This window comes from Camelus ferus, chromosome 2, assembly GCF_009834535.1.
Source record: "Camelus ferus isolate YT-003-E chromosome 2, BCGSAC_Cfer_1.0, whole genome shotgun sequence".
NCBI lineage: Eukaryota > Metazoa > Chordata > Mammalia > Artiodactyla > Camelidae > Camelus > Camelus ferus.
The window spans coordinates 108,826,118-109,114,475 of record NC_045697.1 but is presented as its reverse complement, the minus strand read 5'-3'; the positions used below and the strand labels follow the sequence as shown (position 1 = coordinate 109,114,475).

The 288,358-nt window shown below is 41.1% G+C and overlaps 4 protein-coding genes, 2 long non-coding RNA genes and 1 other non-coding gene across 23 annotated transcripts; 3 read left to right on the top strand and 4 right to left on the bottom strand.

The window, feature by feature from the left end:
- Window positions 1–49,353: 49,353 nt before the first annotated feature.
- Window positions 49,354–61,792, top strand: LOC116658981. The gene is made up of 3 exons (XR_004314231.1): window positions 49,354–50,049; window positions 54,031–54,077; window positions 61,463–61,792. It is a non-coding gene; the product is annotated as an uncharacterized LOC116658981 (long non-coding RNA).
- Window positions 61,793–62,579: 787 nt separating this feature from the next.
- Window positions 62,580–102,429, bottom strand: FHDC1 (FH2 domain containing 1). 7 transcript variants are annotated; one of them, XM_032465079.1, is made up of 13 exons: window positions 102,075–102,429; window positions 95,235–95,859; window positions 85,742–85,803; window positions 84,975–85,077; window positions 81,875–81,940; window positions 79,398–79,483; window positions 79,210–79,310; window positions 76,767–76,837; window positions 76,558–76,665; window positions 74,694–74,764; window positions 72,550–72,667; window positions 68,902–69,066; window positions 62,580–66,846 (listed from the first exon to the last, which is right to left on the bottom strand). In XM_032465079.1, exons 2-13 carry the CDS (start codon window positions 95,721–95,723, stop codon window positions 64,840–64,842), a joined length of 3,447 nt encoding a protein of 1,148 aa, XP_032320970.1. In that variant the 5' UTR covers window positions 95,724–95,859; window positions 102,075–102,429; the 3' UTR covers window positions 62,580–64,839. The 7 variants fall into 7 exon arrangements, with proteins under 7 accessions (XP_032320970.1, XP_032320966.1, XP_032320959.1 ...); XM_032465075.1 differs by lacking the exon at window positions 102,075–102,429 and adding an exon at window positions 101,805–101,958; XM_032465068.1 differs by lacking the exon at window positions 102,075–102,429 and adding an exon at window positions 100,418–100,726.
- On the top strand, window positions 98,839–101,798 carry LOC116659280 (E3 ubiquitin-protein ligase Hakai-like). Its single transcript, XM_032466646.1, has 3 exons — window positions 98,839–98,980; window positions 100,319–101,039; window positions 101,559–101,798. The coding sequence occupies exons 1-3, from the start codon at window positions 98,839–98,841 to the stop codon at window positions 101,683–101,685; spliced, it is 990 nt and encodes a 329-aa protein (XP_032322537.1). The 3' UTR covers window positions 101,686–101,798.
- A 12,633-nt stretch (window positions 102,430–115,062) lies between the features above and the next one.
- Window positions 115,063–225,815, bottom strand: ARFIP1 (ADP ribosylation factor interacting protein 1). Of its 6 annotated transcripts, XM_032465027.1 has the most exons (10): window positions 225,569–225,815; window positions 198,529–198,719; window positions 185,618–185,719; window positions 168,290–168,398; window positions 162,626–162,721; window positions 160,941–161,053; window positions 156,384–156,605; window positions 149,305–149,462; window positions 142,061–142,235; window positions 115,067–116,928 (listed from the first exon to the last, which is right to left on the bottom strand). In XM_032465027.1, exons 3-10 carry the CDS (start codon window positions 185,708–185,710, stop codon window positions 116,773–116,775), a joined length of 1,122 nt encoding a protein of 373 aa, XP_032320918.1. In that variant the 5' UTR covers window positions 185,711–185,719; window positions 198,529–198,719; window positions 225,569–225,815; the 3' UTR covers window positions 115,067–116,772. The 6 variants fall into 6 exon arrangements, with proteins under 6 accessions (XP_032320902.1, XP_032320928.1, XP_032320943.1 ...); XM_032465011.1 differs by lacking the exons at window positions 198,529–198,719; window positions 225,569–225,815 and adding an exon at window positions 225,419–225,461 and having other exon boundaries at window positions 115,063–116,928; XM_032465018.1 differs by lacking the exon at window positions 198,529–198,719 and having other exon boundaries at window positions 225,569–225,814.
- LOC116658968 lies at window positions 189,905–210,778 on the bottom strand. The gene is made up of 3 exons (XR_004314199.1): window positions 210,740–210,778; window positions 208,023–208,027; window positions 189,905–190,047 (listed from the first exon to the last, which is right to left on the bottom strand). It is a non-coding gene; the product is annotated as an uncharacterized LOC116658968 (long non-coding RNA).
- A 55-nt stretch (window positions 225,816–225,870) lies between the features above and the next one.
- Window positions 225,871–238,226, top strand: TIGD4 (tigger transposable element derived 4). 6 transcript variants are annotated; one of them, XM_032464983.1, is made up of 4 exons: window positions 225,871–226,031; window positions 228,149–228,231; window positions 233,708–233,798; window positions 233,970–238,226. In XM_032464983.1, the coding sequence occupies exon 4, from the start codon at window positions 234,514–234,516 to the stop codon at window positions 236,050–236,052; it is 1,539 nt and encodes a 512-aa protein (XP_032320874.1). In that variant the 5' UTR covers window positions 225,871–226,031; window positions 228,149–228,231; window positions 233,708–233,798; window positions 233,970–234,513; the 3' UTR covers window positions 236,053–238,226. The 6 variants fall into 6 exon arrangements, 3 of the variants coding, with proteins under 3 accessions (XP_032320874.1, XP_032320884.1, XP_032320864.1); XM_032464993.1 differs by lacking the exon at window positions 225,871–226,031 and adding an exon at window positions 226,038–226,225; XM_032464973.1 differs by lacking the exon at window positions 225,871–226,031 and adding an exon at window positions 226,038–226,326.
- A 45,510-nt stretch (window positions 238,227–283,736) lies between these two features.
- TRNAG-CCC lies at window positions 283,737–283,808 on the bottom strand. Its single transcript has one exon. It is a non-coding gene; the product is annotated as a tRNA-Gly (tRNA).
- Between the last annotated feature and the right edge of the window lie 4,550 nt (window positions 283,809–288,358).

The following is a 288,358-nucleotide window of genomic DNA, read 5'->3' as shown; positions in this document are numbered from 1 at the left end:
CTGAGGTACTAGGAGGTTGGATTTCAACATACCTTTTTCTGCGGGAACACAATTCAGCCCATGACACTGGAGGATAGGATTTTGTCGATTGTTATTGTCATTAACACTGTCTTCATCGTTTTTTCTACTGCCCACTAACCTGGCGCTATGCAAGGGGCACACCATCACCAGATGCTGGCTGAATGGCAGTTTCTCCAAGCAGTCCTGGCACAGTCCTCATCCTCGGGCTCCCCTCCATCTGAGCAAAGCACCCCTTGGCCAGAGCAAGTTACTCCTGCTCTCCTGACCCCGCCGCCACCCACAGCAAGCACCGCGCACTTTGCACCCTGCACCTTGCCACTCTCTGCCTCATCTTCACCCTTTCCCATCTTCTGCCACCTACAGCAGGGGGCACCACACAAATGGAAGCAGACAGCTGCCTGACCTCACACACTGGCAGGGTGCCTATGAAATGATGACACTGGCTCTGTGAACCTCCCAGGAAAGCGGCTTGCTGCTGCGCACACACTCTTCACACGGCGCTAAACCTGCCTGGTGCTCACCAGGCGTCCAGCTGCCGGAGGACATCCACCAGGGCCAGTCCCTCCTGCAGGAATAACTTGTTTTTTTTTTTTGCCATCCCTGGCCTTCCTCAGGGTGGAGTGCCAATTAATTTTCCTCTGTTTTGATTAATTTTTTTCTTTCCCAAATGGTTTTAAATGAGGGGAGTTTTACTAATTAAAGAAAGCCTGTGGTCTGTCCTGTAGACAAGTATAAAATAATCACTCACTACAGTATCTTTGGCAAATCCAGATTTTAATATGTGGGATTGAGTCTGCTTAAAGTGGGAGGGCACCTGGGCATGGTTCTGCAGCTTACAGGCTTGGGTGTGCCCGTCAGAGCCTGGCGAAGTGACGACAGGCACATTTGGGCCATTGATTTCTGACTTCTGTCAGGGCCTGTCTTGCAGGATGGTTTGCTACCTGGGACTTGGTCTCCTCCCTCCCTAGAGGGCAGCCACAGTGGGCCTGTGACACCTGGGGTCACTCTGCAGCATCCGACGGGCCCTTCCCCGGAGACTGCGGACTCCCAGGAAGCAGTGTGGCTGTGGATCCCGAACCTGGTCCTCTATCCCTGACGTCTGTGCCTCATCCTGCATCGGGGTGGCTGACCTCAGGAGCTGAATGGCTGAGTTTGGAAGAATTTTCCTGACTACATGTATGACCCTGGCTTGGAGTGGAGTGGGAATGTGAAGGGAAGTTCTTTGCCTCTTTTTAGAATTGCCAGATTTAGCAAATAAAAAAGACACAAGACACCCAGTTAAACTAGATAACATCAAATAATATCTTAATTTTTTACCGTCCTAACCATGTTTAAATGTTTAGTCTAGTAGTGTTTAGCATATTCACATCACAACAAATAATTTTTAAGTATAAATATGTCCCAGTCAACATTAAAATAATACAAATAATTTTTTGTTTATCTGAAATTCAAACTTCACTGGGCATCCTGTATTTTATTTGGCAACCCGACCGTATTTGCCCTGGCTTGTTTTGTTTGTTTGTGTGTTTATTTGTTTGTATAATCAGTTCCTTGTCTCTGCAAAGAGAAAGGATCCTCAGGGAATTGAAGCCGACCTGCCTTATAAGCTCTAAAGGTAAGAGGCTGGCAGCCTGGGACACATATACTGAAAGCTTAGAAGGTTGAGACCCTGAACAAAATCATAAAGCAGGCACAGTGTATCTTTGGCACTTCTGGTTTCTCTGTAGTGTCCACCTGTCACCCTGTCCCTCCCTGGGCAGCCATCTTCCAGGTTATTAACTCATCCTAGCCAAGCACCAACTGATAAAGATAACGTGTTAGCTGCTGGTATGTTTACAGAGTGACCTCCTCTGAGTCATACTTTATTTTTTCCCCCAGTGGACTCAAATGATCAAAAAAGAAGGGTGGTGACCAAACAGAGTGGCAGCTGTTGCTTGTGTGGGGTGGGCCTGCCCAGCCTGGGGCCACGGAGCCCAAGATGCCCATAACCCCTCACCTCTGCCGAGACCCCTCGCCTAGTAGGTTTTCTAAAAGAAAGCAATTATTTGCAAGAAGCTCTTCAAGGATTCCTTGCTTAATAGCAATTCAAATCCCCCATGGTGTTCTATTTTTATAGCCCCTAGATTCTCAGAGTGGAGATATTCAGGAAAAGGAAACCCCAAATGAGAAATCCTTAGGGAGTAGATAGTTCCAGTCTAACTTAGTGCAAACCACTTGTGGCCCAGAGGCACGGAGACCGAGACAAGAAGAGCTTTCTCCTCATTTCTGTGCTTGGCGTCCTGGTTAGGAAACACCTGCCCAGCTGAGCGGTCCCAGTGTACTCAGATACGTGTCGAGCTGGTGATGGACAGTGTGTTAGGCACCATTAAAATACACACAGTCACCCACCTGCACAACCCATTTGTACCTTTCAGGACTTTTCTTGTAACCAGTTACAGTTTTAACAAAATGAACCATGTAAACATCTCAATAGGTTTCTAATGAAAATTCAGTTCAAAATACATTGAGCACAGCCACATGCCCGACCATGTGATAGAAGCTTGTGGTCCAATGGCAAAGATTGACAACAGCACCACCAATCACAGCCCAGAGTGGGTTGTTCTGTGGGAGAGGTGGGCACAGGATGGGTAGGAATACAGAGGACGGCTGTCACCCAAGCTGGGTATGGGTGCGCTGGGAGAGGTGGGCAAAGAAGGCTTCCTGATGGAAGTGATTCCTGGCAAGGAAAGAACCAGTGGCAAGTTAAACCAAGGCATCTCTTCTTTGGCAGAGAGCGGACTACAACAGAGAGCAACCTGAATGAGGGCTAACATCGGTCAGAAGAGATTTGGCTTACCACGACCACAGGCTCAGCTCTACTGACTCAACTCTTCTGGCCCCAGATTTTCCTTTGAATCACCCTCGAGTGAACCCTACCAGCCATAAGTAGACAGGGAAGTGGAATCCCCTTTCTTAAGCTTTCTATTTTTTTCGTTTCAGCCAAGCAGTTAATTAATTTTGGGAAATTTCCAGAGGGATTCTGGCCCTTTCATCCAAACTTCAATTAGTGAAAAGTTTCTCTGAGGTTGTTCTCCAGAGCATTCAGATTGATTCTTTCTTATTTTAACACTGAATGGACTGTCTTTGAGACATACGGCGTAGGGGTTCTGCTTGTTTGCTGGTTTCCACATTCTGCAGCTCAGCTGTAACTAAGGCTTTTGACCACAAACCGGGCTTTCAATGCCACTTCTGCTCAAGGGCCTGGTCATAAAGACTGTTCTTGGCTCAAAGAGGCCATGCTCCACCCCAGCTTCGATGGCCATTGCCTCTGGCAGCCATGTCAACATTCATTCTGTTTGCCCGCTTAATTCACACGTGGAGGACATTGCAACCCAACTAAAATATCCGAAACTGAGTCAGTGATAAGATTCTTGGGGAAGTTTACATGATAAAACTTCCAAGCAAACCTACTAAGGAGCAATGTCAAGGAGGAGGCATAAATCCAGGAGCAGCTCAGTCCAAGGAAGAACAGATGGGGACCCTTCTGGATGAGGGGCCCCTGCAGGCATTATTCGGCTCCGAATGTCACCAGATATATTTAGTTTCAGAAGATTTGCTTGAGGGATACAATGACTAGATACATCAAAACTTAAGGAGAATGACTAAGAATAGCTTGGAGCAGACAGAGACTATCTTTAGACTGAGCATATCTGCTGAAGCATGTGGCATTACAGTATCTGTAGCTTCTCTGAGGTTCAAGTGTCATGGGTTCTGCAATTGCCTTCCTCAGTTACTCAGTCAGGATACTCATACCCTGTCCCCTTCTCCCCTGCCCTCCCTCCGCTCCATCTCTTCCCTCTTCCTCTTTGCTTCCCTCTGTCACTCACACGGTTCCCACCCCTCCTCCTACTCGTTGTGGAAATGGGTCACACTGTAGCCCCTGCGTGGCTTAGATATGATTGAGTTTGCCTTTACTGTATCAATCATGTACCTTATCTACCTCACCAAGAAGACAAGACCCAGAACCATAACTCTCAGGTCAATGAGGCCAAATTCAAACCAAGAGGCTCAAGGAGATTGAAAGAGAGTTTTGTGAAGTCCAGCTTGGGCTGGAAAATGTATCAAATAAAAAAGAAATGTTATTTTTGGGGGGTTTAAGTTTGTTTGTTTGTTTATTTAATGGAGGTACTGGGGACTGAGCCCAGGACCTCAGGCATGCAAAGCACATATTCTGCCACTGAGTTAGGCTGTCCTCTACCCAAGAAATATTTTTATATCTCGGAAACAAACAAATTTTAGATAATTAAAGGGATAGGAGTCCTGCCAGACAGACAGGTGTATTGCTGGTGCTAGTTTGAGGCTTCCTATTCTGAAAAACAAATCTTCATACAATGTTCCTTTACATAATCATTGTAATTCTTTTCTCCCTACCACTCTCAAACCCTTCCAGCCAGGAGGTGTAGATTCCACTGCTTCCCTTTCCCTACCACCATTCTCTCCTGAAACCTGATAAAATAGCACCCTCAGGCGTCTCTCACTTCTAGATCCTATGTGCAGATCTGGTCATTTCTCTTTCTTTTTTGCTTTCCTTGATGGAAACCAATGGTCATCAACATCTCTTTGATGCTGTTTCCGCTCTTGGTTTCTATGTCAAAACCATTCTCAGTTCTGCTGCTACCTCTCTGGGGTTTCATCTCCACACACACACAGACACACACAGACACACACACACACTTTTAGTCAATATGGTGTACTGGTTTGGCAGAGAAGTATCTGCTTACTTCAAATACAGACAAATTCTGGACTATTACCAGATTAAATACATATCTAATATATCGAGGCTTCCAGAAATGAAATGAGATTTTGTTCAAAGCCAGAACAGTAAGCAGGAGCTGAAACAAAAATAGCTCATAGGGATATCAGAATGGGATTTGAGCCTTAACCACAAGAAGCCGAGGTTTAACTCTTGCAAATCCAAGCCTTATACCCAGTGTGCAAAGGGAATTGGAACTGAGGTATCTGAATAAAATCAAGATTCAACAATGGCCACTTATCATGAAAGAGATGAGAAAAACTCCACCGACTACGGTAATGTCAAGAAAACTCGCTTTCCACCTGGGCCTGTGGGTAGAAAGGTCATCATTCACAAAAATTAGATCCCAGATCAGTGCTAGCCAGCTGTGATGTAGGGGGCACAAACCAAGAGATTAACATTAAAAATTGCTCCAGAATCCATTATTCAGGAGAGGCAAAGGAGAGACCGGCTTCTAAAAATGCTTCTGTAACCCAGTGCCTGTGGAATTTCTACAAAATAAAAACTCCTAAAGGTTCCTAAGATCATCAAGAGCTAGAAATCACACAAGGAAACAAACCACCATGGGAAGAGTCAGGAATTATAATAAAAAGAAAAAATCTGAAAAAGTCTTTAAAATAATTATGTTTAAAATATTGAAAGAATATTGAATGTAATAAGGTGAGCGTCTAAAAAGGAGTGACATATTTCTTTAAAAATTAATCATTTAAAAATCATCATTATTGATAATTCAAACATCAATGTACAGATGGGACTGGAGGCTGGGTACAGTCAAAGAGAGAATCATTTTGAAGATAAATCTCTATCACCCAGAATACAGCACAGAGACGGAGAGATTAAAAAAGAAAAGAAAATTTAAGAGACCAAGCATCTATAATAAAAAGCTTGAACATGTTCCAAGGGAAAGAATGGAAGAGAGATAATATTCAAATAGTTGACAATATTCCAGAAATGAAGAATGATAATATTCTTAAATTCAAACAAAAGCTATATTATAATTTGGATAAATAAGAACAAATCCCTCTTGCAGACACAGTATTTAAACCTCAGAACAAACACAAAGAAAAATTATAAAAGCTCCTAAAGAGTTAAGACAGATGTTAAAAAATAAGACAATTAGAATGATAGTTGGCTTTTCATAAGTGATAATAGATTCAACAGAACAAAAAATTTTTATCTTCAAAAAACAGGAAAAAAATTCCAACTAGAATTTTGTAGCAGCTAATGTATTGTTCAGGGCTGAGAAAAAATTCAGACATTCAGAGATTTAGAGACTTTACTAGCTGTGATTAGCAAAGAACTACTAAATGACACACATCATCAAGAAAGAAATTAAAAGCAGAAGAAGGTACAGGATGCAAAGACTAAAAAGGAAGAAATAAATTTTAATACACTTGTTGGAAAATTTAAATAAGACTTTAAAATTTAAAAAGGAGAGGGTGGGACGAGGGGAAATTGGACAAAGGCAGTCAATAGGTACAAAATTTTAGTTATAGGGTAAGTGCTAGGGATGTAATGTACAATATGATAAACATAATTAACACTTCTGTATATATTATGAAAGTTGTTAAGAGAATAAATTGTAAGACTTCCCATCACTAGGAAAAAAAATTTCTATTTCTTTGATTTTATATCTATAGGAGATGATGGATGTTCACTAAACTTATTGTGGCAATCATTTCATGATGTAAGTCAAATCTTTATGCTGTACACCTTAAACCCATACAGTATTGTATGTCAATTATATCTCAATAAAACTGAGATATAATTATTTATTTAAAAATAAAATTAAAAATATAAATTTGAAAGAAAATTTCCTTTAGGAAGAAAGAAAAGGAATAAATTAAATACCATCAATCCAAAAGGAGACAGATAAGAAAAATAAATAAATAAAAACCACTAAGCAATATGGAAGGCATAAGGCATTAGATATCACTAATCATAATCTCAGTAACACCAAACTAACCAGTTAAAACATAAAGACAAGTGATGGAAACACACACACACACACACACACAAAACAAGCAACAAAAAAAGAAATTCATGCTCATAAGAGTCACACTCAAAACAAACTGACAGAAAAAGCTTAAATATAATGGCAGGGGAAAATCTATAGCACAAAACTACTAATCAAAAGAAAGATGATGTAGTAATTTTAAGATTAGATAATATATAATTTGGGAAAACAAATATCAGTAGGATTAAGGAAGAGCACTACATATTAGTTAAGAGAAAAGAAAGTAAGAAACAAATCTCAACATCACTAATCATTAAGGAAATGTAAATCAAAACCACAGTGATACCACTTCACATCTGTCAGACAGCTCTCATCAAAAGATAACAAATAACAAGTGTTGTCAAGAATGTGGAGAAAAGGGAATTCTCACGTACTGTTGGTGGCATTGTAAATTGGTACAGACACTATGGAATACAGTTTGGACGTTCATCAAAAAATTAAAAATAAATCTAACATATGATCCAGTAATTTCACTTCTGGGTATTTACAAAAAGAAAACAAAAACACTAATTTGAGAAAATATATGCACTTCAGTGTTCATTGCATCCAACATACAGAAGTAATCTAAGTGTCCATCAATAGATGAATGGATAAAGAAGATGTGACATATGTATATATATATAACGGAATACTACTCAGCCATAAAAAAGAATGAAATTTTGCCATTTGCAAGAATATAGATGGACCTAGAGAGTATTATGCTAAATGAATAAGTCAGACAATGACAAATATTGTATGATTTCACTTATATGTGGAATCTGAAAAACAAAGAAACAAACAAAACAAAATGAAGATAGATTCATAGATAGAACAAATGGTGGTAGTCAGGGGGGCAGGGGAAGGGAGAGGGAAAAATAGGTGAAAAGCATTAAAAGACATGAACCTCCAGTTATAAAATAAATAAGCCACAGGGATATCATATATAGCATAAGGAGTATGGTCAATAATGTTGTAATAACTTTGTATGGAGATAGATAGTCACTAGGCTTATCACGGTGAGCATTCCATAATGTATGCAAATGTCAAATCACTAGGTAGTACACCTGAAACTGACATGTTATACATCAACTACATTTCAATTAAAAAGAAATAATTCACTTAAAGATATAACAATCGTAAGCCTATGTGAACCTAACAATATAACTTTGAAAATGTATGAAGCAGAAATCAAGCAAATTACAAGGAAAAAAAGGATCTCTTAAAAACTGCTGGACTGAGATAAAAGGGCATGGTATCTGCAACTTACTCACAAATGATTCAGAAAATAAATTAGATCTTACTCTAAACCTAGGCATATGTATGACACATTGTCTCAATATTGTCAATATTTCAACAGTATCCCCAAATGATCTATGGGTTTAATAAAGTATCAATCAAGTGCCAATAGATGTGTGTGTGTGTCTGTGACAGAGACAGAGAGAGGGAGAATTGGCAAGTTGATTATAAAATTCATGTGATCTGGGGAGGATATAGCTCAGTGGTAGAGTATGTGCTTAGCATGTCATTTTGTTTCAAAGGAAAATGAGCCTCTACAGAAAGAAATCTGTTGAGGTAAACAAACAAACAAACAAATAAATAAAGGAAATGGCCAGACTTCAAGAGAGTTTTTGAATTTGGATGGGGAGGTAGGTGGTGTGGGACAAGGAGGAAGTCTTGCAGGATCCTCTATCCTTTTTAAAATCCAAGCTCCCCTACTCTCTACTGCTAAAGCCAAGGCTGAGGCTGGAGGCATTGACAATGGACATCCTGAGGGACTCTTCAGAGGGTCCCTCAGAAGAGTGGCAGGTGCATCTGAGCCACCGAAAGAAGGGGAACAAATGGCAAGAAAATAAAAGTCAAAGTGTTGAATTCTGTGAATCAGTGGGAGAAATGATTTATTGCTCTCGGCAATGAGCATGTCAACCAGGGTGTCGGGGTAGATCACAGAGTACATACCAGTGTGGACGAAACTCCCCAAGAGAGGGAAGAGCAAGAGGATTCAGTCTAGAGCCAAGACAGGGCTCCTCCCCTGGCCACCATTGGCTGAAGTCTCAAAATATCCTGGTGGAGTGGGATTGGGAGTTCTCATCACCACCGGAGTCATCATCAACAGCTAACTGTGCTAAATGTTCTACATACAGTTCTCATTTAATCTGCAGTAGTCCTACACATGGGAACTAGTACTATTATTATCCCTGTTTTACATATGAGGAAACTGAGGCTTAGAGAGGTGAAATAATTTACTCCAGGTCAAAACAACTAGTTAACACCAGGACAACTTCCTGGTTATACCTGTCTGATCTGTCACCACACCCCACCTGCAGAAGTTCGTCCAGCCCCGTGGAGGTGTGGACACCTCTGAGACTGTTGCCAGTCCAGGATCCTGGCACTGAAGTAGGAAGGTAACTGGGTCTGAAGGTGAGGGCCGGATCATGTCTGGTACTTGAGGTGTCTACAGTCCTGGCGATGGAGGTTCACCTGGCCAGTTAGTGGCAGAGCTGCACTAGAACTTCTCTGTTGTTGTGTCCTGAGCTTTGATTTAAAAAAAAGGAAAAGGGAAAGAAAAGAAAATAGGCAGAGGCTTGGTCCTGGAAGGTTGGATTTCAAATTGATTGTCTCTACAGTTGGTACATAAAGGGAAGCTGGGGCAAAGGGCACTCGCGGGCACATGGGGAGAAGGTATCAAGGACGGGAAGTGACCCTGCTCATAGAGGAAACTTGCCAACAGATGCTGCCTCAAGTTAGCCAATTACACTTAAAACGTCAAACAGGACTGATGAGAAGTTTTTGTGCTTAAGATAAAAGGAAGAGATCGTGCAGAATCAAATACTACAATTCCAGAAAACACACACACATGCACCTTGTTATCACAGAGAAAGGCTGGGAAAGGAGAGGGAGGACGAGACCATTTTCTTGAAATAAATGGACCAATTGTACATTCTCAGCCTCCCAACTCTCTGCTTTTAGCCTAAGAAACCACGGAGCCCCTGCCTGTGGCTCTCCGGAGTAGTCCCCGAACCCTCTCTCCAAACTCTGGATGTGCTGGTGTGGAACTTAGCTTATGGGAGTGACATGGAGAAAACCAAAATATGGATTTATGGTGGTCACCAAGTCAACCTAAATGGTATTTCTAAATATTTGCCAGTTGCTTGCTATCAATCACTCAGCTCCTAAGTGAATCCAAAGCAGATCTATTTTGTCTTCCATGGCATGAATGGAAAACCAGATTCCAATACAAAAGTCGTTTAACAGTTGAACAGGTGTATCTGTAGGAAAATTTATCCCTCACTTTGCGTTAAGGTTAAGGTAAGTCTAAGTCATGACTGTTATTGATATAATTTTTGAAGTTACATACAAGTCATAAACTGCCAAACTACTCCCATGAGAAGGCTCCACTCCTGGGATTAGAGACCGCCTGGATTGGAAGTGAGCAGGCATTGAAAGGCGTCACATTCCTGCCTTCACCCGCCCCCTATGCCCTCCCCATCTAAATCCCACCCTTTCCTCCCCGCCCAGCTTCACTCCCACCCCCTCTGTGGAGCTTCCCCAGGACGGAAATTTAGTCATTGCCTCTGAGGTGAGGCCACCGACCTAGAAATGAAAGATGGGAGAGAAGGTTGAACAGAAAGGGCACCTGATGGAATCAGAAAAGGATGTACTTTTTTGTACGAATGTTATTTTGATTTAAAAAAAAAGTTAACCATGGTCACGTTAAGTGATGGCTCGGTGATGTTTTGATTGTAAACAGAAAAGCAGACACAGGGTCTACAATCTCATAATATTTCTGTTCTAAGTGGCTATTCGATGATCCAAACCTTTCAAAGTCCTCCTAGAATGTCAGGATTCCTAAATGTCCTTGCAGACTTCTAGGTGTATACGGCCTACAGTTTGACAAACACTGCCGTGGATCACAGTTTTTAAACCCCACTGGGATCAGGGATTACAGTGGAGCGCAGTGGTGTTACAGACACCAGTAGGTTGACACAGACCGTGTGGCTGGTGCGTCAGAGCAGTGCGGGGCAGGGGCTCAGCCTCTCCCATGGAGCCCTGCCCCTCTGAGAGTCAGATGTCTTCCTGCAGTGACACAACCGCACAGGCTCTTTCTTATGCCTTCCTCTTTCTGCAGGATGGGACAAAGACTCCCATCTAATTCCACACAAGGAAGTGAAAACAGGCCAAGGCCACATTGTTACGTGGGCCAGGTTAGAGCTAAGTCTGTCTCACCTTCAAGCTTGAGAGTCTTAACTTGCCGTAATAAAAGCAATTTCATCCTCTCCGGGTATTGCCTTGCTCAATGTCATGCCTCTCAGGGAAAAACCAACCAAAGGAAAAAGCTCTTCTTCCTGTTTCCAACTCCAGGGGTTTTGTTTGTTTGTTTGTTTTAAAATAAGGTAGAGGTTTAATGTCTGTCTGTTAACAGTCTGAGTGTGAGGAGCCCCGTATGGACGTGGAAGTCCCACGGTGGCAGGGACCCGGGCATTTCTATTCGTGTTTTTGACCTCCAAGTTTAACATACTGAGCGTCCAGCTTTACCCGCCCTCCTAGCCGAGGAGCGTGGAACTGGAGGTCTGAGAGAGATGAGATCATCCGCCTTCACCCACCGGCGCTGAATGCTTCCAGGAATGCCCAGCCAGTCTGTGCACTCCATTGTTGGAGAGGAGAGGAGTGCTGTCCCGAGAAACGTGTTTGCTGGTCAGCACAATGGTGACTCCATAAAAGCCCCGGTCAGACTCCGTAACCATGGCTGCCGATTCCTTCAGTGTCAATAAAATATCCTCCCTCTTCTGTGTGCCTGAGCATGCGCGCGCGCTCACACGCGGGCTGTCTAGTCGGACCCCGTAAGGTAAGACGCCCTCTTTTCAAGATCTTTTTTCAATGACCTGGGTGATTGAGGTACTTGCGAGAATCATTACAGTGAACTAAGTAGTGTTTGGGATGATATTACGTAAGTCTTTGATCTTCTGTGATGTCGTTAGACTTTGGGAGGTTTTCCATAAAAGGTGTGCTAGGTGCGCAGCAGACTTGGTGAGAAACAGCAAGTCAGCTCCTTGAGACGTCCTGGTTCCCAGTGCAAACCTACCAACGCATCGCGGCGGTGCGCGTGGGCAGGTGTGTCTGGGGTAACCATGTCAGAGCAGGGAGATGTCAACAGGACAAGAACCAGCTTCTCGGCAGGAAGGGAGCAGCTCCCGCAGGGGCCCTCAGGTAGTGTTCCAGGCCTAACTGTGGGAAAGCAAGAACCAGGCGAATCCCTGCCTCAGAAATTCGGAAAGTGGGAATCTCTGGTTCAAGCCAAAAAGGGGGCAGGACAGAAGCCACGGAAGGAGCCGGTTGTGGGATAGCAGCTTGGCCACCCTGCGGCCGCTGCAGAGAAAGCCTGCAGGCATCTGATGCCATCGCTGATACAGCCTTAGGCCCTATAGTTTTGATCTTTAAAATAGATTTTCAGTCTACAGTAAGCACCTTCGGAGAGAGTGTAAATTCAAGAACAGATTGTGGAATAAGTGCTCATATAACAGTCAATATTTTCAGTGATTACTCACCATAAAAAAAAAAGTACACAAGGAACTGGATAATAAGAAAATTAAAAACACATCGCCATTCCTTAGCTGTGTCCTGCTCCTTGGCTGACCTGGCTGTGCCCTGCAGGGATGCCCCGGTCTCCAGAGATGTGTGTGCTGATCTCCGAGGCCCCAAACCAAGGGGTCTGGCAGACGGATGCTGCGGGCGAGAGAGCGCCTCTGTCTGTCATCAAAACTGAGTCAGAGCCTTGCCCAGGCCTGCCTCTCCCCACCGCAAGCTGGGCCCCCAGATTGTAGCGGATGACTATGGCTCCTCTGAGCTGCTGAAAGAAAGACTTCATTGTAGAAGGATTTTGATCCCAAATTCAAATTAGGCAACTCCCTCCTCTTTCCTCACTCCCTTGCATTCTTCTGTCTCTCCCTCATTCATGTTTTAAATCATGCTAACTTGCTACCTTGAATGAAAGGGCTCTCTCATTCTCCAAACCATCCTTGATATTTCTCCAAAGGAGAGGTCACCTGGGGCAGCATGGGAAAGTGGTCAGAGCACAGACAGTCAGAAAGATCAGGATTTAAATCCAAACTTGCTGTGTAAACTCTGGAAAATCCCTTAACCTCTCTGAGCCTTTGTTTCCTTACCATTGACCCAGGGCTAATTATTATGAGCTGATGTGTGTTCAGAGCTCAGCACCTCGCTGGCACTTAATGGGCTTCAATGAATGGTGGTTATTAAAGCAAAATTGAAAGCAACGGTTGGTTCCTTGGTATCCCTGGACCATTCAGCTTTGAGCTTATGTGGTGTTTCTCAGCTTTGGCTGCATGTTAGAATTATCTGGAGGGCTTTGAAAACTCCTGACATCCAGACCTTACCCCGGCCTCATTCCATCAGAATCTCTGGGGGTGGGACTCAGGTATTGGTCTTTTTAAAAGCTGCCCAGTAATTCCAGTTTGGGGCAAGGGGAGGAAGCACCGGAAGTGAAGCTGAGTGAGACCCCGCCCTCCGACCCCCGGGGCCAGCTTCTTAGCTCCCTGCAGCGCAGATACTCAAAGAGCAGCCCCCTCACCTCCGAGAATCTCCCTGGGACTAATTACAGGGGCGCATCACACAGCCCTGAGCCCCAATGCCCACATGCCAGGCAGCTGGAAGCCAACGAGAGCATTCCCTCTGGAAAGGGGCCCCAGTTCCTCCCTGACTTTCCAGACGAATGGAAGTGGCTGAGGGTCCCTCTGCCCTGGCGGGGACCCGGGCTCTGATCTGCCCTATCTGCTGAGGCCGTAAGTGGCTGTTTCTGGCGAGGAGCAAGCAGGCCCAGCCCCGCTCACCTCGGGACACCCCACTGAGCCGATGTTTCTATTTTCAGAGCGTCACGCTGCATTCATAACCCGTGGGAAATACTGAGTAGGTCCCAGTGCTGTTTACCTTTCCGCTCAGGAAACAGACAGGGAGTTCAACAGACCCGATATCCGCTAGTCCCCAAAGGCTAACTGTACAGATGACACATATTAAAAAGAGAAAGCCAAAAAACAAAACAGGCTGCAGGCAGTCGGACGGGGAGCCCCGGGGGGATTTTCCAGAGGCCACCAGCACCTTGCCCTCTTCTGCTTTTCCAAAGGCGGGGATTTTGCTCCAGCCTGTGAATCCACAGGGAATTTCGGGGCATGGACTCTGGGTGGGGAAGTGAGTAAAAAGAACAGAAAAAGAAAACAGGGCTACCAAGGGTAACGCCTCCAGAATGAATCTGTGAAGGAAAAGTGGAAAACAAAGGGAGAAAGAAGGTGGAACAGAAAAGTTAAAATGCAAGTGAAGAAAGAATGCTAGAAAAAAAGTGGTTTTTTTGGTCATTGAGTATTAGAACAATGGGCAATTTTTTTCTATTTGAAAAGTTATTTCATGAACATATGTTTCTTTACAACAAAATAAACATTCTTAATTTTAAAAAAGCATGATGACTTCAGATCGGATTATGAATTGGTATAACCACTTGAGAAAAGAGTTGAGTTCCCCACAGGGTTCAATACAGCAATTCCAAATTTAGGTGCAACTGTTGGTGTAGATGTTCACCAAACACATTGTTGAGAATGTTCCTAAAGACACCATTCGTTACAGCCACAACCCAGAAAATGCCCCAAATGACTATTTGGGAGAGAATTGATAAACTGCTGCATGCAAAGGACCAAAGAGCAGTGAAAGAACGAACTACAGCCACACGTGTGGGCAAAGATGGACCTCCCAAGCATAATACTGAGAAACAACACCAATAACAGGCCATCACGGAAAAAGACAGTTTTATTTTATTTATATAAACACTCCCCTCAAAAGAAAAATACTGTTTAGTGATAACCCTATATGACAAAACTATGTGAAAACCACAGAATTCAGGATAATGGTTATTACTTCTGGGAGGAGGGAGAAGGGGAGAAGCAATCAGTGAGGGTTACATCTGGAATGTACTATTTCTTAAGGTGGTACTGTGTTTATTTCATTACCCGTCTTGAAACCATACCTATGTGTTACATGCCCTCTTTTTATATGTGATATATTCTATAATAAAAAATTGAAGGGAGGAAGAAGATGAGATAGCAAAGAAGACAAGGAAGGAACAGAAGAGGAGGAATGAATGTGAGGACAGATGGAGAGAAAAAAGCCATTCTGGTGAAAAGGCAGGAATCAAACTTTGAGCTGCAAAAACACACCCTGTAGTTGTTAGAGTCTGCACACTGTTGCATTAGAAGATGGTGTTCCCGGGGTTCATCCTCTACTACTGCCCTTCCCAGCTGTACACTCTCCCTGACTTGATTGAAGCACCCTCCTGGTTTGACAACCACTGATTTGCTAATGGTGACCAAAATTTGACCTCTAAGTAAGTCATTTTCATCAAGCCTTAGACTCTTGCTACAGAATGAATGTTTATATGCCCCCCAAATTCTATGTTGAAACCACTCCTCAATGCGATGGTATTAGGAGGTAGGGCCTTGGGGAGGTAATTAGGGCATGAGGGTGGAGCCCTCATGAATGGGGTTAGTGCCCTTTATAAAAGAGACCCCAGAGAGCTCCCTCACCCCTTCTGCCATGTGAGGACACAGTAAGAAGACAGCCTTCTATGAACCAGGAAGTGGGTCCTCACCAGACAGAATCTGCCAGCACCTTGATCTTGGACTTCCTTGCTCTAGCTGTCCAAATGGACTAAGACAGCTCCTATAGCTAAGTGCCTCTCGGACATCTCTGCTTGGCCATCCACACGCCGAAACTCACAGGCCTGGGAACGAGCATTCTCTTCCCCTCTGCACTGCTCCTTCTTCTGTGGTCTCTTCTCATCCTAAATGGCACCACCACCCACCCAGTGGTTAGAATCCTAGCAGGTATTCTCATCTCCTTCCTCATCCTTTTGCTCCATACAGTATAAAACCATGAACTTTTTCTATGCTCCTTTATATCTCACAGGTATTTTGTGTATTTTTCCCCATCCCCACTTTCACTACCAGAGTTCAAGCCTTTCCTTATCTTTCTGAATTACTGTAATAGCTTCTTAACTAGTCTCCCAGGCTTCAGGCTGGGTGCCCTCAACTTCTCCCTCCACTTGCCATTAGAATGATCTGGTTAGAGTGGAAATCTGAGAATGTAACCCACCTACTTAAAACCCAAATATCTGCTTACTGTCTACGGGATCAAGTTCAAGCTCTTAGCATCACATGCAGAGCCTGCCAAAATCTAGCCCACTGCAACCTCTCAAACCTCATCTTTACTTCTTTTGACTTAAATTTTACACTCCTGCCTCAGGGAACCACTTGTAGTTCACCACACACACACACACACACACACACACACACACACACAAACCCTCTTTTCTGATACCATTTTCTCTGTCTTTCATGCCAGCCTCCCAACCTCAGTTACTCATCCTTTTAAGATCATCTCATTATAGCCTGAGGAAACAGCTGCTTCTCAGGGCCAGCAGATTGTTGTCCAAGCCAAAATATCGGCCCAGGTTACCAGCTATTTCAATTTTTCCAAAGGGAAATCAGAAATCTCAGTCTTAATGAGGAATCCACCCTGTTTTACATGAAATTTCCCGAATGTTTCAACAGTGACTCAAATTTTTGCAAACATGTAGAGAGTCAATTTGGACCATGAGTGCCATTTTGTAAAATTTGGTCAAGGTGTTCCACACTAAGTTATCCAGATTTGCTTTTTAATAATTCACCTAATCATCATATAGTCTTACTTCTCAAGGAGTAAAGCTCATGGCTCTCCATACAGATTTACCACCAGATTGCTCAAAATAGCAGATGTCAAATCTAAAAACATTTTTAGAAGAAAATTGATATATTTTACAGCCTAGTGCTTGAATATTTAGAAATACACTGAACACAGAGGGTTCAGTGTGTGTGTGTGTGTGTGTGTATATGGTTATCTCTTATAAAATATTAAAGAATGTTTTCAAACCATAAAAGTTTAAGTAATTGTACATGAAAGAAGAAATAATGACTTAGCTTAAGTATTGTTTACTGTCACTCATCTCTGGTGTTTTGGGGAAATCAAGTCATGTCTCTCTCTTGTGTCCCCATAATTCCTCTGGAATGGCTCCACCACCACATCTACCATGTTCTAGACTTATCTGTTTTAAGTGTTTATTTCCCTCAGAAGACTATAAACTCTCAGCAGGGACAAATAAAATATCTACAGTGTAAGGTTGTTAGAAATTAAATGATGTAACATAGTAAAGGATCTAGAATAGTGTCTAGCATACAATAAGGCATAAGGCAAGTGGTAGAGTGCATGCTTAGCATGCGGGAAGTCCTGGGTTCAATCCCCAGTACCTCCATTTAAAAAAATAATTTAATAAATAGACTTAATTACTTCCCCTCAAAAAAAATTTAATTATAAAAAAAGAAATAATAGTCACAATCTATAGCTTTGTGGGGAGGCTATAGCTCAGTGGTAGATTGTATGCTTAGCATGCATGAGATCCTGGGTTCAATCCCCGGTACCTCCATTAAAATAATAATAAATAAATAAATAAATAAATAAATAAATAAATAAATAAATAACCTAATTACCTCCCTCCCACCCCACCCCCCGGCAAAAAAAAAAAAAAAAAAAAGGATAAAACACTGCACTTTAAAAAAAAGAAAAAAATTATTTTGGTAACCTATTTTATAATAGCTAACTATCGAATTAGTGAAATGAATGAATGAAGTCAACTTGAGCTAAAAATTAGTTGCTATTATCTATCTATCTATCTATCTATCTATCTATCTATCTATCTCCCAGTAAGAGCCACAAATCATAGTGATATCCTCTATTCATATATTCAGGGATTCCCAGACATAAATCAAATCTCATTATAACAAACCTGAGGACTGTGTCATTGCCATTGTAAGTAGGCCACTGGCTGGGGCTTGGAATGCTTTATTGTAGAGAGTTTTTATTGTTGTTGTTACATGTGTTGTAATTAAATTTAACTTAGAGCTCTTCAAAAGCATGCATATACTCACAAAACCCATGAGAATTTAAAGAAAATGTAGACGACAATAATCTCTTGTCATTGTTTTTCTATCAAAGAACATGCGGCAATTTCCAAGATGCCTCGAGGGACTGGAAACTTTGGCTTCTAGCATGGCATGACACCAAGAAGACAATTTCTGCTTTTAGAAACTGTACTTCCAAATTATTTCTGACTCTGCAGCACATCAGGCTTGTGCCTGAAGCCAGGACCTCAGGGAAGAGAGAGGAGAGGCATTTATAAACATGATTGGGATCCCAGAAGTCCTGTTGCTTGATAAATGAAAGTAAATTAGCTAAAATAATTTAGAAAATTCAGAAAAAGCAACATCATATGCAACTAAATTTTTCTCTGTATGGAATCCCAGGACATTTTCCATAGAATTCTAGAACAGCCTGGAATGACTGACTTGTATGTAATTGCTTCACAAGGGCTCGACGTCATGCTGGCTAAACGTGATTTGTTAATTCAACAACTTACTGAGCACTAACTCTGTCCGACTTCCGGGGCTGGCAGTGCGGATGCCACAGTGAGTAAGGCACAGCCCCTCCCTCCCAGGAGTTCCCTGAGGGAAACAGTCCCCTGCAACACACTGCCGCGTCCCTCAGGGACAAACTGTAGCGTACAAAGAGGTCCCTATTGTCTGTCGTTGTAACTATAAATCCATCAGGGCCTTCATAAGAGTTTCATAGCTAATCTCTTCTCAGACTTTCCCAGAGTGTTTCAAAATAAGATGCAAACCTTTCCCTTGAAAAACAGAACCACACAAAAAACCCACACCTAATCATCTCTCACTGAGATGTCTTCCCAGATTTGAGTTGGTGACCACAGGCTGCTTCAAAGCAGACTTAAAAGCCTGCCATGGTTTTCCCTATTTGGATGAGCGTCTGATCTTGTTTGTATCCTTGTTTAGTTATTTGCTATAATAATAACTTGTGGCAGTGAGTTCTCCTGGGTTACTATTCACTGTGAAAGGGAAAGGACTGCTTGTTTCATTGGTTTAGATTCATGGGGGAACTATTATGCTACTTGAAAAGTATAAGCTGGTTAACAGCTGCTGAAAGGGGCCATTCATGGCTCTGCTGGGGCTATGGACAGGGAAGAGGGTCAGGAGTTCTGGCACCTGGTCCCCAGTCCGCTTCTCTGTACAAGCCATTTCAATCACTCAGCATCTTCATCTATAAAAAGAGAATAAAACGTCTTTTAAAAAGTGCTTGAAACATCACCCATCCAACTGGTGTACCGTAGAGGACCCCTTCCTCTCTGAGGACACACTACCGGGTCAAGGCACACAGATGGACACGGGGCCACCTTGGGGAAGCGCCAGAGACAAGGACCATGTGATCTGTAATATGTGTATTTGCTATCTGATTTCTCCCAGACAAGACTTCCATCTCTAATCATTTCAGCTGCCCAGTCTGCAGGCAGGCTTTGAACTAAGGGTTTCAATATTCCATCATCAAATTAATGCATTTATTGGGCACTTATAGCAGGTCTCAGGCTAAGAACTCTAGAGCAATGTTTCTCAAAGTGTGGTCTAGGAGCCCCTGGTGGTCCTAGACACCTTTCAGGGCTGCAGGAGGCCAAGAATTCAAGCATGGATCCCTTCAAAGTGTAAGATAGATAAATGGATTTTGAAGTAACAGAGAATAAAAAAGTTCATTGATATAGTTTCAGATTCCACATTACAACTAATTTTTATTTTAAAATGGACGTACCGGGGTTGAACCCCAGACCTCGTGCATGCTAAGCCTGCGCTCTACCACTGAGCTGTACCCTCCCACCGCCACAACTAACTTTTTAAAAGTTATCACTCATCAAGTTTTTGTGTAGTATCAAAAAAGGATATCTACCATTATTTGAAAAGGCCATTAAAATATTCTTCTCTTTTGTAATTACATATCAAAGTGGGGCTGGCTTGTCTTCATTTACTTCAACTAAAACAACATTGCAAGTGATGGAATGCAGAAGCATATATAAGAATCTAGCTGTTTTGTAATAAAACTGAAAAAGGAGAAAAAATCTAAAAAAAATTATTTATTAGTAATAAAAAAAAGACTCTTTGTTTTGAATAAGCTAAACATTACAGAGATCTGAAGAATGCAAAACAATACCACCTTCTCACTAACTTTCCTTTGTTTTGAAGAATATAATTATGTTTCCTAAAATATGCTATTTCTATTAACATGTTTGGTTATATTGTTGTTTTCAATGAATTAATTATTTTTAAATATCTCTGTTTTCATTTTTAATATGGTAAACATCGATAGATATAACCAATATAAGCAAGTTCTTTGTTATCTTTAATACTTTTTAAATTAAACTTTTTAGACTGAGACTCATATAAAGTTGTAAGAGGTAATACAGAGCGATATCAGGTACCTTTTACTCAATATCCTGCAAAACTCTAGGACGATATCACAGCCAGGATGTTGACGTTGGTACAGTTAAGATGCAGAACGTTTCCGTCACCACTATCCCTCATGTTGTCCTAGGACAACCTCGCTTTTCCATGCTCTGCCCTTTCCTTAACCGTTGGCCACCACTAGTCTCTTCTCCATTTCTATAATTTTATCATTGCAAGGATGTTATAATAAATAGAATCATAGCATACGTAACCTTTTGAATTGGTTTTTTTTCACTCAGCATAATTCTCTGGAGATTAATCCAGGTTTTTGCATGTATTAATAGTTCATTCTTTGTTTATTCCTATACCATAGTTTGTTTAGCCATTCACTCACTGAAAGGCATCTGGGTTGCTTTCAGTTTGGGGCTATGACAAATAAATCTGCCATACACATTGTGGTACAGGTTTTTCTGTGAACTTAAGTCTTTGTTTCTCTGGGATAGATGCCCAGGAGTATAACTGCTGGGTTATATAGTAGTTGTATGTTTGGTTTTTAAAGAAACTGCCGGATTGTCTTCTAGAGTGGCAGCACCATGATACATTCCCACCAGCCATGTATGAGTGATCCAGCTTCTCTGACTGTGCCCCACCAGCATTTGTTGTAGTTACATTTTTTTATTCAGGCATTGTTGTGTTTGTAGTGATGCCTCATGGTGGTTTAGGTTTGCATTTCCCTGGTGGTTAATGATGTGGAACAATCGTGGGTGTGCTTGTTTGCTATCTTTATATATTTCTTGGTGAAAGGTCTCTTCGTAGCTTTGGCTCATGTGCTAATTGGATTGTTTGCTCTTTTAGTGTTGAGTTTTGAGAGTTCTTTATATGTTCTAGATAATTGTGCTTTGTTGGATATGTGGTTTGCAAATATTTTCTCCCATTCGGTAGCTGTTCTGTTGTATCCTTTCAATGCAGTCTTTCTCAGAGCATTCCGTATGCCAGGTATTTCCTATTCTTTCCTTGTCACACTAGCTGGAACTTCCAGCAGTATGCTTAATGAGCGTGGTGAGAGTACACGTTCTTGCCTTGTTCCTGATGTCAGAAGGAAAACATTCAGTCTTTCACCATTAAGTATAACATTGGCTGTAGGTTTTTTGTACGTACTCTTTATCAAGTTGAGGAAGTTCCCTTCTATGCCTATTTTTTCAAGAGTTTTTTTTATCATGAATGAGTGTTGAATTTTGTCAAATGCTTTTGCTGCATTAATTGATATGATCATGTACTTCTTTAGCCTGTTAATATGATGGATTACATTAATTGATTTTCAAATGTTGAATCTTAATAATAATAATAAATAATAATGCATAAATAATAAACCTTACTTGGTCATGGTGTACAATTTTTTTAGATATTATTTAGTTCTATTTGAAAATATTTTGTAAAGAATTTTTGCACCTACACTCAGGAGGGACATTGGTCTGAATTTTTTTTATCCTCTCTTTGGTTAGTTGTGGTTACCAAGGTAGCACTAGTTTCATGAAATAAATTGCAAAGTGTTCTCTCTCTTCTATTTTCTGGACGAGATTGTTTAGAATTCGTATTAATTCTTTTTTAAATGAGTGGTGGAATTCTCCAGTGAAATTAAGCCTAGAGATTTTTTTTTTGTGAGTTATTAAATTACGAATTCAATTTCCTTAATAGTTACAGTACTTTTCAAATGATTCATTTCATTTTGGGCGAGTTTTGGCAGTTGTGGTCCATTTCATCAAAGCTGTCACAGTTATGAATGCACAGTTGCTTGTAATATTCCCTTATCCTTTTGATGTCTGCAGGGTCTTTAGTGATATCCTTTCGTTCATTCCTGATGTTGGTAATTTGTGTCTTCTCTCTTTTTGTCTTACTAGAAGTTTATCAATTTTATGATCTTTTCAAAGAACCAGCTCTTTTTTTAAAAATTAATTTTCTTTATTTGGAAACAGGCATTTCTCTGTTTCAATTTTATTAATCTTTGCTCTTACATTGTTACTTTCTTTCTTTTGCTTGCTTCGGGTTTATTTAAGTTCTTGAAGTGAGACTTTAAATTATTGTTTTGAGATGTTCCCTCTTTTCTAATATATTTAGTGCTACAGATTTCCTTCTCAACACTGCTTTATGTGTATCCCACAAATTGTGATATGCTGTATTTTTATTTTCATTCATTTCACTGTATTTTATACAATTTCTTCTATGACCACCTCTTTGACCCATGGATTATTTTTTAAAATTTTGTTGTTCAGTTTCCAAGTGTTTGGCGATTTTCATATTATCTTTCTGTTATTGATTTCTAGTTTGTTTCCATTGTGGTCAGAGAATACACTTTATAGGATTTAAATTTCTTACACTCTTTTTTTATGGCCCAGGGTATGGTCTATCTTGGCCTATGTTCCGTGGGTGTGTGAAAAACATGTGTATTCTGTGTTGTTGGGTGGAGGGTTCTATAAATATTGATTCAGTTCTCTGGGTTGATAGCATTGTTGAGTTCTTCTATATCCTTGTTGAATTTATGTCTAGTTGGTACCAGTTGTTGAGAAAGGGATGTTGAAGTCTACAGCTGTAATTGGGGATTTGTCTCTTTCTCTTTTCAAGTATATCTGTTTTTTCTTCACATATTTTGCAGCTCTGGTGGTTGGTGCACCCACGTTTAGGACTACTACGTCTACTTGATGAATTGATCCTTTTATTGTTATACAATATTCCTCTGTATTTTTGCTGATTTTGTTTGCTCTGAAGTTTACTCTGTCTGATAGTAATATCTCATTGTGGGTTTTTTTGTTGCTAATGTTTGCATGACATATATTTTCCCATCCTGCCTATATTGTTATATTTGAAATGAGTTTCTTGCAGACATCATATGGTTGAGTCATGTTTTTTTAAACCACTCTAACAATTTTTGTCTTTTAATTGTTGTTTAGACTGTTTACATTAATGTACTAATTGATATGTTAGTGCTTATTAAGTCTACCATTATTTCCTGTTTATTCTCTGTATTTTCCATTTATTTTCCCTGCCTCCCTGTGTGTACTTGAACACTTAGAATTTCATTTTTATTTACCTCTGGTGTTTTTTTATTGTATCTCTTTCTATAGCTTTTTAACTGGTTGCCCTAGGCATTACATTATATATACAAAACTTATCACAGAATCCTGTGTCTTCATCTTACCAGTTTGAGTGATTTACCAGTCTCTTTAGAGGGTAGGTATAGCTCAGTGGTAGAGCACATGCTTAGCATATGCAAGGTCCTGGATTTAATCCCCAGTATCTCCATTAAAAAAAACTTTCATAAAATTAATAAAATTAAAAAATCCTATGTCTTTTAATGTCCCTTCACTCTCCCCTGTTTATAAAATATAATTATCTTAAATATTTCCTCTGAATACATAGAACCACATTATAATTGTTGTGATTTTTGCTTCAATCATTACACATTATTTAGAAAGCTTAATGGGAGAAGGAAAGCTTATTGTATTTACCCATATTTTTGTTAACTGTGTTCTTTCTTCTTGATGTTCCAAGGTTTTGTCATTTATTTTTTAGAGAACTTCCTTTAGCCATTCTTTGAGTGTAGGTCGGTTGATGACAATGTCACTATTTCCCTTTCATTCCTGAAAGATACTTTTGCTGGATATAGAACTCTGGATTGACAGTTTCTTTCAGTGCTGAAAAATATTATGCACTTCCTTCTGGCCTCCATGGTTAATGAGGAGAAATCTGCTATTATTCAAATTGTTTTTCCCCTGTCGGTAAGATGTTGTTTTCCTCTGGCTGACTTTGAGATTATTTTTCTTTAGTCTTCAGGAGTTTAATTATGAGTGTCTTGGCATGGACTTATTTGGGTTTATCATATTTGGAGTTTGTTCAACTTCTTAAATTTATAGGTTTGTGTATGTTACCAGATTTGGGACCTTTTCAGCTATTATTTTTCAGCTTCTTTTTCAGCCACCCTCTCTTATCTCCTTTCAGAACTCCATGATATGAATGTTGAATCTTTTGTTATAGCCTCATTGGTCCCTGAGGATCTGTCCTTTTTTTTTTTTTCCAGTTTATTTTCTCTCTTTTGTTCACATTGGGTAATTTCTATTTTTCTGTACTCCAGTTCATTGATGCTTTCCTCTGTCCCCTCCATTCTTCCATTGAGATCATTTACTGAGCTTTTTATTTCTGTTACTATATTTTTCAATTCTAAAATTTCTATTTGGTTCTTCCTTATATCTTGTATTTCCATGCTGAGGCATTTTTTCCCTGTGTTTTAAGCATAATCATAAGGCTTACCAAAGCATTTTCATCATGGCTGCTATAAAATCTTTGTCAGATAATTCTACCATCTTTGTTCTCTTGATGTTGGCATCTATTGACTGTTGTTATTGTTGTTTTTCATTCAGTTTGAGATCTTCTTGGTTCTTAGTATGACAAGTGATTTTTTAAATTGAACTTGGACTTTTTAATTGTCTAATTTTAAAAATCCTTTTATTTTTAGTTTTAACATTAAACATTTTGCCCCTACCTCCCCACAAATCTGCACATAATGCTTGAAGCTCTTTCTCCTCAGCATTTAGTCCAGGGCTTGGCCCAAAATATTTATCAAGTAAACAAAAGAACAGATAAACCAGTGGATAGATGTAGGAATGAATGCAAATTTAGATTTGTGGGGCCTTACCCTAGCTATAAGCTCTCCTCCCCTACTCAAAAGGACAGGAACTAAGGTTTTAGAAAAAAAAAATTAGGAAAACCAAACTTGGACATTTTTATTGTGGTATGAAACTCTAGACTTTATTTAAACTGGCTTTCCCTGATACAACTCTGGCACGAAAGAAGAGGGAGCACTGTCTCATTACTGCCAAGAGGAAGTAGAAGCCTGGGTTCCCTACTCAGCCCCTAGTGGCAGCCAAGGTCAGGAATCCTCATTAATCCTGGAAAGGAGTGCGAGTTCCAGCTCCCCATGTGGTCTCCTCTGAGGTGGCCTCCCTCCATCTGGGAAATGGTGAAAGTCCTGAGTTCCCATGAGGCTTCCTCTGACATCACCCCATGAGGCAGGAGGGGATGCTCCTGCCAGGTGGGGCTAGGTACCCAGGTGCCCAGCCTAGTCCCCATTAACATGGTGTGTGTGTGTTCATTATCAGCTGGCAGGGATAAAAATTCCAGCTTCCTTCTTGGCCTTCTCTGATGCCATCCTGGCAGGGGTGTTGGGGTGCCTCATTATAGCCTTGTGAGGGTAGAAGTCAAGGCTCCCCACTTGGTCTTTGTCAGCATGGGCTTGAGTGAGGCCATGGTTTTTGGATGAAGAAGAGTGGTTATTGTCTAAAAGTGTTTTGTCTTGTTAAGGTGGCCCTTTCCTGGTCCTTTATCTAAAGAGAGGAGATTTGTTGGAGTTTTTCTTGTCTGTGCCCACAGCTGTTTTCTAGGTTGCTGTCTTCTTCAGCTTCAAATCTGGGATATTTGAGGCAAAAGCTAAGTCCAGAACTTTCTTATGTTTGGTTTATATGTAATGTCTAGGGGTTTTAGTTATACTTAGTGGGAAGAACAGGGAAAACTTTATCTAACCCATCTTCCGGAACAGAAATCTCAATAATTTAAGAGCATGAAGGATCCTGAGTTTGTGAACCACTGTTTTAAGAGGATATGAAATGTGTAAACCATAGATCCTTGCTCTCGAGTTTATAATCTTGCTGTGAGTGTGACCCATTTGAGGTTTTTAACATATAGCTGTTTGCATTCAGCTGTATACTTTTTTAATAAAATAAGCTATCACCAGTTATAAATGGTAAAATACAATCTTCTTCTGGTTATCTTAGTGCTGCAGGGGCTCACTTTCCTGTTCCCCACGCCCTGCGCCACCCCATGCCGTAACGACTGAGAGCATCAGTTTGCACTGGCACAGCCAGTTTACAGAGCGCTCTCATGTACGTGATGACATGTGATCCTCCCAGCAGCCATATAAGGTCAGCCAAACTAGTATTAGCATGACCAGAGCTGGCATTTAGCAGGCACACACCCATACAGTTGTACCAGCTGCTAAAATAATAAAATACTTCTGTGAAAGCTGCTGCCTTGACCCCCCCCCAAGTATCCTCTGCCACCTGTCCCCCACCTCCTTATGTTCATGCACCTGAAAGGTGAATGCTGGGCCAAGATGGGATCCTGCTGGTGTCAGATCTCACCGGACGGTGCCCAAGCCACTCCATTGCCAAATGCTTTGACCGCAGGCTCCGAGAACAAGTGACCTGCTCATGATCTCCAATCAGGGACTTCGGGACCCTCTCTGGGTCTTTCCCAGACCTTTTCTGAACCAATAGGTAGACAGTGACAGGGCCTCACTGAGGCCGCCCTACACACCTTGCTTGTTCCTCCCGCCTCTCTGTGCCCCAGCACCTGCTAGTCCCCAAATGATGGAGAGCACCCAGCACAGAGCCTTCCCCAGGGACCTCAGCCCCCGCCGGTCTTCCCTGCAGCACACCTGCCCGAGCCCCTCACACATCAGCTTTTTCCTTCAGGGAGAAGTGGGCTCTGTAATGAATCATGCCTGTACATTTTCTGTTTTTCCCCAAAGACCATATGCTTCTTGAGGAGAAGGACCATGACTTATCATCTCAAACCATCTGGAACACATGTTATGCACATAATGGGTCCTCTAAAGCACATAAAAAATATTGACCAATTGGCAGGTTCCCAGAGGCAGTCTTGTAGACAGGAAGGCATGGTCACACAGCTGTCCCTGCTCCTTCCTTTCTCTTGCTGCTTTTCCACTGAAATTTCATACACAGGTACACACCCATGAAACAAGACGTGTATGACTCCAAATCTGTTACTCTCACGCCCTTGAACATTGAAGGAAAGGTTTTCATGTGTCAGTCATATGACTGTTGTGTGCTCACACCCTGTGCAGTTTCCTAGGGTAGATACATTTAACCACAACCAAATGACAAACTTTGATGACTTAATGGGAAAGTGGAACTAAGTGGAACTCTTGGACTATGACCGCTAAGAGTACCTGGGTTGGTAGGTTGTTGGAGGATCCCTGGGTCAGCTGCATGGCGTCCAGGGCTCTGGCTGGGCTGTCCCTCAAGGGGTGTTCCTGGGACTACAGGATCGTTTTCCAAAAACACTGCATGAAGTCCTCTTGGTCTACGGCAGCCAACTTGGTGGGATACTCCCGGTATTGACAGGTTCCTGATTGCTGAGGCCTGATTGGCTAAGGTGACACTGACCGGTGGCAGTGGCTGGGCAGACCTTGAGGGGACAGTGTGGCGTGAAGGGCTCCTCTTGGCCTGCAGTGGCTGAGGGCCAGGCTGGGGTGCTCAGACAGTGCCCCCTAGCTCTCTACCCTCCCCGGCCTCCTGTTCTGTCCCAGGGGCTGCTCCTTTAAGGGGCTTTGAGGTAAAATCTGTTCCCACCATACGTAGAATTCAGAAACTTCCTGTGAGTGGCCAGCTCTGCCCTTTGACCTGCAGTTGGCTTCTCTCTTGAGGAAGACAGGGTGAGAAGGTGGAGAGGAAAGTGAGATGATTAAAAATGACAAGGAAGGAGAAAGAGGGGAGGGGAGACTGTGAGGAAAGGAAGGGAAGGAGGAGCCAGGTCACCTGCCAGCACTGCCGGGGCCACACCGGTCAGACAGTCAGTCAGTGTGGGAGCAGCCCTGGGCCCTGAGGAGGTTTCCACCACGCAGGCAGGATGCTTCATGGGCCCAGCACCCGAGTGTTTGCTTTTCTAGAACTTCCACAAGTAAACAACCTCGAGCATAAAGCTTGCCGTCCCTTCACTGCCGCCAGAGTGGAAACATTGAGGTGACTGAGAACACACATGTCTGGCGGGGCTGAGGCAGCCAGGGTGGGCCTGAGGCCGAGATGGGGGGCCGGTGCCCCCAGGGCCCACCGCCACGAACCAGCCCGTAGCTCGTGCTTTCCCCCCAATAAACGCACACACACATGCACACACACAGACATACCTAGACACACACACACTGCCCTCACTTCAAAACTAATACTCCTGCACCCCCTTCCTGTGCGAAGATCTCAGCTAAATAATTCGCATCTTAATAGGCCTTTTTAAGACGAGGCCACTCCCCTGGCAGCATCAGCCCTGGTGGAAGCAGGCTGGGTTTCCAGCCCTTCAGTCCCTCCCCGCGGGTCTGGGCCTGCCCCTGCCACACTCAGGACGCCCTACCTCTGCTCCTTCCACGGGGCCTGTAGTTAGAGAACTTTTTATTTTACGTAACTGCGATGGTGGGCGGCTTCAAGTGTCTAAAGCAAAACAAAACCAAACAAAGCAAAATCTCTTTACGGGTTTTCCTCTTGTAAACATTCTACCCTCCAGGGTTGGTGAGCTCTCAGGAGAGCCGTTTTCCCAACCATAATTACATCCTGAGGAAAGCGGGCAGCACTGTGTCTGAGTCTGCAGTGCCCAGAAGCTGTTTATTTTATGGGAACTGCTCCCACTGTTTGGTTCTCTGGCGTCCAGGAGCCCCCACCCCTGGCGGACGCCTCCCTGCTCCAGCAAGAGGCAGGATGCCCGACGGGGCAGGCTCCCCGAGTGGGTACCGGCTCTTCTCCCCACCCAGCTGGGGGCGGCCCAGGTGGAAACAATACCCTCTTTCACGGGAAGCAGGTGGTTCGGTTGCAACATCGAGTGAGAAGAGGCAGGCCCAGCCGCGAGAGGCTGTTCTAGAAATGGAAAGAAATATGTTTCCAGAGGGAAGGGGCTGATCAGGTGCCTGGATAGACCCAGCCCAGGGCTGACAGCAGCTGGCGCACTCAGGCACGGCCCAGCCTGTTGTTGAAGCCTCGGAATGCCACGGCTGTGAGTGGTACCCGGGCTGTCCCAGCCCTGCCCAGGCCCCAGCTGCTAGGATTCCCACCTGGCCCTCCAGGAATTCTCCCACTGGTCAGTGCCGTCAGTTCAGACTGTTGCATATTTTTTTTTCCTTTTTCAGTTTTATTAGGTAGAATGATTACAGTTTGACTGCACATACAGCATTATATTGCATGTAAATACATACATACAATGTACTGCACATATTTTTAGTTTATATATATGTATTGATCATTGTTTCTAAGAACAGAGTAGAGCTTCAGCTTTTTAAACTTACATAGTTATCAAAGGTATAAAGCCAACCACAAAATAAGAATCAACTGTTGCATAGTTTTAATCACAACCTCACAGCATCTCCTTCATAAAACCTACCCCCATGCACCCTCCACCCAAATTGAAATTAATTACCCTCTTGAGAAGTCAGATAGCATGTGGCTTACACTGTTGGGCATTCACCACATTCCTTAGTGTTATTTCTGTGTTGCGTGGTCATTTACAGGCATACCTTGTTTTATTGCCCTTTGTAGATATTGTTATTTTTTATACATTGAAGGTATGGCAATCCTGTGTTATCAGGTGGTGGTTAGCACCTATTAGCAGTATTTTAAAATTAAGGTATGTTCATCCTTTTGTAGACATAATGCTATTACACATTTAATAGGCTGCAGTATCGGGTAAACAAGACTTTTATATGCACTGGGAAACCCGGAAGAGCCACTCCAGTCACCTTATTGCCTGCATCTGGAACTGAATCTGCAATATCTCTCCGTATTTTGGGTTCTGTCTCCCCCATCTCAGGGCCCACGTGCCATTCACCCAGGGTTCCCCCCACGCCTGGCACAGACTCAGGGCCATGGACAATTTGTGATATTGGTTTGAATTGGGGTTGGCTTGGAAGTGGGGCTACAGGATGAGGAAGAAGTCATATGAGATCAGGAACGTTGCCCATGGGCATGTGTCTGTAGGGCTGGAGGGGGCATCTCCAGCCACCTCTACCAATGGATGTGGAGAATGAAGACAGGTTTGGGTGGAGGTGGGGAAGCCACGCCGCAAGGCTCTCCATCTCCCAGGGCTCGACTGTCCATCAGGCTACTGGGCTCTGCTCACACCCAGGCTGTCTGTTGGAAACGTTAGCTTCTACTCCCCAGGGTCCTGATGGAAAGCGATTCTCTGCTGTTATCCAGGAGATGCTAGGCCTGAAGAAGCTCTGAGAAGTCCCCTAATTCAGCCTTCTGCCCCGACAAATGGATAAAGCAACATGGCATTGGCCTCTCTTTCCAAAGCCTCCTGGGCTGGTGATGCTGCCCTCGGAGCCAGAGGGAGGGTGAGAGACACGGGGGTGGGGTGGGGTGACAGCAGCCGGCGCAGAGCCAGGGCTCCGGGAGTCTGACTCTTATACAACTTGGGGGACACTCTTTTAAGAGAAACAATCTAAATTTACAAACACACCACGAGGCACAAGGCTTTGGAAGGAACCCACACCAGGAAGGGGCCTGAACCTTATGCTTTGTCAGTTTCACAACAAATTCACCTCTGGCACAACCTCATAAGGAGGAGGGGCTGGGAATTTGTGCCCTAGAGCTGCCCTAAGAAACTGGATGGGTTAGAACCACAGAAACGTATAGTCTCACAGTCCTGGAAGCTGGAAGTCTAGAATCTAGGTGTCGCGGGCCCCGCTGTCTCTGAAACCGGTCAGAGAATCCTTGCTGCTCCTCCCTAGTTTCTGACCATCTGGATGGTCCTCGGTTTGCCGTTGGCCTTCGTTGTCAAGTGGCACTTTTCTTGTACGTCTCTGTCTTCACCCGGCCTTCTAAGGACAGCAGTTCTGTTAGATTCGGGACCCACTCTACTCTAGGATGACTCATGACCAATTACATCTGCTGTGACCCTATTTCCAAATAAGGTCACATGCCGAGGTACTGAGGATTGGGACTTCAACATATCTTTTGGGGGGACACAGTTCAACCAGTAGCAGACGGTGGGGAAGGGGAGCAGTAGTGACAGTGAAGAAGCAGCTGGAGCCATTCTGGAACCTTTGGGTCGGGGCATCCCGGGGGCTGCTCCATCCCGGTGGCTGCTCCACTGGGCTCTCTGGGCGGGAACTCCTTCCTACTCCTTCCCCGGGCCGCCTGCAGAAGACAGGGCCTCCCCAGACACCTTCGGGTCTGAGCCCTGCTGCTGCAGCTCTACTCCGGGTCTCTTTAGAACCACCCTGCGGTCCCGGTGAGAGTGCGTGAAGCCTGCGCCCGCAGCGAGCACACCGCCGCCGGGCGCTGAGGGCTCACAGCCCGGGGAAGGGCCGCGGAGGAAGATCTACCCACAAACCACCGCGCCGGCGCCCCCGCAGCCGCAGCGCCCCCTCGGCGACTTCCCGGCGCTCACTGGGCTCGGCGAGAGGGGCGGAGCCACAGGCGAGTGAAGCGACCGGTAATTCGGGATGGGGGGCGCCCCTGTTTATAGTTTTCGTTCCTCTATAAAGTTTGCCCTCTTAATTACGTTTTGTTTAATCTTCGAAATATATTTGTTTGCCGAGCACACCGCCAGGGGCAGGAGCAGCCCGCAGAGTTCTAAGTGGCAGGAAGAAGCCAGGCTGGGATGAAAAACAGGCGGATCATCACAGGATGGGCGGCCCACGTACATTCAGTAACTGCCCGGCAAGGTCAGTCACGGGCTGGCCTAGTTGCTTAACACCTTCTAATTAACCAAACGCCAAAGAGGCTGTGCCATTTTCAAAAAGTCACGTTCCAGTTCGAAAATGCTATCCTACATGCTTCATCCGTGCTGATTCAGTCACCCCCTCGGAAACCGCAGTGCCCCAGGGACGTCATTTTGACTGTGAACGATCCAAGGATATAGTGCTGTGCTTTGAAGGATGCGGGGGCCTGGCTACATCTTGCTGGCCCTGTGATATGGTGGACAAGCTGCCTCCTGGTCACTCGAGTCCAGGATAGAAAAGAATCTGGTTATGTGAGCTTGCAGTTGTTTAGCTTCCAGAGTAAGACGCAGAGTCCTAATGGGCATCTGATTGTATTTGTGTTCGAGGACCTGGCACCAGTTCACTGATTGACCAGTTGTGATTAGAGCATATTTGATCTTGCTGAACAAGGAAAGGCAGGATCGGTGCTGACTCAGACCCCACTGCTCACCCACAGGGTGAGGGCATCCCCTCTGCCCCTCTGACGGCGCCATTAAGGTTCTTCTGTGACTTTTTGACTGGCCTTTGGACCACCCTGCTGCAGACTCTTGGGCTTTCCCTGAAAGAATCAAACTTCCACCCCTTCTGCCTCTTTAGTTGCCCAGACCTTAAGTCTCGCCTGTCTGGGGGGTGGTTGGGATCAGGGAGGGGGTAGTAACAGAGTTTCTCTTTTTCCTGCATTTGCGCTCCCCCTCCGAGGGTACCGCGGCAACCTCCTGGCAGGTCGGCTCTTAGCTCCAGCCCCCAAGGAGGCCCTACAAAGCGGCAGGCCACAGATGTGTATGTACAGATCTGCTGACTTCAGAGGGTTAAGCAGGTGTTCCTTACAGGAAAGGTTTTTGTTTTTGCAGCCATCACGATGCTGGTCACGAGCTGAGTACTTGCAGTGGTGGCTGGAAACTGCTTTGCATCTGCTTTGTGTCTGTCCCTTCACTCTGGGGGCTCTTATTTATCCTCTTTGATTATCATCAAAGCCTTGAAAACTAGAAACATTGGTTCAATAATTAATATGTGCTCAATAGGGACATGTCTATTTTTACTCTCATTGTAAGCCAGGGGCTGACATAGTACCCCGCTCGGGGGAGACCCTAAAGAGGAGTTCCTAGGTGGATGAACAAGTGAGTAAAGAAATGAATGACACATCAAAATGACACTCACGGCAAGTAAGAACAGGAAGGACCCAGGTGAACCAGAGCAATCAGGGAAGGCTCCATGGAGGAGTGAGACCTGGGCCAGGCAGCTAAGGCTGAGTGGGGCTTAACCAAGTAACACAGGGAGAAACCAGAGCTATTTCTGTCGAAAATCTTCTGGGGAGAAAAAGGCCTGTACCAGTAAGGATGTCGGGGGTTCAGTCAATTAACCACCGTCATCCTGATGGTTCAAGGTGATTATTGTCCTGTGGGACCAAGCTGGATCCTGACATGCCGTTTAGGAGTTTGAGTCTCTGCAGCACAGACCAGCAGGTAGAGGCTGTGTGGTAGAGGGTACAACAATGAATGCCAACTCATCTTCTGCTCAGGCAGTGGGGCCCTGAGTGGGTGGGTGGGTGTGTTTTACGCTCCGAAGGAGAAGGATTAGGGCAAGTCAGCATCTCCCTCCCACTCAGTACCCTGGCATCCTATCCACTTGCACCGACAGGCTTTCTACTTGAGCTTCTTGGATTTCCCCTAAGAAGACTTGTCAATAGCACCGCCTACTTACTCCCAGTGTCTCATCTTGATGCCCACGCAGACTCACCCGTTCCACACATCCTTACTGAGTATCCACCACGTGCTCCTGGCAACGGCAGAGAGCAAGACAGGCATGATCCCTGCGATCATGGAGTGTACTTTCTCCATCAAGGAAAACAGACAACAAGCAAGTAATGAAATCAGTAAATAAGATCATTGCTGGTCTGCCAGGCACAATAAGGAACATCCAGCGAAGTGACGTGGTAGATAGTGACAAGGTGAGGGGTGAGGGGCAACTTAGGTAAGGTGATCAGTCAGAGAAAGCAGCACCGAAGAAGTGACATTTGAGCTGAAAGCTACAAGTGAAATAAACTCATGCCAAACGTCAATAAAGAAAGAATAAGAAGTGAAGTTTTGAAATGTATCTATTAAAAACTGAGATAAACTGTTACTAATGAGAACTAACTAAAGTGGCTTAACAAGTGAGAGGTTTATTTCTTTCTCATAAAATAAGTCCAGAGATAGGCATCCCTGGGCCAGTAAGGTAGCTCTTCAGGGGCCTAGCTATTTCTGTCCTGTTTTACCATTTCTAAGGCCTGACTTCTAGCTTTATGGTGACATCATGGCTCCAGATGGCTGCTAGAGCCCCAGCCATTACACCTGTATTCCAGGCAGGAAGAAGAGAAAGGGAAAGGGGCAGTGGGAGTCTCACTTTGAAGGAAATTTTCTAGAAATCCCACTTGCAGATCTCTGACCAGAACTTAGTCTCATGGCCACAGCAAGATGCCAGGGAGGGAGAGTCTTTTAGCTGGAGACATTATCTCTAAGGTAGCTAACTAGTCATCTCTTCCATCAAGGGCAAAGCATACTTCCATTCCAGACCCTGAGAGCATGAACTTCTGTTCAACACTAATGGAACAGAATTTTAAATGGGGCCACTTCCCCACAGGTGGCATTGATGGTCTAAATCAGCACTCAGAGGCTGGCTGTCCCCCACCCCACCCACACAACAGAGCCCACCCTCAACTGTCCTCTGCCTATACCCCCTTGTAGTGAAGTCACTTAGATACATATGGTCCTTTTTCCTGAAGAATACGGAATGAGGTTTGTTTTATTTGTTTGTTTTTTAAGGACTTGTAGTAGATTTAACCGTGGCTACCCAAAGATATCAAGTCTTTATCCCTGGAACTTAGAAATGTTACCTTATTTGGAAAAAGGGTCTTTGCAGATGCAATTAAATTAGGAGTCTGCAATGAAATTACCCTGGATTACCTACATAGGCCCCAAAAGCCATCACAAATGTAGTTCTGAGAGACACAGAAAAAGAAGAGGAGGCAGTGTGGCCACAGGCAGAGAACGGAGTGATACGGCCACAGCCAAGGGACCCCTGGAGGCCCAGAAGCTGGGAGAGCAAAGGAACAGATGCTCCCCTGGAGCCTTCAGAGGGAGATGGCCCTGCCAGCACTTTGATTGGGGACTTCTGGCTTCCAGAACTGGGACAGAATGAATGTATGTTGTTTTAAGCCACCTAGTTTGTGGTGCTTGGTTACAGCAGCAAACTGATAGTATTACGTTAGAGGCACATCTTACACTATATACACTGAGGGATTAAAGAATTACATTTGAAAGAAAATGAAAGTGGAAAAGCCAGTAGACAGATGAAAAATATGTCAGATTTGTAGGAAGATAATAATACTCTTAACTGAAAAAACATACAAAAAGTCTCCAAAAATTTTTTAGGTATATTCAGTTGTAAAACCTCTATGATAAAAATGGTAAAACTGAAATGTTTTAAACAGATGTGACAAGACTATAAAACTGAAATATATGAAGACTTTATTCAAATTTATTAGAAAAATAGCTAGACCTTAACATGTAAGTGGAGGGAATACATAAATGGTCCTCACAATGGGAAATTCAGTGAACGAGCTCGTCCCGTCAAAATAAAAACAGTTGCCTGTTGTGACTGTCTCAAATGCCTACACAAACCTGAAAGGTAGATGTTATTATCTCCATTTTAGAGATGAGTAAACTGAGGCCAAGGGAGGATGGACAGTGCTTAGGGAGTTAGAATTTGAACCTAAGTCTGAGAAAATAATTATCATTGCAGGTAATCGTTCATTCACGTATTAAGTTAGTATTTATCTTACTTCTACTCTGTAGGACTAGGCATGGCACTAAGATTGGAGATTTAAAGATGAACAAGACTCCTTTCTTTTCTTGAGTTATCCGAAGTTAGGGGAGCAGGTAGACAAATGCACCATCAATCAAAGACTGTGATAAGTGTTATGATCAGAGCACACAGAGGAGAACCACAGAGACACCTGTTGGAGATGTCTATTTGTATTCAGGCTGAATTTAAATGTTAACATCCAATGGTAACACCAGGATGTAGTGCCAACTTTGGACAGCAATTTTGCATTTCCTAGCAGCAGCCAAAAAGGTATTCAAGCATTTTGACCTAGTAATTCACTCCTGGGAAGTTATCTTAATAAAATCATTCAAAAGAAGAAAAAAGAACCAAGATACTCTAGGTTTATTGTAACATTGAAAAAGTAACAATAAAGGGGAAGGGGGATAGGAATAAATTAGGGGTTCGGGATTAGCAGACACACATTACTATATATAAAATATATAAACAACAAGGACCTACTGTATAGCACAGGGAACTATATTCAGTTTCTTTTAATAGCATAAAATAGAAAAGAATCTGAAAAGAAAAAATATGTAGGTATGTATATGTATAGCTGAATCACTTTGCTGCACACCTGAAACTAACATTGTAAATCAACTACACTTCAATAAAAAAAATTTTTTTAAAGTAACAATAATAGGAAGCTGAGAGGAGGCAAGAGGCATTTTGAGACATCCTAGGACAAAAGTTGGGCAGGCGTGAGTGATGGATAAACAGGAGTAGAGGTGACTGCTGTGACAGAACCTCTCGAAGCCCTGGTTCCCCCAGACTCACCCATTGCCTCTCCCTCTGAGTGATGGCTTCAGCCTGTCCTGGTCCCAGCATGTGGCTCTGTGACCAGCTTTGCTCTGACCCAGTCTGTACACCCGGCCACAATGGCCATCATGAAGGGAACATGTATTCCTAGACTACGATAGATAAACACAATGAAATATCATTCAGCTATTTAAAAAAGTCAGGAAGGCTGTGTCAAAATATGAAAAAGTGTTTCACAGCAGAAACAGCCTAGATAGCCATAAGGGGAAAGATTTAATGGGCTGTGACAGATTAACACAATGGAACATTATAGTGGCTATTAAAAGAGATTAATTACGAAGACCATGTAGGGGACATGGAAAAAATGTTAAATATGGTGATAAATAAAAATAGCTGAATATGGAATTATACATGTGAACAGACTATATAAAGGTTTCTCTCTCATTTCTATGATGTGATATAACTTTTATCATTATAAAAATGGAATGTATACAAGTAGAAAGTGACATACAAAATGTTTTGAATTGCAATGCAATGAGTGATTAAAATTTTTTTTCTATTTCTTTTTTTTTAACATTTTTTATTGATTTATAATAATTTTACAATGTTGTGTCAAATTCCAGTGTTCAGCACAATTTTTCAGTCATTCATGGACATATACACACTCATTGTCACATTTTTTTCTCTGTGAGTTATCATAACATTTTGTGTATATTTCCCTGTGCTATACAGTGTAATCTTGTTTATCTATTCTACAATTTTGAAATCCCAGTCTATCCCTTCCCACCCTCCACCCCCCTAAAAATTTTTATTTTTTGATAGCAGTATTTTAGGGTTCTTTTTAGTAAGATGAACAAAGCTTTTAAAAGACAATAAATTTCCAAATTAAGAGGACTCTTCCAAACCAGCAAAGAAAGAAATATTTCTTGAGGGTCTTCGGCAACATTGTTCTCGGTTCTGGTGTATAAAAGGTGACCGCCTGGAGATGTCTACTCTGGAGTTGTTCACACTGTCTGTCTCCATCCTTGGGCTAGATTGCCTACAAAGATGACAGCCCACAGTTCTTTCACTCCTGTGCATGCTGCGCCCATCAAGACATGGAGACCGGTTCATCGCCCCTTAAATCAGGGCTGGCCCTGGGACTTGCTTTGCCATAGGATATGGTGAAGATCACCCAGTGTGATTTCTGATCTGGGGACTTAAGAGTCTTCCCGCTTGGGTTTTTGTCCTCATGGAAGCCTGCTGCCTTGTAAACAAATCCAACTATCTGACTAGAGAGAGGCCACATAGAGAGAGAGGTGCTGGAGGAAAAAGGGTTCAGCTCAGCCAGCCCCTGGCTCTTCCAGCCACCACAGCTGAGGTGCCAGACATGTGAGTGATGCTATCCTGTCACCTCCAGCCCCAGCAGAGCCACTCAGCCAAGACTATGTGGAGCAGAGATGAGCTGTCAACACTGAACCCCACTCAAATTGCAGACTTGTAAGCAAATAAATGCTTCTTGTTGTTCTCAGTTGCTAAGTTTTGGGGTGTTTTGTTACCTAGCAATAGCTAGCTGAAACAACTCTCATCTTGAATAGACTGAAGTGTCCCCTGGCTCTGCATCCCCCTCCCCGCACACAGTCAGGCACTTCATACACATTAGATGGACAGATTCAGGTGAGAGACAGGAGAGAAGCAAAACAGGAATATTAATAGCTGTTAGTTTATAAATCCTTTCTGCATATTGACTCAATCACTCTGTGTCACAGTACAGCTGGGGGCGGGGGGGCAAGGGTGTAGCTCAGTGGCAGAGCCCGTGCTTAGCATGCACGAGGTCCTGGGTTCAATCCCCAGTACCTCTGTTAAAAAATAAGTAAATTAATTAATTATCCAAATTACCCCCCCCCCCCAGAAAAAAAAATGCAGTTGAGGGAGTCGGCACAGAGAGTATCACTAACTAACCAAGGGCACTTACAGTACCAGAGCTGGGTTTCAAACCCAGGCAGACCAGAGCACATGCACTCACTTATTTTGTTATATAACCTCTCAGAATAACATGATGGTGAAGATTAGGAAGGAGTCTAAATGCTCTCTCTTGACAAGCCCCTTCCCAACTAAGTACAGAGAGAGCCGAGACAGGATAATTACCAGGTGAGGGGCTGCGGCTGAGGGGGTGTTCCTGGGCGTGGGGGGTGTTCCTGGGCGTGGGGAGCCCGTGGTGTGGTTTCAGCAAGCCCCGATTCCCTGGCAGTCCTGCACACACGGCCCCCAGAGTGGGCCAGCTCCCTTGTACACCTGCAGCCTCCCGGGCACCCCTATGTGGATTTCTGGAATTCAAGGGTTCTTACGGGCTTACTCACGTAGGTGGGATGTAGAGGAGGTGAGACAGAGAGACCACCTCTACACTGGTTTCAGTTGTAGAAAGACACTGTGCTGGGGAGATGGTGACTCTTGAGAGGCCGGAACCATCTAGCCCAGGGGTTGGCAAGGAGCCCAGGAGCCAGATCCAGCCTACCATGTTTTTTGTATGATTTGCAAATGTAAGGATGTTTTTCAGTCAATGAATATTTTTTCAACCAATGTTCTTCACTTTTTAGTAGTTGACAAAAACGAGTCTGTTTTTCGTTTTTAATGGTTAAAAAAATCAAAAGAATAATTCTGTTTTGTGACATAGGAAAATCATATGAAATTCACATGTCTGTGCCCATAAATAAAATTTTACTGGAAGGCAGCCACACTTACTCACTTACTTACCTGTATGGCCGTCTTCATGCTACAGTGACAGAGCTGCAGAGACTTGTGACCCACAAACCAAAAAAATATTTACCAGGTGTCCTTTTATAGAAAGTATTTGCCCACCCCTTGTCTAGATAATACTTCATATATTGGCATGATCTTAGCCTGTTTGCTATGTAATGATAAATAACTTAAAATGTTATGGCATTGACAAGGTCTATGAGTAGATAGACTAAACAGGGAAGACCAGAATGTTAGAGAGGCGCTTTTCCTGGTATGAGGTTGAGGATCTAAAGACAAGGTCGTAGGCTGAGCTGGGACACATCGCTGGATGCCCTTGGTCAGATCTTTCCCTTGGGCTTAGTCTTTCTGTCCCCAAATAGTTCCAACTGTGTTTTTCAGTATATATTGTTGGTTTTTCTTAATAGCTGAGCATAATGCGCTGGGTAAAAGGAACAGCTGTAAATAGGTCATTAGTGATGTGGTGATGAGGAGCGGGGCTGGAGGTGTCTGTTGTCTTGCAGTTAAGTCTCAGTCCCTTAGATAGCCTATGCCTCTGGACTGTGCTTTTCAATGTCCCCCTCTTTGGGTGAGACAGGGAGGCTAGAGATGACTAGAGTTGTGTGTGTTTCCCTTCCTCCAGGATGGTTAAGCTCTGATAAAACCCCAGCAGGTTAGGCTCTGGTTAACTAGCTTCTCCTGAGAGGAGGCCTTGTTAAGAACGGAGTGCTTTGGCATATTTCAAATGGTTCCTGTTCCCCTTCCCTTGACGGATGCACAAGGGGAGATTTTTCCCCCAGTAGTCTCTGTCAGAACCCAGTAGAGCTCCAGGAGGTAAGTCTCACAAAAGTGTGGGGGCCTCCACCCTCAGGACTGGGTCCCCCTGGAGTGTTGAACCCTCAGAGTTGTCCACACGGAGCCTCCAGCTCTTCATCAATTACAGTTCAGATTTGCCCACCCCAGGCTCTGGTTCCCAAGGAGGTTTCAGCTGGTGGGTTTCTGCTCTAGCAAGTTGTGATCCTCTGTATCCACCTGCTGGTCTCCAATTTTGGGGCAACATTTTGCTCTGTGACCTCACTTCTCTTCTGGATCTAAGAAGAGTTGATTTTTTAACTATATTTTATAATAAAGTGAGTTAAAATGCATTAATACTGGGTGACCTATATCTATATCTGTATATACTGAAAAATATACCATCCACATTTTGCCTAATTTCAAAGTCTAGGATTTTGTTCTTAACATTCAAGAAGTTGCACACAAAGTTTGTCAAGTGGGCAAATAAACAAATGAGTCAAAATTAAGCACACATTGAATATGTGTGAATGTCAATTTTCTTATCTGAAATGAAAAATTATACATTTTACCTTATAGGGAAAATAAAAGAATTATAAATGAATATCATATACTTAGTGCCTGCTCTCAGTAAATACAACTTTTTAAATATGATTTCCACTACCCTGTCTTCTAGCTCACTGATCAGTTCCTCTGTATCATTTAGTCTTTCAGTTTGTTCAGCATTTTACTTGTTGTTAGGATGAAATGGCAACTTCCAAGTTTCTTACATGCTGGACCAGAAACTGGAAGTTGAATCTTGCTTACATTTTGAATTAACTTCTCTTTATAGAGAAAAGTTACTGTTTGCTAGACCCTATTCTGGCAGTAAAGATGTGGGAACTGAGGCAGGGAGAAGCTAAATGACTTGGGTTCCAGCATCCATAACATAAGGCTTGGGCTGTGGTTTAGAAACAGCATCCTCTTCTCTTTCTGGTACATAAGTTTGATGAACCGAGACCAGACATAGGAGAAGGGGTCTGAATAAAGTTTCCCAGAGGATGCTCTGACAGATGCCATTCTTGCCAGTTGCTGAATTAAAAACAAAAAGTGCTCTATGGCCCTCTGGTATGACCATCCCAAATAAAATATGGAAGAATTCCGTTGTGCCAGTGAGTTCCCTCCTGCCCTTTTCCAATGAACCCCCTACTCCCAGAGACAATCGCTGCTCTGATTTCTATCACACTAGATTAATTTTGCCTGTTCTTGAACTTCATATAAATAGGCTCATACAGTAAGTCCTCACTTACATCCGGCCTTGTGCACATCTGTGACATTCCTCCATGTACTGTATGTCAGTAGCTGGTTCCTTTTTATTTCTAAGTAGTTTTTGTTGTATGACTGTACTCAATTAATTACCCAGTTTATTCCTTCTCTTGTGGATGGAGACCTTGACTATTGTGAATAAAGCTACTGTGAACATTTTGGCTACTGAGAATACACACACACACACACACACACACACACACACACATATATTTTATATTTTATTTTTCCTGTACATACCTAGAAGCAGGAATGCTGAATGATAGGGTAAGTATATTAAAGTTTATCAGAAATTATCAGATAGCTTTCCAAAGCAGTTTTACAGCCACAGGGTCTGGCAATTTCTTAGAAAGACCTTGATCAGAGTTTTGAATTTGCATCTTATAGAAGCAGACAGGAGAGGGCTTCCCCCTTCCCTCACCAGCCGAAATGGAACGTTCTGGTGGCTCCATGTTCTCACCAGCGCTTGGTATCGTCAGCCCTTTGAAGTCTAGCTATTCCGGCAGGTGCCAGGAGGGCCAAGGATCATTGGCTTCCACCTGCCAGCCTCTCATGCTCTGGGCTTTATAATATTTCTGTGGTGCCCACCCACTGCTCAGGGAGGCACCTCGGGGTTTGATCACTCTCAGGGTCCAGTCTCAGACCCTTGGAGCATCAGAAGCCTTGCTCTGATATGTCACTCATTTGTGCAAAGAACCTCCCTTCCCATAGCCCTAGGAATATCCTGAAATCCTTTACAAATAAACAAATCGGGACTTTGAAGACCCTTCCAGTCTGGCCTCTGCCTGCCTTTCCAGCTTGATTTTCCTCAGCCTCCTCACGCACACCCTGCCCCAGCCAGAAACTGCTGTTTCTTCCTTTGCTGTCCCTGGTGCCTGTCAGGGGCTTTAGGGTGGGAGGAGATGATTAACCTGAGGTCACTGCACTTATCTCATGGGTATATTTGCTGCCAAACCCTGCCATCCACCCTCTCTCCTCCTGCACTGGGTGTGAACTGCTCTAAGTCAGTTTCACAACTCTTGCGAGGTGAACTCAGGGGCCCCGCCAGCAGCTGGGTGCTTTTGGAGGCGGGGTATTTGCAGCATAACAATTGGTGGCCCTCACCCTTGTGCCCTCACATCTCCTGCTCCTCCCACTTATCTGCCACATCCATCCTGAGGTAGGAATTAGGAAGTGACCCTCCCTGGCTGTGTATGTGTGTTATTTTCAGCTCCCAGCCACCGTTTTCCATGCTGCCTGCCCCGGCCCCTTCCTAGAGCTCCCTGGCCCAGGATTCTGTCTGGAAGCCGTGGACAGCACAGATAGTGGACAGCCCCGGGTGAAGAGTGAGCAGTTCCGGCTGCTGGAAAGCTGAGGGGCGGTGATGGAGGCTGACCTCCGATGGCCAGCCCTCAGGACCATGGGAATCCACTTTGTGGAGACTCCTGTCTCAGGCTGACCCCGGGGCCTCTCAGAAAGAGGCATGGCCCTCGCTGCTGTTATTGGAGTCAAGCCAGATTGCAAGGGCTGCTTCTTCCCACACCACGGCCCCCGGTGTCTGGGTTCCGGGCTCCACAGCAGAACTGATGGGAGGTCTCAGACCTCTCACTAGGCAGCGGTTACGGTGCCCTTTCTGAAAACAGCACTAGAGATGTTCCCCTGATACCTGCAGAGCACCTGCCGAGGCCAGGCTCTAAGCAGCCCGCCTAGCCTTGCTGCCCGGTGTGTGAAATAGAGCCACAGAGAAGTTAAGTGATTCGGGTGCCACGACCCAAGAGATAAGGTGGTTTTGAAACAGCATCTTCTCATTCTAGTGGGTAAGTTTGACGAACCTAGACCACACTCATAAGAAGCGGTCTGAAGAGAGTTTCCCAGAGCGTGTGCCTGTTAGCACTGTCCTTCCCAGATGCCCAGCAGAAAAAAGTGTCCTAAGGTCAAACTGGGGAATCACTGCACACAAATTTAATCTATATTAAAGAATGAGATATTCAGAAGTCAAGAAAAAATGGTCTAGCCCAGGTACACTGGTTTGCTAGGGCAGTGGTCACAAAGCACCACAAACTGGGGGGGACGGGGCTTAAAGAATAGAAATCTACTTTCTCCCAGTTCTGGAGATGAGAATTGGAGATCAAAGCATCAGCAGGGCTGGTTCCTTCTCAGGACTAAGGGGAGAGTCCATACCAGGCCTCTGTCCCGGCTCCTGGTGGCTTGCTGGCCATCTTTGGCCGTCCTGGCCTGCAGAAGCATCACCCCGATCTCTGCCTCATTTTCACATGGTGGTCTCCCTGTGTGTGTCTGTGTCCAGATTCCTCCTTTTTATAAGGGCATCAGTTATATCTGACTAGGGGCCCACCCTACTCCAGCATGATCTCCTGTGAACGACCTCTGCACCAACCCTGTTTCCCTGAGGTCTCATTCTGAGGTCCTGTGGGTTAGAACTTCAACAGATACATTGGAGGTGGGGACAGCTCAACCCACAACCCTAGAATTTCCCACATCTAGTTGAGACTCCTTGGTTCTGGAAAGAGGTTGACAACATAGCTTCAGGGAACCAGAACACACACTCCCAGGTGGGAAAGACCAGCCCCTACCTTGGAACCTTCCCCAAACTTGGGTGTCACTGGAGAATCCGCCACTCCCTTGGGATCCCCACTCTACACATCAGGCTGCAACTCCTGCCAAGGGCGACTGGGTCAGCTCGGATGAGAGGAGTCTCTGAGGGCTCCATGATGGGGCAGTCCACACCCCAGCCCAGGGGAGACACAGAACCATCCAGACTTGCTTGTTCCTCATCCCAGCGCTGGCTGTTGGCAGGAGGTGCTAAGCCACAGTACCTGTCCTCCAGACTGAAGGAAGAAAAATCCATTCTCTTTGGTTATTCAGCAGCCCCTGGGTGTTCACGGTTTCCAGTCTTCAAGGAGATCTGAAGTTCTGGGACAGGTAGGAATTTGTCATTTGTCTGGGGCATGAATGTGGCACCGCCTGGTGGGGCTGACATCCCTGAGCAGGGGACAGGCCTCACTGAGAGCCTTCCCTCTTCCTCACACACTCTGGAGAAGGATCAAGGCTTTTTAAGGAAGAACAGCCCTGTTAGAGCTCTCTCTTCTGATTATCCTGTGATTAACAGAGGAGGAATAGAAGGCTTTTCATTAAAACTATGCCCAGCTGGCCTTCAACAAATCATCAAAGCTGACATGAGCATTTTATTAACCAGAGGCTCACTCAGAATGCCAGGGAGACTGTCTTGAGATATTATTGGCACAAAAAGTCACATTGAAGGGGACTTGATGGGTGACATTTAGATGAGTCCAGAGAATCAGCTCGGCCAGACAAGAAGGAAGGAACCTCTGGTTCAGAAGATGACAGTGTAAGAGAGAATGTGCTCAAAATTGAAGAGTTCATGGACATCTCAGAGAAGGAGGACATTTTGAAATACTTGAATGAACAAATACTTCCTTGAAACTTAGGAAAAGCAGCTGGAGGAAAAATAAAAGCAAAAACAAACAGAAAAATTCATTAGCCAAAGATATAATAGAGGCTGATGATATTACAAGTAGGTCTGAAGTGTGTACATCAATCAATTCCATCATGAAATATAAATTACGCTGTGAGGGATAGCTGAAATTCAAAATGTTCAGTGGAAACTGCTCTAAAATCTCACAAGCCAGCTTTGAGCCCAAAGCCCAGTGCAAAGCCATATTTACAAACCTCCTTCTAATTTTAAGAGCTCATTCCCCTCTTCTACTTTGACTTCTTTTATCTTCTCTATACCTGCAACCACACAGCATAGTGTAATGGAAAGAGAGTCGCAGGCTTAAGGACCAGAGGGTGGGTTCACTCCTGGTTTTACTTCTCAAGGGGGTGAATTTAGGTGAATTATTGAATTTCATTCTGTGCAAAAAAGGTAATATCATCAAACTAGATTCTTGTGAATCAGTGAGATAATTTATGTAAAGTGCTTGGCACGTGGTAGGGGCTCAATTAAATTAGCAATCCTCCCTCCTCCCCTCTCAGGATTCTAGAGGAGAAAATAGTTTTTCCTGAGGCAGGACAGACAAAGCACAGAGGCTGGCTAGATGGAGGAGGTTCCTTCAAATTTAGCTTCATCCCACTGTTGAGTTGCTCTGTTCCCAGACCCACTCCCTGTGGTAATGGGACGGTGACCCTCCTGTAGCCGCTGTCCCAGCAAGATGAAAGCTGCTAGGTGACCAGCTTGTACCGACTGCCTGGGACTGTCTTGTTTTGAGCACTGAAAGTCCCAGGAAACTCCTCAGTCCCTGGTCACCCTAAAGCTTCCTTAGGGGTTAGAGCAGCTTCGTGGTTTTTCTGTGGGTGCCCCTAGGCATCTATGGGGTCCGAGGCTGTCACACTGGATTCCCCTCTGGGGGCTTGCTCAGTGCTCCCTCACCACTGCAGAGAGCTCCTGGGAAACCCAGGCCACGACTCCTTCTCAGGCAGACAGTCTCGCTGATCCCGGCAGCGTGTTTCACTGGGGGCTGTTACATACCAGACACATATGTTATCTCACAGGGTCCTCCCACCCAGACTGCAAACGGGAAAAAATGAGAAAAATGAGCCACAAGCAAGTGGTGGATCTGGGTGAAAACCCAGGTCTGGCAGACTCCCAGAAAGCCCATTTCCTGAAAAATAAGAAATCAAAAAGGGATGTGTGGGGTCTGGGAGGGGATGGAGAATGAGGCCTGAGAATCCCAGTTCAGCCAGGCCCTGCCATTTCAGAATGTTCCCTGCCCCCCCCAGCCCTCCCCCTCCGCCTAGAGAATTAGAATGAGTGGGAGAGGTGGCTCAGCCAGGGTTAAAACACTCTCCACGCGGTTCTGACACATCCCTGCTTCCCCACAGGCCCTGCTGAGGACCTCTGGGGAAGGCCTGGCTCTTCAATGGGAAAAAGACACTCTGGAGCTTTTGCAAATTCATTTGAATTTGGAGACCTAGAAGTCTCAGAACATTCCTCCAGCGACACTTCACTTCATGTACCTCCTCCCTAGGGAGGGGTCAGGCCGGGAAGGTGGCATGTTTCAGAGGCAGCTGTTTGTAACCTTTTCAGAAGCCCCATGCTGTGCAGCCAGGCTTTTCTCTGGACGCAGCTGGAACGGGTCCCCCTTGAAAGTAAAGCAAGCCTGAGGACCGTAAGAAATCCCTGTGAGCCTTTGAAAGTCACAGTAAAGGCCTTAGTGCCCCCAGCCAAGCACTGTTTTTCTCTCTTTGTGAATCCATCTGTGCTTGGCTGAGGTAGGAATTTTTAGGGGAGGTTGGAGCACATGTGTCACCAGCAGAGACTGAGGGCATTGCTAGATGGTTCAGGACCTCTGGCCCAAATTTCCCAACAATATCTTTTAATCTCTTCTAGCTGCAAAGTGAATACACCTCCAATCTTTTCTACAAGTCCAGGGAAGTATTTCTTTAATACTGTTTTATTTCTTTTGGTCATTAAATGGAGAAGTCTCTAGTTTTTTCTATCATTCCAAGGAAGTACTTCCTTGTACTGTTGGGAGGAGAAAAAGGAGAGAGCCTCTTGCTGGCTTGCTATTGTCTTAAAACTTTCCACCTGGAACCCTCACCAGCCATATATCCCCACTGGTGCCCTGTGTCAGCATTGGCCTCCAGGCCCCAGGCTGTTAACTTGCATTTGCTGAACACGGTACTGTGTACCAAGCACCTGCCTGGGGCCTTCCCATGCAAATGTGTTCCTGGAGGCCCGTCCATGCCAGTCTTTTATTTAATCTGCTGTTTGATTCCTCAGGCTGGGCACATTGCAGGTCATGTGGTGGGCACACAGTAAGGGTGTCCTGAACATTATGTCACTTACCTTTCCCCATAACCCTGAGATGGGCATCTCTCAACTTGACAGGTGAGGCTCTGGGGGTTCACTGACTGGCCCAGGGTCGCACAACCAGAAGGTGACCCTGCATGCCGGCGCCCCACCCCCTCTCTAAGCCCAGGCTCCTTCCCCCACGACTTGTTTTCACAGGTGAGCCCTGTCCTCACACAGCAGGTACACATTGGATGCCCGTTGAGCTGAGTGCAGGGACACAAAGGCGTACAAGATACCAACAGGGTACAAGAGGTCTAGTCTCTGAGTGACAGCAAACGTGGAGCTGTTTTCACCTGCAGGAAGGGGAGCACAAAAGAGGGCGGGGTCACTTCTCCTTCGGTCTGAGGTCAGGTTTCCCAGAGCAAATGACTCTTGAGCTGGGTCCCAAAAGGTGACAGATCTGCAGGCAGCTGGGGAAGGGGGGAGGTGCGGGGAGGGCGACTTGGTTTGCCTGGAGCCTGGGTTGGGGGACGGGGGAGCAGTTATTGACGGAAATGGAAGGGGCCTTCCTGCTCCTCCCCCCTCCCCAGCACTTTGCCCCGGCACAGGTCCCTCCCTCCCCAGTTTCAGGAAGGGGTTTAGCCAGAGTCGCAAAGTGGCATGACTGCAAGGATGAGGCATGGGGCAGAGGTTTAGGGTGAAATCCGGAAGGATCAAACCTGCAGCTCTGCATCACAGGTAAACCTCTTCCCTCTCTGCCAGGGCCTCTGCACTCAGCGGAGGCAGAGCGGAAGTGCTGGGCGTCCAGAGCCCACCACCCACCGCTCTGAGATCACCTCCAATCCTTGTAAGTCTGCAGGCAGCTGAGATGTGTCACTGAACATCACCCACCACACATCTTACCACCGTAAGTGGGAGGGTTTGAATGGATGGCAGGCAGAGGGGGGCGTCAAGAGGGCCACCTCTCTCCTGTCCCTGGAAACTACAATCAAGCTCCCAGAGTACAAGAGCATCTCTTGGTACCGCCACCACCACTGAACTGGCCATTGGAAGGAGACAGGATCTGGCAGAACCCAAGGGGCAAAAACTGTGGTCCAGCCTCTGTGGGGGCAAGTTTGGCTGGGCAGTCAAACCTGCCATTTATAGGTCAGGCAAGTTCCCAAGATTCCTGGTCTGGCAGGAGAACCTCAGAAGTCTGGACATCACCACTGCCCCTTCTGCCCCCCAGCCCCCACCTCCCTTCCCACTTTTCCCACCTGCTACTCCTTAGAAAAGTACAAAACCAGGACGTTTCACCCATGGCTGCTGAGCAGGTGCCCCACTCTTTGTATGCAGACCCACCTGGTCTGGAATATTTCTCCAAGGGCACGTCCAAGTTTCAGAGACCGAACGTGGTGCAGCATGGAGCTTTCAACCTCTTCCTTCATTTCAACCCACCCCCAAGCTGCCTCTGTTGCTGGCTGTCCTGGCTCCCTGGGAAGTGACAAGCCCAGCGGCGTGAATAATCGCGTGTCACAGGAGCAGTGATATACGAGTCTGCTTGGCCGCCTTGCTTTCTTGCACTCATATGTCATTCACGGTTCCGCAGCCCGCTGCGTTCTCAGTGAGCGTGAATCAGAGGGGAGAGGACGTTCCCACGCCCGGAAGGAAAAGCTCTGCGCTGCCGTCCTTTCAGATGTGTGTCATTCCCGCGGGCTGAGATGGGAAAGCCCGGCACTGACTGAAGTGCGCAGTCCTACGCCCGTTGGAGTCCAGAGAGCCCAGGGTCCCTAACCCCAGGACGCTGTGCCCCCTTCCTAAGTGACACAGGAACTTGTACATTAAAAAAGAGGGAAATCGTGAGTCACTGCACTTAGAGGGAGGAGAAGGGAGAGGTCCTCTCCACTGCTTCTTACCACCTCTGGTTCTCAAGGGCCAAACTGGTCCTCTCTGCAAAGCAGGATTTTCTTGGTGGTGCCTGAACCCCGGTCCCCTTTGGGGCTGGGCCTGGGGGCACTCAGCACAGCGATCTGCTGGCCCTGTTTGCAGCAGAGCCAGGCCAAGGAGGCCTCGTCGGTAGAGCTGGGATATGACAAGTGGATTGGGAGGCTCCTCAGCCAGCAGGTGTGGGGCAGCTGAGGGCTCTGGGCCCTTGAAGCTTCTGCCACCGTCCATTTCAGAGCCACCCGCCTCCCTTCCCAGGTGTCTGGCCCCTGCCCTGCCCTGCCCTGGAGGATTCCGGCTGCTGGAGCCCAGCTGCCCAGTGCTCTCACTTCCTCCCACCAGGGCTCTCCCCTGAGGGCACACAGCCACTTTGAACTCATAAAGGATGTATTAGTTTCAAGGCTGGGTCCCTCTTGCTGTGTTCTGTGTTCTCTAGAGCTTTGGCCATTGTTGGATAAAGGATGTTAACAAAGATCTCCCTTCCTAGAGGCTGCGACCACAGAAAACAGACTCCAGGAAGAACCAGTCACAGAACAGGAGGTGCTGGCACCTCCTGTGTGCTCTCTCTCTGTGGACAGAAGGAGACCTGAGGTGACCTGGGCCATCATGGTCACTGTGCAGTGGAGGAAAGTTATGCCTTATCTTGGGTCACACAGTGGCTTCTTGGCTGGACCAGAGCCGCCAAAGTTGGCTGATTCTCAGTCCCCACTTCAGGGTCCATCAGCTCGTCGTATAGATGATGGTGACCAGCGTCTAAATGCCTTCCCATAAGTATTTCCTGCCCCCTCCACCTGCACATCTGCCAGCACTGCATGATCCTTGAGACTTGGTTTCTCATCCCTACTACACCCTGGTGTCTAAACAGTGTTATGTAACAAGATCTCAGTCAATAGCTGTTGACTGACTGATGGGTTCGGAGCCCTTTCCACAGCTCTGATCTGCCTTCAGTAGCCCTGTGAACCAGGTATTTAAGAAGAGACCTCAGAGCAGAGACTCAGGTGAATAGAACGCCTTGTCCTCACTAGACCCTTTACTGAGCGGACAGGACTGGTGGTGAACTGGACAAATCAGGAGAACAGCTGTGAGTCACTCTCTTCGCTCCTGCTTTGGCACCAGAGAGGTGACCTCACCCACCGCCAGGCAGGACGGACTGCTGGATTACTCACCTGCGGGCGAGCTCGGAGCTGGCTGCAAGCTCTCCCTGAACGTGCACAAGGCGGCGTTGAGCAGGTCGGTGGAGCGGGACCCCGTGTGCACAGTGTGCGCATGCGTATGGAGGGGAGGAAGCCTGAGAGACGCACGGATTCCGAGGAGCATCCACAGGGGGCGCCTGAGGAGAGGATGGGCGGGGGCGCTGGTGTTCCAGGAGGGCGACCCTCATCTCGTGCATGTATATTTGTAGAGCATAAGTGTTTGAAATAAACAACTAGGAATAATTCAAATGAAATAAATTCTGTCTAAGAATTTAGCTGTGTTCCTACTTTCTCACCTCCTCCTCTCTTCCTATCCAACCCGGGCCGTAGGCAGACCTGGGGACTCAGAAACCTGGCCAAAACCATTGCAAAATAGTCAAATTCAGACATACAGGAGAAGGTCTAGGCTTCAAATGTGGAGACCCCTGATGACTGAGGTCAAAGGTTTCATTGACCAAGGGGCCAAATACCTCACTGAGTTCCCTGGACACAAATTGCCCCTCTGACCCCCAGCAACCACCTCCTTTTCTCTACCCACTTTCCCAGACCTTCACTCCTGGAGACACGGAGACACGGATCTGGATTTAGCATCTAAATGACCCCTCCTCTCCTAGTGCAAACAGTCTCCTAATAATATGCGAACAGCACTTTCCAAACTTAGGGTTGCATGGAATCCCCCGGGGGAATTTTGCAAGGATTTGTATTCTGCTGACACTCCTGAGGTCCACCTACAGCCCAGGGAGGGTAGGAAGTGAGAGAAGGGAAGAAGGAGGTGAGGAGAGGAGTGGGGACAGCATAGCTGTCACAGGTTATACATCTTTAAAAAAAAAATAGCAACTAAATTTATTTTTTTTAATTAAAAAAAAAAAGCTCCCAGGGGACTTGGAATCTCCCTAAAGGGAGGCCCGCAGCTCTGTGCCACTCTAACCGGGCTGGGCTGCAACATACCCCCAAATCCTGCTTCCACGAGGAGACTGAAAGCTTGGCGCCTCCTTGGACAGAGGGCTGCAGCCAGGAAGCGAGTGTCACCAACGATGAAAAGACATTAGAGCCCAATTTTTGGCACCGTTTCTAAGCGTGGGGAGCTCACTTCTGCCAGGACGCTGGCTGTAGCCCTGGGGTTTTCCTGGTTGGACAGGGCTGTGCCGACAGCAGATTGCACAGGACTTTGAGGGGCCTGGCAGGGCACTACCTGCCGCTACTTCCGGAAGCTGGGACGGCTGAGGGAAAGGAGGACAGCAGAGGCTGCTTGGCCACCTGGCAAGAGATCTGAGGTCAGGGGACAATGGAGAGATTCAAAGGAAGCAAACCAACTGAGCGAGGCCCGGGGCAGGTGGCAGTGGCAGGGAAGGGGCAAATGGGAGGAGCAGAAGAAAGGCCTGAAGGCTCGGGAACCCCCAAACGCTTTCCCGGAGAGCAGCCCAGCCTGAAAGTCCAGTTTGGTAAAGGGGTGGAGAGGGTTTCTCTTCAGCAAAGCGCCCTGTGAAGTCGGCAGATAGATCATGACTTCTCCCTCCAGTCAGGGAGGCTGCCTCAGAATGGCCTCGGCCAGAGGGTCCTCCTCATTTAAACTTTTTAGGGTTCAGTCTCAGCAGAGAAAAGGGACAGTCCCAGCCTTGGGGCCTGTGAGCTCAAGTGGAAACTGAAGTCCCCTCCAGGTGGGGGAGACGCCCCCCTGGGGACCCAGCCCGGCCCCCTCGCTTCTGAGAGTGGTGACAGCCAGCCAGGCCTACACGACCTAGACTGAGGGGCGGGCAGGGCCTTCATCTTCCGGGCAAGGCTGACCGTTTGCCCAGTGGCCTTGCTTCTGGAAAACCATTTTGCCAATGGTTGTTTGCTTTATGAGGTTCCCTTTCTATTTAACCTGGTGAGACCCTACCCACTGGCTCCCCAGCTGCCTTGTTTCCCTTCTGGACACCCAGGGCCATGAATTTACACTCTTTTACACAAATGTGTCATCTTCTAAAGGGCACATTTGTTCCTGCCGCTGCCCTGCTTACAATCTTTCCATAAATTGTTGTCCCCAGATACAGTCCCTGCGGGCCCTCTGAGCTGCACCCCACTTTTACCCCTCCAGTCTCCCTCATAGCCCCCTCCTCCTGCAGTGTCGCCTCCCTGCTCCCCAGACCTGGCACCCGCCTCCCCGCCTTGGACCTCAGGCTCCAGGAACAAAGCCCCACCAGCCCTGACCACAAGTGTAGTTCGGACCCAGCCTCTGACCCAGCGCTCATGCTCAGACCCCCTCTACCCACCGCCTTCTCGACAAAATTCAAGCCCAGCCGTCGCCTCCTCCACCCTGTGGGAGTTAACCCGCCACTCTTCCCTGCCTCTGACGTCCTGGGTGCTGACTTGTTCTTGCTTTCTTAAACTTACCTCCATGCATCATAATGGTTATTTTCCTGTCCCCTCCCCGGTGGACAGTGACCTTGCTAGCTTCTCCCAGCCAGGTCCTAACACAGGGTCGGGCACCCAGTGAAAGGAAAGGAGGGGTGGGGAGAAGAGCCAGGAAGAGACCAGGTTAGTTGCTAAACTTGAAGTCAAAAGCTTTTCTAAGGCAAAAGTAACTATGGTCAGGGCAGGGTCTAGGATAAGGTAAGGAAGACCCGGTCTCAGGTCAGACACGTGCAGGCCAGCACCAGAGGGTGAGGCCTCCTTAACTTTTGTGCCCTAGACGCCTCTCTCCCCTCACCCCAGACCGACGGGTGCCTTCCCTTGGAGAACTGCAGTGTAGGAAGAGAGGAGACAATCAAACTGTAAATCAAATCATATTGAGTTACAAACCATGGTGCGGGCTGTGAAGGGAAGGGACACCTTGGCTCTGAAAATCGGAGTCAATCAATGAAAGATGCGCCTTCCCCAGAGACGGGAATCCAGAGTCAGCACCAGACAACTCAGCAGAACGACGCCCTTGTTCACAGGCCCTTCTCCAGGCCACCCCCACCCTCCCCCGCCAGCCCTGTGCAGCTGCCTCCTGTCCCACCCCAGAGCAATCTGGCAGGACCTACGGCAGTGACTATACACCGACTCTGTGCAGGGCAGTCCCGAGAAATGCTCTCCTAGGGCTTTAAGGGGCTGTTTGTGGAAATGTTCACTGTGGTGCTGCTTGCGGTGACATGGGTGTCCATCAGTAGGGGGCCGGACCAGAACAATGAGGCAGCCACATCCTAGGGACTTCCGTGCATCAGTAAGAATTAGCAACCTAGATGTACACATGGCAACGTGGAAGGAAAATAAAAACAGAGAGCAGAGTAAAAACAGGATGAGATTCAAAGTCACTTATGTCAATTAAAAATACATGTCCAAAGCCATGGAATCTATGTGTAGACAGACATATAGATACACACACACACATAAACACACACATCTAAGAACAGACGTCAAATACATCATGGGGTGGGCTACTGAGAAGACAGAGTGGGAGTGGAGATTACAGTTGAGGGGCCAAAATAGTATCCAGCATGAAAGGGCTTTGCACAGACTGATGATAATTGTGCTCCAAGACTGAGTATGGTCAGCTTTATCCTCCGCTCCTGAGGTCCAACACAGAGCAAGACAGTATAAAACCAACCAACCAACCAGTAAAAACCCTGACTAAGGATGCTTCACATGGGCGGGGTGATTTCATTTCATTTTTTCCAGGGGCCATAGGAATTAATCCCAATTCAATTTCCCACTTCAGGGTTGAGGGATCCAAGGCCCAGAGAGGGCATTGGAGCTGCCCCAGCTGCACAGCACTTAGATGGCAAGAGAAAGATTTGAAGCAGGTTCTAGCCCCTGGCTGGCACCCCGTGTCCCACTCTGTCCAGTTCCATGTTCTGACCGCTCAACCCAGCCTCCCAGAGTGTTTGTTTAAAGGGCTTGGCTGTGTTTGTCTTAGCACAGGGGCGCCCAGTCTGAAGTAATGCCCTGGCGTGAATGGGCCTCCCTGTGTGGAGTTCAAGGTGAAAACCTCCTAGGGAGATGGGAGGCTCATGTACTGCTTTATCTTTGTTGTTTAGTGTTGTTTTCCTCTTTCCAGGACAACTGTCTCAAAGCGCAGATGAGCTCATCGACTCACCTGGGCAGGTAAGTGCAGAACCTGGACAGGGTTTTAATAGGAGTGAATCCTGTTTGGAGGAAATGATATCATCGTAGTGCTGAAGGCGGGAGGAGCGAGCCTTTAAAGGACCTGCCTCTCCCACAGCCCGTTCAGCCTTCACCTTGCCCATGGCACGGCTAGAAGCCCCACACAGTATGGGTACACTGTGTTGATATTAACAAATTTGCTGGAACCCACAGACCCATAAACCTGCTGACAGGAAAACTGAACAGGGTATTAACGTGGGTGGTTGGTGGAGGTTTCTGATGATAACTGTCCTGAGAGAGGGGGATGAACGCTGAGTGTCGGGGAGCTTCTCCAAGGAGCCGCCTTCGAGGTGGGCGTATACCATTAATGCCCCCAAATCCTGTGTAGCCCGGCTTTTTATGATCAAAGCACCATATACATACACAAGGAAAACTGCATATATCGTAAGGATGAATATTCACGAACTCCACGTACCCATATGGTCAACACCCTGATCAAATTTCAGAACATTCTCAGACTGCAGAAGCTAGGCGTGTCCCTTTCGGGTCCCCGCCCACCTCCTAGGGGGTCAGCACTCAGCTGACTTCTAACAGCATAGATGAGTGTGCAGCCCGTGTCCTCCTCGTCAGTGTCAGGGTCAAGTGTCAGCAGGCAAGAAACCATGTGCTAGTTGATTAAACCCCTTTATTTTATTTTTTAAGTTATTTTTTTCACTTTACATTGTCTTTTGGGGGGGAGTAATTAGGTTTATTTTTATTTATTTACTTTTAAAAAATTCTATGTATTTATATTTACTTTTTTAACGGAGGTACTGGATATTGAACCCAGGAGGTACTGGGTATTGAACCCACTCTACCACTGAGCTATACCCGCTTCCCCCGCCTTTTTTTTTTTAAAGATAGCCCCTTTAAAATATTAGTGTGTTTACCCTCACTGTTCTCTAGAGAGAGAGGCGGGTGACAGGCAATATTCCCAGCCTGGGGGCTACTGAGGCACCAAGAGAACTAAGCAATTGCTTTGTCTTGGAGTCTCACAGAGTGTCAGCAGAAACCCGGCTGCTCGTCCAGGGCCCCGGCTGGCTCCCGGCTTGTCCCGCACCATCTGACATCCACAGGCCTCATGCAACGGGCTGCGGCTCTTTGCTGAGTCACCTGTGCCCTGTTGGGATGACCCAGGTTTGAGGCACCTGGGATGAGATGCCGGCATTTTCCTCTAAGAGGTCCCAGTGGTGACAAACCTCTGAGCCTTAAAGATGAATGGGATTGTGGGAAACAATCGAATTCTGGAGCCACACCTGAGAAACAGTGGTCTGGTATGCTCCATTCACTCTTAGAATTCCTCTTTTAGAAATTCCTTTGGAGCCAGATGATAAGGTGCAGTTCTTTTACCTTGTGGTTGTATGTTTGTGATGAAAGATGGTTAAAAGCCTATGGGACCACCCATTGTTTTTGTCACACGAGTGCCCATCAGAAAATAGGGCCCAGGCCAACTGTCATTAAGCAAACAGGAAAACATTCACAGAACAGACTTCCCCAGTAATCCTGATTACTATTTTTTAAGCCCCTTTTATGCACCAGAATATATCACCCATTTTAATAACAACCTCAAGAAGTGGGCATGATTTCTCCCTTTTACAGATGAGAAACTGAGACCCAGATGGTAACTTGATTTCCCCATGGTAATCAGTTAGCAGAGTTGGGATTTGAACCAGGTCTGTTCATCTTCATAACCCACACTGTCACAGGTCCCCAGAAAGGCCAGCAATGGGTGTGCTCTTTGAGCCCCTTCTGGGAGGATGGGTGAGGCCCCTAGTGCAAGATGTGAGTGGAGCAGAAGGGCTGGGCTACAGTGTGGCCTCAGCATCCCTCACACACTTGCCAAGAACCCTACCATTATAAACATAGAACGAACATCAACCCTGATGGGAAGTGGGAGGGCATGACCCCCCAGCTTCCCTGGAGGAATGAGGAAACAGACATATAGAGAGGATGTGTAAGCTGGGTCACCTAGGGCAGGATGAGGAGGACTCAGGAAGTCCAGGCCTCTGCTCTTTCCCCAGAACTGGGTGACCTCCTTTGTCTGACTGTTCTCCTTGCAGCCAGGGTGGCAGGTGTCAGTGGGCAAAGGACACACCCTCTTAGGCAGACGGGGTCTCAGGTGGTCCCACAGCAGAGTCAGGAAGGAAGGGGTGTGCTGGGCCTTGGAGACAGAGCCTGCCATTCCTCATGTTCCTGCTGAGTTTCATTGGCCTTGAGGGAGACTCCAGGCACAGTGTGTTCCCCTGGCTTCTCCCTGAAGCAACAAGGAGCCTCCTGCTGTCAAGAGCATCTTCCCTCCATATACATGTTGGGTGAACATTTTCCCGGAAGAAGGACACCAGGAGTCCTGGGTTGGAGGGAATCCCCTGAAGACTTTGGCCTGGAGGATGAGATCATGGGTCTTGGAAGCAGATGCATTTTATAGATCCAATAAATTAGACGGAACCTGCCTAGTTATGTGCAAGCATGTGTCATGGAGCCCTGCCCTGCCTACTCTGCTGCAGGAGGAAGCAGGAGTAGATGCAAAGCTGGGTTCATAGACCTGCCGAAGGTCACACAGCCAGATAGGGACAGAGTCCAGGGGAGGACCCAGTGCACCAAGACAGCAGGTAGCCGTGGAACCTGCTGGACCCCCTGCCTGAGGCCCGTAGGTCTCTAGGCCTTCAAGTGAGCTATCTCCCATCACTGGGCCCCCGAGAAGCTGCCAGGTGTGGGCTCTGACCCAGAACAGTGATGATGGTAAACACTTATACGGTCCAACATATTCAGTCATTTAACTCTCTTAACTGCTCTCAAGTTACATAGGGCTGTGATTTCCAAGCAGAGGTGTTAAGCCATTTGCCCAAAGTCACACAGCTAATAAAATGACCCAGTGGCAATAGCCTAGTTGCTGGTGGAGGGCAGGCTCCTAGCTGTGTCTATCTCCCCAGCATCCCTGGAAATGTGCCAGCACCTGAGCAAATCAAGGATGTGAGGGTCGTATGTGAAATGCCCGGTGGCTGAGGGGTGTCCAGCTTCTTCCAACAGGCCTGAGGGTTTGTGAGGTGGCCACGAGGTTCCCTTGCTCTTAATGTGAAGCGTAGACCCAGTGCCTGGGGCACCCAGCACTGTCTTTATCTTTGTTCTTGTCCCTTCTCTGGCCTCTCATGGCCCTCCTCTCCCAGAAGCCCTTTGCTCCCTCCATGGGTCCTTCAGCTGGGGGTCCTGGGTGCCTTACCAGGCAAAAGCAAAGACCTTCCCAGTGAGGGAGCGATCCCGGCAGTGGTCCTTAATCGCGGGACCATGAGTCTTCCCATCACCCATTCGAGTTCATCTACCCACGCATGCGCACTGAGCACATACTTAGTGCCGGCCCAAGCCAGGTCCCGGAGGGCTCCACGGGTGAAGACTCACCCTAATCTCCACTTGACATGCACTCACCCCTAGTTCAGGAGTCAAACACAACCAACTGTTCTACATGGCAGGTGGGGATCAGTGTTCTAGCTCCAAGTGCTCTGAGAGTTCAGGGGAGGGAACGATCGATTTCCTAAGAAAAGGATCAGAGGAGGAGAGAAGTATGTGATCTGGACTTGGAGGTGGCTGGGCTTCTGAGGAGCCACTGGACGACAAAGGCTTGAGTGCTCTGTTTTAGAATCCCTGCAAGACTCAGAACTTTCCAGAATCACAAGCTTTCCTTGAACTCTCACTGAGCATCTGTCATAAGGTGACTGTCCTTGCATTTCTGAGAGCTGCCCTACGGACAAATCCAAGAGGAAAGAGCAGAGGCTGCCCATGGCAACAGAGGGCCCCATCCCCAGGAGACCCCACCCCCAGAAGACCCTCCACAAATGGTTTTTGGTTCAAGGACAAGGATGACTGTCATGAAGCTTCTTCTTGTAACCTATTAAGGTACAGCTGGTCCTCCCAGGAGGTGACACCTTTGAGGGAAAAGTGGCTTTCAGGGGTTACTGGGTCAACTCAGCAACTGAATCTGGGGAAGCCATTTCACATGCTTGGAGTCTTCCAGGTGGAAGGGACTTGAGGGGCCTCCAGCCCAGGAAGGGGGACAAGCAGCTTCAGTGTGAGCTCCTCCTGTACTTGAATGAAGACTCATCTTCATTTTGCTTTGAAATGACACAGAATAAGATTGATTCCACCACCAGGTTCTTAGTGTTGCTTTTTTTCAGTTTAAAGTCTGGATGTCCTCATCCTCAAGCCTGGCACCCAAAACCTCAGCTGTCTCTGTCATTCTCCTCCATCATACTCCAGCTCATCAAGTTTCCTCCTGAAAGGTGTCCCAGGGCTGGCGGCAGCGTTCAAATGTGGACCAACCAGCTGGATATCACATCGCGTATTGTTACCCCATGAATGTGGCCAAAGATGGTGCCTTGGGTAGCCGTGTGGCACTACTGCTCATGGGCTCTCCTTCTACCTCTCTCCCAGAAGGAATTCTTCCACCAAAGAGTGGAAATGACAAATTTCTTCTCCCACTGGGTCGCTGGGACAGTGGGTGTGTAGTGAGTAACTGTCTGCAAAGCTGCAAGGTTCTTGGGAGAAAAGCACCAGTCAGAGTTCAGCCCATTATGATCTGGTTATGAAAAGCTCGGGAAAGGGCTGAGAGCTGCAGACACCTTATCCAGGTGCCTATCTGGTGACTCCTATTTCTGTTGTATTCAAACCTTAACTGGGAGTAGGAGGCCCTGTGGGGGTGGAGAGGCTGTTCTGCTGTCTCTCAGCAGTGGCAAGAAGCCTGCCCTGCAGGCAGCCCACCTCTTCCCTCTCCTCCCTGGAGATGAATCAGCTGGTGGGAACCGCTGGTGCCTTGGGAAAGAAGAAAATACAGCTGACCAGTGAGGCTGACGTCTCCACTCAGCCACAGCTGAATAGAGGCACTGTTCTTTCCAAAGCTGAACCATCATTTTAATCCAAATATAGTTCAGTCCCCTCTCCTGCACTCCTCCACCTGGCAGAATGGTGCCCCTGGAAGTGGTCAGACTGTCCAGATCCTCAGCAGTTTCCCCGGTCCGATGGGAAGCTGTTTACATCACTGAGTGGTGAAAAGTAAATTATTCTGGGCTGACAGGTTTGGAAAGAACCCCAGGCGCAGTGCTCCTTCCAGGGAGGGCTTCTACATCCTAAAACAGGATGAAGGGGGCTGAGTGCCGGAGCTCTGCAGGCCTCGCGTGAGGGCGCCGGCTCCCGCCCGCACTGAGTCAGCACCCTGGAGAGCTGCCCCACCCCCTTTCTAACCGGTGAGGTCAGCGCAGATGCGCCCGCCCGGCCCCAGCGCTCAGCGGGAGAGGGAACCGCGGCGGCCACTAGGCAAAGCTCCCAAGAACAGAGTTGAAGTGACGCTCGTGAAGCCGGTGGAAAACTCCAGAACCCAAGAGGCCCAGGGAGCAGGGCTCCAAAGAGCAGTTTTGCTGACAAAAATCACCCCGGGCACTCAGATGGGTGTGGCATTGCTCAGCACTTCTCGCGAATTACTTCACTGACCTGAAAGGTAGCCATTGCGAGACTTGAGTGAAGTGTCACAGCCTCTGTTCCCCTGGAGCCACTGTTCCAGATGCTTGGGTGCTGCGTTACTGAGAGCTCCAGACTCAAAGGAGGAGCCAAGCATGCCAGTGGAGGTGCTTCTATAGCAAGATCCAAATTTGACCACTTCCTCGGGCCCAGAGGCAGCTCTCCCCCCAGCCAGGCACTGAGCTCAGAGTGAATGCTTCTGCATCATCTGCCTGGGGGAGAAATACCTGCATTGGCTGGTGGAGGCTCGGAGAGGAGGCCAGCCCAGAAGACAACTCATGAGCCCTGCATCAGAACCTAGCCTCTGCCCTCTCTCCAGCCCACTGGTTCTCAACAGCAGGGTGAAAAATGAATCACTGGGGAGTTGTTTCATGCAAATCTGGGGGTCCCAGCAGAAAGATTCCGACTTGTAGGTCTGGGGTGGGACCCAGCATCCCCCACCAGCCCTGGGTGTCCTGTTGCATACTGAAGCACTCAACCCCATGGAAAGTGGGTGCCACTGGTGCTCTGACACTGTCACTGTCATGGAGAGCTCACCACCCACAGCAAACACTGGGCTCTCACGGAAGTGGCCCACTGGCCCCACTGCTGGCTGCCCTTGCCTCAGAAGACCTGGCCCTGGCCATGCAGTTGGCCTTCCCAACTAGCCCCGCCCCCCTTTCACTGGCTATCAGGATGAAGGGGAGTGTGGCTGAATCCAGCCTTGAAAGCGCAGGGCTCTCACCTTTCTGGGCCAGTGTGCTGTCAGGAAGATAAGGTCGTCTCCCAAAGAGAAAGGGCCCATATCATATTTACTGGTGTTGGCCTAGGAGATGGAGCTCCTGTGTCTGACCCAAGAGTGGAGAGGATTTCTCCTCGCTGGCAGTGTAGAGTGAACACGACCCCTGACCTCAGTGGTGGTGCCTTAACTTCTACTCGATGCCACGAAGTAGGGGAGGCATGTTCTTGGCACCCTGGTGTTTTCCTTGCGGAGCACTGCTACAGGTGAGGTTCTCTTCTATAGAAATGTCAGTGCCACAGTCTGCACATAGAAGGGTTAAAGAGGTTTCTAACGGGCTGTCCTAGAAACCTAGCTACAATGCATGACATGGCTGCTCTGGGGATGTGCATTCTGAATTCCTTGAATATAGCTGTGAGCAAACATGGGGCGCATCACCTGCTTATGAGGTAGGGACTGCCTGTATGACTCAGCCTTTGAATGTTTCCAAAGAGGCTGTGGACAAAGCCCAAGCCCTGATTCCAGAGGCCTGGTATGAATGCACTTCAGAGTCCCTCAAGCAGCGTCCCATCGACAGGCTGAGCCACCGTCAGTCCATAGGCTGATGGTCAGGTCGTGCCAGACTCCTGGTGGGCTCTCGGTCAAGGAATCGTGAATAAGGAGATTGTGAGTGCTGCTTGGGGCAGTGACCCCCACTGCAGTGGGGTCCAATTCTCCCAGCTGCCGGCCAGGGAGCCAAAACCTGATTGCGGGCTCTGACCTAGAAGAAAAGCCACTTTCTTAAACCATAGTAATGTTACCTTTATCTTCATTGAGGCAAACCAGTGAGCCATAGGACATTTTACTGGAAGGTATCTGCAGATGAAAACACCCCCCGGAGAGCTTGCTCTGGGTTATGTTTTCAAGTCTGTCCCGGATTCAGTCTAAGCTATGCACAGTTGCTCCTTGGATGCTGAGTAGGATGACTGCAGACCCACAGTCACCCATTTTGTTTGTGCTCACAGCCCAGAGAATTTTAAGAAGTACTCAGCGAGTGACCAGATGCAATGTCTCATTCAAATTTGGTTTATATGTTTAATGCTTGTATGTGTTCAAGAACACACACTGAAAAAATTTTTTTTGGTAGGACTGAAGCATGAAGCAAAGGTACAATGAAGAATTAAGAATAAAGTTTAAGTTTCAATAGAAAATTCTGTGAAATTGCAAAATATCATCATTGCCAGATAAGAAGAGGTAGAGGCAGAAGTTGGTGAACCTGTGCACCTTGGAAGCCTGAATGAATAGTTTCACTGAACCATTCTGGAGCCTCTTTCTGGAATACATAAATTTGCAGACTCTTGAATGAACAATTAAGAAACTGTGGCCCCTTTAAATCCAACGTGTATTTTCAGGAGGAAGACTAGAACACAGGCTCCTTGTGAAAGCCATAAAATAAGAGGGTAAAAATAAAACTCCTTGAGACCCACTGTGAAAATAAAAAGCCTTGCTTTAGGTTTATGTCTGTAACCCCTAGTACTACAGAGTTGACGACATAGGGAGGGGGTCCAGCATCCCAAACTGCTTACAACCCAGGCAAAACCAGGCTACAAATGTCCCCAGGGCAGCAACTCACAACACCATCTACTCTCTCATCCGTGGGTGCCTGAGCCCAGGATCTTCCTCTAATCTACTGTCAGACAGATTGAGAGAGCAGCTAGGACTAAAACTTGATAAGAAACCCCAGGATATGAGGTCTTTCTTTTCAAAGAAGCACCAACAGTGGGTTTCAAATCAGAGCCTGCCTCCCTCCCTCTCTGCTCATTCCTGAGGCAACCACAGAGGTGAGCTGTGATTTCCCAACAGTGTCCTGAGCCAAAACACATGAGGACACCCAGGAGCAGATCCAGACTTGCCGGCCCCACGGAGATTACGCAAAGCTTGGCCCACAACATGGAATAACGTGAGCGAGTACGGGTGCTGAACATTCCATCCGCGGCCTGCGTGCCTGGTGCATGCCCGCATCCCCGCAGGTCTGGCGCGAGGCCCGCTCCCCAGGCCCTCAGTTAACTGCAGGTACTGCGCTACCAAGAAGACACACATCAACAGCCTAATTTTGGCTCAGTGAGCCTTTTGATGATAGGACTGCTCTGTCCCAACCCTCTGGCAACTCCTGCATCCCGCCTTCTCGCTGTGCAGGAGATGACATCCTCACCCGCCAGGATCACGCGCACACCCCAACAGAAGCAGCGAGGATAAGACACCAATCCCATAAACAGGAACTTTATTAAACTACACGTTACATAAAAGAACATATAAATGGACCTTTAAATACATTCAGTTCATCTTAAATTTATATAGAAACTTATTTACATTTCTGCATTATACACTTAAATTATTTTTCCAAGCTTACTACCAATAAAAGGTAATAGAATGATCACCTGCTCACACAGATGCATACAAGTTGTCCACAGGGCTAAGCAAAACACCACTTCTTAGGAACCTCAGCTTATTAGATTTCAAAGCAACAACTCATTCTGAAGGTGCTTTCTTCTAAGCAGGCCTTTGTGTGAGACCTCTACCGTGGAGATGCTGGAGGTTAGTTCTGGAAGCTGATCCCAGGCAGAGATGGGTCCTCGGGTGTTTATGATGACTTGGATTCCTGGAGTCAGCAGGACTCTTGAAGGCCATCATCAGGGCCATGCCCCCACCTCTGCAGACTAGGAAACAGGATTAAAGGAGAGGGAGTGACTTGCCAAAGCCACACAGCATCAGTGATGGAACAGGGACTAGGACCCTGGTTTCTAGGGTCCCATCAAGGGGTCTCAACCCTGGCACTACCCACAAATCCACACATTTTGACCTTTTTTTTTTTTTTTTTTTGCAGGCCCTATGTTTTTAATGTTGTTGTCTGTATGATTAAATACACGATATTTTAGGCTTTTTGAGATGATGAAAAATGGCTCAGGATTCTCATAACCAGCTTTGTGAAGCCCTGGAAATACCTCTCAGGGCTATTTTTACAAGAGGTTTTGTGGTTAGGTGCCTTACTTCTTCAACCATAAAGTTTATCTTTTCACTTGAGCAGATTTACTGGAAGCTCAGAGTTTCCAATTAATTGGGATGGAAGGCAACAAACACTCTACAGGAGGAAGACTGTAACATCAACCGTATGGATTCATCACAAATACATTATATTTGCTGAAATCCATCTATCACTATCAGATCTGAAACAAAGTTTCACTGATAAGTGACCAAAAGTGGAAAAAAAAAAAGTGGGGGAGGAGCAATTTTTTAATAACAAAAAAGTGCCAAGAATTCCCCCACTTCCCAATTAGTCAGAGGGAAATAGTGAAATCAGCACTGGGTAGAAATGGCACTGTTTTCCCCTTTCTTTTGAATGAAGCCTAACTGTTTTTCAAAATTTCCTGAGAATATAAAATCTTCTGAAAGCAACTTCTTTTCTTTTCTTTTCTGTTTTTGAAAACTTGATCTGGTTTTCTCAGGATTTAAAACCACTGTACCAAAGAACAGGCATCAACATTAAACAGTATTATTGAGAAAGAGAGAGAGACTGTCTCCAGGCTCCAGGTCACATTAGTAAAGGAGAAAGACTGGGAGATTGAAGGGCTTGTTATTCCCTTAACTAGAGTGAACACAAGTCATAGCAGCCTTCACTCAGTTTCACAACAGACACTCAAGTGAGAAAACACAGAACCGGAAAGATGTGCTCAGCTGAACAGTCTGATGATCTTCCATCAAAACATGGCATCCTCTAAATTCTGGAAGCTCCAGCATTCTCCCAGGGGCTGCCACTCATCTGCAGAGGAGGCCTGTCCCACTGCCCAGGGAGCCTCTCTAAAACACGGGAGCACCCCATTTCTGTCCACCAGTCTCATTCTCCCTCCTGTTCACACGCAAACCTTCACCAAAGTCAGCAGGGAGAGGCGAGCAAGGCAGAGAGACTTCAATAAGATGGAGCCAACCTCAGAACACCCAAGGGCTTGCAGAAGTCCAGCTGCCAGCAATGGACGGTGTGTGGGCAGGTGGAACCCTGAGGCCAGGGAACACAAGAAGATAAAAACACCTTCATCATTTTTCCCCTGGGAGGCATTTCACTGCTGCAAAAAGAACCAACTAAAACAAAACATTTGATTTTATAATATAAAAAATGTCTTTGATGTATAAAAACTGGCCCAAAATCTTCACTCGTTACATAGGCATGTCATCTTCCTTGTCTGAGTCGTTCATGGGTCTCTGTGGTCTGTTTAGGGGACGGGGCTCTCTGGGTCCACCTGTGGGCCGGGTGCAGACATGCCAGTCCATCATCTTGGGGAACGTCGGTGCAGCAGGAGTCAGTGCCACGGGCGTTGGGCCCTGGCCTCTAGGGCTGCACCTTTGGTGACACAGCATTTGCAGGTGGTCCCAGTGGATGACATGTGGAACAGACATTCGGTGTTGGCCTTTCACAGAACTCAGTCTTCGTCATCTGAACCCCAGGAAGCAAGAGGGGAGGACAGATGCCCATCACTTCCTTGCAGGATGGAGCACTTTCCCCAGGGCTGCCCGGTTGGCGTCCTTGAGCCGGAGGGAGGCCCGTTCTCCGGCCCCCCGGCCCTTCAGCCGGGCCTCGGTGCTGGCCGCGGGGCCCTCGTCTGACTCTGGACCCTTCCGGGGGCCGCGGGCGCTGCCGGCCCGCCGCAAGGTGCCACTGTCCTTGGGCGTGGCATCCTCAGGGCCACTCTTCACCCTCAGCTGCCGCTGCGACATCGTCCGGGTGAGGCCAGGGGCTCTGGCCACAGTGGGGGAACCAGTCCTCAGGCACCTAGACGAGGAGGCGACCGTGTTCCGGGCGAAGCTGGGGACCCTGGCCGGGCTGCGGGGCACCCTGGGGGCAGGCGGGGACCGGGGCCCTTCTTCGGGGCTCTCGGGGACCTGCGAGCTCGAGCGGCAGATCTTGTCCTCCTCGGGCTTCGGCCGGAGGACGCTGCGGAGAGGCTTGGCGCTGGGCTTCCTGAGGGAGCTCCTGTGCAGCAAGGAGGGCTCCCTCCCAGGCCGGGCCCCCGTAGAGGGCCTCCCAGGCGAAGCGTCCGAGGTGCCCCTGGAGGCGCTGCGCCGCGATAAGGGCGCAGGTGCGTCCAGGCCGCCGGGGGTCTCGCGAGGGGCTTGCTTCCCAGAGCTGGGGGCGCGGCTGGCCCGCGAGATGGGCACGACCTTGCGCATGCTCTCGTTCTCCGAGGCCGTCAGCACCCGCACCGGCTTGATCGCCCCGGCACCCCGCGGGGCAGCCCCGGCCTTGGAGGCTCCTGAGGACAGGGACGCCGACGCCCCTTTGAGCGAGTTCCTCTTCGGTGCCATCACATCCTTCCCTCTGGCGGGTCTGTCCCTGGCAAGGCCCCCCTTGCAGCCGGGCTCGCTCTTCCCAGAGAGGGAGCAGGGAGCCGGGGCCACCCCGGGCGGGCTGCAAGTGGGGTTAGAGGAGACCTGGCTGCCGCCCGCCTCCCCAGCCCCAGAGGACACAGAACCCTCCCCGTCGGCCCCCTCCCCCGGGTCCCCCACTTCCGGCCTGGAGTCAGTGCCCTCGGAGCAGTCCAGGGTCAGTGAGCAGTCGGTGGTGTCCGAGATGTAGAGCAGAGGCACAGGATCTTTGTTCTCAGGATCGCTGCTGCCCACAGACACCTGAGCCGCACTGCTGGGCTCATCAGAGGCAGCCCCGCCAACCTCCAGGGCTGGACTGGGACCCTCCTGGACACCTCTGTCCACGGGCATCAGGCTGCCATTGCCGTCACCCAGAGACTGCGGGCTTCCAAACCTTAGAGGTGCCAGCTCCATTGGGCTCAAGTCATTCACTGTCAGCCGAGGCGTCTCCTCCGGGCCCTTGGGAGCCTGGAGGTCGAACTGGGCCAGCCCCGTCACCAGCTCATGCTCCTTAATCCCTAGAGCCAATGGCGAGAGTGGAGGGGACCGTTTCGGACCCAGGCCCACCGGCTCACTGTTCCTCTTTCGGAGGACGCTGTGTCGAACTCGTGGTAAGGCGAAGGCAGCTGCCTCAGGCCGGGAGGGCAGGATCTGGTTCTGCCAAGCCGAAGGTGGGTCGCGGGCTACCTCCTCACCCTCCGAGGCCAGAGGTCTGTGTGCTTGGCTGGAGTCCTGGTCCCTCAGTTCTCCAGGCTCCATCCAGGCGGCTGGGGACGGGGCCTGCCAGGGGCAGCTCCCGAGCAAGCTGTTGAACTTGAGCTCCTCGGGGCTGCCAGTGGAGTTCTCCAAGAAAGTCAGCAGCTCCCTGTCAGCAGAGATGCCCAGGGAGAGGCGGGAGCGGCGTGTGTTGGGGGGTCGGTAAGAGGGGCTGATGGGCCTCGGGTGCAGGAAAGGGGGCAGGTCCTCGGCGCCCCTCTTGGTCAGCAGCTCCACATCATTCTCACTGCTGCTCCGGCCAAACCCAAGATCCCCAGCTGCCCAGCTACGCCGCTTCTGCTCCAGCTCCTTCCGACGCTGCAGCTGCCTCAGCTCCTGCACCTGGCGTTCCTGGTTGTCCTGAAGGAGGGGTAGAGAGAGGCCGGAAAAGGCATGAGACACATGGGACCCAAGTGCAGGTCCAGAGCCAGCTTCCCTAAGACCCCACTGAGATACATGCCTGGAGGAGAGACCTGGGTCACAATCTTCACTGAGACCATATGTGTTTATCCATGCGGGTGGTGCAGAGCTCTGCAGGGTGCAATTCTCCCAAAAACTAGGTGGGGATGACCGGTGGTGCTCCCTAGGCCTGGCCCCAACTGTCTGTCTAAGGTTGTCATCAGATCCCTGAGCCCACCTTCCAGCTGTCCAGTAAGGCATTGTGCCCTCAGTGTGGGCTGTGATTCCACACATGCTTGGAACCTCAACTCCGAGGAACCCAACTTGGTTTTTAAGCAGGGCAAGACAGAAAGGACTTCCAGGAAAGTGCTATTGGGGCAGCAGCAGAGGGAAAAATACTATGGGTGTTAAAAGAGAGAGCCTGAATCTGTGTTGCATGGATACATCTACACACACACACACACACACACACACACTCATATGCGGCACATTCTACTTAGCAATGATTTGGATGCACCAGCAAAGACTCGGGATATTAAGAGATGCCTTTCAAATTTGTGTTCTTTGAATGCTCCCTGGTAAACACCAGAAATGCCACGGTGGCTCTGTCCCTTGTGCCCTATCCACTTCCCACAATTGGAGAAGAGGATTTGCTTTACAAATCCTCCTGACTTTCACCCAGCTCCAAGAACCCAGCCTCCCCCAACAAAATCCAGCTAGAAAAAATGCACACACCAAAGCACATTTTGCTGCCTGCACTATAAATATACATGTGACACATAAATGTGTGGATTGCACAACCCACATCTGTTATCATTAGCACTTTTTGCTTGAAAATCAATTTCCTCAAACAGTGGACTTTCCCTTCCAAGTTTCTGTGAGGCTCTGGATCTGGCAGAGAACTCTGGGCCCCTCCTGCAGCTCTGGCCTCAGCCTCCCCAAGGACCCTGGGTCGTCTCCTTTCATGGCTGCCTGCAGACGGCGTGGGGCCAGCTCCTGGCTCTCAGGACAGCTGGGCTGAGAGCATCACACAGGTGGCCTCACGGGCCTACAGAACTCTGACTGGGAGTGAAAGCCTCAGAAAGAGCCAATTTGGCCTCTACCACCCACTGCGCCTCCCCCTGCTGACCTCACTGCTTGGACAAGGGAGATGAAACGTGGCCACGGGCTAGGCCCCCTTCTCTTCACTGGACAGAGAAAGGAGGCTTGAGAATTCAACTGACTGTGGGCTCCTCACTCAGGGCTGGAGAGGCATTTGACCAGCCTCTCCAGGAAAGTCTGCTATGGACAAATGAGCACTTAAGATACAGGGAAAGGGATGACACACAGGTATTTGGTTCCCTGTGAGCACCTGAAATGAAGGGATGCTGTTCTGTTCTTAATTGACAGATGAAAGTTTTGTTTGCAAAGCCAAGCCACCCAGAGAGTTTTCCGGCTTCTGTGTGAACTCAGGAATAATTGGAATTGGAAGCTGAGGGGCAGGAAATGTAGCTGCTGTGCTCAGACGGCAGCAGCTCCCTCACTATTTGGGCATTTCGAGCCTGCTTGGGCTGAGGACAGCAAGGGACCCAGGCTGCCAACCCTTGGCAGTGGCCACGGTGCTCAAAACAGGTGAGAGTGGGCCTTCCGATCACCCCACTGCAAAAAAGGCCTCCCAAAAAAGGAGGAAACTGTCTGCTGGGAGCAGGGAAGGATCCTCAAAGAGATGTCTTAATGTCGTGATTGCCATCATAAATAAACTCGACAAACAGAATGCTTTCAGGACATCAGACCGAGTGGCAAAGTAGCAGAGGCAGCCAAGCGCTAGACCCCTGATGGGATGGGACTCTCGGGGCTGAGCTGGCAGAGCGCCTTCCCGCCATCCCGACCTCCAGCCAGCCGTGCCGCCGGGGCCAGACTCCCTGACCCCGCGCAGCTGCTGAACCACCTTTCCACCGCGGGCAGGGGGCTGGGTCAGGAAGAAGAAAAAGAAAAATCCCCAAAACACAGAAGACGCAGAGCTGCCATCAGCCGTACCTTAACTGCTTTGTTGAATTTGACACAGAAGTCTCTGAAAATCTGAAGGCACTCGTCCAGTTTCATGGTCTCCTTGTCTTCACAGAAAAAGTCGATGAGGGTGTGGGCCTCGTCCTGGAGCTCCTGCTTCCAGCGCTGCAGCTCTGTCAGCTTTTCCAGGGCGAACTGCGGGAGAGGACACAGACGGCAGGTGTGAACGGTCGGCCACCTGCTGCCCGGGGTCAATCTCAGGTCTCAGAAAAGGGAAGGCTCCCTGCACATCCGATCCCTCAGGGCTAAAAGGAGAATAATTCACCCCAAACAAAACCTCAAGGAAGTGAGGTGAACTCCTGGGTGAGGCCTGGGAGCCACAGGAGACCTGGAGAAGACCACCAACCTAACGTTCCCCTGTAATGTCACCGGAAGCGAGACACAGGCGTGCAGTTGGTCTCAGTAAGGAAACCTTGTCTGCCCCGTTCTTCCTTCTCTCACAACCAAGTCTTACACTGGCCAAGAGCCTACTTCAGGGTCCCGGAAGCCACTTGGATTGATAAGTTGTCTGATTCCGAGGTCTGCCTCGTTGAGAGGGAGTCTAAACTTAACCCCAAACGAGCTCTGTCCGGGTCGTCCTCTCTCCCTCACAGGCCTGAAGCCCTCATGCTGGGTAAATGCCCAGCCAGGGCTTCTTGTCCGAGTCAGTGCAGTCTCCAGCCCATGCCTGCCCCCCACCCAGGCCCTTCAGTAGTCTGGGGTGGACCCGCCACTTTTCTATTAAAACTCCCTGGGAGATTCTGGTGGGTACCCACGGTTTGGAACTCCTGCCTTATACAAATCCATCCTCTCAACATCCTGGTTTTCTCCTAATTCTTCTATGACACAGCTTCCCAGGCCACTGCAGACTCAATGACTGGGGCAACACAGTGGGGATGGAAGAGGCCTGCTCTTTCAAACCCTTTGGGGGTGGGGTACCCAGGCCCAGGGGCACAGGCACACGCCCCTGACGGCAGCTCAGTGACAGGAGTGTCGAGCTGAAGTGAGGAAGCCACGGGCTGGAGGAGTCTCAGCCCTGTAGAGACAGTCTTTGGGGTCACACTGAAGTCTCGGGATGCTTTCTTTACACTGGATAACGGGCTTATATGAAGAAAGAATGTATGGAGTATGTGCCCCTACGAAATCACATGATGATAATTTTTAAAAGGCTTATATTTGAGAAACTTCTCTTTGGGTGGGGGATGTGCCTGGGCCACAGTGAAGCTGCAGGCGGCCCACCCTGGCCGAGAGGAGCGGCTGCGGGAACCCACCACAGAGCTACAGAGAAATTCCGAGAAACCGCGTCCCCTCCCACCCACTCCACACACTATCCCCCTTAAAAGCCCCTTTCTTACACCAAACACATTTGAGAGGTAGCAAGAAACCAAAACTATTTGGGAAATCAAATACCAAAGAAAGTAACCATCTGAGTCAGAGGCCCAAGGCAGCGTTTGCATTCACGCTGTGTTTTTCTTTATGGAGAGAAGGGCATTAACTACAGGATAAATCTCTGCCTGTCATTCCTGCTCGGGGGGGAAAGGTGGATCCCAGCCAAGAACAGCTCAACTGCAGAAAAACAGGACTTTGACAAGAATCTTCATGGGAGCTCGCTCCACCTCTGTGTCTCATCGCTGGACGCCGTGGGGACAGAGACGGTGCCCACATGTGCGCTTTGCAGTCACCTGAGGACTTGGGAAAGGGAAATATTCTGAATAGGGTCTGAAAAAGACCACTGCACCCGGAGTTATTTGCCCGGAGTTAGTTTCTGAACCCTTCTTTCACAATTAGGGCCACAGGTGAAGAAGCCCAAAGCTACAGTGGCAAAGCCTGAATCACAGATCGCTAGTTGTGGCAGCAGATTCAACTTTCCCTCTCACACCTGTCTGCCCCAGACTGAAGTTCCAAACCAATTCACTTGGTTCTTCTCCCCAAAGGGTCAAAATACCGAAACAGGGCTGTAAAATGTGTTCCTGTCATTGTTCCGCTGGGAAACCCACGGCAGTTACCCACGGCTTGGAGCACGAAGGCTTCCCCCTGGTATTCACAGCCCTTCAGGGCCTGACCCTACGGGGGGGTAGGGTAAGGTGGAGGGGGTGGGTAGAGCTCAGTGGTAGAGTGTGTGCTTAGCATGCATGACGTCAGTTCCTAGTACCTCCCAGCACCCTAGGTTCAATTCCGAGGACCTCCACTAAAAAAAAATAATATAAAAAAAAGAAGTCTAACTTACCTTAAAAAATTGTATCTTCCCTATTTAAAAAGAAAGCGAATTCCAAAGAGAAAACTAAATAGCTGTGTGGAGCATTTTACTTTCATGACAAAAATGACTACCAGCAAGACGAGCTGAGAGTGAAAACAAGGTTGTCTGTGAAGAGCGGTCTAGGGGTGTGGCTAAGACAGAGCTGCTTTGCATCATGAGCCTTTCTGTACGACTGTTGAGCGTAAGGTACTAACATTTCATATAAGAACTGGGAAATGAGACACTCAGAATCCGCCTCTCGCCGTAGGATGAGCCTTCCTGATTTTCTGGATTTGCTCCATTTGTCTCAAGGTGCTTACTTACTGCTGAGTGTTTTCCTAGATCCTGTTAGGTGTTTCTGTAATGGCATTTGATTTGTGTCCCTTTGAGGAAAAAAAAAGAAAAATCTGTGCACTTTTAAGGGAAAGTGAGAGGCTGGCAATATTTGAAAGAAAATACAGAACTCGTGTTTAACAAGAAAAATAAACTCCCAGCAGAGCCAAACAAAATCAAAGTTCGCTGAAGGGACCTGAAGCTCACGGTATTTGATGAGGCTTCATTACAAGGCAGCGAGGACAGGCTTAGGTTTTGGACCGGCCTTCTGAGCACCGTCCCTTCCTGCCACCGAGGGCGCCTGGCCTCATGAGTTCCAGCTCACCAGTCTCAAAGCACTGGCAGGTAACGGCACACCATTTCACTGAAGACTGGAAGCACGAAAAGGTGCCACTTTTTTTTTTTTAAACAAGGAAGATAAAAGATATATGTCAGGCTCTGTGACTAGTGAGTCATAATGAGCTGTCACAAACACGTCCACGCTGCTGGGTTTGTTGATGTTATTGGGAATAGCTCCTGACACACCCTGCGGGGCTGATGCACTTTGGGTGGTGACAGGCCCCAGCTCTCGCGTGTCCTCCTGCTCTCGCTCTAAAACATGCCACAACGTAGCTTGTGTCTTCAGCAAAACGGGGGAAGGAACAACCACCCAAGTACTCAGGTGTCTTTCAGGATTTCGATGGAACTTCGTTCTGGTGTCCAAAAGTTTGACTGCGAGCCAGGAACTCCTAAACTGGGCTTGAGAACCAAAACCCGAATGGCCAGGAGTAAGCTGCCAAGTGTATGCACCATCCGTGATACCAGTTCGCTACCAGCGCCATCAGGCAGACAGAGCAGTGATAAAGAGAGACCCAGGTCCTAACCAAAGCCTCGGGGATAGACCATATTCAACATCCTGCCAAAAACTGATCCAGCAAAGAATGGGCACTGAAATATCAAGCTCCTTTTACTGACCGAGGGGGAAACTACGCCTGGGAGCTTGCTGCTCCCACGAACACACCCCTGCGAGCAGAACCAGCCTCGGCCAGGCTGCTGGAGATCACAGGGATGGCCCTGACACACACACACACCTGGAGGAATTCTTCCATCTGCTGACAAAGCTCCCCGTCTGGCTGGATGTTGTCCTTGAGAGATCGCGTCCTGACAAAGAGCGAGTGCAGCTCCGCCTCGGTGTTATCCAGAGATAATCTGCAAGAAGAAAGGGGAGAGTGCGCAGCTGGCACAGGGTGGCCATGTGTCCTGCAAGTACATCAAAGGAGACCCGAAAAACAGGAGAGAGCTCCTGCAGTGACGTTTACCCACTTCTGTGTTTAGAGCCTCTTCCTATGTTTTTTCAAGAGGCGATTCCTTCCTTAAGACCCACGCTGGTCCATAGAAGGCAGGCTGTAATTTTGGTCTTGCTGGTGAGATAACTAAAAGCAGGGGACCTGTAAAGCTTGTCATAAACTAGGTCTGAACACCTGTGTGCCATCAGCACTGAAGTCCGGCAGCACTCGGATGCTGATGCTTTCCTCGGGCCACTAAACGCAAACGCAAAAGCTCTAACTCACGAAAGCAAGGCAGCGCGTGCTGATAACCGTGACATCAACACGGAGACATGGCTCAGACAACCAGAGTCAGTGCGCTGTGTCTTAGAGAGAACTGACACACAGCTCCCAATTCTTCTGAGAAACGGTAGGACTGACGGCCAGGCTTTTGTTACATACGTCAAGCCAAGATTAATAGGGCATGAATGATTTTCTGTCGCCTGGTAAAGCGAAGAGGTGAAACCTAAGTCCAGGTGGCATTCAATTAGCAAATTCATAAGTCAAGATGCTTTCACGCTTCCATTGTTGATTCTAACTTTTCTTTATGCAGTAAAGTCTTCCACCTTCACTGGTCACTGGCATCCATCTATGATCTCTTTATACCTCTTTTCCTTTCAAACAAATAAACTTCACTAAAGAAGTTTTTTGCTAAGACAAAATCTAGCTAAAGTGACCTGTCTAACTCTGATCAGAAATGGAAAGTGTTATTTCTGTGTCCATAGCTTAGAAACATTTCCATCCTACAAAGAGGAAAATATATTCCCACACGTTTCTTCTAGTAATTCAAAACCAACACGGTTTACATCTTATAAGAGGCTCATTCTTTCGGGGGCGAACGGGTAATCTGTAAATATGAACTATGAACTGTTCATACCTTTGCACTGATAACCTCACTTTGGGAAAGACATGTTTTCTGTGGTTAGATGTTTACAGTCAGTAACACTGAGACACTGGCTGATGACGGGGCTTGGCTCGAAAAGCTACAGTCCATGTGTTTATGCATATGGTTCACAGCTGGCCCTACTGGATAGAGTCCCTCAGATAACGAGTGGATGACATGAGCTGGGCTGATACGTGACGTGGGCGCTGGAGCCAGCTCACGGGAGGTGGCTGTGGGTGTGGGTATCTCTCCCCAGCTCTGCATCAGTAATGCCACGTCACGTGGGAGCTTGAGATCAGCCATGGCAACGGTATTTACGCCACGGAAATCAACAGCTGCTGTGAATCAGGACTTTTTGCTTTGAAAAGCTAGTTACTGAACATTTACCACTGATGCCTGGATATTAAGAACACAGAACTCAAAACAGCACATATACACAGATTATAGCTACATCAAAATACACATTTATATTAGGATAAGCAAATTAAAGTGATGTAAATAGAGCTTTATGTTTGGGAGATGCTTTCTCTGCAAAGTTGAGTGACTAACTTAAACCAAAATCCTCCCACAGCCCTTGGTACGGTTCCAACTTCTTTTAATGCTATAGAAATAAACGAACCACGTTCTCTTTGAAAGGCATCAGTGATGTATGGCCCTGAAGTCTGACTGATAGACACCAACTCCCAAGGTAACAGGCTGTGTTCTTTGAGCTCTATCTTTGGGTGTGGCAGTATTTGAAGTTCTTAATCCATATATATTTTTTTTCAGGGATGATATTTATTAGAATAGACTACAATAGGGTTTTTTAGATTAAAAATAAAGATTAATTTTTCAAAACTCCCAAACTCCAAAGGTGCATACACACCTCTGTAAGCAACTGAAAGGAAGGTCTGAGAGTTCAACAAGACAACACTTTTTAAAGTTCAAACTTGAGTCCAGAAGTTGTAAAATATTCATCAGTTTTCAGAAGAAGGCAGTTTAAAAAACAAACAAACAAAACCCTTGATTTCACAATTCTCTTGCTTACCTAGCAGCCTCCTGAACGTGATACAATTTTTTAGAAAAGTTTAGAAGAACGGCATCTTTCTTTTGGGCTTCCTGTAACAAAAACAGAATTTTCTCTCACTATGTGGGGATAGAACTGGAATTTCATCCACTATTACAGATAATAAAATTTCCTCAGGGCTTAAAGGAACCATGAAATCACTGTTCCCATGCTTACGCTTGATATATTCAAAGCAATTCCTGGAGGCATGGACTCTTATTCTCATATTCTTAGTAAGATTTACCAGATTTACCTGAACTCTTCTACTCTGAAGAAACACTGAGCAACTGATCCTGACATGAAATACTATTCATGTGCAAGAAAACTCAGTGGAAGGAGGTGGGGCTCAGCAGGGCCCTGGGTTCCTAAGAGAAACCAATATATCCTGCTTAGACACCACCCATACCTACGAGTACGCTCGCCTGTGACCAAGATCCTTTCAGCTGTTAAACCAGTTTGCAAAGTGAGTTTAATCAGGAGGTACACAGGCCACAGAGGTGCTGGAATTCTTCGCTGGTTCAGAGGGTGCAAGGAAGGCAGGTATGAAGGGAGCAATTACGAACTTGGGAAACCTCCCCACACAGGCAGAGACCAAGTTACACAGAGCACTGTGATGCAGGGACCTAAAGGGGCAGCTGGGAGGTGGTGCAGGCCATGCGCAGTGAGCAACACATTTTCTGGTTTTAACATCCTGAAAACTAACTCTTAAACTTGCACTGAGTTCAATGTGCCCTCTGTTTTCTGAAGAATCAAGTGATGACAGTGTGGATTATTTATGGAGTGCTTACTAGATTCTGAACACTGAGCTAATGAGCACTTTATGGATTTATCTCCCTCCGCCCTCTTAATTACCTAGTTTTGAGGTCTCACTAGCCCTCATCATTAGATGGAGAAATTGAGGATCTTAAGGATTAAGTAACGTGTCTGAGGAAGTACAGCCTGTAAAAGGACAAGTCAAAATCTCCCTGTTCTGATCCATTCTGAAGCTCACACCTGAAACACGCAGGCAACACGACTTTCTTCCCAGGTTAAGTTCTGGCTACGTGATCGTTGTCAAAACAGCCAGGAGATTCAGGGAAGGGAAAAACAAATCAGCACGACTCTCTATGTGAGACAATTTAACAAGAGAGAGAGAACTGTCCTCGGCTGATCTTTCACTTTGTCACTAGTTATTTTGGTGTCACGCAGACCCAGTCAAAGGTGGAAGTGATGAACCCAAACCCATGTGAACAGCAGGGCACCCTAACCCACAGTTCACAGAGGCAAGAGTGGAAGTGAGCCTCTCATGGCCCTGACTCCGTCACCCTTTACATATAACTGGTCAGAAATCTACCCAGTTCAACACCAGGGATGTGTCAACCTTTGGGCTCTATGCTCCATCCCGGTGGCCATTACTCTGAAAAAAATACTTAATCTCACCCAGCAACTTGCACCAACTTCCACCAGGAGGTAGCCCTGTTGTTCTCTCCCCACTCTTAGCCGTCCTCTACGTTGCCTCATTTTCCTAGAAGCAAAAACCCACCTGGTCCTGCCACGATGCTGTATACAAACTTCTGTTGGCTCCCCACTGCTAAAGCATGAAATCCAAATTCCCCAGCTTTAGGATTTGAATCCTTCATAACCTGGCTTCACCAACCACTCTGCCTCCCTCCCCTGAGCCCCCGCTCCATGCCCCTCCAGGCCTGTAACGCCAGGGGCAGCTCAGCTCAGGAATCTGCGAATAGAAACCTTCCTACTGATGCCCTTCCCTGACTCTGTCTGATGCCGCCTTCCCCCTGCGAAAGCCCTCACTGCCTCCAGGGGATCTCACATCTGTTCTCTCTCTGTACGACTCCCTTCCACATACCTGCGCGACAAAGTGCAGGAGATTCATCCCGGGTTTGTTTGCTTTTGTGTCTGCCAATTTGAGCAAAGAAGACAGTTTAAATCCTACCGCATTGCCAGCGTACCCTCCCTGAAGAAGACAAATCGGAAGAAAAAAAATAGGCATATACCTTTAGACAGACAAATAGAGTTGGAAATTCAACATTTTTCAACGCTTTGAACTTTACTTACTGCATTCATGATGTTTCCTGCCTGCAGCACCAAGTGTAAGATCGAATGTAGCTCTTCACATGACAGCAGCTCTGTCAGAAAGAACACACCACCTCAGAGAAGCCTTCAGCTTAAACACACAAAAGACAGTGACTACACCCAAATTCTAGTGTGTCTGACACTAGCTCTGACCCTAAACTGTGTAAGAGATTGACACAAAGTAGCATATTCTATAGTATACCTAGCGTACCCCTGGCTACTGGCTGAGGCATGCCCTAGCGTTTAATGGGGAATCAAATACGTGTGACACTTAAGAATCACAAAGTACTCTGATAACGAAAATTTTCAAGTAGTGGCAACTACAAAAGCCTTATGAAAAGCAGCACACTGTGTTAACAGGAATAATTTCTCAGCAGTTATTTTTTAATTTTTTCCTTTATATCCTTTGAGGCTTTATTTATGAACTATGAAAATGAATAGTGAGAGACATTTTGCTTAGCCAATGAGCTATGAGGAGATAAAAAATAAACAGGCTGGGGGTGGGGGGAGGGTATAGTTCAAGTTATAGAGCGCATTCTTAGCAGGCATGAGGTCCTGGGTTCAATCCCCAGTACTTCCTCTAATAAATAAGTAAGTAAGCCTAATTACCTCCCCCACCAAAAACAAAACAAAACAAACAAACAAAAAAAACAAAAAAAAACCAAACACAAAAACAAAAAACAAAAAACAGGCTGGGATGACATGTAAACAACTTGCAAAACCCCAACCCTTAGAGGCAGGTACCCAGAGACTCTTTCCATTTTATTCAAAACTGCATTTCATTTGGATTGACCTAAAGGTTTAAAAAGGAACTTATTATTGTCATATATTGGTAAACTAGTTCTTTAAACAAAAAATCTTTTGTACATACTCCTATGCAAATAAACAATACTGAAAATTGTTAATATATTTGAAAAGCTAAAAAAATTTTTTTAATTATTAAAATTACAGTATATACAGATAATAAAATGTCCCCTATGGTATTTTTAAGTTAATATTCTCCATTAAGTCTGGTATTACTTTAAAAAAATTATACTTGGATCACTGCTGATAGGTGCTATCTAAGAAGGCCAGGTTTTGAAGGGTAACCAGATAAGAAATGTTTCCACCATGCCCACAAATTTGTATTGCTCAGTATGAAAACATATTCTTCCACCTTTATTTGAACAGGAGAAACAGTCCTTTCAAAGCTGTTGCTTCAGGCTTGGTATAGGAAGAAATTTATAAAGGCCTCTACACTGAAAGAAGAAAATGTTTCTTAATTCTTGGTCTCTTAAAGAAAATATGATGAGCTGAAGAAAAAAATACTTAATTTCAACACAGGTCAGAGCAACTCAACAGGAAAACCAAATAGGAATAAACATTCTACCACAATGACAGAAAATGACAAAGAAGAAATCAGGCCGGTGATTCCAACTGATGAATGCTAAAAATCTGAGGGTCAGGGAGTGCCAGAGACTCTGCCTCGGAGACAGAAGGAGGTGAAGGCACTGGGCGGGCATTCTCAGTGCCACGGACGCCAGAACGCAAGGTCCCAGCGCACAACATGAGACACTGGGCAGGCTGAGCAGTCCACCCAAGGGGGCAAGCAGAAATTTGGCCAGTTGTTCAAAGAACCGGAAATGGCGGACTCGCCCCTCTCAAATGTTAACTAGTCCACCAGATATTAGAGTCTGGAGGGGCAGCGGTGGGAGAAGACACCACTGGACAGAAACATCAGGAACCCCGCGCAGAAGAGTTACTGAGGTGCCCGGGGAGAAGTCAAGGGGGAATGAGATCGGCTTTCCCTAAAGCAGGGTCCCAGCCACCAACAGAGGCCAGAGCAGGGGCAGAGACATGCAGCTGGCCCAGGGGCCCTGTCTGGAGCATGCACCTCCATGCACACACACCACACACACAACTACAGACACATCACACACCAGACACACACCAGACACACACACAGAAAGCTAATCCAGGAGAGGAACAAGAGCGAGCTCCAGCAAGGTTTACTCCTAAGCTTCAGTTGAAAGAAACCTTTTATGGGAAGATAATATGCTAATTAATTGATTGATTGGTCAATTAATTAAACTAATTAATCAGGGGAGGAGGAAGCAAACGGATATAAACCTTAAATGCTATCCCTGGTAATATCTCATTTCCCTTTATATCAGAAACATAACTTCCCATATCTAATTTTTCAACTGAATAATTTTTTAAAAAATAAATTGCTTGCGGGAAGGGTCTAGCTCAGTGGTAGAGCATGTGCTTAGCATACATGAGGTCCTGGGTTCAATCCCCAGTACCTCCGTTGAAAAACAAACAAATAAATAAACCTAACTACTTCCCCCAAAAATAAAAAAATAAAAATTAATTTTAAAAAAGAAAAAAATAAACTGCCCCTAAAATAAAAACAAATCACATGACGCATCATATATTTACTGACCTTGTATAGCAGTTCTAAGAATAGTTATATCTGTGTATAGAGTGGAACAGGAAGGTAAAAATTCTTTCTTTAGCACCATGGCTTCAATTCGAAGTGAATAGCTGAAAAATAAAAAGTAAAACTGTCGAATTTGATGTCACCGATTTAAAAACCTTATTCTGCAAAGAACAGTAATCAATGATCCTTACTTTGGCACCTGAATTAAGCAGTGCAGAAAGGAGTCTGCCAGGGACAGCTTGGCGACGTCGCCACTAAATGCTTTTAGTTTCTTGATCTAAAAGACAGAGGGAAAGAGGGTCAAGTGAAAAAGGACAAATAATTAAAATGTAACAGAACTCTAAACTTCATCTTCGAATTCCTTTAAGAAAATAAGGATTTCAGTGCTAAGTTCAAATTGATATGAGAGTGGACCTAAGAAAAGACGGAAAAGGGAATCATTACATCCACTACTTTGTTTTTTAAAAGAAAAAAAAAAAACTAAACAAGCAAGTTAGGAAGAGGAGAGCTGTGTCACTTATGTGGGGATAAAACAATCGCAAACAAGCCAGAGAGCTGGAGCCACTGGACTCCTCGGGGCAGGCACTAACGGCAGGCTGAAAAAGGGTCGGTTCTAAGGATGGAAATTTTTTCTGAGTTACAATCTGGAAGGGAGATTCCTGTTTGGAAAAAGAAGCAACTGGACAGTCACTACAGCAAAGTCTGAGTCATAAATGAACAATCTTATTATTTGGAGTATTTTGGATACGAGACTTAGACAGGGGTGGATGCTGGGCTGTCTAACAGAGACCTTAATTCTCTGAGGTCAAGTCCCGCTTCCCATGCAGCAGCTTTACAGGAAGGGGCCACTTGTGCTGAGGTGAGGACACAGCGGCTCTCCAGCAGGAAGATAAAAAGGAAAACCGCTTAAATAATTCAAAGATCAATGTCAAGATTTTCCCCTAAGAAAAAAATCAGGGAATAAAACACCGTGTACAGTAGGCTCCCACACCTACAAATTCAGAAAAGAGGTGTCTGCTATGCCCCGACCCTCCACGTACCCTCTGCAAACCCAGGAACAAGGGGGGAGGGTATAGCTCAAGTGGGAGAGCGCATACTTAGCATGCATGAGGTCCTGGATTCAATCCCCAGTGCCTCTTCTAAAAATAAAGAAGTAAATAAACCTAATTACCTCCCTCCCCCACCAAAAAAAAAAGCCTAAATAAATAAATCACTCTTCAAACACAGGAACAAGACGAGCCAGGTGTCTACACAAGCTGTTGGAGCACAGTCATGATCATTTGCTTCTGCAGCTCCTTTTTATTTCCCAAATTTTCCCCAGTGAATAGGTACTACTATTGTAAAAAAATGACACTTAAAGTTCTTAAACTCACAAATATTCTTTCAGCTGTAGTAAAGGGAAAGAAAAGAGTTCTGACATAGGAATCTAGCCAAACAGCCAGCAGGTAGGGATGGAGGCAAAGAGAAAGTTCTCAAACTGCATCAGAGAGCAAGACGTGACTTCCCCACACAGAAGCTGGGACCAACCTGATGGCAAAAACACATCTCCGTTCACTGTAGTACAGTCTTCCAACAAAAACCCTGTATGGTAAGCAGCATCTTCAGACTACCCGCGTAAAGCTGACAGCCTACCCTCACACTTACATTTTCTGTTATTTTTAATAAAGCTTTCTCTCTCCCATGCCCTGGATTATGTTAGGTGCCCTTACAAATAACATGATTTTTAAACCTCTTGAAAAATAGGAGATAACAGTGCAAAAACAAGGAGGACGGGGTATTTGCGAAGATCCACAAACTGACATATCTGCATCGGTTATCTGAAAATACCGCCATGTGAGCGTGCAGACGCACAGCCTGGTAGTAAGTCTGGGCCTTACGATGACATTTCCCCCCACGTCAGCAGAAAACAGCCATTTATAGAAATGCACTATTTCCTCTCCCTGTAGGGCCCCGAAGTGAATTTTCTGGTTTCAGCCTTACTACATTTAAGGGCAGATGGAACTTCTGGATTAGCTAAACCCAAATCAGTGCCTAGATGCTGGACTGAGAAAGCCACAGAATGAAGTCTGATCCTTTCTGAACCAGAGTTGAACGATTCACCATATATGGGCAGGGGGAGAGAAGGGCTGTGCCTTGCAGAAGACCACATATGTAGCACGGGCAGGACTTCTGAGAACCGCGGCACGGTTTCCTGTCTGAAGCGTAACAACAGGTCATGTTAAGTACACTTGGTAGATATTTCTATTAAACATGTGCTGAACTGTAAATGAACAATGATTAATCGCCTTCACTTATATAAAGAGTGAAAAATGTTTATGGAGTTCAAGAGGACGGTGATACTAAAGATAGTCTGTGACTTCAATGCCGTGTATACGGTTCTTAATTCCATTTCAAAATGAGATTTATGTTCATTAAGAGGGATTACTGTGCCTTCACAGTGAGGGAGGTAAAAAAGAGAGGTGGACAAACCCTGTAATTATTATGCATTCTCATCATCATCAAAAAGCATTTATCAAACGATGTCAGGCATCATTTTCTTGGCTGGGCCAGCCGACTCTCATTACAACCTGGCTGTGCCCGGTTTCTGTCCTAACAGCAAACGGCACGCTTCTTAAGACTCACACATTCCAAAGGGCAGGCCTCCGTCATGCAGTCTAATTCCACTCACATGGCCTTGAAACAGCAGGCATTCCCGCCGACAGACCCAGCCAAGAGGAGACTCTGGGGCTTCCTCCTCTCCCAGGAACAGGGCAGACAAGGAAGGGAAGAGTGAGGTGAGAGACATGCCAGAGGAGGCAACGCAACCTGCTTCCAGAAAACAGAAGTTCCACCTTCCAGCCCTGTGTCCCCAACAGACACTGAGCCGGCGACAGTGGACCAGCGCCAACGGAGGGAAGGGCTCCTTCCCACGACCGCCTGCTCCCTGTCAAGCCCCCTCTCCGGCCCTGGTGCTTTGATTTCTGGGTTCACCTTCTCCCTCTGCGAGTTTGAAGCAAGATGAACAAAGACACCACATAAAAGCTTTGTGGTGAAGGGCAGAGAAATCCTGAAAACAATTTCCCATGGGGTGAGCCTGCCAGCTGAGCCGGCAGGAGAGAAAGGACCATTTCCAATCGTAATTCCAGCGTGCTGATGAGATGACGCTGCAATCCTGAGTGACACTCTCCTCGCCAGTGCGCTGTGCACGCGGGAGGGGATGCGGGGCGGGGAGGCCACGGGGGCGGGTCTCTGAGAACCCTTGGCCTTCCTTCCCTGAAGGGAGCAGTGGACTGCAGCCCAAGGAACAGCTCTGGAGTCAGACAGCCCAGGGTTCAAAACCACCGTCCTCCAGGCCTCTCGAATCACATGACACTAGACAAGCGTTGGCTAACCTGGATGAGCCTCTGTTTCTTATTTATTGACTTTGTGTGGGCCAGGCACTGGGCCAAGCACTTGCTGGCCTCCAGCTCAGTCCAGAGTCTGGAACACGGGGCACTCAAGCAATGTTCAGTCCCTCCGTGTGCTAAAAATGAGCGCAGAACGTTACCCTACAGGTGTAGCAACGTGCAGTTACACGGACATTGCTGCATTTAGCAGCGTATTTCTGCCACATTCCTAAAACTCTCTCACTTGGCCCTACCTCCTCCTTGGCTTCATCTCCAGCCTCTACTCTCCACCCAGGACTGCAGGGTCAGCCTTGGTTCCGGGTGGGGCCAGTGGGCGCCCTGCACTCGCAGCAAAGCCAGTCCGTGCCCGCAGTGGCTGTGGTCATGAGGTGGCTCCCTCTGCCAGCACACACACCCCAGGGTGGTGTAGGGAGGGGCGCCAAGCGGCCCTGGGGACTGTCAGGGTGTTTCTGCCGAGGGAAGCTCCCAGTGGAGTTTGGAGGGTGTGGTGAGCCAGAGCCAGGCGTCAGTGATGTAAACCAGCAGGAGTGTGACCCAGCTGGTTAGACAGTCAGACGAGGATGGCCCTGCAGCAGGAGGCTGATGGACTGCTCCAGGGGCCAGGAAAGCAGTGCAGGGTCCCAGGGCAGGGTTCCATCTCTGCAGGACACCGTGTCCGGGCTCAGCTAACTGTCTGGGGCAGAAAGAGCCCCAGGGTCCTGGGCAGTGCTGGGGTGGGTTTTAGTCATCATTCCCTTAACCGTGTCTTCCCTTTGAATTACACCCCACACACAACTCAGAAAATGGGGGTCTTTAAAACAGGAGCAATGTGACAGCTAACCGGCTTCTCTGAAAGACCTGTGAGCCTTCCACTGCCTTTGCATTCTCTAATTGCCTCTGATTTTTAAGTTAGAAATGAAGATATAAAGGAAACCACATTTAGCCTCCTCCCTCTCATGGCAGGAAGCCGGCAGCCTCCCTCATGCCTGACTTCCACTTATAATTGGAAATTGAGGGCTCTGTTAGGACTGGGTACCAGGAGGAGGCATGAAAGCACCCAAGCAGGAATAAGGTTTCTAGAGCAACTCAGTTCATTAAACCCTACCCATCCTAATAAAAGACTCTGAGTACACCTGAAACAAGCACAATATTGTAAATCAACTATACTTCAATTAAGAAAAAATGTTTGGAACACCCATTCTTCACATAAAAGATTAAAGAGTGTTCTGTATATAGGATCCAGGGTAAATTATGATCTAATGTACCTTTCCCTCAACTCTTTAAGACCCTTTACTGACATTAATACACACCATTAATTAATCTGGGCTTTGGTAACTTACAATTAATTTGCAAACAGAAAACCCGAGGTGGAGAGAGCAGCTCAGGTTATTAGATGTACCCGGAATATCCAGTTACCCACTAAGATCCTCAATCTGACATTGTGCGTTTATCAGTGATGGGAAAGAAAAAGCAGAAATATATTTCTCTTGTTGTTATTAATGACACTAAAGGCAAGATCCATAAATTATGTCTGGGAAGAGGAGCAGGGAGGGAAGAACCAGCAGTACGTGTAAAAGGGTCACTTATGCATTTTACTTTATAAGATTCTGCATTATTCAAATGTTTACAAGCCTATGTACAAGCCTATGTGTTCACGTAACTTCTTACTGAATTTTTCCACAGGTCACTTCTTCATAAATAGACAATATCACAGTTCTGGAAGCTTTTACAGAACTGTTTTTCTATTTTTCATTCTGTCATACTACTAATCATTCAGAAACTCAGTTAAATCAGCCCCCCACCAAAATCCATAACTTTATTTATTTATATTGTGGTACTCTATTGTTATCACAGCATTCTCCACCTTTTAGTCAATTATATAGACAACATTTATTAAAAGTTTACCTACCTCTCCAGTTTTTAGAGCATCTTTATTCCAAAGTGGTTGCTTTTTCTTTTCTTTTCTTAAAGTTTACATGTTATGAAACAAGCCTGGGTACACCCTAGGCAAAGATCATCCTTAGACGACAGAAAAGGGAACTAAAATTTATTGAGCTCCCATGTGCCAAGTACCAGGTTGGATGCATGACTAGGGTTTAATCACCTCGACAATCCAATGAGGTAAGCATCGTTAGCCTCACTTTACAGGTGAGGAAATTAAAGTTCACAGGACTTAAGAATCTTGCCCAACTTTCTCAAGTAAGGGAAGAGCTCCACTTCAAACCTAGGTTCTCTAATTCCATAACCCAAACTCTTTCTACTGGGTAACTGTTTGCTGTTATGAGAGAAAACTCTGGCTCTGAATAGGAGAGTGCCCTTCCCATGTGAGTTCTGGCATTCCTAAAACTATTAAACTTTCATCATCACTCCTAACATCTGAAACTCATGCCCCAAATTCCTTACCTCCTCTGACTCTGGCAAAAGCTTCAGAAACTCCCGCAATGTCTCTGATCCATAATGCTCACTCTTTCCTTGATGAATATCTTCTACAATGGACGGAGGAGACCTTGAAAAGACAGTGATCAGATTCCAGGTCACATGTGCTGGAGTGCCAGAAACACAAGCCAGTGGAAATTAAAACAAATCACCTCCACCCTCCTTCCCATCCCGCCTCCTCCCCAGTCTGATGGGCGGTCTTGTGTCAGCGATCGTAACAGCCTCACTGCCAGGGAAAGCGAGAACCCTGGTATACCAGAGGTCCCTTCCCCTAGAAAACCATCCTTGGGCCTCCTAGAGAGGTCCAGGTGGCAACCGCCCCTGGAGGCTTCTTTGGGAGAAGGAAAGCAGCTCTGTGGAACCCCTGGAGCCAGGGCCTGCTCTTTTCCGCTTTAGAACACCTGAATTTAACCACTGTTTGACTCAGCGGTCCAGCCTCCACTCACGGGACAACGCCACAGATGAATTTATAAATTCCCTGACATACTGGACTTGAGTAGACACCCCAGGGCAATTCTCCCTGGACTCCAAGCCACAAGATTGTGTTTTTATGACAGTAAACAGCAGAAAGTGCCACACACTTGGGGACTCATCAAGCCATGCGTCTAAAAACAGCTTGAAGGTATGAGGAATAACTTTCACTCGTTAGAATCTGCATTTCAGCTCACACCCACAGCCTCTGATGCTGACAGCAAGGACGTGACAAAAGTTTCAAATGTGTGCAAAAATCTTACTTCTTAAACTGCTTAAGAAATATCCCAATGTTCATGTTCCGTTTTGCATCCAAGATGGTAATCTGGAAAAAAATAGAGACACGTAAGATTATTAAAACACAAATAAAAAGAGTTGGAGGGAAGAAGAGAATTAAAATTTATCAAAATACAACACTGATTTTAATGTATAAGAGAATAATTCCCACTATGTATATCTAGAGATTAACTGATATACCTAATATAGTTTTATGAACATCAAAATATTATCATCTCCCCAACTTTCTGCAATGACATATTTTGTTAACTGTAATACTTACACATATCTAATTTAATATTGTATAGTTTACATAAATTATATTAAAATTTTCTAAATTTTGCAATTTCCTCTTAGAATTATACACCCCACAATTAAACACTCCAATTTGGAAATAGATGTCTCAGCATAGCAAGAATCATATGAGATTTGAACTCTGAAGATGTTGCAGAATGAATCCCAACCCTGATTTAGGAATGTAAAAGGACCAACACTGTTACTTTTAAAGATGTAATAACATTCTTGATATTTTTCTAAAGGAAAATTTTATTTTCATTGAAAAAGAATATGTATGTCCTACAGCCCTTTTAGGAGGAGGTAAGACAGTGCCCTACACTTTATTTACTCAGAATTTAAAAAGGAAAACTCTTGTGCTGTATTTCCCCAAGTCTAAGAAGCATTTTTTTTTTGGCATGTGAACATCTCTGCAATCAGGATGCATCTTGCAATACATGCATCATCTTTGATTTAATGAAATATGGTGGCTAGTCTAAGGTACCCGCTAAACCCAGGTTTTTGCTGCAATAGATTTGGGCTGTTTAAAATTACAGTAGTTCCCCCGTTTCCACAATTTCACGTGAGTGAAACAGTTTATTTACCCCGGTCAGCTGAAGTCCAAAAACATGAAATGGAAAATTCCAGAAATAAACACTTCCTAACTTTTAAATTGTGTGCCTTTTGAGTGGAGTGATGAAAGCTCACGTTTCGTGATGAGAGTGTATCCTGCATATGGTGTCCCTTAGTCACTTATTGGCCATCCTGGTTATTGGGCTATTGTCATGGTATCACAGTGCTTGTGTTCAAATGACCCTTATTTTACTAATGGCCACAAAGCATGAGAACAGTGATGCCGGCAATTCAGATGTGCCAAAGAGAGGCTGTAAAGCGCTTCCTTTAAGTGAAAAGGTTGGAGTTCTCGACTTAACTAGGAAAGGAAAAAAATTGTATGCTGAGGCTGCCAAGATCTACAGTAAGAACAAATCCTCTATCCATGAAATTGTGAGGAAGGAAAAAGAAATTCATGCTAGTTTTGCAGGTGAACCTCAAACTGCAAAAGTTACAGCCACCGTGCATGATGAGTGCTTCGTTAAGATGGAACAGGCATTCAGTTTGTACAATAAGGTATTTTGAGAGAGAGACCACATTCATTTAACTTTCATTGCAGTATACTGTTATTGATGAAATAAAAATTCACATTCTAAGGCAAATCAAGGAAAATTTAAACATTCTCTGACCTTTGGCCTCCTCTCTTCCCTTTCCTAAGCACCATGTATCTGCCTTGTGCATCAACCAAACCTCCCCATCGGCAGAAATACCTGCTCAGCCATTAAGAGCAACATTTTCCTGTCATCAACAAGATAACTTCTTAGGAGATAACCTTCTTCTTAATCTTGTAAGAGGCCACCATGACCGATGACCCACTCTCGCTTGGTATGGGCAGATCTGGATTCTGTAAATTGTCAACATGTCATTTAATGCACAACCCTCTGTCTCAAAATTTATATAACTGTGCTTTCATCTCAAATGGGCAAAACAGTTCTCAGAGCTTTCTGAAAGGCTGTTTCCGGGTGATAGTCCTCAGTTTGGCTCGAATAAAATTTTCAATTTCTTTCTTAGATGGACTGATTAATGTCTGGTCATCGACATTATAACTGTTCTATTTTACTATTCCTTATTGTTGTTAATCTCCTACTGTGCCCAAGTGATAAATTAAGCTTTATCATAGTTACATATCTATAGGAAAGAACACAGTACAGATCCTCCTCAATTTATGTCCCGATAAACCCATCATAAATTGAAAATGTGGAAAATGGACTTAAGACACCTAACGTCACAGCTTGGCCCAGCCAACTCAGAATGTTTACATTAGCCTGCTGTTGGGCAGAACCATCTAACATAAAGCATACTGTATAACAAAGTGTTGAATGGCTCATGTAATCGACTGAATACTGTACTGAAAGTGGAAAACAGGTTGCCAGTGAATTGGCTGTTTATCCTCATGATCACGTGGCTGCTTGGGAGCTGCCGGGCTGCCCCTGCCCAGCATCACGACAGCGGACTGGACTGCCTATGGTTAGCCTGGGAAAGGATCAAAACTCAAAATTCCAAGCACAGTTTCTACTGAATGCCTGCTGCTTTCACACCATCGTAAAGTTGAAAAATCTCAAGTCGAACCATCACGGGACAGTCTGTAGATACAGGGTTTGGTACTATCCACGGTTTTAGGCATCCACTGGGGGTCTTGGAACGTAGCCCCCCACAGATAAGGGAAAACCACTGTGATAACCTGGAAGGGCTTTATCAGACTAGAAATAAGACATAAACTTTCTTTGGGGAGGTGGGTGGTGTTACATACAGAAGCAATTTCTTTGAAAGTAAATATCCAAGATACATGGAGGAAAGATAACTTTAAAAGCCTGCAATTTTTCCCATTTGTTTTTTGGAAAAGGGAGACTAGCTAAAATGGGAATGTTGTCATAATGTTCTTCCCTTCCAAAAGTATGTGATTCATTGTGAGCAAAAAAGAATCAGGTTTCAGATTAAATTCCTGATCTCTGGGCCTGCTTCTAAGTTTATAAGAAGCAGCAAAGACTGTTAACCAAAGTTAATGGGACTTCCTGGCTACAAGGTTAAATTTTTGCAAGAGTATGGTTGCCTTCTTTTGAAGACTAATCTTAAACAATCACATTATTTACTATCCTAGGGGTTTATTTCATGTTAACACAATCACCTGCCAGCCATAAAATAAACTCCCAAGCTAAAAGAACAGGCTCCTTCTTGGATTACAGTTCAAGTTCGGTGTGAAGGGAGGGGAGAGGAGGGGGGAAAGAAAGGGTGAGAATAAAACCTGTCAAACTCAACATCCTTTAAGAAGAAAGCTCATACCAAAAAGAGGAATCTAAATTTAAGACAGAAAACGATGTGCTTATCATAATCCACAAATTAAAAGCCACAAGTAAGAGCTTGTATATTGACCTGGCTATATACACGTCCGAAGAGCTTTCTCTGCCCTCCCTTCTACTTGGAATGGAAAAAAAAAAAGAAACTTTTTTTATATTGCTTTCACTAAATTACCACCTCCTGCTGTAGTTAGCCCTTGATGGCAGCACTCTCCTCCCCGCCCCTACACCCCAAGCCCCACCTTCACCCTCTTCACCCCTCACCCTCTGGGACTCTGTACACACAGCCTAGACCCACCGCTATTGTTGCCGAAAAAGTGATGGAGAAGTTACTTGTATTGTCCCTATTTGACAGATAAGGACACTGAGCCTCAGAGGTGTCATTTTATACCTTCCCCAAAGCAGTACTAGAACTGAAAGTCTCCTGGGTCTCTCTGGTTCCTGTTCACTCTAGCTCTTGTGGCTTCCAACATCGCTGAGGATATAGGAACACAGACAAGCAGGGAGTGGTCCTCCCCCAGCCCAGGATTCACACTGGGGCATTTCTCCAGGAACTGGGGCAGATCTGTAGGGAGCCATCCGCAGGGCCTGGCCAAGTCCCCTGGGGACCCCAGAGCTGTATCTCTGAGACGAAGGGCAGAACGCACGTTCCCTCCAGCTCAGACGGCCACCGGCCGTGCAGCTTTGGGCCACCAGGGACAGCCCTCCACGCTCAGCCCCAGGAGGGTGGGGGCGCCACACTTGGGGCAGCCGCTGTCTCCGCAGCCTGAAGCAAGGCTTCAGAAACTGCTCACTAATTTAAGAGAATCCAGCAGTACTCCTAAGGAAGAACCCAGGCTGGCCATCGCTGAGCACCTGAAGGGCAGGACAAATCCCAGCGCCTCCTGTGAACAGCAGGAAAGTGAGACCGCTGATAAGGCAGCGGGGACAGTGCCCTCCTCTCTGGCATCCTCCACTCTGCCAGGTGCGCGGACCGTCTCCTCCTCATAGGTCATCCCGCCTGAACCTTCTAAAGCACTGTTACAAAACAGTCCTTGAAAGAGGGTTATCGCTACGCGTGTAAATTAGCTTATCTTACTTCCCAAAGGCTTGCCGCCGGTTCAGGACCAGCAGTTCAGAAACCCAAGCGTGTGGGACTGGTGATGCTTTGAGTCACTCCCAGCGACGGACTCCGCAGGGACTCGCTGGCTGCACAGGCTGAGACAAACGGCCCCAAGAACAGGGATGAGCTGACCTGGCCCCCGCCCTCCCCATAAGTTCAATCAGTCCACATCTACCGCGCGGGACGGCAGGCCTGCCGAGGCAAGTACACTTGGCATGTACAGAGCTCTTGACCTTTCTCATTAAAGGCCCACAGAGGGGTTATGCCATCCCTGGAGAACAGGGGAGTGAAAACGGAAGGCAGGGAGCTCCCCTCAGCACCTCCAGAGAGGTCCCACCTGCTACAGTGACAGTCCCCCCCAGGCTGCCAGGGTGGGTTGTTCTGACCCCCTGAAGAAGGGTGTGAATGGCTACCCCTCCCCCCACCAAAACCTCCAAATAAGCTCTCCTACTTTCTTCTACAATTCATCTACCATCAATCCACTGCAAAGTCTGTCTGCCATCTTCATTAAGGAAGAAGAAACTTTTCTATTTTAGTTGTAGTAAAATAACATTTTGCATCTTAACCGTTTAAATGTACAGTTTGGGGATGTTAAGTACATTCACATTGTTGTGTAACCATCACCACCATCCACCCCCAGAACCCTTCATCTTGCAAAACTGCAACTCTGTCCCTGTTGAACACTAACTCCCCATGTCCCCTCTCCACCCCGAGCAGCCACCATTCTACTTTCAGTCCCAGTGAATGTGACTACTCTGGGTACCTCATGTAAGTGAAATCCTACAGGATTTGTCCTTTTGTGACTGGTTTATTTCATGTAGCGTAATATCCTCCAAGTGACAGAAGAGATTTTTAAACCACTTTTGTTTCAATTTGTCAAAGAAGGCTTCCTTATCTACTTAAGCAACACTAAATAGTAGTTATTTCATTCCTATGTCAAATCTAAAAAGCAAAATTTAAAAAATCATCCTGTATCCTCTAATATAGACTTACTAGCTTTTGGGTTTTGATGGATTTCCATTCTTTTTTTTTTTTTTTTTTTTGGTTGGCTATGCATTTGGAAATGTTCATCCCCCTGCTCTGAGGAATAAAAAATGAAAACCCAGTTGAAGCTTTTTTTTCTTTTCCCCAAACATTGCAAACACTCTACCTAGTTCTAGAGTTCTGGATTGAGCATGTCTCAGAATTCTGAACATCCTGGAGTCATTACAAAAGTTGAGAAAGAATGACTGATACCTGAATTACAGTGTGGGAGAATAACATTACTTCCCATAAGTTTAGAAAAACCAGTCTTCCTTCCATTTTTCCTTCCTCTTTCCTTTCCTCTCTTTTTCTCATAAACAATTTTAATTATTTCTTATGTGGTTAGTTAATCAACGTTAATTGTAATATTACTACAGACAGCATAGTGCATGACCTCAAGTGTTTCAACATTTATGTTTTCTTTTTCATTTTTTAATTTTAGTTTTATGGGGCTATAAGTTAATTGAAACTATTAAGATATTTAAGGTCACAGCATGGTGATCTGATCTATGTATACATTGTGAAAGGACTCCCCCCACCTAGCTCATCACCTCACTTATTTAACTTTTTTTTTCTTTTTTTTTTTTTTTTTTTTGGTGAGAACAGTGAAGTTCTACTCTCTTGGCAAATTTCAATTATAGAATACAATGTTGTCAACTACAGTCACCATGTTTCACATTCCATCCTCAGACCTTATTCATCTTACTGTATTTCCACTGTGGACTTCAATTTTTATTTATCATGTTGATGCCTTGTAAGATAGTCCCTTCATTCTCTCAGTTTAGTTCCATCCTCTCAGTGACCTTTAATTTCCTTGGAGGACACCAAACGGCTAAGACCGTCCTCCCCTAAAGAGCGGCTCAGATTCTATAGGGAGTAAAGTGTAGCCCCAGCCAACGAGCTCTGCAGGCTGGGGGGGCAGTGGTAACAGATGGGTGGGGAACTCCTCAGAGCTGAGAGCAGTGAACTCAGAAAAGGAGGTGGAGGTTGAGTTCAAACTCTTTACTATTATCCCCGGCAATATTCTTTGTTATTTCTAATTACTTTATTACAGTTTAGTTACTACTGTAACATCTGTAGCCTCTTCAAGTTAACTTTAAGCCAGCAAAGATACAAGGACAGTAGTATTTTGTAACCTTTTCTCCCCTTACTAAATGTTCTAATTTACTATTTTAAGTGTCGTTCTTCCTAAATTCAGCCACTTGTAAATTTCAGTCTGTGTTAGACTGTCACTCTACTGGGCTGTGACTTCTTTAGAAGAAAATCTAATAAGGGAAGAAAACAGCATGGACTGTATTCTTTCACTGATAAAAAGCATATATAATACTTCTAGCCCTGTTGGAGATGGCATGAAAAATGGAACCTAATTCTGGATAACTCTCTGCTTATAATACTTGCCCTACCTGAGTACTAAAGAGATGAAGAGCTAGATTATCTTATGTTACACAGTCATGATGGTTTAATTTTCCTTCCTAGTTATGCTGTCTCTCAGATTAGGACCCACATGTGTTAAAAGTAAAGATATCTGCACACTCACATTCATAGCAGCTGTATCCACAGGAGCCAAAAGGTGGAAGCAACCCAAGTGTCCATCAACAGACTGACCGGATAAACGAATTGTGGTCTATACATTCAAGGGAATATTATTCAGCCTTAAAATTCTGGCACATGCTACAACACGGACAAACCTTGAGTATATTATGTGAAGTGAAACAGTCCAGTCACAAAAAGGCAAATACTGTGTGAGGTCCCTGGAGTAGTCAGGTTCATAGAGGTAGAAAGAAGGGGGGGCTGCCTGGGGCCAGAGGGAGGGGAGGAGTGAGGAGTGCTTGTTTAATGAGAACACAGTTTCAAGATCTTGTGGTAGCTCACACCAAAAAAAAAAAGCATTAACAATGAATATGTGTATGTTCATGCATAACTGAAAAATTGTGCTCTACCCTGGAATTTGACACAACACTGTAAAATGACTATAACTCAATAAAAAAACATTTAAAAATTTTAAGAAAAGAAAAAGAAAAAAATGAGAACAGAGTTTCAGTTTTGCAAGATGCAAAGACTTCTGTGGATGGACGGTGATGGTGGTTGTACAACAATGTGAATGGTCTTGTGCACTGAACTGGATACTTAAAAACGGATAAGAGGGTAAATGTTGTGTTACGTACATTTTACCACAATTTAAAAAAATAATTATTCAAGGTGGGGAGGGTATAGCTCAATGGTAGAGTGTGTGCTTAGCATGCAAGAGGTCCTGGGTTCAATACCCAGTGCCTCCATTAAAATAAATGAATAAATAAACCGAATTTCCTCCCCCCAAAATAAAAATAAATACATTAAAAAAATTTTTTAAATATTCAACCTCAGGTCTTTTTTTAAGTTAAAGAAAAAAGAAAAAAGCAGAGATGTGCCTAGGGCATAGGGGTGGAGGGAGGCGGGGACAAAGGCTCTTCCTTCCTGAATTTTCGATCTGGCATAGAGATGGACATTTCTGTCGGGAAAAGATGCCACACTTCCTGCCACTTCCTCCCTGAGTGGCTCTTAACCTCTCTGGAAGTCACGAGCACAAAGCAGCAAGCTCCACATAGCCCCTTTAACTATCACTGGCAAAATAAATGTCCCAGTTGACAAAGGACACTGCCCACTCTAATCTGGCCAGCTGCCCCCGCCCCGCACCCCCTGGAGCCGGGGGAGCCAGACCCCCTTCTGTCTGTTATGCAGCTTTCCTAAGATACGTGCTCCGCTTCCACGTGCCCATCCACTCTTCCCTTCAAAGTGCTTGAAGGCCAGTAAGCAGAGCTGGGCGACAATGGTGAGAAACGGCCTTCTGTACAGCCGGGAGCCTCTGCTGGAAGCTGGGGCAGAGGCCAGGGTACTCAGGAAGTGATTTCTGGCTCCTTCCAATACTGAAAGGATGTGCTAAGAAGTAAAAGGTCTTTGCATAAAGGAAAGCGCGGGGAAGGCCCTGTTCAGCACAGCAGGGCACGAAGGATGTCCTGAAGACTGCCTCTCAAAGCACCACACACCTTACGCCTGGTTCTAGTCTGAGGTTCTCTGCTCTTCATCATAAATAGACTCCTGGCTATTTCAACAGGGGACCACACCGCCAGGTCCAAGGGCCCCCAGGTGAATTCACAGAGAGATGTTAACACGTTCCTGAGCCAAACAGGGAAAAGAGGTCAATACTGTCAGCTCCAGAACTCAATAATGCAGAAGGCTGCTACTTCACTCCAGAGCCCTGCCCGCTCTCTTATCTACACCGCTCCATCTTTGACCCAGTTTCTCTGCTACTTTACAACAGATTAAAAAAGTGATTTTTTTTTTTAAGTGGGCAGAATTCTTTTTTTTTAACCCCTGGCTTCCCAATGATCTCTTCTAGCAAGTAGAGGTTTCTTAATTTACTTGCATGTTTCTAAACAGAGAGTACTTAAAAAATGCAATTTTTGACTCAGTTTCTATCATGTATGGTGACCTGTCGCTCTGAGGCCACACTTTCATCTAACTGCTTACAATTCGCAAGCTTTATATTTTCTTCAAAGTAACACATTTAGCGTTAATTGGAGATGTGCTTCCTAGAAAGTCTATCTGAAAACAGCTTTATGCTTTGGCCCTCTGGAAACCTCTGCTCCACACAGGCCAAAATTTAATTCAGAGATCTGAGGAATGAAGGCCACACCTCCAAACATTTGTGGAAGGAAAACTGGAGGGAAAAATCAAGAGAAAATTCTAAGGATGTGCATGATTTAATGATGTTATTTAATAAAGAACATTTTGTCTCTGGAAGCTCTAGTTAATCTCAGATAATGGAGTTCAGAAACCCAATTTTTTGTTTCAGTGGAGACTGATAATGCTGGACTTCAGCAGAACTGCTCCGCCACGGGGAACAGCAGATGTGCTGGAGGCAGGGTGGTGCTGGGAGGCCGGAGAGCAAGGCCCCCAGATAGCATGCTCTCCGCATGAGGTCATAATCCTCTGGGATGTCTGGGAGGATGCAGCCTTACACTTTTTGGCTACTCAGCTCGAGCTCATCATAGAAAGCCCTTTCTACCACTTCCAGAGCACATTCACTTGCACTGTCTTCTTTCTTAGTGATTCTAGCAGGTTTGGAAACGTAGACACATCCCCAAACACAAAACCATGCAGCCCCCAGAGGGTTATCCCTCTGCAGTCCATTCTTACCTCTTCTCTCGCCTCCCTGAAGGATGCATTTGAAGTCCCGCCTCTCTTAGAAAGGGGAGACTTGGTGGTATCTTCTTGCTGCCCAAATAACTCCTCGATGGTCTTTGTATCGATTTGGTAGTGATGCTGCTGCCTGGCTGCCAGGGTCCAGATGTTGGTTTTGCCACGAACTTGTTCCTCTGGGATGGTTTTCCAAAAAAAGCTTCTCATCCGTTTTTTCTTACCAAGGTGGCTGAAGCCATTCAGGTGATTAGTGGGGGGTAGTCCTGGGGGGGGAGGGGGGACCGGAGGCCCCCCAGGCAGTGGAGGGGGAGGGGGAGGAGGAGGAGAGGGAGGAAACCCTTCCCCCAAGAACGGACATGGTGGAGGCGGAGGGGGTGGAGGTGGAGGGGGTGGTGGTGGTGTTTGCCCGATCATGAATCCAGCTGCCGGGGCAAGAGTCCCATTTTCTTTATCACCGACCAAGGAGACACAATTCATAACATGCATAGTACTGTTGCCTTCTAAGGAGATAATTTCTCGACCTTGGGGAAGCAGACACAAACATCAAACTTGTGGCATACTCTGCCACCCGCTAGTCTGCCGCCAGAGGAAAAGCAACTGGGTGGTGTGTCATCTTCAAAACCTACAAAGAGAAAACAGCTTTAAAAACAGTGCAGGAAAACATTGCAATCCTAGCTCTTCCCTTCCAAGGCCAGTGCCAGTCCCCCCAGAGCAGCTGGAGCTTAAACTCAATGAGGGGCCACACATCCAAGAGAGCTTTCAAAGGGACTGATAATACTCTAAATGTGAACCAGATTTTACTACCTGGAAATGCTGCCAGAGCAGCAGCAATAAATTCAACTTGGAAACCTTCCATTCATCAATAAAACACATATTTATTGAGAACCTGCAATAGGTTCAGCAAGTATTGCTCACTTAATGAATAAGCTACTTGTTCACTAACTGGCTCATTTTCTCTGGGCAGTGGACCGCCCCCTGCCACCAACCCCTAGGGAAATTACCCAAATGGCTAAGGCGTTAGTGACTCTGCCTTTCTCCAGTTCGGACATGTCCCCTACAAATCAGTGGGTCAAAGGGCATCCTCCACCTTGCACATAATAGGCAGGGCATTTGGGGACGATAAAGTCATGGCCAAACCCACTCTACTGGGGTCAGGGCCACCTGGGGTCCCCCCACACTTGAGGATGCCGCGCCACTTCCCGGCAAACAGAGAAGAGAACAGCAGGCATGAAGGCAGAAGGTTACGACTCTAAATCAAGCTTTACTGCTCACGGTTTTAGAGAAGTCCCTTCACCTCACTAGACCGGCTTTCTCATTTGTAAAATTAGGAGGTTGGGACTGACCTCCACCATGGCTTCCAACACGATCATTTTGGATTTCTAGTTAAGTCACTCTCTGGAGACCATCAGAACTTCTCACTGCCTCTTCTGCTTCTTCGGTGGCACTACTAGTGGAGAAGGCACAGGTACACGAGGGTATGCTGCCCGAATCACCCTGCCACACGTCTGCCCTCACCCACTCAGTCGCTGACTTATCCTGGTGGCTTGTGTTTTTATTCACTTTTAAATGTTTGGTTTTGGTAGTTGGGTTCCTGCGGACCTGATGTGAAAACAGGGGCAAAACAACTGCATTTCTTCAGATCTGATCTGAGGGCAGGTAAGTAGGGACAGAGAAGACAGGACCCATGCAGGCTGTGGAGTGAGCACCCCGACTCTGTGGGGACTTGTCCTCCAGGTCATTAAGGGTCACAGGGAGGGGTTTTTTAGACTGGATTTCTGAGGGTAATTATCCCTTTACAGCGTTATTGTTCAAAGCTCACACTTACATTCATCAAGCAGTACAGGATTCTACAGGAGTAAATGGTCTGATATCACTAATTGCCTTGGGAATGAGAGTAGAGACTCCAAAAAAGAGGCTGCTTTTCCTCAGATCTGTTCTGCTACTTCTCTAGATGTGCAACCTGAGGGGAGGTAGGCTTTTTAACCTTCATCTCAGCATCTGCATCTATAATATAAGGACATACCATCTCATCGGTTTGTATAAGAATAAATGAGCTGGTACACATACAGCCCTTACCAAGACACCTGGTGTGTGGTTAGCCATCATTAACAACTGGTATCATATGTGCAAATGATTTCTCTTTATTTTCACAGACACTACATTTGCTTTAAAATATGTATTGGGTTTATAGAGAAAACGCTAAGTCCCCCTGGCTACTAGAAACACACCTTTAATATTTCCACTCTCTGCTTTCTAAGTCACCAGGTTTGTGAGTTTTGTCCTATTTCAATATTTAACATTGTATATTAAATTATCTCTATATTACAAGAACAAAAGTTTTCATGAAACATAAATACTTAAGTTCTGAAAATTATATATAGGGAGAAAACAGCATTTCCAATCAACTGGATACCTAGTATTATGATTACTGTTAACTGGATAACTTGTTTTATTTTTACCATTTTAACCATTTTTATGTGTACATCAGTGGCATTAAGTACATTCACCGTGTTGTGCTGTTATCACCATGGGATAGTATTTTAGAAAGTAAAACTGAAAATATTTACTCAAGCCAACTTACAGCTCACTTTAGATGCAACCAGCTTTTAAAAGGAGTTTTCATAATTATCATTAGGAGCATAACTAGGCTGTTTTCATAGTTGGCACCCCTAAAGCAAATGACTCACTGTCAATTACAGTTTATAGTTATATTTGAACTCTTCTTTTCTCAAGACTGTACAGGTAGTCTTGGCAGTTTATCCTTACATATTTTAAAATATTTCTGTACATAAAACATCTCATGTATAGAAGAATTGCTAATCCTCCAATTCACCTCCAATTCCAGATATGCTGACTTGTTTATAGATTATCCCTGTTAAGAATGGTGATAAGCTAAAAAAGTCTCCATTTTAGAAGGCAATAACTCATTCAGTGCTGTGTAAGTTTAATGACACAGCTGGGCCGTTAACTCTCACATAACAAATGTAGAGACGCTAACAAAGAGTGAGAAAGTCTATCCCCTTGGAGGTCCTGCAACACCACCACCTTCTAACACCAGAGCCCCAAAGCAAATAAGTCCTTTTGAGTATAGTTTGTTTCACAGAGGAAGTACCAGATTAAAGCTTGTCAAAGGAAACAGTAACACGCGTTAGCTGTGCATCCGTAGGATTCTAACCACTGCCCCATCTTGAGAAAGAATGTTATTTTAGAAAGTTAAAGGAACAAAAGAAAATTTACAACATTGTTCCTGGTATGTTGTCTGGCTAATTTTTTTTCCCAGGGCAACATACAAGAATCCTAGGCCCCCCACAGATTCTAATGAATAAGTTCTCCAGCAATGATTAGCTAAGATGCTAATGATTTTACTACAAGCCTCAATAGGGCTTTGACAGGGCTTCCCCCTTGGGCCAGGATTTCCAATGTCAAAGAGATGGCAAGAAAAAGAGAGTGCAGACAGACCTTCTAAACCCTTTCCAGTCTCACGAGATATTAAAACAGGGGATACACAAAGAGCATTTGATTTACTATGGTATTGTCCACAATAAAGATGCAAACTCCCCGAGTCTGCTGGGAGAACACAGGTGATGCAGCAACCCTAGAGATGGCTGTTTCTCACCGCGCGTGGGCAGCTGCCGGCAAGGACAATGGAATTAGCCTTAGGCTCTATCTGCAAAATGTCAAGGGTCCCATCAATCTCCCCAGGGCAAAAGGAGACAGGCTAGTATTTAACATCTCACCTACAGGTTGGGGACCTCAGCGGCAAGGAGGATGGGTGCTAAGGTTGACAAATGCCTGGCCTTGGAGTAAATTGTAGAGCTGCCACAAGTCGTCGAAGATGGGAACTTCCTCTTCAAGTCCTCTAGGTGCTAATCATAACCCATCAGATATGAGTCTCAGTGAAGGACCTTCCTGGGGGCGGGGAAGGCTGTAGCTCAGCTGAGCATCTGGCAACTACGTGAACAACTTTTAATAAGGAGATGCTGTGACCACGTCCCCAGCGTTTAGCTGATCAGCCAGCAAAAATCTTAGAGTGAGAATGTTTATAAGGGTTGTCAAAGAAGCCCTCTGGCCCCTCCTAAACTCTCCTGTCTAAATTAGCCAGCATTACTCTGCTCTTAGTGTCAGAAACATTGCTGAAGCTCCATTCTCTTGAAGGGAGTGGGTGGGAAGGAAGAAAAGAGACTGCATGCTTCATTTCACGGTGTATTTAGGAGGAAAACACATTCCTGAAAGGCTATTCAGAGCTGAGAGCTTTCCTGAAAGAAGGTTAGTGGGGCCTTGTTGCTCAGCTGGTCACCCACCCCCTAGGTCAACAATAATCAAAAGTAAACGCCAAGGAAAACCTGCCAGAAAAACCTTTCCCCTTGATTCCTGACGTGTGTCACCGATGAGGTGGGAGCAGGAACGGCTGGCCCACACCCTTTTGCTGACAAACGGGGGCAGAGCAAGCCGGGTGTGGAGAGAAGAGACAGGAGGATCACACGGCCTTATTTTATTTGAGGGAGAAGGGAAGGTGGGGAAAGAAAAGACAGGCGATTCGAAAATACGGAATTTCTGCTCTCCACCAACTCACTGGGAACAGGCTCCTCCCCCCCACCGCCTATTTTCAAAACCTTTCCTGATTTTCAAACACAGAATGTCAACCGCACAGTCGCACTAGAGCTGACAACATCCAACTCCTCACCATGGCACTCCTGCCGGCAGTGAAAGAACCCAAGCCTGTTTCCAGTCAGCGCGTTTAATCTGCAGCACAACATAAACAGTTCACAGATGCCCCTGAGCGAGCGCAACTCCCTGTGAGCAGAGGAAGAACGCCCGTTTCTGAATGTGCATTTTCAGTTTCTTTCAGTATCCCCAAACCCGGGGGGGGGGGTGCAAACGAGCGCCAAAGGATGCTCTAGAGAGAGGGAAGGAAGCGCTCGCTTCTCATTCCAGGAAGACAACAGTGGGTCCGTGGAGGGGGTCACAGACGGCGGAACACTAGGGGCGGTCTCTGTGCTAACAGACGTTTGAAAACGGACTCCTAGGTCCTTAAGAAATTCGGCGTGGGGGACGCCAGGATCATGATCTCTTTCACAAAGTCTGGACGCCCAGCAGTCTCCTAAGGCTCTGCACTGGCGAGCGGGCCACTGCGTCCTCCTGCCCCCAACCCCTGGTCCCCGTTCCGCACCGCCACTTACCAAAGCGCCACCGGCTCGGCCGCACAAAAGGTTCTGAGGGCACCGCGCCCGCCGAATCCCCGGGGAGCCTCGGTCCGCATGCGGTGGCAGCAGAGGGACGCGAGTGGGCGGTCCCCGCGGCCCGTGCCAGCCTTAGCACGTCCTTATCTGGACGGCGGCCGCGGTGCGCGGCCCAGGTAGACGCCCACACGCACAGCGCAGGCTCTGCGGTGGGGCCGGGGCGAGCACGGGGGAGAGGCCGCAGCCCGCCTCGCGGGGACACGCTGGCCCACGGCGGCGCACCGTCGGACCCTCCGCCTCCCGGGAGCGCCGAGCGTGCGCGCGTCTTCGAGCAGAAGCGACTGGCGAGTCCGCCGCACCAGCTCGCCCCACCCCGGCCCCCGCGGAGGTCGCTGGCCCCGCCCCTCGCCCCGAGGGCCCCCGCCTTAGAGCCCCGCCTCCTCACTCGCCGATCCCCGGGGCCCGCCCCCTCCGTGGGGGGTGGGGTGGGGCCTTACCAGGCTCCCCCAAGCGGAGTGGGGGATTCACTAGGGAAGGTGCCACTGTGCTTGAAGCAAAAGTGGGGTCTCCTGGTTTGCGCGTTCCTCCTCCTCCTCGAACCTCCGCGGCGACACCTCCCAAGGTTCGGGGTCGGGGTCCAGGGCGCGGGGGAGACAGCCTCACGGCCGCAGTGCGGATCAGCCAAAGGGAAGAGCCAGCGAGAACACAGAGGGGAGACTCCTGCTGTTTGGTCGTAGGATTAAACCGAGAGCTCGCTGTCCCCGAGCTGGGGCACCGCAGCGGCTGGAGGTGACCCGCCAGCCTACATGCTTCCTTCCCTAAACTTCCACAAGCGCAGGGCTCAACTTCTAACCTGAACTTCGCATAGCCAGAGCGAGCGTGCCCGAGCGAGAGCCACCTTGTCCTCGGTCTGCATCACCCGGACGCGGTCCTGGCCAGCCCCGCACCCACTGCCAGGAGGGGCAAGTCGTGGCTCCCTGCTGGCCAGGGACCCGGCGCGGCACCCCCAGTAGCGCGTTCTTGGACGGGCGGGGATCAAGTAGAGGCTCAGTTTATCCAAAAGTCCTGGCAGCCAAAGCTAAATCAGCCGGCCCGGGTTTAACACGGAGGCGGCCCGCGACCTAGCTCGTTCTCCGTCCAGATCCGCGCGTCTTCGCCTCAAGAGACCGATCACTGTCCTCTGCGGCCCGGGGAGTGCAGCCGCCAAAGTTGGAGGAGCCCAACCCTCCCCAGCCTTCCCAGTGAGGCTGAAAGGCAGCCGAGACTGAGCGTCGCAGCCCAGGTCCTGGCAGATCCTCGCCCCCGGCCCTCTAGAGCCGAGGCGTCTCGGTTTCACGGTGCCCCTGAGCGGCGATGACCCTGCCTGGGCCGCGCGGCTCACACTCACCCGCAGCCGGCGCTCCCCGTGCGCGCTCCTCTCTGCCCGCCGCCCGCAGTCTCCCAGCGCCGCCACCTCCTCCCGGGTCACTGCAGCCTGGGCTGCCCGGGACCACAAGGGGGCAGGGCGGCGCGGGGCGGGGCGCAGCCGCTGCTTCAGGTAACAATGCTGCAGACGGGGCTGCTCCTAGTGCCAGCTGCAAAGGGCAGCACGCGCTTTTCTGCTCAGCCCTTCCTCCCTCCCACCCTCGAGCACCAACGTCGGCGCTGCGGCTCTCACCTCCACCTGCGTGGGGCCCCGGGGGCCTGGAAGCCGCCACCCGGCAAGCGGCTGACGGTATCCGAAGCCTGGCGCGGGGCGGGACGGCCCGCCACTGAGGAAAGTAGGGGAGGCAGGGGACAGAGATATACGGACCGCGAAGTAAGGCCAGGTGTCCTCGTGGAACCTGCAAGGGAAGGCGCCAAGCTGGCTCTTCACCGGCAAGTACCTTCCACAAAGGAGCCTCTGCGGCAGCCTCCCGGACACCCTCCCCTGCGCACACGCGCGCGCACATACATGTGCGCACACGCACATTCATGCACGCTCAAACCCCGAGTGCGCATACACAAACGCGGGCCGGGCCACCCTCTGCCCCCACCTCCCCAACCGCGTGGCCGACTCCCAGTCGGACTTGAGCTTCCCAAAGGTCAGCTCCTCCCTGGTACCTGCCAAATGTAAATCTGTTTGTTTTTTTTTTTCCTTTTTAATTTCCTCAGTGATTCAGTGATGATGGTAACAGAAGCCTTTCAGTTATATTTAAGCAAAAGAGAGAGAGAGAAGAGAGAGAGAAAAGAAGAGAAAAGAAGAGAAGAAAAAGTCCACTCCAGGCCTGATCGCTTGAACAGACGCTGTCTGGGAAAAGCTCCTCAAAGGAGGAAACGGGGGGATGGTTTAATCGCATCTTTTTTTTCAAAGTGACTTGCGACGCTAGGCAGTGAGAAACGAGTAATCAAAGAAAACCTATCCCAGGCAAACCGGCTGGTGGGAAGTCAGCTGCAGGGGTGGGGAGGCGCCCTCTGCGGGGATGAAGTCATAGCTACCTTTGGCTCTGTGATCCCAGATAACAGACCAGGGCTTTGCCAGCTTCTGGTGCCTGATGACTTCCCCTTTCCCCACCCTGGTCCTCAGCCCCTGAACTCCCAGGTTAGAATTCCCAATCTCCACAGGGATAGAAGAAAGAGAAGCGATTAGGGTAAAACCGCAAACAAATGAAAAAACAAAAAACAAAATCGTGCCCATCAGTAGCCCATTTCTTAGCCGTGAACCAGCCTTAAAACAAAACATGAAGGAAGTAGATCCAAGTTAGACCACAGAAAATCTCACAAAGTGGGAAGGGTAATAAAAGAGAAGGCCCTCTGCTCAGGAAGTTGACATTGACCCCAAAGGAATAGTGACCGTGCAGGCAAAGGTCAGATCAAAGAACATGGAAAGTGAGGAGCTAATGGCGCCCTCGCATTTTCTGTCACCCTGGCCAGATGAGGAGTCGATACCCCCTGCACACTTCCTGCTCTTCCAGCCCCCCTCCAACCTGGGCCTCCCCATCGGGTAGTGAGTGTGCACTCTCAAACCAGTTACTTTTTTGAAGGGTCAAGTCCAGTGACCCATCCTCAGCCCCTGGGCCCTTTGATCTTTCCACAGCATCCTGGCCCATCGGCCTCTCTCTGCCTCTCCGGTATCCTCTGCTGGCCCTTCTTCCTTTGAGGACAGTGATTGAATCTTTCCAACTCTTTCTTTCCCATTATCCCATGGGGACTGCCTTCCGACTTCAACCTGGAGGGGTCCAGAATTTGCTTGTATAACTCATGAGGGAGATTTTAAAAGAAAAACAATAAAAACTTACAAACACAGGGGAGGGTATAGCTCAATGGTAGAGTGTGTGTTTATCATGCAGGAGGTCCTGGGTTCAATCTCCAGTCCCTCAATTTAAAAAAAAAATTAAATAAAACCTAATTACCCCTCCCCAAAAAACAAAAACAAAAACAAAACAAATCTTACAAACACAACACCAGCGATATGTCCTTGGAAGTGTCTGGGAAAAGCGAGGGGCATGAGAACTTGAGCTCCGAGGTAAACCCACTTCCAATTTTACCTCTATATCAGAGATTCTTGAATCCATATTGCCCCTGTCAAAGCTCAAGTCCAAGTTAATTGTCGAAAAGTCAACTCAGCTGTCTCTCAAAACTAGTATTCTTCCTGCCTGCACCCCTTTCTTAAGACCTGATTTTTAAAATTCAAAATCCCAGCTTTCCTCTGGGTTCTTTTTCTGTTTTAAATTCCTTATATCTAATTACACCCAATTGTTGCTCTTTCTCAAGTAAGATCTCTTGCATCTGTGCTTTATGTCCACAGCCACTACACTAGCCCCGATCAGAGGAAGGGGGAACCAAGATTTTTTTGCTATGTGTCAGGCATCGCACTTGCTTCTCACAACCATCTTAAAAACCCCACTTTCTGTCTTTTCCAGCTTAGACAAGTTAAACTGGACTCCTGCCTTCCCACTGCCTGAGCATTCCTTCTGCCTCTCTTCTCTTCTCCTGACTCTGCTGTCAGGTCAGTGCTTTTAAAATCTGATGGCATCATGTTACTTACCTGTTCCAAACCTCCATATAGGTCCACATAGTTGCCTCCAGGGAAGAGGCGGCAGTCTTCAGTCTGACACTTGGGTAGCACCCTGCCTCCACCTTGCTTCCACAATCTGAAGCATCCCATTTTGCTCAAGCAGCATTGTGTGCTTCCCTGGAATGTGATGCACTCATTTTGACTCTTATTTTCTGTGTTGTGCATATTAGGTGGCAAAAATACTTGAATAGAGCAGAGTGCAACTCTCAAATACAGTTAATTTCCCATTGATTGGATCTGAGACTGCCAATCTAGCGGATAATTTATTCTTCATTTATTAATTGTTAGCCACGCCTTCATCTCAGCTAAGTTTGTGCTCGGGAGTTAAGATCTGCCATTCAGTTGTATCCCAGAAATATGCCTGCCCCTCTATCTGCAAGGAAGGCTGGAAAGATGCCTGGAGTCAGGCTGCCCAAAGTCCAAGCAGCCCCTGGAATTTGTGGCTTGGAGTTTATTGCTGCCACTGCCAGGCTCTTAAGCAGGGGGCAGTGTGGCCAGACCTCTCAGGATGCATGGCAGGTGCTTAGAGTGGCCTCCCAGGTGCCAGCTCTAAGCCCTACTATAGAATTCTGTTTGCAGCCTTTCCTTTCCTCTCCCAGGCTGTTCCTTCCGGATTGCTCCATTTCCATTACCCAGTTCATTTTCTTTCTTCTATCTTCTCCTCCTCAGCCCTGAGAGGTTTTCATTTTCTCTGTCATCAGACTTGAATCTGTCATTAGGAGCCACTAGACAAAGCCTTCCAACTAAAATGAAACAAATGTCAGGATCCGTTCTAAAGAATACCTTACAGCTCTAAAAAAGGCTCGTTTGCTCAAGGAGTAAGTCTAATCCATCAGCTGACTTCTTGGAGCCATGGGGCCAGAATGGACACAAAGAAATGAGTCCCCTCGGGCAAAGGGTTGAGACATTACACTGATTTTTAAACCTCTCTCTCTCTGATACAGACTGAGCTTTATTTAATTTTTACTCTTCTTAAAACAGATATCTGATGAGATCAGCTGTTCAGTAGATTATAGGCTATGTCTTTGCTCTTAAAACTGGAAACTGCAAAAGAAACAAACAAATGCTACCAACTCTGTAGTTGGACAGACTTGCAGACAAATGCAAAGACTCAAAAACACTTCCAGCACCAGCCATTTCAAAGAGAAATTGCTAGGCCTTGTTTACTTCAGAGGATGGAAAGTGTAAAACAAATAAAATCAGTAGAATTTTTACTGTCACTGTGAATGCAAATTTGCAGCCAGTATCTTATTGGCCAAATGCTGACTGCATTACTAGAATTTTTCAAACAGCTTTGAGCTGAGAAAACAATGCTTTATTTTTGTAGGCTAAGAAATTTAAATAGCAAGTGGCCTTTAAATATAGTAAATAATGACTAGGTTCTGATTGTTAAGAGGTAGACACTTTGTGTCTGGATGCTAAGTAGTGATTTCTGAAAGTTTGAAATAGAAAATGTTTCCACACGCGGTGCTGATATCCGTGGAGGCAGTTACGGCATTTCCTTTGCTGGAAATAAATACAGGTAGTTTGTCAATAACAATGCCTGGTTTGTTTGAGGGTAGGAGGGATTACAGACAATCCTTGCCCAATGTATAGGACTGAGGTAATTATGACCCTGGTCCCCATGACCCTTGTCCCCATCTGTCTTTTTTAGAGCAAATGGTCCGTTTTCTCCTTTTTAAGGGGTGTGTATGTGTGTGTGTGTGTAGACAGGGATGGAAGAGGAGACTAAAGTAAGAGAAAAGGTGTCTGTACCACTGAGTTTTCACCCAGAAAACCTTTAGCTGGGCTTTTTCTTAGCTTACAGTTGGTGCAGTGGTTAGAAACCTGGTTGGTATTAATTATAAACGTAACATCTGGCTGTTATGACATTCAATTTTTGAGGAGAAAAAGAGCTTTAAAATGTAACATGAAAGCGTATCACTTTTTTCCATTATCCATCATCAAAAACAAGTCTGTGAGTTTCACTAAAAGGAATTAAAGAGTATATGTCAGATGCCAATTTCTTCCGCTACAGGTTCCAACTGTTTCCAAGTTGTTTACCTTCTAAGAAGTTAGAAAGGCAAACAGTAATTTGAAACCATAACACACACAGTAGAAGCTGTCCACAAACAGAAACCCAACGAACAAACAATATTGAGATGTGATGGGGTGTGTGTGTGTGTGTGTGTGTGTGTGTGTGTGTGTGTGTGTGTGTGTCCCTGGGGAAATACTATGTGCATGTCCGGTGCAAGACTTGGTAGGGCATATGAAGGTGGGAGAAAGGACATGCTGGTGACTTAGCAATTTATAAAGCCATTTTTACTCACCTTGGAAACTGAGTCTGTACTTAAGTCTAGTGGACCAGTTATAAACAATCTCTCTGCACTAAGCTTCCATTTTAATCAGAAGGTAAATACTCTGGATATGATAGCAAAGAATAAAGCCAGTCCACAGCAATTAGTATCTTAATATTCCTCAAGCCAGATTTATAAAAATAATGAAAAAGGAGCATTTTTGGAGAAAGTGAAGAGAGTGAGCTTTCCGGTGGGAACACCATGATTCAGGGTTTGACCAACTTTGGCCACAAAGAGGACCCCTATCAAAACACTCAGCATCAACATTAGGTCACATATGTATCGTCAGTGGGCTGACCAGGCTAAAACTGAAGAGGGTGCATTGGAGTGGAACCTAGGACTTCCCTTGGGAACCTTGAAACACTTTACTCCTAGCTTGCTGGTTTCCTCCTGACCCAAGAGGCTCCTCGATTTAATCTGTGTGGTGCTACACGTTCAGTCATTTGTAGTTTTAAATGGATGAAAAAATTTCCCCTCACATTTCTAAGTTTGTTTTATCTAGTGTTTTTGTGCCTCTGATCAACTTTTGTGAGTTAAATTGTATGTCATTTCATAAAATAAGAGCAAAGTTGACCTACACAAAGTATTTCTCTGTTGGTGGTGATTTCTCAGGATGAGGCTAGGGAAAAGAGCAAATGACTTTATTTTTCATTTTTCTTGTTTGGTTTTCTAAAGAAAACTCTGGACTCACCGCCCACTGCATCCCTCTGTTAAAGGCACAGGTGGACGGATTTCTGAATTTTTGACTTTTGAACTGTGTTGTGCTTTCTGTGGGATAATTGATGGGGAGTGTTGCTCCAGGTGTCTGGTTTGTATGAGGCAGGGGGGCAGGGGATGCTGGAGGCAAACACACAGTTAAACACAGGACTTGAATTTACACTGCACGGTGGAATTTTTTTTTTTTTTTTTTTTTTTTTTTTACTGTTGGCAATAGCTTCAACAACAACAACAAAAAGGTAATTTCTCTTCCCAGAGAAACTGAATACACTCTCACTGTGGATTCTTATTTACTTTAATATTTGAGGTCACAGAGATACATCAGACTTGTAATTTCCTTTTTAGGGGGAAGTAATCAGGTTTATTTAATTATTTATTTAATGGAGGTACTGGGGATCGAACCTGGGACCTCCTGTGCGCTAAGCATGCACTCTGCCACTGAGCTATACTCTCCCTGCGCCAGAAAAGCACAGAAAATGCTAAATGTTCCCACAGCTCATTTCCCTCTTCCTCCTCCCCATTATCAAAGATTGGAACGTATTTTCTAGTTTTGCATTTTTTCCTTTATAAGCGTGCCGTCTTCATGGTTGATCTCAATAAGGAGACTAATATCCAAGAGCCCTGCTTGCCTGCTGGGCAGAATCAGGTTAAACCTTGTCTCCTGGGGCAGAGAGGGAGGTCAGAGGAAGGAATTTTCCTGGCAGCTCCACTGCACAGGAGCTCATAAAAAAGGGGGCCCTTGTGATCCCAGGTCCATGGTACAGAGTCTACAGAAGTCACTTGATGGTTCAAAGACCTTTGTCCTGTGTGACAGGCTGGGTTGAGGCACCATAAAGAAATCAGAGGGGCTAACTGGGGGGAACAGGGGCATAGTGGGAGCAGGGGAGCCATGCAGATAATGACTCACCCCCTAATTTTTATTAGCATCCAGATTGTTAACACAAGTCACATGTTTCTCTACTTTGGCCAGAGCTCTGGAGATAACCACCAATGACATTGTTTGCATGTGTCTTCCCTGTCAGAGTAAGCTGATTGATTCTGCATTAGGCTACAATCATCGAACTCACAGTAAAAGACTTCTACCAGAATTGTCTTCAAATTTCCAAAAGCCATTTTTGCAGATGCTAAGCCTTACCTGGGGAACCTTGAAACTCTAGGTACCCCAGTCCTCGTATGCCTCGTTTAATACACACATGTGAGCAGCTAGGCAACTAGTTAGTTTCTTTTCCTTCTCAAAAATCGGAGAGCTCAGGTTAACCTCCAGATGGAAACTAAGTCATATATTTGGGCCAACAATTCTCCCCTCAAAACCTAGAAGCTACAGACAAATACTGTCTCTTTGTCCAAATACTCTAGTGCTACTTGGTAAAAAGGAATCAAACATTCTGTTGGACTGAATGGTATTGGGGGGAAAAGTGTTAAGATTCAAAGCCTACTAAGAAATAAGACTATACTATGAGATTTGATTTATGTGAGTTTTCATTTGACCACGTGGATAGAACTGTTTCAATGGACGGAGCCGCCATGGTAGGAGGGTAAAATCACCCTTCTGCACCCAACACACACGTTTGCACAAAACATTCCAATTTGGAGCTGAAGGCTGGCTGCTTCCATGTTCAACCACTAATAGCATGTATTCCCCACACCATACATTCCCAGGATTTGCACGGCTCCAGGAAATTCAACCATTATTGTTATTTTTAAAATCATCGTCATTGACAGAACTGAGTGCCTTTGGTGTGCAAGGCCCAGGGAGGGCTACACGAATATTCAGAACAGTTCTGTCCTCAAGAGGCATCTATAATCCAGCAGGGAATTCACCAGAGGAGACTCAAGCTCTTTGAGGTAGGATATAAAAGCACACAAAGAAAATATTTTATGGTTTAAAATTTTTTTTTAATTAAAATAAAAAAATTTATTTTATTTTATTTTATTTTATTTATTTATTTTATTTTAGGGTGGAGATTAGGTTACTTATTTGTTTATTTATTTATCCATTTATTTAAATAGAGGTATTAGGGATTGAATCCAGGACCTCATGCATGCTAGGCACACACTCTACCACTGAGCTATCCCCTGCCCTCCCATTTTAAGACAATCTTAATGATTAAAAAAACATTAAAAGGCAGAAAAAGTGTACATATAAATGCTGAAGAAATGCAGGCATGCACAGGCCAGTCACATGAAACATTTCAGAAGACATACTGCTATCCAAGCCAGAGCCACGCCACCTGGCGCTGCACTGAAAACACCTCCAGCTTGGACACAGCTTGGGAAGAAGAGTGATTGGAACTGAGTTCTTCCTTCTGAAATTTGATACAGAGGATTGAGAATTGAAGTATGCAGCTTGGATCCTCTTCTTTAGGGCTGCACCAAAGAGACAGGGATTCCTGATTTCAAACGAGGAGAGACAAGCCCACCCTTGGAGAGACTGTCTGCTCAGGCAAACTGCTCCCGCAGGTGAGGTGCACAAGATTCCAAAGAGGCTACTGCGAGGAAAATAAGATATTATAATAACGAAAAGTCGGCACACTAGAAATTAAGTCAATTCATGAAGGAAATTTTTCCTAATGAGTTGGGCGGGCCCAGCTCACCACTTGGGAACAGAAATTCACATAAAAGTGAGCTAAACGGACTAAACAGGCAGAGTTCTTCCTCGAAGAGGTCAAGGTCAGTGTCGAGGTCACTGGCAAGGAAGTCGGGGGTGGCTTGGACTGAAGCTACTGTGTCTCGGGGAAAAAGGCTTGTTTTCACTGCTCTAGCCTTGAGCATAAATAGGGGCTCCAAAGCTTGAAAACCCGAAGAGGAACAACAGACTCTTATTATGTCACTTCTTTTTTTTTTTTTAAGGACAAAGAGGGAAGTTAGGACCACAGCCTGCTGTAAAGCTTTAATATCTTACTTTCCCTTGTCAGTTTAGGCAAGGTCCTCCGTATACATATATAAAAGTTTTATCATTAGACTTATAGCTCTTGGTGTGCAATTTCTAACTGATTTCTCTTCTTTTATGGTTGGCTTAATGGGAGGAAAATGCTGAACTTCACAAAGACAATGTAGTGAGCTGTTTCAAAGTTTAGAGAATCCGAAGACAGATTTTTTTTTTTTTCCAAAAGGCCATACATACCATGGGGAAAATTTAAATGACAAATTAAAGGCCAGGCCTTCTCTGGTAGCCAACACCAGCCCAAGGAGGAATTGCTGGAGCCACTTCAGGGACTCTCTGACCCTCTTGAGGGTGTTAGTGGAGTCAGGTGAAGAAAGGCATGTTGACCGGTGTGTTCAGCAAATACTCATGACCTTTCAAACCTACACAGATTTGTTTTTTTTCCAACTCACCTAGTATTACCAGTGATTATATAGTAACCGTTGCCATGGTAAAAACTCAATTCTCAAAACATCATCTGGGCTTTTTTTTTTTTTTTTCTTTCCCTGCTTCTATGACTGATGTAAACTAGTTGGAAAATTTTAATCCACAGGATTTTCCTTGTTCTGACCTAAGGTAGGGGTGAGGGAACTGGAAATAGAGACTTGGAGAACAATGTAAACATCCATTATTTATTTGGGGAGTTCTTTAAAGAGTTAAGTTATTTTATCAATTTTACAAGTGTGAATTAGGGACAATTTGTCCAGTTCTTAAAATATCTTTTCAGATTGAAAGTAAGTTATTAAAAATTACCAGTGTACAAATATAACTTATTTTAAACAGTCTAAGTTGTTATAGTAAGTGAAGCTATAAGCAGCTAAGTTTTAAGAAATCTAGGAAGTAGTACAGAGTAGCACGTATGCTTATTTATGACTAAATGAAAAGGAGAAAAAATTGAGACAAGAATAATTGGTAGTACGCTAACACAAAGTTAGAGTTTGATTTGGGGTTTTAACTTCCTGTATAGTTTCAAATAGCCATTTAGAAAGTTGAGGAGAAAAAGGAGAAAGAAAAATCTAAGCTTAGTGGATGTATGTTTTCCTACATGACTTTTTCTAACTGGTCTCATATCCTGAGACCAGTTATTTCTGCTTCTTCAAATGTCCTGTTTCTGTGATCTTCACTGACAAACAGAAAACTGTTCAACTTTACACTTTCTTGAATTTCTGTGCTTCCAAGTGCAAAGCAGATTCTTTCACATGCTGGTGGAGGGGTTCTGATAGCTGCAGGGCTGAAGCAGGTGATGTCACCGTAAACAAAAGCAGTCCCTGATTGCCACCCTGTGCAAGAGGGAAGACAGCAGGATCCTACCTGCATTTCTGGACCAAATATCCTAGTTATTTCCTTTCTCATTTTTATTATGAAAAATTTCAAAAAAGGAAAAGTTAAAAGACTTGCACAATGAAACCCCACGCATCCACTACCTATTTGAATTGCTAACATATGGCCATGTTTACCTGAAGATCCCTCTCTCCTTCCTTTTCTCTTGCCCCCAGCTTTCTCTCCAAACATGTGAGCAAATATATGAATGTATATATTTTTGCTGAACCATTTAAAAGTAAACTGCAGACATCACACCACTTCACTTTTAAATATTTTTTAAGCATGCATCTCCTAGGCTATTCCTCTACAATACCACAATCACACCTAAAAAAATTAATGAGAAGCCCCTAGTTGTATCAAATACACAAATTACTCAGTTGTTTCCCAAAATTTTTATACAGCTATTTTTTGAATTATAAAGTCTCTTTTATTTTATAACAAATTTCTAAAATATTTTTTTTCTTTTGTGACTTTTTGAAGAAACCACACCAATTATCTTGCAGAATGTCCAAGATTCTGGGTTTGTCCAATTAATTCCTCATGTTTTCATTTAATTTGTTCTTTACCTGCCTGCCCCGGTATTTTCTGTTCACTGGAATTTAAGGCAAAAGGCCTGATAACAATCTTCCCAGCAGGAATATCTCACAAGTGATGTTGCATAATTTCTACTGCATCATTTCTGGAGGTACATGATTGTCAGGTTATTAGCGATGCTAACTTTGATCACTCGAGTTAGATGGTAAGCACAAAACTCTGATGAATGGCATCTTCTCGTTCACACTGAGTCATCTGTGGGGTAATACTTTGTATTATGGACATAATCTGTTTTCCTTCAATCACTAATGACTTTAGCATCCACTGGAGATCCCTATGTGAATCAATATTTCAGTAGGGACTGCAAAATGGTAATTTTTCTGTTTGCCAATATCTCTAGGTTAAAAAAAAATGGTGATTCATCTGTAAACATCCTAGTAACTTGGGTAGCACTCTGACATAGATTTAGAATAAGTTACAAATGTACCGACTCCTTTGTAACTCAAATGAAATGGTGGTGCAATCATCAAATGCTTTTCTGCATTTTAACTTTCTATCAAAAACCGGACACATTTTTATTACATAGCTCTTGTGAGCGAAGAACTATGCAAAGAGTTGAGGATTCAGGGTGAATCAAAAGCATACACTGTGCCCTTCTCAAGAGCTTAGAGTCTAGCCATAATAAGTACATATATACTCGTCAAAGGAAAGAGGTATAATTATCTGCCTAAAACTTTAGGTAGTTTTTCATAAAAAGCTTCCTAATATGGAATTATAAATCATTTAGGGGGAGAATCAAAATCAAGTCACATATATAAAAATAATTTGAGGACTTAAGTCATTATTCTAAAAATTTCATAATTTTAAAACTTTTCAGCAAAGCCAACAGGATTAAAGTTACCTTCCCTCACCCTACCCTGTAGTATCTTCCACTCCTTTTTTTTTTTTAACAGTGAGTTTGCTTTTTCTTTAAAACTTCAATAATCTAAGCTCTAAGATATAGTGAAGACTAGTACGGGTTACATTTTACTTCCCTATATGTACCCCTCACCCCTCACCCCAACCCCTCCCACCTCCCACCCTCTTCCCTCCTACCCCCTGTGCCAGTGTGGTGTACATTTGACCCCTAAGATATTTATACAGACATACACTTGTAGCAAAGCAAAAGTCTGTTAAGGAAAGTTACTTTTGTGTCTAACATCAATGAAGTGGTATCTTGTTCTTTCATCTTTCCAATGAATCAATAACTCGTGATAAACCCACGGTTGCAGAAAGCCTACAATCTTTGCCAGAGGATGCTTATGGCAAAGCCTAGCTTGAGCCCAAACAAAACAAACTTTGGCTTAATTACTATTATTATTTTTACTGGAAGTTTCATTTGTAAAAATGTCACTGACATTCACCAGCTCTGATGGCATATCAATTGTCAGTCAATTAAGGAACAGTGATGGTTGTCAGACTGGGTCTAACTTCCCTTGCTCATCTGGAGTCTCCTCTTTCCGCAGCAGAGTTAGGACCAGAATAACAAATAGTTCTCACTTAACACACATAAACTGCTAAGAGCCAACCTTCATTTCATAAAAACAAAGCTGAATGTCATAGTTTTCTGTACATTAGGAGAAACACTTGGCACTTGATTATAAAGACTCATTTATGTCAGGAAACCTTCAAGTGGGAACACAGAATAGAATTTAATGAAAGTCCTTAAAGGAGGAAAGTTGTTTGCACTGTCATTCTATTTTAACAGGCCTTACTATGTTGTAAAAATAGTCTAGGAACTATGGCCCTTGGAAAAGCTTTGAACTAATGAAAAATATAACTGGACTTCTGATCAGAAAATAGCCTATTTACAACTGAATAGTCTTAGCCAAATAAAAATTTGCAATCTTACAGGGTGAATAATTAAAAAAAAAAAAAAAGCCTTTGGTTAGAATTGAGTGATGAAGGATCTTGGATGGTCTCAACTCTCGTAGGCAACCGGAAGGTTCAAGAAAAGAGCTAGTGGCAAAAGATATTAAGGAATATTATGACAAAATGCAGGAATTCTTAGTACTTCACAAAAATGAGTACAAATTATACACAAATGTTGCACTGAACTTGCAATTTAGATAATTTGCTTTTATTTTTCACACCTACATTCATCTTCAGTGGAGGGTAAAGGAGACTGAGCACAAAAGGTAGATCCTTTATTCTTCAAATTAACAATCCCATGATTAAAAGATTTATCTTTAGCTTTTCAATATGCATAATTTTACTTTATATAGTCCTTTTTGGGTTTACATGATTTCTTTTTCAGAACACATTAAGATCAGTGGATTGTATATACTTTGAAATATATCTAATATGACTCTATTTGGGGGTGGACTGTGTTTTTCAATTGAGAAGGCATTTAGACATAGTGCTTTAGAGAAGAAATGATACTCTTGACACATTGATTTAATCATGCAGTTGAAATGGCAGGATTTAAAGGGGAATTCATACATTTAGTTGCAAATTCCTATTTGGCATTACATTTGGAGACGGGGGTTGACTAAGACAGTTTAATAGGTTTTTGGTCCTTTGTGTCTTCATCTGTATAAAAAAAAAAAAAAGGGCCTTAAACTCAGAGACTAAAAAAAAGTCTCTAAGGAAACTTCTAGTTTCACTCTATGGGATAAGCTTCAGTAACAGTCTCAGTGTTCTCAGTGCACCATTTTTTGTCATTGTTTTTAATGACAAATCACATGTTTTTCCAACTAGTTACTTCTTACTTTAAATCATGAAGAGCCAGGGAAAGGAGGTACTGCAGCAAACACTTTTAATAAGAATACAAAATTCACACCAGAGGCACATTCTGGGGAATGTAAATGAACTATCACAAGTAGTAATTCTGCTGGAAGAATAAAATAAGGCTCTCTCAGAGTACAAATATACAGGAGGGAATGATTTAAAATAGCTTTATGATTTACAGTCACATACATTGTATTAAGCACTGAAAACAGGCATATTAATTAAAAAGCCAGCTAAATGGCATTTGAACATATATAACAAATCTTACAGTCCACAAAGTTCATGTATTAACAGTAATTTTAAGTACTTCATTTCAACACAAAAGAAATGAACAGGAGAAGCGATACCTCTCAAAATATTAATTTATGTCTATGACAAAAATCAAGAGAACTTATATTTTAAAAGGATTACATTAGTGATAAAACCTCACAGCAGACAGGCCAACCACAGAACACAAAACCAATGGTGCTGAGCAACTGAAACAGTATTGGCTTCCCCAGCCCCTTCCTTCTTGCTACCACCACACGGACCCACGTCACCTTTCCTTTACTCAGACGAACAGGAGTCCTCACTCCGCAAAAGGAATGAAGAAAAATCAAACAGCAAATTCAAAAGTTGATTTCTCCATAAACCTTCAATGTGGTTTAACAAATACAAAGAAACTCAACACTTATGCACAGTGCTCCTTTCCAAAGAAGGAACAGACGCATCGAACATTATCTGAAAGGGGCTTTCTTTATGGACTTATGTACACTGGTTGAATGAGAATTACTGCATCTGAGAAGGCACATATCTGTGATTTAAGGCTTAACCGGTATTGTTACATATGGAAGTCAATGAAAGCTATCTAGGAATTCACTTCTGTCAAAATGGAATTTACCCAAAAAACTAGCTTTCTAAGCACAGATTTCTACTCTAGAAACCATCAGGAATTTCTATTCTCAAGTCTACCTGTCAAAAAAAAATTCTTTAAGCACGTTTCATTATGAATCAAAAGAAATTGCTAACATAACCATTCCATGACTCTGGGTGACGCAAATTCATAAGCTCAGGAGCCTCAGAAATGACAGTGTGATTCCTGCGTCTTTAAGGAAAAGTCTCAGCAAAATTACAATGGTACAGATTCACTTTTAAAAAGGTATTTGCCACAACTCCACAAGCCAGTCAGTCATTCATTAGAGCTGCCGCCTCTGTGCGGATGTTGCAGGAACACCATATAATTTTACTCTGCAAAATAGTTTCTTTTTTCTTTAAGATAATACATGAAAATGAATCTCTTAAAGATGTTTAATATATTCATATATAAAATATCTGATGTTGATACAAATCGTGTAAACCTCCCTTTGGAAAAGTTACAACAGGTCCTCGGTTGCAGGACCAAAAACCTTGAATTTTTGTCTTGTCAGTGCAAATCTATATTAGGTGTTTTCAAACTACAGAAATAGCCATCAACCCTCACAATACAAAAAGATTTCTCAAAAATGAAAATTACTGTGTTCAGATTATAGAAATTATGTTTACATTAAAACTACCCACATTCCCATCAAATTTAACAGTTCAATTGTTAAAGTATGAAAAGGGAAAAATTAAAGCTGTTTGTGCAAGAATCACTACAATGGTTGTCACCCTTTTCCTCTTCCCCCGCTTCTGCTTAATTCTTACTAGGTTTATCTGGAAATATAACAATCTGACTTTCTTTGTTCCCCCAGGTGTGATTTTACTGTTCTTCAAGCCAAGATGGGGCATCCACTCCAGGGGTTTTCAATTTGATATGGAACTGTTTAAGTGTCTGTTCAAGCTGCTTCTGATTCCCAGCAAAGTAGGCGGCAATGGCATTGTGGAAAAGGACCAGCTGATTGTGCAATACTTTAACCTGTGAACAGGGCAGAGTTACAAGACCAAGCGTTAACACCGACGACAATGAAAGATAAGGTGATTTATTACATGTCTTCATGAAAGAGCGTCTCTCTCCTCAGGAAAAGCTGTTCTGACAAAGTATTGCACACACACCAGTTGTACATTGCTTTGCAGTCACTGAGTCTTTGTTGAGTTTTTAACTTCTCTGAGGGAATAGATCAGTTTAAGAAGCTAAATATGTACTCTCTTAACCCTTTTCAGACATTACTGAGCATACCTTAATTAAGAATATCATTAGGTCTCCCTTCAAACGAAGTGAATTCAAAATCAAATGTTGAAGAGAGGGAAATTATATCTAAATAATAACTACATGATCTATGCTATACAGCAAGTATGGACATCATTCAGGCTACACTTTATGTAAAACTAAGTAGGCGGGATACTTTAAAGCACTGCAGTTCTCTGCAAAGACTGAAGGAGTGGTGGCAAGTGTTGCCCAGAAAGCCAATTTACTCAAATTCCCCTCAGTTATTTTCAATTGCTTATTACTTTGAATGATATCAAGAGTATGTTTTAACCAAGTAACACTGTATCTATGACTCTTTTAAAGAAATCAGCAAAGCATCACAAAGATTTTACGAATATTGAAATGTTTCCTGCGGTGTTATTTGTAACTGCAAAATGTTCAATAATAAAGTATAAAATAAACTCTTATATAGCCATCCAATGCAATATTCATTAAAACTGAGCTTTAATAATTTTTAATGATGTAAAGACATCTGATACATGATGCTAAGTGAAAAAATAGGATATAACATTTTATACAGGGTATGAAGTCTGTATTCACTGTAAACACACACGCAGTCTCTCTGGCCATTTCTCCGTTCATCGACCTCTATAAAGGAAATAACACTAATATTTATATTGGATATTCTTGATTTGTAAAGTCTTTTATTTTTAAAATTAAAATATTATAAAAACAGCACATGCTCAAGATTGCAAGTAAAATCTCCTGATTCATGCATTTATTCTCCTCTGACCCGAGAGAATCACTGTTAACATTTTCTCGTGTATCCTTTGACAAAGTTTCTAGGTTTATATACAAAATTTTAAAACATAAATGGATTGCACTATGTACACTTCCAGTAACAGATTTTTACTTAAAGTATCTCAGATAACTTTTAATTCCATTCATTTATTCATTCAGTAGATATTCATGAAGTACCTTCTGCATGCCAGGCACTGTTCTAGGTGTCTCCTCATGAGCTCACATTCTTAGGGGATGGAAAAGGAAGGAGAGAGGTAAGCCAGAAACTAAGTATTGACCCCAGGGAATGAATAACTCAAGCCTAGAGAAGAAGCTGGGTTAACATTTAGGGCATCTGGAGCTGCCAGATTCACCTAGTTGTTTGAAAAATAAAAAGGATTCTTTCCTCTTTCTCTGACAAAGATCAGAATGTTTCTGGCAGGGATATAGTTTAAGAGGAACAGATAGCATGAAATGACGACAACTAAAAAGTGTCTGTAAAAACTAAAAAGAATTATCTTGAACTTATCTGCTCAGACATTTAAGGCCTGCAACCTTCCTAAATGAAAACCTCTGGTGCCAGGTCCAAGGACAACAAACATGTAACCGATGTGTTAGGCACTGCACCTGGGATACAGGAATACAAAGATAAGTAAGGCAGAGGCCAGCAGAAATGATGATTAATGTGATAAATGGGTAGGTAGGGGAGGAGAGAATTTTCTCAAGAAAGGATGAAGGAGAACACTGGGATGGGAGAACTCTAACTCCCCTGCCATCTAGTTCTGAGATGAGGGGAGTATTTCAAAGGATGGTGAACCTCCACCCAGGGGCAATTATTAAAACAGGATAATCACAGGTCAAGCAGGTTTCTAGAAGGCAAACAGGAGGTGAGCACAGTATTCTATTATAATGACTGTTACAATAATGGCCCCAGTTACCCCTTTCCATATCCATACCCTTAGGGGAGCCTTCCACAATGAAAACGAGCTTGGCCTGTACTATTAAAAAATGAGGCTTGATAAGCAAGTGCCTGCCCTCGGGGACTACTGCTGCCATCTTGTGAAGAAGCCCCATCTGGCCTCCTTTGGGCTTAAAGTCTCCAGGGGCAGAGGCCCAGCCATTCCAGCTGCTCTCAGTGCCCAGCATCAAAGTGAAACTGGAAGAACCCACCTACCTGACCTACGCACTTGTGGGAAATAAATCATTGTTGTTCCAGGCTCCTAAAGCTGTCAGTGTTTTGTTATGCAGCAGAAGATGAGGTACATCTATGAAAAAGGTCAAGAATGCAGTTTCCTAGGAATGAACGAGGGTTCAGTGAGCAGTGAAAAGGAGGAAAATCAAGGTGGGGAGGACAAGGTTCAGATACATGAGAGAAATTGAGATGGAAAGCAGCTAGGGAACAGAGACTCACACAAGCCAGGCAAAACTGCTACTAACCAGCCCCAAGACCTAACTGCAGGTTAGGAATAAATGTAATATAGTATCTTTGAGAACTTTTACCTCCAATTTTCTGGGAAGAGTTGCATTAGACAGAGTTTGATACTGGTCATAGCCTCCCCAAATCTGTTATTTGTTATTAATCTAGGGCATTAGTAAAGTATTCCGATTGTTAGTACTTTCTTTATAGAAATTACCAGAAAGACACTGGAATCAGGAGGTCTGCATGCCAGTCTTAGTTACCCCTTCCTAGTTTTCTTTGTGATACTGCTGCAGGAGAACGGGGCATGAGAGGACCGTCATGTCCCAGGTCTCCAGAGAGTCCCTGGAATGGGCCACCAAGTGAGGGTCCTTGGCTTGCAAAGGAAAGAAATCAAGAGTGAGCCACAGTACAGTAAAAGCAGGTTTATTTGGCGAGATACACATTCCATAGGCAGATAGCAGGTCTGTCTCAGAAGGCCTGGGGTGTGGGTGTGGTTAGATTTTCATGCGCTGGGTAATTTCATATGCTAATAAGTGGGAGGGTTATTCCAACTATTTTGGGGAAGGGGCAGGGATTTCCAGGAATTGTCCCCACCCCATTCTTGGCCTTTTATGGTTAGGAACTGTCATGGCACCTGACATGTCCTTAGCAACTAATGTACTACAATGAGCCTATGAGGCTCAAGGTCTGCTGGAAGTGAATCTTCTGCCATCTTGGGCTGAGTTGGTTCTAACCAGTTTACATCATACTCTCAATGGCTATGTCATTCGTTTAATGGCTGTGCCCTTACCCCCTTCTCTTTCTGTCTCCACACCAGGCACAGGCTACTTCTAATTTCATTGGCATCAAGGATGACATTACCAAACTGAATTTGCAGTGCCGCTGTCAGGGTTAAATGGAACGAGGTACTACCTAGAACACTGATACAGACTAAGGACTCATTAGATTTCAATGAATCTAAGTTTACCTATTTGTTAAACTTTCAGATGACATTGACTTTTCTCAGTAAAATAAACTCTCATTTATTTATAACCCACTGATTTGGAACTTGGAAGAAGTAAGACTGTGATTTATAATAAATATACACTTGGTCCAGGCACAGAGCTCCCAAAACCCTTGTTAATTTCCTAAGTGATAAGAGCCAAGGTAGTATCTTTTGTTATAATATTGGGTCTCTGGTTCTGTTCCTGAAATAGTCCCAGAGCTATAAAGGTGGAAGGATTGTCTTTTGTTATTCACAGCAAGTCCTCTTCTACCACATCTGACTTTATGCTAGTGAGGGGATATTTGGAAAGCCCCTAGATAACCATAGCTTGGGGGCTGGTTGCCAGGGGAACTAAATTGTGATTGGAAGGTGGAAATTTTCACCCTCACGACCCAACCTCTGGACAGTCATTTAATCAACCATGCCTACACAATGAAGCCTCCATAAAAATCCCTTAAGTATGGGGTTTGGGCAGCTTTTGGGTTGGTTAACGTATCCACAAGCCAGGAGGGTGGTGCACCCCAAACCCCACAGGGACAGAAGCTTTTGCGTTTAGAACCCTTCTGACCTTGCCCTATGACCTCTTCATCTGTATCCTTTAATATTTTTTGTAATAAACCTGTAATCTAATGAGTAAGCTGTTTCCAGAGCTCTATGAGTGCTCCAGCAAATGACTGAACCCAAGGAGGGGGTCGTGGGAAACTTCGGTTTATTCGCAGTTGGTCGGAAGCTTAGGTGGCAACCTGGACTTTCGAATGGTGTCTGAAGGTGGTGGTGAGGGAGGCCCACAGTGTCAGAATTGAACCGAACTGCAGAACATCCAGCCAGTGTCTGGAAAATCAGGGAACTGGTCTGTGTGGGAAAAAACCCTACACATCTGATGTCAAAGTGAGACGTGTTGTGAGTGAAACAAGAAACAGGGTTTTTTCCTTTTCAAAGATAGAAACTAATGTGAAGTTTACCTTAGAACAATGAAAAAAAGGTTTGTGCTAAGCAAATAAATTCTGCTGACAAGATTGCATGGGCACAGTTGGTTTATCAACACTGCCTGCCTTGATATGGTCTTGAATCCAAGGACAGAGATGCTGCAGAAGGAATTCCTCTGCCTGACAGATCACCTCAGAAGAACCTTTAAGGGTCCCATTACAACCCCATGATTTTGTGCTTCTAAAATGAACACATTTTTCAAGCACTAAGACAGCACTTAATTTCTTCCAAATTATGCATTGGTTAGCACCATTCAAGTTAATAATATTACAAAAAAATTTGTTTAAACATTCTTAACACAGAATTTCATTAATTCATATTGACTTCTTTATGTCTAGACATGAAAGTTTTGCATTGCAATCACTTTTAAAACAAGCTTTTAAATGATAAACTGATTTTTTATATCAGCATCTACTAAGGAAAGGTCAGATTATGCTAATTAAGGTTTAACCAGGGCTCTCCTTACATGAGTGGAGTTTGATTTTAGGACCAAATCTCTTTCTTGTAAGACACTAGAGTCAATTAAAGTAATAGCTAGCAAAAAATAAGTAAAATAAAATAAAACATTACAGGCTAGCTCTCACTTGATTCTTATTTACATAAAAATATTTTCTGAACTTGATCTGTTCTCAGTCACACCTCTGCCAGCGTGACTGAGTTTCAGATCTCTTCCAGAGTACACACTGTCAGGGACTGGTCAAAGGAGAGCTCTGAGGACAGTATGTTTTGACAGAAAGATGGAAAAGTTTTCAGATGACCCTAGCTATGAAAGAATTTCTTAAAAATAAAAAAATCATAAACTATAAGGAAAAGATCGGCAAATTAAATTACTTTAAAATATAGAATTTCTGGGGAGGGCATAGCTCAATGGTAGAGTGCATGCTTAGCATGCAGGAGGTGCTGGGTTCATGCCCCAGTACTCCCTCTAAACATAAATAAATAAATAAACCTAATTACCCCCCCAAATAATAAAAATAAATAAGTAAATAAATATTTTTTTAACTTAGAATTTCTATTCACACAAGGATAGTGAAAAGACAAGTTACAAACTGGATAAAGGTATCTGCATTACACGTTCTGACTAAAAGTCTGTATTTAGAAAATGTGACGAACTCCTGCAAACCAACTACCTAATTAAAAAAGAGCAAATAACATGGGTGGGCATTTTACACAGCAGGAAACAGGAGTGACCAATTAAATTTGAAAAGACATCCAGCCTCAACAGGAAACAGGAAAATGCAAATGAAAACTGATGTGGCATGCTATTTTATGCCCGCTACATTAGGAAAACTTAAAACAATGAGAACTCTTGTACACTGCTGATTGGTGCATACATTTGTACAACTATCTTTGTTGTACATTAGCTAGTAAAATGAAAGATGCATGTATCCTATGGAACAGCAAATTAGCTCATAACAATGTGCCCTAGAGAAGCTTGCACGTGTCCCATGAGACATGTACAATTATGTTCACAGCAGTACTGCTTTTAGCATCAAGAAAACAAAAAAACTAACCAAAATTTGTATTTACAGGAGAATCGATAAATAAACTGTGGTCTCTTCATGTGATAGGGATGCGGTATAGGAGTGAAGATAAATGAATGGCACCTCCATGTGTCACATGTGTCATCATGGAAGAACCTCAGGAAGACCAGACAGAGCAAAAGAGGAAACAAACACCCGCAGTAGGATCCCATTTATATAAAGTTCAAAAACACATGTAACTGAATGATACAGTCATATGTGGTGAAATTATAAAGAAAACCAGTAGAAACAATAAGTAAAACTCAGAATAGGGGTTATGGACAGAGCAGAAGGGGGAAAATGAGGTAAGGGAAAGCACAGAGGAGGCTTCAGAAGTATTGATAGTTTTGTTTCTTAACCTGGGTGGTAGGAACGTGGTTGCTGGTTTTTGTTGTTGTTACTCTTTATATTTTGCCTGTATGTTAAACATTCTTTTGAATGTGCTTAATGTATTTTTTCATTATTAAAAAAGGGAAAGGTTATGAAAGATAAAAGTCTTGTCTATATCACAACTTCGCTGAAGCTCTGCATTTTTCAGTATTCTGATGAACCACAGGCAACCCCACTGCAGATTCAGAGAAAAAAAAAAAAACACCTAAAATGTTACTTGCATTCATTCAGTAAATATTACCCTGGGTCTGGTGTAAGGCACTACTCTAGGGGCTGGAATGCAAGCAATCAACAAAAAAGACAACTCTGCTGTCAAGAACCTTATATTCTACTGAGGGGATAAAGAGAAACAAGATAAATAAACTATACATTATGTCAGATGATGACATTTGTTACAGAGAAAAACAAAGCAGCAATGGGGAATAGGAGATGTCTGCACAGAAGAGCGGATGCAATGTAAATAGGAAGGCTAGACGAGGTCTCATTAAGGTGACATCTGAATAAAGACCTGAAGGAAGTGAGGAAATGAACTTTAAGACACTTAGAAGAGGAACGTCCCAGACAGGAAACAGCAAGCACTAAGGTCCTGAGTGGGCAGTGTGCGTGGAACACTCTGAGTAAGGGTCTGGTGGGAGATGTGGTCAGATGGGTAATGGGGACTAGACGGTGTAGGAACTCAGAGGTCATCAGAAAGACTCTGGCTACTTTGCTGAGTAAGATGAGAAGGTACTAGAAGATCCTGAGCAGAAAACTGACAGTAACTAACTTAAGCTATAAACATGCAAGAGGGGGAAAGATGGAGACCTGTCAGGATACCTCAGCAGCAACCCACCAGGTGAGGCAATGGTGGCCCGACTCCGGTGCTAACAGAGGAAGCAGGGAGAAGAGGTGGGATTCTTGTGTATGGGATGTGCTGACAGATGGATCAAGATGCAAGATGTGAGAGAAAGAGAACAAACAGGATGCCAAGACTTTGGCCCCGAGCAACTGAAAGAATGAAGCTGCCATATACTGATGTGGCAAAGAGTGTGAGAGGGGAAAGGTGGGTATCAGGAGCTCAGCTTTGGACAAGTGAAGTCTGAGATGCCTTTCAGGCACGCACATGGAAGTGCTGAACAGGTCACAGTATTTCTGAGATTGGATCATTCAGTATGGCAGTCTAGGCTGGAAATGTAAACTAGGGGTCAACACACAACAACATGCAGCTGACAGTCAAAGCCACAGGACTAGAAAGAGCTCATCAAGAGAGGAGACAGAAAAGACACCCAAGGATTAAGTTATGACCCTTAATACTTCACAATTTATACAGAACTTAGCCTGAAAGGTATCACAGGCCTAAATATCTACATTTACATGGCTAAAAGCCATAAACCTTCTAGAGGAAAACACAGGAGAAAGTCTCAACAATCTTGAGCTTGGCAAAAATTTTTAAATAATTCACACAAAGAATACATTATAAAAAAGTTAATAAATAGGACTTCATCAAGATTAAAATACTTTTCTCTTCAAAGCACAGTTATAAAAATGAATAGGCAAGCCACATATTGGGAGAAAAGATTTGCAAAACAGACAAAGAACCTGATGCCAGAATATATGAAAAATTCTTACAAAATAAGAAGATGACGACAAACAGCCCAACCAAAAAAAATGGAGAAAAAAATCTGAACAGGCATTTCATAAAAAAAGTATTTTTTATATATATATATATGATATATATACACATACGTACAGACGGTAGGCAAATAAGCATGTGGAAAGATGACCAACATCTTTAGTTATTAGGGAAATTCCAATTTAAACCATGAGACACCACGACACATTCACCAGAATGGCTAAAATTAAAGATTCACCATACCTTATTGGTGAGGATGTGAAACAGACTGACCTCTCATATACTATTGGTGGGGATGTCAAATGGTACAACCATCTTGGAAAAGTTTTTCAGTTTCTTAAAAAGTTAAGCATGCACCTACTGTTCCCATGTGTAGGTATACATACAACCCACTATTCCACACCTGAGTAGTGAGTGGAGTGGAATCAAAGTGTATGTCCACACAAAGACTTGTACACAGATGTTCACAGTAATTTACTTGTATTAACAGCCTACAACCCAAATGTCTATCAGTAGGTGAACAGGTAAACTGTGGTATTTCCATACAATGGAGCACTACTCAGCAACAAAACAAATGAACAACTGATAAACACAGCATGGATGAATCACAAAACTTGTGCAGGGAAAGTAAGCAGAAAACAAGGAGTATAAACTATTTGGTTCCATTTATATAAAATTTAGAACATGCAAACAAATCTATAGTAACAGAAAGCAAATCAGTGGTTGTCTGGAAATGAGGGTTTGGGTTACAAAGGGGCTTGAGGAAATTTGGGGAGGTGATGAACACACATACTATCTTGTTTTGGTGATGATTTCATAAGCATCTACATGTGTCAAAACTTGTCAAATTGTACACCTTAAATATGTGCAGCTATTATTCATCAAATTATACCTCAATAAAGCTGTGGGGGGAGAACAGTGGTGCTGGGAAACCGGTTATCTACCTGGGGGGAAAACTGGATTCCTAATTCACATACAATTGGTTCAGGTTCCAGGACCCCTGCAGATACCAAAACCTGAGGATGCTCAAGTCCCTAACATAAAACGGCTCAGTACAGTCGGTCCTCTGTAGCCAAAGGTTCCACATCCACGTGTTCAACCAACAGAGAATTCTGATGTACAGCTGGCTGAATCTGTGGATGTGGAACCTGTGGATTTGGAACCCGCAGATGTCAAGGGCCAAGTGCAATACAATAAACCAGCTCCAGGTAGATTTGGAATTGTGAAAAGCAAATAACAAAACAAAACAAAACAACAAAAACAAAAACCAAAAAACCTCCAACCCCCCAAAAACCCCTAAAAATTTTAAAAGAAAATATTATATATCCAATATCTTAAAATGTTGGATTGGAAAAGATTTCTTAAATAGGACACAAAAGGTATTAACAATAGAATAAAAGATTGATAATTTAATTGAAATTAAGAGATTTGGTTTGTCAAAAACCATTGTAAAGAGGGTAATATCATAAACCACAAATGGCAGAATATATCTGTAATGAATAACCAAAAAAAGGATTAGTATAAAAATATATAAAGAATTCCTACAAATCAGTAAGAAAAAAACAAATTAACCCAGTAGAAGTATGGGCTAAGGCTCAAATTGGCATTTTACACTAGAAGAAACACATGTGACCATAAATAATGAAGAAAATAAAAGAACAAAAATACCATTTAACTCACTTCATTTACAGAGAATGCAAATCAAAGGGAACTTGCATACATTGCTGGTGGGAATGTAAATTGCTACATTCATACTGGAAAACAATTTGGAAAACAATTTGGCTTAATCTTATCAAGTTGAAACTCACAATGCGCTATAAGGCATGATCAGGAACACTCACAGCAAACACAGAAACGACGCGAATGTCCTTTAACAGTAGAACGAATAAATAAAATGTAAGGTAAGAGGGAAGTAAGAGGATGGTTTAGGGAAGGAACAGAAAGATGGAAACAAATTTTGGTCACGATCTAGTTCTTGGGTTGGGTGGTGGGGTCACAGATACTCATTATATATATTATTATGCTCAACTTACATATGCATTATATATATTATTTTGTGTGTATATCAATGTCATTTTTTTTTAAAAAACACAAAAAAGAGGAAAATAATAAAGCTTCATGACTCATTTCAAATGTAGTATAAAAATAAAGACTATAAATGAAATGATAAATTTAAAAATAAAACTAAATTAGAAAATTTCAAATAATCTTTCTAGTTTCTAATTCTCTCTAAAGCCATAAATTACTTCTGCTTATAATTAAGACATGCACCTTTGCTTGAAGAGTCTAAAGGAACAGACCTCAGAGAATTCAAGGAAAACTCCTGTCCCTAAAACAGGATGTCACAAATCCTTACGAACTGGTATGTGAAGCATTCTGAAGTTTTGCAAAGTTTTACTTAAGTAAAATTTCCTTCTCTAAAATGGCATTTTCCAAATTAGGAAGAAAGCAAATCTACCACAAATACACCATTTATTAATTTTCTACTTTCTCTGTCCATTAAATAGATAATCTTTTTCTCTGCCTGTAAAGACGCTTGTTAACTGCAGGAGGAGGCTGATTAGCTAGAGGAGAATGAAAGATTCAGGAAAACTGGGCTCAATTCCCATTTCTGCCCCCAGTTTACTAGGTGAACTCTTTTCGCACTTGCATAATGAAGAAACTGAGATTAAGATAATTTTTATGGTTCCTTTCTACTAAAATTTTCTGAGGAAACTGCTTTCTAAATAGAAGTATACACATATTTGGAAACTCAAATGGTTCTTAAAAAGCCTTTCTGTTGAAAGGTTTTCTTTCGATAGAAAAACATGATTTCTGTTTATTTATAAGGACAGAAACTGGCACTTCCATAGAGATGTAATAAATTCAGCTGAAAGTTTAGGTACCAGTTTATGAATACTCTTCCCGATTCTGAGTTTTGTTTTTTTTTTAAGGCTTTCACACTTGAGTCACAAAGTAATTTTCCACCTTGTTCTACTAGTATTACTTGGTCTTTCTTATTTTCCAATTTCAGATGATCCTTCACTCCTGGAATTACAGAGCAACTAAAGGGCTTCTGTATTTCTAGTGTGAAATTCTAATTTTCAGAAATAGGTTCTAGCTAATTACTGTTCTTTGGGCCACAAAAAAATTTGAATTTGAATTTGAATTCTCAATGTTTTAGAATTAGAGGAAACAATAAAAGAGCCCAGGATTTGAGTCATGTACTGGAACTGCAGAGAGCTGTTACAAAGCCCAGAAAGCTGGAGAATCAGGAGGAAAGTGGGAAGGAAGGGCATCAGACCGTTTTTAGCTAACCCTACTGATGTCAACACAGGTCTGCATTCCCCACTCCCTGACAACTGACACACCTAACACAGACACACAGCTCTTCCTGTCACTGAGGGAAGCTTGGGAGCTCACTAACAAGCCTCAGAACGGGGGCATTAGCTGTATTTAAAATGGTCCCCCACCCCCGAGTGAAACTTAATCCATGGGAAATAAAGGAAGGAGGATGCTTTTTAGGACTGAATTCTAGTTTTCACAACAAAATGATACAATACTCATTTTCACAAAAACATTCTCTTGGTAATTGTGAGAAGGTTGATGTGCAAAGCCTTTTAAAGTACCCACACTTCAGAGAAGTTCCTGGTATAAAGAAAGCCTCTGGGGAGTCACAGCTTTTCAATTATAATTATGGAAATAAAGTATAAAATTTCATTGTCATTTTTGTCTCAGAAGTTGTTTTATACCAACAAAGGTACCTTACCTCTTTTTTCTATTAGCACTGACAAATAAGTGTAATTCTAGTACAAGTTTTAGCTCTGGTAGTACAGCCTCAAAATCAGACACAAATTTAAATAAGAATGGTAAGTCGACTCTTTCATCCAATCAAACCATTACTAAATCAAAAATAAAGCTAAATTAAAATTGATGAATAAATCAATTGCAGTATGAATATACTTTCTAAATTAAATGAACTAAAGATTTAGAATATTTTATTTTCTACCTATTTTTGAGTAGTGTGAATTTGTCCTAGGATATGTGCTCATGTAGTATGTTCAGTGCGGCTCTGACTGATAGGCTACAAAGAATCTTCAGGAGGCTTTGGTTACCTGAAGATAGAAATAAATACAAATCATTACCAATAGAGGGAAAATTTAAGTAATATTAGAGAAGCAGTTGCAATACAATTTTAAAGATAACTAACTTTTGCAATCTTGGTAATGACTATGCTGTTGTCACTATATATAGCAGTTTTAACAAGGCTTGAAAATTGTTATTTTAAGTTATTTGGCTTGTTTATCAGGTTCACTTTTACCAGGCTGTCTGGCTTTAGAAAGGTAGGTCTAGGAAAGACTCTGGTTTCTCAACTAGAAGTGGCTTAGGGAGAGAGATGAAGAAAGTTACACGGGGGAAAAGGTCAAACCCCACTTTTAGAAGAAGGGGCACAAAGCCAAAATGTTGAAGGAAATATTTTAGGGTCATTACACTTTTTCAGTGTACTTCTACATTTATGCTACGAAGTCGTAAGTGATGAGCATACAGAATCAAAGGCACAGTTAAGCATTTTTGGCAGACTATTCTTCGATACGGTGGGTGACACTCACTTTTGTGATGTGACACATAATATGTTACCTTTATATCTGCTCTGTGCAGTCTTCTGTTCTCTTCAAGTTATAGTTAAAAAAAAAAAAAACAAAGAAACACACACACACTCAAAGTTAAGCAACTCGCCGAAGTTTTAGACAGCTAGGAAGCAGATAGGCTGGGATTTGGGGAACTCGGGAACGTCTTTTCTAAGACTAGTCCACGTTCTTTCACCTGTTCTAATCTGCCTTTACTCATAAGGCAATAAACATTTTACAAAGCTTTCAAACAAAGTTTGAAACAAACAAAAAAAAGGCGTAACAGATCATTTAAAGGAAGGGTAGAAGAGAAATACTTTAGCCTCCTATTTTGTCTCTGGCCCTGAAGCTGCATTTAAATATCTCAGAGCAAGGATCTAACACAAAGATAGGAACAGATGAAAGAAATACAAATTAATTCTTTCTAAAATTATGAAGAATAATGCAATATTAAACTCATACAATAAAAAAACTTTCACATAATCTTTCCATAATTACAGAGCAGGAAAAAAATCTATACTGAACTATTTATGCATGTATCTCCTAACTGAAAATAGATTTAAAGTGGCTCTAAGGATAAATAAAACACAATAGAAAAGCAGATTTAAAACAGGAGCAACAGAAGACAGAGGTAACATTTCCTGCCATGGGATGACAACAAATCTGACAAATTTTCAGAACCTAACATCAGAAACAATTACAGTAATTTAGAAACATACCAAATCACCATGAACTCAGTTACAGAGAACTTTCATAAAGATCTGCCAAATAATGAGCAACCCAGATCAGACACAAGCAAAACCACTACAGCAGCATCTGGTGAGTGACCCAAAATATGCCACACAATGCTTTAATTGTTAAAGGGCAAAAGCAAACTTCAGTACTGACTACTAACACAGAGAGTCACGCTGGGGTTTTAAATAGAAACTGGGTAAGAGAAATTTAAGAGCAGGACTGATAGATAATGCCAAGTGGATGACACTGAAAACTTTCTCCTGCGGACACAGCATGTATCAATAGAAGATAAATACTACTCACAAAGTTACTGACTGAAAAACTTTGAAGTATTACTTCATAACTTTAAAGTATTACTTCATAGGCATCAAAATGATAAAAAAGTACCTCATTTCTACCAAATGAACTTTTTTCCAAATCAAATTTAGATTACGTATCTTTTTACCAGAAACACTGAGGTAATCTTTTTTAATGAGGTAATTTCTAGTTAAAATAAGTTATTAGTTTTAATATATTTACAGTTGTTAAGTCTTTCAAAGTAATTATTGGCTCTCCCAGTAATTCTATAAAATAGAGGTTTAAGTGTCCAACAACACTGGGGCAGTGGCTTGCCTTAAACATGTAATGAAAAGCTGGAACAAAATCATTCCCTGGTAAGATGCCTCCCACCACTAGTATGTAAAGCACTAACTACTTTCTTTACTCCCAACTATTTAAAAAGGTATAATGATATGCTTTCCCTGCCCATCACGGATTTTTTTTCCAGTAAGTAAAAAGCCAGAAGAGTAACAAGCAGGAAAGTATACCTGTCTTGGCCTTTCACTAGGCTTGTGAAGTATAATTTTATGACTTTGTAATAGCTTGGAAATGCTTGTCATGAAAGCAACTACCAGCTGAGAAAGAGAAGCACTATCAGAAATACGGGCGTGGGCACTGGGGAGGGAGTGAGAGAAGGAAAGACAAACACGAAAGTAAGTGGAGGTGGAAGAATAGACTTTATTTTTCTGACTCACTGGGATGGGTTTCAACAAATCACTGACAAGTAGGTTTAAAAAAAAAAGCATGCTATGAGGGAAAAAAGGGCAGTCCTGTTTTGAAAAGAAGATAACTGATGAAACACAATCTGTAAACTGCAGTAACACTGTTGCAAAACTATGCCTTATAATTCTTTATCCAGTGGTACATTAAACTTCTCAGTGCACAGGTTTTCTCCCCCTTAGCAGAAATGTCTATTGCCCTCTGTTCTATGGTTTACTGTGTTAGCTAACTCCCTGTCCTAACCCTTCCTCCCAAGAGTTCCAGGTTTAGATGAGACTGATAATGGCTTCTGTTTTCCGAGGTTATCTCCAAACTTCTTCCTCTGCTGCTTTAAGTCCCTTACTTGGAGCAGGTTTATAACATCACATTTACCTAAAAGCAGGGCAATGGAGTCAAACAGATCTAGATTTGAATCCTGGTCTGGCTGTGAAACTTTGGGCAAGTTACTTAACCTCTCTGAACCTCAGTACCACCATCTGTACACCAGTATATGATCATCTAGATCACAGATTATAAATGTACATACAAAATACTTATAGAGCGCTGCCTCCATATGCAGCTTACTCACAGATCAATGCCCATCAATTCACTTACTGTAGGAAGGGAATGCCCTAAAGATGCATCCATGGACCTGACCTCTAGGGGAAGAAATAAACCAGCAGGCTTTCAGAGCACAGTGATTTGTGCTTTAACTGGAGAAAGCCCTGGGCACTATGGCAATACATACAGGAAGAAAGAAACTTTCAAGTTGCTGAAGGAAATATTAAGTGCATAAATCATTCCAGTTAGCACTTGAGGTCCTAGTTTAAAATTAACTTAGGTCCAGAAGAGTAGTTAAGGAACCGGGTATTTCATTAGTTAGGTGAGCCTGTTCTCACTGGCCTTTGAACACTGGCAACAGGCACTTATAGATATACCAAATGGCCCATTCAAACTCATCTTTATATTCACAAAATAGTTTTCCTTCATAAGTATGGCTGTGTATTTTATCTTGGAAAGCTAACTTTTTTTCTTCTCTTACACAGCTTAAAAAATTCCGATCCCATGTACCTAACAGCTGTTTATAAACTTAATGGAAAAGAGTTACCAAAATTTGTTATTATAAAACCATTATTTTTCTTGGGAAAAAAAAATCCATGCGCAGTAATACTATGCTGTGCTTTAGGAAGAGAACAGAAAGTACAACAAAAGCTTACAAATCATTTAAACATATGATCCAAGATTTCTTGAAGACTTTTTTCTGACCTGTGTCCACCAGTGCTCATGGTCCTCATGCTGTGTGGTCCTGCTTGAGTAATACTGCCACCTACACCAGCAGGTACTTCCAGCCCACACTCATGTTTTCTTCATCAAATTCTAGATTTCTTCTTTCTCATGCTCCACTCAGCACGTTGTAAATAATTAACTATATGTTCTCCATTAGACTGTTAAGTCACTTGTCAGCAGGGAGTTTGTCATAATACCATTACACAGTATTTCTTTAGGATTAGGTATTGTAACAGCTCAAAGTAAGCACCTTAAACAACTTACTGAATAATTTTAAAAAAGGATCTTTTGAAAAATTAAAGGAATATGGATAGAAAACCAGAATGTTATAAGGTTTAAGAGGAATAAAGAAAAAAAACATAGTTATCAAATGATTTCTTTTTTTTAAATCTAACAAGCAAAGTGTAGATGAGTCATGGAAGGAATACACATATATGGTCAACAGGAAAGCACTGAGTCATTACTGAGAGGACTTCAAGGAAAGGTGAAAAAGAACAATGCAAAGTCAGGTTCTTAAACACTGCTAGTATCGTCTCAGATTTTACTCAGAGATACTAACTAAAGGTTGAACTTTCGAGTAAATCACAGAGACTAACTACTAAGAACTAAAAACAAAAGTGCAATAATGCTCCTGCCATCAAAACCAATGCAGATTATCAGTGATCTGTTCCAATCTCAGGGTGATCACTTAAAAACTCATCTTTATCACAAAACCTGGCAAACAGACTTGGGTGATACTGAAGGCCGGCAAAACAAATGAAATGTGGATCAGACACACACACAGGTACCAACGGTTCTACAGAAAAGAGACACTGCAGTAGTAATGGTCAAGAAGTAAATTTTAATGAGTGAATCCTATTCACTCAAAGTGAAAGGACTGAATACTTCCCCTCCCCTCCAACATAAACAACAAAAAAATGAGCTATCCTCCAAATGAGTTGATCACTTTTGACCAAAAGAGGTCAGAAAACACAAGTACTTTAAACATAATTGCCAAAAAAAAAAAAAAAAAAAAAGAAAAGAACCAAACACCTATCCCTCTGGAAGGCTTTTAGATCTATGGTACAAAATACCTCTCCTTCACAAAAATTGCATGCTAGAAATCTTAGTACAACCAACAGAGAGACTGTATGAACTGGTCAGCAAGGCATGCTCTCTCTCCTGCATTTACCACTTGATGACTGCAAATTACCAACTGATTCTGGGTAGGTGTGGCTTGGGTGATACTAATTTCAAAATCAACCCAGAACTCACTATTCTTTTTAGTTGCATGACTTATATAAAGATAGTTAAATTCTTCCTCTTTTCTAAAGAGAGAGAGGATGCAATGCAAATCATAGGCAAATGCTTCCTGCTCCATGTGGATATAGAAAAAGTTTTAAAGGGACCTGGGAGTCAAACCACTAACAGCAGCAAACATGGTACTGTACATGATATTTTCTGATGTAAATGTAAGGCACTGTATCACACCATTTCTAATCTATCACTTAAGATTAAACTGTTTTTAGATAAACAACAAGGACCTACTGTATAGCACAGGGAACTATATTCAATTTCTTGTAATAACATATAATGGAAAAGAATCTGAAAAAAAAAAGTATCACTTAGCTGTACACCTGAAACTAATACTGTAAATCAACTATACTTGAATAAAAAACAAAATTTAAAAAGTATATAAAAAACAAAGCAAACAAAATCCAACAACAAAAAAGGTTAAACTGTTTTTCTATTCTTTTGAGGACAGAATCAATCATTTGATTTTAAGCCAACAGGAAAATTACAGGCTATATAAATATGTATATTAGGCTATGTTTGAAAAGTAGAAATCTATTTGAGTCTCATTCTGAAAAAAGAAGGTATACTATTTAAAAAACAAACATTTTCTAGCTATACTTATTTTCCTTTCTTTTAAAAATTAAATCTTACTCTTTGAATAGGTAGGATCAAAACAGAAATGACAGAAAAAGAATATAATGACGAGAAGTCTCATTTTCAGTCCTGTCTCCAACTACTCTGGGTCCCCTTCTAGGTAAACGATTTTAATTAGTTAATTCCTTTGATTTTTCTTTATGCAAATACAATAAAATGTAACTATACAGCATTATTTCCTTCTTCTTTTTTTTTTTACACAAAAGGTATTGTACCATATACACTGCTTTGCACCTTGCTCTTTTCATTTAATAGTATGTTCTGAGGATCTTTCTATCAATAGCATTCCCATTCTTTTTTTTTTTCCCCAACAGCTGAAAAGCATTCCATTGTATAAATGAAACATAGTTTATTCAGCTAGTCCTTTACTGCTGAACTGTTTCGGGTGTTTCTCATCTTTTAATATTACAAGTGATCCTGCAACGAATAACCGTGTACGTCTGTCATTTCATCCTTGTGTTGGCTCTATCTACCAGCCCAGCTTCATCCAGAGCTACCCTCCCCCAGTCCTCCTTATGCTCTGGCCTCACTGACCTTCAACTGGCTTTTGCATGTTCTATTCCTTCCTCCACACCTTTAGGGAACTCTTCTCCTGCCTTTTGGGTCTCAGCCCCAATGTTACTTCCTCTACCACACCAAGCCAAGTCCCCTTTGTAGACTCAGAAGACCCCTCTATTTTCCCTTTATTGTACTTATCACACCTGAATTTCTGTCATTGTTTGGTTAATGACCATTTCTCTTACTTGACTATAAGCTCTATGACTGTAAGACCATGTATTTCTACTCCTTAACCCAGTGACTGGCACATAAAAAGCAATTAATAAGTACTTGCTGAGTATTCCTTTAGGAATAAAATGTCAAATGTGCCAACTATACATCAATCTGCTGTATTTTACATGTATTTCTGTTTTATCTTTTAAATATCTCTTGAAACCTTCAATACACTCCACTTCCACTACCACCACCCTAATCCAAACTCCCACCATCTCCTTGTCCCACCTCCTGTATTCACTCTTAAGTTCTTCTAAAATCTACACACCACACTTCAGACCAATCATTTGCCTAAAATTCTTTCAATGGCTTTCCGCTGATACTAAAATAAACCTCCCCCTAATGTGGTTTATAAGGTTTGCATGGTCTGGTCCCCGTTTACCTCCCAGTCTTCTCTCTATGCTCTAGTGTTCTTTGAACTTGCCACACCTCTTCCTGCCACAGGGCTATTACACATGCTGTTCTTTCTACCTGGAATACTCTCTGCTTTTCACTTTACCTGGATAATGCTCAACATTACGTTCTCATGAAAGTCTGCCCTGGTCACTCATAACTGACCATGCACTTCTCCATCACAGCCAAAATTTTATATATATATTTTGATGTGATTTGATCAATGTTGTTTCTTTTACTGGGCTATAAACTCTGAGGATAGAATTTTTTTTTTTTTTTTTTTTTTTTTTTTTTTTTACTTTTGCTCACTGGGTATCACCAATATCCATTATATACTTGATATATGTTTGTTAAATGAATAAAAAAAGAACAGTAACAACATGAAGTTATACAAATTACATGATCAAATACATTCAAGAATTAAGTCTGGAAGTAAAGTTGCAGGAATAAGGGACTCTTTCACAGGATCCAAGTGTAGGTAATCATATCTGGTGCAGTGTTAAGGTTGCTTACTATACTTACACATTTCAATCCATAAATACTTATTTTTTATTTAGAATCAGGTAGGGTTCTTTAACCTACAGAACTTAATTTTACTTGACCTATGGGCAAATAGCAAGAATACTCTTTATGCCTCTAGCTATAGAAATAAAGATGACAGTAAATCACTGGCATGAATATTTTTTAAAATATCAAAAGTAAAAAGTTAGGTTTCTTTTGACAATGGGGAAAAAGATTTCAAGAGTGCACCTGCTCATACATATTAAGTAATGATTAACATACTCCTTAAAATTTGGCAACAAAGATCCATTTTTTAAAATCAGAGGTTTATATTTTTCCTCTCAAAGAGAAGAATATCTTTGTCCTCCAAGCTTTTCCAAACATTTACAGCATATTTTTACAAAAATGTACTAAGATTTGAGTATTTCCTATTATAGTACATATTTGTATAAAGCCACTAGGTCATCAGTGCTACATATATGGCTATCTTGTATTGCATGAGTATGTTACTTCTTGCTGGTTTTTTATTCTCTGTGTATTTTCCTCTTTCTCTGCCTTGCTGCTTTAGTTCACTGGATTTGTCTATGAAATAAGTCTGCAATATATTTGAAAAGAAGTCCTAATACACAGGATATCATATAATTATATATGAAACATATGAGTGAAACATTTTTCCATGAACCTAATATCAAGAAAGACTATAATTTTTAAGAAAAATAATTTTTTAAAATTAAGTAACTACATTAATAAAATAAATGTCCATGGTAGATACCATGTCTGGCTCATCTTTTTCCGTACCCTGTGTCATCCTTTGAGTCATCGATGATAATAGAAAAAATCATGCATTTAATGGTTACAGCTAATTAACTGACATTACCTTAAAGTAAGAGTATATTTTATCTTTCTTAAAATAAGAATATAACAAAATTAATGGGCTCCTTAATTTTTATTTATATCCTCAACTGCTTGTTGAATCTTTTGATAAACTCAGGGTTTTTTCCCCGTAATATATTAGTAGCCCTGAAAAGATATTTTACTTCCACTCCCAAGTTAAATGATAGTTATTAAGGGAAATGTTAATTTTAAATTACTTTTAAGGGAAATGTTAATTTTAAATTGCTTTTTTCACATTCTATGTGCTTCCAAACCATAACAAAAGTTTTTAAAAATGGTAAACATGGGTTGCTCACATTGAGCTGCATATTTTACTCTAATTTTTTGCTGCTTCCTCCCACAAAAACAGTATACACTGCAGACAACAGAAGCATTTCAGAGAGCGTGTTTTGCCCTCACTAAATCAGAGTGAGGTAACCAGGAGTCACCCTTCTATCCCATTCTAGTTGACTCTCATTCACTTCCATCTCCTCCGTTCCCTGCTGTGTGCCTCTAATTCTGGGAAGAAATGTAAACAGGCAATGGCTAAGTGACGACCGCACATTTATCACCACTGCTAGGCATCATGACAGCTGTAACAGAAGGCACAGTACCTATTCTCACAAAGTCGACAAAGCACCAGAAGTTATCTATTTTATTACTCTTTACTAAAGTAGCCTATGTTTTGTTTTGCGCCTTGAAGGGAACAATAAAAGGTAAATAAACTGCCTTAAGTAAGAAAACAGCTCAAGTTACATTATTTAAAGGTCTAGAAAAGCAGAAATACTGATGAAAGGAGAAACATTAGAAGAGCCTAATTAACTGTGTCCTTACTGTTACGCAACTCAATGCTGTTTAGTAAACAAGGATGAGACTATCAGAGGGTTGTTTAAGTTAAAGGCAAACATAGTGTATGGGGTGGAGTGGGGAGGTTTGGGGGGTGAACAGAGTAAGACTGCAAGCGGTAGAAGAATTCACATTTTCCATTAAGGGTACATGACAAATATGGATTTGTGCACACATCTCTCAGCATTAATGCATGTACATACACACACAAGTCTGCACACACATATTTTACACACCTATTCCCTTTGTTCTGCCGGAGAGAAGGCAGGCTAGACTAAGTATACATAAACACCTCAATTTTCTAAAATACAGCAAAGAATCCACTTCTCAATCCCTCTCAAAAATTTTTTCTTTAAATTCTAAAAATAAACAAAAATATTGTCATAATGTTTGGACAATAGAATGTATTACTATAGTCACAGGATGGTCTTCAGTCCTTTACTCAATGACTATTTGCTTTTACTTTTGCACTATTCTAGCTGTTTGATTTTCTGGCCTGTCATTTTAGAAAAGAAGTGTTGCTATGGGAGGACACTCCAAAAGCCAGGATATGAGAACCAAAAGAAAGCCCCCCCAACTCCTCTACACCTAGCAAAAACAACAAACAAACAAACAACAACAAAAACAACTGCAAAAACAGCTCTAGAAAAAAGCAGTAATCTTCAGGACATCATCAAATTACAAAATAGCACACTCACTTATCTGATGTTTCAGATAATTTAGGTTTTAAAAAATTCAATAAATGATATTTAAGAAATAGAAAGAGTATATTTTGTTAAGCTTCAAGTGCTAAGTAGATTCCCTGATAACTGTGTATAAAAGAATAGTAAGGGACAAATTCAGCTGTGGTTTAACAAAAGAAGAAGACCACCAGATCTGAGGCATTTTAAACTGTCAAGAAAGCAAACAGGGATGACAGGCAATTCCTAGGCCTGAAGGCTTGCTTTTTCCTTCCTTTGTTAGAGCTATTAAAAATAAAAGAAAAGGGTAAAAGTTGCTCAACAATAATAACAAAAAACAAAAGTTTTCTCATGGATCCAAGTCTTCACCCAAATTATAGTTGTTTATTGCTTAAAATAACAGAGACCAACATTATCTCTTTATAGTTTTAAGAAATTAAATAAAAAGATGAAAAGATCAGAGTTTCTTTATAAACTTTTAGACAAAGCTGATTAACGATTACTGAGTTGAAACTGAAACTCAGCTTGATGACAATTGTGGAAAACCCAAAACAAAGAGTATCTCTAGGCTCTCTAAGAACATAAAATCCATGAGAATAAAGGCAATTTTATTATTTTATTTTATAGTAAGAAAGGTCAAAAAGAAGAGAAGATGTGACAATAGCAACATTATTCCCAAAGTAATGACTTCTAAACCTCTACCTCTGGAACCCTGATCCTGTACATTCAAACTGCAAACCCACATCATAAACTTCCTACCAACTGTTTCCATGTGAATATCGCCTCATCATTTCAAACTAAATACTGGGTTAAATAAAACAAATTCCCAACCTTCATCCCTCATAACCTTCAAGCCAAATCAGCTTCCTATGTTGATTTCTCAATTGCTGTCATGCAGCCTTGAAACCACTGTTCTTTCCTTTTAGTGCTAATGCACTGATCCTAGTCCAGACTCTACTGCTCAAAGAGTGTTTTTAAGACATAATTTTCTATTGCTCCCAACTTTTAAAATTCTTCAATGCCAACAAGATAAAACTGAACGTGAGAGCCATTTGACAGACATTTACAATGTACAGAGATGAGCTGGCTCTTCATAAGCGTGCTCTCTTCTTCCTTCACTGCCCAGTGTGTCCTCTTTTTGCGGCCACAATTCAATCTTTACGTGATCAAGGGTCAATACCAACCAGCTTCCAACTACCTTTCTGATTCCCTCTTCCTTTAAAGCATTGAAGGTCATGTCCCACCGTGGCAGTCTACTTCTCCATCATACACGTATTATCCCTCTATTTTTACAAGCAGGCCATTCCCCCTGACGGCGCAGATTCTCCTTCCAATTCTTTTAGACCCATCTCGATCTCTCAGGGTTAGGCTGAAGCCCTCTTCCTTTCGCAGATCTTGAAGATTTCCCCGAATGGCCAAGCCCACACTACTTCTGAACTTGTCGCCTGTAATCTGGAACTCTGCACATTCATCTTTGGATTACTTGTTAACAAATGAACAGGCAAGTTGTACACGTCTTCTCCCCAACAGAATTACAATAAAAACACGATGACGTCCATAATCACTTAAAGCAGCTACCATTTTTATTAAGTTCTTATGCTGTTGTCAAGGTGCTTACTGGGAGCTTTACATATTATCACTACCACTCAAATCAACCTTGTAAAGTAGACATTACTATCTCCTTTGTTATCTGTAAGGAATCAGGCTCAAAGGGGTAAACAAGATTTCTCAAATTGGAGGAATTTTAAGAATTGGAATTTGTGCTGTCCAATACGATAGCCATTAGCCACATGTGGCTACTTAAATTTTAATTAAAATAACTTTAAATTTATTTAAATTTCAAGATAAAATAAAGGTTCACTGCACTAGCAACTTTTCAGGTGACCAAAGCCACGCTCGGCTAGTGGCTGCCAGCAGGGAAATGTGGCTACAGAGTAGCCCCATTACTGTAGACAGCTCTCCTGGACAGGGAGGCTTTAGCCATCCAGCACGTGCTAATGCCTCAGTACCACCACCGGTGTACCTGAAACAGCAGAGGCTTAATATATGTCTGCGTAATAGCTATTTGCTTATTGCTATGACCAGAGGATACTACAGATATTAAAATAGTATAATTTACTTCTCAACCTATGAAAATAAATAATACAATGTTAGACAAGGGATCACTAGAAGGAACATAAAAAGTTATCCTGAACAATGACAAAGGAGTAAGAAATGATTGTGAATTTTAAGCCTGAAATATTATGGCCAAAAAAACTATTTCCACTGTCAAATGATCAACGTATGTCTTCAGCAACTAGGTTAAGTTATTTTAGGTAGGAGAGCTGGCCAGGCAGACTGCTGAATGTACCTCAGACAATTCATCATCCTTACCACCGAGACAGTACTGATTCTGTAAAGCCAAATTATATGATTTAACATATCAAACAAATACAGTTCATGTCTTCTGTTCCATCTTTCTAATGCTGATTTCTGTTTGTACCAGCAAAATAGACACAAAGCAGTAGGGACACTGGTTAGGTTGAAAGCCACCAGGAGAAGGTGTGAAGATGATGACTTCTAGAAAATACCACCATTTCGGGTTTTTGTAACTCCGTTAAGACCATGAACTTTGTCTTCCTTCTCCTTCATCCCTTCACTCAGCAAGTGCCGGGCTCACAGTAGGAACCCCACAAAGATTTGTGAACAGGACATGGTACAGAAGACACTGTATTTTATTCATGTGCTCACCACAAGGTATGATTTATCCTCAATTTTCGGAGGAAAATACAAAAGTTTGGGGACTCTGCATCTTGTCCAAGCCCAAAAAGCTAGCAGGTGGTAGAAGTGGGTGTGGAACCTAGGTTTTCATATTCTTAATTCAGGATATTTTTGCAAAATACATAGTCCAACTTGCCTATCTATCTGACTACACTGCTCAACTCTAGAGCACAGCAGAGGACAACAAAGGTCAAGTTGGCCAAGTTAGGGTAGAGAAGAGAGGACACAATTCCTCTTCTTCCTGTCACCTCTGTTCCTCCTTCCTGTCCACACTGGAACTACAGCTGACTTCCAGATACAACACGGGGCTACTTCAGGCAGTAATGACCCTAGATTTAGACAGGCCCTATATCAGTTTTTGCAGTCCAATTCCCAGAGCTCAAATACTGATTTTGATGTTCCCAGGACCTAGGAGAACTTCTCCTGGGCACAAGAAAAGGAAGAGCCTAGCAATGTCACACACCTCTTCCCAGTGAGCGAAGAGCATTTCTACACAGAACAGATCAGGGAGACAGAGTTCCACCAGGTGAGAAGTGAAGAACAATAGTAAATACTACAGTACTGCATGATCTGCGGTTGGTTGAATCCCAGACAGGAACCCTAGATTCGGAGGACGGACTGTAAGTTACATGCGGATTTTCGACTACATGGAGGGTCAGTGCCCCTAACCTCTGAATTGTTCAAGGGTCAACTCTATAACGAAAAACAGTTAACAGTAACAAAAAAGCTTTCTATTTATCTCTCTTTAGGGTGATTTTATTTTAAAGTCCACAGAAAGATCTCAAAAGGTGAAGAGTAAATTTACCTTATTTTCTTCTAGAAATTTCAACTTGACAGAAACATCATTGCGCATTTTATCGTATTTTTCCTTATGTGCTTGGAACAGATGTTGTGATTGCTCTATCTTTGGCAGAGTGTTTGCATCACGTGGTCCAAGATTCAGCTCTTCCAAATCGGTGCGATATGCATCATATTCAATTCTGGAAAGAAGAGAACAAGTGAAGCAAACTACAAAACCAGTGTGAAACATGTCCAGGAGGTGAGGGGAATGACATAATAGTCCCATATTATACACTACTATATGATAATTCTCATACATATTTTACACATTATGCTTTTAAAACCATGTATTTAATACAAAGAGCTATTAATATAAGCATGGGGGCGGGCAGGGGGAAGCTGCTTCTTAATCTTATTAATAGTTCCTCTCCAAATACAGTATAAATTGACAAGAAAAATTTCTAAAATTTAAAAACCAGTTAAAAAAAAAAGATGTTAAACCTAATGCTAGCAAGATCAAGGGTAGTGATTAATTCCCCGTGAGAACTGGTTAATACTGATAAGGCAAAAAGCAGGTGAGGACAGCAGACTTTAGAAGAACATACTTTAACTGTTAAAAGGGAGTTAACTGAGGGCCAGTGCTCCTTAAAGTCCAGTCTAGGCCAGCAATGCACACTAGAAAATGTAAGCCACATGTGCAACTTAAATTTTCTAGCAGTCATATTAAAATAATAAAAACTAATTTCACCTGTTTAAACAGCATATTTTATGGTACTCACTGTATCCAAAATATTATCACCGCAACATGTAATCAATGTAAAAAACTATTAATGAATCCTTTTACTTTTGCCAGGGCTGGAGGGGAGAGGTACTGAGTCTTTGAAATCCACTGCGGACTTTATGCTTCCATCACACCTCAATTCAGGCTGACCCCACTTCAAGTGCGCAACAGACACACGTGCCTAGTGGCTACTGTATGGGACTGTACACCTCCAGATGGATTTCCGTAACATTAGTATTTAGAATATGACAATGGCATCTATTATACAGCACTTGTCACCTTGTGTTCCCTGAGATGCCGCTTCCTAACATTCTCCCACCACTAACTGAAAGTTACCCCAGCACCATCATCCGTGGTCCCACAGCACCTCATAAAACCTCTGTCACAGCACTTGTGTAAGTATAATGCTACTTATTAGTGACTTATCCAGCAGTGTCAACTATTCAAGTACTCAACTAAGAGGCAAAGTGACCTCTAATTTAGTCAAAATCAGCATCACAAAGTTTATGCTCTAAAACTAAAGCTCTTTATTGAAATATCTATAGTACAATTCATGTCTCCTATTCTGGGAATTAATAAGTGGCATAAATATTGTATATTTGACCTGATAAAGAATACATCAGTCCCTCACACCGAGCCTAGTCTAGTCTTACCTGGTACTGAATTTAATAAACTTGACCTTTCAGGGCCAAAATCTTATCATTCATTCATTCACTGATACAATGATTCATTCAGCAAATATTAAGTGAGCACTTTCTATGTTTCAGGCACTGTGCAAGAAACTAAAGCTTTATCTGCTCATCTTCACAGCTCATCTTTGAGAAGCTTACTGTCTAGAGGGTGAGACTGTAGGCAACCACAACAAAGGGGATAATGGACACTGCCACGGGGAGGGCAGATAAGGAACAGCGGGAATCAAGAGGAAGAATGACTAAATCAGGTGTCTGAAAAGGCATCCCAGAATAGAATTGAAAACAATTAAAATTTAAAGGATGATAAGAGATTATGAGGTGGATCAGGACAGGGAAATTGGTAGACCATTCCAGGCAGAGATAGATTTGTAAGATACCATGACACATTTGGGAAGTAATTCAGTAATTTAAAACTTGAAGTTGGAACAAGACAAGGAATTAAAATCAGACAGGAAGGCAGGACTGAGATTAAGCAGGGCCTGACAGGCCATGCTACAAGGGATCAGATTTAATCCAGTAGGACACTTGAGGGAAAGCCGTCCGAGAACTCTGATGTAGAAAGTGACATGTTCTATTTGCTCAGGGTAGAAAGATCACTCCAGGGGTAATATAAAGCATGGAAGACAGACTGGAGTAGATTATGAAATTAGAAGCAAGGAAACCAATTAGAAGACTTCGAGCAAAAGAGAAATGAGTCACTGAATCAGGACAATGATAGTAGAGCTAAGGAGGAGGAGACGGTTACTAAAGATTTTGGAGGCAAGACTGACACAGTAATAACTAGTTAACTTCCACTGGCTCTATGGCTAAATTGCATGACCACTCTGCCCTTCACTGGCTTGAATGTCTTGAGCTAGTTATTTTCCCTCTTTCTGCTTAGTTTTTCACCTATAAATAGGAATAATAATCTCCACACACACAAAAATATATAAAGTACATAGGATACCTGCTAATAACTAATATCTTTGGGGTGCTTATTATTTTGGCCAAATTAGAAGAGGGATGGCCAGAAGCAAACATACTAAAAGCAATAAGAAATGAAAAAAATTAGAGCAAAAATGAACAGTAATGTGTAGTCATTTAACGTGAAGACGAATATCCTTCAATAGCCTCAGGGCATACTTTTAAATAACAGTGATTAAACACAGTCAAAGTTATAATACTGTCCTTATATCCCTTAATTTTTACATCTACTTTGTAGATGGTGTTAAAGTAAAACTTTCCATAAGAGCTTATCTAATAGGGCTCATTACCACCGGAAAGAGAAGTATATTAAGTTTTCAAAATACAACCCTTCACTTCAGGGTTGTCAGTCTGAACTGAGTCCATATCAATAAAGTTAGTGATAGTTGGTTACTTTACGGCTTATATAAAACCTCAAGAGAACAGGTGTCCACATCTGAAAAGTTTTAACCACAACCGACTCCCTTGTTGGTGCCACTCTGGAGAAGTGCTGAATGGGCTGTTTTACGATTTTCTATACACAAAGCACCAGAGGGCAAGGAAATACTTGTACAATGCATAATAGGGAGCATTAAAAGGCCACCCGGACATTTGCCTAAATCGCCACTTTCTGGGCTGATCAAATAGCCAACCCTTGCCCTAAAAGTCAATAAATTCTGGTTTTGACAGAAAAAAAATCAGCTACTGAGAAACCTTAATCTGGGATTTTTTTGAATGTCATCCCTCAGTGGGCAATGTTTTACAGTTACAACTAGTCCATGTCTCAGCTACTTCATAAACAGCACAGAAAATTCAATCACCAAGCTAAGCTCAATAAAATCATAACTGTAATTTCAATAAAACAGAATAAATTATGGGGTGAGGTTGGTTATTATTGTTGGATTTTAAAGTACACACAGTTGTCTAAAAGTTTCCTGACAACCAGCTACTGAGTACATATAGACTGGTTTATAATTTTGTTCAAAAGTTTCAAACAGATCAATTATATTGGATAAATTGAGATTTTGTATCACATTGTACATTGAGTGATTCCTCACTGCAATATGTGAAAATTATTTTTATAATTCGATGTGAAAATCTGAGATTAGTCTAGTTCAAGCTTGAGGCCTAACGATCAAAAGCAGAACATAGGGGGCCCATGGGTTTTCATTTTGGCTTTAAAACTGGTTCCTAGTGAGCAAACCATTTAACCTCTAGAGGCTTACTTTTCTCCTTTGCAGATTAAATATACAATGTTTTGTGTATGAACAGTCACATCTAATATATTTGCCCTTCTTTAACATGGGTTAATATTTTTAAAAGCGTGTAAGAAATGAAGGCTGAAGAGAAAGACATTATATGCTTCAAATGAAATATATTTTATATTTTAAAATATACTAAGCTGAAATATATTTCAGTTGCTAAAATAAGTGGACAAAGTAGAGAGACAAAAACTAGATTCACACAGTTCTTAACTGGGAAGTGGTAGGAGATACTTTTGGAACAAAAGAAGTTTCATCTTCAAAGACACAAATATTAAAATAATCTTAAAGACTAGAAAATACAAATGCTTAAAATGATTAGAGAGATCAAAGAAAGTATTCATTATGAACAAATTAGGATATTATGAATAAGGAATAAACAAATTTGGAAAAGAACCAAATAAAGTTTATAGAAATGAAAAATATACATAATAAATCCTTTGAAAAATATAGGCAATGCCCATGGAAGGATTTAAATAAAGACTGGAGAACCAATTACTGGGAATGTTACTGAATTCCTACTGAAGTATATCTTATTGAGAGATTGCTTCAAAGTTATTGAAGGAAACGATATTGATAGATTTCTTCTGTTTCTTTTTTGCCAACTTCTGATTTTAATATTATGTTAGTAAACACTTCCAACAATAAAGAAAAGTTAAAAACCGAGTCCAAAACCTAAATAAGGTACAAGCTCCATATCTCCTACCAGACAACCACAGCTATTTGTCTTGACCTTCCTTTCCAAGTCACCAAGAATCTCATATGTTAATGATACTAAACAGAAAATTATAAACACAGCATAGGACAGAAACATCTCTTCTTGTGCAGAAATCAAAAGTTAACTTTCCATAAAAAAGCAATCCCTTAAAATTGCATTAAAAATAAATAAAATACCTAGGAACAAACCTAACCAAGGAGATCAAAGACCTATCTACTGAGAACTATAAAACACTGATAAAGGAAGCTGAAGGTGATTCAAAGAAATTGAAAGATATCTCATGCTCTTGGACTAGAAGAATTACTGTTGTTAAAATGGCAATATTACCCAAAGCAATTTGCAGATTTAATGTGATCCCTATCAAATTACCAATGACATTTTCCACAGAACTAGAAGACGAAATCCTAAAATTTATATTGAATCGCAAAAGACCCAGAATTGCCAAAACAATCCTGAGGGGAAAAAAAAACACAAAGCTGGAGGGATAGCCGTCCCAGACTTTAGACAATACTGCAAAGCTACAGTAACCAAAACAGCATGGGGTTGGCACAAAAACAGACATATGGATCGATGGAACAGAACAGAGCCCAGAAATAAAGCCACACACCTACGGTCAATTAATCTTCAACAAAGGAGGCATGAATATACAATGGAGAAAGACAGTTGCTTTAGCAAGTGATGTCAGGAAAACTGGACAGCTGCACTTAAGAGCTGTGGCTCTTACATTACAGCACTCCCTCACAACACACACAAAAATAAACTCAAAATGGTTTAAAGATTTAAATATAAGACATGACATGATAAAACTCCTGAAAAAGAAAACAGGCAAAATATTCTACATAAATCGTAGCAGTATTTTCTTAGCTCAGTCTCCCAATGCAAAAGAAATAAAAGTAAAAATAAACAAATGGGACCTAATTAAATTTATAAGCTTTTGCACAGCAAAGAAAACCATAAACAAAACAAACAGACAACACACAGAATGGGAGGAAATATTTGCAAATGATGTAACCGACTAGGGATTAATTTCCAAAATATACAAACAGCTCATACAACTCAATATCAGAAAAACAAAAACAAAAACAAAAAAACAATCCAATCAAAAATGGGCAAAAGATCTAAACATACATTTCTCCAAAGAAGACATGGAGATGGCCAACAGATACATGAAAAGATACTTAACATTGATAATTATTGGAGAAATGCAAATCAAAACTACAATGAGGTGTTACCTCACAATTGTCAGAATGGCCATCATCAAAAAGTCTACAAATAATAAATGCTGGAGAGGGTGTGGAGAAAAGGGAATCCTGCTACTCTGTTGGTGGGAATGTAAACTGGTGCAGTCACTATGGAGAACAGTATGGAAGTTCCTTAAAAAAACTAAAAATAGAGTTACCAAGACCCAGCAATCTAATTTCTGGGCATTTATCTGGAAAACATGAAAACTTTAATTGGAAAAGATACATGCACCTCAATGTTCACAGCAGCACTATTTATAATAGCCAAGTCATGGAAGCAACCTAAGTGTCCACCAACAGATGAATGGATAAAGAACATGTGGTGTGTATATGTAGACAAATACATAACGGAATATTACTCAGCCACAAAAAAGAATGAGATATTGCTATCTGCAGTAACATGGATGGACTTAGAGATTATTACACAAGTGAAGTTAAGTCAAATAGAGAACGACAAATACTACACGATATCATTTATGTGTGGAATCTAAAAAATAATACAAATAAACTTATCTACAAAAAAGAAACAGAGTCACAGACATAGAAAACAAACTTACAGTTACCAAATGGGGATGTGGGGGGAGGGATAAATTAGGGGTATAACATTAACAAATACACACCGATATATATAAAATAGATAAACAACAAAGATTTATTATTATAGCACAGGGAATTATATTCAATATCTTCTAATAACCTATAATGGAAAAGAATCTGAAAAGGAATATATATGTATAACTGAATCACTTTGCTGTATACCTGAAACTAGCACAATACTGTAAATCAACTATGGTTCAATAGAAAGAAAAAACATTTTCAGGGGATTAGAGAGGGTGTGCGCAAAAAGACAAACTATAGAGAGAACACAGTAATAACTTTCTTCCTTGAATTGGAACTGTGTGTTTATAAGGTACAGAAATGTTTTTGTTTATAAGGTACAGAAATGTTTTGAACAACTACCACCAAAAAATTGTAAGACAATTAAAAACAAAAGTTAACTTTCCAAGTGGTTTGAACTTTTACTTGTAAAAGTACAGGTTAAGGATACGTATAGAAAGCATTAGGGCATATACAGAGGAGGCAGAAATGAGTTGCACATTCAAGAGAAACTGAAACTTGGAGTCTGGCTGTTGCGGAAGCAGCATAAGTGCTTCCATTGGGAAGCAGCAGTAATGAGGTTGACAAGGTAGGTTTAGGGCAGATTGGAGAGGGCATCTGGTACCTGCCTGGTAGAACACAAGGCCGTCTTCTTCCAAGGAAGCTGGAGCTGGGAGCTCTTCCATCTCCTTATTCTCTAGCGGGCAGGGTTTGGGTACATGACCAAGCTCAACCAGATACTCTCAAGGAAATGAAGGAAAGTATGCAGGAGCCTTTTGGAAATTATTATTTATGGGAGCTGTAGTAGCATCAAGTACCAGAGGTACCTGGCATCAGGATCCTAATTCGATTCTTCTGAAACATTATCTTGGCTTTGGTTCTTGCCTATTTCTAGAATCTCTTCTTCTGCCTTTCTGTTAGCTCTGTGGGCTATCCTATAACCTTCTAATACATTATTTTTCTGTCCATATCGGCCTCTTGTTTGCAATGTAAAACCATTTGTAAAACAGATAATATAGTAAAAATCTATACCTACCTGGCACTTTCATACTGTTTCACAGTCATTAAAGTATCTTCTATTGTTTTATTCACCAAAGTGTTCACACTGGCGATGAAAAAATTAATGGCTCCTAGAAGAGTCTCTCCATTTTTAGCCAGAAGCTTCTGGGTATCTGCGTTATAGCCAAATTCTTCCTAAAACAAAAGAAGTCACCTTAACTTATCCAGTTATAAATGAGTAAATGTGACTAAAAAAAACCTCAAACATATCCCTACTGGGAAAATACCTGATTTAGAAATCTAGCTACAGAAGTTTTTTCTTTCAATGTTTAAATAAATAAATAGGAATCTAAATCCCAACTAGCCATACAAGTACAGAAAAAGTCTAATAAACCAAAATTATCATCAGCTCAGATGCATAGCTAAAATCAAATAATCTTAAAAAGTTAAACTACTTTGTACTAGAAAGAATATTTTCATTTCTACGTTTTGTTTCTATTATACTGTAAGCACAGCTGCGAAGAAGAAAAATATAGCAGATTATTAATCAGAGAAACTTTAACTTTCACAACCAAATTAGGTAACAATCGGCTAAAACTTTCAGACATAAAATTGACTGCAAATTTTATGTTTTGACTGAATCTCCTCAAAGTATAAATATTAACAATACACATTTCTTTGTAAACTTAGTGACCAGTTGACTCCCAAGCTCAGATCCATCTAGACAAACAGCTCAGGAAAGATCACTCAACACCAGTTTTAGTTCATTCTCTGAACAAACTGAGTCTTGGCTTAGCAAAGATTACACGTGACTCCTTCACATATGGATGGCAGGGACTAACTCTAAATTTTCAGCAATGAAAGCTTTCTAGTCTAAGTTTGGTTAATTAACAGGTTATCAGGAACACATCTGACCAAATTAAAAAACTGCTCATATCTTATTGTAAGATATATCATTTAAGTTGAGAATTCTGAGTTTATTATATAATACTTTTAAAAATTTCAGCTGAAAACAATAATGCAATAATGTAATATTAAATTAACTAGAATCTTAGCAGATGCAAATTTCATGTTAGTGCTATAGCTATAATTAAATTTCTAGATAGAATATTCAATCATTAATAAATAGCAGGAAAATAAAATTATCTTTATTATTCTAAAAGCATTTCCCATTTAAGAGAGGTCTATGTAACTCTTAACTCATGTAAGTTTTGAACTCAGTCTTCAAAACTGTAGTTTTGCAAATATTGGCAGATAAGGATTATATAAAACAACTATCAATAAATGTATGTAAAAACTAAAATGAAAGGCAGAATAGCTGAAGTTTTTTGGCACCATTTTTGCAAGCTAAGTTACAATACAGAAGACTAAATAAATGTTACTACAAACAGAATACAAGAGAAAATATTTTTTACAAATTTTAGAAAAAATTCACACAACATATTATAACTATTCTTACTGTCTTCGATATTCATTAAGAGGTAAAAAGCAAAATAAAAAAAATTACCAAATAAGAGGAATAAAACTATAAACACTGAATTGGATATAAATATCATAATTATTAAAAACAAAAACCTTTACTACTCACTGTATCATAAAGTATGTATCATTGCATCATACCCCTGGTAACACTGTTCATTTCTAAAAGTTCTCAATATCCACAATTCCACATTACTAACTTTGAAAATGCCATGAGTTCTAATTTAGCCACAGGGAGAGCTATACAACCTAGGAAGCTTTGCTTTTACTAACAACAAATAAACAAAAAAACTAGAGTGTAGTAAGGTGAAATCACAGTAGACTGAAATGTTATGTAGCAGAATTTGGAATTCTATATTTACAGAGAAGGAAAACAGGCTTAAATTCAAAGCAGACAGGAGGAGTAAACGGATACTTGTTTCATGAACGTAAATCCCACCCTGTGAAGAAAATATGTATAAACCTTAAGATTTTACTGTGTTATTTGAAACCTTAACTGGATAGAATAAAAAAGCTTTTTTAAAGTAAGGTACAAGAGACATGGTAGTAAAAGATATAAAATAATTAAGAGACATGTACATGCATTATAAACACACACATAAATAATTAAATATGCTTTCTTGGCAATGAAAATAAAATAAAGCATGACTCCTAAACTTCATTTAGTTGATAAGTGATTTCAGCATTCTCAACTGGACGGGGTATTTTACACATCACTGTAATAGTCAAAGGGTACACACATCAAGAACAGGGCTGCAGTTCCTATCTGTCACTGAAGAAGAAAATAATCCCTTGATCTAAAAATCTACTTGCTTTGTACTTAGAGAATGAAGTTTCACAATATTTGAATTTTTTCCTCTTACATTATTTACAACATTTACTAGATGTAAATGACCACCACTTTCCATTCAATTTCTACATTAGGACCAAATAATAGAAGCATCTGATTGGATCTAAAACATCACGTTTTAATAACGTATTACTACCTAAATAGTAACAGATGAGTTATTTTAAACAAATACACAGAGCAATAAAAAACTAGAATCACAAGTACTAAGACAGTAATATGGATTGTGGAAACTTTCCTAACCTCAATGTAGGTGTTACCCTCTAAACTGAGAAAATATAATTTAATGAGATACTGTGGTATAACAGAACTAGGAGTTAGAAGGCACGTGATAAAATGGCAAAAGTCTAGTTTGGGAATTCAGTCCTTTTGGGAATTCATATCTTCATTCTGCCACTGGCTGGATTTGTGTCTTTCATGAATAACTCAAATTCTTTGGGTCTCAATTTCCTTACTAATAAAATGAAGATAATTCCCTTATAAGCCTGTAGGACGTGTAATGAGATAACCTGTATAAAGTTCTGAGAGATGAGAAGCATTTATTAAAGGATTATTTCCTATCCCCTTCAGGAGATTTGACATTTTTATGTTTGGATACTGGTTGTTCCTCTAGAAAATGAAGAAATTAACCTCATCTTTAAAATCTTCCTCAGCCCCCAAAGGCCACAATCTCAACAACAGCTATCATAACCATCACAATTTATTCAGTGCTGCTATGTGCCAGGCCCTGGGCCATGCATTTTCCAGGAATCTCAGTTACTATGGCACCAGGTGGAAGGAAGGGGACACCAGCTCTTCACTACTGTACTCTGTAAGCTTTCCCTCAGAAAGAACCAAAAGGCAAAGAAGGGAGTGACTCTGGCAGGTGTGGTTGATCCTGATTACTGAGGGGAAACTGGACAGCTACTCCACAATGGTGGTAAGGAAGGTATGCCTGGAATACAGGCGATCCTTTAGGGCGTCTCTTAGCACTACCATGCCCTGTGACTAATGTCAATGGAAAACTACAACAATCCATTTCAGGAAGGACTACTAATGGCCTGGACCTTTCAGGAATGAAGGTTTGGGTTGCCCAACCAGGCAAAGAACCGTCACAGGCTGAGGTGCTACCTGAGGGCAAATGCAACATGGAATGGGTAATGGAAGAAGTTACAACCATGTGACCATTCGTAGAAATGAGGACTATAATTCTCATAAGCATTGCTTCCTTACTTTGTCATGAATGTCTGTATGTGTATAAGTGAATATCTTTGTTTTCTTTCCTTATCACCTTATCATATAAGATACATCAACTAACTTTATATCATAGTATTTAACTACTGTTAACTTTATATCATCGTATTTAAGGTTCAGAAGATAAAGGGAAAAAGTGACCCTCACTCAAGGACTTCGTATCTTCTTCTGGGGAAAGGGTTAGTGTATGTTTAATAATACACAGGATATAGTTGTATCATGTTAGGTGGAAGTACGACTTTATTCTCTTGATTTGGAGATCAAGTGTGGTTTAAAGAGATGTGTATTAAGTGCTGGTAAGCTGACAAAGGGTAGACTGTGATAGTGAATTTTATGAGCCAACTTGATTTGACAATGGTGTCCAGTTGTTTGGTCAAACTTTAGTCCAGATGTTGCTATGAAGGTACAGATTTTGTTGATGTGATTAACATTAACATTTATACTGATAAACATTGTAGATGTGATTTCAAGTTGACTTCAAGGAGATTATCCTCCATAGTGTGAGTGGGCCTCATCCAATCAGCTGAAGGCCTTAAGAGCAAAAGACTGATTGAGGTTTACCGAAGAAGGAATTGTTTTAAAATTGTAATACAGAAATCCTGTCTGAGTTTCTAGCCTGCTGGTCTATCCTACAGATTTCAGACTTGCCAATCCCTAGAATAGTGAGAGCCAATTCCTTAAAATAAACCTCAAAATGTGTGTGTGTGTGTATGTGTGAGTGTGCGTGTATTAGGTACATATCTCGTATTGATTCTATTTCTGTGGAAAACACTGACTGATACAAAACATCCATCCTATAACTATTGATTTCAGATTTCAAATTCATCTCCAATAGGTACTAGTTTACCATTATTTTTACACTTACAAACAGCAATTAGAATATCGAATCCAATGAATTTTAAAAAATTTCTATATTATCCATTTCCTTGAAATCATTTTTGTATACACACTTACTCTCAGTATCTGTTCACTAACAAACATACAAAGTACATTTTGGTGCATAAATATCATAAAAGAAGAATATATCATGTCTTTTTAGCAAAATAGGATGGTCCAGATGCATTTCTGTCAAAAAATGTTACATGTTGGGGTCATTCCTGTTGAACAACTAACTAGATGAAAACATTTGTGATGGTTTATGTGTCAACTTGGCTGGGCCACAGTGTCCAGATATCTGGTCAAACATTATTCTGAATGTTTCTGTGAGAGTGTTTTTGTAGATGAGACTTATATTTTGATCAGTGTATAATCTGTAGAGCAGACTGCCCTCCACAATGTGAGTGGGTCTCCTACAATCAGTTGAAGACCTTAATAGAACAAAGTCTGACATCTCCTGGGCTAGAAGGAATTCTGCTAGCAGACTGCCTTTGTACTCATACTGCAACTCTTCTGTGGGTCTCCAGCTGCCAGTCTACCCTGCAGATTTTGGATATACCAGCCTCCACAAACACATGAACCAATTTCTTAAAATAAAACTCTATATAGCTATATATCCTATTGATTATTTCTTTTGAGAATCTTGTCTGATACAATACCATATTTCCTTTTTGTCCTTAAAAATATATTGTTATTCAGTGACTCTTTAAGAAAATTCATCCAGGATATCATCACTGGAACACTTATAGCCTGAGATTTCACTGATATAATCAATTTTGCCATCACTGTTAAGAGTCAATACTATGGTCTCTTTGTAGTCATCTTTTGATTTGTGTAATATTTGTGAAATGTCATCATCTTCTATTGTATTCTCTTTCCATTATGTGCAAAAATGAAAAATTTTGAATTCTTAGCTATGCTGCATGAACATTAAAAAAAAAAGACTACAGAAATAGTTTCTCCAGATTCTTTTTGAGAATGCAAACAAACAAGAAGTATTTATTTCACAAGTGAATCATTCTTCTAGGTAATGCTCTCATTCTTTTGTTTTATTATATTAGTCATTTTTAACATGGTAGGGAAAAACTGATGAGTAATGATGAAATAATTCCTAGGATGATGAAACAGCAAAATGTTTTAAGATGTAGGAAAATAAGATTACTAAGATCCCATACTGTGTCTTTGATTCCCAATGGACCCATATGGTAGTTGCAAGACAAAGTTTAATTCAATTAAAAAAATAAGTAAATTTTCTCATTGGAAGACCTCTAAGAAAAAATTAAAAGAGTCATGAAATATCAATCCTTATGAAGGGTTAGAAATGCTCAAATAAGAAACTCAAAAATTAAAACTGGGTCCAATAGGCTTAAAATACTGAGGATTAATCTCTCAGTTTTGTTTAAAAAAAAGGGGGGGGGGGAATTTCACATCCAGAAAAGAAGGATAATAAAAGTACTGCTAGCTACAGCTGAGCGTTAGATGAGCAAATACACATATAAACGACAGAATTGTACCTGGTGTATAGTAACCCCCAATCTGTGTTAACAATTATAATTAACAGGGTCTAGTGAAGGTAGCGTCACTGGTAACACTGCTCCAACACTTCCCTAGACCCTATACTCTGGTTACCTCTTTCCATACTGTGGGAGCTTTTCTCTGGGTCAGAGATCCTCTACAGATTCCACTTAAAGAGACAGCAGGAGACCATGCAGAAACAGAAAGGCCTGGGTGTATATTCCAGTTCTATCTTTTGTTTGTTTTGTGATCTTGTAAAAACTACCTAATGTCTGTTGGCCTCAATTTCCTCATCTATAAAATGGGGATAACATTTCTTGCAGTGTTGTCAGATAAGTTACATGATATAATGGCTATAAAGCACCTAGCCCATTACATTGAAATTGTGGATACTCAACAATTGCAACTCAGCTTCCTAAATATTAGCTTTGTTCTTCTTTTTGTATGTTTAATGACTCATTTAGAACTGAATCTCAATATTTTTCTCTATTATGATGTATACTGTCATCTCTAGTCAAATTTTCTTTGTCCAAGAGTCTAGATATTACCAAATGATTTAATGCTCTAAATTATCTGTTCCAGCTTCTAGTCTGTAGGCAAGGGATTTCTGCACCTTTTGGCTCTCGGCGAGAAAAAAAGACATAGAAGGAGTCACGTAAGTTATTGTAAGAAATTGTTAGGAATGCTTAGCTGAATATATGCAGAAAAATAATTTCATTCTGAAATTCGTAATTTGTATTACTGATTTCAGTAGAAGTGTATCACAAATCCGGTCAAGCAAGTTACTGTTTGTTCAGGACACTTAGAGACTAGGTAAGAGACTTCCAGCAGGTGCCTGAATTTACTTATTACTCACGCCCAGTTGTGCACAGTATGATCCTTCCTAGGCTCAGGCAGGCTGAGGACTCCTTTTCCTTCCTCTATCCAAGTTCCCTTCGCCTGAAACCTCTAGCTGACATCTTCTTTAGGGTACAACTGGATCACTATGTTGACAAAAGTCAGTTGGGCCTTCTTGAAAATTATATGAAATATCTAAAAGAACACCTCAAGAGTCCAAGCTTATTAAGAGTTCAGCAAATAAGAAATGTAACAAATTACCTCTCAGAATTCTCCTACTGCCATTTTCATCCCCCTCACTCCCCAGGAGTTATTTCAAATAATCTTACATGGAGTTCTAGTGACTTCAAACTCAGGTCAGCAAATGCATCTCCGAGTTGCCTTTGGGTATGCACCATCTGGAAAAGCTGGGTTGACAATGTCTGAGCCAGTTTTAGAATATTTTCATATTTCTTCTTGTTATCTCTTAATATATCAATCTGAGCTTCAAGTTCAAGGTCCACAGTTCTTGATCCACGGCCTAGCTTCTCAGAGATAATCTGCCGAGTGCACTGAAAGTGGAAAGATGTACTTTGTTTAGGAAGAAAAAAAGAACAAAAGAAAAAACAGTAATACAGCAGTCCAAAGTACAAATGCTAGAGCACATGACATACACCATTTCTGGCTTCAAACAAACCAGCCCAACAAACTGAAAATTGTCAGCCCCCTTAGAAGTCCATCAGAACTCAGAAGGTAAATTTACCAGACATGTCAAATAACTATTACTAATCAGAGGAAGTTTTAAGACTTATCTAGCTAATTTATATCCTGCCAGGTGAGCTCTCTCACATAACCATCATTCAAGCTTTGTGCACAAGTATCTCAGCTGTTTTAGAGATTATTTAAAGCAACTGAGATACTTGGCATTGATTTATGAACAACACTGGACTATTAATATAGGTATAATAAGAATACCAAAATTCCACTCTCCTATTGGTTTCAAAAGCTTTTTTCCTTTCTATCTCCCCCTTAAATAGCTGTGTATATGTGTGTGAGTAGGAAGAATGAAGGGAAGAAAGGGAGAAGAAAGAAGAAGAAGAGGTGGGGAGGGAGGGGAGATGGGGAGGGACAGAGAAAGAGAACAGAGATTCCTGAATTATTCTTCTACTTTTGCCCAGATAGAGTAATATTAAATTATGTTACTCTTTTCTGTCCTAGAAATGATACAGGAACTTGTAATTTTTTTTAAAGTACCTAATTTCAGAGCACATGGAAATAAGTTTTCCAATAATTTTTGTTAGAAATAAAAAATTATAAGCAAATTCACTACTTAATAATACACTTTAAGGGTAACTACATAGGGCATTAATATACTCCTCATCATTTAAAGTTAACAAAAATATTCTAAAAAGTAGTAAATAAGTATTACAGTTTTTTAAATTTACAAACTTGCTCTTTTATCACCTCTTTCAAAGTTTTGGTTACAGAATTACTGTTTGTTGAAGAAATTAAAATAATGAACGAAATAAAAGGTGAATTTCCTCTTCCTTCCTTTAATCTGACTAAATAGTAGAAAACTATTAACAGCTTGATGGGTACAGTCTAGATGCTCCTTAAAATCTATATAATCACATATATAATATTTTTAAAGTAAACATGAAACTATGCTATGCTACACATAATATCCTGAGCATTTCTCGTCTAAAAACAAATCTCTTAAGACTTCTCCCCATCAATATGCATAAGTCTATATTTATCCTTTTAATGTTAGCATATTACATGTTACCCATATTTTTTCTATTTAAGATTGAAATGGATTTCTTCACATTCTCTATTATCACCAATTAATGATCTTTATGAATAAACATTTTTTATAAAGGAGTTTTCTTTTAATAGAGAAATAACTACATAGAAAATGATAGGAATGGTGAGAGGCCAAACTCACAAAAGGGAGATAAAACTATTTCTACGGAAAACATACAGACACTTCTGGGAGATGAAAATCACAACAGGAGGAAAGTTTAACTGCAGATTTTGTGATCTTCATGAGAGAAACATCAGCAAGAAATAATATCTGAAATGGTAACAAGATAAAAGGAGATAAGCCACTCAATCTCACTTTTCATCCACACCAGGACTTTCCCTATGCAACATAATATTACCAGAGACATTTACTCTACTCGCAAGCCAAAGCATGTGGTCCCTTCCATAGCAACCCAGATATAATAGTCTGTTGAAAGTCAGGGGCCAGAACTCATTGAAGGGGCTTGGTAGATTGGGCAAAACGAAAGAAACGTCTACTGTTGTCTGAATGGTCACTTTTTTCCACAGAAGTAACGGTTACAAGCAGACAGTAGGGTCAAAGGTTTAACGAGGAAATGCTTTTTGTTTCCTGGAAGCTATGGCAGTGGAAGAAGTAAGGCAACAGTGAATATGAGGCATAATAAGATAAATCTGGACACTTGAAACAAGTTTTGAAACTGAACTTACAGAGCTTGTAATCCAATATAGGTAACTAATCACTCTTAAGGAAATAAGAGTGCCACAGAGAGCCTATGTGGAGCTTTGTAAAGAAAACTGTAGTGAGAAAATACAAAATTGCTAGTCATTTCTCCACTCATTAAGGTCCCAGAGCAAGTTTCTCATATGACCACTGAAGGATAGATTTTTATTTAAGTTGCTTCCTAGTAAATACTGAAATTAAAATACAAAATTAGAGATCGGTATATATAATAAAGCAAGTTCAAAACAGAAGAGAATTAAGAATCTCAGTTCTTTACCCTTCTTCAAAATTCCTTAAAATGTAGATGACTTCCAATGAGCTGGTGGTCCTACTCAGTTTTCCATACTTATAAATTAAGAATTCATTTTGAAGCCATCAGGCCAAATAGACCAAAGTTAAAGGGGGGAAAAAGCAAAGGAAATGATTGCCCTACATGGACCTCCTACTTGGGGGAGGGCAAATAAACAGTGTACGAAACATGAATCATCATCGCGCACACCATGAATTTAAGACAGTCACTGTGTACTCTCAGTATTTAAATACCGCCAAAGCTTTATCTATAATGCAGAAAAAAAAAAGAATTAAACCATTTAAGTACAAAGAAAAGAGTAATTTCATGGCAACAACTGACAGATATTAAAAGAGTTGTTAAGAGTGAAGGATAGGGAAGAAGGGAGCATAAAGGGAAATACAAGAAACTGAACAGGAGAAATAGGTCAATCAGTAAATACATAAGGCAATAGGATAAGAAAAACAAGAATGAAAGTTTAAAAGACACTAGCTTAAAGACCACAATTATTAATTTGATAAAGGTGTGAATACTGATGGTAAATTCTTAAACATCTAAAAAAAAGCACTGAATGTTTAGGAAAGATGACAGCGCTAAATGCTGAAACTGAGATTATTCTTAAAAAATAACAGGACTTCTAAAAGTACCCTATTCTACACTAGCAAAATTCAAAGCCAAACGAAAACAATAATAAACCAGAGTTCACCATTCACAATTATTCCTGCAGACGAGAATAATTAAGAAAATGAATACATTCTGGACTCACATTTTGTGAACAAAATCAAGTAGATTAAAATAATATTTCAGACGATAGACGCAAGGCCTAAACTTAAAAGCAGTCCTATTACATATTTGGTATTAATCACCAGGTTCGTCTTGGAGCCAAAATTAACAAACAATACAGGAAGTGCTAATATCCTCTTTGAGGAAAAGCCTTAAGCATTTGTTAGAGAATAAAACCAGACAGAAGACGTTAAAGGTAGGAATCATGAAGGAACTGAAGTCCAAGAAAGAGAAGATCAAAGTCATGGCCAGAACCAAGTTCCTCAAGAGTAAAATGGACAAAAAAGCACAGTCCTAAATCACCCAAATCAGAATCGTACTTGAAGGATTATCATATGACAATGAATATCCTACATTAGCTCACAATTTGGACCAAAAAGGTCAAAAAGCCACAAGATCAGAGAGTCATATGTCAGCCCACGCACACTGGGCTACAAACTCAATAAAATCACGTAAGCTAGAACTTTCTCTTTTGACTTAGACTGAGATATCTAAACTAGTCCGATGAAAAAAATTTTTAGTTAAAAATAAAACTCAGAGAGAATGATAACTCCTTCACATAGTATTATGCCATGTGTACAACATTATGAAGACTGGTCATTTTCATTAACAGAAGTTTTAAGAATGTCTGAATGCAGTATGTTAATACAGAGATAACTACGAAATCTTAAAAACGATTCAACTCAGATTATTATACAGGTGAGAGACAGAAGAAGAGGAATAGATGATAAACACACACATATAGGTAACTAAGCGGATTTGGGGCTTGAACTATTTGTAATATATCAAATATAGTATAGATTAAATAATTTGCTTATTTGTTTTATGGAGAACATAAGAAAAATAACCACCAATTACTCCGAAGTAATACAACTAACTACTATGAAACTCTGAAATCCAACTCATTTGCTGTCTGTACAGTTAATGCTTAGTTATCACAATAACATCAGAGAATCCCAAACTTTGGAAAACTAATACACCCCTCCTGACATTCAGTTGCTATAAAGTATCAAAAAGATGGAGGTGGGGGCAAACATAGCTATAGCATTTCTACAGCTAAAGGTATCCCCAGGCAATATATTTCTTCTTTAATTGTGTTATTTGTCAATTAGTAAGAACTTTAGTAGCTTTTTTAATCTTTTGCTACTGATTTTTTAAATTACATTTATGCAAAGATCAATAAATACTTCATTTTCTAATTGTATTTTTACGTTTAAATGGGATTACTCTCTTCTATATATTCATATAGTTGGAAAATAATAATTTGAATAACATACAAATGACAATTCTTAGAGTCAGTTAGGGTGGAAACATTAAAAAGCAATCACAAACCTTGTAGGTGTTTAGACTCCACTTTCTAACAAGCTCTAACTTTTCCATTGCAGGATTTTTAGTTTCATCTGCTAGAATAACTGGCCCACTTTTTGTCTGTGTTCTCTGGCCACCTGCATGATCGTAACAAAAGATACAAATGTAAATCAGATAAAGACAAGTAGAGAAAGAAAACAGAACACTGATGCTGTTCAAATTAAACTACTTATTCATTTAAAGAAATAATAAGGTTTCCACAAGGTAAATGACTAGGAATTCCTGGAATCATTTTGAGAATAATTTCCTAACACTTAAAACAAATTTTTGTCCATTAAACTCAAATACTATGTGGTTTGCCTGCCTTCTTAAAAAAAATGCTGCAATCAGCCTTCTTTTCTAAATAAGTTGCTGTTTGCTTTAAGAAAAACAAAGTTTCCACAATTACTCTTATAACCTAATGATCCTAGAAAAAACTGTCAGTAAAAATCTGAAAGGCCAAGTACTCTTCACAGTGATTTTTCACTGTACTACGTAGAACAGAGCAACAACAGATTGTTACTAGAACTTTGGAGGATTTTAAAAATACTGTAATTTTAAATAGTCATTAAAAATATCTTACCACCAGTCTGAGAGGCTGTGTTAAAACAAGACCTACATTGTACCTCGTTTTTTCTCGAGTCTCCCCTTCGAAAAAAGCCATAATTAATAAAGGCAGTATAAAGCCCTGACCATGTGCTGCTCCAACAATTAAGAAATTATTACATAAAAGCAACTCTATAACTATATAGTTCCTAATAGTAAAGTACCTTTCATAGAAGAAAATATCTAATAAACATCTATGATGCTAATGACTTGGGATAGACACCTTACAGTAATTTTAAAAATAACAATAACATAAAGACAAGAGAAGACATTTTACAAAATGGTTTCAAAAAGTTAGCATCAGCAAGAATTTCTTTTCTTGCTCCTATAGCCAGACCAGCCTTCATCACATCTTTACTACAATCTAAGATTGAGTCAGTATATAAAATCAAACACATTTAAGAATTTACAAAATTCTCATAGAAACAAAATATAAAATATTAACATTTCATATAAAAAGAAATATAGAATTCAGCTTCCCCCATTTTTACAGTCCAGCAATATTAAAATACAGAGCATATTCAATGTAAAGAAATGGATTTTTCACAAGTATTTTCCACTGAGTGTAACTGGTAAATTACATAGTATTGTGTTGCAATCTGACAGCTATCGGTAAGCTGAAATTGAAAAAAAAGAAGACACAACCTTTTCTACTTGACTCATTCCAAATAATGAACACTCCAACTGTTGAAGGCTCCTTTTTTTGTTTAATTGAAAAAAGAGTTAAGAGCTGCAAAGCCGAGAGTTTAGGATCAAATAAGTAAATACATTTTCCAGGACAAAGAAAGGATGATTCAAAATGAATCACATTTTACAATGTTTTTAAATCTTAAAGTGAGTTAAATTTCAGGTTTGAAATACAGCCTAATAACTGAAAAGCCAGAAAGATAGGCTATGGCTAGACAGATGATTTCCCTTATTGTTAAAAAAAAACAGCAGCAGCCACCAAAAAAGCCAGAGTAACACACACCTAAGAATATAAGCAAGTGATTACGAAACTGAGTGAATTAGTTTAGCTTCAGCCTGTAGCAAGAAGGGCTTTATCCAATCAGTGCAGTGAATACCTGCAGGAACAATTAAATCACTTCCTTGTTGAGCCAGTCGACTAGCTGCCACCCTGCTAGGAGACATAACAGATGGCAATGGTGGTGCTGGGGAACCTGAAAAGGGCAGACATTCAACTGTGAAAATCCTTTTCTTCCTCCACATACTGTACATTTTGAATACAGGTTTACCAACATTTCCTTTAAAATATTCAAAAACTAGGATTAAAAGCTGCAGTTAATATATCTGCTTTCTTGCAGGAATGGACTAATAATAAATGGATGCCACTAGGCTGAGTTCTTGTATAAACTTTTCATCGAATTATTAAAACCAAACATCACACATAACTCTTAAGAAGAAACTGGGCAAGATTACGTCTAAACAGGACTTCACCTAGGCTTTGCTATTTCCAAATCAATTAAAACAATGTGATTAAAGTTCCATAGCTGAATGATTTAAAGCTCAAGTAAATATTTTATAACATGCTATCCTAACATAAGAAAGAATGCTCTTCAAGTAGAAATCCAAAGGCATGTAACGCTGTATCAAATTCATAATTAAAATTCACAGAAATGTGAATGAATCATGGCCTTCACAGAAATTGTAGCTGAAATTTTCCAATCATAAATTAAATATCACATAGTGTAGATCATTGCTGCTCACAGTATGGATGCGAGGAGCCTCCATTAGTTGTCACCTGGGAGCTCATTAGAAATGCAAAACTCAGACCCTGTCCCAGAACTAGTGGACCAGAATCTGCATTTCACATGGTCCTCACATGATTTTTATGTATTTGAAGTTTGAGAAGTGCTAAAATAGAGTGCTATTCTGATCATAAGAATCACTTCTGCAGCTTTTAAAACATACCTGGGACACTCCACAAGATCTGATCGTCAGTGAAGCAAGTATCTGTAGGGCTTTTTTGGGGGGATGACACTTTTAGCTTCATTATTCGATTGTTTTTTGGTTTCCATTAATTATTTATTAGACAAATAAAAACTGGATCTATTTAAGGTGTACAAAGTGATGTTTTGACATATATGTATACACTGTGAAATGATTACATCCATCACTTCACATAGTTACCTTTTGTGTGTGTGTGCTGAAAACACTTCAGATCTATTCTCTTAGCAATTTTAAGTACATAATACATTATTATTAACTATAGTCACCATGCTGTACATTATGAAACTATAGTTTTTTAAAAGCTACTTAGATTATTCTCAAACACAACTGAGTTTTAAGTTCTAACTCTGGGTTTGAAATTCTGGCTCTGTTTACCATACAGTATCAGGAATACCCCAGCAAATTACTTACCATCTCTGAGCCTTAGTTATCTACAAAGAAAAACTAGCTACCCAACATTGTTGCTAATGTCCAGCATTAAACTTAAAGAAAACCGCTATTTCCATTAATTTCTTTATTTTAAATTCTAAAGGCTACATATTTTTAGGGAAGTGATAATTAAAACCAAGTTGAAAAAATTATTAACATTCTTTCACATTTAGCTGAGTGTGTATCTTTCTTCTTTTAAATTGAAGTATAGTCAGTTTATTATGCTGTATCAATTTCTGGTATTCAGCATAATGTTTCAGTCATACATATACAATCATATATTTCTTTTCATATTCTTTTTCATTACAGGTTACTACAAGATATTGAATATAGGTTCTCTGTTGGCTGAGTATATTTTAATGTTTGTAAGATAATTTTATTTCAACTACATTCTTTCCCAGTCTCTAGAAAACATATAATGTGTCAAATTAATAGTTAAAATTTTCTAGTAAGACAGAATCAGAATCAACTTCCTCATATCACAGATATGAGTTCTGATCAGAAACAGTCACCAGTTCTAACATGAAAACCTATAGATTGAATCTAACATTAAAATCCAAACATGCAATAGATCTAGTAGATCAATGATATCTTTCAAAGTGAAAGATATCTGCTTTAAAAAAAAACAACTGTTGAACCATAAAATTAAAAACTGGGAAGGACAATGGAAATCAACTAGTCTAACATTAAACTACAGAAGAAATGGGGCCCAGAGAGGTAAAAACAGCTTCTTATTAGAGACTCAGATGTTCTGAACCCACACCATAGCATCTCCATTTTTCAATACAGAAAACACTAATCCATAAATTACTTGCTAAGTTGGAAGGCATTTAATAAGTTACCCAGTCCAATGACCATTTTAAGCAAAGACTGTATCTCTAACATCCAAGGCACAAGGGTTTCTATTATATAAGGAAACCCTTATATAATATTCTATATTATATAAATAAAAAATGACTACCGTAGTTTCATTTCTTGATGATCCCAGGAACAGAGCTCCGTTGTTCTAGTTATTACTGTTTATTAATCTTGCATGAGAAATAATCCCATGACACAACATGAGATATGTTGAATATATGTAACAAATGACACAGAACTTTCCAAACTAAAGTAGCAAAAGACATGGTGCTGGGGTAACTGGGTACTTCAACTGTTTGCTTTACTTTCAAGGGTAATTATTCTCTGTAACTTCAACCCTTTAAACCACTAATCTAAATTAGTTACTAAAATCATTCACAATAAATAACTAAATCATTCCAGCAAAAATAATTCTTAGAACTCTAGGCTTTTGCTGACTGACTAAATCTGAGAATTTAGCTCTGTTTCATCTCAAAAGTAGAAATTTGGGAATATGAGTATGTGTATGCAATGATCAAAACTCCATTAAAACAAAACTCAGGGGCTAGGTACACTTCACTTTTATGAGTTTTAATTTATTCATGATTTACATTATTATTGATTCTTCAATGTATTTGTTGGGCAGATTTCAACATTTGTTGTCATTAGGCTAAATTTAAGTATAATTTCTTCTAAATTTGCTCTAGAAATGGAAAAGCAAACGGTTAGTACTCTTACTGTAGTAATTGTTCAAGTAATAGAGTTATTATATTCTCATTCAGTTACTTTTCCAGAGAGCTAACATAGCCCCAACTCCTAACATTTTTTCATAAAACCCATTTCCTACATTTTAATCATGCTACTTTTTCTCATGTTCATTCCAATTTATCTATATATGTCTTAAAACAAGGGCACTTAACTACAACTTTCCAATAAATGCTTAAATAATCTAAGTATGGCAGAATGATTATCCTTTTATACACTGATTAACAATGTAGTTTAGGTTAAAAAATGTTTTATAACATATGCACCTCAATGTTCATAGAAGCATTATTTACAATAGCCCAGATATGGAAGCAACCTAAGTGTCAGTTCTCTCAACAGATGAATACATAAAGAAGATGTGGAATATATATATATATATATAATGGAATATTACTCAGCCATAAGAATGAGATTCTGCCATTTGCAACAACACGGATGGACCTAGAGGGTATTATACCTGGTAGAATAAGTCAAAGACAAATATTCTTGTTATCACTTACTTGAGGAATCTAAAAAATAAAATAAACCAATGTATATAACAAAACTGAAACAGACTCACAGATACAGAGAACAAACTAGTGGTTACCAGGGGAGAGAGGGAGAGGAGGAGAGGGGTGCAAAGGTCTAGGATTAAGAGGAACAAACTACTATGTATAAACTAAATAAACTACAAAGATAAATTGTACAGCATAGGGAAATAAAGCCATTATTTTGTAGTAACTTTAAAACAAAGAGACATAAATTACTGCCATTATCATAAAACGTATTTTTTATTCCAATTTAAAGGATTAGGATGCATTTATAAGCAAGTGAAACTGACTGGCATTTTCATGCTTATGCACAGCAGGTGATAATGGCCAGCTGATTTCGATTACTGTATAATATTATTCCACTTAAGGGCAAAAGGATAACACCAAATGTCATCTAAATAATTTCACTGAAAACACTTAAAATATCTTAATAGTAAAAGTACTTTTTAATTCTATATTGACATTTAAATTTGGAAATTGGTGATTGGTCCAAAAATGTTGTCACATTATGCAAAGCCAGCCTTATATCTTTAAGTATTCGTTTTAGGCAATCAGTTAACCTTTTCAAATTCAAAGTTAACCCCTAGATAAGGACACCACAACGCTACACAATGACTACTGATATATTGACATGTATGTTCCTTTCTATACCTTTATTTTTCTGAACCTAAGAACGAAAAGTAGGGGCATGGGTACAACTCAGTGGTGGAGCACAAGTTTAGCATGCAGGAGGTCCTGCATTCAATCCCCAGTACCTCCACTTAAAAAAAAATTTTAAGAATGAAAAGGGGAAAAAAATGATGTCACTAGACAGCCCATTCATTTTACAGCCCAGAGTAGAAGGTATTATACCGGGTTATCTTAAATGCCTAGTTTCAGGATCTGTTTAGCAAAGAATACATTTCAAAATATAAATTGTTTTTGATTGAAGTACTGGCCATTGGTGTAATAAAAATATAGAATACCATCATCCGCAAGAGGGCTAAGGATTACAAAGGCATGGAGATATTTTTTTCATTTAGCAAAATTATAATGTAGTATTAAGATTGTTACACTTCACTGAGCATGAACCACAGCTGCCACTTTTATAGCTCCATCAAGAAAACAATCCATTTTGCATCCAATTGTGCACATGATTTTATTTTCACTTCACTTGTGTGAAATGAAAAAACACCTAAACAAGGTTATTATAGGCAAGAGCATTAAAAAAAAAAGAGGTGTTTTTCTTTATATTAAAAGTAGACATATATATATATATATATATATATATATGGAATGTGTGCAGAAAAGAGCTAAAATAGCAGGTCTAACTACTTATCCTTAAACAGACCAGCTTACAAAAAACTAGCCCTCGATTGGCATCTGAGAACTTTAATTTTGGGTTGATTGCCTCCATTCCCAGAATGGTTAAGCCTCGCTCACTATGCTTCAACTGTTTATACTAACCGTGTGGTTTATGCTTTCCTTCTGGGAGTCTGGAATCTTTGTACACGCTAGGCAGAGGGTGCCTAAGTGAGCAGTTTCCAGCAAAAATCCTGGGCATCGAGTCTCTAATGGCCTTCCCTGGTTAGCAACATTTCATATTTGTTATCACAACTCTGCAGGGAGAATTAGGTATGTTCCATGTGACTGTACTAGCAACAGACCCGTGCAGGCTTATGCCTTGTTTTCCCAGACTTTTGCTCAGGCATCCTTTGCCTTTGCTAACTGTACTAATCACAGCCTGGAGTATGACTACAGACTGAGTCCAGCGAGTCCTCTCGGCAAATTATTGAATCTGAGGGTGGTCTTGGAGACCTCCTACACAGAAAGTATAGTAAGAAAAAGAAAAGTTTCATTTTCCTAATTGCTTTGAAATAGGAAATATGTATTTATACAAACCAATACTGGCTTATAGTTACACATTTTGTGGTTACAGTTAAAATAATTTAAATCTGCATTCCTTATGTAATTTTTGAGTTTTTATTTCAGTATTTTAAATTCAATTATTAAATAATAACCAGCAAAATTATGAACAATGATCTATTTACATAAAGATGACTACTAAAAAGAATTCCTAAATTATTTAAATTGAAGAGAAAAAGGATTATGTTTATAGTCAGTGTTTTATCATGGCATTAAAGGGGTCAATTCTTGTATTTTATTAATAAAGGTAGCACTTAGTGAACTTCTCCCATCCTCCACACAAGCCATCTTTAAAAATAATGAGTTCCTTACCTTGAAATGCTCCTGCTTCAATAACTCCCTCTTTGGTACTGTCAAAGCCGTGAGATGTGATCTGGGTTTCTGAGAGACCAAGTCCAGCTGGTAATGAGCACTTCAAATCCTTAGCAGCATTTGAATAAAAAAGAAAATCTTGTAAAAACTCTCATATTCCATAACTTAATTGTTCAGCTTAATTGTGTCCTTTTAATAACACCTTTAACTATTTTTCTCTCTTCTATGTAGCATATCCTTATGCTGTCATGGCACTCTGTAATGATGTATAATCAGCAGCAAACTCAGCAAGATTTGCTATTAAGAGGTGTAGTGTATACCAAATACAAAATACTTTCATCATTTTAGAACTAAGCATCAGACAGATATTAAGATTCAATTTCAAATTTCTAATCTACTGATACACCAGGAAAATCATTTTAAAGAACAGAAGTAAGATGGCTAAAATGTCATGTCTAATATTAAAAAACTGATATCTAATATAATCATGATGAGTCTGGCTAATGTTCAGTATAAATAAATCATTAACTTGCAATATTAAATTTCCCTTTGATTTCAAGGCTAGTTAGGTAAACAGGGCTTCTCTCACTTCAAACAGAGTGAGGTAAAGGAAATTGTCTGCAACTTAGATTTACATTAAACATGGATGTTAGCCAAACTAATTGCAAGTTAGCTTGTAACTGTAATAAATGGAGTAATATCTGACATTCAGTCTTATAGTAACAGAAAAGAGAGGAAGCCAAAACACACAGATTTCCAGTTAGAAGTCTTTTCTTTCCTCTGGCTTAGGTATGAGGAATTACCCAATTTTCATAATCAGAGTCTATGAATAGATCCTATTGTTTTTTTTACAACAATGACACGTTAGTGATGCATTAAAATATAAATGCCTTTGAAATCCTTTCTTAATACTCTATCCCACCACATACAATGTACAGTTATAATCTGAAAACTCAGAGTTAACATTTTGAGTTTTCCAATTTGCAAAGTCAAAACTTAAGAGATACAATCTCTCATAATTGACAAGTGTTGAGAAGGGCTTTTCTTGAGAAGCTCATTCATTTTGCCTAGGTAAATTACTTGATTGGTACGGTGGACCCTGAATTAATGACTAATGAAGTTAATTCTCATTTTACGTGATTTATCAAAGAGCATTTGACACAGGTGACTGTTCTCTCCTTATTACATTTTCAACCCCCAGCTTCAGGACACTCCTATTTTCCTCTTATGTCATTTGATATGTGCTATTGTCTCCTTTGCTGATTCCTCCTCATCTCCCCAACTTCCAAATCCTGGAGTGCCTGGGCTTCAGTCAGAGGATTTTTTCTCCTGTCCTCACGTCTTGGATGATCTTATTTATTCCCTCCGGCTTTAAAAATCACCTATACATTGACAACTCCAAAATTCATGTCTTACCTGGGCCTCCTTCTATAGTAATATCTAATTACATACTTCACACTTGTTATTTCCTACTTGGATATCACATAGGCACCTCAAACTTAGTATGTCCCAAACAGACTGATTCCACAGTAAATCCCCACTCTCAACAGACAGAACAAAATACTACTACCTATAGTTTCTACTCTTTTCAGTTAATGGCATCTCTACTACCAAAATATTACCAAAAAATCTTAGAAGTTACCTTTGACTCTTCTTCCTCTCTTATACCCACATCCAAACCATCAGCAGCAGATCCTATTAGATTTACCCTCAAAATATATCCAGGATCAAAACAACTCTCACCACCTCCACTGCTTCCACCCCGGTCTAAGCCAGCATCATATTTCACCTGGATTATTCAAAGTGCCTTCCAATTGTTTCCCTCTTTCTATCCGTGACACAGACCTCTAACTCCACACATCAATCAAAGTTATTCCCTAGACAAAACTCTCCAGTCTCACTAGAAGTAAAATCCAGACTATTAAATGTTCTCAAGGGATTACATGGTTTGACTTCATGTCAAACACCATACAGACTAAAAAGTTGCTATAACAATAGGATTGCTTTTGTAGATACTGACAGGCATATGCAGAATAGATAAACAAGATTATACTGTATAGCACAGGGAAATATATACAAGATCTTGTGGTAGCTCACAGCAAAAAAAAATGTGACAATGAATATATGTATGTTCACGTATAACTGAAAAACTGTGCTCTACACTCGAAATTGACACAACATTGTAAAATGACTATAACTCAATAAAAAATGTTAAAAAAAATAGGATTGCTTTAAATTTAATGAGTTATCTGCTTATTCTTACTATGTTGAACTTTCTGGGCAAGGAAAAAGATAAGGTACAGTCCTTGCCTCCCTGGAGAGACAAGATACACAAACATTAATATAAAAGTTGAACTTGGTGCCAAAGTAAAGACAGTATCAGCAGCATTCAGAACAGGGACTAAGTTCATGAGAACCGAACAGGAAAGGAGAAAGTACTGCTTGAGCTCTGGAACATAAAGCATTTACTCACTGAGTCAACATTTAATGAGCACCCAGTTCAAGACAGCCACTGCTCTAGACACTACAGATACAGCAGTGCAGGAAACAGACCAAGTCTGCCCATTAGACTCACAGGAGGCATCGGGAAAGGAGGAGACTGAGAGCGAGTAACTGCATCACAGGTAATAGTAAGTGCTGTAACAAGCACAGCTGATCCTTGAACAACACAGGTTTGAACTGCGTCTCCTTTTATGCTTTTTTTAATAAATATGTTTGTACAACAGTGCTACATAATCCCAGGTGGCTGATTCCTCCGATGCTGAATTGCAGATATGAAGGGCTGAAGGTAAAGTTATATGAAAATTCAACAGCAGGGAGGGTGCGTGTCTCAACCCATGGTTCAGGGGTAAACTGTAGTAAGTAGTAAGCTTGTTTGTTTAATGCAGGATAAAGAGGGATACAGAGTGACAGGCAAAGGGTGCTTCTTTAGATGGGATACTCAGGGAAGGTCACTCTGAAGAGGTAAAATGTGGGCAGAATTCTGAACAAAGTGAGGGAATGAGCCATGTGGCTAAGTAGGGAAACAACGACTTAAAATGTAAAACGATGTTCTAGTTCTTAATTGAATGGTAGACATATAGGTATTCACTGCACTGTGAATTCACTTCACTAAAATATAACTATGTACTTTTAAAGTACATAATTCAGTGGCTTTTGGTATATTTACATTTATATAGCCATCACTACTATCTAATTATAGAACATCTTTATCACCCCAAAAACAAACTCTGCACCCATGAGAAGTCACTTTCCATTACTACCCTTCACCAGCCCCTGACAACTACTAATCTACTTTCTGTTTCTATGAATTTGCTTACTCTGGATAGTCATATAAATGGAATCATATACTATGTGTCTTATAGTATGCTATTTTTAAGGTTCATTCATTCATATTGTAGCATATATCAGTAGTTCATTTCTTTTCATGGTAGAATACTATGCCGTTGTTTATTTACAATTTGTATATCCATTCATTAGCTGATAGCTATTTGGACTGTTTCCACTTTTTCACTATTATGAATTATGTTGCTATGGACATTATTGTATATGTTTTTGGCTAGGTCATATAGTAACTGTATGTTTAACTTTTTCAGGAATTGTCAGACTGTCTTCCAAAAGGGCTACACCATCTTACATTCCCAAAAGCAAAGTATGAGGGTTCCAATTTCTCCACATCCTCATCAATACTTGTTAGCATCTGTCTTTTTGATAACAGCCATCCTAGCAGGTAGGAACTAGTATCTCACTAAAGTGTTGATATATAGTTCCTTAATGACTAATGACGTTGAACATCTTTTCATATGCTTATTGGCATTTGTATATCTTCTTTGGAGAAACGTCTATTTCGATTTTTTGACCCATTTTTAAGTGGGTCATTTACCATTTTACTGTTGAGTTGTTAAGAGAAAAATCACTTATCAGACATGATTTATAAATATTTTTTCCCATTCTGTCAACTGCCTTTTCACTTCCTTCATGGTGTTCTTTAAAACACAAAAGTTTTAAATTTTGACAAAGTCTAATTTATTTATTTTGTTGTTTTTCATGCTTCTGGTTTCATATCTAAGAAACTAAAGTGCCTAATCTGAGGTCATAAAGATTCACAATTATGATTTTCTTCTAAGAGTTTCATAGTTTTAGCTCTTACGTTTAAGTCTTTGCTCCATTTTGAGTTAATTTTAGAGTATGGTGTGAGGGCTGGGTTCAACTTCATTTTTTGCACATGGATATCCAGTTGTCCGAGCACCATTTGTTAAAGGCTATTCTTTCGACACTGAAATATGTCTTGACAACCTTGTTGAACCTCAACTAACCATAAATATAAGGGTCTACTTCTGTACTCTCAATTCTGTTTCACTATCTGTATGTCTTCCTTATGCCAGCACCATACTGTGACTGTGTTGATTACTGTAGCTTTGTGGTAGGTTTTGAAATTAGAAGTAGTGAGTCCTACAACTCTGTCCTTTTTCAAAACGCTCTGGGTATTCTGCATCCTTTGCATTTACATATAATGTTAGTCAATTTCTACAAAAAAAGCTAGCTTGGATTTTAACAGAGATTGTGTTGAATCTGATTGATGTGAGGAGCACTGCCATCTAAACAAATTAAGCCTTCTGATTCATGAACATGAGATGTCCTTCCATTTATTTAGATCTTCTTTAACTTCTCTCCACATGTTCTATAGTTTTTAGGGTACAAGATTAGCACATATTCCTGAGTATTTTCTTATTTTTGATGCTATTGTAAATGGAACTATTTTCTTAAATTTGTTTTCAGATTATTTATTCCTAGAGTAGGGAAATAAAATTGAACTTTGCATATTGCTCTTATATCCTACAACTATGCTGAACTTATTAGTTTTAATAGGTTTTTTTGGTGTGTGGATTCTTTAGGATTTTCTATATACAAGGTCACGCTGCCCACAAACAGAGATAGTTTTACCTCTTCCTTTCCAATCTGTATGTCTTTTATATGTATTCTTATTTTTTATACCTTATATATGTTATCAACACTCTTTTATATCCAGTATTTGATAAAAGCTTTTTTGAAAAAAAAGAGTAGTGGTAAAACCAATGTACACTTAACATCTAGAGTTTTTCATTAGCAAGACCAAAAAGACCAAAAGCGAACTCTTTGTTAGATAATCAATGGAGATTATCCAATCCAATCCAAATAAAATTTAATAAACATAAAGTAACACCACAACAACATAATAACATACAAACAAGCTGCAAAGATTTATTCTTGCTTTCTTTACCTTAATTAGAGTCCCTCATGAAATCACCTCTTGAATTCTGTATGGCATACTTTAAAAATGTTAATCAATAGCAACGACTCTCAAATCACTTTTTAAAGTTTGTGACAGTCTCATCTAGTATCAGCTATTACTAGAAACATGAAAGACCTGGAAAGGTAATTCAGATGACCTCATCTGAATACTAGCTTTCTTATCTAGTTGGCTATGTGATCCTGGGCAAGTACTTAAAAACTTTCTTGGCCCCTGTTAGCTCAGCTGTAAAAAGAGGCTAAAATTACTCCAGAGTATTATGAAAATTAGATGAGGTAATATGGGCAAGGTACCCTGTACATATTTCTAGGCACTCACTTAATATTAGCTATCCCTCTCCCCTATTACAATCATCTTTACAACTAATTAGTGCTATTACTATTAATTAGAATAGTAAACGTTTCTCGAGCACTTACTATGTGCCAGGATTGTTCTAAGCACTTTACGTACAGGCAGTCCTCACCTTGCATGACAGTGCAAGATCAAGACTGTAAAAACGACCAAGCACGTGGAAACCACGCAGACTGATTAAAGGGAACAAGTGATTATTCCATGACCTTTAAAAATTCTCGTCAAAATGTAAAAAGTCCTTCCTTGTTTATGTTGTTAAGCTGGGCTTCAATAAGTTTTTCTGGCTCAAATCTAGAGTCTCTCAAACAGCGGCAGTGTCAACAAGCTTATGGTCAGCTGTTTCTTCTATCACTTCATTTAGGTTTGACTTGAACTTCACTTCTTCCATTGTTACCACTTTTCATTTCTTTGCTGCACTTCTATCTTTGTTCACCCATTCCCTTTGGATTATCCATTTCTGGAAAACGTCACATGAATTTATGACCAGGAGACAAGGTGGTAACACAGCCACATGATTTGCTGTCTGTTTGTGAAATGAATAACAGATACACAGTGACCAACTGCCAAGAGACTTTGGAAGAAATGACATGATTAGTCAATAATCACGATATGCATCTGTTACTTACATGTTGATTTATGGACTTGAGTGTTAGCAGGGAAGTTTGTACTTTATACAATTACAGTTCACACACTGTGGTGACAGAAGTTTGAGCTGTGTTATTGGAGACTGGTATTCTTCAATTAAACCATGGTAACTGAAATTAATGCATTTTGGAACTATACAGAGCAGGAACTGCCTTGTATTATCTCATTTAATCTTGACAATAATAGTTTAATTGGTATTTTCACTACTCTTTTACAGATGAGAAAACTGGAACACTGAAAAATGGCACTTAGTTACCAAGCTTCAAGAAACAAAATTAACTGTAATGTAAATAGCTACAAGCAACTTATTAGTCTTAGAATTTATTTTGGTTAGTATGTGTACTAAAAAAATTATTTAAAAAATACCTTTTAAAAAATCATTATTTCAGAATCTGCTGAAGTTTAAACACACACTAATGCAAATACATTCTCATTTTGTGATTTTCAACTAGTTTAAAACATGAGTAACTTTCTTTCCATTTCACTTACTTCCTAACATCACTTATAACCTTTTGTCACAATATCCTTTTCATCTGAGTATTGTTTTGGAGAACACTTAGAATTAAAAAGAAAATTCTTTACATCTAGTTTTATTTACTTCTTATTTCTACCAAATCTCTGAGTCTGTTCATTTGGTTGAATAAATGATCTTTACCGTTCCAGTTTATTTTTTTAGTACACTAATACATTAAATCAAACGGTTTCCAGTTTTAAATATTAGTGATCCTTTTATTCATATTTACAGTTAAAACCAGATAATGTTTTCTCTCTGAAAGACAAATACACCACTTACAAAATAAATAATGTCAAACCACCAAAATATTTCTTAAACTTTGCAAGTTTGGTCATTAAGCTCAATTATTTATAGAGTGATTTCCCTGGTTATTGCTTTGTTCAAGCCTTGAGAGCTTTTTAGCTCTCCTTAAGATAAAAAGTATCAAAGATATCTCTCAAAATGAGGGATTAAAAAAACCACAGACATACACATGACAGAGAGGTTCAGAAGAGTCGTGTTTGCTGTGCTCTTAGAACTTAGCTGAAAGAACATTATTCATTTTGAATCATCTGTCCTGTCACAAAATATTGTGTAAATTCCCAGAAAAGAGATCCAGTAGTAGTAGCTGGGGAGAGGGGAGCGAGTACCAGGTTAAATAGTAAATATGGTGGACATGTCTCATTACCTAAGCTTTCAAGAATTTAAAAGGTGCTCCCATCCTGTCATGCACGGCCTCTGGAAGAAACAACTTCTAGCCGTCTGAGGATGTTACGTTTCACTCAGACCCCCCAGTGGTCTCCCAAGGATCCTCTACTCAACGAACAAAAGTGCTTCCAGAAAAAAACCTCATGTCCTTTACATAAAACAGCTGTAAAATCTGAAAAGCACTAAGGCCTTCTTTGCCTAAACTGTTACTAACAGAAGGAACCTAACCAAAAGTGGTACAAATAGGTCTATTCATATTCTGAACAGAATTATCATTTTGATAGTGGTCTGGCAGCTAAGTTGCTGCAACACAAAAGGACACGGGATAGGAGAGAGGAATGCATGACTTGTGAGAAAACACTCAGTATTTTATGAGCTTGTTGACTGTTTTTTGTAAAATACACATTCTCTAAATAATATAATTTGGCCTCATAATTCACAGAAATCTAAAATGTGTCTTTACATAACCCTCATGAATTTCTAAAGTGTCTGTTACAAGGTTGTGCTTAGCTTAGTAACTTTTACAATATCTGCTACTGCACTTACGCCTATAGTTTCCAGAATGTATTTCAGAGACAATGAGCCCATTTATAACCAACAACATAAAATCCCTAATTTGCATTTTTATGTCGCTGACATTCGCCTCAACGTTTAAGACTCTGCAAAGTTGTGCTTCACAATTGTACAATAAAATGGAATAAACCTATAGTTAACTCTATTCAAGCTACTAGGATAATGCTGGAGTATTTAATAGTTTTAAAAATAAATCTTCAAACAATTAAAATGAAACAAAATATAATGCTTTTGGCAAAAAAGTTTCATGTATAGTTTAAGTCCTTTTCAAAGGATACAAAATAATACTTATAGTTACAGCTTCGTAGGCTGTGAAGGGGTGCTCATTTTCAACCAAAATAACTTGCCTCCATTTACATTTTAACCGAGGTAAAAAAAGAATGAGGTTAAATGTGTAACTTTATAATTTAGCACTAAAGTTGGTGCAATATCAATACTTAAATGTTCAGCAAATTTGCTTTAAAATACACACCCTTAATCAGATGCACAACACTTTCATTTGTAAGCAGAACTAGAGTTTTATTAATGAATTCTCTTTCACTCAGGGAGGGGAGGAGAAATCTTAAAACAGCAGTGATTCCCAAAGTTCACATTGTAACCACCGACAATCTGTCAGGATTCCCCAAGTATTCTATAACTTACATGAACTCTCTTCTCTCTAGTTTCCTTACACTACATTCTCCCAGTTTCCCTCCTATCTACATTTTAAAAAATGGCTTGGTGTTCTTTATTGGTTCTAGCTTCTCTACAAGAGCAAAGTCCGAAGTCTTCCTTCCCTTCTTCCCTTGGTGACCCAACTGACTTTGTCTCCCTCTCTAGTCATATCGGCCCTGAAATGCATTCTTCCAACAATAGGCAGAGACAAATTTCTAAATGCAAATCTGATGAGACATTTCATTTTTTATGACATTTAGCGGCCCTCCATTGCCTTCTAGGTAAAGTCCAAACTCCTCCACATATTTTTGAGGTTTTGCAGGATCTCATCCCTATTTCTCCAGTCTCCTTTCTCACACATCTGCCCACACATTCTCCACTCCAACAATAGTGAATTTTCAACGCTATGGTCTTGCCACAGGTGGGAACATTCTCTGCCCTTCCTCATCTGGCTAGCTCATCCTTCCGATTCAGTGTGGAGAGAAACTCCTCAGGGAATCATTCCATACTCCTCCCACCTGCTCCCAGAGCACCCTATACCTGGCCCAGCATACCGCTTCTCACATGGTATTAACACTGTCTATACGCTCTTCTGCTGCAGACTGGAAGCTCCCTAAGACCATCTAACCTGCTCCTCTCTGGCAGACCTAGCATCTAGCCGATATAATATGAATACTAAGTTTTCTCAATTTCAACACCTTATCTCATTTTTCAAAATGGATAAAACCTCCCAAAGCATTTACCTCATATACTTTTTAAAGAAACAAACTGAAAATATTGTTAAATGTTCTATGAATTTTGGTAGTTTAAAAAACCCCTTTGTTGTTTTAAGTTAGCTGCTTCTAAGGAATTATCTGCCAGAAGCAAAGCTGTTGTTCGAGCAGATCTCCACATTCCCAGTTTGACTGTAAACATATTGCAACATCCTTAACCTCCTCGCGGTGGCCTCTCTGCCACTCTACAATTATCCTGAGTCAAAGCTGATTATTCTCCCACATTCTGTTTATCAAGTGGGTAGAGGGAGGGTCAGCAATTTCTCAGCTCTCCACTTCTAAACTACCCATTCTCAAACTTGAGTTTGGGTAAGAACCACCTGAGAAATCTACTGAACAGGCAGATTCTTCTCAGCTGCCTGTTGTAACTTTCAGTAAGCTGGGGCATGGAGCCCAGGAGACAATTTCTAACAAGTAAGCGAGGTGATTCTGATGCAGGTGTCCTCTGTCCTCTGTGTACACCTGGAGGAACTCTGCAGTTCAGAACTGCTTTTGGTCCTGCAATGCTGACTCCCAACCCCATTTCTTTGCAGGCCACCCCACAGCACTGCCCTCTTCCCCACCTTAACACCATCATCTGCCTTCTTTCCAGTCAGTACCAAATTACTGAGGGTGCTGTATCCAGGTCTTCTGCTCTGTCCCTATCTCTTATTATGACCCTCGGTGTTCCCAACCCTTTGCCTGCCATTGGGTCCACCTCAGGGATTGATTCTAGGTTCAGTTTACAGTTCCTTCTAGTAGTATATAAGGTGTCTAAGCTGAGATTTCATGGCTCATCAAAGACAGACTACTAATGGCACAGTATGTAGTATGCTGTTTTATTTTTTTTTAAATACAAATAGCAAAATACTTAAACTAAAACAAGAGCTATTGCATGAGCCTGCCTACCTATGCTGATGCAGATTGATGGGTTATAGTAAAACAATGTGTAAAGACGTATGATTTTCCCCCCCCTCAGTATACTTGTAGGAAGCCTTAATTTGGTAGTTTGATTCAGATTTGATCATTTGTATTTGGACAAGGGGCCAAAAAATGTGAGGGCAGATAAAAGATATATTCAAGTAACACAGTACATCCCAACCTACAAGTTAGTCTCAGATTTCATTAACTCCTTCATCTCTAATGCCTTTCACCTTTCTTGCCCAATTCTACTTAAGCAACTGGAATTCCCATGGCCACTCTTTGGACCTTATCATTGCTCAGAAAGTAATACTTTTAGAAAAATTTTAATTCTAGTGATTCACTTTAAGATCACAATCTCCTTCCATATCTGTAACTTCACTTGATGAAGATAGCAAACCTCCTGACTTATTCTCTGTTTTATGTTCTATTTTCTTTATCAACACACATACACACACACACAATCTCAAACTCAATCTCATTTCTCTCTCTCTCCCCCCACCTCCCTCTCATTCATTCAACAAACATTTAATACCTTACAGTATCGTTACCTTCTGGCAGTTTACTGCCTACTCTTTTGGCCTCACTCCAACTCCTGCATTCAGACTAAGGTCTAGATTCTAACTAGTACTGAAGTTTGATAAGAATGAAATCATGTACAAACTTGCATCAAGGAAATGCTGAATTCACTCAAAGACTATCGCTGTGGAAATACTAGTATGTAACTACACCCAAAAAAATTTCTCCTAGATATAAAAAAAAAACTTATCCATGATTGCATTTGTTTATAAATAAAGGCACAATCTACAAATTATAATTAAGATACATATGGCTTCAGTCTTTCATTAGAATCATATTTATTCACAATTTCAACAGGAATCCCAATCCAGAGTTAATTTAATAGATGTATATATAATACACATATTTTAAAACTTAATTTGTGGTAATAGTACTAAGAATATATTCTATACTTGGAAAGTAATTACTAAAATGAATCAGATTTTGCACGGATTAAACAACCCTTGAAAAACATTTGCCATACCTTTAAAAGGGTCCAAGACATACATTTGGTAAAAACTGGCCATAAGAAAAAGTTCCCATGAAATCAATGCTGCCACTGTCTGAACTACTAAATTTTTCAGATATGAATAATGCAGAAACATTACACTGTTATCACCATACAGTATGTGGAAAAACCATGATCACGTGGTATCCAAATTCTAGGGCAGGATGACTGAAGTAGAAAATGTCAAATTTAAATCCTTACATTGAAATCCATTCTTTCACTGAACAGCTCTACTGTAAATCATAAACTGTACAGTGTGCACACACTCTCTGCCTTCAATGTGATTCTAATCTCTCGGGAAAAGAAGATAAATAAATGGACAGTTACATCATTAAGGTGAGAGAAAGAAACATGTCCCACACAATGTTCTTACAATTTCTATTCTTATATTCTTTCCCAAGTCTTCCTTAGACTGCTAAAGTAGGTTATTCAGACTGATGAGTACAGCGGAATTGAGAAACTATTTAGTTTAACAAAATCATTAAAGAATAAAAGAAAAATAACAACAAAAATGTCCAAAACAAGAAAACTTCCAACAACCAACAAATACAACAAAGATGACTGTGATGCATGTTGGGAAATTAAGAACAAAAGATGTATCAAGTCTCAGAGTACAGTATCTCTTCCCTGTCTTCCTCAGCACTCTGGAAACCTTGTTTCTAGTCCTGATTCTAACATCTATTCACTCATTCAACAAACATTTAATGAAGGCCCCAATTATCTATTCTGTGCCAGCACTGCTGCCAAGCCCCGCAGATGAGGTAACGAATGAGCACTCTTGCCCGCACTGTGCTTACCATGAAAGCCTTTGGTACTGTTAGTTAACATGGGTAATTTTATCACAACCTCAGGGGCCCTTACCTCAGGTGTAAAATAAAGTAGTGAGACTCACAGACCTTTAAGGTACTCCTACTGAACTAAAATCCTGTCACTTAACTCAAAACTTGTAGACCAGGAGTATTTAAGACACAGGGAACCTAAGGATCCACAGACAGAGTTTAAGGGATCCTAAACTCATTCAAACTGGACACAAGATTTGGTAGTTTTGTGTATATACGCCTTTTCATAGAGAAAAGGTACATAGGTGGAAAAACCTAAATTGTGAATTTTAGCTTTGGGACTTCCACAGGGAAAGTTCTATTTTAGCTGTATCTATTACGATGATTTCTCTAAATCTGCCAAATATAACTTAATTCACAAGAAGCTTCAACCATACGGAGCTAATACGTGCTTCTTCATTTTAACTCATGGCATACATCGCACATTTCTAATCTAGTATTTTGACCAGCACTATAACAGAATAAACTATAAATAATATGCAGTTTACAAGTAAAAGTATTCTTTAGAGGTTAAACTTTACTACACTTCAAAAAATAATAATTATTTTTTATTTAGAAGCAAAAATATTTTTGCTGTAAAAACTGCAGTAAGTATTACTATCCTATCCTCTCAACATACAGTTGTTGCCCCTTATCTTAATAAAAAGAATAACAAACCTTGAAACATTAATATATGTTAAGCTGCTGTCAGGGAATTTCCAGGACAAGTTCTCCCATTACATTCTCTATTTCAATGTGAATGTTGACTTAGAAACTACCCAGGGCCTCTCCTAGTAGGACAGACTTAGAAGGGAAATCAAAAGAAAAATGAAACATCAGCAATGAGACAGAAACAAGAACACACTCACTCACTCACAATTTCACTGCCTGGGCCATAGTGACACCAACTGGCCAGACAAGTAATGACAACTTAATTAGGCACCATCTTAATTTATATAAGACTACTGTTTTAAAGTGTATTCTGCAGTATGCATTAAATAAAAGTCATTATATGATTTTAAACATCAAATATGTATAAAAGGAAGATGTATGTTAATAAAATACCTCAGAAAACTCTGGTTATGGTCTAGTTTTGTATGAGACCTCTCTACTAGTCTATAAAATACAATCTAATGCTAAGCAATATATTATTCACACTTTTTTCCCTATGAACTTTTATCTATAGTAAAATAGAAACATGGATTTCAGGTTAAATACAATTTCCCTTTCATTGCTAAGGAAAATAAAGGAGCATGCCAAAAATATAAGTAAGTACATGACTAATAGAGCTTGCGTGTAATTTATTCAACAGTCAAAAGATGCTTTTGAAATCTTGTTTTCATTCATGGTAAAAGAAAACACATAGCCTTTCTTTAAAAAAAAAGAATATTAAATATGTAAGAGGCTCATGATGCATATATTTTTCATAAGAGCAGATATAAACAGAAACAATTTTTATGATGTTGAATTTCTTTAGGGAGATTAAGTGGGGTGTACTGGTTGAAGTGGATTATTGTTTCTAAGGAAACTTGCCCATTGGTAAAGTTCACATCCAATGAGAGGGGACCTCCAGGACAACCCCTTCTTTTTCCCTTCTCTACCTTCCCATAGAAAATGAAAAAACATTAAAAGGTAATCTCCAAAAAGAGAATCAGATATTAAACAAGAAGTAAACTTACAAAGCTACAAGTTAACTGGCTTTGCATAAGCAAAAAAAACCTCATACAGATATATTATGATTTAATTCACTTTACTCTAGTAAGACTTCATTCTAAAGTTAAAATTTGCAAGGATAAAGGAAAACTTTTTTCAGTGCTACTCAAAGGCAAATAAAGGTTCTTAACAAAAGACTCATAATAGATTTAAGGTATAAGGCAATCCTGAAGAACAAAGCTGGAGGAATTAACTACCAGGTATCAAGGCTGAAGCTAGTATCTGTTCCAGACTTAATTACTCTAATAAGTAAGTAGGTAAGATAATTTGGTATTATTGCAAGGACAGACAAAAAGACAAAGAAATAAAACACAGAGCCCAGTAGTAGACCCACATGTATATGATCACCTGATTAACAGCAAAGGGCCCCTGTGGAGAGTCTTTTCAATAAATGATGAATATCAGATGATATTCATATGGGAAAATAAATAAACCTTGACCCCTACATCACGCCATACACAAAATTCAAGACGAATCTCCACGTGAGAATCAAAACAGTAAAATTTCTTAGAAGAAAACAGAGTATCTTCATGATACTGGAAAAGGCCAATTTTCTTAGAAGGGTCACAAAAATTATAAACACTGAAAAATCAGATTTCAATAAAATTAACTTTTGCTATCTAAAGATACCATTAATAGAAAACATCTGCAATACACACATTCAAACAAATGACTTGTACCTCAAAAATATAAAGAATTCCTACAAATGAATTAGAAAAGGGCATACACTCAAAAGAAAAATGGACAAAGGACTTGAAAATGCACTTCATAAAAGATAATATCCAAGTGGTCAGTAAGAATATGAAAATATGCTCAACATCATTAATCATCAGGGAGATGCATATTAAAACCACAAGGAGACACCATTATGATGCTATTAGAATGGTTAAAATTAAAAAGTATCACAATATCAAAAATTGGTAATGATGTGGAACAACCACAACATTCATTCACTGCTGACAGGACTGTCAACTGGTTCAATCACTCTAGCAAACTAGTTGACAGTATCTACCAAGGCCAAAAGTCATGTACTGTAACCTGGCAATTCCACTCCAGGGTATATACCCAACATAAACAGGTGACTGTGTGCACCAGAAGACCTGGACAAGCATGGTCACAGCAGCTTTATTAACAACAGCCATGAACGGGAAACCACCTAGGTATCCGTCAATTGAAGAATGGATACACAGATTGTGGTGTATTAACACAACAGAAAACGATGTTACAACAGAAAAGAATTAAATACTGCCAAAGTAACAATACGAATAAATTTCACAGACATGATGTTGAATGAAAGCCAGTCAGAAAAGAGTACATACTGTATGATTCCATTTACATCCAGTCCAGGAAGAGTCAAAAGCAATCAATGGTGTCAGAATTATGGCAATAGCAATGACCCTGGAAGGGAGGGAGGCGTACTGCCTAGAAGAGGGCAAGATGGAGCCAGGTAACGTCCTGGAAAAGTTCTACATCTTGATATAGGTGGTGTTTCCATCGAGCTTTACACTTAACATTTGTGCTTTTTACTATGTAAAAGTATAAGCTATAGATCAAAAAATAAACAACAACAAGAAAAATGATAGGTTTAAGATGGCAGGTGAATCTCCAAAACAATGCAGCATTTTGTATGCAATGCATTTTTGTTAGACAAAGGTTTCCTTAGACTGTCTATTAAATCCCTGATGGCAGGTATTTTTGTCATTTTTTGTTCACTAGGATATCTCCAGTGCCTGGTACACAGCAGATCTCAAAAAATATTTGCGGAATAAATTTGCAAAAAGGAGCTGTTATCAAAAATGAGATGAAGCAATCATTAATTAAAATCCTGGTACAATGAGTTATTTGAATTAATAGAAGTTTATAAAGTAACTGGTAGAGTCTAATGATGGTAACTTGAGTTTCTTTGATATGCAAGTGTACCTTAGTGTTTCCAAATATCAGAAAACTAAAACCTGCTATGAAAATTTCCTTTGTGTGCTCAGAATTTAAGTCTCCTTCTTCTGTCAGTCACTCTGTACTGGTCCATGGGTGCTTAGAAATCAAGTTAAAACACTTGCAATTAAAACAAACACATCCCAAGCTTGAAAATACATCTGTTTCTTCCAAAGGACTACTGAGGCAAAAATAAGTGAAACTCAGTGTAATTTTCTAAAATCAATTAAAATGATCTATCTAAAACAGTGGTTCTCAACCAGAGGCAAGTTTTTCCCTTCCCGCGGGGACACATTTGGCAATGTCTGAAGACAATGCTGCTTGTCACAACTGGAGGGTACGGTACTTCTGGCATCTACTAGGAAGGGGCCAGGCATTCTGCTAACCATCCTACACACATATGCCAACACACCACAGAGGAGTCTGTCTGGCCCAAAATGTCGGTAACACTGAGACTGAGAAATCCTGATCTAAACTATCACCTTCTGTTACACTAAAACACAGAATTTTATTCTTAAATATATGAAGTAAAACGACTCCTATTTAAACTGTAAAATGAATTCAAGTATCTTTCAACCATCACTTTTTCAAAAATATGAAAACTATCGTTTTAAAGTTATTTACAGTTGTACACATGTATCAAATGTCATTAAAAGGGATGTTTGATGCAAATGTCTCCAGAAATAACCTATCATTTCTAGGACTGTGTTAGGCATATTACTTATTTTAATCCCATTTAAAATTAATATCCCCCACGAAAAGAAATAAGGTGCTCATTTACAGAGATTACGAAAAAAAACCTAGAAGAGATTAAATAAATATCAGGGTTACACTGTTAGAAATGGCATAGATGTTCATCCACATTATTTCCAAATCCATGGTACTCCCACTAAAATACATTATATTTCAATTTCAAATGAGAGGCAGATCAAAATTAAACACACTCCAAGTTTCATTTTCCACTGAGTCAAGTATGTCACTTTAGAAAGTGAACAGCAAAGTCAGGAGAAGCCTACTTAGGAATTATGTATTAAGGACACACAGAAAAGAGATCAGACAATGCCAATTTTTTACAGGATAGTCTAGAGTTAATATTTTTTCTTATCACAAATAGAATGAAATAAAGTTTTTAATAAAGTTATATACTAAAATCATCAGACACACCCTTGTTCTGGTCATATAAGAAAATCACTGACAGTAACATCAAAGTCTAAATGCTTTACTAGTCTAGAGCTTTATCTTGAAAAATCACTAGCATGACACACCTCGTCATCCCTACATAGTAACATGAGATTCTTGGCATTTCAGCCAATGTAAGAAAATACTCCTATATTAAATTCTATTTCTTTCATCTCAATATTTAAGGAGCGTATCATGATTCTCTGTATTAAGAGAGAGAAAAGTGTTCTTACCCTATTAAAGCCATGTTCATGAGAGTCATCAACTTCTCCATTGCTAGTCACTGGAATTTCTGCTGCTGAATTTTTTGGAGATTCTTGAGCCATGGTAGACTCCTAAAAAAAAGGAGGTAAGAAACAGTTATAAATAACACCAAATCATAGAAGGCAAATATTCAAAAGACTATATTCATATTTATAGCACTTAAAAGCCACTTTTATAGCCCCTTTTTAAATAATTATAACATACCTATCCTTATATAATAATCATCATACTGAAATAATACAAAATACAACTGGCTTTTAAAATTGCATTCAACTTAGATTTCTTGATCTTGCTGTAGATATCAGGGGGTAATATCCTTACCTTATAAATGGTGCAAATGACACAGAAATCAAAAATGCAAATAATGTCTGAGTATTATTAAAAACAGTTTTGACCTTGTAGATTGCCAGAAAGATTCTTGGACCTACAGACCACACTTTAAAAAACAAAATTTAACCAGTATTTAGTGAAACTTGTTATGTGCAAGGGATTCTATTAGATTCTATAGAATATAAAAAACAAATAATGTGTGTCACTGATCTGGCGGAAGGTACCACTGATTCAGTTTGGGAGACTGACTGTACTCTTCAGTAAGTATCTGCCTCTCTTTCTTTAGGATCCTCTAAAACCAAATTCTTTGGAATGGTTACAGATTGTATAAATCCTAGGGTCTTCCTGGGCTAGATTTCTATTTCTTGGCAATTGTAGAAATGTTCTGCTTCTCACAGAATCTCATATATACAACACTTCTACTTCTTATACAAACTTCTTTTTCTTTACCACGACAAATTTTATACATAATAAAGTTTCTATTTTCTGACACAAAAATGAATAGACCATCTCTATATCTTTGTATTCCCAGGGCAACAGAATGAAGATCTAAGTAAATAAATAAATACTTTTCCTTTTAGTAAAGTCAGGGCCTTTAAGGACAGAGACAGCCAGAGCCATCTCTTTATCATTGGAAATTAGCCCAGGGTTTGGCAAACAAGAATTTCTCAATGAATGTCTACTGACTGGAAAGGATATGAGCTAAAACAAAAGTCCGATCTGTAGTTACGAAGGTGTTAAAATGACCATTATACATTTGTGCTCCACATTCACTCTCTTCCTTGTCCCACCCATGGAGCATGTGATAACACATTCATTTCTTCTCATGGGTATCATTGCAGTAAAACAAACCAAGGGGAAATATCTGAAACAGCCAAAAAAAAAAGTGAATTATCAAGTACCTCAAAAATCAGTGTACTTGAATTATTTGGAAACAGTTTTGAGAAAAGACTAAAATGTCAAATTGAAATCCTAATTGGTTAAGCCAATGAAAAAAGAACTTTCAGAATAATGCAAAATTCTGCTATTATTACTTACAACATTTCCCAGAAAATTTACTTATTTCCTTGTATTCCTCAATATCTTATTTAAAAAGTCGTAGTTCAGAGTTCCTCTTACCACAAGCCTGAAACTAGTGAGGAAATTAATACAGTTAACATTCCATGTAAACCTTGAAAACTAAAAAAAGAAAAAATTTCAGACAGAAGACTTAAAAAATTCAAGAAAGGAAAACAAAAACTCCTCTGCTTTAGTCTGGATTCTGGGGAAAGAGTCTCTGAAATGAAGTTTGCATGCAGAAAACTTTCTGTGGAGTTAGTTCTCCACTAAAATGAGTGGAGACAATACTTCAAGGACACAGAGACTTTGAGACACAGAATAAAACTGCCGAGCGGTGTCGAACAGAGCAGGCGAATGGAGTACCATTCTAAACAACTGCTTATCTATCGGTTCCACTAATCGGATCGTGTATCACTCTGAGCTAATGAATATCAAAGTAATGCCACAGCATCCAAGACTATCCCATTACATGATTTATTTTGTGCAGAATAATGACATTCCAAGAAGAAATAAAACTGTAAAGAGGTTGAAAATTGAAAATAAGAAAAGCAATTGTTTTTTGAAAACAATTCCAATTATATTGGAAAAACAGATTAATGATGAACATATACACTGTTAATGCATTACACTACAGTGAAGTGTGAATTTGGGCCCGCAGGAAACACACCTGATCCACAGTGGGCAATCAATGTGTTAATCAGAGGTGATATTTAAGATGTATCTTATAGGATGACAGATGGGAACAGTTGAGGGATTCTAAATAGAAGGAAAAAAAGCACAGCAGAAAAAGAGTCTAGTATATTCTAGAAGCTGCAAGTAAAGCGACTTGGCTAGAACGGTGATTATTCATTCATATATTCATCGTTCAACTAATTTATTGAACTCTCTAATGCACAAGGCGTAATTTCAGACACACAGGATAGAGCAGTGAACAAAACAGACAAAACTCCGTACCCTCATAGAACTTACATCTTAGTTGGGGAAAACAAACTGATAAATACACACATCATACAGTTGTGAGTGCTAATGGGCACATGTATCTACACGTGTTCATAAATGTGCTGTTTTAAAGAGAGTGATCAGAGAAAACCTCTGAAGAGATACAGTATTTTTGTGAGACCTGAATAAAGTGAGGGAGTGAGCCATAAAGATACCTGGGAGTACAGCATTCCAGGCAGAGGGAATAGTAAATACAAAGATGAGGAGATGGGAACATGCTCAGCTTTTCAAGGAATGCCAAGACGACCATGCAGCTTGAGAGAAGAGCCAGAGGAAAACAGAAGAAAATGTCAGAGAGGCAGCCAGTGGCAAGAACATGTGTGAAATGAGCAATACAAGCAAATTTCCATCTCCTTGGATTTTAGCCTAAAACTAAGTCCTACCCATACTGCGCACCCAGTAGTTGTGACAGCACACAGGAGAAAACTAGTCTTTTTGAGTTGGAGAAGAGTTAGGCTAATAAAATTAATGGGAATGACACTCTCATCACTTCTATTCAACACAGTACTGGAAATCTAGCCATAGCAGTCAGAAAAGAAAAAGAAATAAAAGGGATCCAAATTGGAATGGAAGAGGTAAAAATGTCACTATATGCAGATGACATGATACTATATATGGAAAATCCTAAAGACTCCACACAAAAACTACTAGAGCTGATAAATGAATTCAGCAAAACAGCAGGTTACAAGATTAACATACAGAATTCAGTTGCATTTCTTAACACTAACAATGAAATATCACAAAAGGAAAGTAAAAAAGAAAAAAAAAACTTTAAAAACTGCATCAAGAAACCAAATACTTAAGAATAAACCTGACTAAGGAGGTGAAAGACTTATACACTGAGAATGTAAAACATCGATAAAGGAAATTAAAGATGATTTAAAGAAATGAAAAGCTATCCCATGCTCTTGGACTAAAAGATTTAATATTGTTAAAATGGCCATACTACCCAAAGCAATCTACCAATTTAACGTGATCCCTATCAAATTACCCATGACATTTTTCACATAAAGAGAACAAATAATCCTAAAATTTACATGGACTCACAAAAGACTCAGAATTGCCAAAGCAATACTGAAGAAAAAGAATGAAGCTGGAGGCATAACCCACCAAGAATTCAGACAGTACTACAAAGTTACAGCAATTAAAACAGTATGGTATAGCACAAAAACACACATATGGATCAACGGATCAGAAAAGAGAGCTTAGAAATGAACCCACAGATTTATGGTCAATCTTCGACAAAGAAGGCAAGAATATGCAATGGAGAAAATACAGTTTCTTCAGCATGTGATGTCGGGAAAGCTGAACAGCCATGTATAAATTAATAAAGTTAGAACATTCCCTCACACTACCACAAAAATAAACCCAAAATGGCTTAAAGACTTAAACATGAGACAGGACATCACAAATCTCCTAGAAGAGAACACAGGCAAAATATTCTGACATAAGTTGTAGCAACATTTTCCTAGGTCAGTCTACAAAGGCAATAGAAATAAAAGCAAAAATAAACAAATGGCACCTAATTAAACATAGGCTTTTGCACAGCAAAGGAAACCATAAACAAAACAAAAAGACAACCTACGGACTGGGAGAAAATATTTGCAAATGACAAGGGTTTAACTTTCAGAATATACAAACAGCTCATACAACTCAATATCAAAAAACCAAACAATCCAATCACAAAATGGGCAGAAGATCTAAACAGACATTTCTCCACAGAAGACATACAGATGGCCAACAGGCACATGAAAAGATGCACAGTATTGCTAATTATCAGAGAAATACAAATCAAAACTACAATAAAGTATCACCTCATACTGGTCAGAATGTCCATCATTAAAATGTCCACCATAAATGCTGGAGAGGGTATGGAGAAAAAGGAACACTCCTACACTGTTAGTGGGAATGTAAATTGGTGTAGCCACTATGGAAAACAGTATAGAGATTCCTTAAAAAACTAAAAATAGACTTACCATATGACCCAGTAACCCCACTCCTGGCCATGTATCTCCAATTAGAAAAGATACATGCACTGTCAATGTTTACAGCAACACTATTTACAATAGCCAAGACATGGAAGCAACCTGAATGTCCACTGACAGATGACTGGATAAAGAAGATGTGATAAACACACACACACAACGGAATACTACTCAGCCATAAAAAGAACAAAATAATGCCATTTGCAGCAACATAGATGGACCTAGAGATTATCATACTAAGTGAAGTAAGTCAGAGAAAAATAAATATCATGATATCACTTATATGTGGAATCTAAAAAAAAGACACAAATGAACTTATTTATAAAACAGAAACAGACTCACAGATACAGAAAACAAACTATGGTTACCAAAGGAGAAAGGGTGGGGCAGCAAGGGATAAACTGGGAGTTTGGAATTAGCAGATACAAACTAGTATATACAGAATAGATGAACAATAAGGCCCTACTGTATAGCACAGGGAACTATATTCAATATCTTATAATAACCTATAATGAAAAAAATATGAAAAAGACCGTGTATATATATGTGTGTAACTGAATCACTACGCTGTATCCTAGAAACTAACACAACATTGTAAACCAATTATACTTCAATTAAAAAAAAAGAAAAAAAGAAGAAGCAATAAAGGGAATGGAGGAATCCTAACAAGGAAAGATCCAGAAAGAGGATCCTCACACTCTTTTTACTCTTATGTCTGACTAACCCCTAAATGCACCTGCACAGAACAGACTCCACTGAATGCAGCTAATGACAAAAGATCTGAATTGAGACCAGAGCTGCCATCCAACAAACAATATCTCTAATGTAAGTCCAGCCAAGAAAATTATCAGCCAAAACAAAGGAAGCAATATTCTTTCGAGAAAAATAACAGAATCTAAGACTTCCACATCTCAAGTTCAAAATGCAATCTAAAATTACCAGACATATGATGAACCAAGAAGATAAAACATATTTCCAAGGGAAAAGAAAATCCATCTAATCTGAGATGAACCAGAGATTGGAAGAAACAGATATGGATTTTAAAAACACCTTCAATTAAGTAAAGCAAAATATTTTTAATGAATCAAATCTCAGTGAAAAAATAGAAAATCTCAGCACAGAAAAAGAAACAGTAAAAATGAGGCAAATGGACTCTAGAACTGAAAACTATAATTTTTCAAAGAAAAAAAATCACTGGATGGACTTAGCCAGAAAAAGATAACAGGGTAAAAAGTAAAACTAAATTAAATCAATATAAATTATCCAAGCTAAAGAACAAAGAGAAAAGAACACTGAAGAAAAAGAGCTTCAGAGACCTATAAGCCAATATTAACTATTCCAATTTATGTGTAATTAAAATACCAGAAGAAGGAGAGAGAAAAATTGTACAGAAAATGTATTTTAAGAATTAATGGCCAAACTTTTCCCAAACTTGATGAAGGACAAAAATTTATAGATTTAAGATGCTTAATGAACACGATGCAGAATAAACACCAAATCCATGCCAAGGGACATCACACAGTCAAATTATTTAAAACCGAAGATAAAGAGCTAACTTCTAGAGCAGCAAGAGAAAAACAATATATTACTATCAGGAAACGACAATCCAACTAATGGCTGATTTCTTATCAGATACTATAAAGCCCAGAAGAGAGTGGAACATTGCAGAAAAAGAAGAAAACCATCTACCCAGCATTCCATATCCAGTGAAAATACCTTTGAAGAACTAGGAAAGAATATTAAGGGTATTTTCAGATAAAACTAAAAGAACTCATCACCAGCAGACCTGTACCCCAAGAAATGCTAAAGGAAGTTCTTCAGGCTGAAAGGAAATAAAACCAGATAGGAACATGGATATTCAGAAAAGAATGAGAAGGAAATAAAATATTAACTACTTGGGTAAATGCAAAAGACCACTCTTTTTCTTTTTGCCTCTTCCTCAGTTTCTTTATAAACCACACAACTGCTTGAAGCAAATGTTATAACATCATTTCTGTGGTTTATAATGTATCTAAATGTAATATATATAAAATACCTATATCAAAGAACAAGGTGGGAGGGTAAGGATATATGGCCTTAAAAGGTTGCTAAATTTTTGTCTTAAGTGCAGCAGTGTGTTAGTAATTGTCAGTGAAACATGAAGTTTAAGATATATACTATAACTGTTACAGCAACCACTAAAAGTATAATGCAAAGTAAAGCTAAAAAATTATCAGGAAAATGAATATGGCATTCTTTAACATATTCAAATAATAAGAAGGCAGTAAAAGAAGAGGAGAAGGAAAACATAGAAAAGTAAAAAACAAAGAAACTAAAGGGGTGGATACAAAATCAACCATATCAATAACTGCATTAAATATTATTGGAGTAAGCATTTCAGTTAAAAGGCAGAGACAGTCAGAATGTATTTTTTTTAATGACCATACTATATGCCATATAAGTGAGATGCACTTTAATAACAAAGACATAAATAGACTGAAAATAAATGGATGAAGAAAGGTAAACTATGCAAAGAGCAGCTGTAAGAACGTCGGCATGGCTTTATTAATACCTGATGAAAGTTTTTAATAAACTATTACCAGAGATAATTACCAGGGACGTTTCATAATGATAAAATGATCAATTCATCAGGAATATGTAACAATCATAAATGTGTATGTTGGTCCCAATAACAGAGCTTCAAAACAAATGAAACAAACACTTACAGAATTAAAAGGAGAAATAGAGAAGTCCACATTCATACTTGGAGACTTTGCCACGAAGCTCAGTGCAATTGAAAGAACAACTAGACAAAGAAAACTGGCAGAGACACAGAAGTTCTGAACCCTATCAGCCACTTTCGTCTGATATTTACAGAACAATAAACTTAATAATGGCAGAATACACATTACTTTCATATGAACATGACATGTTTAGCAAAACAGATCATATCATGGGCTCAACAAAACTCAATAAATTTTAAAAAATGCAACCACAGAGTATGTTATCTGACCACAGTGGAATTTAATTACAATTAATCACAAGAAGATATGCAGAACCTCCTCTCACCCCATTTAGAAACTGAACAACACATCTAAATAATTAATGGAAAAAAGAAAAAAATCACTAGGAAGAAAATATTTTGAACTGAATGATAATGAAAATACAATGTATCGATATTTGTGGGATGCACCCAAAATGCTTAGAAAAGAAACTTATAACTTTAAATGCTTGTATTCAAATAGAAGAAAGATCTTAGAGAAGCAAAATGGCGGAGTAGAAGGATGCTTGTAGCTCACCCTCTCCCACAAATACACACCAAAACTCACATCTATGGACATACTCAGCCAACCAAGAGCACCTGCCAAACTCCAACAGAACATCGCCCTCTTCAAAACACAAAGATGCCAAAAATCTGGTAGGAGAAAAGGAAAAAAGAGAGAAGAAAAAGCAAAACAGTGCAGGACCAATCCTGCAGGGAGGGAGCGGCAAAGGAGGACTGGCGCGCGTTCACTGGGTCTCCCCTCTCCAATGAGAGGCCAGCGGGACAGAGGGGGAGGCTTCGAGGCTCAGATCTGCCTCGAGCACCCCTTGACCGACAGAACTGAGTTAAATGGGCACAAAGGGTCCCCACAACACCCAGCCCAAGATGTGAGCTGGCAGCTGGGGGCCAGGACAGGCTGCCCAAGTTGGGCAGAGGACTGGGGCAGCTGCACTGAGGCAGCCCTGGGCAACTGCAGGGTGCTGCGCACCATGGCTGGGAGGGGATATGGAGCAGAACCACCTCGGTCCCCTATAAACTGCGAAAAAAGCAAAGCAACATGGCTGCTGTGCCCTGGGGGAAGGGGCGCCATAGCCTTTGTCTCCTCAGACCTGCGCCGCCATGACTGGCGCTTCTTGAGAGAAGAGAGGTGGGGCGCAGCCACAGCCGCCATCTCCTCCTATGCGCAGTGCCCAGGCAGGGGAGGGGCCAAGACCTGAATCCACACCCAGGGGCTCCACAACCTCCTAGGCAGACTGAGACTTGTTTACAGCCTGAGGCAGATAGGATCTTTCTGCGCTGGCACCTCAGAGAACTCACACCACCAAGACAAACAAGGTGCTGAGATTCGGTAAGGAGCAGGAGCAGGGCTGTTTCGCGGTCTTCCCCGAGGCCTCCTCAGAGCACCGACCCCGAGGAACATAGCACCTGACCACGATGCTGGGAGGGGACGCGATCTGCCCACCTGCCTCGCCAGAGCTTAGCATCTGACTGCAGCATCGGGAGGGGGAGTGACCCACCCGCCCACCAGGTAAGAGCTCAGCACCTGACCCAGTGTTGGGAGGGGGCACGATCTGCTAGCCGACAGCCACTGGGAGCAGCACAGACGAGGGCGCCAACAGAGGGCCTCTGGAAACAGCAAGCTGAGTTCACAAAACAGGGTGAAGACACAAAGACCTCTTGAAAAAATCATTAAGAGCACACCGTCTCCAGAACTAGATAACTGATACTCCTTAAGTCGTAGTGCCAGAGAGATATGAGCAATAAGAAGCAGAGGAACCACTCCCAATTAAAAGATCAAGAGAAATCCCCTAACAGCACAATCAAGGAAATAGACATTGATGGCCTACTAGATCAAGATTTCAAAAAAGGAGTAATCAAAGTACTGAAGGAACTAAAAGAGTTTTGAGATATAAAATATGTCAAAAATGAAACAGAAGCTATAAAGAAGAACCAAGTAGAATTAGTAAACTCATTTGCTGAGATGAGAGCTGACCTAAAAGCTATACAAAGCAGACTAGATAATGCAGAGGAACGAATAAGTGACCTAGAAGACAGGACAACAGAAAGCACCTAATCAGAACAGCTGAGAGAAAAACAAATGAAAAACAATGAAAACAATATAAGGGACCTATGGGATAATATAAAGCGTGCCAATCTATGCATAATAGGGGTTCCAGAAAGGGAAGAAAGAACAAAGGGGATTGAAAAGGTATTGGAAGAAATCATGAATGAAAACTTCCCAAACCTAAAGGAATCAGAAATCCACTACAGGAGGCTCAGAGGATCCCAAACAGGAAGAACTCAAATACACCCACACTAAGACATATCATAATCAAGATGGCCAGAGTCAAGGATAAAGAAATGATTCCAAAGGCAGCAAGAGAAAAGCAAAGAATGAGTTACAAGGGAACCCCAATAAGGTTTTCAGCTGATTTTTCTACACAAACACTACAGGCCAGAAGGGAGTGGCAAGATATATTCAAAGTCCTGAATGAAAAAAAGATGCAGCCTAGGATACTCTATCCAGCAAGGCTATCCTTTAGAATAGAAGGAGAGATAAAAAAAACTTCACAGACAAGCAAAAACTAAAAGAGTTTAGCAACACTAAACCCATGCTAAAAGAAATATTGACAGGTCTACTCTAAGTAGAAAAGAAGCAGGATGCTACAAAAATGAGAAACTCATAACTGGAAAGGAGATAACTGCCATGAATTACAAAAAGAATAAAGACAAAATTGTAAAAGAAGACATCTAAATCATTAAGAGTGGGAGAGGGAAGCAAGGAAAGCCACTGTTGAAAACAGTATGGAGATTCCTCAAAAGACTAGGAATAGACTTACCATATGACCCAGGAATCCCACTCCTGGGCATATATCCAGAAGGAACCCTACTGCAAAAAGACACCTGCACCCCAATGTTCACAGCAGCACTATTTACAATATTCAAGACATGGAAACAGCCTATATGTCCATCAACAGATGACTGAATAAAGAAGCTGTGGTATATTTATACGATGGAATACTATTCAACCACAAAAACCGACAACATAACACCATTTGCCGCAACATGAATGTTCCTGCAGAATGTCATTCTAAGTGAAGTAAGCCAGAAAGAGAAAGAAAAATACCATATGAGATTGCTTATATGAGGCATCTAGAAAAAAAAACCAAAAAAACAAACAAAAAAACAAATACAAAACAGAAACAGACTCATAGACATAGAATACAAACTTGTGGTTGCCAAGCGGGCAGGGGGTGGGAAGGGACAGACTGGGATTTTAAAATGCAGAATAGATAAACAAGATTATACTGTAGAGCACAGGGAAATATATACAAGATCTTGTGGTAGCTCATAGCGAAAAAAAAAATGTGACAATGAATATATATATGTTCATGTATAACTGAAAAATTGTGCTCTACATTAGAATTTGACACAACATTGTAAAACGACTATTACTCAATAAAAAAAGTAAAAAAAAAAAAAAGATCTTAAACCGACAATCTAAGATTGCACCCTAAGAAAACAGAAAACAAGCAAATTAATCAGCTGAGAGCCTTATGGGGGTTCCCTTGTAACTTACTCTTTGCTTTTCTCTTGCTGCCTTTAGAATCATTTCTTTATCCTTGACTCTGGCCATCTTGATTATGATATGTCTTGGTGTGGGTCTATTTGGGTTCTTCCTGTTTGGGACCCTCTGAGCTTCCTGTACTTGGATATCTGATTCCTTCTTTAAGTTTGGGAAGTTTTCAGTCATGATTTCTTCAAAAACCTTTTCAATCCCCTTTGATCTTTCTTCTCCTTCTGGGACCCCTATTATGCGAAGATTGGGACGCTTTATATTATCCCATAGATCCCTTATGCTATTTTCATTATTTTTTATTTGCTTCTCTTGTAGTTCTTCTGAATGGGTGCTTTCTATTGCCCTGTCTTCTAGATCACTAATTCGTTCCTCTGCATTATCTAGTCGGCTTTGCACAGCTATTAGATCATTCCTCATCTCTGTCAATGAGTTTACCCATTCTACTTGGCTCTTCTTTATAGCTTCAATTTCATTTTTGACATATTTTATATCTCTAAACACTATCTCTTTTAATTCCTTCAGCAATTCGATCACTCCTTTTTTGAAATCTTGGTCTAGTAGGCTATCGATGTCTATTTCGTTGATCTTTCTTTCAGGGGATTTCTCTTGTTCTTTTAATTGGGAAAGGTTTTTATGCTTCTTCATCTTGCTCATACCTCTTTGGCACTGTGGTTTATGGAGTATCAGTTGTTTATTTTGGTCCTTAAGGATTTTATCTATCTGATGCCTATTTAGGAATAGAACTTAGGAAAAAAAAAGAAAAAAAATAAGAGAGAGAGAGAAAGAATTTTAAAAGAAGGGAGAAAGAGGGTTTGAAAACAGTGTATAATGAATAATAAAAGAGTGAGTTGAAGCAGAATATTAATCGGGTTGAGACGTCCTTTTGAAACCTTTACAAAAAAGGGGGGGGGAGATGAATAGATGTATTTGAAACCTGTGTCTAATCAATAGCAGGACATCAAAACCCAAGAGAAATAGAAATGAATTAAGAAGTAAAGATTAAGAGAGTAATAGAAAATAGAACAGGTAAAAACAGATTTAAAAAAAGGGGGGGGGGTTGTTGGTGTTCTCCTGGAGTCTGTGTGCTTTTAATGTGAAGTCTTTCTGTCTTCGTCCTGTTTTGGAAGCTCAGCTTGCTGTTTTCAGAGGCCCTCGGTTGGCGCCCTCTTCTGTGCTGCTCCCAGCACCTGTCGGCAAGCAGATCGCGCCTCCTCCTAACACTGGGTCAAGTGCAGCTCTCTGCTGTGGGCGGGCGGGTCGCTGCCCCTCCGGATGCCGCAGTCAGATGTTGCAGACTGGCCGGGTAGGAGGGCGGGTCGTGCCCCCTCCCAGCACCTCGGTCAGGGGCTGTGTTCCTGCCCGAAAGGCGGGGTGCTGCTCTCACTCTACCTGCGCCGCCGCCTGTAGCTCCGCTGCTCTGTGCGGCTGCATGCTCCGCCCTGGTCGGTGCTCCGCCCTGGTCGGCGCTCCGCGGGTGGGCTCGGGGAAGACCGAGGGACAGCCCTGTCCCTGCTCCGAGCCAAAACCCAGCTCCTTGTTTGTCTTTGTGGAGCAAGTTCTCTGAGGGACCAGGATGGAAGGATCCTATCTGCCCCGGGCTGCAGGCCAGTCTCAGTCTGGCCTTTGAGGATGCTAAGCCCTTCGGTGTGGATGCAGGTTTCGCCCCCGCCCCCGCCTGAGTGCTCAGCGAGGAGGATATGGCGGCTGTGCCTGAGCCCCGCCTCTCTTCCCCCGAAAACTTTCCGCGGGTTTTCAGAGATGGGGGTGTGCACCCTTCCCCCGAGAGCACATCAACCTTGCTGTTTTATGGAGGGCCCAGGTTGTTCTGCCCTGTGCACCCACAGCCATGGCACACAGCCCCTTGCATTCCCCCGGGGCTGCCTCCGTGCAGCCACTTCCGTCCTCCACCCGGCTTGTGCAGCCTGGCCCTGCCGGCGGCTGCCGGCCCGCGTCTCAGGCTGGGTGTCGGGGGGACGCTCTGTGCCCATTTAACTTAGTTCTGTTAGTCAAGGGCTGCTCTGTACAGATCCGAGCCTCGGAGGCTCCCCCTCCATCCCGCTGGCCTCTCAGTTAGAGAGGGGAGACCCAGCGAGCGAGCGCCAGTCCTCCTTTGCCGCTCCCTCCCCGCGGGACCCGTCCCGCGCTGCTTTGCCTTTTGTTTTTTCCTTTTTCCTTTTCTCCTACCAGATTTTTGGCGTCTTTATCTTTTGAAGAGGGCGATGTTCTGTCGGAGTTCCACAGGTGCTCTGGTTGGCTGAGTGGGTCTGTAGATGTGGGTCTTGGTGTATTTGTGGGAGAGCGTGACCTGCGAGCGTCCTTCTACTCCGCCATCTTCTCCCGGGTGTCGAAAACAAGCAAATTAAACTAAAAGTAAGCTATAGGAAGAAATAATAATAAAGACCAAAGATTACAGAAATAGCAGAAAAACTGGCCTGCATATTTCAAAAAGGTTAAGCTCATAAAAAAACAAAAGTAGATGAATTACTGCAGCATAAAAGGACAAGATAAATGACAGCTAAACACAATGCACAATATGGCCTAGATCACAAAGTAGGAAAAAACTAGCTGTAAAGGTTATTACTGGAACAACTGGATTAAATAACAGTATTGTACCAATTTCCTAAATACATTTTGTAATTCTGATAAATGTGCTGAGGTTATATAAGACAAAGTCCTTGTTCTTAGGTATAAAAGGACCTGATGTCTGCAAATCACTCTCAAATGGTTCAAAAAAGAAGAAACTATACATAGAGAGAAAATGTTAAAGTAAATGGGACAGAACAATGATTGGTAATCTGGGTAAAGAGATTAAGTTGTCTGTATGAAACTTTATAAAAATTTAAAGTTTTAAAAATAAAAACACCAAGGAGGCTAGAAAAGTATGCAGGAGATTATTATGATGAATAAGCTTTATAAATGCCAGCCCCAAAGCATGAACTTCCCCTGAAAGGGATAGAGAGAAAGAAGTCGAAGAATCTGACCAATTAATTTTTTCAGAAAACAGTCTGGTAGGAGGTTAGACTGAAGGGAAGGAAGGAAAGACAAGAAGTAGAAAAACTATTTAGGAGGCTATTTTACAGTCCAAGTAAGGAAAAATAAAGATCTAAATTAAAGTTGTGGAAATGGAAGAAGTTAGATTCAAGAGTTATTTAGGAGGTAGAAGTGTGAGACTTGACAGTGACTGGGTTATGCAGGATTAAAACTGAGGAGGCATGCAGGCTGATGACCTACGTCCCTTACCTGCCTTCTGCCCAATTTGTGTTTGGGCAACTAGAAAGATGAACATGACTCTTGCCAAAGTGGGAAAAGTGGGAGATTTATTTGGTGGGAAAAGGTCAGAGGACAAGTTCACGGACATTCTGAATTTGAGAATGTTTGTAGGGTATCCATGTCCACCAGTACATTAGTAATTTCAAAAATGCAGGTGTAGAGCTCCAAGCTGAAGACATAAATCTAGGAGTTACCATTGTAGGGATGCAATGGCATGAACGATAAGAGAGGAAAAGCTGAAGAGAAGCATTCAGTGGAATATTAAAAGGCAGAGAATATCGCAAAAAAGATTCAGTAGATTGGAGGAGGTGAGGAGTAAACAGGTTCATGACGCATATACAGCTGAGAAAATTACAGCAGTGGAACTATGTGTTGTTTTAGTTTGTAACTTTACGGAGGAAACAACTGTTCTGAAAATTAGAAGTATAATAATAAACTAACAATCCTTCATGCCATAAGGTAGGTAGTACAAACATTCCAGCTATTACCTATTAATTTCCTTACCCACAAAGAAAGATCTACTTTTAGGAACATCATTTACTAAAAATTAATTACAGTAATGGAAGTTAATAGCCAACACACAAATTGGTAGAATGGTGTGCAAAACAAAAAACTCCATGTCATCTCCCTGGACAAAAACCATTCATGGTACTGAACCGATGCTTTAAACTGAAATTGAAATTGGATTTGAATTTAAATTAGACACTCAAAATAATTACAAAAAAGGCTTTGGGGAATAATAATGTTCTTTGGAAATAAAAATAGAATCTCTTTAGTTTCACAATTCATGTTATTTAAGGTCTGCTATGGTCTCAATGTTTGTATTCCCCTGAAAAATCCTAAGTTGAAATCCTAATGCCCAGTGCGATGGTATGAGGGGAGGCCTTTGGGAGGGAGAGCCCTCATGGATGGGATTGATGTTCTTATAAAAGAGATCCCACAGAGCTCCCCAGCCCCTGCCACCAAGTGAGGACACAGTAAGAAGTTAACAGTGCACAACCGGGAAGAGGGCCTTCAGCAGACCCTGACCGTGCTGGCACCCTGATCTTGCACTTCCAGCTTCCAGAACTTTGGGAAATGTTTTTCTTTGCTTATTAGCCACCCAGTTTGTGGTACTTTGTTACAGCAGCTGGAACGGACCTCACAATAGGGTCCAACCAATTTTTCAGGCTTTACTGCTCTTTACCCTTCTAAAGACCCTCTACTACTGCATCTACTTACTTGTTATTTCTGGAGAAATGCACTTTGGTACCTGAACACTTGCTCAAACAGTTTCCAATGTTTAAAATATTCCTTCATCTTCATATTTAGTAAAATTCTGTCCATAATTTAGCATTCAACTCAAACATGACCTCTACTATAAAACTTATTTCACAGCCTCTGAGAGACTGCGTGATATAATTAGAGTTTGAAATACGAGAAACAAAAAATCCAAGCCCTGCAATACAGTAGCTGCTTTGTGATCTTTATTTCTTATTTTTCTCATCTATAAAATTAAGAAATATACACATCTCAGATTAATATTTGAGGGAAGATATGTTCAAAGCACTTATAAAGAGTACCCAGCACACATTCACTGAATAAAAGAACGATGCTTTCAGTGATGTGCCAGTAAATGTTTAACAACGGGTTCACCAAGTTGAAATAATAATAATAATGATAAGCCCTACTTTGCCCATTTCCATGGTGTCATTGGTTCACTATGGCCAACTTCAAGCTGCCAACACAACCTCACTGAATTCAAGAGGTGGGAAGAGATGACAATAGTGCCAAATCACTACTCAGTATTTCCACCAGAGAAATACCATAGACACAAGAGGACAGATAATAGTGAAATATAGTAAAATATTTAGAAACTGACAAGTTTAAGTATTTATCATCTTTGTTTTAAATATACGTATTTAATTATACTTTATACAGTTTAATTGTAAAACAATGTCTGTGTTTAACATCTGGCTTATAAAGTTCTTGCAAATTTAACAAACAGCTCTTGCAGGTCAGTATGAGCCAGCTCCAGCTAGCACTGAATTATTTTCATGTCAGAAAATAAGTACTGGGTACCCACATTATATAGTTGAATCTCTGGAAACAATGCTGAGATCTAAACTTAAAAGAATCTTTAAAAATCCAGGATATGGATATCACATTTCAGACGACGATGTTACTTGTTTGGGGATGATCTAAAATCATCCTCATACGGCAGAACTATGTATCAATAGGAGGCCAGATTTGCTACTATACTCATGAACAAAAAAAGTGAACACATTTTACTTACTTTTTATTTCACAAAGCAACAACTAAATCTTGTCCCTTTTTGTTTGTTCCTTGTTAATTCCAAACACATTCTAAATTCAGTCATGTGTAAGGCAAAGATCAAAGCTGAGCAAACACTGTACAGGACTGCCACACTGTTTTCTGTGCTAACAGAAAAAGTGTATTTATTTTATAGTACGTGATTTTCTTGATTCATATACACTAGCACGCATTTTACAAGAAGAATTAGTCTTGTAATGTGAAGAGAACAAACAAAAATGAGCCTGGAACTGACCTCAAGAGTTAATATATTCTATAATGAAAAAGGTGAGAGTTGGATACTAGCTTCCTGAATCCTTTTAATGGGTCAATCAGAGATAAATTAACATGGCATATACCTAATAAAGATTTTATAGTTGGTGCTTCATTCCTAAAGGATACAGCAAAGCCCTGAGAGGCATGGAATGTTTCATTCACAAATGCCAATGATTTTCAACCTTCTCTGCATCTTAGAACTATCTAGGGAACATTTAAAAGAATACCACACCTGACAAAGATCAATGACTTAATGACGGGCTCCAGTAAGTTCCCATATGAATGTCCAGTAAGTTTTAAAAAGTTTCTAAAGCTAACCAATGTGCAGCCAATTGAGAACCACTGCTATATGCATGTCCTAGACCCTTTAAACAAACAAATATAAAACTCTGGTATTGAGAAGGGTCTATAAATCATTCAGTTCAATTGTCATGCAGCTTAAAACCACAAATCAGATACTGTTATTATACACCCATTAGAATGACCAAAATTAGAAAGACTGACAAAATCAAGTGTCAGCAAGTATGTAGACACTCATACGTTACTGGTAAATGATAAAATCACTATGGAAAACTATTTGGCAATACTCTTAGAGTTAAACATATGCTTATCCTATGACCCAGCAATTCCACTCCTAGGAAATATACTTAAGAAATATAGTGCACATGTCCATCATAAAATAAATACAAGAATATTCACAGCAGTTTTGTCCATAATAGCTAAAAACTTGAAACAACCCAAATGTCCATCAACAATAGAAAAGATAGAAACTTTAGTATAGTCATACAAGGGAACACCAAGTAGCAATAAAATAAAACTACTGCTATATAAAACAAAAAAATCTCACAGTGTTGAACAAATGAAGCCAGTCCCAAAGAATACACACTATATGATTCAATTCAAAAAGAAAACCATTGAAGTGCAATGACTGTAGGCACAACAGTGGTTCCTTTTGGGGGCTGAGGGGGAAGTACTGAGTCACGATCTTCAGGGCAGGACTTTTGGTTTCTGCTTCTGCATATAAGGCACTTGGGATTCACTGTTCCATTCTAATAACAAGTAAAAAACTGAACAGACTGAAAAATCAACAACTATTCCTGGATTCATAAGAGAGGGGAGGACATAAGGCACCCTGCTACTCCCAAAACTGGAGAGACAGGAAAATACAAGGAGTCATGGCTGAGCCAAAAAGCCAGACACAAAAAGAATACATATCATACAATTTCATTTATACAGAACTCTAGAACACATAAAACTAATCCATCATGAGAGATCAGCTGTTGCCTGGGGAGAGGGGTGGAGAGGGGAGGACTGACTGCAAAGGGACATAAGAAACTTTACCTGTATCTTGATTGTGAACGTGGTTTCCCAAGTTTATATGTTTGTCAAAACTCACTGGGCTGTACATTTAAAATGGATGCACTGTATCCTATGTAAAATTAACCTCAATAAACTATTAATTTTTTTTAGGGTAAAATTCCATTCTACCATCTTTAACGGCAGAGATCTATTTTTCCTGAAAGCCCAAAATCCACCCACAGGGAGACCATACCAGTCTGCTGGTGGGTAGGCATATGGCCCTGATCACAGTGCCCGCCCACAAGGAGGGACTGACTTGCAGCCCTACAACCCAGTAGCAAATACAGTTTGTCATTTTCTCAAATATGTCTCCATGACAAAAATAAATTAGCCAATACCTTCTCACTATAAAATACTGCAGAATCCTAAGTGCCATTTATAGATATATATTCCCTGTTTGATCCAGTCTGAAAAATCATATGCACTTGCCTCTAAGAGAGTATCTGAAAATGGCAGAGCATTAAAGAAATCCCTCTGTCCCACAGATCCAGTGTCCTTCATCCTGGATCTTTTAAAACAGCAACAGAGGCAATGGCTGGCTTGCCAAGTCAGATCTTAGCCAAGTATTGTGCATTTCTCTTTTCTTTTGGCTGCCCAGCCACAGCCCCTGCCAGTGTTGGGGAAAACCTCTCCATAAGGCTGGGGAAAGGCAGGGTCTGCTTCTCATTATATAAAAGCTCAAAATACCAGATAATCAAGCAAATATCTGGAGCCAGATTACCTGGGTTCAATCCCTGGCTCCTCCATATACTAGCCATGTAAACTTAAGCAAGATCCTAAAATTCTCTTTCCTTGTCAGTAAAATGATAATAGTACCAACCTTGTAACACTGTTGTGAGGACAAAATACATTTAAAGTACTCAGAAAAGTACCTGGCATATAGTGAGTGCTATACAGGTTATGTCACCATTATTTGTTTCCTGAGCTCTGGAGACACTGCCATATGACTTACCCTCCACCAAATCAGAGGCACTTGCCCCAGACCTGGAATCAGAAACTAGTGCTAACAAGAGGAATGACAAGGAACTCACTCTGGGGCAGCGATAACTGCAGTTAGGTCAAATGCCTTCAGCAATGGCCACAGCACCAGGGGCAGCATCCAGTCACCAGAGCACCGGCAGTGTGAGCTGCTACATCTGGTGCTAAGCAACGGCAGCACAGCATCCCAAATAGTGCTGGACCATGATTTGAGGGCATCCTCCTAGATACGTAGCCTGGATTCTGGTTTCCCAACCTTCCTGTAAGCTACCTCATATCCTCTTAGTAAATGTCTTTTCTGTGTAAGGAGCTGAAGTTGTTTCATTTGCTTCCAATGTAAGACCCTGACAGCAGACCTGCAAGAAGTGGGTAAATGGGAAAAGGTCTTATAATATCTTTGTGATTGCTTTTGAATATCAAGTGATAAATATGAAATAGTCTAGAAACTTTTCAGACTGTTATTAGCACAGTGCCTGGCATGTAGAAGGCATTAATAAAGGTCAGTTTTTTAGTTATTATTGGGGTCTTAGATTAGGAAACCATGAAGCTATCAAACAAGCTTGTTATTGCAAGTGCTATCAGCCACATGTGTTATTATTGATCCTGGTAACTCAGTGGTCCTCAACTGGGGTTGATTTTAGCATCCATCCCCCCAAACATTTAGCAATGTCTAGAAACATTTCTGGTTGTTATAGTGGGGTGCTGTGCTACTGGCATCTTGAAGGTACAGTACAGGCCAGGGATGTTGCCAGAAGTCCTACAATGCACAGGATAATCCCCCATGATAAAAAATCATATAGTCAAATATGTCAAGGCTGAAAATCCCTGTAAATAACCTGATGCTATAAACTGCTTCTTACACTAGCAGGCCTGATGGGTCTAAATGCTTACTCACTTTAATTCATGAATGTAACGCATTTCAAAGCATGAGACCAACTGCACTGGGGGAGAATACCTCCCCCACCCGTCCCTTTGGTGAACCACTCGACACTATCCATCACTCCAGGGAACCTTCTCAACACTACAACAGCTATAACGTGGCTCATAAAACTGCAGGCAGTCTGACCCCTATCTACTCCAGTTGCTTCCCACACCATAATATTCTCCCTTAACTTTCTCTATTCCGGCCAGACAAATGTCTGCTCACTTCACCCTCACGCTCACGGTGCACAGTAACTCTTCCCTCTTCAAGTTCAACTCTGAGTCTATAGCCTTTTCTGTAGCTGCCCAAGTCCAAAGCTAAAGGGAAAAAGCTCATGTAATTTTTTCTGGCACTACTTGTTTTTCTAATCTTGAAAATATACCTTGACATTAGCATCATAAAAGACTTTACATCTGACAATCAGCATTTATAGGAAATACTTCATGCAAAATAAAAGATGTAACATTAACAAAAATTCACCCGAAGACTAAAAATCTATCTTAATAATGCAAGAGAAGGCATATTGGAAGTAAGTTTCTTGATGTTATCAATGTTACATTATTAACGGTAAAATCTAATTTCTGAAATGCTTAGAAACAAGATAGAAACTTTCTAGAAAGGATGTAAAAGAATTTGTCTTAGGCTTAGTCAGACTTTTGCAACAATACAAGGTATCAGATCTTCTAAAACACACTCATTTAACATTGTTCTTTAATTCTATTTATGACTGAGTAGGCAAAAATAAAATGGTATAATAAAAAGCTTAAAGTTTTTCCAAATTTTTTTAAGTTTTGAAAATTCATTAAAAAGCACTGTGAAATATTTTCAATGCTCATTCATTGGCTGCATATACTCAATAGGTATTTTGTTCTGCTTTCAAGTAGTTACATTTTCTTCCAATTTAAAGGACTGAATTCTTAATTTCAGTCAAACCTAGACAAAAGAGCAGTGAATAAAGCAAATAGTGTGAAAGAAGAAAAGAAAGAAGAGAAGCCACAAATATTTAACTCTAATTGTTCTGGTTATGGCTTCAGACAATGAAGGTCGCAGTGCTCAGTGAACTAATTATGCATGTCAACAGAGACCATATTTTGTTTCAATACCAAAAAGCACAAATGCCTTCTGTGTCAGATGAAATTATTTAGATTTTTGTTTGCCTACAAAAAGAGAAAGCATTTCTATTAAACTCATAATTCACAGTCTTTGAAGTTTCCCTTTTTATTAGTAAAAATATAACCTTTAAAAAATGGTTAATGTATTTCTGACAAAGTTAATTTATCATGGTTCAAACATATTAAGTGAATAAGCCCATGCATGAGGTCTCAGAAGAACTAACCAAGGTATTGGGAGACATAGATTTAAGGATCAGCACTGCTCCTTTTTATAACTTTATAAAAGTCACTGTACTTCGCTAAGTTTCAACTTCTTCATTTATAAAATGAGATTACTAACCTTGCCTATATATTACACAGCAATTAGAAGAATCAAATGTGAAATTGCTGGGAAAACTGAAAATGCTATATAAAGATGTTATAATTCAGGACCAACAGGACAAATGTTGGAGTAGTCCTGTCAACACTAGTATTTACCAGCACAACTACTCCTCCGAACTTTGTCACCATGGGTACCCTAACCACACGTCTCTAAAACAGACCAGTATCAAGACAGAGCTGAATATGGTTACAAATGTTATTGTTGCCAAGTTCTTTTTTTTTTTTTTATTTCTCTCTTGGCAATTTCATGGTTTTAAAAGGAAGACAATCCTTAAACCTATTATATAAGAATGGATAAAGCAAATGTGGTCAAGCCTAAATAATTACTGAATCTGGACAATGAGTATATGGGAAATTATTTACTATTTAACCTTTATTTCATCTGCTGCAAATTTTTCTACACAAACGTTTTAATCTACTAGTATTAATATCTACTTGTCTTATATTTTCAACCACTTGCTACTTGAATACTGCATTTCAGATCCCCCAAGTTTCTCATCTCCTTCCTGTCATTCTCGTTTCTGGGGCAAGCCACCAGCTCCCCCTGGAACCATATATCCTCCCATTCTTTCCTCACTGACCCTCAGTTCCAGCCAGAGCCCTCACCACTGTTCCTCAAATACGCCAATCTTATTTTTGCTCTTGCTGTTTCCTCTCTGGAAGGTTCTTACTCCCAGATTTCCACATGACCCTCCCTCATCTCATTCAGGTTTCTGCTCAAACATCATCTAAGAAGAGCCTTCCCTGAGAAACTGCTGTAAATCAGCACTCTTCTTCACTCTTGAGCCCCTTACCCTGCTTTACAGCAGTAAGGATATTATATATTATTATTGTATTATATAACTTATGTATATGTTTAGCACATCTGTCTCCCTCCCCAAGATGTTTACAACACAAAAGCCAACTCCTCCTGACACTCAAAACCCTTCCATGACCTGAACTACCTTCTTTCTATCAGTTATGCCTCTTCAGATACTCTATTAAATCAAATTTAATTACTCATACTTCCCCATACACATCTTTCAATTTCCTTTCTCTATGACTTTGCCCAAGCAGTGACCATCATCATTCACAAGCTCAAATTCTACCCACACTGTAAGGCTCAATTTAAACGCCACCTTTACTGATACTCCTCTGAACTGCCACAATTCTTCACCTGTACCACTCTAAAGGAATTATTATTCCACATTTTATTTATTTATTTTAAAATTTCCTATATTAATAAACATCTGTACTATTCACTTTTAGCCCTCCGGGTTACTTACATAAAAGAGAAATGCAAATATCTGTATATTTTTCTTGGATATTAGAAATTAGTATAAGTATTAATGTTACTATATTGAAGGGAAGGCAGAAAAGAATTCATGCAATAATCCCAGGATAGACTAATAAACATCTAACACAACTACTTCACTTCCTTTCCTTTTTTGTTGTTGTTGAAAATACACTTGTTTTCCCAACTTCCTTGCTTCTATCTTTAAATAATTTCTTCCTATTAAGTTGCCTACCCTTACCCATCTTTCCCACTTTTCTTTGGGTTCAAATCACAGCTCTGTTCCTCAGTAGCTATGTTAACTCTTCCAGGTCTCTGTTGCCTAACCTATAAAATGAGGGAGAAAACCTCACCTATGAACAGGTTATTATAATATTAAATGAGATAATATATGTAAAACCCAGCACAGTGTCTGGCACTTAACAGGCTCTCAGTGAATGGTGCCTATTAGGCTATTATTTCTTCTATAGATACAGAAGCAGCAGTTTAAACACATTTCAAGGTATAAAGTTTGAATATCAAAAATATAAAAACAAAATCCATCTTTATCTGCTCTAATCAAGACTAGAACAGAGTACAAGGCAAGCCAAGTTCATGCTTTCTTCTTTTTTTAATTCAAAAAGAAAAAAAAAACAATTGTTGTCATTAAAGAAGAAAAAACATGAGAAGAAGAAAGCATTTTTTATGGTCAATATTGGGACAGACATCTTAATGAAAACATCATTTGACTGAGAGGAAATCAACTGGGTTCTACAGTTAACCAGTTGAGTGCTCATGAGCAAAGGCAATTAGAACCTAAATGAACTTTAAGTCTCTTCATATTCAGGTTGATAATGTTTTTGATTCAGTTCAAAGTGCTGGAGGTTTTTGTTGTTGTTCTGGTTTGCTTTTAAATAAATGAAAACTATCACTCAGATCATCAAATCCTATTCCTAAGAAACCAATATCCACATATCGTTTACACTAGTAGAGTGAGAATTCATTCATCAAACTGACCATCAGTGATGAGCCAAGCCCTCGAAGGATTAGTCTCAATTACTGGTAAGTCTGATGTATAGAACATTTAATTAAGAGTTAAAGGCCATAATACATAGTTATAATATATTAAAAAAAGAACTCTTATAAGCAAATCTGATCCCAAAAATGTTTCCATCAAGGATACAGAAAAAAGAAGATTTAAGTTAGTATAATACTAATAAATGGGGAATTTTTAAGTCACAAAATGCTCCTAAATAAACTCATACAATACTTTTAAATTTGCATATAAATTCAGATTATACTCACATTCCTGGTCTTTTTTTTAAAATTGCAGTATTCCCGGTGGATGCTGCACATTTGAGCATGGCTAAAAACACAGGGAACACCTACTATGAATTTTAATGTTAATTTACACACAAATCTGAACAATCAATTACCTGGCAGTGGATTCTTTAAGATCACTGTCATCTAGGCTTAACTCTCTACTGAGCAGGAAATTTCTAGTTTAGCAGCTATTGCAGTGACAATCACACAGATCAAACTCACAGTGGTAAACCACAAAGAGAATACTTTCATTTATTACTAGGAGTCCCATCATTGGCTGGACTGCCCAATCCTTCCTGTAGTTCACATGCATCAAACATCCTCTGATCATCTCTCAACAGTATGGATTCAGAGATCTCATCATAAAAAAATCAAATCCATGAGTTATGGCAAATACAGTATACATAATTCTCTAGGTTCTCAGAACTACATACAACACTGCCTTGACAAATGGGAAACAGCCAAACTATTTTAAATCACAAAAGAATCCTGAGTTCTCCACAGACAATACATATTTTGCCAACCAGAACTCATCTTTGACTTTTGGGCAAAAAGTAAGTTCCAGCTCTAAATCCTACATTAAAGCTTGTCTCACAGACTCAGTGTCTTGGCTTGATGATGGAACACTGTGGCTAGCACTGTACCACATACACAGATGACAAACTGGTTCAGAATACTGGCAACTGGAGTCAGAAGAATCCATGTTGTGCTCCAGCCTTGCAGGTTACTTAAAGTCAGTCCCTACCTCTCTGAAAATTAAGTATGTTCAACAGATAAATGGGGGGAATAACAGTTGCTCTACTTACCTAACTGAATTATATCAAATCTGTCTAAGGATCAAGGTGAGACGATATGTAAGATTTACTCTGTAAATCTTTAAGCACCATAAATCTGATAGATGTTATTAGGATTAGGTATTCCAAAAAAATCTGATGACTTGAATTCAATATAAAATTAACTTCTTAATATCTTCTTCTCTAATGAACCAGAACTGTTTTTAGGTGGCATGTATTAGAAACACCTGTAGAACTTTCAAAAAGAAAAAAGAAAACACACATAGCCCAGTGTCTACCTGAAACAGATTCAGATTTAGTGAGTTTTAAGTGAAGTCCAGAACTCAGTATTTTTTTTTTAAAACTCTACACTTGGATTCTCATGCCTACTTAACTAGAGAGAGCATATGGAAGGAGATGAACTCAAATGTGAACCTACTACTAATATTATTTCAACAGGAACTTTATTTCAAATGTAAATTTAAAACTATAGTTAGACCCCAACATTTATGTTCATTTTTATGGGACAGGTAAACTTTAGAGGCAAATGGTAACTAACTTCTAATTATTAAGAAAGCTCTCTCTCTCCTCCCACCCCTTTCCCGTGTCTATGTGTGTTGAAGAGTTTATTTAGAATGGCACATGTTTAGACAAACACGTCAATTTGGATGGTCTAAGTTTGACTGAGATGGGCTTGACTTTAAAAAACAATATAAATACCACCCAGTCACCTCAGAATTAGACTTGGCTTCTTCTGTGGCTGGTTTAGTTGTATCAAGAGTTGTAGTATTATTGCTGTAGTCAGACATACCTAAAAGTAAAATGTGTTAACCACACATTAAATAATTTAGTTAAAAGAACTGTATCACCTCACTGACATTCTTACAAATATTCCACAAAATAAATCACTTATTTGCAGTCAGAACAGGCTTTGCAAAACTATCTATAATCATGAGTATCTACTGATTATAACAGGTAAGCAATTCTAAAAACAAACAAAAATTCAGGAAAAGTTTTTATGCAGAATGTAAAAATACATACCTCAATGACTAAAAAATAATTTCATAAAATCATTTTGGATAATGAAACAATTTAAAAGATTAGAGTGTTGAAGCCAAAATATTAGTCATTCATGGCCTACATAAAGCCAGAGTCTCAGAACAGGACTTGGACATCCTCCATTCCCCTCGCCAGTACTCTGTAGTACTGATAACAGATGTGACTGCTCATTGCCAAAGTGAAACACTTACACCCAGGTTTCATTCAGTAAAACTCTTAATGAACTATTTCTGCTTCTAACTTATTCAAGAACATTTAGAGAATGCCAACTACATATGAAGAACTCTGCTAGGAACTAAGGAGAAAGAAAAGTAAAATCTAATTCAGGTTATAAAAGTACAGTTGGCCCTCCATATCCGCAGGTCTAAACGAAGATTGAAAACATTTGAAAAAAAAAAAATCCAGGAAGTCCAAAAAGCAAAACTTGAAATTGCTGTGCACCAGTAACTATTTACATAGTATGCACACTGTATTATGTATTACAAGCAACAAAGAGATGATTTAAAGTGTACAGGAGGATGTGCACAGCTTATATGCAAGTACTACACTATTTTATATAAGGGACTTGAGCATCTGCAGATTTTGTTATCTGTAGAAGTACTAGAACCAATCCCCCGTGGACACCTAGGGAGACTGTACTCTGAATCTGATCAGGGAGACAGATAAACAAATAATTACCAGACACCATATTAGGTACAATAATGCACCGAAACAAATTTTTTCTCATGAAATACAATGGAGGGAACAATTTTACTATTCACAAATTGAATCTAATACCACATTAAGAAAATAATGCAACATGAACAAAGGAAGTTATCCCAGGAATAAAAGGCTGTTCAATTAGGAAATCTATTAATATATAATGCATTCATAAATCTAAAGGGAAAAAGCATGGTTTTCTACATAGCCATTGAGAAATTCCTTAATGAGATTTAACACCTATTCATAACTCAATACTCAAGCAAAAAGGAATTAAGGGAGACATCTTCAACATGATCAAAAATATGTAATACACATACTTTAATCCTACAACCATTATCTATCTTATTTAATAAAGAAATAACAAAGGCATTTCTGCTGCAGAAGATATCCATCATCTCTGCTACTATTCAACACTGACCTAGAGGTCTTAACCAATCCAAGTAGATAAGTCAATTAGAAGAATAACAGGTAAAATTATCTCTATTTGCAGATGATATGACAGTATACCTGAAAAACTATAAAGAATCAAAGGTAAAACTAACTAAAAAGTTAAAAGAATTCAGTGAAAAAGCAGGATACAAAAATTCATATATAAAATTCAACAATTCTTGAACTGTTATTGAAAAATTAACAATCAGAGGACATAATGGCAGAGAAAATCCCATTTACAATAACAACAAAGAAGATTAAACACCTGGGAACAATGTGTAAAATCTATGAGAACAATGTTTAAACTCAACTGAGAGACACTAAAGACTGTGCAAATGAAAAGACATATCCTGTTCTTGGCTATGATGACATTATAAAGATGTCATTTCTCCCTTAGTTAATTTATAAATTCAATGCAATATAGGAAGAATATAACAAGCTATTTTATACAGTTAGACAAGTTATACTAAAGTTTATATGGAAAAATCAAACATGTAAGAATAGCCAGGAAAACACTGAAAAAGAAAATCATAAGGCGATTAAGCTTTGTCAGATGTTAAAACATGCTGTAAAGTATCTATAAGCATTAAGGTACTAGACATGAATAAAGAGACCAGAATAAAAGTCTAGAGTTAGACCAAATATATACAAAAATTTAGTATATAACAAAGGTGGCATCTCAAATCACTTAATTACAGATGGACTTCTTAATAAATGGTGCCAGAAAAACTAGATAGCCATTTGGAAAAATACAAAATTAGATCCATATCTCACACCACAACACGTAAGAATAAACTCTAAATGGATTAGTAATCTAAATGTAAAAATGAAAACATAGAAAGTAGTAAAACTTGGATGAATTATGCTTTAAACTTGGTGTATGGAAAGCCTTTCTAATTCTGAGTAAGAATCCAGAGAAAATTTTAAAAATTGATAAATTTGACTAATAAAAATGTTTTAAAGATTATATAATACAAACACTATAAACAAAGACAAAAGAAAACTAAAAAACTAGGATAACATATTCATAACATGTGCTACAACAGGTTAATATCCCTAATATATAAAGAACGCTTAAAAACAAAGGGAAAAAAGACCAAAATCAGACAGAAAGCAGGAAAAAGACATGAACAGACAATGCACAAAAAAAAGATTAAAATGGCCTCCAAAATATAAAAAATGATCAAATTCACTTATAATTAGAGAAATTCAAGTTAATACAACAGTGAGATACCATTTCTCATCTTTTAGACTGGCAAAAAATTTTAAAATATAACAAATCATTCTGTTACTGAGGATGTAAGGAAACAGGCACTCACAGATTGCTGATGGGAATACAAATTTGTACATCCATTCTGGAGGGAGCTTCAGTAATGCCCAACACAAAATCACACGTGCACTTACCTTGGACCCAGCAATCCCATTTCTAGAAATCTATCCTGGGAACACATCTCCAATAAAACAAAAATATATACACATTGCAGCATTCTTCATAATTGTACAGTACTAGGAACAGTTAAAACGTCTAAACATAGGAAAGTGACTTAATAAACTATGATATATCCAAACAATGGAGTACTGTGCAACTGTTAAAAAAAATGAGGAAGATCTCTATGATATAGAGTAATTTCCAAGACATAATGATAAATGAAAAAAGCAAAGTCCAAAAATACCTTTAGGTATGCTGTCTCTATGGAAGAGCAAAGAGAATATGTGAAAATACATGTTTCTACTCATTGGAACGAAAGAAAAACAAGAATAATAAACCAGAAACTAAGGAGATGGGTTACCTTCAGGGGACAGGTGGGAAAGGAGTGGGAAAAAGTAGGAAAAGGGAACAAGGCAGCAAGAATAAGGAAGAAGTGACAATTCTATGAATATATAGTTTTAAATAATTCTGACTCTTAGAATCATAGTAATTTTCACATATACTTCATAAAAAATTATTAAAACCAACCAGAATTTGAGAGGAATTCAAATGGTATAAAATCACCAATAAATGAAACTGTTTTTATAAATGATTAAGCCAGGAAAGGGAAGGGAAATGGAGGGGAAAGAGAAGGAAGGGCAAAGGGAGAAAGGGAAGGAGAGAGAGAGAAGGAAGGGGAAAGGGAGGGAAAGGACAGGAAGGAGAAGGGAGTTGCTTGAGTAGACACCATAAGGCTGAAGACAAAAAGAATTATACACAAATTCTGTTAATATAGTTAGCAAAAGAATTATACACAAATTCTGTTAATAGAGTTAGTAAAAACAGAGTTATGGGTTACTAATTTTGGAATTATTTTATGTGTGTAACAGAACTGAACAAATATGTAAATGGAATGTAGATACTGAGAGCTTGGTTCCTCACTGTTGTGAAAAAAAGTTTAAAAAAAAAAAAAGGAGAACTGCTAAATAAATCCTGTGGTATTGGATTTGAATCAGAGTTATTTAGTACAAGCACATGGTGTTTAATACGTGTGTGTTAGTATTCACGTATATATATGTTTGTCATGCGCACATACATATGCACGTATGTACAGGTTCCTAGCTCTGCCCACCGAGAGGGCCTAGAAGCAGTGATACCCGGGAATAATGAGTACACCTGGTGCTCCGATCTTGGTCTCTAAACACCAGGGAGCCACAGCTTTTAAGGAAAAATGGTTGATTCTAATACGGGGCAAGGAAAATACAAGATAAGCCTGGAACATTTATGTCAGAAAATAAGAAAAAGTTAAAGGAAAAAAAAAAAAAAAAAGACAAGGGCTTGTCAAAAGAAGAAAGGACCTAACCTGAAGGTGCCCCTAATGGCCAATGCTAGGACATCTTCAGCAACAATAATGATAGTACTGGATTTAAACTCATAGAATACAACAAATATTAATGGGCCCATACTGATACAAATAACTAACCAAATAAATAACTGGGGTAGAGAGACAATTCTTTCTCACAACAGAATCTCAATTAACAAACATAGAAAAGAAATAGAAAAACAGAATCTCCATCTGGCAAACATCATAGTAGTAAATGTTGCAGAAAGATTCACTGATGTATCCTAAAATAGAGGGCAAAAGTTTGAGGCGAAACAGGACTTACACAAAGTACTTAACTGAAAAGGGAAAGATAGTACGTGGAGAAACACAGCTGACAGTGAAGAAACTCATAGACCTAACTTAACCAAGTGACTAAGTAATCACCAGTAGTAAAATGTATCAACAGCGTAATTCCTTAACACACCGCACTGAGAAGGACACACATCATTTTTGTGGCATTCTTGCCAAAAATGCATAAACTCAGCCCAATCATGAGAAAATACTGGACAAACCCAACTGAGAACTTTCTACACATTAAATGACCAGTACTCTTTAAAAAGTGTCATAGTCATGAAAGACAAGGTAAGTGTGAGGAAAATACAGATTAAAAAGAGACTATGGAGAAATAACTAAATTCAATGTGGGTTCCTAGATGGGGTCTTGCAACAGAAAAAGATCTGTTAGTTGAAAATTTGGTGAAATTCTAATAAGGTCTGTAGTTTAGTAATAATATTGTACCAACATACTTTCCTATTCTTGGTAATTATATTATGGTTATATAGGATGTTATCACTAGGGGAAGTAGGGTAAAAAATATAAGGAAACTGTACTATTTTTGCATGTCTAAAATTAGATCAAATGAAAGGTTTTAAAAACAGTAAGGAATTCTAGCAAAGACAGAGGAACCACCCTTATATAGAAGGAAATCTCCTCTAAAGGAAGAGTGAAAGAAAGAAGAAACCTATGGACATAGTGAAGAATGGAACGGAAAACGGAGGAAAGTTAAGGCAGTTCATTTTTGCTGCCTCCAACTTTCTTGTGAAATAGGAGTTATCATTTACTCTTCTGTATTAAATAGTAGCACCAATTAGGAAAATAAACAGGATAAACACAGCACATCATACTGGAATGAGAATTTATACTTTTTTTAATGAAAATAAGTATGTTATTATGGTATCTACAACAAAATTCACTTGAATAAAATACACATAAGCCTTCTAAGAAATTCCTTGAATTTTTATGATGAAATATGAGTCTCCAAAGAAACATCTAAAGTTATTCTTTCCAGGGGTATTTCAGTAAAAAAAAGTTGGAGAAGTACTATAAATAATTATGATACATGGGACCAAGGAGTGGAACTCAAGGACAATGCTAGGGAGGTAAATACAGCAAACTAAGGGCAAAAAGGTAGCAAAACCTGGGCTGGCTTTGATCTGAACTTGCTTAGTTTCTCTAGTCTGGCATATTACTTATTTCAGAGACTGGTTACCAAGCTAAAGACTAAAGAAAGTGGCTCTATTTCTTTCACTCTAGATAGAATTTACTGGAATATGTCTATCTTTTCTCGCTGATGGATAAACAAGGAGAGAATGGTAAGATTTGTTTTAATTTCATAAATCGATATTAATTTTCAAGTTGAACTGAACTGTTTACAATAAAAAAATTTAGTTAAAATATATAGTGACTACATTAGATAGCTACATATGTTTCGAGTTGAAAAATGATACCCAAAATACATTAGTTTTCTATTTTAGTCAAAACAACTTAAAATATTTCTTCATGATGGTAGTTTCCTTAACATGGGGAAAAAAATCTTTTCCCCTACTGTCAATGCAAATGATATTGAACTGAAAGTGGTTTACCACAAATACGCTCAAAGTATATTACATTTTCTTTCATATGTAGAATAATAAAATAAAAAGAAATAAGATAAAGAATCATTTACATTATGCTGCTATCTTATGGCAATAACTATCTGGTATCTGTAAAAGCTATTTTGCTAGACAATCATAAGTCCTTTTAGATACTGATAATTAAGTTCAGGATGCTCATTAAGATAAACACATCAGTCTAGATAATTCAAAAGTAGAAAGCTTTGACAAAATATAGTTAATCCTCAACTATAAGTAATAATGAGAAACAATTTAAAAATCAACTTAAAAGATATTCAACTATTCTCATCCTAATCATTATTACCAACTTCCAACCAAGTAACAAAATTAACTGTTTGGGAAAGTCTTTTTATTTTCCTATTCAGATTGTATTACAGAAAAACTAATGAGAAGTAAAATGCTATGACTCTCAAAATTAAATTACTCCTTGAAAATGAGCTGTAAATAAACCCTAAATTAATCAGCATACTGTGGCCTTATTCTTGGCTAGCTAAGTTCCAGAATATTAGCAATGAAGCCAACCAGGAGAATTAAAGAGTAACTTTAATTCTGTGGCTAAATTCCCAAAACTATATAAAATAAACCCCTCAATATTCACAGGTAATTTTTTTAATGGGAAAAAGCTCAGAGTAAATGATTTAAGAATATAGCTTAATATAGATACAGATGGTTACATACAGAAATATTTATAGATATGTGTATATACATGAGTTAGTGTGTATTTTCCAGAAGCAACTCCTGCAATAATGAGCACATATAGAGCCCAGATCTCAGCTTCTAATACCATTCTCCAATAAAGGGAACCAGTGTTCCTTGGAGAAATGGCTGATTCTAGGACTAGGGCAGGATATATACAAGATGAGCCTGGAATATCTTGTAGTGCTGCAAAGTAAGAAAGTGCTTCAAAACAAAGCAAAAAAAAACCATAACAAAACAACAACAAAAATCTCAAAAGAATACAGGAACCAACTGAAAGAGCTCCCAATGGCCAAAGGCAGAACAATTTGAGCAACAGAATAAAGTAATAATGGATTATAATGCAAAGTATAAAATAATTATCCATGAGTCAATACTGATACAAATAAATGATTGAATAAATTAATAAATGAGAAAGAAGCAAATCTCCTTTGCAGAATTCCAAAAAAATTTATGTACATACTCCACAGTTCAGGAGGTAGACCATAACTCCCCACACTTTAAGTGTGTACTTCACATAAGGACTTTCTTCTAAAAAGTACCACATGCAAAGGGAGGGGAGAAAAAGTAACATTACAATGTTCAAAGTACAAACTTGACAAACACTGCCTAAAGCCCGGTGATCAAGGTAACATCAACAACGGTAAGACGTACTGATAGCATTTACTCTTGACAGGATATGATGAGAATGATATCCTCCATGGTATCTCTCCCCAAGACACGTTACCCAGTCTAATCACGAGAAAAGCATCAGGCAGATCCCAACTGACGGACAGCCTACAAAACACCTGGCCAGTAATCCTCAAAACTACCAAATTGTCATAAAAAATGAGGAGTCCAAGAATCTGTTAAAACTAAGAGGATGCATGACAACTAAATGTAATGTAGTATCCTGGATGGAATTCTAGGATAGAAACAGGACATCAGGAGAAAACTGAGGCAACCAGAAAAAAACCCCCAAAAAACTGAACATGCATTAGTTAATAATGTATAAATACTGCTTAATGAATTGTGACAAGTGTACTATACTGTTAAACATTAATAATGCGGGAAACTCTGTACACTACAGTAATTCTGTAAATCTAAAACTATTCTAAAATAAGGGTTTATTACAAAATAAGCTAAGAATACTGCGCAATATTTTATAATAATGACTGTTTTAATAATAATATAAACTTATTAAAATAATTTATTTTCATGCACTTAAAAAAACAGTATAACTGGCAATTCAACTATTATATTTATAAATATTTATATTCAAAATCTTGTATTATAAAACTCCACGAATTGACATCTTTAATACCATCAACTTGGATATTCAATCAACATTTAGCTGTCAGGCACTGAACGAGGTTCTAGGGAGTCAATAATGAGCCAAAAAAGAAAGTAAGATGTGGTCCCCATCTTCATGGAGTACGGAAGTAGTGGAAAAGAAAGACAATCATAACCACACGTATAAATGCAAACTGTTTAAGTGTAGTAAATATATGATGTTACTACCTAATCTGGGAGGTTAGAATATTTTCTAAAGAAGTAAAACTTCAGTTGAAGTGTGAGAAATAGCTGGGAGCCAACAAGTCAAATCAAAGTACAGAAAGAGTGGTCCAGACAGGAGGAAAAGCACGAACACAGGCCTTGTCATGGAAGGCAGAAGACAAGCACATGGGACTAAAGAGGGCCTGTACCCGTGAAGTGGAAAGTTAAGGAGAAAATGATAAAAGATAAGGCTGGAGGGCTAAGGATTGCTAAAGAGTTTTATTCTTATCCTAAAAGCAATGAGAAGCCATAAGAGGACTGAGGAGGAAGGAAGAGTGACAATCAGATCTGTGTTTCAGAATAAATCACTGTGCCTTTAGGATGGATAACAAATTAGAGAGGGGTTGAAGTAAGTCGGTAGACAAGAATGAAGGCTGCTGTAGAAATTTCAGGAAAGATGATGGTAACACACTGAAGTGGTGGTAGTAGAAATGGGAAGTAGTAGACAAATTCAAGAGATAATAAGAAAGCAAGATTAATAAACCTTGTTGACAGACTGGACATATCAGAGAGAGGAAGTTACTGAGGATCACTCCTACTTTCCTGGACTTCCACTGGAAAGATAATGGAGTCATTCACTGAAATAAAAAACAAAGAAAGAGGACCAACATTTGGGGTCTTGGAGGAGTGAGGGAGAAATCAGTTTAGTTTCAGGCCTCGTATGTGAGATATCTTTAATATATTCAAGAGAGGTGCCAACTAGCAAGCAAGATACACAGATCTAGAGCTCAGAGGAGATAGAAAACATTCACATGCTTAGAAAAGCTGGGATCTTTATCCTAGAAAAGCAGTTAACAATAATCCCCAAACATCCCAGAAAAACACGAGACTTCGACCATCTGGATTTAGTTAAAACAAAAAGCTGAGAGAGAATACGACAATAATATTTCATCAGCTAAACCAAAAACTGCTAGGCATCATGAGGAACACGGAGACTTTTAAAATCTTGGTTCAACAGTATATTTATTATGTCACTAATCATATATTACTTTAAAGTTTTAGCAGGGCTGGCCAATGTCACTGGAAATGTTCTCTACCAGTGCTGTCCAATAAAGTAGCCACTAGGCATGTGTGGCTGCTGAGCACTTGATGTGTGACTGGTGTGACTGAGGACTTGACTTTTTATTCTTTTTTATCTTAACTAATTTGAATAGCCACATGTGGCTAGCGGCTACTTTATTGGACAGCAGTGCGTTAGACTTTCCTCATAGTATTTCCTATAATGCCCAATAACTATCTTGTGAACTAACTGAGTGCGGATGTGAGGGATACAGGGACTGGAGTAGAAATTTTCATTCCATCTGCTTATTATATTATTTGAATATTTATTTCAAGAATATATTTACTTGCATAATTAAAATATTTTTAATTTTAAAAGTAAATACTATGCCATACAGAAAAATTAGGAAATACAGAAAGAGGAAAATGATCTGTAAACCTATCTTTAAGAGATAATCTACAATTAACATTTAGCCATATATGAAGAGGATCTACATTTTTAACCCTTTTGCCAGAAGTACCTGGAGCACCAATGGCCCAAGTTACTCTCTCCGAATTTTATCACATTTCTCTTCTACACCATCCCCACCCCAAACACCCTCAAATCCTATTAAAAAGCCATCATCTCTAGAACTCTACCTCAAGACTGCCAAAAATAAACACTTAATAGTCCTCTTGCTTATCTCCCTTTCACCACCATCACCCTCTGCCCTCTGCCACCAGTGTGACACTTAAACTAGAACCCAGTCTCTACCTCACAATGTCATCAAATCATCATAGTGAAAAAAAGAACAAGCAACTTTGGTTATGAGTCTTGAGGTTCTCCTTTTACTGTCTGGATGACCTTAGACTAACTACTTCTGCTGGTTCCCATGCCTGTATCTTCATTTCTTAATAGAAAATAAAAATACGAAACACACAGATAACATCTATAAAACATGATGCCTACCCAGGGTAGCACTCAATAAATGACAACCACCATGGACTTCTCTGTCCCTGGTGCTGCCCTAGATTCTGAAGGCAGTGCTTTGAAACAAAACAGATAAGAGTCCCAGCCATCCTGGGGGTTACATTCCACCCGCTTAACCCTCAGGGACTCTTTACACCTGGGATGTGAATTTCTGATCCATCTCTTACTAGGTATGTAATTTTATACAAAGCACTTTATCTAAATTCTCAATTTCTTCATTTTCAACATGGTAATGTTATCTACTCTTATCTACTTGAGATGGTTGAAGTAAAAATAAAATGAGAAGACATGTAAAAGTGCTTTGTACAATATTATATGCTAAATAAACAGAAGGTATTAAAGAGTGTCATATTCCTCTCCTCTTGGACAAAGCTTTCCAACCAATGTGCCAAGAATGGATTACAGATGTGCTGAAATACTGACACCCCTCACAGCCCCCTCACCTTTCAGGGAGCCAGGGAGTCTGTCATACAAATATAATCATTTTTATGTGTGCCATGATGCAGAAAAGTTTGGAAACTTTGCTCTAAAACACGATCTCATGTTAGCAGAAACTGGAGTTGGTCAACTGACTCCCTCCTCTGGATGATTCAGGTCTCACAGATAACTGTTATTCTTATGACTCTGCTTCAAAGACAGTGTCACAGTTCCCCAAAGGATCAAAAAGGATCAGACCTGAACATCAAAGAGCTGCTAGTCCAATGCCATCACAGATAGTCAAAAAATGAAACAAAATAAAAACTTAAAGGTTACTTTCACAAAAGGCTTGAGCTATTTCCAGCAAAATCTGCCTACAACCATCTTAAGACAAAAGTCTAGAAGTAATGGAGGAGAGGGAAATAAGGGATGAAGGGAAGAAAGAGAAAAGGAACAAAGGAAAAACAAAATGTATACTTTTGTAGAGAAGAGCTGAGAATGGGCAAGAGCTATTCAGCAGCTTCCATGATTGCCTAAAGCTAGGAGAGGCTGAAGGTAACAAGATTATTTTCAGTTTCCTTTGTTTCATTGCCTTTTTCATACTTCCTAGAATTAATGCTGGTGTATATCTGACTTTTAGACTGTCATGGTCCCTAAGTCATCAATTTCCATATCATGTGGAAGTACTCTTTCCAGTCTGTACATATATTGTTAGTTTTTCATCCATAGCCACATTACCTTAAATTCCTAATAAATTTACTCCTTCCTCCATCCTGAATTCATTCCTTATCCCATCCCAAATGTATCACTCTGGAATGTATTTATACCTCCAGACTCTTACAATACCAAGTTTATTACTTAAAATCTTTTATTTTTATATTTGTCATTCCTCATATGTCATCATACACACCTACAAATACACAGATTTATATCCATCCCATGGGAAAATGATCAAGTAACACTCCATAAACCTTCTTCAAATTAATTTCTGTTTGTCATACTTTTGGGTATAATATTCAAACAGATGTTCAGTTACTGCAGATTGATAAAGGAAGAGGCCTTCTTTACTTATTGTCTGATAGAAAATCAGGTAAGATACCCTCAACTCATGGTAAAAAAAAAAAAAAAGACATAAATTAAATATGGCAGAAGCAGTCCAGAGTCGTAGTTAAGAGCTCAAGTCTGGATTCAGATAACCTAGGTTCAATGCTGGCTCCATCAGTGTAATTCTGAGCAGATTACTTTAGCCCCAGTTAATCATTTAGTTTCAATTTCTTCCTCTATAAAAATGAAAACTGTAGCCATGTTATAAGGTTGCTGTGAGGATTGGATGAGATAATCATGTAAAGCACTTAGCATAACGCCTGGCACACAGTAAGCAAACACATGTTAATTGTTGTTATGGTGTCAGATACAATCTATCTTCTGACTTTCTCATTACCTTAGAAGGAAACCAATTTAGCATAATCGACTCTATAAAGAGTTGATATAAAGTTATGTTTTCTGTCACCCAAAGTGAGGATGCTAGACACAGGGAAAATTACTCTGTAAGCAGAAGAAGCTGGTTATTCTATACGGACTGTGGTGAGCTCAATAGGTCTCTTCAAGTTCTAACATTCCATTAAACAGGTGTCTAACATTTAGAACTTCAACCCTTCATCAACAAACACTTCACTATCAAATCAGTTAAGTTCAAAATGCACTCAAAACTGATATTAAGTTTGAAAGAATACAAACTTATTCACAAAAGGGAATGATCATTAAAATATCTATCACAGCAGTAATATGTAGGGAAAGGCGATGTCAAGATAAGCAGCAATGTGCCGAAGGCTTGTGGACCACACCACTGAAACATCTTATTTGCCCTTCCTAACAAAGCCACAGCCCAAAGTAGATGCCTCAAGTGAAAAACAAGAAAATGAAAACAAAATTACCAGAAATTTAAGTATTTTACTCTGAACTGTACCCAGTAGGCCGGTGATGTTTAACACGTATTAAATAATAATAAACATATTAATTTATGAATCCACTGGATCTCCAGAGCACTGGCCACAAACAGCTATCCCTAAAAAGAAACCTCAAAACCACAAATCAGGAGCTAAATAAGGAGACAGTCTTACTTCCTTCTCTAGGTCCAGGAAGAAATTTAGAAACGCTAAAGTTTTGAAGTAGCTAGAGATTTCATCAGCACACAGTACAATCTCTGCATTCTACTCTCTTTGGTGCCCAAACTAGCTATGCACAGTTTGAAAAAGTTTCATTAACTTTAAGAAGACGCTGTCCAAGGAGTGGTTTTTAATCTACCTGGAGTTTATATATCTCTTTTGAGAGTCTGAGAAAGAGAGGACATTTTCCTGGGGGGTGTGGGGGAGGTAGAAAATGCACTCAAACAAAACTTTGCACATAATTTCAGGGGTGCGGATGAAGAAGTCTCCTGAAAGTCACTGACCACCAGACCACGGACCTCCAAGGCATAAACCGGGATTAAGGCAAACTAATTCATCAGTTCGAACAAGGAGGAAAGCAACTGAGGTGGAGATTTTAATCCAGAAAATAAAATAAGATAAGGAATATTTTCTGTTTTCTCAGCTGATAAATGTTAGACATGGTGCCTGGGAGAGAGTGTTGGCCATGTTGAGCAAGGAAAACAAACAAACAAAAAAACAAACAAAAAAACAGGACTAACAAGAACAAAAAAAGCAGAATTCAAACAGTACTGACACACAGTGGGTCGTTCACTCTGAGATTCACTCTGCAGCAATAAAATGGCCAATTGCTGCAGCCTTAACACAGGAATGATTTAACATAACGAATTTGGATGCACATTCCCATGCCAGGGAAGTCAATTAAATGGCAAGTGTGAACACACACACCTGCCACACTTGCAAGTGAAAGAACAAGTTTATGAAAAGTCCTGCAAATCTTCCATTTTTTTCCTTAAGAACCCAGTCAGAGCAATTACATGCTTTATTTAATCTAGGAGAAAATGAAGGGAGCGGGGGACAGAAATCCTAAAAGGAGGTAGCTAAAGGATCTGCAGGAAGTGTAAAATACAAACTTTTTTGGGATCAAAGGGCTCAAGACGGAGATAAGAACAAAACAAAGGAAGTAATAAAATAAAAGGGAAAAGCGTCTAGAAAACTGTTCGTAAGAAAAAAAAAAAAAAAGCTCCTTCCTTTTTCCTAGACACGTAAACAGTAGTAACTTGGCAAAAAGGAACGGACGAGACGAAAGCCCAACTTCCTTCCCAAACTCCAGCATTCCTTGGACGTCCTCGCAAGCAGTCAGGCTTGGGACATTTCATAGGCAAGGCTCCTCCCTCCACCACTGCCTAAGGAACCTCTCGCAGGGACTCTTGCTATCTCCCTTCCTCTCACTGCGGAAGAGAGGACGTGGGGGATGCAGGGAGAGGAGGAGAGAAATAAAGACCGGACACTAAACCTGAAGGTGGCCAATTCTGAGACTCAGTCGAGAAAAACCTGAATCCTGCAACCCCTTTCCCAACTCAAGGCATGCAAAACCGAGAGGGTGCCGCCCTGGGAGGGCCAGTCCTACCTCTTCACCTGGCTGTTTCGGGGGCGGGGGGAAGGGGCACACTCAGGGGGACAGGAGGAACGAAGGGGCAGAAACCAAAGGCCGAATACCTGGGAAGATGTAGATGGCATAGGCTAAGGACAGAAGTGCCCTGTGAAAGTCCGGAACTGCGAACCCTAGAGGCAACGTGTCCCGCCCAGCCAGCCACCTCCGAGCAGCCTTCCCCCGCCTCTTTTCCAGCCGGCCAGCTCCGCCCTCACCTGTCTGCGGGGAAGCCGGCAGCTCTCACGTCGAGGATTATGCTTGCCTCTGCTCTCCGGCGTCGCCTCAGCCCGGGCAAGAAGTGAGCGGAAACGCGACCTGGGCCTTTTCCTTCTTCCCGTCCCCCCACGCACCTCGGCTCCTCGGGGGCGGGGAGCAACTACAGCTGTCACAGCCACACACTGACCAACCGCCGAGGACACCCACACCGGCCGCCTCTCCACCCGGCCTAAAGCTCCAACACCCCGAGCAGCGGAGCCGGAAGTGAGGAGACCGGAAGTAGCGTTGTCCGTGGCCCTGGACGGCCTCTCTCTCCCTCAGTCTGGCCGGCCCAGCCACATCTCGATGGTGCCAGCACGCCTTCCTGGAGGCCCCCTCCGCCCCGCTCCAGGAGGCGGGCCCCGCCCCTCCCGCTGCGGCCCTAGCAACCACATCCGGGACTCCGCCGGCGCCGTTGCCCGGGTAATTTTCTGGTTGCGGCCGGATCATAGAAGGGTGTGAGCGCGGGTCCAGATACACCTGTCAGAGCTGGGAGCTTCCCGAAGAGCGCAGCTGGCCTGTTCTTGAGTGGTCGGAGGTCTCCAGGAGCCCTCAGCATCCCTTCTTTCTCAGTCACACACCCCAGCCTCACGCGTTAGGCGTCCCCCCAACAGACGGTGAGCCGGTGGCGGGAGGGTGGAAGTGGACGTAGCTCACTGCCTCGCATGTCACTGGAGAGCCAAAGCTTCTTTCTCAGCTGCCGGAGACCACGTAGAAGGTTATTCCAGCCCCTCGGGGAGTGGGAGGGTGGAGGGAATGTGGGGGTTTCGGGAGCAGACGGGATGCGGGCATCTCACTCTCCTTCCCCAGTGCCTGGAACAACCCCCCACCCCGCGCGCGCGCTTTCTGGCCACGTCACTCGCGCCCACCCACTTCAGGAAGACCAGACCCTTCACCCAGCATCCCTGAGTTCCTATTACTTGCTCTGGCTTTGTGATCACTTTTTGCTCTGCTCCCTGGCACACAGTGGATCCATGACACTTTTCTTTCCTGCTCCTCTGTCTTTATCCAGATGACCGATTTCAGCTTTGTTTGCTCGCCCTGTTACTTAAGTAGATCACTGCCCTGTCTACGGAAACAGCTGAACAATCCTTCTCCCAGAGCTCTTGTAGTTACTTAAATGGACGCCCCACCTTGTACTTCGGATACTCTCCCTGTCCCCAGCACTGAGTGCAGGGAATGTATGACTCTGCAGTGGTACTAGACAAACCTGGAACTCATTTACATACAGTACATACCGGTGACCCAGCCACGCACATCTCCCTTCAAGGTTCTGAACTGCTTTTCCTTTGACAGACTTGGGTACTGTTTTTACACTTGCAGAAATGAGAAAGGTAACAGTGCACTCCGTGACATCTACCCCTCTTTAGACCGTACTTCCAATCTGTCTTGTCTCATTAGTTGACAAGACATTTTTAACGACTAAGTACCCAGAGGCAGAAATCTGCCTCTACAAATCTGTAGGGAGTTTCAGCATAGTGAACATCCCTGTGAATATCCGTATACAGATATTTTCCCCATGTATGTGAGGAGTAAATACCCATGACACTACAAAGGTTTCAAAAGTAAATAATATTTATTGTCTGAGATCTCCCCAACACCTTCTCTGACAAAAACCGTAATGAAATCCCTAAACATAAAGCTGTGTATAAAGTGTCTTTATCTTAAATGGCTCTGTCCTTAAAAGAAAAGGGTGAATATATATGCCAATTCATTTAACTTCAGTTCTACAGTTTACTGTGGATTTTCCTGTTCAAAGCCATGCCATTAGTCTTCTCAACTGTAACAAAAGGATCCCAATATAGAACTATTACTGCTTTTATTACATAGGAAGAGAATGGAACTTAGTAGCCAAGTACAAAGGCTATTCTTAGAGTTTCAGAAGGGTCATTAGGAAAAGGTGCATCATTGGTGCTTGAATGATGTATACTTAATTGAGCTGGCTGGTGCCATAAGGATTCCTGCTAGCTGTCTCTTAAGTTTGGAAACACTTAACTGCACTGCAGTTATCTGTTAGACTGTTAGGCTCAGAGTTATTTCTTATATTAGAAAGGTGGACACTTGCTTTAGTTATTAAACTAAATAGCTGTCCTTAGCTGGATTGTTTCCTTGGCAGCAGCTGATAGTTTTGAAAGAGATTCTGATGGACTTGGAAGTACTTGGAATTAATGCTAACTTCTGCATTGTTAATCATTTTAGGTACTCTCTGGTCCAGTGTGATTCTGGTATTGTGCATGATTAGTCCTTATACATAGCGTTACGCTGTGCAAGGCTGTACCTAGGATTAGTCTTCCTATGATTCTGCTGCCCCAAGGGAAATTAGAAAGTAGGTTGGCTGGAAAGAAACACTGGAAGCTACTTCAGCGATGATGGAAGACAGTCAAGTTCTATGCACTTTTTTTGGCAAAAAAGGAGGCAATAGCCGGTATTCTTTGGATTTGGGGGAAATTTTTTGTACTAACTCGAAGACTGTTTTAAACCTAACCCTACTTAGTTGGAAACCTTTTTTTTCAGCTTGCTGTCTCTCTTTCTCCCTGCAGCTTGGGGAATTCTGCCTGCCGGTTCTCCTTAGGAAGAAGAGAAGATTACTACTTTTCTCTCAATTGGCATTATGTTTGGAGAGGTAAGAAGAAGGGGGATAGCTGCCTGCCATATATGCTGATGACATGAGGCTTATCTGCTCGTTTACCTTTGCACTGCTACTGGCTATTATGCAGTTTAGGAAAACCAGGTGCCATTTATTCACGTGGCTTGTGGGAAACTCTGGTAGCCTTTTATTTATTGACCAGGAAGGAAAGGAGGCAGCAGGTTAAAGGCTATTGTTATTGTTCCTTTCAGAATGAATTAAATGTGCACGCGACCTTTTCTCTTTGCTTTAGATGTTGAATACTGAATACTATTTATTATTTCCTTAAAAAAAAAAAGGTGCTACCTTCAGATCTTCTCTAGGTGAATTCTGGTAATGTCACAATAATTTCATCACTCATCAATAGCTTCCTTTTCATGGAGAGATATTTGATTACTGATTGGACACTGTAATTCTCTGGAAACAAACCCTTTATTAGAGGATACTGATTACTGGAACATTTAAACAAGCCCATGAATAGTAGAATGAATGGAATATAAGGGTAGAAATTGTTTTAGCTTCAAAGAGAAAACACTTAACCTATAATTCCATTATCTGGAGTTAGCATTCAACATTTTGGCCAATATCTTTTTTTGTATGAATATTTTTTCTTCATTTATTTTACAAATTGTTATTGAGAACCTACAGAGCACTAAGTACTTTGGAATAGCCATGAGCCTCTGCTCTCATGTAACTTTCAGTATATGCTGTGTTTGTTGGCGTACACTTCTGTATTTTGCTTTTTTCACTTAATATATCATGGAATTTCCTCCTATCATTAAATATTCTCCTTTAATAGCTAAATAGTACTTAACATGCAGCTGTTTCTTAATTATTTATCTAATCCCTTTTATTACACATTTGGGTTATTTTTAGTTTTGTCTATAATTATAAAACAACAGTATGAGGTATATTTTTGTATGTTAGAATTCTAAAATGATGTCCAATGACCTTCACTTTGCATAATTTCTTTCCCTGTGAACATGATAGGATATCATTCCTATGATTATATTATATGTAAAAGGGATTTTGCAGATGTAATTGAGATTACTAATCAGTTGACTTTGAGTTAATCAAAGGAAGATAATCTGGGTTGTCCTAAACTGGTTACATGAGCCTTTTATTTATTTTATTTTATTGAAGTATAATTGATTTACAATATTATATTATTTTCAGATTACAACATAGTGATTCTATATTTCTATAGCTTATACTCCATTTAAAGTTATTACAAAACAGTGGTTATATTTCCCTGTGCTGTACAAAATATCCTTGTTCCTTATTTATTTTGTACATAGTAGTTTATATCTCTTAATCCCAAACCCCTATTTTTCCCCTCTCCCCTTCTGTCTTCTACTGGTATTCAGTAGGTTCTTCTCTAGATATCTGAATCTGCTTCTGTTTTGTTATATACATTGGTTTCTTTTATTTTTTAGATTCCACATAAAAGTGATAACATGGAGTATTTGTCATTCTCTGACTTATTTCACTAAGCATAATACCCTCTAGGTCCATCCACATTGTTGCGAATGGCAGAATTTCATTCTTTTTCATGACTAATATTCCATTGCATATTTACACCAGATCTTTATCCATTCATCTGTTGAGGGATACTTAAGTTGCTTCTGTATCCTGGCTATTGTAAATAATACTGCTATGAACGTTGGGATATACGTATCTTTTCAAATTAGTGTTTTCATTTTCTTTGAATATATACCCAGCAGTGGAATCGCTGGATCATATGGTAGTTCTATTTTTAGTGTTTTGAGGACCTTCCATACTGCTTTCTAAAGTGGCTACACCAATTTATAGTCCCACCAACAGCATACTAGGGTTCCTTTTTCTCAACATCCTCGCCAACATTTGTTTGTAGACTTTTCAATAATAGCCATTCTGACAGGTCTGAAGTGATAATCTTGTTTTGATTTGCATTTCTCTGATGATTAGTAATGAATGTTAAGGATCTGTTCATGTGCCTGTTGATCATCTGTTTATCTTCTTTGAAAGAATGTCTATTCAGATCTTCTGCCCATTTTTAAATCAAGTTGTTTGGCTTTTTTTGATTTTGAGTTGTATAAGCTGTTCATATATTTTAGATATTAATCCCTTATCAGTCATATCGTTTGCCAATATTTTCTGCCATTCAGTAGATTGTCTTTTTGTTTTGTTGCTGATTTCCTTTGCTGTGCAAAGCTTTTAAGGTTAATTAGGTTACATGAACTTTTCAAAAATAGAGTTTTCTCCTGATGGTGGCAGCAGAGAAAATCAGAGAGGTTTGAAGCGTAGGAGAGTTTTGACATGAGGAAAGTTCTCTGTTGCTGAAATAAAGAAGACCACAGGCAAGTACCTGAGGGAGGCCTCCAAGAACTGAGAGCAGTGTCTGCTGACAGCCAACAAAATCCAAGGGACCTCAGTCCTACAGCCATAGGAGGTGAATTCTGCAAATAACCTGAATAAGCTTGGAAGCAAATTCTCTCCCAGAGCCTCCAGAGAAGAGCTCCACCTGACCGTCATCTTGATTTCTGCCCTGTAAGACCCTAAGCAGAAGACCCAGTTGAGCCCACCTGGACTCTTGACCTACAGAACTGTGAGATAATAAATGGGTGTTGTTTTAAGCCACTAAATGTGTGTTCATTTGTTACACAACAATAGCAAAATGAATATATTTGTAAGCTAGATTATTTTTACATCTATTATTATTTTGGGGGGATAAAGTCCTAGGTACGGACTTTCTGGATAAAAATTATGTACATTTTTAAGGTTTTCATATCATATTGCTAATTTGCCCTCCATAAGCTTTGTGGCAATTTATGGGCCCCCTAACAACCTATGTTACTGCATCTTGGGAAACACTAGATACTGCAAAAATAGAAAGGTAGCTCCTGTTTTGAAAGAAGATTTACATTTCTGTTATTACAGTAGAATTGTTTTCTTTATTTGTGGTTCAGTTGGTAAAGTCTTTTTTAGTGAATTGCCGATTCTCTTTCTTCAGTTAGCTTTACTGTTGACATAGAGAAAATAGTTCTTAACAGCATTTCTCTCCTGTAATATTTTCAAGGGGTAGAATGATTAATGAGCTTAATTGAGAGAATAAGTACTTCGAAGAAATATTATCTGCTGCCATTACTCCCTGCAAAAAGTTATCCCAGCCGTTGTACTGTGGGAGAATGCAAAATGTCTGCTTCATTGATGAGGCAGTATTGGTCCCTTATTCTTTGCTAGGGAAAAAGTCTATCTTGTCTGGTTTGGCATTAGAAATGTGGTTGTTTTAGGAATAAAGATATATTGCATCTTACCATGGAAAATTGTAGCATTGACTACTGTTCTAGAAGGAAATATATTCTGTTAGCTCTCAGAAAAAAAATCTTCCTAAAAAAAAAAATCACTATTTTCAGTTTGATCAAGATAATAAAAATCTGATTGTGTATATTTTATTGCTTTATTTAGGATAGGGTAATAGAAGAAATTTCAAGTTACTTTTTCTGTAATCCTTGTTGTTTGAGATGATATTTCTGACAAATGAAACAAGGCAGAAGGGAAAAAGGAAGGAAAGAAGAAAAAGAGGAAGAAAGGAAAACAAAAAGAAGGAAGAGATTCCCTTTTTCTTTTGGAGAGTAGTTTCGCTTGGTTTTGACTTTTCTTGAAAAATTGGTTCTTGCTACCTAAATTTCTAAATGTTGGTATCTTCCTAATAAGCGAGATATTTTTAAATTTTTATTTTGAAATAATGGTAGATTTACAGGAAATTGTAGAAAAATATCCCAGGAGATCCTGTATATGAACAAGATCTTTTTTTTAAGTTGATCAGATCTTATTTAGAAAGGTCAACCGTTTATAACAGTTGAATATGGGAAATGGTTGCTCTTTGTGTTCACAGAATTCATAACGGCTCTTCTCCCATGGAGGCCTGATATTACCTTTGTTTTTTTTGAGAGGGAGGTAGGTTTGGATAGGCCTTGGAAATACTGAGTTGGCTTGGTGCTGGGGCATAGAATGTGTAACTGTCAGAGGAGCCACAACACGTGATTCAAGGACACTGTAATATGGTGAAAAGAATGGTAGACTTGATGTCAGAAAGCCTGGATTCCGGGACTGCATTCAACCACATTATAACCGTATGAGCTTTGAAGTCCAGTTTTAACTTCCTCCTGAATTGTCTGGACAGGAAGTGAAGCAATTTGGAAACTGATGCCCTAGGCTGTCATTACTATTATTAAGACATTTTAATTTTTGTAATAAAAGCAATAACAAAAAAACTCCTCTAGTGCTTCTATTTCCTATTATAAAAACTACTTCTTTGATTTGGACAACAAAGGCAGAGGAATTTTGACAAAGTTTTGTCCAAAAAAAAAAGTTCATGTGTCATCTTGATATCTCAGAGGACAGAGAGAAGAACTAGAGGAAGGGAGTTTCGACACTGATACAGTAGTGAACACCTGTTCATCACATTAGCTTGTTACCTTGGCCTGCAGGAGGCCTGAAGCCTGGAGATTCTGGTGGGGAGATGCTACCTGGGAAGCTGGGGGTGAGCCCATCTGGGGCCCTGTGACTGTTCCCGTAGTACTGTTTGGCTTAGGAAGAGCTCTGCTTTTAGTATTTTTTTAAAGGTGAGATTCTTGCTTCTATTTGAAGTAGGATTTCATAAAATCTCTGAATTTTATAGTTTGACACAGCTGACAGAGACATTAGGAGAAGATAATGATGATGAGATCATCAAACACGTATTGAACACTTTACTTTGTAAGGTGTTAAATACTGGGCTCAGTGCTCTACGCTCTATCCTTGCATCTCACTGACTGTGCAGTTACCTACGAGGTACATGCTGTAGGTACCCTTATTTCACAAATATGGATGCTAAGGCTTCAAATATTTTAAACTACCCAGGATCACATTAGGCACAAAATGGCAGAGTCACTTGTCAGTTCAGGTGTGTCTGGCACCGAAGCTGATGTCCTTACACTATGATAAGCCCTTTTATTTCACAGATAAAGAAGTGTAGTTCATGAGCTGTTAAGACCATGGTCACTCTCCTTCTCACTCTTAGCCTAGGTCTTTTTCTGCATTATATCTTCTTAGTGATTTGTTTATTGCAATGCATTCTGTAAAGTATTTCTGACCTCTGTGCATTTGGCTAATGTGTCAGGTGGATTAACAGTTTTACTAGATTTTTAAGCACTGAAATAGAAAAAGATTTCAATTTTTAAAACTCATAATGGGATCACTTGATTTGATTTTTAGTGAAGCATTTTCTACCAGATTCCCGCAAAGGAGGCACTGTCTCCCGTGTGCTATTAAAAGTTGGACCTTGTGACTACTGTCTGACTATGTGTTTCTTTTAGAGAAGTCAGAGGGGGCAGTCTGTGACTTCATGTGAGAAACAGCCGCCAAAGATCTATCCAGCATCATTTTTAGGTCTTTAATTTTGGTAAGCGCACATTTTCAAAACAGATTAAATTTGTCTGATTTATTTCAGAGGTATATATTACAAAGCGCTCGAAGGCAAGTGAGAATTCAAAGGCTCAGAGCAGAGCTAGAGAGCTTTTTACAGAGACGCCCTTTGGAAGGTAAGCATTTCTCCTGGAAGCTTTAGTTACTGTATTTTCAGAAACATGCTTCCATTATTTTCATTATTATTATTAAAAGCACAACCAATTAGTATAAATATTATTTTTGATATTCAATTGACATATCATTAAAATTGCTGGATTTCTTTTTTTCTCTTTTAACACTTAAAGAGACGGGATATATACTGTCAAGTCCTAGAGGAATTCTACCATTTCTTCTCCGCCCTGAAGAGACTTGGAAATTAATGGGTAACATTTTGCGTGAAATTACTGGATGCTTTTCTTCTTATCTCTGAGGCCTTCTGTGGAGAATTAATAGGAGGTTGAATGCACGCATGGATAAAATGGATCATCTTAAAGGATTGAAGTTCCAAAAATACATCAGCAGGACTGGACAGGTTTGACATAATGAGGTTTCTATTTTAGCTTGACTTCTGGAACTCTGAATAAACTATAAACCGAGCTACACAAGGTCCTGGAGAGGAAGTTTCTCTTCTAAAATATTCTGCCTGCATCTAACCTTTTTCTTATTCAGATCCTTTGAAAAAATATATTTACTCATCCATTTCCTGAAGAATAAGGCAATTAGACACTTACAAACTTGTAATATATGAAGTAAGATAGAAGGCAGCAAGTTGTATCATACTGGCAAAGAAATTTAGTTAAAGAAACAGACCCAGAGAGAGGAGAAATCTCTGCATAAGCACAGGGTGAGATGGCTGAAGCATCTGTGGATGCCACAACTCTACCTGTAACCGGGAAGAAAAAGAAAAGTCTATCCATTGAAGAAAAGATCGATATCATAAATGCAGTAGAAAGCGGCAAGAAAAAAGCAGAGATTGCAGCTGAATATGGAATAAAGAAAAATTCATTGTCTTCTATTATGAAGAATAAAGACAAAGTTCTAGAAGCCTTTGAATCTCTGAGGTTTGATCCAAAGAGAAAAAGACTGAGAACTGCTTTTTACACAGATCTGGAAGAGGCATTAATGAGGTGGTATCGAATTGCTCAGTGTCTGAATGTACCAGTTAATGGTCCAATGTTGCGTCTAAAGGCTAATGATTTTGCCCAGAAACTGGGACATAATGATTTCAAGTGCAGTAACGGTTGGTTGGATCGCTTTAAATCCAGGTACGGTTTAGTGTTCAGAGCTCAACCTGCCGAAGCTACTGGTGTATCAGTAGACCCTTCAACTGTCTGGCACCAAAACATACTTCCTTATTATTTAAATGATTATCATCCTAAAAATGTTTTTAATGTAAAAGAGACTGCGCTGCTTTATCGAATGTTACCTACAAAAACATTTGCATTTAAAGGGGAAACTTGCTCTATTGGAAAGTTATGCAAAGACAGAATAACTCTGGTGGTTGGGACAAACATGGACGGCTCAGAGAAACTTCCTTTGCTTGTCATTGGAAAAAACAAAAATCCACATTGTTTCAAAGGCATAAAGTCCTTGCCTGTGTATTATGAAGCTAACAAAATGGCATGGATGACCTCAGATGTATTTGAACAATGGATGCGGAAGCTTGATGAGAAATTTCAAGCTGAGCAAAGAAGAGTGGTGATTTTTGTCGAATCTTTTCCAGCACACCCAGAGGTAAAAAACCTAAAGTCCATCGAGTTAGCGTTTTTTCCATCATGTTTATCTTCCAAATTTATAGCTATGAAACAAGGTGTCATTAAAAGCCTTAAAATCAAGTACCGACACTGTCTTATTAAGAAATTTTTAAGCTCTGTTGAAGGCAGCAAAGAATTTACCTTCTCCCTGCTAGATGCAGTTGACACATTGCATCTCTGCTGGAGGGCTGTAACCCCACAGACTATTGTGAAGAGCTATGAAGAGGCAGGGTTCAAATCGCAACAGGAAGAAAGCGACAAGACAGATGCAGAGACGGACACTGGTCTTGATTTGGTTGCCCCCGCCCAGGCGGCAGGAGTGGAATTTCCTGAAGGCTTATCGATCGAAGAGTATGCTGCCCTGGATGATGATTTAGAGACATGTGAAGCAGCACCCAGTGGTGATGCTGAATGGACCAAAGAAAGTAAACCAGATGAAACTGGATTTTATACTTCTGACGAAGAGGATGAAGGTGGATCTCTGGGAACCGAACTCCCTTTACCGTCCAAAAATGAGGCAATAACTGCTTTAGATACTCTGAAAAGTTTTCTTAGAAGTCAAGATATGAATGATGGGCTTCATAATTCTTTAGCAGACATTGAAATTTTTGTTAACTCTTTATCATCTAAGTAATTATTTATTGTGCAACATCTGAAGAGTGATAGCTTTTTCTAATGTATTTTACTATATTAGGTGGTTAAAAGGAAAATATCACTTAAACATAAAAAATGAAAAGCTAGAATCTTTGGTTTAATTGCAAATGTCTTTAGTCTCTAGGTAGATTAAATTAAATTAAATGCAAAGTCCTCTACGTCGATTAAATAATGAGTAAGTCAATGAAAAATATAAATTTCAACTTAAGAAGGTTTTGGGGAGTAGAAAATGGATTTCATAGGCTTTGTACTTAAAATATATGACATATATGTCGAAAATAAAAAGAACTCTCCAGCTATTTGAGTCATGCTGGTTGAATTGGTGATTGCTAATTTCTGTTTTTGTTTTTTTTTTAAGTTCAGATCATGTTCTAGAATATTTTAATTTATCTACCTCATCTAAGAAACAAAATATCTATTGCTTAGATGTTTATTTTTATAAACGTATATACTCTAACTATACTCTTAAGTATCAAGTGTTAAGTTTAAATTACTTTTTTTCTCATTACTAGCTAATCTTCCTAATAAAAATTATGAAAAACTACTGAAAATAAAATCTGACCCACTTATACACCAAAATGATTAAAAATATATGTCTAACTTTTACATTATTTCTATATAAGGTCAAGAGAGACTATGACCTTGTCAGATTTTTAAATTATCTATAACCAGAAGATGATATGGATTCTTCCTATTTGTATGTATATGTGTGTGTTTAATAGAAAAGTACACAACTGAAACATTTTTACACTCTGATATTTATTTTTAATAAGATTGCTCTTAAAAAGTAAATATGAAAATACATATGCAGTTACTTAAGAAAGTATGTGGTTCTTAGTTTTATTTTAACAGCTGAAACTTTTAATCAATAACATAGAATTATTTTTTGATTTTACTGAATTTTATTTTCAGGAAAAATTGTTCTTTCAGCATATTTTGATGTATTTAATTTTTTAAAAAATTCAGTGGGTAACATTTTAGATTAAATTTCTGTTTGAGGAAGTTTTGTCTACAGAATGTTTTAAAATGTTGTGTGAAATTATTTACACTCCATCCATAAAACAGTCTTTAACCAGTAGAAGAATATAACAATGTGTCAGATTTTTCTGGTGTTAAATTTTAAATACTATGTTTATTTAACTTAATACATCTAATTTAGTGTTCCCTTTGAAAAGTATTTTGAAAAAATGTAAAACATTAATACAGATTATTTTTATTCTGAATTATTATTAGTCTACAACACAAGACACATTTGGAAGGAAATATTTATAGAAAGTATTTTTATTTTCCACTAATTTAGTTTGCCTTTGAGCTTTAGTAATACTAGGCCTTAAAAATGTATTAAAATTAAAAAAGTTTCTTTTAGAGTGAAATACAGATTACTTAACTTTAATTAAAAGTATTTTTATTAATGATTTGATTTAAAATTTCAGTGTGGTATAATCATGAACTTAAATCATCCTTGATCTCTCTTAAAAAGCCCAACTTGTAACTAAAGTACCTGGCGTACATTGAGCCCTCAATAATTCTTTTCTCTTTCTTTCTCCACCATTTTGATATAGAATATTTTTATTTAATCATTCCAGATACTCTATGACATAAGAATTGTGATCTCCAATTTTACAGATGAGGAAATTAAAACCTAGAAAGATGATTTGGTTAAAATTTCAGGGCCAGAACTAAAATGCAGTTGTTCCCTGTCACCTAGCCCTGTGTTCCTCTAACTACATACTATAATACTTCTTCTCTATACTCTGTAAAAGAAAATTCTGTTGTTTCTTTCCCTTGAGTTTAGGGCCTGAGGTCAGAGTATTTTAAGAGAATATCCTGGCTCTATGCTGATAGCTGTATTCATAACATCTCTCCTGAGAACATTGTTGCTAACGAAATACTGGGACCTTCTGACTGGGTAATTCTGTACTGCTTTAACACAGAGGTTCCAGGTTCCACAGAGTTCTAGTGCAAATGTTCAAAACAACTTTAATATTCCCAAAGTGTTGAAAGTACTGCTTTTTTCCTCTCTATATGACAGGATCCATTTTTCACTTCTGGGGCATAATAAATCTAAAGATGATAAAATAAGACAAGTCTCCTGTAAAGAATAAGAAAAAAATGCCTGCAGATTTAAGTTGAAAAATAAACTGTTAATGTGCATTCTTCTGTGTAGTTTCCAAGATACATAGATTTAAATCATTTTCAGAACAAAAATTTTTAATTCATTTTTCCTAAAGCAATCACCACTGCATACCTCCCTCCTGATTTGTCGTCTCTGAACACAGTCAATACAAGTATCACTTGTCTTTTTGAAAAAAGAACTTACAATTAACTTGTTTTTCAATTAAATGTGGCATTATTTTCATTATCTTGCCTTATAAATTCCTACTGTTTCAACTATGTTTTTGCTTCTTTCTGCTTCACCAAGCGACAAATTCTACACTGAGTTTTGGACATTGTTTCACTCCACTAGTGAAAGGTTTGGTTCAGGATAAAGTAGGACAATGAGTAAGTCAAAGCCTGTGGGTTTCATTACCTGCCTGGCTCCTCATTTGAACCTAAGATCAAATGTTAAACCTCACTTTAAGTGTATACAAAGCAGAATAATTGGGAGGGAAAGGAAAGTAGGAGAGGAGGAGTTGAAGGAGAGCTTTCCAGGCAAACCCCTCAGATGTCAAGAGAGGCCTTTTCAATCACTGGCCCAGCAGGGGCTCGGAGGAGACTGGCTGAGAGAGGTTTGCCCCTAGGAAAGGCAGCACCACACGTCTGCCCGCAGGTTCCGAGTCCAGTGGTGGCTGGATACTGGGCGGCACCAGAAGCTACCTGAGCGAAGTACAAGGTATAAGGCAGCCACGCAGCTACCCCAGTGCGGAGAGGAGATCCTAGGAGAGAAAGGCCTGGGTTAGGGGCCATAATATGCATACAATGAAGTTCTCAGAAAAAAATTCATTTGATGGAGTAAATTAAATCTAGCCCTGGTTCTGCGCTACCTTGCAAAAGGCATTTCATTTCTCTGAATCTCAGCTTCCATAAAATGAGACTGACACTTCATTTGAATTTATTTTGAGGATGAAAGAAAAATTTGCATGTGAATGCAGTTAGCACACTCTCAAGTGTTCCACAACTGTAAGGAATGATTAGGAAGGTCCCTCCGAGTCACCACTCCCAGATATGCTCGTGTATCAACATCGTGGGTGGTAAACACCAATGACAATTTTCTCATAGAGATTCTTCTATGCAATAAAATAGGGAAGCCAACGTTTCTAAAATTACACAATTTATCTGTAGAATTAATTTTCCTTTTGAATGAGAGAATAAGGCGACTTAGAAACCTTCCTTTTTCCTAAATTGATCCTCATAGAAAGCAATTCAGTAAAATAAGTACTCATAACCAAGTAGCCCTTTCTGTCACCACATTAGCTGATTCAGTTGTGCTATTTCCTTGGGCTGTGATTAACTTGTGTAGCTGGGGGTAACCCCGAGTCCAGGGGAAGACTGAGATGCACACTACTATTGTAGTCTGCTGGGGCTGCCATAACAAAATACCGTTGACTGTGTGGCTTAAACAACAGAAATTCATTCTGCTGAATTTGAGCCTCGAAATCAGGGTGCCAACATGGTCAATTTATGGTGAGGGCTCTCGCAAACAGTCACCTTCTTTCTGATGCTCACATGACCTCCTCTTTGTACCAGCACAGGGACAGAGAGAGAGCAAGCACTAGCTCTCCAGTGTCTCTTCTTATAAGAGTTCTGTCCCATCATAAGGGCCCCTCTTCATAACCTCATCTAATCCTAATTACCTCTACAAAGCCCCATCTCCAAATACCATCGCACTGGGGGGTTAGGGCTTCAACTATGAGTCTTGAGTCATTCATTCAGTCCATAACAACCACCTAGTACAGATAAAGGTACAGTTGACCCTTGAAAAACACAGGTTTGAACTGCAAGGATCCACTAAGATACGGATTTCTTTCACTGAATACATACTACAGGACTACACTGGTCCTCGGTTGAATGCAGGGATACAGAGGACTGACTGTACAGTTATATGCATGTTTTCAATTTCGTGGAGAGTCAGTGCCCCTGACCCCCAAGTTGTTCAAGGGTTAACTGTATTCGCATATTAATCAATTTAGTTTTCAATCTGCTGTAAATCAAAAGGGCATGCATATTTCAGAACTCGTTAATTAGCTGTAGCTATTGGCAAAGACTTTGAAGTTTATGAAACTTTAAAAAGAATTGGGGACATATTTCATGTCCTTGAACAAATGGGAAGAATCAATATTGAAATATGTCTGTTTCCTCTAAGTTAATTTCAGTCAAAAATCCCAATGCAGTTTTGTTGAAAATTTTGTAAGATAATTCTGATTTTTGTCTGGAAGAATAAATATGTATCAATATCTAGGAAATTTGTGAAAAATAAAAATAGTGTTTGACCTACACCAGAAGCTTAAACAATATGGGGTGGGCAAGAGAAACAATAGGTCAATCAAAGGAATAATATATGATGTCTGGAAAAAGATAATTTGCGTATGATAAAAATGGTTTTTAATCAGTGGTGAAAAAGATGGATTATTCGGTAACTGGTATTGGGGAAACTGGCTAACAATATAGGATTCTTTAAATGATATGTTAGAATAATCTAGAAGGATTAAGCTCTTAAAAGGAAGGAAGAAAGGAAAGAAAGAAAAAAAGGAAGAAAGGAAAGACAGGAGAAGAGGAAAAAGAACAGAAAGGAAGAGAGGAAAAAAAGGAAAGAAACTTGCAAATACAGGGGAAACTATAGGTAAATGTAAATATTTTTTTATATTTTAATAGAGAAGGTCTTTGAAAAGTATGACATTCAAAAAACATGGAGTATTGAAATACTAATAAAGCATGAAAATATTTTCAATATCACTAAAAGAAATGCAAGCAAAAATGGGATATCTTTCAGGGGAGGGTCTATTACATTAGACAAGATTATAAACAATAGTTATACCAAATGTAGGTAAGAGCATAAAAAATGAGTGCACTGTTGTCAGAAATATAAATTGGTACACTCTTATTATAATTATAGCTGACATGTATTAAATGCTTACTAATTACCCAACTGTTCTGAATGTTTTTCTTGTGTTCCCTCACTCCATCCTCAGAATAACTGCAACTAGTATCATTCCCATTTTACTGCTGAGAAAATTTAAATATAGCTACAGTTAATAAACAGTAACAGAACGAGGACTCAAACCCAGAAAATCTGAATGAGAAATATGTTGTACGTAATATAAATTTCTCCTAATGAAACAAAGATATTAAAGATATTTGTTGCAGTGAATACAGGTCCATAGTTCCCTATCCAAAACCATGGGGGGATATATGTTTCAGAAGTCAGAATTTTTCAGTTTTGAAAAAGTTAAAACATGGATATACTCCATATTACATGACACCCCTGGGAATACTAGAGCAGATCCCACAATCAGACATTAATAATTTCACAGTGAAACACGTTCACATGAAGTCAGATATGTAAGGAGTATAAATAACTTAATAGCCGCATAGTTTGTTTTTGCCAAAAAAGTTCAAGTCAGGTCAGCTTTTTACCACCATGTAGGTTATAAAAAGGTTTTCAGAGCTTTTTGTTTTGGAATGCTGATAACAAATTGCAGTCCTATAATAGCTTAAAACAATGAAAGACTGGAAACTATTTAAATGTTTTTTAATAGATAATTGATTAAGTATATGTTTATAGTGAATAAAACATCAAGGTCAAAACTTTTTAACTTTTTACTTGAGTGTATATGCAAATTTCCTTGCCTGAACTGAAGTGAATTTTTTCTAACTTTGATCTGCAAATTCTGAAACTAACATCTCCTTCTGATTCTCCCTGTTAAACATCTTCCTGTCACCAAGGCTAGGAAATTCCTGGCCAACTAAAACAGAAACTATACACAGTATTGGATTGGTGAAAACTTGCTGGTTTAATGCAGTATAAATTACATGTTCATCTTCATACGTTAGCCTAATTTAAGTCTAAAGAAGTCAGCCTCCTTGATTGGAGAATCTTAGCCAACGTGTCAGGCAGAAAAGCCAGCAGAATAGGGGCCCCCTTTCACTCCACTTTTACTTATTTTTTCTGAGTCATCAAATCCCAACAAGATCATGACTCTTTTTTTAAGTTAGACTGTTAGACAATCCCTTTATATCTCCCCAGTAGTATGTATTAAATATCAGCAGCTTGTTAATATGATTAAATATTTGCTCAGTTGGAGAATTCAATGAGGGTACAGACAGTCTTGTTTCCTGCATTAGGAATAAAGACCAGGCTTTATTTTGTTTTGTTTTCCCCTAACTTCCTCTTTGTACACCACTAAACTCTCCTGTTGTCAATGCAAAGTCACACCAGCGTTGTTGGCTGGTGCCACACCTTCTTTTCTGTATTGCAAAACAGACAACTCAGCACGGAGATAAGAGTCATTTTCATGTTACTGCCTGCCCCACGAGCAACCACTCCCCAGAAAAGATCCAGAATTGCATCTCTCAACACTTGGAGTGGTTCGCAGAGAGGTATTTGCCCCACGCCTATAGTCTAAGAATCCAGGGGAACTTCATACTGTTCATGCAATGAACAGTAAGTTACCAGATTAAATTAGACATCATAAATTAGTTACCAAAAAGAAAGAAACCAAAATAATAATTAACTTGGTAAAAGAAGACTCACGTACAATATCACGAGAGAATAATCATTAATTTGACATTAATTTGAAATTAAATAATTTTTAATTTAAAAGTATGGGAAAGTATATACAATGCAAATATGTATCTACCAATTTATATATCATGATGTTTGCTTCAGATTACCATATATAATCCTTTATTTTCTTAATTTATTCCTAAGTGTTTTATAGTTTAGTTGCTACTGTGAATGTAATATCTTCTTTTTTCAATTTTCTGATTATTATTAGTATAGGGAATAGTGAATGATTTTTGATTATTTGTTTCATACCTAGTCATATCACCAAAGTTTCTTATTACTTCAAGTATGTTTTCAAGTCAACTCATTTCATTATCATTTAAAATTGAGATCACTTAATCTCTTTCTCTTATTTATACTAATTTGATTTTTCTTGTCCCTACCTAAAGGCCATGTAATTTTCCTCTGTATTTTCTTCTAGTAGATTACAAGCTTTGTTTCTGTATTTAGATTTATTTTGTGTGTGATAGAGGCAAGGATATAATCTTGTTTTTCCTAAAGGGAAAGTTATCACCACCAATTGACTAGTTTACTCTTTTGTAACATCTTTTCTATTTATAATAATTTCCTGCACTGGCACTGAGATGTCATGCGGGGAATGTATATTTATATACATATAAATAATATGTGTATATGTATAATATATGTATATATATAAATATATATAAATCCTACAAAGTCTGAGTAATTTCTAAGGAGAAATTAAATTTTAAAACAGAAGACAGTTAATATTTAAGTGGAAAGCTTGTTCGTTGTTTTTCTGCTACCTAATGGAAAGGGGTTTTGTGGGCAATTAGAGTTTAATTTTTTAAGTGTATTTTTGCATTTCTGAACAGTAGTTGCAAAATTTAAGTCTACTACAAGGCTAATAACCTTTTGCAACAGCTACTTATACTTAGGCTGTGGAATTTCAACTTTGAATCTCTTTTCCCCCTAAATTTGATCATTATCTGCCATGTTCAATTATTCTGTTAGATAAATCATACAAAATCCTAGGAAGTCCAGATTGATATTGCCTAATTTATTTAGTTACTCAGAGTTTTCCGTATAGAATTGATTCAAGCCTAGTGACCCAAAGATTATAGAGAGGAAAAAAAATGACTATTCCACAAGAGACTATCATGCTTATTATGCTAGGCGCTGAGGCGTTAACAGTGAAAGTGACAAAAACCCGTCATTGTGGAATTGGCCGTCTAATGGGAGAGACAGATGGTACTGAATAATGACATAGGCAAATATAAAATTGCAACTGTACTAAATACTGAAGGAGTAGTATGCTTCTATAAAATGATATAATATGGGAATCTGTCCTAGTCTCAAGGTCAGGAAGGAAGTCACTGAGAAGTGTCAGGAGCTGAGACTTGAGATTTGACTGATACATAAAGGTCAACCAGGCAAAGGAGATGAAAGGAGAAAGACATTCTGGGCAAACAAACACCCTGGGAGGGAAGGAGCCTGAATGGGTTAAGGAACTGGAAGAAAGCATCTCAAGTGAAGAAAAGTGTGGCAAGGCAGGTAGAGGCCAGGCTTTGCAGGAACTGGCCTACAGTCAGGCCTGGGTCAGCATTAACTCTCTTCTTTATAGGAAAAAATGCAGGAGGAAAAGAAGTCTTCCCTTCTTTGCTTTCCAAAGCCTGAACCGTACAGAATAATGAGACTTGGAACATGGGAAGAACATTAAAGAGAAAGGATATGAGGAAAGTGGAGTCTCCTCTCAAGATGAAAAAAGACTCCCTCCAGGTGTGGGGAGGAGAGAGAGGCCCTGAGAGCCACACAAGAGTGAGGAAGAGTGCAGCTAAGGCCATGGAGAGGGACACTGTCTGGAGGTCTTGGGACTGTGGGAGCTGAGTTGGCTCTGCAGATACCCAGTGCCCACTGGAATGGGCCATGTCCGTTGCCTGGGCCTGGGCTCTGCAGCAGTGATCCTCTCTCCTCACAGCATGCCGGGGAAGTCTTCCTTGGACGGTAGCCAGCACTTTGCTTGATGACCACCTTGTGGAAATGATTCCAGACTTAGCCCCAAGACCATGGTAGGTCTTGTCAACTTCCCTATGTGACCAACTTACCTTTCAGCTGCCCAAGGGGAGGGCGGGTGGATCTTGGACACCTCTGAGATAGCGAGGGTGAGAAAGAGAAATTTTCCCATTCCTGAACTTGGAATAGGACCTAAAGTGAACTCATTTGAGACACCTGTAAACTGTTCCCTGCTCCTCCCAGAACGCTTTCCCACAGCGGTGAAACCATTTCCTTTATGCTGATAAAAAAGATCACCTGGGAGAAAAGAGCATGTATATGGAACAAACAGACAAGGCCGTACTCTAAGACATCTTTACAAAAACAATAGATTTCAACGGTCTCATATGAACATTCTTAATTCCCTATCTACCACTTCTCTGTAAATATTATGACTGTTGTGCGTAACAAGGAAGCACAGGTTGAATAGTAACCAGGGTTCTGATTCTGTTTGGAGGTGTGGTTTTTCCAGATAGGCTTGAATTATGTTAGACCAATGCTCTCAAATGGCCTCATTGAAAATTAACTTCTTGCTTGGAATGAAACATCTTTGATGCTTTTGGAAAAGAAGTAAATAATCCATGTGAAAGCTATGGATTTCAAGTTCCAGGCTGCAAAAGGAAGATTTGAAAAGGAAATGATTTGAAGAGAAAAAAAAATGACAAAAGGCAAAAGTAATGTTTAAAGAACAAATGATTCTCTATTAAATGATTTCCTCTTTTTTTTTTTTTCCTTCTCTAGTGTAGTAACAAGGTGTGTTGTCCCATATAACAGGCTGGGGCTCAGGTGTCCTTGAGAAGGAAGAATGAAATACCTTACAGGGTGGAGGGAAGGTATAGCTCAGTGGTAGAGCATGTGCTTAGCATGCATGTAGTCTTGGGTTCAATCCCCAGTACCTCCATTAAAAAAAAGAAAGTATATTTTAAGATGTGTAAAGCACAACAGATATGATTCATTCTCTAATTTTTTATTTTGGATCTTTCTTTTGGTATTTGAATCATATTCTATAGCTTTCCTTAGCATAAAGATAGAATATATATTTTTAGAGCTATTTGCTGTCCTTTTCAAGTTCTGTTGTCACTTGGGTGACCTCTGTTCTCAGCTGGAGTGTCATTCACTGCTTTGTGATGTCCCCACCAACAGAAGCAGGAGTCTTTAAAATTATCCCCTGAAAACCTGTTTTGCTTCCCACACTGCTCCACCTCCAACCTATTGAATTAACAAGAAGGCAGACTTCTTAAAAACAAACTTTATTTCACATAAAGCTTCCTCCTTTTTTGATTTTTATTTTCTGTAAGAACCTTTCCCACAAGCTCAGGCAACTTTTTTTTTTTTTCAACTTTCAATAATGTGTGTAATAGACCCACTGTGCCGATCAGTTCAAAAACTTCTGAGTCTGGGAAAAGCACAGTTCCTAATTAACTCCCAGAGAATGGTTTCAGTGTGTGGGAATCGGTTAAGCACGTCTAGTGGTTTTTATGGGACCTGAGGGAGACGGTACTACGTTTTTAATCAGGCAAACTAAAAAGCTGACACTTCTTAATGACTTAGCAGCCTCACTCGTATGAGGACTCCAGATGTTCAAAGAGCAACTTAAGAGCAAGTCTAGAAATCCTTGTCAAGTTCCACAGGCCCATGGGGTCGTTACAGAAGCTCAGCCTGGGAATAAATGCCACCAGTGGGGCTTTTTTTTTCTTTCTAATTTTGAGATTGTTAAAGGTACAGGGTTTTTGTGTTTGTTTACTTTGATGTAAGTGAAAAATGCATTGAAATTTGAGATACTTGGAATAAAAGTGATTTAGAAGTGTCTACATCTCTCCTGTTAAGTTCAAGGTAGTGGGTAGGAAGATGACCTGTGTTTTTAAATCTGATTAACGACTTCTTTTGAGAATCCAAATAAAGCTTTGGATTTTTTCTAGAAAAAGGACAAGTACATAAAATTTGCTTAAGGTTTTAGGAGATTCACTTTTTAAAACTCTGCTCCATCTTTCCACCATGTAGAAAGTCTTTATTATTAAAAACTATACAAAATGTTGAAGAGGGAAAAAAACTCTCAGTTTCTGAGGAGCTTGAACTAACACCCCACATCTGACTCGTCTTCTTCAGACACTTCAATGTTACCAATAAATGCCTATGGAAATTTTAATAGAATTATTTTCGTAAACTTGTATTTGAGTTAAGCAATTCGGCCTTTTGCACATTATTTTTAACTTTCCCCTTTGAACGTTATTTTTAATAGCTTGCTTGTGTATTTTTATAAGGAATGAATTCCCCTTGCCAAATCCAATTAATAAATAGAACTGTCTGAGACCTTGGCTTTCTAGAAGCAGAACACAGAGTCCAGAATTAGTCCCAAGCTGAATCTTCACAACCAGGACATGTTCATTTCCACACACTCTGATATTGTCCCCTGGTGAAGCATCTGAAACACAGTGTTTAAAAACTGAACATTACAGAGCATGTTTAGTATGCATGAGGTCCTGGGTTCAATCCCCAGTACCTCCAATAAAACAAACAAACAAATGAACATTACAGACCCCACGCTAACTTCTTAGGAATGACGTGTTTTCTGTTTTCAGAGCAAAGAAAATAACGATTCAATCATAGACTCATTTTCAGTTGAGCTATTTCTGAACTGGGAGGAGGACTGTCATCGAGGGGTAAAATATTGTTTCTTCAAGAGCCTTCTCTGCCGGTGCATTTTGTTAGGTAGTGAGAGGGGATGAAGAGTAGTTAAAAGTTAAAGTAAGACCTAGTCCCCACCTGGTCCCTGTCACCTGGTTGGGAAGACAGAATAAACGCACTGGGTAATAAAAAGCCATTAGATGCTAAGTTTCAGATCAGCGTGGTGAAAGAATCCCCAGAGGGCAGAGACGAGCTGGTGTGAGCTGCTACGGACAGGAAGCTTCCCTGCAGAGTGTACCCCCCCACCCCGACCTGGGCACGTGAAGTGTCGGGTAATCAACCCAGGCTGGAAAAATTCGGAGGTTTTTAATTCGGTACCGTACAGAAGGAAGAAAGAGTATATGTTTACAGTATCTCCAAACACAGATTGCAGAAGACACGTCTGCTGAGTCACCTGGGGCTTTGTACATACTGTAGGTAAATCCACAAAACTCCACGCTTGAGTCCATAAAGCTCCAACGAGAAAATGCCCTTCCATTCTGTAGGTGCACAGAATCTTCACATGTAAACTAAAAAACAACTAAAATAGCAATTCCTGCCACAGATACGACAGGAAAAGTTAGGCCTAAGGCCATGCCTCTGTAAGATATTTGGGGTAGGGTTGGTGAAGGGTCCAGCAGGGAATACCAGCGTCCCAAAGAGCGCTGAGGTCAGGGAAATTATTTTGGGAGCTCGAAGTTTCTATCAAGTATGTTAAGGAGTGGCTGGAAAGTCATCTGGCTCACATTACGACTTCTTCCTGCTCCAGCCACAGCAGGGTGACTTTCAAGGAGCACGACTCTGCCTGCCTGCAAGGCTGTGAAGAAAGAATAAACCACCTCCTCACTGAACTTACTTTACTTTCCAGTGACTCAGTTTCTCAGTAACTTTCACTTGAACTTTCAATTTAAGTATGAAAATTATTCTAAGCAGTCTATTCAAAGTCACGTCCCACTTCCCACCCCCCAGTTCCAACCATTAAGACTTAAGTATCCACTTAAACCAGGTTTGTGCTACTAAGAAGGTCGTATGTAGCTGAAAAAAATCACTAAGTTAATGTTATATTCTGGGAACCTAAGGCTAGCTCAGTTCTTCTATGGAAGTGGCTAGTGTCTCTTTGTCTCACAAACTTTCATTTCTGCCCATCTGTTTCTTCTGTGATGATGGTAACACTAGCTGCCCGTATTGGATGCTTATGTGCCTGGCACTATGTTAAGAATTTTACATTCATTACTTCATATAACACCCTAATAGCAATAACCCTGTGAGGAAGGTATGATCCCAGTTTTACACACAGGGAAACTAGTAAGTGGTCTAACTCCATCCCTTACATCCTCCCTCCTTCTGGAATGCTTTTCCCACTCTATTCTCCCCATCCAAATTTAGTGAAGGCCCAGCTGAAACCCTGTGTCCTCTGGTAAATGCTCCTACTGCAAACTGTCAACTGAAATAAAATGCACAGCCTAAAAATTGAGAGTTTTGTTTTATTTAGTAGACTTTCTGAGGACTTGAGCCTGGGAGGCAGCCTCTCAGATCTCTCTAAGAGACTGTTCCACCCAGGTAAGGGAGGAGGCAGGATATATAGGAGTTTTTGCAACAAAGACCAGGTAGTCGGAACATCAAAAGTTTACCGTTAAAGGAAACCAGATATCTCAAGGAATTTTGTGCTTTTGTATATATATGGCAAGGTGCAAAGGTCTGGGCCCATTGAAATCATTCCTTTGATATGCACCTGGCTCTCTAGGGCCGGTGTCCGGTGCTTTCCCATCCTGAGTTCCCTCAGGGGCACCGTCGGGGGTGGCAGCAGAGGCCGGGCTGCCTGCTTGTCTCCATCCTGAGTTCCCTCCGCTCACTGTCAGGGCAGGAGCAGGGGGCCGTGGCGGCTGATGACTTGATGACGACAGCATCCTTTGTTTACTGATACGAAAGGCAACATTTTTAATTCACAGTTCTGTTCTGGCTTCGCCCTTGCCTGGGTGGAACAGTCTCTTAAAAGGATCTGGGAGGCTGCCTCCCAGGCCCAAGTCCTCAGAAAGTCCACTGAGTAAAATATAACCCTCAACTTTAAGGCTGTGCATTTTATTTCAGTTGACACTACATAGATCTCATTTCAAAATTTGTAAAGCATTTATTCACTGACCTCAGAACAGCACCTTGGTAAAACATGGAGTGGAGGAGATTTCATAACCTAAGCAGAGTTAAAGCATATTGAGAACTTACCATATGTGAGGAGTTGTTCTAAGAATTATATGTGGATTAAGTGACTTCACTCTCATAGTAAGGCTATGAGGTCAGTGCTATTGTTTCTACTTTATAAATGGGAAAACTAAGTCTGAGGGGTTAAATAACTTTCCTAGGGGCACAAGAGTTAATATGTGCGAGCACGTAGCGCAGTGTCTGGGGCACAGAGTATTCTAATAGTATTTAGCTACTATTACTATTTCATTCTACTTCCTCTCCAAAAACATTCTCTGTCTTCAGTCAGTTGATTCATTTTCCCTGGAAGAAAAAAATGCATCTTCAGTGAGTCAGATACTGGGTTAGGTAGAAAGTTTTCATAATTGTCATTTCATTTCATTCATTCAATGACTATTTATTGAACACCTACCATGTGCCAGGTTCTGTTCTAGGCATCAGGATATGACAACAAGACAAAACAAAAGGTGATTTTCATGATAATTCTATAAAGGAAGTTTATTAAGATCACTATTACAAGTGGTGAAACCTGAGGCTCATGCTAACCAGTTGAAGGCTTGGGGTTTAAATATAAATCTCTCAAAAGTTCTGGGTCTCCAGAGAAATGCAAATCAAAACTATAAAGAGGTATCACCTCACACTGATCGGAATGGCCATTATTAAAATGTTCACAAGTGATGAATGCTGGAAAATGTGTGGAGAAAGGGGAATCCTTCTGCATTGTTGGTGAGAGTGTAGTTTGATGCAGTCATTATGGAAAACAGCATGGAGATTCCTTTAAAAACTAAAAATAGGGTTTCCCTATGATCCAGTAATCTGACTCATGAGCATGTGTCTGGAGAAAGCTCTAATTCGAAAAGATACATGCACCCCAATGTTCATAGCAACACTATTTTTTTTAAGATTGTAAAACTTTATTTTATTTTTTATATATTTTTATTGAAGTACAGTTTACAATGTTGTTTTTTAAAGTTTTTAAAATTTTATTTATTGATTTATTGATTTATCATAGCAGCACTATTTACAATAGCCAGGACATGGAAACAACCTAAATGTTCATTGACAGATCAACGGATGACTGGATAAAGAAGATGTGGGATATTTATACTCAACCATAAAAAAGAGTGAAATAATGCTATTTCCAGCAACATGGATGGACGTGGAGATTGTCATTCTAAGTGAAGTAAGCCAGAAAGAGAAAGAAAAATACCATATGATATCACTTATATGTGGAATCTTTAAAAAAGACACAAATGGACTTACTTACAAAATGGAAACAGATTCACAGACATAGAAAACAAACTTATGGTTACTAAAGGGGAAAGAAGGGGGAGGGATAAATTAGGAATTTCAGATTAACAGATACACACTACTATATATAAAATAGATAAACAAGGTCCTACTGCATAGCACAGAGAACTATATTCAATATCTCGTAGTAACCTATAATAAAAAAATATGAAAACAAATATATGTATATATATGTATGATTGAAATATGATGCTGTACACCAGAAACTGATGCAAATTGTAAATTGACTATACTTCAATTAAAAAAAAAAAAAGGGAAAGTTCTGGGTCTCCCCTCCACATCTCCACCCAGAAGATAATGCTGCTTCTGCCTGTCATCCACTTGATATAAACTATTCTCCCCCATGGGACACAATGCATTTGGAGAATAGGAAGCATTTGTTTCTCTTTCTCACTTTTAGGTTGCAGCTTCCCAATAACATCGCCATCATCCTCAAACGGTGTTTAAAGACTATGCATGCCATGTCATTGGTGAGGCTGTTCCTCCAGCGCTGCCTGCCCCCCACCCCCACCCCAGGAATGTCTTCAAGTAACTATTCAGGGGTGTGGGGAGTAGGGTTGCTTTGGATGATGACAAGGGGTAGGGGTGGGCTGGGCTTTGAGCCCCAGTAGCCCTTCCTTCTCCTAGAGTCCCTAAGACGACCTCCCATAAATCCCAAAGAACTCTCCTGCTCCTCAGGACACAAGAGAAACCACTGTGATCAAGGGAAAAGCTTCACTTGGGGGAATCATAAAGCCCATTTATTACTGTGTTATTTATTTAACAAACTTATTTACAAATCCTAATTGCTCTTAGATCTTGCTGTGAGTCCCAATTTGCCCCTTACACACTGTATGATTATGGTCAAATCAATTAACTTCCCTGAGCCTCAGTTTCTTTATCTGTTAAACGAGAGTAATTAAATCTCACAAATCACAGGAATCGAATGAAATGAGTCACATGCCAGTGCTTCAGAGACCAACAGACATTAACTATTGTCCTTTCGGTAATTATGGCTCTACAAAAGAGGTAGATGTTTCTTCTCCGAGGAGCTCCTGGGCTCTGATGCTGGGAGTGGACATGGTCAAGCCCAGCTGTAGAGACCAGGCTGGGCGACAGAACCAGGAACTGTGCCTCAGCTATCAGAAGAGCACGAACAGGATGGTGTCAGTCACAGTCAATCTAGAACGGGGTGTGTGTCTGTGGGTGGGTGATTACTGCATTAAACCTAGCCAGTGTTTAATCCACAGGAGACCGCCCCCCCCCCGCCCCGTCTAAATTCTACTCACCTTTCAGGTCTCAGCTTAATATTGCTTCCTCTTGGAAGCCCTCCTGATTCCCAAGACCTATGTAAGGGATTATTTTCCTGTGTGCTCCCACAGCATTCTCTACTCCCCAGCCCCTTTTCTTCATAGTTTTCTTGTCTAGCTCCTCAACCAGACAATAATCTCAATGAGGAGTTAAGCCACGCCCATCTTTTTCCACATTGTATTCTCAGCATTTAACAACATCTAATTCTGGCACGTAGTGGGACCTCAAGACATACTTGTGTGCAAAGGTGATTCTGTATCTGGACTGAAGAGGTCGGGAGAACTTAGACCCCTGGTATATTTCTAGAAGACTTCCAGAAAGCTGCCATGTTAGGACTCTAGGTCGAAGACTTCTTATCATAAAGCACGTAGTGATCATGTGCTCCTAAGGTGACTCTGAGATCAGGCCAACACCCTGATCACATTATACGTGCTCAGAAAATGTCTATTGATTTCTGATTCCCAGATGACCTTTGTGCGACTAGCCTGTTAAGGACCTTCATGTGACAGCTTATCCTTGACGGTGTGTGTCTATAATGAAGCCTTAAGTCCAGGTTTGGGAGCACAGGTGGGAGAGGTGCTCCTTCTTAAGAACTCAGCCTCTGAAGTGCAGACAAGCTTGGAAGAGACTGGAAGGGACGCCAAGCAGTGTTGAATTATTGGACTTGTCTGGGGCGTACAAGTATCCTTGTCAGCTTCAGAAGGGCCAGTGAGTCTGCTGTTCACTGAAAAATTTCATGCATTGCAAGGAGATGAAATGGTATTGAGAATGAAATGAAATGTCATCCACAGTGAAATGAAATGTCTGTGGAGGAGGCTGACAAGGCTGACAGAGCTGACAGTCTTGGGCAGACATCCATTTAGCTTAAGTTAATTTACCGGCCAGCTCAACCCAGAAGGATGCTTATATCCGGCTCACGCTATGATATATATGAGGCTCTGACATGATGGTAGGAGGGGAGAGAGAGAGAGAAAAAAAAAGAGGCCACTTCCAAGGGCATAATATATTTTATGTATGAATTGCAGAAGCAAAAGAAAAACCAGGAAGAAACTAAGTGTTTTTCATCTTTTTTAGACCCCTGCCCTCCTTGTATCTATGTCAGCTCCTTCTTCAGAACACAGGGCTCAAGCAGTTTGATGCATCAAGTTAAACTATGTGTCTTCATGGGATGAATAAAAGATTTCACGGGGAATCGGCCAGAGATATGCATATACCTATAGCGGCATATGTAAGTACATGGTTAACTTTCTATGAAAGTCAATCAGAAAGCCAGTCAACCATGGTACACACATATCTCTTACAATATGACTTTGTACTAGAGAGGAGTAAATACTCTGGTTGTAATTCAAAAACATATAAAATGCAATGAATAGGACCTTGGTTTCTAAAAGCGTGAAATATTCAGAAAGACTAGCCGACGATTTGATTTAGTGCTCTTCTAATGACAAGCAGCTGACAGAAACAATTCCTAGTAAAGCAACTGAAAGTTTCAAATTTCTCCCTAAGTATACAGGGAGAGAAGCACAGAAGCAGTTCCACAGAAGAAACATCAAAGAGGTAACGAGGATAAAACATGCTTAGACTGTAAGCCACTCCCCTTGGGCACCTTGGACAGAGTAGGTATCCAACACTTCCTTTCAATGGGAGGGGTGAGGGTTTCCTTCTGAAGGAGGACTGAAGTCTTCTGACATCCGAAAGTGATGGTGGTAACCATCCAGCGGCCCTGCCGTGGCTGTCAGTTGTCACGAGGTGGTCAATCACAGAAGACGCCCTGGGAGAAGAAAAGGTGACGTCCTGAGCAGAATGACTATGTCCAGTGTGGGTGTGGCTCCCCACTCTGCAGTTCTTCCTGCCCGATCTCAAGGTGCCCGGGGAGAGGTCGGGTGGGCGGCACAGGAGAGTGCTGCAGATGGAATACTTTGCCTACCAGCAGCAAAGCAATTTGATTTGCAAGGCAGCTATACTCTTGAAATTTTGGATTTAAATATAAAATGAAATCATATTATAAGTGCACTTCAGGAATTTATTGTGTAAAGGACATCCCTTGTGCACCTTCTCTCAAGTGCAAACTCTTACTTTAAAGCGAAACAATACAGATAATAATATTTTAACCAATATACCCTTTAATTTTGACTTTTAAATGACAGGTTTTCCTATGGTGAATTACCTTTATATTCTGCAGTCTATTTCTGTAATCATTTTGTGTTCCAAAGCAATAGATTAATAAATCATTGAAACATAAAATACATTTGGTAAATTTTTTTAAGGTACAGAACCAAGAAAAAGTTGCTCTCTTCAAATTGTGTGAGGCAGAAATCTATTTGTACTGTTACTTCATAAAGGAAATAATAATTTGACATCCAAGAAGTAAAAAGGACACAGCATAAAAGTCAGTTGGTAGGCTGACAACAAACAGCGATGAAATATAATTTTACAAATACATACATAGTGTTTGAATTTAGAAGAATTGTGGTATGAAATTTCATTTTACAATATTATATTTATATAATTGTTAATTTGATACACATTTATCAGCTTAGGGTTATATTTTCAATGAGATATCATGAAATAGAGCTTAAAATTTTCAATGTATTCTCACATTTTGCCTCATCATTCACTGTTAAACTCTGTTTCTCTGTTTCTGACAAAAATGGAAGCAACCCTCCTCATGGCATTTCTCTCAATATGGAATATTCTGTGTAAGCTGAAGCAAGTTCACTGACAGCGCTGCTGCTACACTTATCCTTACTGGGTTCTGAAGAATCTAGAGGGTGCGACGCAGGTTCCCATAAGAAGGTCCTGCTCAGTGATTCCTCTCGGCTGAGGTTGGGCGGCTGGAGGCTCAGGGCCCGCAGGGTTTACGGCGAAAGATGAAAATTTCCCTTGGACCAGTGCATCTGGGAAACACTGTCCTACAGGATATGGATGAAGGTCAAGTTTTTTTTTTTTTAATGTGAAAATAGTGGTTTAATAGTCCTTGATGTTATCTGAGGTAGTCAGCACAGGAGCACATAGCACCTTCAGGGCTAGAGGGTCAGGACAAGAAAACTCATTACGCACAAGACTCCCAGTTTCCGAAACAAATTTGCTTTTAATTGTTGACAACCGTTAGATAATTAGCTGTAGCAGGAATAAAAAAGGAATCACAAAGAGTAAATAAATTTCCCATCTTGTCAATGCATTGTCTCCCCCCTTGTCCATTTTCTGCAGTGGGTCACACATTGCAGTGGGTTGAGTAATGTCCCTTCAAAATTCATGTCCACGCAGAACCTCAGAATGTGGACTTATTTGGAAAGAAAATCTTTGCAGCTGTAATTAGTTAAGGATCTTGAGATGAAATCATCCTGGATTGAGGGCAGGCCCTCAATTCCATGACTCGTGTTCTCATCAGAGGAGGAAAGACTGTACATCGGGGACTGACACAGTGTTGCAGGTCAATTGGCCTTCCACAAAAAACTCACAGTATAAGAGATCAGATATGTGGTTACCAGAGGCAGGAGGTGGAGGGAGGGGAAACTGGATGAGGGCAGTCATGAGGTACAAATTTCTAGTTACAAGATACCTAAGGACTAGTGTGTTATGTCCAACATGAGAAATGTAATTAATGCCACCGTATGTTATCTATGAATGTTGTTAGAATAAATCCTGAGTTCTCATCACAAAGAAAAAAGATTATTTTCTTTTTCTTTAATCTTGTATCTATAGGAGATGATGGATGTTCACTCAACTTATTGTGGTAACTGTTTCATGATGTATGTAAGTCAAATCATGAGTCTGTCCACCTTAAATGCTCTGTGTCAGTTACAGCACAATGAAACTGGAGGAGAGGGAGGATGTAGCTCAGTGGTAGGGGGTGTGTTTAGCACGCATGAGGTCCTCAGTACCTCCATTAAAAGAAAATAATAATAAAACATAAAAATAAATAAACCTAATTACCCCCCCAAAAAAGAAAAAGAAATGGAAAAAAATTGGAAGAACAAAATTGACACAAAAAATTAATAAAAATCAGAAGAAGAGAGGACACAAAGAGACACGCAAGGAAGAAGACCAGGTGAAGACAGAGGCAGAGACTGAAGTGGCGTTGCCACAAGCCACAGCGAGCCAGGAGCCACCAGAAGCTGGAATAAACAAGATTGCCCCCTGCCGGCACCTTCACTTTTGACTTCTGGCCTCTGGAACCGTGAGAGAATACATTTTTGTGTTTTAAGCCACCGAGTTAGTGGCCCTAGGAAAGTAATCAAAAACATCTTTTGCTTTTTATGACTCAATTCTCTGTCTGCTATACCCTTGGCAAGAATGAGGTTATTAAACTCAACAAGCGAATCTTTGTGGGATCGCTTTGTGGACTAAGTAACACTCCTTCGCAAACTCCTTGCTAGTTTTCAGGCTCCGTCTGTTGGTCATCTGTCATCATCTCGACGCTTCACCCTGTGCCGCTTAGCCTGGTTTTGCTTCTGGTTGCTTCCCTGTGCCCGGGGAGTGTTTGCACAGGCGGACAGGTGCCTCGTCTGCTGCCCCCTTTCCCACGTAACGCCTGAGGCTCAGAACTCACTCAGAGGTTTTACACCTGGAAGCATCGGTCATTCTCAGGTCTTTTCTAAGACTGTCTTTCTTTCTACTGTTCATCTTCTTACATCAGCCTACAGGCACTGGCCGCTGGTATTTATAACTACTGGCCCATCTCAGAGACTCTCTTTCTTACCGAGACAATGCCTACTTACTTGGTAACACCTCCCTGACCCCTGCATGTCTGCTCTGGAGCTGGAGTAATCCCCTACTAAATTCAAGGCTGAAAGGAGACTCACTGTTCGTTTTTTTAAACAACTCACATCATAACTTAGTCAAAAAAGTACACACATCTTTCTGGAGCCCCAGGTAAGGGCGTGGCATGGCATGGGAGGGTTTCATGCATAAGTATCGCCATGGATCCACCAAACAGAAAGGAGAGAGATCTCAGTCTTCATTTCCAGCCCTCTGGCTCTCCCCAGATGCGGGTCTCCCTCTGCTAAGTCCTCCAGCAGCACAGATAGCCTTGGCTCCTTGCTCAGACACCTAGAGTTTCTCCCAGTGGTGTGAAACCAGAGAAGGTACTTCCTCTGCTGTTCTGAGCCCTATTTTTGTCCTTTAGGTAATACTGCCGAGAAGAAGCAAAACCAGCTATGCAGCAGACATCCCTCAAAGTCTCCTGTCCTGGCTGCCCTCTCTCCTACAGCCCCCTCCCTTACCTGCCACCCCGCCCCCAACCATGTCCCTGACACCAGTTTCCAGAGGGAGCCTACCAGGGTCGGGTGAAACCATCGCTGGAGCAGGGACCCCTGGAGTCACCAGGCTAAAGGACGATCTGGAGGGCTTGCAGGGGAGAAGCCTGGACAGCAAGAGGAATGGGAATTCTTGTGGGGCTTGAGGCAACGGCATTGCCAACCTGTACAGAAAATTTTACCATTTTAACAACTGGTATGACCATTGGAGGATGTGAGCCAGTATCAGCCCTGCCTCACTCTGAACACCGAACAGCTTAATCTCGCTGAGACCCCAACTCCTCATGCGTCACAGGATGCATGCTCGTCCTGCCACCACAGCATCAAAGTGGGTCATAGTCTGTGATGGATACTTACTGCTTGACAGCAGGATGGAGACGGCTTTTTCTTAAACTTTACCTTCGTATTGACCAGGACTACCCGTAAGACCCTGAGCAAATTGCTTATCTGTGCTTCTTTCCGCAACTGTAACATGAGAGTTAAAAATAACCCCCACCTCACGGGGTTGTTGTGAAGATCCCAAGAGTGGATACCTATAGGGTGGCTGGAACAGAGTCTGGCACCATAATAATAATTAGGTGGCACTGAGTTGGCAGCTACCTAAGTCCCACAAGTTGAAGGAGTGGCTCTGGGCTCCAGCTATGAAAAGGAAACCCCCAAAGGTGACCAGAAAGGGAAGCCGTACTTGTTTTGTTTGCTAGGTATTTCTCTGACCAATTGGGGACAGCTACCAAAACAAACAGAAAAGGCAAAGAGGATTATTTTCCAACCCTTACACGACTCCTAAAAACATTCTCTCTGATTCTCTGAGTCATCAAATACCACGCAGCCTCTTTTCTTGTCAACCTTGTTATTCTTCCCACTAGTCCCTTATGGGAACTTAGGCAAATCATTCCACTTCCCATAGCCTCACTTTCTTTCCTGTTAAACAGGGATAAATTCGTGAGAATCAAGCAGGATAAGGTGTGCAGAAGTCCTTTGAAAATGAGAAACACTGTGTAAATACTATGAAGGAAGACATTTTTATGATTTATTAATTACATAGGCACAAACTTCTCTTTAGGATTGAAAATGCTCCCATTAGACACATTATAGCCTCAGGATGGACCACGAGACCAACGGCAATACTGAAAGGATGGAGGGCTGGGTAGTGTGAAGGTGGGTAGCCCAGAAGGCTGGAGCTTGACATCGCTGGAAAGGAAAAGGTGAGGGAGGATTATGGACACCTGTTTTCTACCTTCACTGATGACAGAAGAAAAGAAAATGGGCATCAACAGGAAGGATTTAGATTAAACATGAAGGATTCATCTGCTAGTGAGGATTTTAAAAGATGGAAATAGATGTCTCAGTCTGTGTGGGGTTTCTTCTCTGAGGGTCCATCGATCTGAGGTTTGCTAGGACTGAGAAACACTGCCTGAACATCCCAGTCGTTCCCAGACTGCCATGCGCACATCCACCCTTTTCTTGGACAAATTTATATTTTTAGCCTTTGCCAATTTACTGATTCATGCGTATCCTATATCTAAGTTAGAATTCCTGTTTATTCCAGGGTTGCCGCTTCTGCAGGGTAGGAGCACAGACTTGGGGGTCAGGAAGCCTGGTTCCAATCCCGACTTTGCCCCCTTCCAGCTGTGTCACCCTGGTTAACTAACTGATTGCTATACCTCGGTTTCCTCATCTGTAAAATGGAGATATAATGGTTCTTACCTCAAGGGTGGTTAGGCATACTTGGCATGGACCAAAGGCTCAAAAGTTGTAGCCAGTATTACACTATCTCTTCATGGTTTCAAAGAGATCTTACACTTGGAGGTTTGTTCTATTAGCTCAGTGTTTCGTACATATCAGCGTTCTAGTCTGTGGTGTATTTTTCTTAATAAAATAAAAGAGAGAAACTGTTCTCACAGGAAAGTACATTTCTCTCCTTGTTTACTCTAGTTGCCATTCTCTGAACTTTCTGAAGCTCCATTACATCTGCCTTGAAGGGAAGTGACCTGGAATTGTTCAAATGATGTCCTCCCTGAAGGCAGAGAGATGGACTGAATAATTTATTAAGGTACCTCCTGGCAGTACAAATCTATGCAATGACTCTAAGGTTGAGGGAAATTTCATTTTTCAGACTGTCTCATCGGTTAGCAGAGATCGCTTTGTAACACTAGAGGTCACTGTTAAAGCAATATTTCAAAAGCATGAGCCTTACACCAGCAGTAAAATTGAGAGAGGATCTTTCAGAACACGCCAAGTGAAAAGGCATTATATGGGTGGTTTGAGGGCAACAGCTGGGATTTTATCAAGTTCCTAAATTGAAATCCACTTCTAATCTCCTCTTGTTTCTCACCCCTAGGAAACAATTCTGTTTTTCCTGTGGTAGTAAGACCTCTACCCGGGGAAGATCTGAGGCTGAAAACTCTCTTCTGGCTGGGACTGCTGACTTCCAAATCAACCGCTCCTGCTCTGACACATAAACCAAGCCTACTTCTATATTTCTCATCATCTTCAACCTATTTCCACTTGTCAATCCCCTCTGCCTGCACCTTCAACTCAAAACCTGTTAAGCAGGAATCCACTTCCCAGTCCCGTCTTCACTCCTCTTTCACAACCCCAAAAGCCTCCTTCTCAGCTTCCTTACTGGTGATTGAGACTGGATTCAGCCTGCAGTGTAAGCCTCCATTCACCAAGTCCTGTTGATTTTACGTGCTCATTGTTTTTTGAATGTCTCTTCTTTCGTAAAATGAGAATAACCACAGCACCGACTTCACAGTGTTGTGTGGGTTAAGTAAGGCCCAAGAGAGGGTGCGGCTCCAAGTAAGACTGCCCCTCTCCCAACAGCCACCAAGGTGGAGCCCAGACCCTGTCCAACTCCTGTCAAGACCCCCAGATCCTTTGCTTTTTGCCTTCTGACCCCTCGAGTCCCTTGTCCCCACTGATGTCCATCCCCACAAGACCCAGGACTTGCAGGTCATCTTTCGAGCCTGGGAGTCTAATCCCCACCCCCTTTGCTGACCTCATTTGGCACCCTTCCCCATCTCCTGAAACCGTTTCGCCATCCCTCTGGAACTTGGGTCAATCATCAGTAAAGTCCTCCTTCCCGTCTGCCTCCCCTGAGTGTTTCTTTCCTCTCCCTGACTGAAACTTGGCTCTGTCCCCTGGGGACACGGCTTCCCCTGCATCCTCTGCAGTGGGGCGGGATGCCCTCTCACAGGGACCGACGGTGGGACGGGGCCCCTGGGGCTGCTCCTTGCTGCTTCAGCTGTGACAATCTTGTCACCAGCCTGTAACACTTGGTCTCCAGTCATTCGTATCATTTTTTGATGATTTCAATACCCATCTCACCTTCTCTCTCTCCACTGTTACCCCTGTCTTAAGTCTCAGCAATTTTAAGTTACACACGGATGATCTTTCCAACACCGCCCTCCATGAAACTCTTTCTTCATTTGGCTTCCGGGACAGCACCCTTCCTGGATTTCCTCCCCCATCTGACTGCTCCATCTTCATCTCCTGTAGTGGTTCCTTCTTCCTCAACTCCTCAACCTCTGAGTGTCAGAATGCTAGGGGCTTAGTCTTTGGACCCCTTCTTTTATTTATTCACTCCCTAGTTGATCGCATCTGGCTTTACGCATCACCTATATGCTGATCATTCTTACGTTTTTATTTCCCATACAGACTGCACCCCTGAAGTTCAGGTCAGTATATCCAACTGCCAACTTGACATGTCTAATTTAACAGGTCCCAAAGTGAACTCCTGATACCTACTCCTGATACCCACCTCCCTCCAAAAACAACTCCCTACAAGACCCCCTGCAGTCTTCCCCATATCGGTTAAAGGGCATCCCATTTCTCCCAGTTGCTCAGCCAAAATCCTGAGGCATAGCCCTGGTTTCTCTCTTCTCTGTCTCTGTCTCTGTCTCTTTCTCTCTCTCTCATACACACACACATGCTGTATCTGATCCATCAGCGAATTTTATTGACTCTACCTTCAAATTCTCATCAGAAAAGGATCCCTTCTCACCACCCCCACCGCACCCATTTTGTTCTGAGCCACCATCATTTCTCTCCTGGATGACAGCCCTACATCGGTTTCTCTGATTCTGCCCTTCCTTGTCCTGCAATCTATTCTCAAAAATCAGCTGGAGTGACCCTGTTAAAATTTAAGTCACGTCATGTCACTCTTCTGCTCAGTTTGCTCCAGTTCCCGTTTTACTCAGAGTAAAAGCTGGAGTCCTTATTATGACTTTCAAGATCCAGCGAGATCAGGACCCATTACTGCTTCTAGCCTATCTCCAATTTCTCTTCCCCTCATTCACTAAGAGCCAAACTCTTCTTCCCAGTGTTACTGGAACTTACCAGGTACATTCCTGCCTCTCTTTTTTATCTGCCTTTTTTTTTTCTTAAGGGGAGGAGGTAATTAGGTTTGTTTATTTATTTAAGTGGAGGTACTGGGGATTGAATCCAGGACCTCATGCACGCTAAGCATGCGCTCTACCACTGAGCTACAGCTTCCCCCTGCCTCTTTTGCACATGCTACTCACTCTGCATGGAGGTCGCCTGTGCGAGATACCTTTGTGCCTACTTCCCTCATTTCTTCAAGTCTGTTCAAGTCTCACCTTTTACTGAGGCCTTGCCTGGCTCTGCTATTTAAAAATTTTACCCTGCTCCACAATATTTGTTTCCCCTTTCCTGCATTATTTTTTTCTCCTTAAGAGCAGTTAGCACCATCTAACATGCTACCAAATTTTATTTGTTGTCTTGTTCATTGTCTGTCTCTCCTAATAGAATATTAGTGCTATGAAGGCAAGGACTTTTTGTTGGTTTTATCCACTGCTGTATCCTATTGCGTGGTTCTGTATCTGGCCAACAAATATTTATTCAGTGAATTAATAAAATGAAATAATTCACTTAACAGCCTTAGAACAGTGTTTAGTATATAGCAATAGTTCTCTTAATTTTAACTAGAATTTTTATTGTTGTGATTATCATCACCTCCTTCATTGCTACTGTATTGACCCATCCTCCCCACTCCCAGGGCAGTTTCCCCATCTCAGGCTCTCACTGTCTCTTGCCTAGACTATCCCACTTGTCTCAAAAGTTCTCCTCCGGTCACGGCTTTTGCCTCCTCGAGACCCACCCCCTGCTTCCACATTTATGTTCCTTGAAGACAAATTTGATCCTCTCATTCCCCTGTTACAAAACTTTTTGGTGACTCCCCACTGCTTTCAGATAAAGTCCCAGCACTTATATGACAGACAAAGGGGCCAATATTTGAGTCAGATCACCTCGTCTCCTCTCCACTTCCTCCCTTCCACTTACATCACCCGACACACCCTGCTGTTTCACAAGGTGGTGTCTTCCCCTGCCTGGAAGGCCCTTCCCTGCTCTCTGCCTGGTCAGCTCCTAGTCATCCTTTAAAACCCTCTTCAGACCGATATCTCCTCCCATGCAGAATTCATTTCTGCTTCTTTTGTGCTGTCTCTCTTTCTTATACATATTTCTACTAGGAGCTCCATTATTCATATTGTATGTCTTTATATATTTTCTGCCCGCTGTCTGAGTCTGATTTTCTCCTCCTCCTGTCTGCCTCTCCTACTTGTTGCAAACTCCTCTTTATATATATTTTTTAGAATGCAAGTCTTGACTTCAGAATATTTTTTATCTTTTATATTTTTTTAGATTTTTAAAAACAATTTTATTATGGTATAATTTCTGTACAATAAACTACACATATTTCAGATGTACAATTTGATGAATTTTATAGATGTATACACCTATGAAACCACCACCACAATCAAGATAGCTTACATTTCCATCACTCCCCAGGAGGTGCAGATTTTGAACTTCCAATTTATCCCTTCCCACCCCCTTTACTCCCTTAACCATCTATTTGTTTTCTATGTCTATGAGTCTGTTTCTGTTCTGTAAGTAAGTTCATATGTGTCTTTTTTCTTTTAGATTCCACATATAAGTGATTTCATATGGTATTTTTCTTTCTCTTTCTGACTTACTTCACTTAGAATGATGATCTCCAGGTCCATCCATGTTGTTGCAAATGGCATTAATTTATTCTTTTTTATGGCTGAGTAGTATTCCATTGTATAAACATACCACAGCTTCTTTATTCAGTCATCTGTCAAAGGACATTTAGGTTATCTCCATGTCTTGGCTACTGTACATAGCCAGAGCACTTACTGTTGATGCCAAATAATTCAACGCTTCTCAACATACCGTGTTCTTATTTCAATTCAATACACTTTGCTACAATATACTGTGCTATTATTTAGTATCTTCATACAGATTCATTTTTCTCTCCTCAGTTCATTTCTGCTCCCCTAGAACAACCTAATACTTCTTTGGTATGCCACTTTAGCAACAAAGAGTTAGGCTAGATGGAATCTCGTATGAGAACCTGGGTCCTCTGTCCATGGCATGGGAAGGACTTAATAAAGACTAGGGACCCAGGTTTTTGAGGTTCATTCTATTACACTCCAGCTGAGTTTTCAGCACATGTAACACATAATTGAGAGCACCAAAGGCTTTCAGGCCAGACTGGCCTGGGTTCATTCCAGATTTGTCACTTTCCAACCCAAACAAGTGACGTGTTCATGGAGCCTATTCCTTCATTTGCACAAATGGAGAAAATACTAAAACACATGGTTGCAGTGAGCACAACAGGTGTTAAGTAAAACCTAAAGTGCTCTGTGTGACTTTCTGCTCTCCTCTCTTGTCTGCTGCCCCTCTCCCGAGATGGCTCTCAAGAGATATTTGAGAATCATTTTCTTTTTAACAAAACCAGATAAAGCAGGGTTTCTCAACCTTAACATTAGGAACACTTTGCATGGGATAATTTTTGTTGGCCGGGGTGGGGGTGGAGGCTGTCCTGTGTATCAAGGGTAGCACCATCCCTGGTCCTGATCTCTCCACTCAGTGCTGGTACCTGCCATTGCTCCCTAGTCCTGCAAACCAATGATGCCTCCAGAGATGGCCACATGTCCCTGGGGGACGAAGTTGGTCTGGTTAAGGACCACTGAGATAAGGAACACGAAGACATTCTGCAGGACAGGCGGCCAGTACAAATGACACGCTATTTAGCAATTTATATAAAAGTCTTTACAACTGAAAATGACCTGCTTGCAGCTTAAGTAATTAGACAAAACTGTGGGGATCAGGTAGGAAAAATAGAACTGATAAAGAAGACTTTGCTTCTCCTTGAGGAAGGAAATTCCTTTTGACCTTTGCCCAGACGGCCCTGCTTTCTGCAGTGGGCCCAACTGGGGGCAGACTGCGGAGGCTGGTCCAGCACAGCCCGCTCCTATATTCAATAGCATCAGAGCAGATAAACTGCCTTAAAGATTGGAGGTACTTTCCACTCCCCATTTGAAGTCAACTTATTAAAAAAGTGCAAGGAGATCTTTTCTGTTTTTTTCCTACACGCCAAATGATGTTGAAGTCCTTAGCCTGCTGCAGTATCTTGGTAAATGCTGAGAAAAAAAAAATCTGACTTGATTAGTTACCATCAATAATTAAAATCATTCACAGAGCACCTGATCTGACTCCCAAGATGAGCATTTTGAAGGAAAAGGCAGCTTATAATATGGTTGTTCTTTCTTGGGATTTAAAGAACATTTAAAATATTTCTGAATTCCCGCTTAAAATTTTTATTAGGAAAAAAGATAATACTTTATAGTGAAGGTTTAAATATTCCTATGTAAAGCTGCATTCTTCTATTTTATAAAACAACTATCTTTTCTCTCGCTTCCCTTTCCATTTCAGAGAATTCTGGAGTATCAAATCTGGCAACCGCTTTTGAGGGTTTTACGGAATTTTTAATCTTTTTGTGTCATGGACCCCTTTGGCATTCTTGTGATGCCTACTGACCCTTTTCAGAATAACACTTTAAATGCATAAAATAAAATGTATGAGATTCCAGAAATGTAAACCATCTTGAAATGTAGTTATCAATATATATTTATTATTATTTTACAAAATTTTGAAAACATACCCATAATGTAAAATTTGCCATCTTTACCATTTTTTAATGTACTGTTTAGTGGCATTAAGTACATTCACATTGTTGTGCAACCATTAACACCAGCCATCTCCAATTAAACAATAGCTCTCCATTCTCTACCCACCCCAGCCCTGCCCCTGGCAACCACCATTCTACCTTCTATCTCTATAAACTTGACTACTCTAAGTACCTGATAAAAAGGGGAATCTTACAGTATTTTCCCTTTTGTGACTAGCTTCTTTCACTTAGCATAATCTCCTCAAGTTTCATCCATGTGTCAGAATTGCCTTCCTTTTCACAGCTGAATAATATTCCATTGTATTATATGCCCCACTTTATTTCTCCATTCATCCATGGATGAACATTTGATCTGTTTCATTTCTTAGCTATTGTGAATAATGCTGCTATGACTATTGCTGTACAAATACCTGTTTGACTCTTCCTGTCAACTCTTTTGGGTATCTACCCAGAAGGGGAATTACTGTATCATTTGGTAATTCTATATTTAATTTTGGGGACACCTATCATACTGTTTTCCATATTGGCTGCACCATTTTACATTCCCATCAACAGTGTATATGTGTTCCAATTTCTTTCCATCCTCATCAACACTTGTTATTTTGTTTTTTTTTAATAGTAGCCATCCAACATATTTTTAAAAACAGATTTGTAATACAGTAAGAGATTTATATACTTTTTTTATTAGAATGTTAGTTTAAAAAACCTCCAGCAGCAGATCTAATAACTACCATAATTTCAAAGTAACAATGAGCCTGAACAATATTTCAAGATGTCTGTAAAAATGGCTCTATAAAATGAAGAGAACTGTGATTTCTATTGGTGACAAAGCACAGCTAATACACAGCTAATATGACTGTGGTTTGTTGCCTACATTCACAATGGAAGGAAATGCCCATTTTCAGTTAGAGGTTAGTGGAAATAAAATGCAATTTTCCACATATAAGCTTATTGATCCTGAATATCATCCTTGAACACCTGTGGGTGTTGTGGACCTCAGGTTAGGAACTGCTGACCTAGTTTCTTCCCTTTTTATAGATGAAAAGAGCGAGGCTTTCAGGGATTAAGTGATTTGCCAAGAGTCACATAGTTAGTGGCAGATTCAGGACTAGAACTCAGTCTCTCAATTCTTAATGCTGGGTGTTCCTTACCCTAGACACCCCCTGAAAAATGATCTACAGCTGAGCCATCTCTGTATGCAACAAGGTCTTTAGTTCATCACTTTTCTCATAGTGGGTCTCAAAAAATAGAGGTTGAGTGGTGTATATTACTTATAGGCAAGAGAGACCAAAGCTGTACACATGATCAGCCCTCTTTGCTGAGAATCTTAGTATGAGGGCATTTTTCTATCTATCAGCAATCATAAGTTAGCAACTATTTATTTCATTTATATGAATAAAGAAAAGGAGATCAAAGAATTAAAGGTGTTGTTTTGGTTCCAACATACATATATAATAAATATTTTTTTCCAGGTAAATTCATGAAAGCCTGGTCCTTTAAAAAGTTTTCTGACTAATATTTAGACATAGGTCTTAGAAAAATAGTTTCAGACTTCAAACTATTTTTAAAAACAGTTATCATTTAAGAAGTGTGTTTGGAGGTTAACTCAACAGCATACGTCCCCAGATCAGTTCTTATCTGTTTAGTTTCTAAGACATTAGCTGGATACTGGGGTTTTTTTTTTTTAATATAAAAATAAGTTTTTACGTGGACATAAATTACAAAGGAATATGTTTCTATTTTTTACATATATATATTCTTTTTCATATTTTTTATTACAGGTTACTAGAAGCCATTGAATACAGTTCTCTGTGCTACACAATAGGACCTTGTTGTTCATTCTGCACACAGTAGTTTGTATCAGCCAATCTCAAACTCCCAATTTATCCCTCCCTCCCTCCCTCCTTCCCTTTTGGTAACTATAAGTTTGTTTTCTATGTCTATGAGCCTCTTTCTGTTTTGTAGATAAGTTCGTTTGTGTCATCTTTTTTTTTTTTAGATTCCACATATAAGTGATATCATATGATATTTGTCTTTCTCTGGCTTACTTCACTTAGTATGATCATCTCTAGGTCCATCCATGTTGCTGCAAATGACATTATTTCATTCTTAACTGGATATGGTTAAAAAAAGGACTTGCCCCAGCCTGAAAGCAAAAGAAGCAGAAGTAAAAACCCAAAGAAAAAATAAGACAATGAACTTAGCCTTTCCTTAACATTTATTTCCTAGGTCCTCTTCAGACTCTTGCTTACCATCTAAAGGAATTTGCTTGATCTTGCTAGCAGTTTTAAGTTTGTTCTTAAAACTTAAGACAACTTAGGATGAAAACTTAGATAACAGTTTTGGAGCAGACATCTGTTTATTGTTAGATGCATTTAGATTGGTTAGATTAGTTATTTGTATGATCTGAGCTCTGCTGCAACCAAATACTTAATGCCAGTTTTACTCGTCCATAAGGGGCTGGTTGATATAATCAGTTTTCTATTTCCTTGATAGCGAAGAGAAGCAACATAAACTTTCAGGCCGCTATTTGCTTCAGTTTTACCTGTCTGCCAACAGGACCCTTATCTATTCATTTGCCAAATAGCTGAACTAATTTGTCTTCCTGGAAGGGAATCACTTTCATTTCTTCTTTTTTTTTAATTGAAGCATAGTCAGTTACAATGTGTAGATTTCTGGTGTACAGGATAAACAGTACAGTCTCAGTCATGCATATATACACATATCTTTGTTTTCGTATTCTTTTTCATTAAAGGTCATCACAAGATATTAAATATAGTTTCCTGTGCTATACAGGAAAAACTTGGGTTTTTTAAAATCTATTTTTATATATAGTAGTTATCACTTGTAAATCTCAAACTCCCAAATTTATCCCTTCCACACCCCCTTTCCCCTAGTAACCATAAGATTGTTTACTATGTCTGTGAGTCTGTTTCTGTTTTGTAGATGAGTTCATTTCTGATACGTCTGTGGACTTGGCGCGTCTGGCTCTTACTGAAGGCAAAGGGCCAAGGCTCTTAAGAAATTTTACCTGTGTCGAGGCCAAGGGACTCTTGTTTTTTTGTCTAAACAGATGGACTGTTCCCTACGAAGATTTTAAACTCACTAGCAGGGAGAAACATTGGAAAAATTTGGCATCACTTTTGTTTTGATTTCTTGGCTTTGGAGAATGATAGAAAAGAAAAAAAACCTTTAGATTTTCAAGCTGCAAGCTCTTTAGATGTTTCGATTGTTTCGTCTCTGACATACAAGTCATATTTGGTTCCTATATTCTGTCTGTGTGACATGACAAGTCCTATTTTTGCTTTCTAATATTTGACAGTCTCAAGGTGTTTGAGGATGAATAAACGTGCACATTTTCACGAGGCAGGGAGGCAGCCTCACGTGGAGCTGTACTTAAGACACCTGCTGTTCTCCAAACACGTTCAACAAGAGTACCGAGCCCTGGGGCGTAGATCCACCTCCGATTTCCATGGTCTGGAATGATCATTTTATTTGATCTCCCAGACAGTTGTTTTCTTTTTCTTCTCGGCACCAGAAGAGGCCTGTCTGCTAAGAATGAGTTTTAAAACGTGACCCTGATCCTGCTTTCATTCTGCCAGATCACCCACATTCTAAGCAGGTCCATGTCAATCTCCCTGTTAAATCGGCTGGCTACTCGGTTTTCCCAGATTGAAAAATGATACTCACAGCAGTTGGTGGTTTACGCCTAAACCTCAGGAGATGAAGTCCAGCGGGTCGGGAAGCCCACGGGAGAGCCTGGGGAGGGGGCTGAGTGATGTTTCAACCCTTGGACCTTTGAGTTCCTGTTTCTGATAAGAGAGAAACGAGGCGGAAACAACAGCCACACCAATGCCTCCACCCTCCTTGCACACATTTAAAAGGGTCCACTAAGAGAAAGGGAGGGAATGATCTGAACAGCAATAAAGCTCCCCCTTTAAGCCTCCCCTTCCACCTACCCCAACCATGTCTTCCTCAGGTGTTTGCTGTTCTGGAAAAACACACTCTTCTCCCTCAGCTTTCTTTGAAATGTCTCATACTCCCCAGATCTGACCACTCAGTGTGATTGACATCGCGGACTCCTTCTCGCCCTTGGTTGAATGATCACTTTGATCACTTATTCACACACTGCCACCCAGGTAACAAATACTTACGGAGTTCCTCCCGCTGCAGCCCTGCTCCAGGCGCCGGGATACAGTGCTACAGGGTGAGGAAGGAAAACCAGGTTCCTTCTCTAACTGGCTCACATCCTAGTGGGGAGAGAAACAAACAGATCACAGAGCAGGACGAGTTCCTGTAGTGTTAAATGCTGTGATGGAATACAGTGGGATCTGTGAGGGATGCCTGTCTGGTTTTGGAAGCCCAAACTTAAACAAAAGAAAGAGAGAAAGAGAGAGAAAGAAAGAAAGGGAGAAAGGAAGGAAGGAAGGAAGAAATTGGTGGGGAGAGTAATAGCTCAGTAGCAGAGTGTGGGTTTAGCATGCACCAGGTCTTGGGTTCAATCTCCAGTACCTCCATTAAAAAAGAAAAAAAAAGGAATCTCCAAATTCAGGCTTTTATTTAGCTCTGCCACATTGGTTGCCTGGCTAGGGCACCTTGGTTCAAGGCTTTGCTCCTGCGTTTCCCTGTTCTGGAAACTTCTTTCCCCAGATTTCCACATGGCAAATGCTTAGAAGGGCCTTCCCTTCCCACTACATATATATTATATATGTTGTGTGTGTGTGTGTGTGTGTGTGTGTGCGTGCGCCCATGTTTTGAACCATCTGAAAATTAGTTGCAGGCATTCTGACGCTCCACCCTGAAACACATAAGCGTGTATCCCTCAAGAACAAGAGACATGTCCTACATAACCACAGTACTGGAGAGAGGGCTCTCAGGCTCTGAACTCCTCTGGTGCCAGGCAGTGTAACCTGCTGTGAAACAGTTCCGTCGTAATCCGCAAATGACAAATGCTGGAGAGACTGTGGAGAAAGGGGAGCCCTCCTACACTGCTGGTGGGAATGCAGTTTGGTGCAGCCACTGTGGAAAACAGTGTGGAGATTCCTCAAAAGACTAGGAATAGACTTACCATATGACCCAGGAATCCCGCTCCTGGGCATAAATCCAGAAGGAACCCTACTTCAGGATGACACCTGCACCCCAATGTTCATAGCAGCACTATTTACAATAGCCAAGACATGGAGACAGCCTAAATGTCCATCAACAGATGACTGGATAAAGAAGATGTGGTATATTTATACAATGGAATACTACTCAACCATAAAAAGCGACAACATAACGCTGTCTGCAGCAACGTGGATGTTCCTGGAGAATGTCATTCTAAGTGAAGTAAGCCAGAAAGAGAGAGAAAAATACCATATGAGATTGCTCATATGTGGAATCTAAAAAAAACACACACACAAAGTGTAAATACAAAACAGAAATAGACTCATAGACATAGAATACAAACTTGTGGTTGCCAAGGGGGCAGAGGGTGGGAAGGGATAGACTGGGATTTCAAAATTGTAGAATAGATAAACAAGATTATACAGTATAGCACAGGGAAATATATACAAGATCTTATGGTAGCTCACAGAGAAAAAAATGTGACAATGAATATATATGTATGTTCATGTACAACTGAAAAATTGTGCTCTACACTGGAATTTGACACAACATTGTAAAATGATTATAAATCAATAAAAAATGTTAAACAAAACAAAACAGTTCCCTCGTGCCCATGCTGCAGGGCTGAGGCCTTTACCTCCGGGTGTTCCTGAGTTAGATAAGGACGGATTTGTCATGGAGGGATGTGACATCGCAGGGTCCCGGTGTTCCACCAAAACCTCGGTGAGCTCTGGGTTGGAGGTGCTCTGTGTAAGGGGTGAAGATAATGAGTATCTATCTCCCCGTTCAACTCCCATGGGGTATCACAGGCAGATGGGCTTCCCGGGTGCCCAGGCACACAGGGTCCTACACGTAACAGTGCCCAGTGCTTGGTTTAATGTTCTGCTGTTGTTACCTAGAAATTCTTAATAATTTTGAACAAGGGACCCCCACCTCGTCATACCTAAGCTTCATACTTATTATATAGCCATGTCTGATCACAGGGCACAGGAATTTTAACAGTTAAGAGACTTATAGCATCAGCAGCTGCTTATAAAGAATGTCAGAGACATTTAAAAATTAATAGAAATAGGAGATTGAGATTTGCGCAGACCGCTTTGAACCTGAACTCTGTGGGGATCCCGCTGCAGAGCATGCCGAGTTCATGTGCTACCATTTCCACAGCCCGCTGGCGGGCATCCTTCAGGCTGCTTCAGTGAGGGTGTGACTCCGAGGCACCCAGCACTCACCCACCTCCGGGCCACACTGGTCCATGGCTCGAATGTGGCCCCGCCCACACCAGCTTCCGCGTCCTTGGTCACACTAACAAGGACAGAAAACTTCTGTTTCATTATTCATTGACAATATGCCCTAAAATCCAGCCTTGGCGCCAGATCTCACTACCAACTTGAAGGAAATACAGAGGCCAGAGGCATCCTGAACTACATCCCAGCAATGCCATCAGCAAAATGCAGCCTGGAAAACTCTGGATGTACAGTTGATTCTTTCATTAAATATACTGCAAAACTTAAAAAAAAAAAAAGGAGAGAGAGGTAAAGATAAAAAGGGAACTTATAGATTAAAAAAGACTTAAATTTTACATCCATCAATCCCAAAGTAAATAAAGGCTTACTCCAAATCTGGTTTAAGAGAAAAACTGTAAAATATACCCTCATGAAACAATTTGAAATTTGAACCTGGACTATTTGCTCTTCAGGATTTATTGTTAATTGTTTTAGCTGTGCTCATTGTATTGTAGCTATTTTTTTTTTTTTAATTCTTGATACATATAGAAATACTTAAGGATGAAATAATATGGTATTTAGGGGGCAAAATTGCCCATGGCTTCATGGGTATTAGGGCTGGTGACTGAGACATGAGGGCTCACTATATTATTTTGTCTACTATTTTATATACTCAAAATATTGTGTAATAAAAAGTAAAAAAAAAACCAACTATTGATTAAGGTAGTATTGAATTATAACCTAAAGTTATACTAAAATTATAACATATGTAACATATAAATATAACTTACATATTATAATAATATAAATGTCCATGAATCAATAGTGATGTAAATAAATGATTGGAGTAATAAATAAATACATGTGGGAGAAGAGAGAAATGCAGAACTCCAAGTCATTAATGTGGATACCCTGCCCTCAAGGAGCTGAAGGATAGCTCCCTGCTCCTTATGTGTAGCCTCGGCAGAGCGACGTTCTTCCTGAGAGCATGACGGAAAGGGCGGGAAAAAGAGCAACCGTACAGCGGAGAAACCTGTCCAATGCTACCAGGTGATCAAAGTTAAGGTCAACAGCAACAATAGGGCATATTGACAGTGCGTGCCCCTGATGTGATGTGACGAGAAATGCCCTTTGCCTCTGTGATCTTCCTCCTAAAAACATATTCATCTAGTCTGGAGAAAAGTAAACCCAAAGTAAAGTCTGAGAAACTGTCCCAGCCAAGAGGACCCTGAGGAGACGGGACTAATACACGTATTGCGATGTCCTTGGTGGGATCCTAGAATATTAGGGAAAAACTAAGAAAATGTGAACAATGTATGGACTTCAATAATAATGTATCAATATTGGTCCTTTCACTGTAAAAAATGTCCCATGCTAATAATGTAAGGTGCTAACATAGGAGAAACTAGGTACGTAGGAACCCTTTCTGGACGATAATTCGTAAATCTGAAACTGTACATTCTGCAAATCTAAAAAGGAAAGTGTGTTAAAAAAACAAAATTATTGGTTATTGGGTTTAGTAGGATAGTTGCTGGACTGAGGTTCTCTGAATTCCTCATTTCTACTTTTAAATGTTCTTTTGCCCCCAGCAATCCTGCACTCCTTACCTAAAGACTGTTTTAAGAGAAGAAATTGCAAGAGACTGAAAGCTGATAGTTCATAGACGTTTATTTCTCTTCTTCTGAGCTTGAAGTACCCCTGTTTCAGGAAAAGGAACAGGTTGCTGCTAACTTCAGACTCATTGTGAGTTTCTATCTCAGGGTTGCAGACACAGTGGCAGGTCTGCATCTCCTCTGGGTGGGGTGGTGTGGGGGAGGAGAGGGAGAAAACTGTGTGATTCACACAATGATGCTGTTTTCTAAAAACTCCATCAGTTTAGGTCTGGTCCCTCCACTCCTGTCTCAGCAAAGCCTCCTTTCATTTATACCTTTGTCCTTGTAAAAACAAATCTTCTCCAGTAGAACTCTTTTTTTTCTTTTTTCTTTTTTTAAAAATTCATCAAATTTATTATTTTTATTATGGATATTGTTATAGCAGAATATAAAAATTAAGTGATAAAAGTTTCTTCTAAGAGTACAATTTAACTTCATCTTAAAAAAGTCATCTTTTTTTTTTTTTTAAAACTATACATACTCAGGTAAAAAAAAGGCTCTTTGACTTAAACTTATGACTTCAGAATTAAACTCTAGAAATAAATGTTATGGCCATCTAAAAGTTTATGTTGACAAATTGCATACCTTTTCAAATTATAATGCAATATTTGTACACAGAATAATTATATACACACTTCACTCACATTGCTGATATAGAATAGTTACCCAAACTGTCTTGAGAAATGAGGCTTAATATAGATTCAAACTAAGGAGATCAGTCTCAATTACAACATTTCTTTCACACATAATAAGATATAATCCAAACATTTGCTGAATTTAATGTTACAGAAACCTGAATCCCGTTCAGAGACCAAGCGACACTCGGAGAACTGGAGAACTCAGGTTTTATTATGCCAGCAGGCCCAGAGGAGTTAACACTCCAAGCTCTGGACCCTGTCTGTAGGTTTACACAGGCTATTATAGAGTTTTAGGTTTTGATTAAGTTTGCACCGTATGCAAATGAGGTGTTAGAAATGGACCAATCAGGAGTGAGCTTTTAGGAACCAATGGAATTTTAGGGGTAAATTTCATTTTCCTAGAAGCAAGCTGTTTTACAGAAGTGCAAAAGCGGGAAGGAAATGGCCCTGCCTGGGAGGTCTTGCTGGCCCCTTTGTGAGTTTTGCCCCTTCAATAAAAAAAGTCCCCTGCTTCGTGGTGTGTTCCAGAAATTTCAACATATTTTAGATGAGAAATGTTGACCCTGAAGGAGTTCACTGCTGTACTCACTTGTAAAGTTGGAGGAACTCTGGTCCAAAGGAGGGTATTGCCCTCCAACCACTGGCCTCAGTGCAGCTCAGGTGGAGATCTGACTGAGTGAGTGAGTGCAGCCAGGCAGTTTGGGAGGCCTGAGTGGAGGGGAGGGGACAGCACAGCTTTAACACGAGGGCCCACTCCTGGGAAAGGGACCATCAGGACTTGGTGCTTGGTCCCCTGGCTGATTTGTAAAAGCCCCTTGTGATGTGCTGATTCTCATGACTTCCTCCAGGAACTTAAGCACTGTTAGCATCTCCACCATCTCTTCTTATATAGACTGCAGGGATCTCTCTCTCTTCAGTTCTTGGACGAGAAAATTGATTTCCTTCCTCGAACTCAGGTTAACCGTCATCAACTTTCTGGAAGTGTCAGTGAGGCTGGGTATGTTTACTGGCTCTTCCTCTAGCCTGGCCTTCTTTACAGTTGTCTCCATCCTGGCGCACTCCTTTTTAGCCACACAGAGCTTGTCGATGAGGTGGCATTTCTCCTAAATCTGTGCAGCCAGTGTTTTTGCCAGTTGCTTTTCATGTCTTCTGTTAAGTTCACTTCTAACAGACTGATAAGTCTGCAAGTAAATAACACACCCACCAACAAGGTGAGGACAGACCTTAACGCTGTCTCCCAGTGGAGGCTCTGGAACATGAGCTGAGAACACAGGCCATTGGGCAGCAGCAACACCAGGACCTGCACTCAGCTTCCTAAGGATCTGCCCAAAGCCAAGCTCCACAGAGGACTGGCAGCCCCTCCATGGCACTGACCCACCCAGGGCTCTGCCCAGTTACCGTGGATCCACCAGCCACAATAAGCCCCAGGGGACACCCCAACATTCCACCTGGAACCCAACCAGCAACTGACATCCTGGATTGGTCAGTTATCTGGTCAGTGTCAGTGGGGAGTAGGGAGGTTGTCAGAGGACAGGGTTGTAACTAAAATGTCATTTTCTCCATTATTGTCTAATGGTAATTTTTTCTTAACTCTTTCTTTTTATGTTTACATCTGTGTACAATAAAAATATACTGAAATGCATCGATGTAAAGTTTATGATTTCAGAAATCTTTCAAACACTGACTTTTCCAACACTGCCGAGGGTTAGGAACAGGAGAACTCTTGAAAGAACTCAGTAGTGATTGTAATCCAGGGAGAAAAGATTGTGAGGTTAGGGGATGAAGCTAAGTGATGCAGAGAAGACATTTTTCTTTACTTTTATTCCTCATGGGGAGGGAGAAACAATATAAGAATCATGAATTCGTAGGCTGCTCACTCACGAATGATTCCATGTGCTTGACTGCCAGCTTCTTGCTCAGGCATTAGGATGTAGCTCACTCCTTCTCTACCTGGTAAAGTTTGTCTAGAAAGATACTTTGCAGTGTGTGACTCTCATGCACTTAAATGATCTCGTTCTTCTTTCTGATGACTGCTGAGAGAATGCAGCTCGATACCCCCAGGCACTCAGCAAGAATGCCTCATGGAGTTTGGAAAACAACTTTACTGTGTTAGGATCACAGCCTGGGCGAGGTGGTCCCCTGGGTGGGGCTGTTCCCACAGGGACAAGGGTTAGCGAGCATCTACAAAGACAATGAGCTTTTTTTAAAAGAAAGGAAATGTTGGAGTCCTTGGACTAATTTTTCAACATCTTTGGAAGCCCTAGGTGTTTATTTTTCCTAAAAGTATTCTTTGGAGAAGTCTGGAGAGGAAAGAAAAGTGGTCCAAGGGCACACAGATGGTAAACCCACAGCTCCCATCAATAGCAGCTAAGAAATCATCTTGACTCAAGCATGCAACCTCTGAGGTAGGAAATTAAGCCTCGTGGGGGATGAAAGTCCCAGAGTCAGAATGACAGGTGGCTCCCAGGAGACCCACAAAGTGGTACTGAGTCCCGTCCTTTCCCAAAAGGGTCACTTTTTCAATGGCAGCAGAATAGATATTGAGCTGAGCAATCAATCAAGTCACTGGACAAGTTGTTCTGATTTTCTGCAGTTTTCCTCACTGGATCATAAAGCTATTACATGATACTGTCTGAGAAGAACTGCAAGAAAATATTAAGAAAATATATAAAAATATATAATATATATTAATATCTTGAGGTGGGGAAATCTTTTTTTTTTTAATTGAAGCACAATTGCAATGTGTCAATTTCTTGTGTACAGCACAATGTCCCAGTCATGCATTCATTCTTTTCCATTAAAGGTTATTGCAAGATATTGAGTACAGTTCCTTGTGCTATACAGAAGAAATTTTTTCTTTATCTTTATATACAGTGGTTAACATCTGCAAAACTCAAACTCCCAAAGTTATCTCTTCCCACCCACTTCCCCAATATCCATGAGCTTGTTTACTATGTCTGTGAGTCTGTTTCTATTTTGTATACGAGTTCATTAGTGAGGAAATCTTCCTAAAAATGGCATTAAAGATAGAACATGAGGGAGAAGAATCAGTGAATTGGGCACAGTCAAAAGTTAAAAATGTATATTTTTAAAAACCACTGTAAACAACATTAAAAAGTCAAATAACAACCTTGAAGGATGTTTCCAACATACATAGCAGACAGAGATTTAAAATCTTACTATACAAGGAACTCTTCTAATTAAAATAAAACAGAATACCTTAACAGAAAAAATGTTAACAAACAAAATGATTATTTATAAGCAAATAAGAAAACTAAGAAATATTTTCTTATAAATAAATAAGGAAAAATTGGCAAATAGCCAATATTTTTATGAAAAAAATGTCTAGAAAACTAGTATACAAGGAAATGCACATGAAAACCATCATGAGGAATCAGTTTCTCCAAAGAAGTTGCCAAAAAAAAAAAAAACAAACAGCCTCAGTAAGCATTCTTTAAAAAGTAATATATGCAGAATAAAATTTGGTATGTTTCTGAAATTTGGCAGTATGTATCAAAAATCTTAAATGTAAGTTTCCCTTTGGCCTAGGAATTGTTGTAAAGAAATAATTAAGCATGTGTACAAAAGTGTGCCTTCAACAATGTTCAATTCAGTATTGCTTACGGTAGTAAAAAAGCCCCTGACTTGGAGCAATACCCGTGAAGAGGAAATAGGTTCAGTAAATTCGATTTTGTATTTCAGTAAATTCTATGAGTAAGTGGTTAAGAGCATGGACACTGACACTTCCTGGGTTCAGGTTCGGGCTCTTTACTTACTAGCTGTGTGGCTTCTCTGTGCTTCAGTGTCCTCTTACGTAAAAGGAAGCTAATTTTATTGCATCTGCCTCATTAAGTCATTGTGAGAACTGAGTTACTCTTCATACAGCGCCTGCGATATTCTAAGTGTTAACTCTGTCATTATTCTTATTCTTTCTGTGGCTACAACACAGCTATTAAATATGTTGTAGAAGAACATCTCAAAATGTGAGGAAATGGACAGGATATATGAAATGGGAGGAAAAAAGCAGATTATAAAAGAAATAATAGAGGGGAGGGTGTAGCTCAGTGGTAGAGTGTATGTTTAGCATGCACGGAGTCCAGGGTTAAATCCCCAGTAAATCCCCAGTACCTCCATTAAAAAAAAAGGTAAATAAATAATAAATAAACCTAATTACTTTCCCCCCAAACATAAAATAAAATAAAATAAAGCAAACAAAAGAGATAACAACTTTGTAAATATATATATAGGTAAAGAAAAAAATGCTGGCAACAGACCAAATGTTAACAGTGTTTATTTCTGGGTGACTTTTATTTCTTTTTAATCCTTTTTCATGTTTTATAAATTTCCACCATAACAATATTTTTGCTTTTAATCAGAAATGTAAAAAATATGAATCTATTTTTAAATGAGCGTCACCTAGATATAGACCTGTCGATTCCCTTGTCTGACGGTGGCCAGGTGAGGTGGAACGTGCTTCCTGCTTGTTTGTTAGTCTTTCATTTCACTCTTCCTTTTAGTTGATATCCCTGCATCTTCCTTTCCCTGGGTCTGGAGGAACAGATGAAGCGGGAGGGATTCTGAATCTCATGAGTCCTACTAGGGAAGGAAGCAGAGACAGGACGGAAGCAGGCATCTCCAGGTGGGACCGGGATGTGTGCTGGTCTCCAACTGCTAAGCCGTGAAAAGTTGAGAGGCCAGTAATGAGGCTTCTGCTGGAGCAGGACTTAGATTTGAGTTTCAAATATTAAAAATACTCATATTCCTCTTGCCATGATGACAAGCAAGAGTTATCCAGCAGGTAGCATTCACCCCTCAGCTCCAGATTTGACAATCTGGGCGAGATCTTTAAATGCCTGGCACCCAGTGCTTGCCGTCCTGCCCACGATTGCCAAACGATGATTTGGTTTCACCTCCTGGGAGAGGACTGGAGGCTGAGGGAGGCCTGAGGTCCTAATTGGTTAAGGGAAGCCCCAGCACTGAGTCTCGAATAAAACAGGTTTTCCCCTTTCTCTTTGGCTGAAAGCAAGAGAGATTCGGGTGTGTCTAGGTCTCTGAGTCACTGATGGGTCAGTTTCAGTCTTTCCTGAGGCTTTCTCAGTGTTTTTGTCTCTTGTTTCTGGAGCCTGGCAGATTTTGGGTGTTTCACTGATGTTGTTGACTGGCAAACAGGGAAATGAATGATTGAGAGGATGAATAAAAGAACGGATAGGTGGATGGCTGACTAGCTGGAGACTGGGGAGCTCAAGGCTGACCTGCTGGACCTCCCTAATCTTTCCCTCCTTTAAACTTCCTGGAGGGCAACCCCCACCCCCTACCTCCACCTTTGATCACAGTTTCTCCTGTTCTCAACCTGAGGCTGAGGCAACAGCAGGCTGACTAAACTGGAGAAAGCAGAACCTGGTTACTTGGTGTAAATAAGACAGATTATTTGATAGCCCTGGGTTAGAAAGGCGTTTTCTGAGTGAAGTCTCTTGGGAGAAGAGACTAACAAAATTAACTAGCAAAAACTAACAAAATTTCCAAACTGGATCCCAAATCCTGGGTGTCAAGGTTCACAGAGCTGGGGTTCATAGAAATCTAGGCAGATGAATGGTCAACACTTAACAGAGCTGTCACTGGGTATCAGGGGATCCTGGTACCTGGGACTAGGAAAACCCGTTTCTTGAGATCTTTGGGTCTGATCAAGAGTTTATTTACAGGTGAGAACATGCAGAAGTCATGCCATGAGGAAACTGGGCTTCAGGCCAATGATTCACCGTCAGAGAAATGGAGCAAGAGAGAGAAACCACTGATCGGGGCAGCACGGCTCCAGAAGGAGCCCAGTCAGAGTGCTGCTGCCTGGGGTCCCACCTCCCCCCGAGGCTGCAGCCACATGTGAGGGCCTCATGTCTGCCGAGTGGAGGGCAGGGCCGGAGACGTGGACAGCCCAGGAGGCCTGTACGCTCTTGGAATCGGTGCATTCATTATCTCCTTCATCTTTAAACATTCCCACTCTACGGGTACCTTCTACCTGTGAATAGCCACCCATCCCAGGATCTCTTCTCTTAAAAAGAATCCTGAATTGCTCTCGTCTTGAATGACCTGCACTCATCTTGCCTTTTATTACCAGCATTTTCCAAAAGAACATCTACACTCAGTATTCCTCCACATTATTTCATTCCTTAGAATATGACTTTCTCTGATGCTTCTTAAACTGAAATTGCTACCAAAGGTCACCATGACCTCTAAGTCCCCAATTCAGTCATCTCCCCTGAGTTCTTATCCTTCTTGACTCTTTGGTAGCATTTGACACCGATGAGCACGGCTGTCAGTTGAAATTGTTTCCTTTTTGACTTCAGGGGCATCTCAGTGTCTTGATTTCCTACCCCTGGGACTTTGTCCTTCCATTCATTTCCTTCTTTTTTTTTTCCTTAGTTTTTTTTTTTTTTATCATTAAGTATAGTCAGTTACGATGTGTCCATTTCTGGTGTACGGCACAGTGTCAGTCATTTCCTTCTTTGACTAGTTCCTCCCCTCTGCTGACAGAATGCAGACATGACTTTGTGGGACGGTATCGCGCAGTGGGCATGGGTCTGTGCTTTGCTGTGCTTGGTCCGGGGCCTGGCACCTTGTGAGCACTGGAAAAATGTAGGCCTATGAGAAAGAGCCTGCCCCCACGGCCAGCTGTTTTCCTGCAGCTCCGCACACACGTCTGCACAGCCTGCCCAGGGCACTGGGATCTGCTGCTGCAGGAGGGCTTGTTTCCTTTACAAACGTGAGAACTCCACGAGGGAAGGCCTCGCTTTCTCACTTCCAGCCCCGTGAGCAGCACCATGTGGGATCCTGGAGATGCTCTCATCTTTGTTTGCCCTCAGTGTGAGCAACCTAAGTGTGTGTCTCCAGGAGGCCCATGCTTCCAAAGCTACAAAGATTTGTGTTTCTAACTGCCTGCCGGACATTTTCACATACATGTCTCAACTTAACAAAAACCAAACTCACGGCTTGGAACTCATTCTCCCAGAAAGACTCAAAGTTGCAGCCTGATCACTGCCCGCTCTCCATCACCTCTGACATACAGCCACCCAATCCTGGGGCCTCTTCCTTCCCCTCCCCCCTCTCACTCACACCCCTGTTCCATTCCCAGACCCAACCCTGGCCTGAGACCCTCCCGCCCCGATGGGCACAGCGACCTCCTAACCGTTCTCCTTATCTCGCGTCTCATCCCCTCTCTGATCCAGGCACATCAGGGCCAATCAACCTTAAAGAATCGTTTTGGTCCTGTCACTCCTGTATCCTCAGTTAGACACCAAATAGAGTTCAGGTAGTAGGATAGTCGAGTTAGGCCTCTGGCTTTGCTTCACATCTTGCTGTTCCATCCCTCTGGACACAAAAACTGGGTGGCTTCCTTTCTCAGGTGGGTGACAGTGGGCATTCTGGCCTTTGTACCTTTGTCTTGGCGTATCCTCTCCCTGACTGTCCCCTGACCAGCTCCTAGCTGTCACTCGGGTAAGTGCCTCCAGCTTCAGGCTGCCTTCCCTGTGGACCACGGCTCGAAAACTCCTTTCTCTTTTCTGATCTCCTAAAATGTTCCGTTTGTACCTCTCAACATGCGTAAGTATAGATGTACAAGTTTGTCTTGTCCTCCCTTGAGAGAAAGGCTGTATCCACACGTCTGGAACATCATAGGAGGTGAACATTCTTTTGCATCACTGAGTGACTCACTTTATGGAAACTTTCACCCAGAGATCTGTGATTTCCACAGTTACCATTACCAACTCATTTCTACCCAAGATAGTTCTGCCATGGTTGGCCCCTACAGAAAAGAGATTCCATCAGAGTCAGGCTCTAGGCCAAGTGTATACAGCCTCAAGAGTGAACCCGATTACAGCAGCTGTTTCTCAAACATGAGAGTTATTGAGGGCCAGTGAAAGGGAGGGGAGGGACATTTAATGGGAACAGTGCAGAAACTGAGGCCTATTTGGAAAGTTTTCCAGGAGATCCAGGTTTTAAACTTACAACACATATCAGATTCATCACTCACCATTGGGCTTTAAGCTGGATCAGCCCTGGGAACACAATTAGGAGTCTCTCCTCCCTTTCCTAGGAGTACCCTTGTTTCCTTTCCCCTTTACAATCTCTCAGCCGATCCCATAACCCATTTCTGCAGTCTTAGTTCCAGAACTTAATATTTCCCAGGGACTAATGTATAAGACAGAAGACAAGAAGGGGGGAGGGTACAGCTCAAGTGGTAAAGCGCATGCTTATCATGCATGAGGTCCTGAGTTCAATCTCCGGTACCTCCTCTGAGAATAAATAAATAAACCTAATTACCTCCCCCCACCAAAAAAAAAAAAAAAAAAAGGAAAAAGAAAAAAGAAAAAAAAAAAAAAGACAGAGGACAAGAGAAGCAGTAGATGTTGCACCAACAAGAGATACTCTTCTTGAACCCCTAAACTCTGACACCATGTAGCCCTACTGCCAGGCCTTGCTTCTAAGGAGCACTGGAGGTGTTCAGTAGAACCCTGGCCAGTTTAGAATAGCTTCAGGGATCTCCAGGAGAGAGGAAGACTTGAATTAGCCTGTATTTAGTGAAGTTTTATACGTAGTGATTAAACACTTGTTAAAAAGCAATTATTAAATGATTAAATGCCTGTAACTGACCCCTTCCAGGAGGTGATCTGAAGACTAGCAGCATCAGATCATCTAGGATCTTGCTAGAAATCCAGAATTTGGGGTCTTGATCCCAGTGAATCAGAATCGGCAATTCAGCATGCTCCTGTGATAACATGTGTCCGCATCAATGTTTAAGAAGCACTGCCATTGACATTCTCTACTGGGCTTTTAAAAACGTGTTCCAAGATCCAGTACTATAAAAACTGTCAGCAACCAACCTCTCTGCAGAGACTTGCCTTCTTCTCAAAGGCAAACTGGGGAGAAGTTGTCACTATTAAATGGCCCTGTTCCTCCCAGTCCTCATAGGATTGCCTGGCTCAAATCAGGGGGGCAGTTGTATGTGGAGAGACCACTGAAAGGGAGGTGGGAGGGGAAGGAGATGCCAGTTCTCCCCACAGCTATTCACATTCTCTGTGGACTGACTCCTGCTGCTCCCACTGGGACAGGTCAACAGAGGTCAGAGCAAGAAGCCACGGTGAGGAGCACTGGGTGTTTCCTAAGGAACCGCCAGTCTGAATCATTTAAGAGAAAGGCCGCCCCCAACCTTGAAACAGTTGAAATGTCCACCCAGAGATGAATGGATAAACGGATTGTGGCGTGGCCATTTGGTGGGATACAACTCAGCAGTAAAAAGAAATGAATTACAGACATGTGTGGCAACATGGATAAATCTTAAAATAATTTCTCTGAGAGCAGCCAGACCACACCCACACCAAAAAAATCAATACTGTGTGAAAGCATTTATGTAAAACTCTAGACATGCAAACTAACCTGTAGTGAGAGCAGGTTAATGGGTCTTGGGAGGGACAGACAAGGGCAGGAGAGGGGATTACCAAGCGGGGCACAAAGAAACTTTTGGGAGTGATAATTCTTGTTTTTTTTTAAGAATGATATACTTTTAATTTTATTATTATTTTTAATGGAGGCACTGGGGATTGAACCCAAGACCTCTTGCGCGGGAAGCACGCACTCTACCACTGAGCTACACCCTCCCCACCAAGTTCTCTATTTTGATTCTGGTGATGGTTTCCTGGATATATGTACATGTCAAAGTTGATTAAATTGTGCACTCTAAAATGTGCACCTTACCATGTATCAATTATACCTCAACGAAGTTGTTAGAGAGAGAAGCTGCTGGTCAGAATAACCCAGGGCCAGGAAAGAACAATGAGGAGAATGAACAACGGAGAGAGGCCTGAAGCCAGGGCGAGGCAGAAACCAGGGCAAGGTGAGTCCTGCACACTTGTCTCCGTGCCACTGGCTGCGGGAAGCTGGCTGCCCTGTTAGGGCCCCTCCCCAGGCTCAGCAGGCTGGAGGGGAACCCGCCTGGGACAGTCACCCAGCCCAGTTCATCTCGGGCACAAAGGATTCTTTTCAGAACCAGCGATCGGCTGGCTCCCAGGAACATGTGCTTTCCGTGTGGAGGGAACACACAGTCCCAAACTGGCTGAGAAATAGACCTCACTCATCAGAGTAACCAGGGACAGGGGGACCTGTCTGTTTTGAGCCATGCTTGGCTCTCTGTTTTCTAAGCCAGAGTCAGATGGCTTGCTGGTTGCAGACTAAGACCAGGACCGTGGCCCCATGGCACTTGGCACTGTGTGTGGGGAAGGGAGGGGTGGAGGGTAGCCTGGTTTGGGGACCTTCCCGAGTTGGTCATGTACTGACCGCACAGTAGGCAGGGCTGCCTTCAGTCACGTTCACCCTCAAGGTCATCCTAGGTGCCCAATGGCTTATGGTAACCGTGTTCAGCATCACTGGCTGCCACTTCCTACATGACCCCTGACTCTGACAGAGTCCCTCCCAGTTGGATTTAACCAATCACAAAGGCTGACCTTCTTTACCAGTGCCACCTCTGTCACTGAAGCAGCAGTACCAGTGTCCTCCAGGGCTGGAGGCTATGGGAACACCGCATTTATTTCCAGTGGTTCTGAGGTGACATTTCTCATACAGCAGTGGGAGGAGAGAAGCAGTGCCATGGCCCTTCGGGAAAGGCTGACTAAAGATGTGACATCACGGGCATTTACACTGTTTGCTTGGAGACAGTCCAACTCTGGTGTCATAGTTTTTAAATTAAGGTAGAGTTTACATATGGTAAAACTCAGCCTCAGTGTATAGTTCAGGGAATTTTGATAAATGTGTACAGTAGTGTAACCACCACCATAACTAAGATCTAGAACAGCTTCACCACTCCCATAATTCCCCCATGACTCTATGTCCTCAACGCCTCTCTCCACCACCCCTGCCCCAGTCCCTGACTATCACTGGTCTTTTTCTGTTCCTAAAGTTTTGCCTTTGCAGGAATCTCACAAAAATATCATATAAAAGGAAACATATTGACCTCTGAGTCTGGTACCTTTCGTTTAACGTAGGTTTTTGAGCATCGTCCTGGTTGTGGCTTGTATTAGTAGTTCCTTACTTTTCATTGCTAAGTAATATTCCATCATATGGATGTAGCACAGTTTGTTTATCCATTCCCAGTGGAAGGACATTTGGGTTGTTTTCAACTTTGGGTGGTTTTGAATAAGGCTACCATAGACACTCACATAAAATTTGTTATCTGAACACAGGTTTCTATTTCTGTTAGGAGCGGGATGGTTGGGTCATATGGTAAGATATGCATTCAACTTTGGAAGAAACTGGCAAACTGTTTTCCAAAGTTGTTGGACCACATCACATTCCCATCAGCACTGTATGAACACTCTACTTGCTTCACATTCTCACCGGCACTTGGTATTGTTAGTGTTGTTTTGTTTTTTTTAGCTATTCTAATGGGTGGTAGTATCTCAGTGTGGCTTTTTTCTTAAATTTTTTGAAGTGTAGTTGATTTACAATGTTAGTTCAAGTGTATAGCAGAGTGATTCAGTTATACATATACATATATATATATACTTTTTTCAATTCTTTTCCATTATATGTTATTACAAGAAATTGAATATAGTTTCCTGTGTTATACAGTAGGTCCTTCCTTGTTATTTATCTATTTAATAGATAGCAATGTGTGTTTGTAAATCCCCAACCCCTAATTTATCCCTCCCCACCCTTTTCCCTTTGGTAACCATAGTATGTTTTCTATGTCTGTTAGTCTGTTTTTGGTTTATAAATAGAATTTGTATCATTTTTCTAAAGATTCTGCATGTAAGTGATATCATATGATATTTGCCTTTCTCTGTCTGACTTACTTCACTCAATATGATAAACTCTAGGTCCATCCATGTTGTTGTAAATGGCATTATTTCATTCTTTTTATGGCTGAGTAATATTCCATTGTATATATACACTACATCTTTATCCAGTCATCTGTTGATGGACATTTAGGTTGCTTCCATGTCTTGGCTTTTGTAAATAGTGCTGCTGTGAACAGCGGGGTGCATGTGTCTTTTTGAATTACAGTTTTCTCTGGATATATGCCCAGGAGTGGGATTGTTAGATCATATGGTAACTCTGTTTTTAGTTTTTTAAGGAACCTCCATGCTGTCCTCCATAGTAGCCGCACCAAATTATGTTCCCACCAACAGTGTAGGAGGGTTCCCTTTTCTCCACACCCTTTCCAGCACTTATTATTTGTAGACTTTTTAATGATAGCCATTCAGTGTGGCTTTAATTTGCATTCCTCTTATGACATATAATACTGAGCATCTTTTCATGTGCTTGTTTGTCATCCATCTAGCTTTTAAGTGACCCGTTCAAGCATTTTGCTGTAGCTTCATTCTTAGTTGCTGAGGTTGAGGCTCTCTACATGGTAGGGTTTTTCCCTCTTGTACCTGCCTACACAAGCTGTTTCAGAAACACAAAGTAAAACAGTGCACCTGAGAAACTGGTGGGGAGATGGGAAGTGGATAAGAAAGATCAGTGTAATGGTGTTTAGTTACAACGTCAAAAGGCAGAGTGAATGTGTTCCCAGTGGCTCTACAGGACGAAGGAGGACAAGAAGGGGAGAGGAGCCCTGGTTCTGTGACAGCTGGAGCAAAGCTAGTCTGCCCGAGATGAGAAACATTCTGCTGTTCTGGAAGACAATGCAGTGAGATGCTGCTTCCTTGGGCCTTTCTGGAGGAGAAGTAGGAGGCAGAGTGATGATATGTGTGGTTGGCAGTTTTAAACATGAAATGGGGAACTGCAAAGTTTGAGAATGTGGCTAGAAAGTGACTTTGTGCCTCGTGGTATTTAGCTTCTTGCCAAGGTTTCTAGAGCATCTTTCCAAGACTTCTCTTCCCCTTTGTGGATATGACATGACAGTTTTGCTTCTCTGCTGGAGCAGAGGCTTTCATACAATCACTGTATATCTTCCTCTTGACTTAGATTGGTCAAGAAATGTTCTCAATGTTATTTGTGCCGAGGACTGGGAATGTGAGGTACCATCAGGTTAACCATTTCCCTGCTGTCCTACCCTGTCCGATTTTGCGGGGCCTCGGTCTGAACAGACTATCTAAGTGCTGGGAGCGGAGGTGGGGAAGAAGCCCTGGGCAGCCTGCGACCTTGCCGAGGCGTGGACCGAAACGTGGATTTAACGCACGGTAGGAAGGCAGAGTGGGCCAGCAGCAGACGCCTCGCATGCACATCTGTCCCAACAGATTGTTTCAAAGAGGAAACGATTCTGGGATACACTCCATCCAGCAAGAGGACCAAGGTAGCGTGCAGAAGAAATACCTTCCGCCTGCCAGGTGGAGATGCAACGATGTGGCGCCTCCCTCTTGGCCTGCGCTCCTAACCCGCGGGTACCTTTTGCCCACACTGCTGTTTTGCCATAACAGGATAGTTGAGGCTCGGGAGGAGTGCGGAGAATGCCAGAGGCCCATCCCAGATAGCAGACAATCACGCTTTAAGCAACCAGGACCCTGGCCAGGCCCCACAGACCTGGAGGGTCACTGGTTTGTTTCCCTCTGGAGGGTTTTAAGGGTGAAGCACCCAGGGGTTAAGGCCTGGGCCAGAAATTGCTTTCACTCTCCTGATCCTGTTCTGAAGATTTCTAAGTTTTTATGTCCTAGTTTCCAACATTTCTCTCTGCTTAGTGAATGGTTCCCCCTCACCACCCCCAACTTCCTGACCCTATCCTTTTTATAAACTCACATGAAAGAAGACACATTCCTTCCCTTTCTGGTTCCAAGACATTAGAGGTCAAAGGCGGTTCTGTTCTTGGCTATCCACTCCCTTTAACTGGGTGGGTGGACTGACCCAGAGCATCACTTGCATCCTGTTTCACTGAAGGATGATCTTTTCTGGAAGAGACCCAGACCTAAGGCATGGTCCTCAAGGGACTCTGGCTTCACACTGCAGAATCTTCCTTCTTCAGACCTGCACGGCTTTGGGTCCCCAGGGTACTGGGGTCTCGAGCAGGAGTCACTTGGGCAGAGAACTGCGAGAGAGTTTATTCCTCTGTAGAGGGCAAAAATCAATAGCTGCTCTTTGAAGCCCATGGCTGCAACATAAAAGTTTTTTTTTCATTGATTCCTGTAAGTATTTATTACGGCGTGCTTGCTGTTGTTATTAATCATTTAGATTTACGAGTTGGTGTATTCCATTCTTATGCACACCCCGCAGAGCC

Bases quoted from the DNA above. Each gene is read 5' to 3' on its own strand.
- ARFIP1 (XM_032465011.1), bottom strand. From the start codon at position 225,439: ATGCCATCTACATCTTCCCAG. The intron at 185,720-225,418 runs GTATTCGGCCTT...CCTTTTTTTTAG, and splicing joins TGCCATCTACATCTTCCCAG to GAGTCTACCATGGCTCAAGA. The intron at 156,606-160,940 runs GTTTGTGATTGC...TTCCACTTTCAG, and splicing joins GGAGTCTAAACACCTACAAG to TGCACTCGGCAGATTATCTC.
- FHDC1 (XM_032465079.1), bottom strand. From the start codon at position 95,723: ATGCATGTTATGAATTGTGTCTCCTTGGTCGGTGATAAAGAAAATGGG. The intron at 74,765-76,557 runs GTATGTGGAAGG...TTTTTGTTACAG, and splicing joins TCCTGCACTTTGTCGCGCAG to GAAGCCCAAAAGAAAGATGC. The intron at 69,067-72,549 runs GTGTGTGTGTGT...CCTCTCCCGCAG, and splicing joins AGATGGAAGAATTCCTCCAG to TTCGCCCTGGAAAAGCTGAC.
- TIGD4 (XM_032464983.1), top strand. From the start codon at position 234,514: ATGGCTGAAGCATCTGTGGATGCCACAACTCTACCTGTAACCGGGAAG.
- LOC116659280 (XM_032466646.1), top strand. From the start codon at position 98,839: ATGGCTGTTTCTCACCGCGCGTGGGCAGCTGCCGGCAAGGACAATGGA. The intron at 98,981-100,318 runs GTTGGGGACCTC...TCTTTCACAAAG, and splicing joins ATTTAACATCTCACCTACAG to TCTGGACGCCCAGCAGTCTC. The intron at 101,040-101,558 runs GTTCGGGGTCGG...TTCTCCGTCCAG, and splicing joins CCGCGGCGACACCTCCCAAG to ATCCGCGCGTCTTCGCCTCA.